The 257,044-nt window shown below is 37.8% G+C and overlaps 1 protein-coding gene across 11 annotated transcripts; it reads left to right on the plus strand.

The window, feature by feature from the left end:
* Window positions 1–27,618: 27,618 nt before the first annotated feature.
* Ppfibp1 (PPFIA binding protein 1) lies at window positions 27,619–233,744 on the plus strand. Of its 11 annotated transcripts, XM_063254464.1 has the most exons (31): window positions 27,619–27,820; window positions 125,504–125,671; window positions 156,984–157,079; window positions 162,259–162,357; window positions 166,901–167,106; window positions 181,486–181,572; window positions 183,229–183,342; window positions 184,289–184,420; window positions 187,582–187,674; window positions 188,004–188,096; window positions 189,379–189,493; window positions 191,533–191,565; window positions 192,907–192,968; window positions 204,187–204,262; window positions 207,524–207,678; window positions 213,685–213,800; window positions 215,165–215,221; window positions 216,974–217,034; window positions 219,065–219,236; window positions 219,677–219,709; window positions 221,895–222,045; window positions 222,359–222,487; window positions 224,060–224,210; window positions 224,871–224,982; window positions 225,572–225,660; window positions 226,787–226,909; window positions 227,725–227,850; window positions 229,018–229,206; window positions 230,843–231,019; window positions 231,762–231,827; window positions 231,968–233,744. In XM_063254464.1, exons 4-31 carry the CDS (start codon window positions 162,294–162,296, stop codon window positions 232,052–232,054), a joined length of 3,069 nt encoding a protein of 1,022 aa, XP_063110534.1. In that variant the 5' UTR covers window positions 27,619–27,820; window positions 125,504–125,671; window positions 156,984–157,079; window positions 162,259–162,293; the 3' UTR covers window positions 232,055–233,744. The 11 variants fall into 11 exon arrangements, with proteins under 11 accessions (XP_063110534.1, XP_013004795.2, XP_013004800.2 ...); XM_013149341.2 differs by lacking the exon at window positions 156,984–157,079; XM_013149346.2 differs by lacking the exons at window positions 156,984–157,079; window positions 215,165–215,221.
* Window positions 233,745–257,044: the final 23,300 nt, after the last annotated feature.

Raw genomic sequence — 257,044 nt, forward strand, 5'->3', positions numbered from 1 at the left:
AATGATGTTTCAAAAATCAATGGAGAAATAAGATACTTCCATGAAAAAGAACAATTGAAAACGTTCATACTCACAAAATCAGCCCCCTAAAGTATTCTGAAGGGTATTTTTAGAAAGATATAGAGAAAACTATAATTCCTAGAACATCTATGGAAAGAATTCATCAGGCAAGGCAGGCAATTAAATGGAGAGGAAGGACAGAGTATCACAAAAAAGGAAATAATATGACAAAGATAAACCAATATATATCAATTATAATCATCAATGTAAGCAGTCTCAATTCACCAATCAAGATACATAGACTTGCATAATGGATCCAACAATATGTTACATATAAACACATTTAATTTCAAAAGATATTAACAGACTGAAAGTCAAAGGATTGAAAATGAAACTTCATGCAACAGAAACCTAGAAAAAAGAAAGGGTAGTTATTCTATTTCCAGACAACATAAACTTCAAGCCAAGACTGATCAAAAGTGCCAAAAAAGGTCACTACATACTGATGGGAAACACTAAGATGAAGAGATAAAATCATAAATATATATGTATCAAATACTGCAGCAACCAAGTATGTAAAACAAATTTTAATGAACATGAAACAGCAAGTAAGTACTAACACAATTGTAACTGGGGAACTCAATTCCATAATACCCCCCTCTCAAAAATAGACAGCTCAGCTACAGAAATAAAAAAAAATCAGAATTGAAGCCTGGGACTATAGCTTAGTGGCATAGCGCTTGCCTGGCAAGCATAATGTCATAAATTTGATCCCCAGTACCAAAAAAAAAAAAAAAAAAAAAAAAATCAGAACTGAATCAAACCTATTGGGGGGAAAATCGATTTGTATTAAAGACTCTTCCCACTGTACCAATTATTGGAGACCCCCACAGTGAGTTTGAATATCCTAACTGGGTTACAGTACATAGCAGAACATAAAAGAAAATAGAGAGGTGCATATCAGGGATCTGGGAATACCCAATTGCTCTCTAGGAACAAAAGACCATAAGGTACCCAGATACGTGGTACTTATACCTGAGTCAAGCACAATGGGTGAAGAGCTATGGATCATTGGGTCCTGACCTAGGTCCTCAGTCTTCCAAATGAGTGTATGGAAAAGGCTTAAATAAAATGAGACAAGTGGCATGATTTTAGGGCTCCAGGAGGATCAAAACCCTTTAGCTGAGTTTGAGACTCTGAGGGCTTAGACAAAGACTTCTCTGGACCACCTATTTTTATTAGTTCCAAAACAAAAGGGAAAGTGAGGAAAGCACAGGCAAAGAGTAGGACCTTGGGAGTCACTTCAAGGGCGTCTCCAAGTAATAAATCATGTCAATTTAGGAGAAGCATCTTATCTTCAAGATGACATGATAGGAGTGAAACTGTAGGAGTAATTCCTGCAGCTGCAGTCTATCTACTTAATTGATGTTGGAGCCAAACATCTGCAGCTGTGGCCTTGTCTTGCCTTTTGAGGTATCTCTGGCCTCACAGGCCACTACAGGCCTCAGTCAGGACCAATGATTCACAGAGGTTCACTTACTATGAATCAGCTCCCATCACCAGGGAAGAGGCCTAGGCCTAGGACAGACTCACAGATAAACATAGAAAGCCAATTAGTTAATTTAAAATCCTGCTCAGAGCTGCTTCATAGTGATTTTTAACATTGGATGTTTCCAGGAACAATAATGGCAACTAGACTCTGGTGGGCTAGGAAGATCAAAACATTCTTGGAAGAACTAGAACAGGATGAGATTCCCAGGTGACTTATCCTCTTTAGCATGTCTTATCTTGCCTTGTGAGCATTATAGCAGTTATGAGCTTAGGGCTTCTAGCTGTGACTAGAAAAGACTATAGAGTTTCCACATTCCAATCTAGACCAAAGAGGAAGGACAAAGGAGAGCCTAGGAGAGATACTATGTCACTTTATACTTTGTGGTCCCCAATAGATTTCATAGATGTACACACAGTTTCCCACCCCCACAATATCAGAACACACATCCTTCTAAGTTGTGCATGGGACATTCTTCAAAACAGACCATGTAACACACCACAGAACATTTTTAAATAAATGTAAAGGAACTGAAATTATTCCATGCATATTATCAGACATGCAATGAAATTGGAAAGCAAAGGCAAAAGAAAATATGAAAACTCCAAAAACACATGGAAATTACATAACATCCTGCTGAACAACCAATGAGTCATGATGAAATTAAAGAAGAAATCAAATAGTATTCACAATTCATTGATAGTGCCAATAAAATATACTGATACTTATGGGATAAAATGAAAGCAGTCCTATGAGGGAAATTTATACAGATGAATTTTCCCATTGGGAAAATTTGAGTGAGCTCAAATAAATCAGCTAACGTTGAATCTCCAGTTTCTAGAAAACAGGTCCCAGTGGTACTGAACTTCACCCAGTCATGTGCAAAGCCGCAGTGCCACACTCTGGGGTTGCATCCCTGCTAGTTGCATAGATGATCTGAGCTCTTCCAGGGCAGTGTCACAGCACAATCCATTAGAGGAATGCCTGGCCAACCTCACAGGTCACACAGGTGCTGAGACCTGCCCAGCCCAGAACCCCACGGTACCTGGCCAGCCCCACAGGTCCCAGATGAAAATAACAAAAAGAAAGAGCAAGGTGAAGTTTCGGTCCTCCAGTTCACTGACAAAAACAAAACAAAACAAAACAAACAAACAAACAAAAACCAGGAGACATTGAAATGGAAGACACTGAAAATTGTACAGCTGAGCTTTCTGAAATGAAAGCAACTAAGTAAAGACACAACCACATGAAGCTATAGAGGAAATCAGATCAGAAATAATCTCCCAGGTAAAAAAAGAAATGACAAACTTTATGAAAGAAATGTTGAGTGTATCTAAAGAAGATCTAGATTTAAAAAATAGAGGAACATAAGAAACTGATGGAAACCTTGAGTAAACAATATAAGACAATTAGAATGTGTGAAACAGATTCAATGGGATATTCAGGAAATTAAAAATTCCACTTAAAGATGGCAAAACAGTTTGAATGAAGTTGAAGATAGACTCTCAGACCTTGAAGACAGAATGGAAGCTTATGATCACAAAAGAATCTCTTAAAAATAACAAGGATCCAGGAAACAACAATTCAACAGCTGCAAGATGATGCGAAGAGCAACAATACAGGACTGATAGGTGTCAATGAAAAAGCAGGAGTCAAAAAATGATCTGTGAAGACTATTTGCAGAAGTAATAACAGAAAAATTTCCAAACATGGGAAGAGAATCTGATGGCCAATTAGCCACAACCAAAATAAATGTTCATACACACATATAATAATTAGGATCTCAGAAATTCAGCACAAGATCAGAATACTAAAAGATGTCAGAGAAAAGAAACAGGTCACCTACAAAGGAAAGCTTACCAGAATCACAACAGATTTCTCAACACAAACCTTCAAGTCAAGAAGAGTTTGGAGTGAATTATTTCAACTCTTGAAAGAAAAAAAACTTCCAACTTAGATGTACCTTGCAAAACTATCTTTGATGGAGAAATAAGATACTTCCATGACAAAGAACAACTGAAGAAATTCATGACCACCAAACCAACACTATAAAGAGTACTGAAAGACACTCTAGAAAGAGATAAAGATAACTACAATTCAAAGAACAGCAGTAGAAGGAAATCACTAAGCAAGGCAAAAAATTAAATAGAAAAGTAGAAAAGCAACAACAGAAAGATAACATAAAAGGGGTAAGTCAACACATACCATTATATCTATCAATGTAAATGGTCTCTACTCACCAATAAAAGGAAACAGACTAGATTAAGAAACAAAACTCAGCAATACCTGTGTATAAGAAACACATTTACAATACTTAGCTGGCGGATTCAAACAAACTGTCACAGACAAAGAGAAAAAAAAAAAACAAAACTGAGCCTCCTACATACGTTTGTATGGAAGGAACAAAAAGTATGGGAAAAGGGAGCAACAAGAAAGGCTCCTCAGTCCCCAATCCTGAGAACACTGATCCAGGAAAGGTAAAAGCAAAAGAGAATGAAGACAGAAAACATTCAATATCAGACACGGCACCTACAGATATAAAACGGTATCTCCAGAGCCTCATAGACGAGTTCAAAAATGAAGTATTTAATGAAATAAAGCAAGAAATAAGCAGAATAGTTAGAGAAATGCTAAGCACCGCCCAAGAAAAAACAGATGGTGGAATGGAAGAACAGAAAAAAAGGGAAAAATTGTTTGATGGAGAAAATAGAGAAAACATAGAATACGTGAAGCAGGTTCACAGACATTACCAGGAAACTAAAAACTCTATTGAAAGCTGGCATAACAGCTTGAAAGAAACTAAGGATAGATTATCAGAACTGGAGGACAGATTTGTAAGGTGGGAGCATGAAATGGAAAACTTTTTAAAAATAACAAGAAAACAAACAGCAATAATACAAAGGCTAGAAGATGACAAGAGGATCTATAACTTAAGAATTAAGAACATAAAAGAAGAAGTAAGGACTCAAACAAATGAACTACAAAAGCTATTCACAGAAATAATCCAGGAGAATTTCCCTAATTTAGCAAAAGGTAAAGATACTCAGATATATGAGGCATACAGGACCCCAGCCACCTACGACCCAAACAGAGCTACACCCAGGCATATAATAATCAAAATTCCAGAAATACAATATAAGAACAGAATATTAAAAGCTGTCAGAGACAAGAAACAGATCACTTACAAGGGAACACCCATCAGAATTACAGCAGACTTCTCGGCACAAACCATCAAATCACGCAGAGCGTGGGGAGAAATAATTCAAGCTTTGAAAGATAATAACCTCCAGCCAAGATTGATATATCCTGCACAACTGTCCCTAGAAATTGATGGAAAAACAGGGTGCTTCCAGGATAAAGAGGAACTAGGGGAATTTGCAACCACCAATTCAACTCTACAGAGATTACTGCAGGATATTCTAAAAATGAAAAATACCAAGATTCCAGAAACAGTGGCAGAGTAGCCACAATGAATGGAGCAGAAAGTGAAATGAAGAGGACAAACTGACAACTAGTAACAGAAAAAAAGCTCAGCGGAAATGAGGCAGAGAAGGTTGGATGGTAGGAACAGCCATTTTGGAGAAAACAAGACATCATAATAGGTAGTGCTGATTTAATATCCTCTTGTTTTGAAGTCTCATCAAGCTTTTGTTCTTCTGTCTCCATCGGTTTTAACGTGTTGTATCTTACTGGATTTTATTATATGTGATAATATAAACAAAAACTTTTAGAGACAAGGAGATTATATAGAAACCATTGTTCATTTTTTGTTAGTTGATTCTAAATACCCTGTAATACTGTCATTCTCTTGAATGGTTTTACATTGTCTTAATATGTTTGATGCTACAGTATACGAAGTTATATCCAAAGAATTTAAGGGAAGAGACACTATGGTAACTATTATTATGTCGAGATTATCTTGTGGTGAAACACTATTTTGCTTAAATGGCTATGTTTTGACCTGCACTGTTTTGTTGTTATGCCCTCTTTTTTATCTCAATCTCCTTTTTATTATCTACTTTTTCATTTTTATCCTTTTAATTAAGGGAAAAATAAATAAAAAATAGCAGGATATATTATAGTAACCCACTTTGATTTCCTATTAACTTGGTTTGAAACTCTGTATTGCTCTCACCATCTTGTTTTGACTGATTTTCCTCTATCCTGTTATGCTAGATAGTACCAAGTTTGAAAGTCTAGGCAACAACTATGAAAACAATAAAATCCATTGTGACGCCCATTCTGGTTGACTATTATCTTCTTTTGAAGTCCTCTAATGTCTCCAATGTTTTGGTTTTATTGGCCTTATTCTTTACTGTTTTGTTCAATTTTATTATAACCGATGACATAGGCAATTCTTTTTAAGATAACAAGAGGCATCATGGTAACTATTGTTGATCACCTTGTATTTTGTTTTTACATTATGTAGTATGTCCATCCTTTTGATTTGACTGACTCTGTCCTGGTATGTCACATTTGGTTTTACTTTCTTCAAAAAAAAGTAATAAGAACTGTGGCAGTAATAAAACCCAAAATGTGTAATTGTCATTGTACAAAAGAAAGGAAAAGAAAGTTCTCTAAAAGATATAACTGCATATATATTTAAGTGTATAAGATAGATAACCATATTACTGAGTTTTGTTGGATTATTGAACAAAACTATTTGCAGTCTCACTGTTTGAAAGTCCCATCTATATGCTTTAATTTTGTAACTTCAACAACTATTTCTAAGATGACAATATGTAATTAACTAGTGATTTCCTACTGTTTATTTTTTCTGAAATTCTGTATAACTTGTACCCTTTTTCTATTTTTTTCTTTTTTCTCTTTCAATGAAATTTTTTTTAAAATGGCAAAAAAAAAAAAAAAAAAGAAACATATTTACCTCCATAGGAAATTCATAGACTAAAAGTCAAAGAATGGAAAGTGATACTTCATGGAACAGGAACCCAGAAAAAAAGTAGGGATAGCTATTTTGTTTGCAGATAATATGAACTTCAATCCAAAAATGATGAACAGAGATAGAGAAGGTCACTATATACTTGTTAGGGGAAACATTCAAGAGGGACAATTATAATCATAAATATGTATGCACCAAATATAGGAGCACTCAACTATATAAGACAAATTTTAATACACATGAAGAATCAAATAAGCAATAATACAGATAATGGAGGAACTTAATACATCATTGTCACAAAGAGATAGATCAACTAAACAAAAAATCGGCACAGAAATTACAGAACTGAATCAAACTTGTGAACAAGTGAACCTAGTAGATGTGTACCAAGTGTTTCACTTAACAACATCAGAATACACATTCTTCTCAGCTGCACATGAGTGTACATTTATTCTCTAACATAGACCATATAGTAGCCCACAGAACTTGCTTAAGTAAATGCAAAGGAATTGAAATAATTCCAAGTGTATTGTCTGACCACAGTGCAATAAAATTGGAACTTAATGACAAAAAACCCCATATACACAGGGAAACTAAGTAACACTCTCCTAAATAAGTGGGTCACAGAACATATTAAACAATATCTACAATGAAATGAGAGTGCAAATACAAATTACCAGAATTTGTTGTGCTACACAATGAAAGCAGTCCTCTGAGGGAAATTTATAGCACTAAACTCCCACATCAGGAAAATGGAAAGACCATACATAAACTACTTAATGCTGCACCTCAAACTTCTAGAATAAGAGCAAGTCAAGCCCAAAGCCCAAAGAAGACAAGAAATTATAAAGATCAGAGCAGAAATTAATGCAATTGAAACTAATAAAACAATACAAATAATTCGTGAATCAAAGGGTTAGTTCTCTGAAAGGATAAATATAATTGATAAACCAACCTTATAAAAAAAGAGGAAACAAAAAACTCAAATTCATGCAATATGAAATGAAAAAGGTGAAATCACTACAGACTCTGTGGAAATACAGATTATCAACACCTACTTCAAAAACCTTTACTCTCATAGGTTTAATAAGGGAAGAAATGGACAGATTACTAGAAACATATGAATTACCAAAGCTGGATCAAGAAGATGTAAAACTTCTGAATAATGCAATTTCAGTTAATAAAATTGAAAATGTAATTAGAACCTTACCAACAAAGAAAATCCTAGATCCTGATGGATTCACTGCTAAATTCTACCAGAAATTTAGGGAACACAATGTCAGCAGGTCTCAAACTCTTCGATAAAATTGAAAGGGAAACAATTATTCCTAACTCATTCTTGAAAGCAAGTATTACCATAATACCCAAACCAGAGAAAGACTTAACCAAAAAAGAGAATTACAGGCCTCTCTTGCTAATGAACATGGATACAAAAATCCTCAACAAAATACTGGCAAGCAGAATGCAACAAATAATCCAGAAGATTATATATCATGATCAAGTGGGATTCATCCCAGGAATGCAAGACTGGTTCAATATATGCAAATCAATAAATAAAATTTACCATATCAATAGAGCCAAAGACAAGGATCACATGATCATCTCAATCGATGGAAAAAAACGCTTTTGGTAAAATCCAACACCCATTCACAACAAAAAATCCTGCAGAAAATTAGAATATATTGTCTTTTTCTGAATCTGAAAAAAGCCATGTATGATAAACCAACAGTCAACATCTTACTAAATGTATAAAAACTGAAAACTTTCAACCTAAAATCAGGAAGAATTGGAGACCTTTGCTTCCTTTGGGCACTCTGCAACTACCAGGAGAATCAGATAAATACACCTCTGTGTGCCTGCCACCATCGGGGGAGTTCTGATGTAGACACACAGACTGAGAGAAAAGCAGCCCTGCCACCATGCACCCCTGGCCATCTGGGAAGCCTTAGTGTAGATGCACAGGTCTGGAGAAGCCCACCTCATGCCCTGCTACCTCCCTGGAAACCTGGGTTCATAGAAACCCAAATGTCTGGCTTGTTCTCCTGTACTGTGGAGCAGCAGCCAATGTGGTAAGTGCCTGGGAGCCCACAACTGTCTTGTTGGGAGGAACCCAGTGTACTGTCAAGACAAAGGAACAAAGGCAATCTTAGACCACCAGCCCACACAGAACAAGTCTGGGAGGTATAGACATAGAAGAAAATGGAAGTCAGACATTTGAAATATCTGAGAGGATAGCAACTGAAGTAAAGACATAACTTCATGAGAGTGGAAAAGTCATCAGTCATGACGGTGTAAGAGTAATAATGTCTCAGGTAAAAGAAGAAATCACAATCATAACAAAAGAATTACTGAGCATATCTAAAGAAGATATAAATAAATAAGAGGAGGATAGGAAAATGATAGAAAACTTGAATGAACAATTTAGGAAGGATTTACAATGCATGAAATAGATTCAAAGAGATATCCAGGGAATTAAAAAGTGAATTTAAAGCTGGCAAAACTGCTTGAAAGAGACTAAAGACAGACTTTCAGACCTTGAAGACGGGATTGTAGCTAGTGATCACAAAAGGAAAGATCTCTGAAAAATGACAAGGAACTAGGAAATAACAACCCAACGGTTGAAAGATGATGCAAAGATAAATAATTTAAGAGTGATAAGTATCAGCAAAGAAGTAGGTGGTCAACACAAATAAAATAAAAACTATTTACAGAAGTCATAGCAGATAAGTGAGTTATATCGCACTCCACTACCCATAACCAAAATATATCTACAGCCAGATATATTATAATCAAAATCCAAGAAATTCAGCATAAGAACAGAGTATTAAAAGCTGTTAGAGAAAAGAAACAGATCACCTATAAAGGAAAGTCTATCAGAATCACAGCAGACATCTCAACACAAACCATCAAGTCAAAAAGAATTTGGAGTCAAGTGTTTCAAATCCTGAAAGAAAACAACTTCCAACTCAGATTGATCTAGCTTGCAAAAACTATTTTTCAACACTGATGGAAACATAAGATACTTCTATGATAAAGAACAACTGAAGGAATTCATGGCTACCAAGCCAACCCTACTAAAGGTATCCTACAGTACTAAAGGATATTTTAGAGAGAGAAAAAGATGACCATGGTTACAGGAACAGCAGCAGATGAGGATTGCCAAACACAGAAGGCAACTGAATGAAAGGGAAAGGTGGAGGGCCAACAATAGTAGGATAGCATGGCAGAGACAAACCAATGTATGCTGGTTGTAACCATTAATGTAGATGGCCTGAGGTCAGCAATAAAAAGAAACACAGGGAAAGTGGATCAAGAAACAAGATCCATCAATATACTGTATACAAGAAACACATTTAACATGAAAGGAAATTCATACACTGAAAATCAAAGGAGAAAATACAATTGTTCCAAGTGACAGGAGACCAGAAAAAAAACCAAGAGTAACTTGCCCATCAACCACAGAATGGATAAGAAAGATATGGTATTTTCATCCAATGGAAAGCTACCTAGTTATAAAGTAAGATAATCTCAAAGTTCTTGTAGGTAAATGGGTACAACTGGAGCTCATAGGTCAAATGGTTTGGACTCATACAGGTGAACACTGAGTTATCTCCCTAGTATAAAATACTGAAGGAGTTAGTGGGATTCAAAAAGTACAATAGATACTATAAAAGTAATAGAGGAAGAAATGCCTAAAAAGGGAAAGTGGTAACCACTGTCAATTTCCTATTATCTTGTTTTGAATTCTTGTATTATTTTCATAATTTTTTTAGGTTTGGTTTTACTTTGTCTTTTTTTTCATTAGATTTTACTGTGTCTGATGGTATGAGCAGCTATTTTGAAGGAAACAGGATGTATGATGGTAACCATTGTTAATTTCCTATTATTCTGTTGTGAAGTCCTATAGTGGTTTCAATCTTTGGTTTTCATTAGTTTTATTCTTTTTTGTTTGATTTTATTACATGTTATGGTATGGAGAGCTATTTTGAGGAAAAAGACATTATAGTAGGCATTGTTGATTTCCTATTATCTTTTTTTGAAATCTTATAATGCTTTCATTCTTTTGTTTTGATAGGTTTTATTCTATTTATTTTGTTTGCTTTTGTTATATGTGAAGACATGGACAGCTTTTGTGAAGAAAACAAGAGACATGGTAGCCATTGTTGATTTCCTGTTATCTTATTTTGAAGTCCTGTAACACTTTCATTCTTTTGTTTTGATTGATTTTGTTCTGTTTTGTTTTGTTTGATTTTTTTGTGTGTGATGGTATGGGCAGTTAAATTAGAAAGAAAATTAGAGACATTAAGGTAGTCATTGCTGATTTCCTGTTATCTTGTTTTGAAGTCCTGCATTGCTTACATTGTTCTGTTCTGATTTGCTTTATTCTCTTTAAAACTAAAATCAGAAACAGGACAACGATGTCCATTATCAGTACTCCTATTTAACATAGTTCTGGAAACATTAGCCAGAGCAATTAGACAAGAGAGAGAAATAAAAGGAATAAGATAGGAAAGGAAGAAGTTAAATTATCTTTATTCACAGATGACATGATACTCTACATAGAAGACCCCAAAAACTGCACCAACAAACTTTTAGATTTAATAAACACATCCAGTAATGTAACTGGATACAGAGTCAATATTTAAAAATTAATGGCATTCCTGTACACAAATAACAAACTCACTGAGAGAGAAATAAGGGAAACCTTACCCTTCACTATAGCATCCCAAAAAATGAACTGATTAGGAATCAATCTAACAAAAGAGGTAAAAGGTCTATACAGTGAAAATTGCATTACTTTGAAAAAGGAAATGGAAGAGGATTTCAGAAAATGGAAAGACGTTTCCTGTTCATGAACAAGAAGAACAAACATAAAAATGGCTATTCTCCTCAGATTGTTATACAGATTAAATGCAATTCCAATCAAAATACCATTTGCATACCTCACAAATCTAGACAAATTGTTCCTAAAATTCATCTGTAACCAGAAGAGACCTAGAATAGCAAAGAGAATTCTGGGCAACAAAGGCAATGCAGGAGGCATCAAAATCTCTGACTTGAAATTATAACAAAGATACTGTGAAAAACTCAGCATGGTACTGGAATAAAAACAGATCTGAAGATCAATGAAATAGATTAGAAGATAGTGCGACAATTACAAACACACTCAGCCACTTCATCTTTCACAAAGGGGCCAAACATGTACACTGGAAGAAAGACAGTCTCTTTAATAAGTGGTATTGGAAAAACTGGCTTTCCATATGCTGAAAACTAAAACTAGACCCATGTATCTCTCACCATGTACTGAACTAATATCAAAATATATAAAAGATCTATATATTAAAACAGAAACACTACATCTGTTGGTAGAGTAAGTAGCAATCTTGGAGACATAGGTGTAGGCAAAGATTTTATAAACAAAACCCTTATCACAGAAGAATAATATAACAAAGAATCTACAACTTAATGTTATTCCAATAAAAGGTTTTGCACAGCAAAAGAAATAACGAGCAGAGTAAAAGGACAACAGACAGCATAAGAAAAATTTTTTGTCATTTGTATCTCAGACAAAGGACTAATCTTTAGAACATAAAAAGAATTAAAATATTTTAGAATCTCTAATTTCAATGATCAAATTCAAATATGGGCTATTGTAGTCAGTGGTTGCAAGAAGAGTAATTACATAAAGGACACATAATTTATAGTATTATTTATCACTCAGAGAGTCAAATACAAAGAAAGTACGGGAAATCTATCCACAACACTAAAGACCTAGAAAATCCAGCCAAGGGTTTGGATCCCATGGTGATAATTGGTATGAGTTCATCTCAAAACCTAAACCCCATGACAAATCTATTTCATGGATCTGCACTGGGGAGGCCCAAATGTCAGTGGTGTAAGCTAGAAAGTCTATGACAGTGGGGTGAAGGATTTGTGTTGGCAGGCTGAGGGATCTGCACAGGAGCCAAGAAGTGATGCTCAAAATAAGGACCAGGCCTCTCCTGAAAAATACCACAGCTATCTCCAGCAACAATGAGTTCCCAAGCTCCTCTGACAATGAGAACAGCCAAGTACGTATTGTTGTACTAAAATGCTAAAAAACTAAAATGCAAAGTTAAAAAGATAGATATTAGCAAAAATAGTTTAAAAGATAGTTATTAGCAGTATTGTCATTCTGTGCTGTGCTTGTTACCTAGTAACTACGAAGCACCAACCACATAGTTATAGAAAAAATGACTGCGACGTCATGCTGTTCTGTATGCGTCGTCCCCCAAGTAACCTGTTTGCTGTGTCAACCTTGTTCCCTTTATAAGAGATAAATGATGCTGTGTCAACCATTGTTCCCTTTGTGAGACAGATGTTCCTGGAATTGGCAGACCAAGGGCTATAAATTGGCTAACCATCCACTGTGAAATGCCTCTGACCTCAAGCAAGGGAAACAAAGGCCCACCTTGCTTCTGTTTCTCATTGCTATGTACTTAAGTAGTCAATGAGCTAATTGTACTATAAAATGAACTATAAAAATCTGTCAAAATTTTAACCCAGTTGTACAGCTTTGCAAACTCCATCTGCACTGTGTTGCTGGGTACCACCTTAAATAAAGCGCTCTTTTAAAGATGTCTTGCCCCTTCCATTTTTTATTTATATTTTGGGGCCTTGTTTTGGGGTACAACATTTGGGCTCATCCAGGATTACATGGGGACCCCTACCCACATTATTTTCACCGATTGATTGGCTTGAACCATCTATACGTATTTGGGTCTTTTGTTCTTTGTAATTTGAATGTGCATGTTTGAAGTTGCACATGAGCCTGACTGGCTCCTTCTGCACCAGAGCAGGATGCCTTCTGGGAAAGGGCTTCTAGCCCATTTGGGATTTGGGATTTTTTGCCTTTTTGGTTTTGTGCTTGGTATATTTTTACTGTGAAGCCATTTGCTTTTTTGAAACTGTTACCTCAGTACTAACATTCAGATTTCTTTTATTTCTATTAAACTACTGTTGTAAACTTCACGCGGCTTATTGGATTTAAGGGTCATAACGAAAGTTTATTTCCCTTTAGGTCACCGAATCACGGACAGAAAAACCTTTGTGTCTTTAATGTTGGTCTTGTCTTTTGTGGCACCTTATTTAATGTTTTAGTCCTCAACTGATTACTTACAACCAACCTCAGCATGCTTTTAAAAAGTATTTTTCTTTCTGGTTAAAATATATATATGCATATATTTTTTATACACATATATATATGTCTATGGTTTTCAAAATCATATTAATTTTACCAAGTGAATACCAACTGGCTCATACTGTTATTGAGCCAGTTAAAAAGCTTATAGCTTTTTAAAGTGTAGCATTTTAAGGTGGTAAAAAGACATACAATGATTCAATATATTTTAGAAAGTCACTTCAAGGATTTTGTTAAGATTTAATGTTGTCTAAAAAGCTAGAGAAAAAATTGACTGGTAATAAGTAAAAAACAGAAAAACAAATGTGTCCAGAATTTGACAGAATTGGATCAATAAACCTTTACTGCAAAATGTTTCCATTAAATAAGATTATATTCCAAAAAGGGGGAGGAAATACTGGAGCCCTTTGTCATCTCAAGTTTATACAATGATAAAAGGTCTCTCTCTCTCATATATATATATATATATATATATATATATATATATATGATATATATATCATAAATAATATATATTTGCCAATAAAAATAAAAATTAAAATTAAAATTAAAAGGACTGTAATTCTCAGTCCCATCTGGACTAGGAGCCATCAGCATTTAGAATCAGAGGACTCCTCTTCCTCAACTTCCTTTTTCTAAGGAGGTTGAGGGTCTTATTTCTTTTTTTGAATCTGTCCATCACCCCACTTGGGATGACTGTCAGCAGATTTTGCAGGTTTTATTTACTGCAGAGGAGAGAAAAAAACATTCGCACCGAGAGATAAAAAGCAGTGTGCATTCCAGATGAAAACCTGTCCTCGGATTCCAAATGTCAGAACCCTGTTTTCCCTTTGTCCTGCCCCAATTGGACAACTAGAGGTAAGGAGGCTTGATTGGTATTGCCAGTTGTTCTCAGAAGCCTGCTGCCAGAAAACCCACGAATTTGTCCAAGGTAGCAGAGGTGAGACAATTGGCTGACGAGTTTCCCTCAGGGTTTCTGGAAAGATTGCTGGAGGCCTATTACATTTGTACACCCATAGATCTGGTAGCACCTAAAAAGCAAGAGCCATTAATACTGCCTTTGTAACTGTTGGCCCCTGATATTAAGCAAAAATTACAAAGGTTTGAGGGATTTGAGGAAATGCCCTGCAGTTAGCTATTAGAGATTGTTTAAAGATATTTGACAACCGGGAGGGCCCTAAAGACCAGAAGCAAACAAAGGTGCTGGAAATGTTAGCTGAAAAATTCAGCCAGCCAGATAAGAAATCTCCTCCACCCCTAGATATAAATCAATGTGCTTATTGCAAAGAGGAGGGGTGCTGGCAAAAGGACTGTCTCAAGCTCTTCCATGGGCTTTAGATCTTTCCAAGGGGCTTGATAATGTGGCAGCCAGATGGTCACCTTGTCTGTGGGTGATTTCCTCAGTGGCCTTCCTAGTAAAGGAGGTCCAAAAAAATTGACTTTTAGATGGAAACTCTTAATTGTTCCCTCCCATTCGCTGGACTCTCATCAAGGCTCCGCTGGACCGATGGCTGCCTAACTCCTGAGTTGTGCACTATCAGGCATTAGTTCTGGATCTGTTTCAAGGGGGTGGCAGCTTTAAACCCAGTTACTCTGCTGCCTGGAGGTTATTGATCATCTCATGGGGCTTCAACCAGGCTTTACAGATGAGCCACTGTCCGGAGTTCCATCATATTTCTCCAATGGAAGCAGTTATATCTATCAAGGTAAGCAGGTCATGGGAGCTGCCGTCACTATGTAGTCTCAGATTCTTGGAGTCAGAAACATTGGCCCAAGGGGCTGAGCTCACTGCCCTCACTGAGGCCCTCAAGTTGTCAGACTGATAGCAGATACATATTTGCTATTGCCCATGTTCATGGGGCCATTTATCAAGAATGGGGCTTATTGATTTCAGGGGGCCAAAAGATGAAAAATTCTCCCCAAATTTTGGATTTGTTAGCTGCCATTTGGATGCCAAGGAAGGTGGCTATTAAATAATCTATCAGACGCCGCTGCCCGAAAAGCAGCCTCAAAATCAGTGGGGATTGAGACAGCCCTGGCATTGCTGCTAATTCCACCTACTCTGTCAGATCCTTCTCTCAAAAAGACTTGCATTTGGCAGCTCAACTCCAAGCAAAGCCTGATATCCCCAAGGGCTAATACCAACTGCCTGATAAGTGAGTCTTCTTCCCTGAGGCCTTGGGATGAGAACTCATGCAACAAGCTCATCAGTCCACTCACATGGGAGGATCAAAACTCACTGCCCTTTTTTGAGATCATTTCTTTATCCCTAGGTTATCAAAGCTTACTCAGTCTGTAAGCTTTAGATGCTTCAGTGCCAGTTGGTGAACCCGAAGCAAATGCAACAAATGGAAACTACTTTTTATCGTGGACTATGCCTGGAAAACATTGGGAAATAGATTTCATAGAAATGGGAAAGCCTGGACTTCAAGGGAATAAGTACTTATTAGTAATGGTAGATACTTTCACTGGATGGGTTAAAGCTTTTCCTATTAAGTCCAAGTCAGCCCTGATAGCAGTTTCCCCAATTTGCCCCCCTTTATCCATGGGGGTCCGAAATGGCCTGGCTTTTATAGCCCAGATAACTCAAAAAAAAAAAAAAAAAAACAAAAAAAACCCAAAAAACTAACCCAACCCTTGCAGATTGATTGGAAACTCCACGGTGCTTACCAGCCTCAAAGTTCAGGACAAGTAGAAAAGATGAACCAGACCTTAAAAACGGTAAAACTAAGATGGCATTGGAAACTGGCGAGAACTGGGTGAGTCTCCTTCCTCTTGCCCTCTTGTGCGCATGATGTATGCCCTATGTTGCAGGTGTTTCCCCTTTTGAAGCTCTATATGGGAGACCTCCTCCTCTTATTCCTAAGATTTCTGAGGAAAAAATTAGCTGATCTAGCTAATCGAGATCTTGTTAAGTCTCTCCAGGCCCTTCAGCTAGTTCTGACTTCCATTCACTGGTTATTCTGAGAACAACAACCTCTGCCTGCAGCTCAACCCGAGGACAAACATCCTGCAGCAGAACCTGGGACACTAATCCTCATCAAGAGACATCACTGTGAATCCCTCAAACCACGGTGGGAAGGTCCCTATACTGTGGTCCTCAGCACTCCGATTGCCATCAAAGTCACTGGAAAACCTGCCTGGATTCATCATTCTCGTTTCACGGTGGTTCCAGCCTCCAACAGCAATCAACCTACAGATAAGTGGACTGCTGTTCCCGCCAAGGATTCTTTAAAGCTTAAAATTGCCAAATGTATCCAATAGTCTTGTTTTTATATGTTCTTCTTTATGGAAATCCCAAAGAGATACCTCATAACCCACTGTTTGAAACTTGGAAAATTACTATTTCACTGGTGAAATATTGGTAGCCAATGCTACTGTCCATGGGATAATTAAGATAGATTCATGTACCCTATTAAATAACATCCCAGCAAAAATTAGAAGAGAATGTTGTTTAGTCTGCATGCCATGCTGCCTGATTGGTTGTGAGTGGAGCCTTGTGGGGACCTACATAGTCAAAAGAAATTACAGTCCACTGGCTGGTATCTTTGTCCCCAAGAGCAACAGCTAGCCAGTGATCACACTAGTATGTGTTCACAGTCTGTAGAGACAGAATATTTGTGTAGACATTGGGGTTGTGAATCTACACCTCCTTGGCAGGGAAACAAAGGGGATTGTTACCTTTTCCTCACTCGGGAGACCCCATCTTCCTGCAGCCTCAACCAATGTAATCTTATGACCTTCAGACCCAAAATCCCAACCGATCCTGTTTGGAAAGCAGGATTATATTATGGTTTTAGGTTATGGGTCTCTGGATATGACCCGGGAAGGGCCTTTATCATTCAGTTTGTTCCTGGGCCTGTTCGGACAGCCCCCACCAGGCCCATAGGCCCTCAGGCTCCCCAGCCACCTTGATCTCTTCCTGTCACTTATCTTCTGCCCTTCTCCACTAGATTTCCTGCTCCTGAGTCCTTTTGGCCCTCTGCCATTTCTGCACCATCCCTAGACCCCTCTTGCCTCTGGACATTGCTTACCAGTTTCTCAATCTTAGGGCCCCAAACATCACTGCTGACTGCTGGCTATGCCTTCCATCTCGACCTCCCTTCTATATGGGCACCCCTGTGACTATTATGGCAAATCAACTTTTAAATTCCTCTGCAGACAACACCACTTGTTGGTGGGGTGCTAGGCCCCTGCTCACACTGAACAATATACAGGGTATTCCAGGAACCTGTGTTTACTCTGCTTGCTACTCCTTGCACACTTCCCCTTATGCTGCACTCTGTAATCTTACCTCTTCAGCTTTGATTTATAATTTTTCCTATCCTGCTAATCAGCACCTTGTTGCTCCCAATGGAACCTGGTTCACCTGTACTTCTGGTAAAACTCCTTGTTCCATGCATCACCTGTTACCCAGTGCCCTGAGCTTTGCATATCAGTCCATATCTTTTCCTAAGTGTACTGGTACTCTAGAGATAATGGTAGGAGTCATTTGTTCCCTAGCTTTGACTTAAAGAGTCCGGTCTGAATGAAGACAAATCCTGTACTCTTCTCTCTTCTTACCTGTATTACTGGGAATTGGGAGGGTGGGTCAATACAAATGTTCAGCCTAATAATTGGAGACCAAAATTATAGACACTTAAGTGCACTCATTGACCAAGATCTAGCAGCCCTTAGTGACTCCATCTCCAAATCAGATGATTCTTTAAATTCACTGGCTGAGATGGTTTTAAAAAATCGGCAGGGTCTAGATCTTTTGTTCCTAAAGGAAGGAGGCTTCTATCTGACATTAGGAGAAAATTATTGCTTGTATGCCAATTATTCTGGGGTTATTCAACAAAGTATGGCCAGCCTTAAAAGGTGGTTACAGGAAAGAGAACAAGCCAGACAAGCTAAACAGAGTTGGTTTGAATGATGGTTTTCTCTATCTCCCTGGCTGACAACGTTAATCACAGCAGCCTCTGGACCTCTGTTAGTCTTACTTACTTGTTTAATAATTGGACCTTGCATTATGAACAAATTGGTAAATTATGTCAAAGATCAGGTTCAAACTATAAAACTCATGGTTTTAAGGACACAAGTTTATGAACAAATACCTCTTCTTTAAAACTCCATGAGCCAATGATAGGTCACTGATAAAAATCATTGGGGAATGTTGTACTAAAATGCTAAAAACTAAAATGCAAAGTTAAAAAGATAGATATTAGCAAAAATAGTTTAAAAGATAGTTATTACATTCTGTGCTGTGTTCGTTACCCTAGTAACTACGCAGCACCAACCACATAACTGACCATGTCATCATACTGTTCTGTATGCGTCCCCATTAACCTTTTTATTGTGTCAAACTTTGTTTCCTTTGTAAGAGATAAATGATGCTGTATCACCCATTGTTCCCTTTGTGAGAGACAGGTGTTCCTGGAATTGACAGACCAAGGGCTATAAATTGGCTAACCACCCACTGTGAAATGCCTCTGACCTCAAGCAAAGGAGACAAAGGCCCACCTTGTTTCTGTTTCTCATTGCTATGCACTTAAGTGGTCAATGAGCTAATCGTAAATGAACTATAAAACTCTGTCAAAATTCTAACCCAGTTGCACAGCTTTGCAAACTCCATCTGTACTGTGTCGCTGGGTACCAGCTTAAATAAAGTGCTCTTTTAAAGATGTCCCCCCCCCATTTTTCATTAATATTTTGGGGCCTTGTTTTGGGGTACAACACATATCAGGAAGGCAGCATGACAAACTTGTCCTGGAGATTAAACAGCACACATCTTCCCCTCCAGAGCCAGGAACCGATTCTCAAAGTAAGGACCAAAAACAATCCCAAAGTCAACCACAGGCATTCTCAGTAACAAGGTCCCAAGCAATGATATGAATGTGGCTACAGTGATAATAGCCAAGTTCATATCAGGGGAGCCAGCATGACAAGCTCTTCCAGGAGAACCAATAGCTCCAAACAACAATGCTCTGGAGAACTTGCAACACTACTCTTCCTCTCCATTCTCATTTTTATGCTGGCAGTAGTCCTCAGGTGGGCCATCCCCACTCTGCATGACACTGATTCAATTCAGCTGGTATTAAGTTGACCACTAGTTACCAATCCATTACATGGGCATCTGAAACGAATACATACTTTTCAGATGAAGAAGTAGAAACAACAAATAAATATATGAAAAAAAGTTCAACATCACTGGTCATTCAAGAAATGCAAATTAAAACAACACTGAGATTCTATCTCCCTTCAGAAAGAATGGCTACCATCAAGAAATTAACCAGTAACAAATGCTAGCAGGAATCTAAAACAAAAGAAACACTTACCTACTATGGTGGGAGTGTAGACTGGCATAATCACTGTGAAAGTGTGGAACTTCCTTAAAAACTAGGACTAGAGGTCCCACTTGACCTAGCTATTGCCCTTCTTTGCATCTTCCCAAAAGAACTGAAAGCATCATACCCACAGTGACAGTGTGCACCCAAGTTTAAAACAGCACAGTTTGAAATAACTAAATCTTTTTTTTTTTTTTTACAATACAGGGGATCAAACTCATGACCATGCACTTCCAAGGCAGGTGCTTATGTTGCTGAGCTAAATCACCAGTCCCCAAATAACTAAATCTTGAAAACAACCTGTATGCCCATCAACCAGTGAAGGAATTTAAAAATATGCAGATTTTTTTTTTACAGCGGACTATCACTCAGCTATAAAGGATAAATAGCTAAATGGATGCACCTTATGATCATACTCTTCAGTAAAATAAATTGAACAAACATGTAAATATTGCATTATCTCTCTGGTCTGAGGAACTGAAAGGAATGGATAGAAGTAGGTGGTTTTTTTTGTATATGAAATACTACTCAATCACAAAGAAAGATAAGCTTGAGACTTTTATAGATAAATGGATGCAACTCAAGACCACACCCATAACTGAAATAAACTAGATCCACATGTGTAAACATTGTATTGTTTCACTAGTGTGAGAAACTGAACAAGTAAATAAGATCCAAAATCTACAATAGATATTGTGAACAGGGAATAAATTGTTAAAAAGAAAAGAGAAACCGTGATGGGAGGAAGGGGAAAGGAAGGCGAGGAAAAGAAAAAGTATACATATACACAAGACAGTTAAAATAATTTTAGAGCTGGTTCTCTTGGTCCATTGAGAGAGAAGTTTTGTGCTAATAATTTTCTGGACAATATTTCATTCCCATATCTTGTGTTCTGGACAACTACTGTGAATGTAACAGTACGCAACATGTAGATTATTGTTACTCTCCTACTAGTGTGTTTTGAAACTGTTTTATTGTCATTTCTTACTTTTTTCTGTTTAAAAGAGAAGAAAAAGAGACAAGTTCTGCATGTGGCTCTTATATGAGAAAACTGAAGGAAAAAATGTAAAAGTAGGAGAGACCATTAAGGAAGGAAAGGTCCTGAGGGAGAGGGGGAAACAGAATGTAGAAAGGAGCGTGGACATGATGGAAACACTATGTATACTTAGAAATGTCAGACAGAAATTCATTTAATTTGTTTGATCATGTTTTATGGTAAGTTTATTTTGCTATATAAATTATAGTAAAATTATTTTAGTTAAAAAAAACTATCCCATTTAAAAAGAGAGATACAGTAAAGTGAAAATTGGAACACTTTTTCTTCACATTCTTAATGCTTTGGCAGGTTTAACAAACCAGGCAGATTAATAGATTAAATATTGGCAGCTGAGATATGGTAGCATCAGCATCCTTTTGTGGAAAGCTTTTTCTGAAATAGAATCTGCAGAAAGCTGCAAAAAAACCCTAATTTTTTTACAGGATCTAGGAGATAGGTGCTCCAGTCCAAAGGTTTATTTTTCAGTGGCTTCTTTTAATTTATTAGAATAATTCCTTCAATAAAAGCATTTGTTTAAACCAGTTGTCTCATTCACATCTTATGTTTGTTTTAGCTAAAACCCATTCCACTTAGTCCTCTTAAAACAAAATTTTCTGGATTGAAGTTAACCTGTTATCTTAAAATGTGAATCCTAATTAAGTAGAAGAGTTGCAGATAATAACTAAGAGGGACTAAATACAAAAACATTAAATTAATGATTTCACAGGTGAAAAGGTGAATGGATTAGAAATAAATGGTTCAACCTGTCACCTGGGGATCATATGTTGTTCTGCTCCAGGAAATGGGGTGCACCACAATGTCAAAGTGAATAACTCTGATCAATAGTGAACCATGAAATATTGTTTCAAATGAGCCTTATTTAATACTGTGGAAGGTGAAAATCACAGGAGAAGTTACTGGTTATGAGTAATGGTCTTCAGTTGTTTGTAAGACATTAAGCTAGGTGTGCACAGTGTGACAGCAGGACAGATGGCCATGACCTGTCACCCCTGGAAAGTCCTGACAGATGAGGAAAAGGGTGGACTGCTTGGGATGAATGCTATACATGTCATCTGTATGGAATGGAAAACAGAAATGTCTCCTGCATATTAAAAAGGATGACATTCTAGCTCAATGACTGCTCTCAGAATATAGGAACATGATGTTTATTGAACATAGGACCTCATTGTGTTGCCACGATTGGCCTTCAACCTTCATTCAAGTCATCCTCCTGAATAGCTGGGACTACAGGTGATTTCCACTGAACCTAGTTGCCTAACGTGTCTTTTACAAAATTTAAGTTTGTAGTGGGATTGTTTAAGGAATTTTAGTTTGTTTCACTTAGCCATTCATTGAATATTAATCAAAGACCATGAAAAACAATCATTCTTAATTTTAACTCATTTTTTTCAATTTGCTATGGACAAATGAGTGAATTGAATATAACTAAGTTTTTCCTTTTTAATTTACCTAATGAGTAACTAGAGAATACCTGTGAAAGCTAGCTGTAAGGAAAAAGTAATTAAAATAAGACTCTCTCCTTGGAGCAAAGTACTGTGATTATTTCTAACCTGTCTCTACCACCAGGAGAGGGACTGAATTCCTAAGCAAAATTAGTAGTGATAGCTGACTGGAGGCTTAGTCCCCTTTATATACTAAAAGATATTAAAATTTAAGTGTGTGAATTATCACTAATATCATGCTTACAGTTGCACAGAGCAATCAGTAATTTTATTTAGAAGGAAATCCAAAACCCAGCTTGTTCACTTGGATTTGGTTCATAATTTCAACCATGTGTTTAACTCACTCTGTGTTGGCAATATAACTGGGATGAGAAATAATTTGAGGTTCCAAAATCTTTTGTTATCAGTCTGGTCAAGTTATTATTGAACTTCTTCGTCTTTTTTGAGATGGGGTCTCACTATGCAGTTCAGGCTGGCCTTGAGCTCACTTTGTAGCCCAGGCTGGTCTCGAACTCATAACGATTCTCCCACCTCAGCCTCCCGAGTCCTGGGATTACAGGCGTGAGCCAACACACCCGGTTTATTATTGAACTTCTAAAGACAGCCCACATAATAGGTAAGGAGTTTAAAACAAAAGACAGCATTTATATTTGTTCAACTTTTAATGAATATCTATAGCACAAAACATGGTTCTAGATTCTATAAAGAATATAAAGATGAAATGAATTAGAAAATTATAGTCAGTGAAAGATATAAATCATCTATAAAAATAATGATACAATTGTTTTATGTCCAAGAAAACAGAATAGTTTACTCCTGACCTATTTTGTGTCAAGCAACGTGTTCATACCTAAGACACCTCACTGGGTATTTATAAAAACTCTGGCAGATGGACTTTAATGGAAACTGGCAAAAATTTTTCACAATTGAGAAGATGTTATTAGGGAATGGCAGTAAAGTAATGCAATTTGTGCAGTATGGACATATGAAGAATGGAAGCTAAGTTAGGAGAGGTATGTTGGAGGCCAGGATATAAAGTCTCAGTAATGTTGTTCAAGAATGTTTGGGTTTTGTTGCTTGGTAAATGGAAAGTTGTTCAAATGTCTTTAAAGGAGTAAAAAATGATCATGGTTGTACTTTTAAGGAACTGTCTCTGGAATCTGTAAAGACCAGGCAGCAAACGACAGGAACCTGAGTGGGGAGAACCTTGCCTGTGTTTGCATCTAAACAAACCAAGGTGGAAAGGTCTCAGGCCTGCTCAGGTATGTGTTGGGGTGACGGGCGACCGGGCCAGTAACAAGAAGCCTCATCTTGTTCTGTTACTCCAAATAGTACAACTAACAGAGGGTGAATTGTGGACAAGCAATGATTTAGATACAGAAAGGAAAAAATAGCTTTGGAGTCCAGCAGATCTTGGTTTTGGTCCCAGTTCTGAGTGTTCTGGAACAATTTATTTATATAATCTTGCTGTACCTTTGATTCTCTGTTACAATGGCACTAAAAGCACCCACCTTAAGGATGGTTAAAAGGATTAAATAAGACACAAAGTAGAGGAATGAAGTAAAGCAGAATGTGGACGGAATGGAGAAATATTTTAAGTGGTGGGCTCTTTTCCTTGTCCTGTGCTCCTCTTGCCAAGTACACTGAAGCAGAGGCTGCGGACCATGCCTCTGGAATGTTGTAGAAAGCATTCTTGTATCCAAAGGTGGTTTCATTAGATTACCTTTGGGATCCCTCTTATGACCTACTTTTTTTTATTTTCTGAAGGTTCCTTCTCCACAGTAACAGACACGTCCACTGATACCAAAGGTAAGGCCGATCATGAGAAAAACTAGGCAGAAAATAGTTAGGTAGACCTACAGAGCTACTGAATATTGAAACCATAGATGTGGTAACTGGACACTTCCATCAATCCAGCTAGGTCTTGGATAGCAAGGAAATTTTGGATTTTGCTTAGCAGGCACCTTGTTTTGCTTCTGCAGCACTGTTCTGATCTTTTGCGGTTTTCCCAAGCCCATGGTTTCAATGTGGTTATTGAAATGTTAGACTATGTCTTAAAAATGAAGCATTACAGGGAGACCTAAACATAGAACAGATAAAAGCTGCAACTCTAGAGTGGGGATGGAAGCTGAGATGTCTGCCCATGGCTCCTCCCCCACCCCCTGGTATAACCTCTGGTTGGAACACTGCTACTCCAAACCTGGCCTGTTTTCAGCTTTCCTCTGGAGTCTTTTATTTTCTGCACTCGTATGGCAGCTGTTATCATTCCAGCTGCAAAGGGAATGGGAAGCAATTTCCTGTTATTCTATCCTGCCATCCCTGTAGGGGTGTGCATTCCCGCCCCCATCTCCTGCAGCTGGCGTAGTTTTAGAACAATATGAACCTGGAGGCAGCCATCCTGTTTCTAGGTTGAAGAACTGGCTTGTGGGAGGGCATGTGGGGAGCAAATCTTGTCAAGCAACAGGTCCTGATGGACAAGTATGCCCCTGACTGAAGGACGAGAGATGCATAGAGAAAGGCTGAGTGATGGGTCCTGGAGATATCTCAGGGAGTCAAGGGCTGTTCAGTGAATGATGGTTAAGTGAGTAGACACAGAAAAAGATGAACAACAGAGAGGAACAAGAAAATGTAATGGATACTTTTGCTAAAAGACTGAGGTACAAATATCTCCACATCTATAAAATACCAATAATCCTTACATATAACCTTAGACATAGATATTATCAGTACCATTTCAGAAAAGTGCTGATAATGGATGTTTTTAGTGATTTGTCTCAAGTTACTAGCAAATAAGTGGCAAAGGCAAAGGACCCCACATACTTTTTCTGTTCATTGCAGCACATAACTAAGAGGACTTTATTTTAAGTAGGCTTAGAGAAGTGTAGAGGCTCAAGTGCCACCAAAAGGTGAGGCAATGCACGGATCTGTGACTACAGCTTTTTACTAGAGCAGGGGGATTCCTACAAATGAAATGAGATATAAGGGACTACAGTAAATAGAACCCTAAAGGGCAGGTTAAGAGGCTAAACTGAGAAAGGGGGACCTGATTCCGTGGGAAAGATGTGGATAACAAAAAAGTTGTTTTAGAAAACTTATCTGGTACTGGTGCAGAGAAAGAAAGTGTTGAATCTGTGGAGTCAGAAATATAAGTAGATGAGTTTGGAATGGCGCAGACAAATAGCACAATGATAAGATAAAGTAGGAGTAAGAACAATGGCCCAAGTTTGATTCGTGGAACCTTACGGCATTTGAAAGAATGTGGGGGTATGGGCACTCAATTCTTTAGATATAGCAAGAAAACAGTATTTTGAAGTCAAATTGTAATGGCCACTGCAAAACAGAACTTTAAAAGTTAGATTTTTTTGCTTGTTTGCTTTTCCCTGTGGAGACAAATGGGTTTTTGAGGCCTGGGCCATACAGCTTTCCCCTACTTCTCAGTCCCGATGAATGAAAAGAATATGATGTTGATACCAGGAAGCCTGGAGCCTATTTTCCATTCCACAAGAATGGGGACCATGAGCTGAAGATAGCTAGAAGTGTAAAGTGCACATCTGCATTCTGTCTCTGTGCTCCTCTCTGTTCCTTACTATAAAGACTCTTGCCCACCTGTACACAGTCAGATGCAAATAGCTGCCTCCATCTCCTGGGATCTAGCCTTGAATAAATCCTTTTTTCTTTTTACCCAAATATATAGCCTCCTTTGAATTGATCAATGGTGAGCAGATGAACCTAAGTGGACAGTAACAAAATCAACCTTTTTTTTTTTTAACTTTTTTTTTAATGGGTTAACGCCTGCTTGCAAGGCAGGTGCTTATGCCTCTGAGCTAAATCCCCAGCCCCTTCAACCTTTTTTTAAAAAGCAATTTGGAGTAATTCACTTTATAACCGTGCTAAGCCATTGAAATCTTGGGTTAAAACCAAGTTGATATGCCAGACATGGTGGTTCATGCCTGTAATCCCAGCACTCGGGAGGCAGAGGCAGGAGGATCATTGCAAACTGTAGGCCAGCCTAGGCTACAACGTGAGTTCAAGGCCAATCTGGATGGTTTAGTGAAACCCTCTTTGAAAAAGACACGCCCCTACACACATACCAATTCAAGTTAGTAATACACTTGTGCGTAATACTGGGTTCTGGGATCCTTCTGCAGATTGGGGCAGAAGATTGAAATGTATGACATCAATCACCAAACAATAAAACCAACAGAAAGTAAATAATTGATTGTACTTCTAGAACATGCTGAGTAATATGCTATATCTATATTCCTTACACAAAAGCCACCTTCCCCCATTCAGATATGTTTTGGGTCAAGTATGGGATTAACTGAAAGAAGGTCTCCAGAGAATCTTTCTGTTTTCTCAGCCAAAGGGCTTATATTGGGTGGTATCCCTCAGGGGTAAACATTAGTTGATTCCTAATTAACTAATAGCCCAGCCATTGAAATGAGTTCATTCAAGTCACAATTAGACGGTTGTTGCACTCGGTTGTGTTTTCTCCCCCTCCCCTTTCCAACTATACATTAAAACAGCAGTCTTAAGGTCCTTAAAACGGATTTTTTAAACTCTCAGAGATTCTACTTTATTCCTCTAGGAAATTGTATGGATTGATTTTTCACAGCTAAAATCAAAAGCAGCCACGTGGTGGTAACACGGCCAGTTACTCACTCGGAGCTAGGTCTGCGATCCTGGGCTTCTTCCCCAATCACTGCCAAGCACTTCTGCAGTAGTGAAGTCCCCTGCAGGACGCCCGCAGCTCTGGACGCCAGCAACCCGGGACGCGGGGCGGACCGCGCCGGCCTCGATCGCCTCCGTAGGCTCTGGTTCTGGCCATTTTCTGCACAGCGCCGCGGAGCTAGCAGCTGCCTGCGACACAGAAGCAACTGTTCTGCCTGGACAAGTGGCGGCTTGAGTTAGTTCTGTTTCTGACCCGGCAAATAGTGCACACCCCAAGGAAAGTTTAAGACTCCCAGGTTGTGTCCCATCCCGTTACTCCTTCCCTCGGAGGCAGCAGGAAAGGCGGTGCTTCCCCTCCACACCCACTTCCAGCCGGGTTTCGCCCGCTGCGAAAGTGCTCAGCCCGCGACGTTGCTGAGTGACTCTCCGCAGGGCCAATCAGCGCGCGCACAGGCCGGGCCGCCCCGCCCCACCCCGCGGACGCTCCGGCTCTTTCCTTAGGGAGGCGCAGAAGAGCGGAGGGAAGAGGAGTTGCCGGGGTTGGCTAGTGTGGCCTCCAGCTCCCGGCACCCCGCATTTCTGGCTTGGCTGAGGCCGCCGGGTGTTGACGCCAGGAAAGCAGTGCGCGTTGCGCCGGAGTTGGACTCGGCGCGCGGGAGGCCGGCGTCGGGACAGAGCCGCGACGCCCCGCTCAGGTAAGGCGCCAGGCCGGGCCGCGTTCTTCCCGCGGGGTTCCTCCTGCCCTGGGAGCCTACCGTGCTAGAGATGGACCGCGGGGCCCGAACCCTGTCTGTGCGAGAACACCTCCGGATAGACGCGGCGGCCGGGCCGCGCCCCTGGACCCCACGCCCCAGTTCCCTCTTGTCAGAGAAGCGCTTGCGGAGTGATTGGAAATGCCAGGGGCCTTTATAAATTGGCGACTCAAAAATGAAGCTTTTAGGGGGAAAAGTTTTGTATATGTATGTATTTTGTATTGCATAAGTGAAAGACTACTCACGTTATTGTTCTCTAGCGAAGTAAAATCTTCTGTATGCAGTGCAGTCGAGACTTGAGGAATTTTGGGGTGTGCTGCCCGTGCTTGTGCTAGTACTGGTCTCAGGGGCGCACTTCTGGGTCTCCCCCTGCGGTGACGCCCGCATTCTGCCCGGGGATCCCTTCTGACTCCAACTCTGCTCCGGAGGGTTAGCAGAGATGCTGAGGATCAAGATCTGTTTCCCGGGGCTGCTGGAGACTATGATGAGGGCTGGCTTTCCTGTTTGCAGAGATCATTTTTTAGAGAGGGGAGTTTTAACAGGGAAATGTGGAAGGCGTGGCATATAAACCCTCAGTCACAGGACTTGGATTTTTAACATTTGAGACAAACACAGAGCCTTGTTTTGAGAGATAACTGGGGAGAGGAATGCAAAGACAACTTGACTTCAAAGTCTGTTTGGTATTTTACAGAAAGCTTATCAGGAGGAAAAAGACGGTTTACAGAGGTGGAAGAACATTATTTTGATTTTTATTTCCTGTTTCAAACCCTTTTTCTTGCTTGGAGATTTTGTGTACGCAGATCACTGAGTGTGATTCACTTACTGGGGAAGATTCAAACGCTGACTTGCTCCTTCGAAGCTCTTTCGGAGCCGGCAAAAACAAAAACCAAAAAGTTCCAGGCTGAGAGTCTCGAGTCAAGTTTTCCCTTTCGCTCACCACAGTTTTGGAGTAAGGATCCTACCCTGGCCAGGTCTGGAGCAAATGGGAGTGGACTTAACTATGAGTCAAAGGCTGTATCCCAGGCCTCTGACCAAAAGAGCATTTTTCCAGGAGATAGAAGAGAAAAGCCACATTTCATCTAGTCAGGAAGTATGATAAGGGACTTCAGAGATGGATTCTTTGTCTTTCCTGCCAGATGATAGGGTTCAGAATTAGGAAGCAGTGTTGTGTTTGTGAAAACACCTGTGTGTATATCGTTCTTAGTTCCTGAAAAAATTAATAGCAGAGGTGACTAAACGTCAGGCTTTTTGAAAAGGTAACATGTGCTTTACTGGAAAGATGAAAACATTACAATTTTGGTTTGTGTTTTGGACTAAGATACAGAAATTGTTAATGGCTCTACAATATTGGTCAACAAGAGTTTTCTGTTTATCTTCTATTGAAAGTATGTAGAACATACTGTGTTTTTCAGTATTCTTTTTCAGTAGGATAGTTGTGGGGTTCCTGCAGGTTGATATGAGCTCACTGTAGTCTTGGCTGACAGATCATTTAAAGTGCAGCTTGTAATACCAAAAGATGAAGCTGCAAAAACCACACAACCAAGCAAAAAATATCTTTAGAATGTTATATTAATGTGTCAACTTTAGATTTTTACTTTCCTACCTTAAGGACTAAATTTGATGGAGTTAAAGCAATATTTGAGCCATTATTATTACTGTTTCTTTCACTGTGTTCATGAAGGCAGATGTGGTATAATAAAACAGTGCCTTTCAAGGACAGTGCTTGAAAAATGAGTTATTGAGAAAAGTAGGATCAAGTTTTGGTAAAATTTCTTTTGATAATAGCTATCCCATTCAAAAGTAAGAATCACTTGGCCTTCAGGGAGAGGACTTAAAATCCAGGCCACACTAATGCCTAATCTCAATTATACAGTGTCATAGACAGTATTTGGGAAGAAGTTCATGGAGGAAGAGTTAGTTAACTGTATAGTCTTTTGCTACTCATTGTACCTATATAAGAAAAATCAGGACAAGATCATTTTTCCAAGTTATTGTCTAGTTGATTTTTATGAAATCTGCCCTTTATGTCCATAAAATACTTTTACCTTGTAATTAATTATGTTGGTATAGTCACATTAAAATTCTTGAGTTTTTTCATCTCCTATTTTTAAAGGTACTTATCCAGCAGCACAATTTTCAAACTGTTAAATATAGCAAAACCTCATTCAAAGTTCTGTCTTTTCAAAGATATTACTAATGTCTCGTCTGGCTTGAATTACCTTTTCAAAACAATGAATGAATGCTGATTCATTCATGTTTGGGTCTATATCTTGATTGTTTGTTAAAGAACCATTACTTCAAGGTGCATACATAGGCAAGAAGCATTGTGTGTCTTTTTCATTTCCAAAGGTTTTGTATTCTGAAATTAAGAAAAAATAATTGTAGTTGTATAGCCAATTGTAAAATCTTGTAATTACTGTTTTGTTTATAAACGAAACATGGTTCAGATGGATGGGTTTAAATATGAAATTCAAGCTGTTAAGGATAGTGTCACAATTTGACAGTTGGCAAAGAAAACAAAGTGTTCTATGGCCACTTCTGTTTAATTAAAGGTTGATGATTTTCATAAATAAATCATCAAGCTGCCTAAAAACTGACACTGTCCCAAAACTGCTCTTTCATTTGTAGTGCCTTATGTGATTTGTTTCTCAAATAAATTGTGCTGTGTGTCAGAACTTTCTTTGTAACTAAAAGATCTGCGTTTTTTTTTTGAATATCACAAAGATCAATGTGGATCCATGGTTTAAAAACCAGACTGAATGAATCTGTTCTACAAAGTACAACTTTTTAAAAATATTCTTTATTTCAAATACAATTATTATTGGTGCTAGCTTGGTTTTAGATGCTTATGTTTCAAAAAGCCAAGGAGTGAAGTTCTTTTCCTTTATTATTTTTTTTAATTTTAATTTTTTCACTTTGAAGGCAGTGAAACAACTGGACTTCTATTTAAAAGTATGCAATTCTAAGAGTTTGAAGTTTGTATACTTATTAGGCATTTTGGGAGAACATTGGAGGTTTTTATTAAATGTGCAGTAGTCTATACTGGTTGAAGAGTTTCCATTTCTGAATTATGACTTTGAGCTGTAAGTGTTGGAGATGGATGTGTTGTCACAGTTTGTGACTTTATATATTTTTCTGGGACTTGAAGTGATTCATATTTTGACTGGCTTATATGTGCATCCTTGCTTTTGTTGGCAAGCGTAAAGAGTTAAGAACAGAAAGATCATTTAGTGGTTTCTATACAGTGGTACACCTAAAAATAGCCATGATTGAAGGAATTGTACAAATAGCATTCTGGCCATGGTTCATGGCTCAAATGTGGATCATGTAGGAGGAAGATCAAGGACTATAGTGTTTGAAGTTGGCTGTATGTTTTGCAGCCACTTTCAAAAATCCATAGGATATTTGGATATTTTCACTTCTTCCTCAATTTAGGGAAATCAAGCATTTTACACAGAAACACAAATTCAGGAAACAAAACTAGTGTGTATACGCCTTTGTTTTTGTCTTTTTCTTTTTTTTATCGGTACCAGGGATCGAACTCACGACTGCCTGCTTGCAAGGCAGGCGCTTATGCCGCTGAGCTAAACCCCCAGCCCTATATGCCTTTGTTAAAAGGGCAAATTTATTTCATCCGGTGAAAGAGACTAAAGATGCTGGTTTTTATAGTAAGTCTATTCATAAATAAATGGCCACATTCTTATGCAGGCAAAGCTACTGGGCTGATCTATAATGGTTCTGTGGAAAGTACCTGTTTATAGTACGAATGTACTATACTACATCACTAAGTGAGCCTATATTATCTTGTTTTTTGTACCTGTAATTCTAGCTTACTGCAACCCTTTTGCTGGATCTTCACTACCCTTTTCTCTATGTCCAGTACTTTTGTATGGATGCCATCTCATTGCTACCAAGTTGTACGAATTTCTTACGGGGAAAGTGTTAAATTTATTTGGTATGAAAATGAACTCAGGTTAAATATCTGTGGCCTCCTCTGTTCACATAATAGCTTGACAGCATAGCTGCAGTTGAACAAATGATGCCTTATACCCGTTATCTTTTTTGAAAGGTGCTAAGAACAGCAAAACAGTAGAAGTTTATTTTATTTGAGTTGGAATTTGAATTGCTTTGCTTTCTTATGACTGATGGGAGAATCTAAGGGGCCTGTGGGTTCTCCTCTAAATTAACTCTGGGCAGTGAGAAGGAGGAAGGGAAACAGCATGAGTCAGAAGAAACACTGGTTAAACCTGTGAGTCCTTGGGAACCATAGGTGTAAAGTCACCCAGGTCTCAGTATTTTTCCTCTGGATCAGCTGCTTCGATGTTTTTGTCATATTCTTCCATCCTCTACCTACATCAGTGTGACTTATCGCAACCAAGAAAGCTTCTAAACATAGCACCAAGATTCTTGTGGTTTTTCTATACTCAGAGTACTTTGATTTTCAAGGATGATTGGCCTTTACTTCACCCTGTGAGGCTGAATCAGCTTCCTCCCCAACCAGTATTCATCCCTCCTGATTCTTTCCTACAGTTGAACCATGGCCACCATGGCGAGTTAAAAGTGTGTGATTGCCTAGAATTTCTTGCAGCCGGGGCTCTCTGAGTGATGTTGTAAGTGAGCTGGGTCTTTTCTCCACTCAAAACTTTTATAAGGGTGCAGTGTTTTTGAGCTTGCTTGTCAGTAGGCATTCTGTTCTTTTTGTTTTGTTTTGTAGCATTGAGAATTCAACCCCAGGCCATCACACTGAGTTATATCCCCAATCTTCTTTAAATTGTTTTATTTTGACACAGTTTCATATAGTCATTAAACTGCCCAAACTGCTTGAATTTGCAGTCCTTGCACCATCATGCCCAACTGGCTTTGTGTTCTTTATAGTTATATTTTCTATCTGGAAAAAATGGTCAGGCTGTTTTGTGATGGGCTTGAGGGTTGAGAGTGACTGGATAGAAGGTTAGAAAGAGGCTGGAAAGGTGATGTCATTGTGGATCTCTGTACTGGACCTCATTTTTCCACTTCTTGACTTTGATGAAAAAAATATGTCCATTTGGTTAACTGCAGCAGTTGGATCTGTAACTTGCAGCAAAATGTGGTCTTAGCAGAGTCTTGAGTTATAAAATAAGTAGTTTATAGTTTATCTCTTTTTTTTTAAAGAATCAAATGGCAGGCCATGCACTGGCTGACTGGAAGAGAGCCAGATGCTAGCCTTCTCCTGTAGTCTGTGCCATTCACACAGCCCGCATGAGAGGAGAACAAGAAGTCCACAAGAAACTAAGACCAGTGAGTCAGCGCCCTGTGTAGGCTGATTGGGAGAGAGCCAGATCGGGGAGAGCCGGATATCAGCCCTTTCTGGCACACGGATAGAGAGACAAGAAGAGCCAATGTCCCCTCCACTCCCCAAGCGTCAACTGATCCAGAGATAATAGCTGTGATAATAGCTAATGAGGTAACATACAACTTAATGCTTGCAGTGGTTAGTGACTTTGCAGGCCTAAAGCTGGTAGTCTGATCAACACATTGTAACATACATGGGGGATTCTCCTTCCAAAGGTAGTGGCCATTGTTAATTCCCTATTATCTTGTTTTGAAGTCCTGTGTCACTCTCATTGTTTTTTGATTGGGTTTAATTCTGTTTTATCTTGTTTGATTTTATTGTATCAAATGGCATAGGCAGCTGTTTTGAAGATAAGGTACATTATGGCAGCCATTTTGGATGTGCTATTATCTTGTTTTGAAATCTTGTATTTCATTCATTGTTTTGCTTTTATTGGTTCTATTCTGTTTCTGTGTAAAGGTATAGGCAGCTGTTATTTTATTTTTTTGGTACCAGGGATCAAACTTGTGACTTTGCACTTGCCAAGCAGGTGTGTATGCCACTAAGCTAAATCCCCAGCCCATGGGCAGCTATTTTAAAGACAGTAAGAGGCATTATGGTAACCATTGTTTATTTCCTATTATCTTGTTTTGAAATTCTGTGTCACACTGTCTTGTTTTGATTGGCTTTATTTTGTTTTATTTTGCTTGGTTTTATTTTCTCTAAAATAAAAAAAAATTGAAAGGCATTATTCTATGTGAGGAAAAAAGGGCAAGAGTTTGGAGTCACACTGATTCTTAATTAGAATCTTGACTTTGCTGTTTGTTACAGACTGATATTTAATTTAAGCTTTCTGGGTTTCTGTCTTCTATGAAGTGATATTAATGATGTTTCTGAGAATTTTTGCAAAGATTAGAGATAATTAGACATTATTAATATATATAGTGTTAGCGTATTTGACAGATAGTAGATTTTCTACCTAAGACGGCTACTATGGAAGGACAGTGTAATAGGAAGGGTGAGAGGAGGGACAGCAAGTATTGTGGTTGAGCTGTCTTTTTCCTAGTCAGGTCTCAGTAAAAGTCTAGGTGGAGTGGCTGAATGGTGTATTAGTGTGAGGCTGCAGTCACTTGTCTTGGACATCAGTCCCTTTGTCCAAATCAGATTGCCTGGAACTCTGCTGTCTAACTTTGGCTGGGAAAGTAAAAGATGTTCTTTATGAAAATGTTACTAGTTATAGCCTAGGGATGAAAAGTATGAGCAACAGAGTGAGAAATTGTAGATTGGCATCTCTGTCCTTATTAGCTGTGTGATTGAGCTGAGTAATGCAATGATTATGAGGACTGAATAGAGTAACATCTGTGAAGCATAAGTAGCTGTTTTCCTAGCAAACCACCTGCATACTGGATTGATGAAAGCTGTTGTAGTTACTGTTTCATTGAACATTTGATGAGCAGTTCCCAGCCTTTATAGTAGTTCTCTTGGAAATGTAAGGTGAACATGTTCTTTTTTTTTTCCTTTTTCCTTTTTATTGGTACCAGGGATCGAACTCACGACTGCAAGGCAGGCGCTTATGCCGCTGAGCTAAATCCTCAGCCCCCACAAACATGTTCTTTATACTTTACAATATTTATGTACAGAAAATGAGGACAGGGAAGGAATGGCGTGCTTTACATAGAGCCGTAATAAAATCACATTTGGAAAACCAAAAAGATTGTTAAAAAGATTGAAAAGAATATACTGAATTGTACAGATGTCAGTCATGCATATCAACATATGAAAAATACCCAGCAGCAGCCAGGCACACGTGTGTTTATGTTTGTCAGGGCATGAAGACTGCTAAATGGGGTTGTTTTATTTATTTACAGTGTATTGTGTCTGTTTTAGAATAGCTTTACTAAATCTCATCCACCCTCCATTCTTCTTGAAATATGAAATGTCTTTCTTTCCCGTCTTTTTTTTGTTTTTGTTTTTGCTTTTATTGTACCGGGGATCAGACTCATGACCTTGTGCTTGCCAGGCAAGTGCTTGTGCCACTGAGCTAAATCCTCAGCCCCTTTTCCCTTCTTCTTGCTCCTTTTTCTTCCCCTTCTTTTTCTTCCCCCATTTCCTTCCCATCCTCTCCCCTTTTCTTTTCCCTTTCCCTCCTTTCCCCTCCTCTCTTCCCTTTCTTCTGCTCATTCTTTCCTTCTCTCTCTCTTTCCCTAGACCTTTGCATTTGATTTATTATTTATATATTTGTGTGTTTATTTATTTTTAAGACAGTGTCTCACTAAATTGCACAGAAAGTACTAGGGATTCTGTTACCTCAACCTCCTGAAGTAAAATGTATTAAATTTAAAAACATTAGTCTGTTGGGCTTTTTGGAGGTAGTAGGCCAGGGAAGAGAGCGCAATAAATTAGACTAGTCTCTAGAGTGAAGGAAGATTAGGTTGAGTAGGACTTCTCTAGAGAGAGAGGATTTGAATGAGCCTTGAAGGAAGGGTAGGAGATTCTGAGGAGGCAGTTGGGAAATGAACAAATTTGGGTTTGGAATGTAGTGAAATTAGATTTAGAGAAAGATAGCTAGAAAGGTAAGTAGTATTAAAAGAAGTAAGGTTTGTTTGGGTTTAGATCTTAGAGGCTTTTCAGGGGAATGAAACAGTTATTTTCATTTTTTAGGTTTCTTTTTTGTTGTTGTTCTGGGAATTGAATTTTTTTTAGTTTTATTAGCACATGTGTGCTGTATATGATGTTTACATTCATCTTAGGGAGTATATATATGTACTTACTAACATTTCCTTGAGTCTTTCTATTCTTCTACGCTTCCCTAACCACCTCCCTTCTTCTATTTCTAGATCCCTTTTTGTTTTCATTTTTTTCTTTAGTTCATGTTTGCAACATGTAATGAATACATTCATTGTGGGTAGCTGGTACATGTATATGATACACCTTAAATTTTTTTACATCCCCTTTCCATTTGTAAAAATTCTATCTCCCTTTATTTTGCTCTTCATTTGTATTCTGAATTACTAAAATGAGAGAAACCATTTGATACTTAAGCTCATGTCTAATTTATTTTGCTTAGTGTGTTTTCAAGGTGTATCCATTTTTCTATAGATCTTTTAAATATATTCTTCTTTTAGCTAAGTAGTGTTCTCATTGTGCATAGATAACCACATTTTAAAAATCCATCTATTGATGGACATGTAGGTCACTTGTTAGATTTAGCTATTATGAATTGTGCTGCTATCAACATTGGTGTACATATATCACACCAATGATGTCTTTAGTTATTTTGGAAAGATACCTAGAAGTAGAATAGTTAGATCAAATGTCTTGTTAGTTTTTTTGGTCTTTTTGAGACAAGGTTTCACTATGCATTTCAGGCTTACCTTGAACTCAAAGAAATCCTCCTATTTTAGTCTCCTGAGTGCTGGGATTAAAGGAATGTGCCACCATGCCCAGCTATATATATATTTATTTTTTCTTTTCTTTCTTTCTTTTCTTTCTTTCTTTCTTTTTTTTTTTTTTTTTTGTGAAATCTCTATACTGGTTTCCAGAAGGATTTTACTAGTTCTAGTTCACATTCCCACCAACAGTATAGAAGGATTTCTTTTTCTGCAAAACCTTGCCAGCATTTGTTTTTATTGATTTCTCGGTGATGGCCACTCTTTGTGGAATAAGGTGGATTTTCAATCTTTCATTTTGCATTTCTGTAATGGTCAGCAATGTTGAACATATCTTCATGTAGTTATTGGCCATTTGTACTTCTGTACAAATTACAGAATTCTCTTTTCATTCCAGATGCCCATTTTTGATTGGATCTTTTATTTTGGAGAGTAATTATTTTGAGTTTTTTATGTATTCTAAAAATTAGTCCTCTGCTTGAGGAATAGCTAGCTGATTTTTCCCCCATTCTGTAGGTTGTCTCTTCACTGTGTTGCTTCTTTTGCTGTATAGAAGCTTTTAAAATTTGATATGATCCCATTTGTTAATTCTTGCTATTTCTTGTGTAATTGGAGTTGTGTTCAGAAAGTCTTTATACAGCCCTATGACTTAAACAGTTTTACCCATTTTATCTTCCAGCAGATTAAATGTTTCTGTTTTAATATTTAGAGTTTAGATCCATTTTGTATTAGCTTAGTACATGGTGAGAGGTAGGGCTAAGCTTCAATCTTTGTCTTATGGATAACTAGTTTTCCCAGTACCACTTGCTAAAGAGGCTGTCCTTTCTCCAATATATTTCTGGTTTCTTTGTAAAAGATCAAATAGCTGAATGTGTCTGAAATTGTTTTTGAAATCCTCTGTTCTGTTACATTGGTATAAATGTTTGTTTTTGTGCCATTTTTCTCATTGTAGCTTTGTAGTAGAACTTGAAGTCCGGTATTGTGATGCATTTTGCTCTGTTTTTGTTTTACTCAAGATTTCATTTGGTAGTCTGGGCCTCTTCTGGTTCTATATGAATTTTAGGATTGTTTTCTCTAGTTCTGTGAGAAATGTTGTTGGTATTTTGATGGGGATTGTGTTAAATCTGTCAGTTCTTAAATTAAGGACGTTTTGATAATACTGGTTCTGCCTGTGCAGCAACAAGGACTATCATTCCATATTCTGATGTTTTCTTCCATCTCCCTTTTCAGATACTATGGTTTTCATTGTATTTGTGTTTTACTTCCTTTGGTTGGTTAATTCCTAGGTATTTAATTTTTCTTGATATTAATGCAAATGGTACTATTTTCCTAATTTCTTTATCAGTGAGTTCATTATTGGTGTAGAGAAACACTACTGGTTTCGGTGAGTAGATTTTATATACTACTACATTGCTGAATTTGGTATTCTGGGAGTTTTTTGTTAGAATTATTTTTGTCTTCTATGCAGAGGATTGTGTCATCTGCAAATAATGAAAAATCGACTTCTCTTATATATATACCTTTTATTTTTTTCTCTTGCCTAATACCTGGCTAATGTTTTGAACATGATGGTAAACAGAATTGGTGATGGTGGGCATCTTTGATCTGTACCTGATTTTAGAGAGAAAGCTTTTACTTTTTCCTCATTTAATATGACTTTTATGAAATTGAGATATGTTCCTTTTATGACTTTTATGAAATTGAGGTATGTTCCTTCTATACCTGTTTTCTTTAGGTCTTTAAAAAAACCATGAATTGGTATTGATGTTGTCAAAAACTTTTGTATCTGTTGATATGATCATGTGGGTTTTGTCCTTCTGTTTATGTATAGGATTCTTTTGATGGTTTATTGCACCCCATTCACCAGTATCTTTTTTAGCATTGGTTTGGTCTTGTCTAGAAGTTGGCATCTTTTTTAATTGGGTCTTTGTATGATTTTAGAATCAAGTAATGCTGGCTTCCAGACATGAGTTTGAAAGCATACTTTCTCAGCTTTATGGAAGAGTTTGGGGAGTTTTGGTTTTATCATGTCCTGTAGCATTTGACTATGAGTCCATCAGGTTCTGGACTTTTCTTAGTTGATAGATTTTCATATTATTGCCTCAGTTTCATTGTTGTCGTTGCATTGTGCAGAATTTTTATGTTGCCTTGGTTTAGTTTTGATAATCATGAGTCTAAGAATCTGTCCATTTCTTGAAGATTTTGCAATTTGTTTGAATACAATTTTGAGTGTTTGAATACAGTTTTACATAGTGATTACTATTTTCTGAATTTAGCAGTAAGAGTTATTACTGAGAGGTTTTGGTTTATTTCTCCCATTACATCCTTTTTCTGTTGATTACTCCTTTGTTTGCTGTCTGTCTGTCTCCTTTCTTTCTTGTCTATTTGGCTTGCTTGAAGTATTCATTCTGTCTGAACTTTTGGCTTGGTAGGCTTTGTTGTCTATGTCTAGTGTATTCTTGACTATTTTCTGTAGTGCTGTTTTTGTGTTCATGAATCTCTCAGATGTACTCACTTATTTGTCCGTTTTGAAAGAAAGGTTATGTTAATCTGCTTTGGAAATTGTTTTCTTTTAGGGCTTGAATACTTCATTCCTGGCCTTTTAATGTTAGTATTGAGAAGACTGCAATGATTCTACTGGGTTTACTGTTATTTTTTGCTTTCCTCTGACAGCTTTTAAGATTTTTTCTGAACATCTAGAATTTTGACTGAGATGCATGTGGGATGCTTCTTTTTTTCATACTAGTAAGTAGGTGTTCTGTTGAAATCTTTTGTCTTACTTGGAAAGACAGGGTCCGAAATCAAGCACTCCAACAAGGGTACAACATGAAACCTCCATGTGACTACTACGTCATAAAGCCTGAGTGTCCACCTAATTCCCTTCCTGTCTTACTTGTAATCTGATTGTAGGCAGCCTCACTACATTTCCCTCTTTACCCTTATACTCAAAATCTGAACTTTCCCAATCTCAACAATTTCCCCTTGGTCTTCCATTCAGCAGACAGACACTAGCATGAGTCCCAGGCTGGCTTAGGGACTCTCTTTGCCTAAGGGTGGCTATTCTCTCTCTGACCAGAACCTAGAAGAGGAGAACAGACTTTCCTTGCCTGGAGAGTTCTGGAGAGGATGCCCCAGAGATACAGCATTCCCCAGTGTTTTGGAGGAGGGCAGTTAGAAGACACTCCTCCTATACACAGAGCCTGGCTTTGAACCCCTACGATGCTTGTTTGTTCCCTCTGAGAGGCTGCCAGGATGGCTGCTCCCTGGAGGAGTAGGGGTAGGGCAGTGTAGGTGGGCACCTCTACCCTTTTCAACTACCCAGATACGTGATTTAATCTTAGGTATTGTCTTTCCGATTGATTTTCTGTTTTAGACCTTCCCCCACTTCTGATTATTTTCAGCGAGTCTTCCCCAAGTATCTCTGACACAATTCCTCCTCCAGTCAGCCATGTTGGATCTTCCAAGATTAAGCTTTTAAACAAGGTTTTTTTCTTTAAAGTAGGAAGGAGGGTGAATATTTCATAAAGATGACCCTGGAAATAGTATATGAGATGTTAACATACTAGAAGGACATGTGCTAAGGGAAGTGGGAAGACAGAACACTCTTTGTCAAGAAAGGCACAGAAGCAAAAGTTGAGTGTTAAGCTTCTAACAACAGGACTTTGAGATGTTTTTCATGACCGACAGTAATCTCCCTTAGTTTTTTCATTGTGTAAATTAATAGTACCTGTGCATTACATTAACAGTAAGAATAGCTAATGGTGGGGCTGGGAGTTTAGCTCAGTGGCATAAGTGCCTGCCTGGCAGGCGTGAGGTCGTGATTTTGACACCCGGTACCAAAAGAAAAAAAAAGAATATCTAATGCTTTCATAGCTTTTGTTACATAGCAAGCACTGTTCTAAGTATCTTACGTATTTTACCTTATATTTAATCCCTACATCAGGGTACAACATACAAGCTTATCTGTAAAATGAGATTCTGCTGTTATACCTGTTACATATGAGGACTCTTTTTTTTTTTTTTTTTTTGTCTTTTTCTTTTTTATCGGTACCGGGAATCGAACTCACGACCACCTGCTTGCAAGGCAGGTGCTTATGCCGCTGAGCTAAATCCCCAGGCCCCCATATGAGGACTCTTAAGGCTCAGAATAGCTAAGTAACTTTCTAGAGGTCACACAGATTGTACATGCAGGTTTTAGAATTTAAACTCAGGTATGCACAATTCAACAACCAAGTATCCATAATCTCCTTGATGTTCCTATGACTTGGTTCTCTGTTAGATATATTAAAAGCCATTATGAACTTTTAGTTGGTTGTTGTTCGAGTGAAGATTTTAGGCAAGAAATAAAGCTTAAATCTGAATTGTAGGCACAGTCCTAGATTAGTAGTCCATCTCCATGGAGTTACTTAAAGAATGAGGGCAAATGAACTCTGCAAAAAAGGATATATAAAAGAATAAAAGAGAAGGAAGCACCCAGCCTTTAGGGAATGCTTCACATTTTGAAATGGTCAGGTAAAAGAGAAATTATTGAAGGAGACAGAGCAGGAACTACAAGAGAGTAGAGGACCGTATTGGCAAAGGAAAGGTACATACCCAGTTTAAAGGACTGTCCATACCAGCCAGTGCAGCAGATTAGTTACAAGGACCGGACTGAGAATCTGTCTGCCCTTGGCCCAGCTGCTGGATCATTTTGGGGACTTGGAGAATGCAGTTTTAGTGGATTGGTAGACTTGGAATCTAGAGGACAAATAGTTGAGAAATATGCAGTAGGTGAGAAACTTCAGGTGTCCAATTCCTCTTTTTCAAGGAATTGATTAGAGAAGTATAGTGTAGTAGCTTGGGTTGGAGGGAAGCTTGAGCACTTGAACATTGAGAAATAGCCTAGTTTTGATGTCACATTCAGGGTTTGGTTAAGATGGAACTATCAAGACACCAGAAAATAGTCTGTTAATAAGAGCTGTCTAGCAGAGAGACCATTGCTTCAAATATTGCTCTTGTTTCCAATTTTGTTATTTCTAGCAAGGTATTTACTGGAATACAGTAATATGTGGTATTTTAGCAGATTTTAATTATGGCAGTGACATCAGGATGACATAAAAGGACTTAAGTGATAGTATTTTAAGAGTGAAGTACAAATTGAGCATCGTGGCTCGTTCTTGAAATTCTGGCATGAGTTCAAGCCCAGCATGGGCAGTTTAGTAACGTAGTGACACCATGTTTTTTTGTTGTTGTTTTGTTTTATTTTATTTTTAAAGTGTAGTACACTACTCCTTCTGGGTCTTTGATTTTGCTTTTTAGTATTTCAGTTATCCCCAGTCAACAGTAGTCCAAAAATATTAAATGGAAGAGTCCAGAAGTAATTAGTAAGTTTTAAATTTTGTGCCATTCTTGGTAACATGATCCAGCCCCATCTGGCTCCACCTGCTCACCACAGGAATCATCCCTTTATTCAGTAGATCCATTCTGTGTATACTATCTCCCTGTTAGTCACTTAAACAACTTTGTTATCAGATCAACCAGAATAATATTGCAGTGCTTGTGTTCAAGAAACCCTTATATTATTTAAGTCCTAAAGTGCAAGAGTAGTGATACTGGCTGTTGGGATATGGCAAAGAAATTGTAAAATGCTTCATGTAAGTTAAAAGATGCAGTTCTTAACCTAGTATGCAAAGAAGAAACAGCCTGTGGTAAGACTGCTAAGATATACAGAAAGAACAAATCTGTTTATGAAGTTGTGAAGAAGTAAAAAGAAGCTTATGCTTATTTTGCAGTTGCACTTCTGACTACAAAACCTACAACTGCAGTGTGTGACAAGTATTTAAGATGGAAAGAACATTAAATATGTAGGCAGAAGACATAATCAGAAAGGGTGCTTAATTTGAAAATTAAACTTTATTGTAGGTATGTATGGTTGGGAAAGAAACATAATAAGTATGTATGTTTAATATTCTCAGTTTCAGGCATCTCTTGGGGGGTCTGGGACATTTCTTCCTCGATGGGAGGATTGCTGTTCTAAGAATCAGAATCACTTCATCAATCTATTAATGGGTCTTTTGGGAGTTTCTTTGAAAGAAATCAGTAAAGACTTTACAGCATATTTAATAGGCCTAATATTCTTAAGTGTGATGGTTCTTAGCAGAGTCAGTGCAAAATGAGAATGTGAACTTCTTATTCAAAATGCAGGATAAAGTCCTATTAAAGGTACTTAAATATAAGTCTTTTTCTTGTCATTTCTCTTGACTTGCCATGGTGCTTATTTGCTACTTAATGTCATTCTAAGTGAAGAGAAATTAAATATGAAAATTGTACTGTTAAATTTAAAAATTAAATTAAAAAATAAAAGTTTATTGTTAACATGATTTTTAACATTCATCTTTATACTGAGTAATGCTGTGTTCAAAGGCATATATAAGAGCATTATAATTATGTAGAATAGCTGAAATCTCATAATTTTTATTTGGTAGTTTACGTATCCAAATATAGGTTGCTTTTACCAGAACAGTAAATATACTGCACAAAACTTTTTTAATTTTACTTTTTGTTATGCACACAGTATTATCAACACTCAGTGTTTGGCTTACATACTTACAGAAAGACTCAAAGAAGAAGACCTTGCCCAGTCCTTTTCCTTCAGTGTCATTGTTTTCAGTGTAAGTGGTAGGCTAATACAGGGAAGGAACATGAGTAACAGAGGATAAGATTCCTTGGTGTGTTTCTTCTTTGTATAAGGCATGTTCTGGTTTGAGTGGAAGATATTGCCACTTGGAGCCCTTGACACCCACCTTCCTACCTACTGAGTTGTATCTCTGTGCCATGCTTGCTTGAATTGCTTTAAATCTTGCTGAATACCCGTGTATCTTAACGGGAATTCTGTGTTCTTGGAGCATTGTGAATGCTATGTAGATGGGACAGCAAGATGTGGTAAGCCTACTGCACTTCAAGTCTAAGCTTGAAGAGGGAGGGAACAAGAACTAATGCCTACTGGACTGTTTTGCCCTGCCCTTTCACTGTGGCTTTTATAGATGCTTCTCACCTCAACATTATAAAGCTAAATACCATTTTCATCTTCGTTTGGAGAAAACTATCACTCACTGGAAGTACCTTTAAAGTTTAGAGCTTCAGACACTAGAATTGATCTACTTTACTTAGGAAACAATTCCATTAGAGTTTTATGTGTAATTTCTCTGTTGAACTGTTAGGCATAAAGTAGCACCAGCCACTTTAGCTTTAGAATACCAGCATAATCCAATTATAGCACTGTGGCTTTGTTTCTTATCTAGCCTGAGCTCTAGTTTGTTTTCTCATCTGTATAATGAGAATAACAGAGTATACCTGTAGGACTATTAGAAAGATTAAATGAAGGAAATATATGTAAGATACCTAGTGAAGTATATGGTTCTATAACTGTTAAGAGCTTAGTAATTATTGTTTCTTAGTGTGAAAGCCAAAAATGCAGCTTTTCTTTTCAGAATAGTTGGGCACAGTGGTAACTGCTTGTGATCTCAGCAGCTTAGGAGGCTGCAGCAGGAAGATTGCAAGTTCAAGGCCAGCTTGGGCAATTTAGCAAGACTCGGTTGCAAAAATAAATAAATACATAAATAAATAAATAAATAAATAAATAAAGGGGCTAAGGATGTGACTCAGTGCCTCCTGGGTTAGTCCCCAGTACTGCAAAAAAGAAGTTTCATAATAACTGGTAAACTGCTTGAACTTTTGAAATTTTAGTTATTATTTACATTTAAATGTCAGAAGCATTTTTTTAAAAAAATCTGACTTATTTTTCTGTTCTGTAGATTTTTTTTTCTCTTTCATTAGTCAACTATTTCTTTGCAGTGCTTTGGCTTGGATAATTTCATGGTGAATTCTCAGCTTGGGACTGTACACATAGCCAGCATAAACATGTTTTATCAACATATTCATATGAAAATGCTGGCAGCTCTCTTTTAAAGTGCAATAACCCAGTCATTCCCTTACACATAGTTGAGATTTTTGGCATCATTCATGGAGTTGTTTCTTGTCCATGCTTTATAAACATGTAGGTCACAGGGCAGCTTAAAAAAAAGAATGTAGAAAATCAAAGGGAAAGACAGAGTTACTAAGTAATTCAAAAAGTTGCAAAGTGAAATTTTTCTTCATACATTTAAAAGCTAGGTTAAATTTGATTGGTACTTATGCCAGACCTTATTTACCACATGAAAGGAACTCCATTAATATTAAATCACTTCTACCTGAAATATTGAACATGAATTTTTTTGCATGTTTATTTAAGCTATTCCATTTTAATTGAGCCAAGTAATTATAAATGTTAGACTCATTATCTAAATCTATTTTTTTCCTTTAAAGATGGAGTTCCTTTGGAAATCTTCATGCATTAAACCTTTTAAATTATTGTTGTGTCCCTGAAGCCATGCTTGCATTTCAGTAAGTCAACTTGGTATTGTAATATAGGAAAGGATGTGTTAGATGGGACTATATTGGCTGAAATTGGCATCCGTACATCTGTTCTGAGAACTTTAAATTCATTGCCCTGTGGCAGTGATGGAGAACCTTTTAGATACTAAGTGCCTAAACTGCAACCCAAAACCCACTTATCAATCTGAGAGTGCCAACACTGCAATTAAACCTGAGGGCACAGCTGTCGGGGCAATGCTAGTGCAACCTGGCTTGCATACTGACTGGGACTGTTCTGCGTGCCTGCTTCAGCACACGTGCCATAGGATTTTCAGCATGCAGCCCTGTGGTTTTTCCATCCTCCCATCAGGCTCACCACAGCTTGACAGGAATGGAGAGGCAATGAAGGGAACATCTTTTTTATATCTTCTATACAAATTCATGAATTAGAATTTTCATAATTGGGATAAGATGTATGTTCTTTCTCTTTAACACCTGAATGCAATTAAGTATTAGTGGTTGTGTAAATTCACATGATCTAAGTTCTTTTTGATGTCTAGAGTAAAAGTCTTTTGATGTCTAAAAGTAAAAGTGAGTGTGAACTGTTGGTCAAGTCTTATAATTGTTTAGGACTGACTGAGTGCATGACATTGTATACCACCACATTCAGATTTAATAGTAGAAAATTGTTTTCCTTCTATTACAGACCTCATGCTTGATCTCTTAATTTGTAGCCAGAGGAGATATTTGAGGGCAGAAGTGGTACCAGTGATAATAGTGAGGAGAGGAAGTAATAATGAAGTGAGAGTGGAAGAATGAAATTGGTACCGACTTGACTGCTGACAGAGTACAGAGAACTGAAGAATATGACTTGTGATCCTGAGATGATAATCCTGTTGGGCAGCTCTGTGCTGATCACTTCAAATCATTTTGGCACCAGCCTTTTGAAACAAAGCCTGTACCCTACATATGAAAATACAGCAAGTTTTACCAGGTGTTCCTTTTGCAGTTTGGTTGGCTTGTGGAATAAATGGAGTGATTAGCTCTCATTAGCACTTCCACAAGCGTAATACACCTCTGTGAGGCAAAGATGCTTACCTCTCAAAAACATGAAAATCTCCATGTGATCTGTTTAGTCCAAGCATGTTTTGCATTGCCAAAACTGAATGCCAACGTGGTGTGAGTGAAACCTTTCAGATGTCTAAAATAACAGTAGGCAAAACCTAATGACAAGGGACAAAGGCTTTCCTAAAAACAGCTACTGTCCATGAGCTCTTTAAAGCACCCCCCATGTGTATAAAGTTGACATGAATCAGGTTAGTGAGCGACATTTAACATTGGTGGTCATATAACTGGACCTTTTTAGCCATTTGTCAGCTGCACTTCAGAGTTATGGTCTGCATCAGAGTCTTGATTGTTTATAGAGATTTGGAGGGAAGGAAGAAGGAAAAAAGAAAGGAAGAAAGAGTGAGAGAGACCTTTGGTGGCAGTTTATTGGCCTAGTTAGGATCTTATGCCATTGATAGTTTTGTGTTCTTATGGTCTGTAGTATGGAGGTAGAAGTCAGAAAGATAAAAGGAAGGGAGAATCTACCTAAGCTTGAAGAATTATATGTTTGGTAGTTTTATAGTAAAGAACCCTGAATGAAGTAAGAATTTGCCAGTCTGACCCGAATATTGATGAGTTGTGTGATCCTGGACAGACATTTAGCCAATTATAAAGTTAATGCAGCAATACCAGACCAGTTTCAGAGCTTTCAGGGTCAAATGTAAGCAGATGTCAAATGCAGTAAAATAGTATACAAGGGTATAAATTTAAGCAGAGTTTTTGTGTGGAGCATATTATATACATTTTGAACATTTTGAACTTAAATGTCTTGTAATAAGAAATAGACTGCTTTTCCTCTGACTTCTTTTGCTATGACAGCTCTCATTCCACTCCCTTTCCTTGACAGATGTAGAGCATGTATAAATCTTCAGTAGTTCCTAGAAGATGGTGCTGTATCCTGGCAAGGCAGTACAGGAGCTCCTGAGTCGCTCAACTGCCCCAGCCTGCCTTGACAGCTTCTTTGTTGAGAGTACAATAAGTATCTGTCGGTATCAGGCATTGTGTCCTGTGTCATTAAAAGTTTGGAATATTGGGAATAAGATGTTCATGACCCAGTTTCATCTTCTATGTATAGCTGTTCTCTCCAGGTAACTTTAGAGTGGTAGTTTGCTAGGACTTGAGGTTCCAAAGCAAGCATGTCTGTTTGTAACAGTGAAGATTGGCATTCCTTGTACTGGTAAGCAGTTTACAATGTGACATGATGTGATATGCAACTTAATAGCCTTGTGTCTTCCTGCTCTGGCATGAACTTGAAGTAGTCCTATGTATTATTTAATTTTTCCCTGTTGACTAGCTTGAGTGATCTGAACTGATTATTAAACATTGCAGTTTTTAATTGAATGATCATATGATGGGTATTTTTCAAAGACTGTTATCAGCCTTCGTTGAACCTCTGACAGTTCTCAACATATTTTAAAATAACTTTGTCCTCTAGATAGCTGCTGCCCTTCTTAGATTGGGTTTACTAGAAGTGGACTCTGAGACCAGGAGTTCAGTGCTGAAAGGTTTTAGGAGCTATACATGTCAGGAAGGAAAAAGGCAGTTGCAGCCCTGCTCTGCCTCTTGGATGGCTTTTTTCAGTTGTCCCCAATTGAGGGAAGGAGATAAACTTTTGTAAGCACTGGCTAGTTAGTGGCAGCTGACCATCTTTCTAAGGCATCACTATGGGCCACTCTGAGTCATCAGGAACCAGGTAGGGGAACACAGACCCTAAAAAGGGGATTGGGTGGGGTTGGGTGGAGTATCCACCACCTTGCCCCAAAGAATCTAACCTCTTAAAAAAGAAACAAAAATAGGGATCGTGGTAAGTCCTTTTATCTGCAATATCCAAAAGCCCAAATCCTACAGCAAAACTGAGGAAGAGATCATACCTCCTTTGTTAATTACTAGCCAACGGATTTCCAACTTCTTAAAAATTCACGAGGAGGGCTGGCTTTAGCCCAGCGGTTCCTTTGAGTCTGGCTGCCCAACCGCCCGGGCCGACTGGTCCGGTGGTTCGAGAGCGGCCGGTCGCTCCTCCAGTCCTTTTAAAAAAAAAAAGAAAGAAAGAAAGAAATTCACGAGGCATTTGGATAATATATATAACTAACTATGGATTAGGTGGGACCAAGTTCTATACTTGTGAAATGGCTGATCTCAAGTTGAATAATTTTCCTCACAGGCATGAACTATTAAATGTTCAGAATATTAATATTTATGTACATATAAAGAAAATTATTTCTGAAGATTTATAGAACTGGAGGGGTATCAAAACAAAAGGCAGGCAATAGGTAAAACACACATACTACCAAACTCAGAAACTTCTAGGAGACCCTGGGGATAGAGAGCAAGTATAGGAGATTATAGCCTCTATTGAAATTCCAGAACCCTGATGTGATAATTTAGTCTTAGTTGGGGATAGGGTTTAAGAATTCTGTTACTGAAGAATATAGGTCAAGATGCCTTGAGGTTAGAGGACCAAAGAACTGAATCAGCTTTCTGAGATTTCCAAAAACCATTTGTATTCAACAAATTTCTGAACCTTAGCATGGTTTGTGGTATAAATGGGGTAACTAAACAATGCCAGAGTCATACATAATTATATGTAATCTCTTCTCCAGTTACAGATTAAGTCATTTGTAAAAGTGAACATAGTGCTCCTTCTGCATTGTCTACCTCTGAGTAAGTGAAGGACAAAGTGGGCTGTGCTTATCCACTGCTTGTCTTAACAGTTTGGGTGTGTTATAGGGACTAGAGGTAGGAAAACTTGAGGTAAAGATGTGCATGTGTGCACACGTACGTATGTTGACCAATTAACATGGCTCACCAGTAAATCCCCCTCAACTCCTAGATAACTCTTATATTCTTTGCCTTGAACTGCATTGCTACAGGAACTCTGTAATGCCAAATTGTGTAAGATACTATTACCTTGTTTATGTTATGGATGTAATGGAAAGAAAAAGAGGTCATTGTTATTTATTTAGAAAAGGAACAGACTGAAGCTACCATGGCAACAGGTTGAATTTATGTATTACATTTTATTTTAAAGTGAAAACAATAAAAACAAAAACAGAATTTCCAAAACAATAGGAAATTGACAATGGCTAATATATTGTGTATTATCTTCAAAGTAGTTCCTCAATTTACAAGATACAGGCTTGCATAAATGATCAAACAATATAAGCACAAACCATTTTTTCATTGAATTTAAGAGCAACTAGTAGTATAATTAGCTAGTGTCTGTGTGTGTGTATACATATACATACATATATAGTTTGTTTATATTCCTTTTCCCTTCTTAACATTTCACCCATCCTAGTTGTTGTTTACTTTTGAGCTGTTTCTTTCCCTTTCACAGTAGCTATTGTAGATTTTGGGTCTTTTTTTTTTTCATTTTCTTACAATAGGGAGACAGTATAATGTCTACACATGTGGGTCTGGTTTATTTCACATATGAGTATATACTCTACTTGCATCCATTTATCTATAAAACCCTCGAGTTTATCCAGTTTATTCTTTTTTATAGCTGAGTAGTAGTCCATTATATAAAAATGCCACATCTTTTTAATTGATTCCTTGGTTGATGGGCATTTAGGTTGTTTTAAGATTTAGCTACTACAAATTGTGCTGCTATAAACATGAGTGCACATGTATTGCTGCAGCATGTTGTTTTTAATTTTTCTGGGAAGATACCCAGAAAGGCAATAGCTGGTTGAGTAGGACCTCTAATCCTAAATTTTTTTTTTTTTTTTGTCTTTTTCATTTTTATCGGTACCGGGGATCGAACTCACGACCGCCTGCTTGCAAGGCAGGTGCTTATGCCGCTGAGCTAAACCCCCAGCCCCTAATCCTAAATTTTTGAAGAATCTCCACATTAATTTCCACAATGGTTGTACCAGTCTGCATTCCCATCAACAATAGAGAAAGGTTCCTTTTTCCCACACCCACTCCAGCAGTTTTTATTGGTTAATTTCTTGATTATAGCCATTTTTTGTGGGATGAGATGAAATCTCAGTATTGTTTTAATTTGCATTTCTTGAATGACCAATGATGTTGAACATATTTTCATATATTTATTTGCCGCTTGTATTTCTTCATCTGAGAATTGTGTTCATCTCCGATGCCCATTTTTTGATTGAGTTTTTGAATTTGGAGGGAATTTGAGCTTTTTCAATTCTTTATATGTTCTAGATAAAAGTCCTTTGTCTCAGAAACAGTTGGCTAAAATATTTTCCCACTCTGGGTTTTCTTTTCACTCTGTTGGTGATTTCTTTTGAAGTGCAAAGCTTTTTTTTTTTTTTTTAAAGAGATCCCAGTTGTCAGTTCTTTAAATTACTTCTCATGCAGTTTGTTTTTTTGCTCGTGAACTCTCTGCCTACCCCTATGCCTTCAAGATTTCTACCTATTTTCTCTTCCCATAAATTTAATGTTTCAGTTTTGCTACTTAGATTTTTGAGCCGTTTGACTTTAGTGCATAGTGATAGACATGGGTCTGTCAGTTTTAGTCTATGGCATGTGAAAAGCCAGTTTTTCCAGCACAGTTTATTAAAGAGGCTATCTTTCTTCCCAGTGAACATGTTTAGCCCCTTCGTCAAAGATAAGGTGACTGAGTGTGTTTGTCCTGTTTCTACTTTTTCTAATCTGTTCCACTCATCCTCAGATCCTTTTTTTTTTTTTTTTTTTTTTTTTTTTTTGCTAGTACCATGCCAGTTTTATCACAATAACTTTGTAGTTTAATTTGAAGTCAGGGATTATGATGTTTCCTGCCTTATCTTTGTTGCCAACGATTGCCTTGCTATTCCAGGTCTCTTCTGTTTTCAAATGAAATCTAGGAATGTCTTCTCTAGATCTGTGAGGAATACTAATAGTCTTTTGATCTGGATTGCATTAAATCTGTGTTAACAGTTTTAGGAGTATGGGCATTTTCACAATGTTGATTCTTCTTATCCGTGAAAAAGGGATATTTTCCCATTTCCTAATATACTCTTTGATCTCTTTTTTTAGAGTGCTGTATAGATCTTTTATTTCCTTTGTCAGATTGATTTCTACGTATTTTATTTTTTTGGATGCTGATGTGAAACATATGGCTTCCCTGATTTTTCTCTTATGAGTTTATTGTTTTTGTACAGCAATGCTACTGATTTTTGAGTGTTGACTTTGTAGTTTATTAATTCCAGAAATCTTTTGGTGGAATTTTTGGGGTCTTCTATATACAGTATCATGTCATCTACGAATAATATTAGTTTAACTTCTTCCTTTCCTATCTTATTCCTTTTTCTGTCTTGTCTAGTCACTCTGGCTAATGTTTCCAGAACTGTATTGAATAGGGGTGGTGATAGTGGACATTTTTGTCTTGTTACTGAGTTTAGAGTAAAAACTTTCAGTTCTTGTCCATTTAGTATGATGTTGGCTGTTGGTTTGTCTTTGATGGCTTTTGTCAGCATTGAAATAAAGACCATCTGTTTGGATTTTCCATAGGAGTTTTTGTTTTTATCATGAATGCAATGTAGGTATTGTGGATATTGTAAGTTACCACAGGATCTATAGTGATTTCACCCTTTTCATTCCATATTGCATGAATTTGAGTCTTTCCTTTTTTTTGATAAGGTTGACTAGGGATTTCAAAGAACCAACTCTTCAATTCATTAATTCTTCATATTTTATTCTTAGTTTCAGTTGTGTTAATTTCTGCTCTGATCTTTATAATTTCCTCCCTTGTGTGATGAGATTTGACCTTGTCTAGAAACTTTAGGTAGTGTTAGATTATTTGTGCACATTCTGTTTTCCTGATTGTGGAAACTCACTGTTATAAATTTCCCTCTTAGGACTGTTTTCATGGTGTCTCAGGTTTTTATAAGTTATATTTGCATTTTTGTTTGATTGTAGATGTTGTTTAATTTCTTCTTTAATTTGGTCTGTGACCCATTGGTTGTTCTGAGGGTTGTTATTTAATTTCTCATGTATTTATGGAATTTTGTGGTTTCTTTTGCCATTAATTTCCAATTTTATTGAACTGTGGTCAGAAAATTTACATGGGAGAATTTCAGTTCCTTTGCATTTACTCAAATATGTTGTATGGGCTAGTATATGGTTGTATTTTAGAGAATGTCCCACTTACAGCTGAGAAGATTGTGTGTTGTGATGTTGCTGGGTGGGACACCCTGTAAACATTTACTAAGTTCATCTACTAAGTTCACAGGTTTGGTTTAGTCCTGATATATCTTTACTAATTTTTTTGTTTTGTTGACCTGTTTGTGACAATGGGGTGTTAAAGTCCCCTGTTACAATTGTGTTACTGATTATATGGTTTTTCCTGTCTGTTAATACTTGTCTTATATAGTTGGATGCTTCTGTATAGGGTACATATATATTTATGATTGCTATCACTTCCTCTTCAAGTTTCCCTCTACATATTTGGTGACCTTCTTTATCTCTTCTGATCATTTTTGGTTTGAAGTTAATACTGTCTGCAAACAGAATAGCTACTGCTGCTTTTTTCTGGGTTCTTGTTGGAAGGAGTGTTGTTTTTAGTCTGTGAATTTCTTTTTGAGATAAATGTGTTTCTTGTATACAGCATATTGTTGTATTCTTTTTTTTTTTTTTTTGTATCAGGAATCAAATTCAGGACCTTGTGCTTGCCAGGCAGGCACTTATGCTTCTGAGCTATATCCTTGGCTGGATCCTGTTTTCTTGATACATTCTGCTGGTCTATTTCTTTTGGTTGGTGTATTGAGGCCATTTACATTGATGATAATAACTAATATGTATTGGCTTATTTTTGTCATGTTATTTGCCTACTGTTGGTTTCCCGTTTCTCTCCTCTGTTTAATTGCTTGCCCTGCTTGGTGATTTTTTTCTTTTCTTTCTTTCTTTTTTTTTTTTTTTTTTGATGATTTCTTTCTGTTGTTCTTGGAATTGTAGTCGTTTTTGTCTCTGTCTAGAATATCTTTCAGTACCTTTTTGTAGTGTTGGATTGATGGTCATGAATTTCTTTAGTTCTTTGTTGTGTAAGTATCTTGTTTCTCCATTGAATTTTGAAAGATGGTGTTGCAGGGTACATCAGTCTGACTTGGGAGCTTTTTTAAGGACGTGGAACACTTCAGTCCAAGCTTTTGCACTGAGGGTTTGTGTTGAGTAGTTTGTGGTGATTCTGATGGGCTCTCCTATATAGGTGATCTGTTTCTTTTCTCTAACAGCTTTTGATATTTTTTTCTTACGCTGAATTTCTGGGATCTTGATTATTATATGCCAGGGTATAGATTTATTTTGGTTATGGCTAGTTGGGGTTCTATATGCCTTACATATCTGTACGTCAGGTTGTTTTCTCATTTTTATGAAATATCCTGCTATTACTTCTCCAAGTTGTTTTTTTTAATATCATTTGTGTTGGCTCCTGCTTTTTCATTGCCACAAATTATTTTTATATTATTTTCTTTTGCATCATCTTGTAGCTGCTGAAGTATAATTTTCTGCTCTTTTTTATTTTCAGGAGAGCTTTCCTTTCATGATCACTAGCTGTGATCCTATCTTTAAAGTTTGAAAGTCAGACTTCAGTTTCATTCAAGTGATTTTGCCAGCTTTCATTGGAATTTTTGATTTCTTGGATATCTGTTTGAATCTGTTTCATGCATTCTGTTTCTTTTTTGTATTGATCATTTGCAATTTCCATTCTCTTCCTATCATCATCTGTTTTTTTTTATCTGTATCTACTCTAATTTGCTGAGAACTTCTTTTAAAAAGTTTTTTTTTTCTACCTGAGAGAATATTTTTGATGTGATTTCCTCTGTAGCCTCATGGATTTTTTTCTTTACTTTGGTTGCTATCGTTTCAGAAATTTCTGGTGTTTGTCTTCCAGTATCTCCTGGACTTGTTCTGAGTGGGCTGGAGTTCTGAGATAGCATTTTGCTTCTTTGTCTTGTAATTGTATTTTTTCAAAAAGTGTTATTTTGTTTTTCGTAGTGATCCTTATGAGTTTTTGTATTAGGTAAATATATTGCAGACATCAGTGCCTCTCTTAGAAAAGTCTGTTCTTCAGGGATATCTTTTGTTGAGCTCTGAATTCTTCTGGAGTTCGTCCTCAGTTACCAGTTGGCTTGTATTGTTATTGTTACTTGAGAGTTTTCACACCAGTAGTCTCCCCTGTCCATTCAGTGTGCCTTAGTTGGAACCATGTCAACTACTGTGTCACTGGCATTCCTTCTGATCTAGTGGATAAAAATAGGACACTGCACAAAAAAAATTACAGTTTGCTCAGACAAGAAGAAAATTAACATTAAAATTCTATGGAGGAAAGGCTGATGGCAAAACTTGGATATGTGCACTGTTTTTCAGGAGCTTTAGGCTTAGATGGTCTTACTCTGTGTGACTCCTCGTTCTGAAATTGCAGAGTAGGAAATGCTAACTTGTGCATGTGTTTTTTTCTGTTTTCAATCTTTCTAATATTCCTTCAAGTGTACATTTACCGTTGACATGCTGGAATTAGGGGATACTTATTACACAATTCAGATGAGTCTGAAGTTGTGCTTTTTCATTGTGACTCAGTTCTGCAAATGGTGACAGAAGAGTTTTCTAGTCAGAAAGTATGGTACTTGAAGAACCAGAATTTTTGAAAAGATGAAAGAAGTCTCAAGAAAAGCAAGATCAAAAGTGATCTGTAGAGTGGAAATCTGGGAAACATATCAAGACAGGAAATGGAAAAAAGTACAGTAAACAACATTGTCTGTTAAGACTGGCTGGAGTCCTAGGAAAGAAGCAATAAGTACAAATTGGGCTTGGAAACCCACAGGAGATCTCACTCCACAGAGAACTTCCCTGCTTTTCCACACCGCCCTGCCCCCCGCTTGGCCTCCCTCTCCCTTTTTGGGTTGTTTAAAAAGCAAACTCTCAAAGCAGGGGAGAGCTTTGATTCCCTTAAAGCCAGAAGCAGGAGATGGTGATTTAGGACAGGCTTTGGAGCCATCAGACTTCTGTCCCTCAGATGGCACTTAAATGTTGGACCTCAGAAAAATTAGTTGTGAAAGGTTTAGTTGAGCATAAATGCTTAACACTGTTAGTATTTTTTTTTAGTGCTGCACTTTCAGTTTTATTAAAAATAAGTAAATACCTTCAATATATCGAGGGCTTCTATCTGCCTTTCCTGTGTACAGACCCAGCATGAGGAAAGTGATGGATGTGTGGTGAAGCAGGGCTGTGAGCACAGTGGCTGGAGCTGGAGGCTGCAAGAGGCAGCAGCTGCTCAGGTGGAGTCACCGGTGTGGCACAGAGCTCCAGTCTCTCTGGAGAGCCAGGGGCTGAGGCCTGAGCAAGTGGTGCTGGGCTCGCAGGAAGGGAATCCGAGCCAGGTGCACTCCAACCGCAGCACTCCTGGGGCAGGTCACGTGTGCAACCTGGAACCAAACACGAAGCCCAAGGTTCCAAGAAGCCTCTTCCACCTGCGACAATGAGTGTCCCAGGACTGCCCTCAGCCACTCTGATCATCCCTCAGGCTGTCCTCTTTTTTTTCTTTTTTAAAAATTATTTTGAAGGTAGTAAAATACAACAGAACAAAGCCAATTGAGACAGTGTAGTGAAACTGGTACAGAACTTCACATCAGGTTACCAGGATAACAGCAATAGGTATCACAGTATATCTTGTTGTCATCACAATAGTTGTTCTTTCAATCACGTATAGCAAAATAAAATGAAGTACAGAACATTATAGAACTTATCAAAACAAGATATTGAATAGAGCAGTACTGTTGTTAATCAGAATAAAGCAAAACAGTAGTAAAATATTTGACTTCAAAAAGATATAGAAGGAAATCCCCCTTATTTGTTATATTGCAAGTGGTCACCCTCCCAAGAGATGCTCAGATCTCTGGTTCCCATTTGCTAAAAGGGGACAGGGGAAGTGGGATGTTTGACTGTAAGCCCGTGCACCGGTAGGCTCACTATTGCTTACCAGGGAGGCAGGCTGATTGCTTGGTTTCCCAGTGTCCTAAGTTTCAACATGGTACTGATCTCAGGAGACACTGGGGGTTCTCCCCCTAGAGGGGCTGCAGCCTGCCACACCACAGCTGCTTACCAGGGAGGCAAGCTGCTTGCTTGGTTTCCCAGTGTCCTAAGTTCCAACATGGCGCGGATCTCAGGAGATGCTGGTGGTTCTCTGTCTGGGGCTGCTGCCGCCTGCCACACTGCAGCCGCTTACCAGGGAGGCGAGCTGCTTGCTTGGTTTCCCAGCACTCTAAGTTCCAACATGGCATGGATCTCAGGAGATGCTGGTTGTTTTCCCCCTGGAGTGGCCACAGCCTGCCACACCACAGCCACTTACCAGGGAAGCAAGCTGCTTGCTTGGTTTCCCAGTGTCCTAAGTTCCAACATGGCACAGATCTCAGTAGACACTGGTGGTTCTCCCCCTGAGGCAGCTGTAGCCTGAACACTGTTAATATTACATACCAAGAGTCAAACTGAATTTGTAAAAACCACTTTCCTGTGATCTCAGGCTTTCCCATACAAACTTTGATCCTGAGCTCAATTTGAGCAGGGAAGTAGATTCCATATAGCTTCACATGGAGGCTGGGCAATGAATAATCCTGGGATGTGGTTGGGGTGTTTAAAGAAGCTTCATATCCTTGCACTATGTCTTCAGAGAATTCCTCTACTTGTAGCCCCTAATCTTTAAAAAAAGGCTACCCTAGGTAGGATATCTGCAATTTACACATATTGGCTTAGAATTTACATGGAATGATGGATTGCTCTGTAAAATATATGGAAATACACATCTCCTAAACATAAACTGGACCCAGGAGAACACAAAATTTAAAGGCATTTGTGTAGACTGTGTTACTTGTGTTTACGCCACAAATTGTGTGTTGAGTTTCTATAGTTACATTATTTGTGCTTTACTATAGCTCTTAAAAAAAAGATAAATAATAATACAAGTTTTACAGTTTAAGTAACTTGCCCGAAATCAAACGGTTAATACCTGTTATGGTTGAGTTTTAATTGTTCCTTAAAAGCTCATGTGTTGAAGTCTTAGTTCTCAAAGTAGCTGTGTCCAGAGATGGGTCATGAAGGTCCTGATCTCAATAATAGATTAATTCATTTATGGATTCATTGCTTAATGGATTTTGAGGAGGAGCTTTGTTAGAAAAGTGAACTCTTTGTTTCGTGGCTACTACGAGGTTAAGAGCTTGATCTTCCATGTGCTCCCTGCCATGATTTTGCCTTGCTGTCAGTCTTAAGGCAGTGTACCCTGCCAGCCACAGACTAAAACCTCTCTTGAAACTGAGATAAAATACATCTTTCCTCATTTTAAGTTGATTATCTCAGGTATTGTCTCACAGCTGTGCAAAGTTAACACAATATCCTGTCACCTTGACTGTTTAGGACACCACTTATTACAAGATTCATCCTAGATGTAAGATGTTAAAATGTGTAAAGATCTTTTTTATTAATGAAATATAGTAAGTAGCAGAGCCTATATTCTATCATGTCTGTACCTTCCAGACTTGTTCTGTGTGGGCTGGAGGTCTGAGATTGTCTTTTAGTTCTTTGTCTTGACATTTTCCTGGGTTCCTTTGGATGAGTGAACCAGTTGTGGGGTCACAGGTGTTTCTTGTATTGGCTTTCCATCAGCAGTGTAAGGCAATGGGCAGGCACCTGAGTTTCTCCTAGTGTAGGTTCCTGGACTGTGGGGCATGCTTCTCCAGACCAACATAGCTTCTTTGAGACTGCTCTGATGGTGGCAGATGTACAGGGACATGGCTGGCTGGTTCTCCCTGTCCATACTGGCTACAGGTCCCAATGGCAGCTGGGCTTGGCAAGGGCAGGTTAGCGGGGGTCTGGCTGGTTCTCTTTACTTGTGTTGGCTACTGGTCCCAATGGCCACTGGGAGGTTTATGGTGGTGTGGCTAATAATAATAAAATAATAGGCTCTGGGCCATAAATAGAGACTAGAGGACACCACAAGATCCTAATCAATGCGTAGTGTGGATGCAGGGGTTCATTGAAAATACCGGTGTACCTCAGCAGAAAATACCGGTGTACCTCAGCAGAAAAATTTGTAGTTCAGCAGAAGCCAAACTTGCAATGTTACTGCTAATGGAAAGTTACTGTGATAGGAAGAAATAAAGCTATCAGGCTGTTCTCTCCTGTGGACCCTTACCAGTGCTACCTGTGTCATTTCTCGGCATCTGGGACAGGATGATGCTCACCTACTTCTGTCTGAATGCTGTTTTGTATCCCACTGAGTTGGATCTGCTACAGCTCAAGCTACTATCCTAACTGCCCAGAGATTGAAGGTTATTGGCATCCTGCTCAATAACCTGTTACAAGTACATGAATGGCCTGCAGAAGCCAGGGATGCCCACCTAGTACAACTTTCTCTGTGGATGGAGCTAACGTCATGACATGTGTTAGAAGAGTCCCTGTGCTTGAGGTGTCCTTCACCAGCCTTGAAATTAAGTGGCAAACTCTGTAAGGGTAATTGGTTTCCTATGAATTGGTAGCCTTGAAATTATACAGAAAGCAACTCCTATCTAGAACTTAAGTACGGTGATAAGAAAAGGCCACTAAAGTAGCAAGCTCCCTGATTACCTGAGGCTTTGTGCTTGGTTGAATCAGTATGCATAACTACAGGGGGTGCTATTCACATCTCTCTGATTTGGTCCTTGGTAATTCTCCATATTGTTTAGGAATGTTTTTTTCTTGGTGGAAAGTAATAGTTATTTATTTTTCAATCAGATTTTATTGGTACATTTTAGATATACATACTGATCACATTTATCATAGAGAATTTGTACCTGTACATGATAGAATTTGAGTCTTTTTTTCCTATTCCCCATCTTCTCAACTCCACCTCCCCTCTCCATTTACAAAAGGTTTTTTTACATCTTTTCCTTTTCTCACTTTTTTTTTTAACCTTTCCCATCTTTACTTCTTTCCCCTCCCTTGTTCCCTTCTCCATTTGAACATTTTGTTCCCATTTCACCATACCTGGTGAAAGCTATGTTTGGTCTGTCCTAGGACATTGTTTTTGTTTGGGTGGTACTGGGGATTGAACTCAGGGCCTTGTGAGTGCCAGGCAGGTGCCTATGCCACTGAGCTAAATCGATGGCCTCTTAGGACATTTTTGAATGACCCTCTCTTGAAACAGGTAAATGAGGGCTAGGGTTTAGCTCAGTGGCATAAGCACCTGCCTTGCAAGCAGGCGGTCGTGAGTTTGATCTCCGGTACCGATAAAAATGAAAACGACAAAAAAATAAAAGAAAGAAAGAAAGAAAGAAAGAAAGAAAGAAAGAAAGAAAGAAAGAAACAGGTAAATGGAAGAAGATTGCCTGCCCTCAGTGATCAGATGGTTCCTGGGTATTCCTTTTTTTCCCCCTCCACTCAGCTTTTTAAATTGAATAACTAGAATGCCTTGTAATTAAATGTTATTTAAAAAATTGTCTAAAGAAGCAGTTTATCAGAAAGTCTTGCTATGTAAATATCTTGGATAAATCTGCTGCCTCACAGAAATGATCAGGTCAGGAAAAAAACATTTTATAGGAATTCCACTGTTAAAATTCTTTGCTGATTACCAGTGCCCATCTAGTTAAGTTTGAGTGCTTAGATGTACATTGTAGTAAATAGCTTAAAACTGGCTGTTCCGTTAACTGTCTTATTAAGGCTCACAGACATTTGGTACAATCAAGAGAACCACCGAGCAGTGATGGCAAACCTTTCAGATACTAAGTGTTCCACCTGCTACCCACTGCAGTTAAACCTGAATATCTGATCCTGGGATGACTTGGCTTGCGTCAGAGAGGGCTTTGTGTGAGTGCTACAGAATATGTGCCATAGGTTCACCACCACTGCCATAGCAGCAGGTAAGTGTTGGTAGACAGCAGTTATTCCAATGTAATTGTTTTAACCAATGATTCTTTCCTTCCATGTTGCCACTTGCCAGATTTCTCATCCTAGTGAAACCGTTTGCTCCATTTAAAGCAATTGCTTTCTAAAAATTTATGTTGCCTTTGGTAAAAAGACTTACACTAGAAAACAATGATTTGGAATTTAGATGCACTCACCATAGGGTCGTTATAGCATTTTTGTTAGTGACTGACTGGAAGTTCTGGTTAAAATAAAGGAGAGACAACTGATGGCAATTAGAATTCATAGAATAATTTGGGGATGACATAGTAACCTGAAGCTGGTAAGATGACAATTGACAGAGCTATACATGAATTTGCATGTTAAACAGCTAAAATTGGGGATGATTTTATTTGATTAAAATTTAAGAAATTTGACTTCCGGAAGAACATGGTGGATAGATAGCAGCAGCTACAGAGGCTCTCTAAGATACCCCGCTTAAAATCCAGAAATGGTGCGGTGTGAGGAGTCCTAAGCAAGGGGAGATACACCCTGCCGACCCAGGAATGAACTAAGCTAAGAGAAACCAACTGGAAATCCAATCCTGGTGCTATAACAGGAACAGACAAAATCTCAGTGCAGAAGCTAGAACCCGCACCACTGGAAGCCATGATTAGAATTTCCTGCTGCTGCTGCATCCAAATCTGCAGGGCAGGAAAAGAGATGCGCAAAAGCTCTGAGAGTGGGAATCTGCGAACAGAGTTGAGAGCGGGACTAGCAGGGAGCCCTACATTGACTTGCAGTGAGTGAGCAGAATGGGGACCCTTTCATAGAGTAGGAGGCTCCAGCAAAGGACATACTGGGACCGGGCACACTTCTCGGAACAGGACACTGCAGTGATTTCAGTCACATATTCCCCTCTCAAGCGGGATTGGTGGGGAGTGCCTGGCCTGTGTGACACCACTGACTAAGACCCAGTAGGCTAGCCCAAGCCAGGTCCCAGCGCCTGGAGGTGCACCCTAGCGGTGAAGCCTTCAGTAGGTTTACCTGGAGGGGCAGGCCCAGCAGAGGCTGCCCAGGTCTGTGTCTCCCTAGTACACTGCAGTGGGCGGGAACACCTAGCCGGCACAATTCAAACAAACTGTAACCGAAAAAGAGAAAAAAATTGGGCCTCCTACATTCGCTTGTATGGAAGGAACAAAAAGTATGGGAAGAGGAAGCAACAAGAAAGGGTCCTCAGTTTCCAATCCTGAGAACACTGATCCAGGAAAGGGAAACGCAAAGGAAGACAGAAAACATGCAATATCAGACACAGCACCAGTAGACATAAAGTGATATCTCCAGAGCCTCATAGATGAGTTTAAAAATGAAGTATTTAATGAAATAAAGCAAGATATAAGTAGAATAGTTAGAGAAATGCTAAACACCGCCCAAGAAAAAAAACAGATGGTGGAATGGAAGAACAGAAAAAAAGGGGAGAATTGTTTGATGGAGAAAATAGAGAAAACCTAGAATACGTGAAGCAGGTTCAAAGAGATTACCAGGGAACTAAAAACTCTATCAAAAGCTGGCATAACAGCTTGAAAGAAACTAAGGATAGATTATCTGAATTGGAGGGCAGATTTGTAATATGAGAGCATGAAATGAAAAACTTCTTTAAAATAACAAGAAAACAAACAGCAATAATACAAAGGCTAGAAGATGATAAGAGGATGTATAACTTAAGAATTAAGAACATAAAAGAAGAAGTAGGGGCATAAACAAGTGGACTACAAAAGCTATTCACAGAAATAATCCAAGAGAATTTCCCTAATTTAGCAAAAGGTAAAGATACTCAGATGTATGAGGCATACAGGACCCCAGCCACCTACAGCCCAAACAGCTACACCCAGGCATATAGTAATCAAAATTCCAGAAATACAATATAAGAACAGAATACTAAAAGCCATCAGAGACAAGAAACAGATCACTTACAAGGGAACACCCATCAGAATTACAGCAGACTTCTCGGCACAAACCATCAAATCACGCAGAGCGTGGGGGGAAATAATTCAAGCTTTGAAAGATAATAACCTCCAGCCAAGATTGATATATCCTGCACAACTGTCCCTGGAAATTGATGGAAAAACAAGGTGCTTCCAGGATAAAGAGGAACCAGAGGAATTTGCAACCACCAATTCAACTCTACAGAGAATACTGCAGGATATTCTAAAAAAGGAAAATACCAAGACTTCAGAAACAGTGGCAGAGAGGCCACAATGAATAGAGCAGAAAGCAAAATGAAGAGGACAAACTGACAACAAATGACAGAAAAAGAGCTCAACAGAAATGAGGCAGAGAAGATTGGATGGGAGGAACAGCTATTTTGGAGAAAACAAGACGTTATAATAGCTAGTGCTGATTTAGTATCATCTTGCTTTGAAGTCCCATCAAGCTTTTATTCTTCTGTCTCCATCATTCTTAACAGATTGTATCTTATTGGATTTTATTATATGTGATAATATAAGCAAAAACTTTTATAGACAAGGAGATTATACAGAACCCATTGTTCATTTTCTGATAGTTGGTTCTAAATACTCTGTAATACTGTCATTCCCTTGAATGACTTTACATTGTCTTAATATGTTTGGTGCTACAGTATATGAAGTTATACTCAAAGATTTCAAGGAAAGAGACACTATGGTAACTACTTTTATGTCAGGATTATCTTGTGGTGAAACACTATTTTGCTTAAATGGTTATGCTTTGATCTGCACTGTTTTGTTGTTATGCCCTCTTTTATCTCAGTCTCCTTTTTTAAAATTATTTACTTTTTTATTTTTATCTTTTTAATTAAGAGAAAAATTTTAAAAAGCAGGATACATTATAGTAACCCACTTTGATTTCCTATTAACTTGATTTGAAACCCTGTATAGCCCACACCATCTTGCTTTGACTGATTTTCCTCTCTTCTGCTTTGCTTGATAGTACCAAGTTTGAAAGTATAGGCAACAACTGTAAAGACAATAAGATTCATTATGACGCCCATTCTGGTTGACTATTATTTTCTTTTAAAGTCCTGTAATGTCTCCAATGTTTTGGTTTTTTTCTTTACTGTTTTGTTCAATTTTATTATAGCTGATGATATGGGCAATTCTTTTTAAGATAGCAAGAGGCAGTATGGTAAGCATTGTTGATCACCTAGTATTTTGTGTTTACATTATCTATTATGTCCATCCTTTTGATTTGACTGACTCTGTTCTATTATATCACATATGGTTTTGCTCTCTTCAAAAAAAAGTGATGGGAACTGTGGGAGTAATAAAACCCAAAACGTGTAATTGTCATTGTGCAAAAGAGAGGAAAAGAAAGTGCTGTAAAGAATATAACTGCATATATATTTAAGTGTATAAGATAGATAACCATATTACTGATTTTTGTTGGATCATTGAATAAAACTGTTTCCCGTCTCACTCTTTGAAAGTCCACTTTATATGCTTTAATTTTGTAACTTGAACAACTATTTCTAAGATAACAATAATCTGTTAACTAGTGATTTCCTATTGTTTATTTTTTTCTGAAATTCTGTATAACTTGCACCCTTTTTCTGTTTTTTTTTTTTTTTTCTTTTTCTCCTTAAATAAAAAAAAAATTTTAAGAAATTTGGCTGGGTGTGGTGGTACACCCTTGTAATCTTAGGATTTGAGAGGCAGAGGCCGGAGGATCGCTATGAGTTCGAAGCCAGCGTAAGCTGTATATAGTGCCTTTAAGGCCAGTCTGAGCTACATAGTGAGACCTTGTCTTAAAAAACCAAAGCAGACAAACAAAACAAAACAAAATTTAAGAAATTTGCAGTTCAGCAGAAACCAAACTTGTAGTGTTGTTGCTATTGGAAAGTTAACCTAACCATGGTTAACAGACTTAATGAAAGTTAGCATCAGATGTCTCGACATAATTGTCCCTTTGTGTTCCCATCAGAGGTTCATATCTGGAACTTTGTGCTTGGACTTACATGCTCCGTTTTAGAGGAGTGTGAGTCATTTGGTGAGACCTGAAGACTCTTGTGTTCACCAGGGAGGAGGGAGTGGTTAGATGAGCTGGAGCTGGGGAATCCTAGGAGGTTAAGGAAGGCAGAGCTGCTATTATAAAATGTTTGTCTGGAGGCTAAGCAGAAGAAGAATTAGCTTGTCCTTTTTTATACCTAATGACAGTCCTCAGAAGAGAGTTGGTTTCGGGGGTTGGGTGGCCCTGGGAAGTCAGGGAAGGCAGCTGTTCTATAAAGGGACAGACCACAGGACTTACTGAGATGCCTCAGGAAATACTCAGCCCTTGAGCCTAGCAGTTGGCTCTGTCCCTTCCAACCGTGAGGTTTTATGATTTTGTAAAATAGCCAACTCCCCTGGTTCTTTTATGAAATCACTTTATGCAGAGAAAGAGAAAAATGGCAAGAAAGGCGGTCTTTCCCGTGACACAAATCATAGAAAAAGCACTGTTGTCTGTTCTTGAAGAAAACTGAAATGCCTTGGAAATTTCTCTCAGTGTGGCTTTTCTTGTTCCTTGTATTCTGCAGATCCTGCCAGAAATACAGACTTCTTCATTATCTATTTGTCTGGTGTTTTACTTGAGTGAGCTAAATACCAGTGACTGTTATATGCAAAAAAGATTGCTACAGTTTTTTGCTTGCTGTGAAAACTAAGCCTTGCTTTCTGATTCTTGGCATAAATGTGCTTTTGTTTGGAGGAAATCATAAATCAGGATTGAAGGCAAAAGATACTTTGACCCAACTCTTTGGACTTTCTCTAATGAAAACAACACAACACAGAGATAGATGTTCCAGAATTTAAAATCTTACTATCTATTAGCAAGATTGATTTCCATTGAAGAAATATTAATTTGAGGAAATAAAAGCCTCCACTTTATGTTGACTTTTCTGGTCTTTTTGGCAAATGTATTTCTTTTTTTAAGCAATTTAGCAACCACTTCACATAAAATTGTGTGTGTTTTATACTGTTCTTTTTTATTAAAAAGTTTTGTGTAATTTTACATTTTTATATAAAATGATAGATTCATGGTTGAAAGGATGTGCACTGAAAAAAGCAGTACTTGTCAATTTTAAACTTACATTGTTTAGAACTTAAACTGACACTAAAATTGAATCATAAACAAAGAATACAGAATATTTCGTTTAGCAACTAGCCTAGTGACTAAAACAACTTTCTGACTACATCTATTGATTTTGGAATGTTTTCTTGGCATAATGACTGGTTTTGAGGAGTATTGTTATAGTTGATAGGCTGATTTCAAGATATGCTGGAGAAATGAAACCTCCACTGTAGGTTTCTGATTTCTCTGTAAGATTTCTGATTGATATATATGTGAATATATGTGTGCATGTATATGTATATATTTTTATTTATATTTCTCACATTTGTCTGTTTGTCTCCCTGAGTTGCCCAGAAGTAGCAAAAAATAATTATGTTAATGAAACACATAAGTATTGGAATAAAGAAACATCATATGACTTGGGTCTTTAGCAATGCTCCTATTCTTTGCCAGTGATGACATTTGTTATCATAGAGTGGAAAACCAGTTTTGGAGTATCATGGTAATACCCAAAAAACTGCTGGCTTAGCTTGTATTACCAGTTAAAATTCTTTTAGAGATTTGATGAAACGCTAGGTTTACAGGAGTTAAGAATTTAAAGTAGAATTCTATGTTATTGTTTCTTTGTTTACATGAAACAAAGGGAACAGGAAATGTCCCTGTCCTGTGTTGGCCATCTGGATTTATCTTGTTTTGGAAGAGTTTTCTTCTTAAAAGCTACTTGTAGACAAACAACTATTAACTTTGAAGCATTGCTCTGGAGAGAGCATGTTAGAATGACTTATAGAATTACTAACAAATCATCTAACCTTTATGCTTCAGTTTTCAGATGGGTTATTTCTTATAATTGTTGGAAGCTAATAAATTAATATGTATAGGTCTACACTCTTAAGACGAGTGATATTTCACATGTGCTTGGACATATACTGTATGTTTGGAAGAATGAGTAGTGAAAAGGATTATGAATCTTAAATTCTCTGTGAAGACCCTTGACTTCTACCTGCCATTCTTCAGAGTACTCCAAAACCTTGAAGTAGGGCTTACCGGTAGTGTTTGAGTTGGATTTTTAAAAATTTTAAAATCTGCAGTTGCCTTGAGTCCTCTTATTTGAAAATCCTTCACGAGTGGTTTCTTACGTATTTTAGGAAGATGAGGAACTGCTTTAAAAATCTCTCAATAGCTGATTTATTTTTAAATCAAAGGACAAAATTTTCTGTCTTCCTACTGATCTTTTGTATCAAATGGAAGATTTTAGATATAACATCATGGTGATAATACTTTTGCACAAGAAAAGGGAATGATCTGAGAATTTAAAGTGGAATGCTTACCAGAAGAAACACCAAAGGACTGAACCATGATATTTAATGTAGATGGTGACATGGGCACATTTACTTAAAAGAATACTGCCTTTTGAAAATCAGCTTTATATTAAGGGCATTTTTACCTTTAGGAAGGATCATGAAAACTGTCCAACACTATGTAGGCATAGTACAGTTTAAAAATTTAAACACTAAATGCTTGCCTATATGTTTTATATAAGAAATGAGTGATTCAGACTTACTAGGGTTGTCTTGGTCACGTTTTTTCTCGTTGCTGGGACAGAATACCCAACACCCAAAATTAAGGAAGGAAAGGTTTATTTAGTTAAGTCTACAAAAGTTTCAGTCCATAAAAAGCTGGCTTCAAAGCAGGGTGGCATGGCATAGGGACAACACTTCACGGCAGCAGAAGACAGCAAAGCAATAAGAGCAAAAAAGTGGAGTGGGGGAAGTAAGCCTCTTTTCCTCCTATATATGTACATACGTCACTCACCCTCCATGGTGGATGTGGCACCCACAAAATTTCCTTGCCCTCCCCTCACACAGGATACAGATGTTTATAAAGTAAGAATCCTGACTCCTTACTGAGTCTCCAGTTAAATTTCTAACACAGGGTCAAACTCAATTACTAGAATGTGAACTGCCTTCTTATGTTTTAAATACTTGGGGATATTTTTTCTTTTAGTTTGCAAATTGATTATCTGATTCTACTGCCCAGTAATCCTGGAAGCTGAGAATCATCTCAGTCACTTAAAGGGATCCTTTTATTTGAAGATTGATCCTTTTATTCCCTAGAACCAGTTATTTTCTTCCTTATAGCCTTACCATGCTCCATATGCCTCACTGTTTTTTTTATTTTATGAGACAAGGTCTCAGTGTATAGTTCAGGCTGCCCCTGACTCCATTATGTTAGCCCAGGCTGGCCTTAAACTTGCAGCAGTCCTTCTACCTCAGCCTCCCAAGTACTGGGATTACAGGTATGTGCCACCATGCCTGGCAGCCCTGGTGCTTTGAATGTATAGTGTGTATGGCTCTTGAGATTTTAGTGTTACAGTGAATGTGTTTGAGTGGAGGTTGGCTTTTGAAATGTTTTTGGAATAAAATTTATTAGGCATTTTATCATTTTAAGACTTTTTCAGGATGTTCATCTACCATGTTTCTCTTATCTTTATTTTTTTCCCTAAAGGCCTTTTGGATTTTTCTTAGATTATTATTTGCTGCTTGGAAGGGCAGCTGTGATTTTTAAATGAGTAAGACTACTTCCAGTACTTAGATCATGTAGGCAAGAACTGAGTTTTTTTTTTTAAATTATACTGATAATGTAACTTGAGACTTTGTGCATATTAGACAAGGACTCTACTATTGAGCTACATCCCCAATACTTTCTTTTAAATTTTTTGCTACTGGGGATCAAACTTATGACCTTGTGCTCGCCAGACAGGCGCTTACACCACTGAGCTTAAATCCCTAGTCCCTGAATTGCCTAGGTTGGGCTCCCAAGTTGTGATCCGCTTGCCTCACCATCCCAGGTACCTGGAATTACAGGCGTGCACTACTGCATCTGGGAGCTGTGGCCCAGTAGCTTTCTCCTTTTCTTCTGGGCTGCTTTCTCCTCCACCTCTTCCTCTTCCTCCTTCCCTTGCTATTCCCCTTGTATCTCTTCCCCTTCTTCCTCCTCATCTTTCCCTTTCTCCCTCCTTCTTCCTTCTCCATTTCCTCTTCTCAGAATGTTGGAGCTATTGAAGCTGAATACATGTACAGGGCTGTGGTGTGGCTGGGCATGACTGAACTGAGAATGAGGAGATACCTCAGAGGGCAAGATAGGCCACAGCTGAGGACACCTGGAGACTTTGTCCTAGGATAGTTCTCCTTAATTAATGTTGTCTGTTGTTTGGAGGGGTCCTTGAACCCCTCCCTAGATCCTGTCAGATTTCCTGCATTTTCCAATCTAACCCCCTCCTTGTTTGAATAAATATGGGTCACCCAACATTGTCTGTCTCAGCCACCAGAGTTGAGAACTCTGCAGAGGGTTTTGGTCCTCCTGGAGCCCTAGAGATTACACCCCTTGTCTCATTTGTTTGGGCCTTTGTCATGCATTTGTTTGGGAGATTGGGGATCTAGGCACAGACCCTAATATCAGAATAGCACCAATCTAAAAAAGTGGGACTATATGTAATTATTTATGGTATCATATATAGGCAATTACACACAGCATTCTATATAGGTCAAATGCCTTATTCAATTTTAGATGTGGGTTGGAGAAAATAGTGGTAGATACACTCCCTTGCCTTGGCCCCTGCTCTAGAATATAAACATGCTGCTTTAGTTAAGTAAATTGTAAATTGTATAAATTTTAAATTATTCTGCAAAACAGAAGCATAAAGTGGTATATGTACAGCCCCAATTAGGAAGTTGTGTTACTGCATCTCATTAGCATCACCAGAGGTAATAGATTAAATATACCTTTTTTGGATTAATTCAGAGTCATAACAATGATTTTTAAGCATCAAGAAGTATGTATGAAGTTAATATCAGTGCTAAATACTAATAACTGTATTTGCTTAGTTTCTTTATTAAAACAATATAAAAACTTCTCTTACTTCCTGAGGTCTTAGGAATATAGTGATTTAAGGGGGAAAAGGCACCCCAATGGTGCATAGCAGAATTCTCTGTTATTTCACAATTGGATCATAGGGATGTCTATGGCATTAGAAAACCTAATTATAGTTATACCTCATGGCATAATTATAAGCTTCTCTTCTTCCAGACACGAAAATTAAATAGTGAAACTTCTATACCCATACACAGCACCAGAGTAGGACAAACCCTGCTATTTCCTTACGTGAGAAATAAATGTAATTGGGTTAAGCTGACATTCTATAGAGAAGATACATAGACACAGTGATGGCAGACATTTTAGAGCCCAGGTGTCCAACGTGCAGCTCAAAATCCACTTATTTATCACAAGGTGCCAACACTGCAGTTAAACCTGAATATCTGATGCTTGGCTGTTGGGGTGACTTGGCCTGATTGCTGATGGGGAGAGAGCTCTGTCTGCACGCTGTGCTAGAGGAGCTAGTAAAGAAAGTTGTTTATTCCTTTCCCTTAAAAATCAAAATACAGTTGTTTAAACTAGAACATCAGTGTCAAATCTGCATCAAGGATCCGCACTGGGAACATCCAAAGTGGCTGAGATTTTTCTTACTAGTAAAATAGTTTGTGTAATCGTTTGAGAAAGTTGTGTTGGCAGGTGTAGTGGATTAACTAATGGTCAACTTGTAACAACCAGCTGAAGTGAAGCACGTCTGAATTGCTGCTGGGTGTGCATGGCTCACCTCAGGATTGTTGCCAAAAGCATAAAAAGAGAAGTATTGGGGAAGATGGTGCTCTGCTTAACTCTCTTGGAGAAGTTTGTCTTGCTTGTTTTCCTGATACAAACTTCAGTGTTCTCATCTTTGGAGGAGCTCAGGTCCTTACTTTCGCTGAGAATGGCTACAGTTCTTTTTTAGGGGAGCTCTCTGGTCTTTACCTTGAGGTCTTTACCTTACTTCTTGGCTCCAGTGCAGATTCCTCAGCCAATTGGCATAGATCCTTTATCCCATGGGTGCAGACTTCCTAGCTTTCACCATTAATCTTTGGATGTTCCCAGTGCGGATTCTTGATGCAGACTTAATGCAGACTTGCCTAAGACATTGCCATGGGTTCCAAGTCTTCAACTGGACTTGTGCAAGACATTGTCGTGAGATCAAGGCTCTCAGCTGGATTCTTTGGGTCTCTAGTGTGTGGACAGATCTCCTGTACTCTTCTGCATTTGACTTTTTGCATGAATATTATAAAATAATTCTATAAATTATGTCTCCTACATTAAGTTTTTTCCATTGTAAACCCTTTCTATAGCAGCAGGTTAGTGTTACATTGGACAATTTTGTACATTTGACTGTTTTCAAATTTTACATGTATAAGTTTGTCAAGATGCAAAATTATGATTGCCTTTTCACCAACGAAGTTTTCCCCTTTAATCTCAAATAGTTGTCAATAATCTTGCATTTTAAAATCCAGTTATTGGCTTGCCTGTTAGATACTAGCTGAAAGCCTTGAGAGAGAGTGTCATGGATATGTCTAAGGTGGTCACAAATCTTCAGGAGTGAATTAGATGCAAAATAAGTCTATTAGTTTGGTGGTTTGGATTTGTCGTCCTTTGAAGCAAAACTTCTGTCAGTTTGATTTTAGTATTACCAGATGGGACTGTGGATCCTTATAGGTGCTTTCAACTTCCATTTTTTATTTATGAATAAGTCATACCATTTCTCTCTCCCTTGTACTCAAAATCCTCTGATGACTTCTTGTCTATTTCAGGAGGAAATCACAAGGTCTTTAAAATTATACAAAAGTCCTACATCACTTCTCATTCCCAATTTTTCTAACCTTCTGCTTCTCCCCACTTTGCTTACTTAGCTGAAGCTACAGCTGTCTCCCTCTGTTCTAGTTCTCTAAACACATCTGAGCCCCTTTGCATTGCTCTTCCGTCTGCTTGGAAGGCATTTCCCCTGAAGGCTGCTTCTTAGCCCACTCATTTCTTTTATATTATCTGGCAAGTTTATATGAATCCTCCTTTCTGAGCTTGTTTTTTCCTTAATCTTCTTTATTCTCTGTGATACTACTAGTATTTTTTGTATTTTCAGTTATTTGTTTATTTGTTTTTTGTAGATAGGGACTTTGTTGAGAACTATATCCCCAGCAACTACGCAGGTATTTGGCACTTAGATCCTCCATAAATATTTTTTGAATAAATAAAAATGGTTGTATGAAAATATACAACAGGTGCCTGTGCACATACAGGCATACATAACATGGTGATTTGTATAAAAAACACGGTGTTTTGTAGTCTTCTTATCACTATGCATTAGATCTAGCATTCTACCGAGTGGTGTTCTCTTATTTGTAAAGTTCATAAAGTTTTTGGTAATGTCTTCTCTACCCCCTTGGTAAAACTGTTGAGATTTCATTGGGCTATACATGACTGTTAACCTTGATTTGTCCTTTAAATGTTATTTGGTTTTGTTTGTTTTTTCCTTTACCTTCACATTATAGAATTATCTTAGTTACTTTCTTATCACCGTGACACAGTACCCAATACCTAGAGTTTAAAGGAAGAAAGATTTGTTTTGGCTCACAATTGGTAGAGGCTTCAGTCTGTATTTGACTGCATAGATAGTGCTGCCACCACTGGGTGTGTGTGGAGAAATGGAGGGCAGCAGTGATTGTTGTTATGGAAGTTTAGGCCTAGTGTTGTCTCATCTTGTTTTCTCTAGAAAAAATATTTAAAGTCTAGCTTTCTGTTTGAAATCTCAACATTTAAATCCCATTTTTGGAAACAGTGTGGGCTACCAATACAGACCTGACAGTTATCTTGATTCTAGTGCTTCATATCCTTTTTCTAAACTCAGTATATTTTTGTCTTTCATTTGTCATTTCTTTGTCTCTAGGATCTCTTACTACTTGTCTTGCATATTCAAATTCTCATTCACCACCCTTTGTCCTGCATGAAAACATTCAGGATATCCTGTTTTTGACAAATACCTAACAACCCTTTGTTTAGTACCCTGCTTGTGTCCCCAGTATCCTATCTTTATTTTCTCATTGGACTTATTAAATGGGGGTATTTACTCATTCTTTTAACCTGTACAATCTGTCCTTTGTCATTATTTTCTTCTGAAGCTCTCTGTCTTTACATCCTGAGTGAGTGTATTTTTGTAGTTTGTTACTTGAATGCTACTTCATCTTTTTTGGTAGCACACTCGTTATATCCTAAGCGTCCTTAGAATTTTATCCAATATTCTCTTTTTTCTTTTCTTCTAAAGACTTGAGTGCTCCAATATCCAATATTCTCTTAACTGGCCTTCTGTGTGTGTGTGTGCTCTGCTGGGACATCAACTCATCAGTATGTTCTGTTACCTCTATGGCAATCACAGCCCTTCCAACTAACTTTTATTTCTGTTAGTGGCACGCCTTCTTTTTCTCAGTCATTTAGGTGCCAAACTTTGATCCATCCTTCAGATCTCTTTTATCTCATCCATGATTTTAGTCAGTAATTTTTTTCTTCTGAAATATACCTATTAATAGCTTCTTTTGAAGGACTTGAACTGCTGAATTAGAAAAACAGATGATGCCTGCTTGTTCCTTCCTACACTCTCCTGTATCCATGTTGCTTTGTGTAGAACCCAACTCTAACCAGCCCATTCCCTGGCTCAGCAAACCTCAAGATTCTGACTGACTGACTGAATGGAGCCCAGGCTCCTTATCACTGCTTGTCAAATGTTTTCAGCGCCTCACCCCATGGAATCTTTCTAGCCTCTTCTCACTGCCCTTCCATGTGTCCTCCATTTCAGCCAACAGGAACCACATCTGTTTCCTGCGCATCCACTGCTGGCATTCTGTTTTTGCTTTTTGCAATGCTTTGTCTGGCCTGGTGAAATTTTTACACATTATTCAGGCTTTATCTTATCCATCATTCCTTCTTAATTGGTCCCCATTGCTACCATTAAGTGTAAACTTTTCCCTCCTGATTTTCCTAACATTTCACCTATTACAGATCATAACTCTTTCTCCTCTAATTCCCAGGGTAAGACTGTGCCTGTTTATTAATTTTATATCTTTACAGCATGTAGCCTAATGGTAGCTACATATTTTAAATGAAAATTTTCATGTTATTAATAGTTGAAATGTTAGCCCTTTGGATTTCCTTCCCTTTTTCTCAAACCCAGGAGATTAGAATTCATTTAGCTTTTCGTGCTAATTGGCAAATGATAAGCAGATAATGAAAGAAATAAACTTCTTTTTCCCTTATTTGAAAGCTGCTTTTATAGTCAAGATTAGTTCTGTGATTTCATATAGGGTTGGCTGAGTCTGTCTGCTTTTTGCAACTATGAAAGGTACCTTATCACCAAAAGGGGTGGTTTTTTTCCCTCCACAGTCAGTTATGTACAGATATTGGATTCATTTTATGGTGAAAACTTTTAATGTTCACAGTTTTTAAAATATTTGGCTTTTAATTTAAAATGTGTTTCTCAATTGATAATTTTAGTGAAAGTAATGTGATTTCTTATATTTTTAAAAAACTATTTCCAAAGCCAGGCATAGTAATGCACACCTGTAATGTCAGAACTCTGGGAGGCTGAGGCAAGAGAATGGCAAATTCAAGCCCAGCTTAGACAACTTAATAACTTAGTGAGACCCTGTCTCCAGTAAATAAAAGAGATGCAAATGGACCTCATGTGAAGGTCCTGGGTTCATCCCTGGTGTACCTGCCCTTCTCTCCAAATTTGCTTCTGTTTCATGATATAGTAAGTTTAAGGTTTGTTTGTAAATTTTTAGTCACCATTGAACAAGTCAACTTATATGGACAGTTTGCCTTTGGTATCCATGGGGGATTTGTTACAATAACCCCCAAGGAGGCCAACATCTATTGATTCTAAAGTCTCTCATATAAACTTATGTACACCTTCCACTGTCTTTAAAACATCTCTAGATTATTTGTAATACTTTACACAGTGTGAGTGCTGATATATTTATTTATAACCAGTTGTTATATTGTTTAGGGAATAATGACAAAGAGATAATGAGTGTTTATGCTCAGTACAGGTACAGCTGTTTTAGGCCTATGTGGTATGTTAGCAACAACGCAGCTTTTTTTCCCCGATGTTTTTCACCCAAGGTTGCTTAAACCCAGAGATATGGAAAGTTGACTGTGTATGAAGGTTCAAACAGGAGGCATACTATGTTTATTACTTGCTTATTTTTTACCAATGAGTAATACAGAAATTAGCTAGTAAATTGCAATTAGGTGCAGTATTCTGAATGGTTAAAAGGGGACCTTATAAAATATTTAACATCTAATACTTCTTTAAAAAAATAAGAACATGCTACCTTTTCATATTTTTAAATAGCACAAATTGCATAGAAATAATTCTGACTCAGTGGAAAATTTCATTCCAGTGAACCTGTCTGTTGAATCCACCTTCACATGCAGGGAGAGGGACACCAAGTGTTTCTAACCCAGGAACTTGCTCTGTATCATACTCTGCAAGAATCCTTGCAATCTGGGAAGAAGAAATTCTAAGGTAGAGATAATTGCGGCTTTGTGGTGGGGGCATCAGTGGAATTAGTGTGGCGTGTGAGCATCCAAACTCTGGCAAAGAAATTACTTGGGATTCACATATGTAGTGTCTCATTGGAATATTTAATCTGTGTTCACATTGGACACCTTATTCATTTATGTTGTATGTTTCTTGTTTATTTACTGATGTGGGTTTATGTTGTTTTATGGTTTCTTATGTTTAATAAATTGTTACTTTTGTGTATTTGTTCTTACATTGTCTCTGATTTAATAGGTGTCTAGGTTCTCTCCCTTGTGTGAGCTCCCTAACTAGAATCCTCACATCAAGTCCCTGAGACAGTGTTATTAACATTTCCTTTATTCTTTTTTCATACCCATAAACTCCTCCTCCCAAGTTTTTAAATTCCCCATATTTCACTTCGTCATAGTCCCTCCTGTTAATCCTTGCATCCCCCTATCCTAAGCCTTTGGCTCTTTCCTATCTTACCTAGCTTATTGTATTCCTTATTAGCAGGTTCTAACAACTACATAGCTTCCCTAATCACAAAATAAACTTGTTTCTCTCATATTTTGCCCTTGCCCACACATATATCTTCTGAAAACTCATATTAACCTTTCAACTCAACTAAATATACTTGAATAGAATCATACCTACATCAGCCTTTTCGTCTCATTTGTCATTATTTTCCCCTTTAAACTTCACTGTTAGTGTCTAACACTCATCAACCACTTCTAATTCTTCCTACTCCACCTCACTTAGCTCATTGCAGAACAATGACAAATAATAAATTCTGATAGTGTGTATAGAGAGTAACAAAGTGGAGAAGTGTAACTTCAAGGATTATCATTTAAAAGTCTTATAAGCTGGGCATGCTGGTGCATGTCTGTCGTCCCAGCATTTAAGAGGCTGAAGCACAAGGATTGCTCTGAGTTTGAGGCCAGCTTGAACTGCATAGCAAGACCTTTTCTACAAAGCAAAACAAAACAAAACAAAACAGTGTTGTAAGATTTAATCTTTGGATGCTGTTATAACCAAAAATAATTCTTTTGGCAAAACATAGTTGACAGAGTCCAAATCACTTGAATATTGGACAAACAAAGGTGAAAATTGCTCTTGGGGAGACAGCATCCTACTGATGTCTTCATATATGCCACAAACTCTTCTCGCTTCTCTAATCTCAAACCTGCAGTACCTCACCCCAGAAAAAGGGGTTAAAAAAAGGGTATTGTATTAAGCTCATACATGTAGAACAATGGGGAAGCAAGGAAATAGATCTCTGAATCTCTCCCAAATCTCCCAAGGCACAGCAAGGGTTAACAGGGAGAAGAAAACAAATACTAAGTAGCAGAAATTTATGAAAGTTCATAGAAGAGATGAAAAAAATAAATGAGGTCAAGCAGAAAATGAAACAAAAGTTCACAGCAATTTCACTTAACATGCTGTGGTGAATTTTGGAAAAATAGGTGAAAAAAAGTACAAGCTAAACAAAACTTCAAAACTTAAAATGATATATTCAACAAGGATATGGAATCTTGGGAAAGATGTCAGACACACATCTGAGACAAGAGCTGTATAGAATTTAGACATTGCAGAAATGACCAATGTGAAGGTAGTGTGTCCAAAATTGAGGACAAAATAGTGACTTATGATAGAGAAGTCAAAGAAACCAAAAAGAAAATAAGAGAACAAGACTATCCAGCCCCTACTAGATGATGACAAGAAGACCAGCTGAAGTTAGAGAAAAACTAGCAGAGATAGCACAGGTAGATTCACTAACATGCTTATGGAAACCATGGAAGAAAATTTCCCAAGTAAAGAAAGAGTTTAAAATACAAGTAACTTATGATGCGAAAAGAAGCTTGCCAAGACATATCCTTAATAAATTTCTAGATATCCTGCAAAATAACAGAATTTTAAAAGAATCCAGAGAAAAACGAAAAAAAAAATCATATATAAAAGTAAATCAGTTAGAATCAGAGTTGGCTTCTCAGCACAACTCTAAGAACACAAGAACTTCAAGTATTTCAAGTCCTAAGGACAAATAGCTTCCAACACAGATTGAACTTACTAGCAAAGCTGTCTTCAAAATAGATGGAGAAATAAGGTATTTCCTTGAAAAAGACTAGTTCAGAAGGTATTTGTGCTGAACAGTTGTACAGAAAATATTTGAAAAGAAGCAAAGGGTAGGTGTTGTACTATCAGACTTGTAAAAGCTAAAACTGGTTTGAATAGACAAAGAAGGTCACTACATATTAGTGAAAGGGGCTGTTCAACAAGAACAGATATCATTGATTAATATATATGTATGGAATTAGTGGAGCACTTATCTTCATAAAACAACTACTAAAATTTAAAGATCATTAAACACATAATCATGGTAGGGAAATTTAACACCTGACTTTTGCAAAGATGTAGATCAACTAAAAAAAAAAAAAACCAATAGAGAAATTTCAGAGGTGAGTCACACTCTTGAACGTATATGGCTTTAGTACAGAGAATTCCACCCTTCTATAACATAGTATGCATTATTTTCAACAGCACATGGTACTTTTTTCAAAATAGGCCCTATACTAGTTCATAATGCCTGCTTCAGTAAATGTAAAAATAAAAATTACCACATGCATACAGTCAGATCACTGTGCAGTGAAAATAGAAATTAAGGGTCTGGTGACTTAGCTCAGTGGCATAAGCACCTGCCTTGCAAGCAGGCGGTCGTGAATTTGATCCCCAGTACTGATTAAAAAAAAAAGAAGAAAAGAAGAGAAAATAGAAATTAAGACACAATAAAAGTAGAAAAGGAAAGGCTCCTGCAAAATTAACAATGTACTCCTTAAAAACCAGTGAATCGCAGAAGAAATCAAAGAAAAGTTCTGAAAATTAATGACAGTGTGACTTGTCAAAACCTCTGAGACTGAAATTAGTTATGAGAAGAAAATATCACATATCAGTGCACCTGTTAGGAAAACAGAGCAAGCTCAAATAGACTACCTTATGAGAAAATTTATGATACTTGAGAAACAACAAGCCAACCCTAAATTCAGACTAAGAGCAGAATTATAAAGATGAAAGCAGAAATAAATGAAATTGAGACAACAGCAGCAACAAGAAAAAACAGTGAAAAAAACAAAGAGTTGGTTCTGTGAAACAAAAAATAGGAAAAACTTTTTGCCAGATTTAGCAAGAGAAAGAAAAGACGTACATCAATGCAATTAGAAATGAAAAAGAGGAAATCAGAATGGACTGTCAGAAACCCAGATAATAGTAACTGCTTTGAAAAATTATTTTCAAACATATTAGCAAATTTTGGAGAAATGGACAGATTCCGAAACTTACACAAACTACCAAAGCTAACCCAAGAAGACATAAATTTGGTTAACAACCCCAATAAAATGCAATGAAATTGACCCAGTAAGAACAAATCTCCCAACTATAATTTAGCACATCCTGGGAATTCTGAATTCTACATGTTATATCACCAGTACTCCTCATGCTCTGCAAAGAAATTGAAAGGGATGGAGTGCTCCCAGATTCTTTTATGGGAGCCATTATCACCTTGACCTGCAAATGGATAAAGACCCAAGTAAAAAGAAAACTATATGCAGTTCTCCTTAATGCACATGGATGCAAAAATCCTGAAGGTAGCCTGCTTCCTTGAGATGGGACTCACTGTATAATAGGAGTGGTTCAAACTTGAAGATTGAGATGATGTTGATGGCTGGCAACCCAAGAGCCCTCTACAGAGCAACAGATGTTAGGGACTACGCTAGCTGGTGCTGTTGGTCCTGGTATTCCGTAACTGATATTGACTCAGCGTCATAGAAAATACTGTGACACAGTGCAGAGAACCAGGGACTGGGCCAAACAAGGGAAAATTTCTCATCACCAACAAACTGAAGAGGTAAGATTTTGAGCAGACTCAAACCCAAAAACTAGCTATACTCAGAGAAGTAGTCATCACCTAAGGATCCTAAATACTAGCAATAAAGCAACCCACCATAGGCAACTTGCAAACATCACCTTAGGAATTAAAAAAAGAAACAAAAAATGAGAAGACACTTAAATAAAATGCAACCCCACATATCCACTTCACCAAAGGCAAGTCCAGGGGGCAATGAAGTAGGACAATGGAAAGTCCAGGGGGGCAATGAAGTAGGACAATGGAAAAGCCCCTTACTAGGCCATTCTGAAATGATAACAGCAAGACAGTTGAAGGAGGCTGGAAAAAATGAAATCAGAAATACTGTCTCAGATAAAGACCATGCTTAGGGACGTTAGAGCATATAAGGACAAAAACAAAAAAAGACAAGCTTAAGAAAATTATACATACAGAACAAAAGGAATCCATAAAGCAGATTCAAGCAGATATCCAGGAGACTAAAAATTCCACCAAAGTATTCAAAGCAGATTAGGCCACTGTAAGGAAAGGAGCTCAGATACTAAAGATAGGCTTGTAGTTTGTGACCAGGAAAACAAAGATTTCTCAAAAATAGCAAGGGACCATGAGAAATGAATCCAGCAGCTGCTAGATGAGACAAAGAAAGAGTAAGATTGATGGGAGTCAGTGAAAAACCAGGAGAAACCACAAACAATATTTTAAAAAGTTCCATAGACATCATGCAGGAAACTTTCCTGGTACAGAAAAATAATTGTGCATACAGATAACTGAGGCATATAGAGCTCCTATTATCCATATCAAAAAATTTCTATAGCCAGAAATATCAATGTCAAAATTCCAGAAATTCAACACACGAATAGAATCTTGAAAGCTGTTAGGAAAAAGAATCACCGATAAGGGAAAGCCCAACAAAATCACAGCTGACTTCACAGCACAATCTCTCAAGTCAAGAGAGCATGAAGTGAAATATTCCAAGTTCTAAAACAAAACAACTTTCCACCCAGATTGATGTGCTCGAAAAAACTGTCTTTCAAAACTTGGAGAAATAAAATATCTTCATCTCAAAAGAGATCTGAGGAAGTTTATAACCAGAACTCCAAAATATTCTGAAAGACATTCTATAGAGAACCCAAATAGAAGGCAGACAATTGGCAGGGAAGGGAGCCAACAGGCAAGGCAGACAGTTGGCAGGGAAGGGAGCCAACAATAGGAAACTAACATGACAAGGAAAAGTCATTGCATAACAGTTAGAATCATCAATCTTAATGGTTTTAATTGACCAACCAAAAGACACAGACTGGTAGAATGGATCAAAAAGTAATATCCAACTATATGCTGCTTTCAGGAAACACATTTAATTCAAAATGATATTTATAGACTAAAAATCAAAACAGCAAACAATATTCTATGCAACAGGAACACAGAAAAAAGCAGAGGTACATCTTCTATTTGAAGACTGATTTTCAAGCCAAGACTAATTAAGAGAGATAAAGGTCACTATATCCTTCCTTGTAAAGGGAACAATCCAAGAGGAAGAGATAACAATCATAAATATATATGCAACAAGTAATAGTGCACCAAACTATATAAAACAGATGCCAACAAACATGCAAAATCAAATAAGCCCTAATACAGTTGTATTGGGAGATCTCAATTGCCCCACTGTTATGAAAAGACAGATCAAACAGACAAAAAAAATTGACAAGGAAATATTAGACCTGAACCAAACCTTTGAAGAAAGAGTGTAGACTGGTACCAGTTTGGGAATCAAAGTAGAGATTCCTCAAAAAGCTAGGATTGGGGATCCCATTTGGCATAGCTGTTCCCTGTCTGTGTATCTTCCCAGAAGAATTCAAAACATTATATCACAGGAATATATTTGTACCAATTTTCATAGCAGCAGAATTTGTAATAGCTCCATCTTGCAAGCACCCTACATGCCCATCAACTAAGGCATAGATAAAAAAGTGGTACTTTTATACAGTGGAATACTACTCAGCCATAAAGACTAACTTGAGACGTTAATAGGTAAATGAATGCAACTTGTGACTATATTCATAAGTGAAATCAGACATGCATGTGTAAACATTGTGTTTTCTCACTAGAATGAGAGACTGAAAGAAATTACATATATACACACGTGCACATATATATGCACACACATATATATGTAGTTAATATAGTTATACTGCTGATTTCTCTGAGTTTATTGAATAGAAAGGTTTGCTCTGATATTCTGACAATTGAATGCAGAAGTCTTGTGCTCTGGGTGATTGATTTGGGAATATCAATATGCAATGTATGTACCATTGTTGTCTCAATTGTTGTGTTAAAAAAATTCCATAACAAGATGTTAGCAAACAGAATGCAGCACATTATCAAAAAGATGATACATCATGATAAGACAGGTTGATTTTGCCCCATAGCTTCAAGCATGGGTCAGTATACATAAGTCAAAAAACATAATATATTCCATGAATAGGAGCAACGGCAAAACAACATAATCATATTAATAGATGCAGGAAAGCCTTCCCACAAAATTCAACATCCCTTCATGATCTAACTCCTGAAAAGAATAGAGATAGAAGGACCATACCCAAATTTAGTATAAGCTGCTTATGACAAAACAGCATCATACTAAATGGGGAGAAAGTAACAGCAATGCCCCTCACATCAGGAGCAAGACAGACATGTCCACTGCCACCTCTTTGATTCAGCATAGCAGTTAAAACATTATCCAGGGCAATTAGGCAAGAGAAATAAAAGAGACAATAAGAAAAGGAAGAAAGCAAGTTACTATTTGCAGATGACATGAGAAGTCTACATATAAGACCCAAAAAATTCTACTACCATAAAGGTCTTAGAATTAATTATGAACTTTAGCTATATAGTAAGATAAAAGTTCAACACAAAAAGCTTTAGTATTTGTGTAAACCAACAATGAAAAGGATAAGAAAGAAATTATGAAAATAGTACATTTGTGGTAGCTTCAAGAAAAGTGAAATATCTATAAATTAACCTAGCCAAAGAAGTGAAGGTGCTCTACAAAAAAAAAAAAAAAAAAAAAAAAAAAACTAACCTATTCTGGAAAAAGATGTAAAGGTAATCAGAAAATGAAAAGATGTCCCCTGCTCCTGAATAGACAGAATGAATATAGTCAAAATGGCTATACTTGCAAAACTGTTATACAATTCAATGCAGTGTTAATCAAAATACAAACAGTATACTTTACAGGTCTAGCAAAAAAACATCCTAAAATCTGTATGAAACCAGAAGAGACACAGAATAGATATTTGGGGTAATTAGGGCAAAGTAGGAGGCATCTGACTTCAAGTTATACTACAAAAATAGTAGTGACAAACATGCCATGGTACTGGAAGAAAAACAGATACTTGGGTCAGTGGAACAGAATTGAGGGCACAGAAATTTTCAGATATATTCAGCTATTTGCTCTTCAATAAAGTTACTAAAAGCATATGTTGGAGGAAAGACAGTCTATTCAACAAGTGATGGGAAAACTCTTCTGCATGCAGATGATTGAAACTGGACCTTTGTCTTCTCACCATACACTAAATTAAAATCAAAATGGATCAAAGATCTAAACACAGCAAACATTAAACTTATTGGGAGATGAAACAAATAAGACGCTTGAAGGTAAAGATGTCAAGGAAAGAATTTTCTAAACAAAGCCTTAAATTACATAAGAAATAAAAGCAAGAATCAACAAATGGAATTATCTTAGACTAAGGAGCTGTCCAGTGAAATAATCAATAGATTACCTGATCAATCAAGAGATAACCTATAGGAGCTGGGGATTTAGCTCAGCGGCATATGCGCCTGCCTTGCAAGCAGGCAGTCGTGAGTTCGATCCCCCATACCGATAAAAAAAGGAAAAAAAAAGCCAAAAAAAAAAAAAGATAGCCTATATAATATGAATAAAATTTTGCTAGCTACTTAGAGAACTAGTGTCTAGAATGTACAAAAAACCCTAAAACTTAAACTATGTGAGGAAGACAGAAGATCCACTCACTTTGAGAATAGAACAGGTTTTCAAAAACTATGCATACACTTCTCTTTTTACCTTCCCTCCTGCATCCTCACTAATTAAAGATGTTATTCTGGGTCAGTGATGCAGAGGAAGAAGAAATTGCAGAAAACTATAGATACTTATCATTTCTAATGTTTTATACTTGTTATATGTGCATTTACAAAAAAAGATTTCTTGCTATGTTGTGAATACTTTGTTGTTGTTTTTATGTATTTTTATTTCATTATAGCTTTGTTATGTAACTTGATGTCTGAAACTGTTAAGCTTACAGCCTTGCTCTTTTTTTGCATAGAGTTGCTTTTGTTATTCTCAGTCTTTTCTGGTTCTGTGATGAATGTTATTTGGTACTTTGGTCAAGATTTTGTTTTACATGTGTAACATGCTATTGGATATAAGACAAAACAATAAAACCTGACCCTACAAAGTAATGAAAATGATATAGGACTTCAAAACAACATAATAGGGAATTAACAATGGCTACCACCTTCAGATGGAGATACTCCATAGATGCTACATTGCATATTGTTATCCTATGAACCAAATGATCAGACTACCAGTTTTAAAACTGAAAGTCAATGAAACACTAAACACTACAAGCATTAAGTTATATTTCAAGTGATTTCGAGTGGTAGGGAAATTTCCTGCACTGAATGGCCTGAGCAGAAGACCTGCACAGAGAACTCCACCTAGCCATGTAATCTCAGAACCTGATAAGGCCCGGCCCAGCATCCCTAACAGTTGGGGAGTGTTGGTAGGTTGCTTGAGTCCTGATTGGGCCTTGCCTGGCAACCTTAAGTGACAGGGGACCCTCTTGTGCCCTATGAGTGGAATGTCTGCACAGCAAACTACCTAGCCTTGCAACCTCAGCACCTCACTTGGATCCTGTTAGGAACCCACCTACCAACCCCAAGCAGCTGAAAAGCTTTGATGCACGGTGTGGCGTGAGGTGAAGGCTTGTACAGCATACTCCGTCTAGTTGTTCAGCCTTGGTACACCACTCAGAACCTGGTAGAGTCCCTCCCAGAAGTCTCTTGCAGCCAGGGAGCTTTAGAGGCCAAATGCAGCATACTCCCCCAATTTGAAGGTCCACCCAGCATACTCCCCCAATTTGAGATACATTTGAGTGCCACTAGGGACCTGGTAGGGCTTGCCTAACAACCCCTCTCAACTGGGGAAACTCCCTGCTGTAAGACAGACATCTTCAACGCAGGAAGCAACTGAGACCTTGCATTTGGCTTCCCCAGAGGAATACAGAGAAATGAAAACATAAAAGAGCAAAATGCAGTATCAAACCTCCAGCTCATCCCAAACAAACCTAGGAGACACAGACATAAAAGAAAGTTTAAGCCATAACCTGAAACTTCTGAAGTGATATCAATTAAAATAAAGAAACAACTCCATAAAAATGTAAAGGGACTCAGATTAGAAATAATCTGCCAGGTAAGAGAAGAAATGTTAAATGTAATGAAAGAGATGCTGAACACATCTGAAGAAGATACAGTTTAAAAAATTGGGCGGCACTGCACAATGATGAACAATATGAGAAAGAAAGAATGCATGAAATAAATTCAAAGATATCCAGGAAATCAAAAATTCCATTAAAAACTGGCAAAAACCACCTCAATGAGAGTGAAGATATACTTTCAGACCTCGAAGATAACATTGCAGCTAGTGAACAGGAAAGGAAAGATCTTTTAAAAATAACAAGAAATCAGGAAGTAACAATTCAACAGCTGCAAGATGATGCAAATATAATCAATATAAGATTGATAGGTATAAATGAAAAAGTAACAAGACAGATAGTATCAAAAGATTATTTACAGAAGTAATAGTTGCAAATTTTCCAAACATGGATAAGGAAACTGATATACAGATAAGTGAAGCATTTAGCACTCCACTTAGACATAACCAAAATAAATTCTATACCTAGATATATAAGAATCAACATCCTAGGAATTCAACATAAGAACAGAATATTAAAAACTGGCAGAGAAAAGAGACAAATCATCTATAAAGGAAAGCCTATCAGACTTCTCAACATAAATAATGAAGTCAAAAGAGCATGAAGTGAAGTATTTCAGAAACTAAAGGAAAACGGCTTCCAGCCCAGACTGATGTACCCTGCAAAACTGTCCTTCGAAATTGGTGGAGAAATAAAGTAATTCCACGACAAAGAACAGCTGAAGAACTTTATGACCACCAAACCAACCCTGTAAAGAATACTGAAAGATACTCTAGATATACATAAAAATAACAACAACTTCAAGAACACAGAGAAAAGCCATTAAGGCAAACAATTAAACAGAGAGGAAGGATAAAGAACCAACAGCAGAAAGATAACATGACAAAAATAAGCCAGTATATATCAGTTATAAAGAAATAGACTGGCAGAATGTATTAAACAATACCCAACCGTATGCTTTATACAAGAAACCCATCTAACTCAAAAGGAAATTCATAGACTGAAAGTCAAAGGATGGAGAATAATACTTTATGCAACAGAAACTCCAAAAGAAGCAGAGGTAGCTATTCTGTTTGCAGACAATGTAAACTTCAACCTATGAATGATCAAGAGATAAAGAAGGTCACTACATACTAATTATGGGACAACTTGAAGAGGAAGAGATAACAATCTTAAATATACATGAACCAAATATGGGAGCACCCAGCTATATAAAACAAACATTAATAGAAATGAAAAATCAAACAATAGCATAATTGTAGTGGGAGACTTTAACTCCTCATTGACATAGAGATAGATCAACTAGACAGAAAATCAGCAAAGAAATAACAGAATTGAATTAAAAATCACCATTAGCATACCTAACAGATATAGAGAAATCATTCCTAAAATTCATCTGCAAACAGAAGGGACCTAGAATAGCAAAGGCAATTTTGGCCAACAAAGGCAAGGCAAGAGGCATCACAATCCCCATCTTAAATTTATACTACAAAGCTATGGTGATAAAATGAGCATAGTACTGGAATAAAAACAGACCTGAAAATCAGTGAAATAGATTAGAAGATACAGCCACAACTACAAACACACTTAGCCACCTTATGTTTCCCAAAGGGGCCAAACATTCACTGGAAGAAAGACAGCCACTTTAATAAGTGGTGCTCGAAAAATTTGCTTTCAGTATGCCAAAAATTGAAACTAGACACATGACTATCACCGTGCTCTAAACTAATGTCAGAATGGATCAAAGATTTAAATATTAAACAGAAACACTAAATCTGCAGGAAAACAAAGTAGGTAAAAATCTTCAAGACATAGGGGCAGTCAGAAAATTCATGGGAAAAAAAACTCCACAGGAAATACTCCCCAGAATCAATAACTGCGATTTCAACTTATTAGAAAGTTTTTGCATGCCAAAAGAAATCTCTTAACAGAGTGAAAAGAAAACCCACAAATTGGGAAAAAGTCTTAATCCTTTGTTCCAAGGGCAAAGAACTTCTATCTAGAATATATAAAGCATTTTTTAAAAAAAATCAGACCCCCGAAATTCAAAGACCCAATTCAAAAATGGGCATCTGAGATGAATACACACTTTTCTGCTGAAGAAATACAAATATCAAATAAAATACATGAAAAAATGTTCAGCATTATTGATCATTAGAGAAATGCAAATTAAGACCACACTGAGATTCTATCTCATTCCAGAAAAAATGGCCAGGATCAAGAAAACCACCACCAACAAATTCTGGAGAGGCTGTGGAGAAAAAGGACTTCTCCTGCACTGTTGGTGGGAATGTTGACTGGTGCAACCATTGTGGAAATCAGTCTGGAGGTTCCTAAAATAGCTGGGATGGGAAGTCCCATTTTACCCATCTATTCTACTTCTGGATATCTTCCCAGAAGAATTAAAAACATCATACCACAGTGATATATGGGCACCCATGTTTATAGCAGCACAATTTGTTATAGCCAGATGTTGGAAACAACTCTCAAATGCCTATCAACTGAGGAACTGGAAAAAGAACTGATAATTTATACAATGAAGTACTGTTCAGCTATAAAGAATATGAATGAAATCAAAGTCACGTCTGTAAATACTGTATTGTCTCCTAGTGTAAGAAACTGAGAGAGTAAACAAGATACGAAATCTAACAATAAATATTGTGAAAGGGTAAGAAACTGCTCAAAGGGGAAAAAATAACTTGGGAAAGGATAAAAGAAGGAAGGGAAAAGAAAAGATAAAAATTTGTATATACACACTGAAGATAGCTAAGATAATTGTGTTATTCTTTTTAGTTCTTGGAACAAGACAGCTGACACTCATAGATCAATTTTGCATGTTTATATCTGGTAATCTGAGTAACTCTTCTGAAGATTGTTATAACTCGGGCCCCGGTATAAAATCCAAGGAAGCAAGAAACCGAAAATTTAGGTAGCAAAGGCTTTATTGAGCCAGTCCTGGCGGCACAGTCTCTCCCAGATGGACCCAAAGACTGTATGCCCCAAGACTGGGAAAAGGGGTTTTTAAAAGTAAGGAAAAGTGGGCGGGGGGGGGGGGGAGGCCCGCAAGGCCATTAAACCTGTTGACCTGCATCTGGAAACTGTATTGCTGTCCACTTAGCTCTGACAATCTCGGGAGTTCCTGGTGTTTCTCAAATTACTTCCATCCTACAGACTGACGTTATCTTGGAGTGGCACATCTGCAGCAATATTTGGAGAAGAAAGTGGAGAGTTAATTAACCCAGGACAGCTAGTTTTCGCTAGTGGGTGCGAAGCAGTCAACAGTTACAAGAAGCTGAAACTTAAGTCTTACAAAGATCTGATATCTAACTCATTTGATGCATACAGAACAAAAGGAGAGCACCGATTGGGGTTTGGGCCATAGTATTTCCCGGTAATTTCTTTGAAGCTAAACAGTTCTTAAAATTGGAGCAGGCTCATTTTATGACAGATCATCACCACGTCGGGAAGAGGTCACCAGAAACCCAAATTTTTTATGGCCTAGATAGATAGGTGAGGGGAGGCAATAAGGCACACTACAGAACAGGAAAGGGGCGGTTATGTTTATCTATCTTTCTGAGGAGGGGAATCAAGGTCAGGTAAAGGGTTAAACTCATACACAAATCTCCCTGCACACAAGCAAGTTACTTTAAACAAGTGTAAATTAGTGAGCCAGCCTAGTTTTCTTTAGCTCTGTAGTGGAGAATAGAGGCACCTAACCATGATTAACAACCCTTGTTAGCTTGTTTTAGCACCACTCTTCTTGTTTGTGGAGGGCCGCTCTGGTTAACATATCAATTAGGTGAGATTCTTGCAATTCTTTACAGAGGAGAATATTGCTCAACATATCAATTAGGTCACTTAACATATCAGTTAGGGAAAAAGGATTAAAAAAAACACATTTAGTAAGCCACATTTAGTTGCAGGTTTGCTGTAATACACAAAATAATAAAGCTATTTTCTTAGAGTACAACAAAGATAACTATGCAAAGTAACAATTTTATGTTCCTACCACCTTGTTTTGAAAGCCTATATTGTCAATATTTTAGTCTCTTCGTTATTGGTATTGTCTCTTATTTTTCTGGTAATTGTTTTGTTTTTCCCTTTAATACATAAAGGATAGATGTATGTGTATAGGCTTAAACATACATAGAACTTGTCCTAAACAGTTTACAAGAACTGATTTTATTATGTGTGATGGTATGAACAGCTACTTTTACGAAATCAAGACATTATGGTAACCATTGCTGATTTCCTATCGTCCTGTTGTGAAGTCCAGTAATGCTTTTTTTCTTTGTTTTGATTGGTTTTAATCTGTTTTGTATTATTTAATTTCAATATGTGTGAATATATGGACAGCTATTTTGAAGAGAACCAGAGACATTTTGGTATCCATTGTTGATTTTCCTATTGTGTGGTTTTGAAGGCCTGTAATGCTTTCATGCTTTTGTTTTGTTCAGTTTTAATACTATTTTGTCTTTGTTTTGTCAATTCATTGTGTGGAAAGATATGAACGACTGTTTAGGAAAAAACAAAGAGACATTATGGTAGCCACTGTTGATTTCCTGTTGTCTTGTTTTGAAATCCTGTGTTGCTTGATATTGTAGCCAGAGGTTGTAAAGAGAACAATTAGAATCAGAACACAGAATTTATAATAATACTATTTTATGATTGTTGCCCAGAGTTAAACAGAAGTGCAAGAAATCTGTCCACAGCACTAAAGACACAGAATGTTCAGTGAAAGGCCTGAATCCCACAGCACTGTCTTGAATGAGTCCAGATGAAAACCTAGAGTTCATGACAGTGCCTCCCATGCGTCCAACTGGAGGTCTAGAGCCCATAAGAAGGACTCATGTCAGTCTGTTTTACGGAGCTGTGCTGGGTAGGCCCAAAGGTCAGTGGTGGAAGCTAGAAAGTCTGTCAGCAGGGTAAAGGAGCTGTGATGGTAAATTGAGGGTTCTACACTGGAGCTGAGACATCATGCTCAAAATAAGGACCAGGGCTGCTCTGAAAACGTACCACGGCTGTACCCAGCAGTGTGGAGGTCGCAAGCTCCTCCAACAGGGAGAACAATGGCATATGTGCCAGAAAGCCAGCATAACAAGTTCCTCCTTTCCAGAGCCAGGAAGCAAGGCTCACTGAAAGGAACAGAGCTCCCACAAAGTGAACCACACCTACTCTCACCAACAAGGTCCCGAGCTCCTCTGATATTAATGGCTGAACACATCTTTGAGAAGTTAGTCATAATGAGCTCCTCCAAGAGAACCAATGGCTCAAAACAGCAACAGTTAGAGAAACCCACAATGCCTAGCTCTCTCTTCTACTCCATGTCTCTAATGCTGGCAACTTTCCTCAGATGGACCATCTACACTCAGCACCATATTGATTTTATTCAGCTGGTGTTAAGTTGACCACAAGTTTTTAATCTATAACTCTTGCGTTGTTTTGTTTTGATCTGCTTTGTTATGGTTTTTTGTTTTGTTTTATTCTCTTTTAAAATAAGAAAAAAGAATACTTAGGCATACTGAAAAAGAATACTTAGGCATACTTTATTGCCTACAATTGTCTATTTTGGAGAAAGGGTCATGTGCTGCTAAGAATGTATATTCTGTTACTGGATGAAATACTATGTGGATCTCTGTTAAATCCATCTGTTAGGAGATTTTGTTCAACAGATATTGTAGGGGTTTTTTTTTTTTTTTTGTCTAGTTGATCGGTGCATTTGTTATAGTGACTACTGAGGTTTCTGATTAGAGTTATATTAGTGTTTATCTGAGTTTTCATGTCCATTAGTCTTCTAGATTTTTAACTGAAATTCTTGTATGGATTCTTACTCTTTGCTCAACTGGTCATTTATGTTTTCTGTTTTTGTTTAGTTTATGTAGCGTTTTGTTAATGTCTTCTTAAAGTTCCTAGATCATTTGAAGTATTTCTTCTATTATCTGTTTAGTTACAGGTTTTTTGATCCTGCTGAGAAACTTTTTGATCTGTTTTCTCACTTCCTCAGTTATCGTTTTGGATAATTGGGGATGTGGCTTATACTCTTCTCCCACTAGATACCTAACCCATGTATTGATCTGGGGGAGTTTGAAGTTTTGGGAGGCATTTTGTTGCCTTGGCTTGTTTGTTTGTTTGATTTTGTGCTGTTTATGTGTACTTATAGTGGAAAGACTTTGTTGCTAGAATCAAGATCTCTTTAGTTCCTTTTCAGTGATGTACTTTGAACCTGACTATCTGTGCCTTTTGATTCATCCCCAAGATTCCACAGACCTGGTTAATTTGGAAGGGGAAATTGAGCTATAATTAGCACAATACTGAGTTTTCTGGGAATGTACTAGACCTTAGTATTGTTAAGGTCACAAAGGCAGTTTGCATGTTGGCATTCAGAGAAATAGCAACAATTTTGCAGCCCTGGTAATATAAAACTATAGTAGTTTTGGGGAAGACAAATTGGATATTAACATAACAACCGGTTTTGTACCACTCTTCACTATTTATCCTTTACTCACAATTGCGGTGTAATTACCCACAATTATGGTGTGAAGATTGAGACAACCCAGATATTTCTTTTTTATTGGTACATGTTAATAGAACATAATAATGAGACATGTTTTTGGTATATTGGCACATGTGTATAACATATTGTGATTATTTTTTATCTCTTCAAAAATTTTATGGAAAAAAGGTAAAATTTCATAATAACGTTAAAATAACAATAGTTAATACATTGCCTGTTGTTTTCTTTAAAGTAATTGCGCACAACACAAGATATATGCATAGAAATTTCTTCAGTTGATATTAGCACCAACCTTTTCAGTGAACTAAGAAACACTAATACTATAACTGATTTGTCTTTTTTCCTCTTTTCTGTCCTTTTCCTTTTCACCCATACTAGTTACATTTTCTTCCCATTTCACAATATCTATTGTACATCTTAGATTTTATTTACTCTTTCAGTGTGTCACATTAGGGAGACAACATGACATTTACACATAAACCCAGGTTTGTGTGGATCAGAAAGCAGTAGGATTAGGGCAATGGCACCAGCCCCAGGATTTTCAAATCCTTTGTCTTCAGGGTCAGACCCGTGTCCTTCAGTGCAGACTGCTCAGGGTGCCTCTTTACTTCCTGTCCTGGTATCCCTGATACCAGGTCACACTGGTGGGAACTGCCTTTCTGCTGCTCTGATTCCCCCATTGAGTCATCCTTTCCTTTGAATGACACCCAGTTAGGCAACCAAGCTCTCACTCCAGGTTATGTGGCAGGCCCTTGGACGGGGGTTAGTGCCCAGCTGTTACCTGCTTTGTAGGTTTTACTTTTTCTGTCATGTGCCTCCTGGTTCCTTGGAATCTACTCTTTTTCCTTCTTACTCTTCCCCAGGTCGTTATTTTCCAGTGTCTGGGTCCTCTCAGAGAGGTTTAGCTATTGTTACTTACTACTGTATTTTCCTGTAAGCCAGTCTGTTTTTCTTATACACATATGGATCAAAGGTTGTCATTCTAATTTGAGAATAAAACTGTGTGTGTTCTCTGTAGGGCAGTTAAAGAAAAAGAATCTTAACTATCTTAACTGCCCAGGCCACAACTGGGCAGTAATCCGAGTCCAAGTGCCTGCCACATATAAAGGACTCAGAAAAACCCAGTCCTTCCAAATTTAAAGACCCAATCCAAAAATGGGCATCTGAGATGAATACACTACTTCTCAGATTAAGAAATACAAACAGCTAATAAATAACGGGAAAGATGTTCAACATCACTCATCATTCGAGAAAATGCAAATTAAAACTACACTAAGCTTCCATCTCACCCCAGAAAGAATGACTATCATTAAGAAATCACTCAGTTAACAAATGTTGGAGAGACTGAGAAGGAAAAGGAATCCTTCTCCACTGTTGGTGGGAATGCCAACTGGTGCAGCCACTGTGGAAATCGGTGTGAAGATTCCTCAAAAACAGGATGAAGGATATTTAACTCAGCTATTCCCCTTCTGGGTGTCTTCCCAGAACATTTAAACACTTTATACCACAGTGATATATGTGCACACATGTTTATAGGAGCATAGTTTGTAATAGCCAGGTCTTGGAAACAACCTAAATGCCACTGACTGAGGAATGGTTAAAAATGATGTGGTATTTTTATAGAATAGAGTAGTACTCAGCCATAAAGAACAATGAACTTGACACAGGTAAACAGATGCACCTTGAAATTAGTGAAATAAATAAGACACACATGTATAAACATTGTATTGTTTCATTAGTGTGACAAACTGAAAGAAAAAACATGTATACATGTATGTATATGTATATAAAAATAGTTTAGTTATATTACTGATTTCTCTGAGTTTGCTGCCGAGAAAGGTTTGTACCCATTGTTCAGTAAAATGAAGATGTCTTGTGCTCAGGGTGAATGATTTGGGGATGACAATGTGCAATGTATGTAACATTGTTGTCCCCTGATGGATGTGCTTTGAAATTTTGTTGTAGTTTTTTCTTTTTCTTTTTATCCTTCAATAAATGGATTTGAAAAATAAATCTTTACTTTTTGTTGAGTCAGCAGTCATCAAGGTCTTATTGGGCTACCCACTGTCCACTGTGTAGTCCTAGAATGATCCTGTTATGCTGTATTGGTTCATGGAATTCTACTGCCATAGTAAAGTATACACCAGTGGGAGTTATTTTTTTTTAATTTAAGTATTTACTATATAAATTTCACAATGCCCTTTTAGAATGTTTGTGAAACTAGAATGGTTTGACTCCATCTTTTTTGAGTGATAGTTGCAGTAAAACAATGATTTGGGGATAGTTCTTGATCTACAGGATTTTTTGGGTATAGTTGGTAGCCTGTTAGGAGTAGTATGATCATTTCTTCTGCATTTTCAATAGAGGTAAAAACATTTATACTATGTTTTTTTTCCTCCGAAGACAATAGTGAATGTCAGCATTCTCTAATTCTATTAAACTTTAATGATTTTCCAAGAAATGTACTAATAATGAGAACATCTAAAGTTCTTGCCCCAATCTTAATTGAAATCAACTATTTGTGTTAGAGTTTTACATTACAATCCACAGTATTTTACAGTATATTTTATACTGTTAATACAAGTTTTATACCATAGTCAGTGTTTTCATGTAAAGTTTTAAACTACTTACTTCAGAAATTAATGCACTTAAGAATCTGAAGCATGTCGATTCCCACCCTTCATAATTCTGTGCTGTATAGTGCACAATCATGCTTCTGTTTATTTTTAATAAAATATAATGGCAGATTTTAATCATGTCAGTCAAAACTTCCAAAGAGTAAGTTTTTTTATACCCAAGCTACTTAGTTAAAAGCTGATACTCACACTGTTCCTAGATGGAAACTTGATGGAGGATGATGAGGCTGGATGGGAATGGATTTGGAAGACTTAGACTTTTCAGTTAAGTGTCCTCTAGAAGGCTTTCTGAAGGACCTGAAATTTGTTGAGAGGCCTCATCAAGAAAAAGATAGTCATTGGTCAGTTACTTTGATTCTTTGATTGTTTATCTCAATAAAGAGTATGGTGGGGTTTTATATTCATAGAATAGCTCTAATCTGAGAATCAGAAAGAACTTTAAAATCTATGAAAGTCCATTTATATAGTTGTTTTAGATATATTATCCTAAAATGTGCAAGGAGTACCTGACTACATTTACTTAACACTTATAATGAATAAATCTTTTAAGACTTGCCTATGTTTTGTGTAAAATTTTTATTATTAAAGTTAATATCACTATAAAATTAAGATTAAGAACATGAACTTTAAAACCAAATGGCCTGGGTTCTAGAGCTGATTTTTCTATTACTTAACCTTGCACAAGTTACTTAACTCGTCTGCCACACTTTCTTCATTTGTAAAATGGGGACAGTTGGTTTATTTTCCTCGTAGGTCTTTTGTCAGAATTAAATATACTAATTTTTGTTCATTTACTGATGGTTAATGTCCTTAGAATAGTGTCTAGTATATAAATTCCCAGTCAGTATTAAGAATTATTATAAATAAGAGAATTAAAATAACTCATGGTTAATCATGCTAGGTAATTATAAACTGAGGTGAGTGTTTAAGACAGTCTAGTAAGTAGCTATTTCCTTTAGAGCAGAGAGCAGCAAACATTTTATTAAGGGTCAGATAATAAAATTTATGCTTTGTGGAACTTAGAGATTCTATTGTTACTTATGGATTCTATCATTGCAAAAAAGCAGAGTAGATAATATGTAAGTGAATGAATGTGGCTGTGTTCAGTAGAATTCTATTTACAAAAACAGCCAGCAAGCCCAGTTTGATCTGCTTCTAGATCCAGCTGTAAGGAGGTCCTATCTGACGGGAAGCTTTGGATTCCAGTCAGTCTTGAAGCGTGAAATGTAGCATTATTAGAATATACAGTAGCTTTATTTCTAATGATTATTTACCATGTTGGCTCTCAGTTATCCCATGCTTCAGAATAGCAAAAGGATACAGCAGTATATAAAAGTTACTTGGTTACTTAGGGGTTTTGAAGATTTTCTTGACACTTGAAACCTGAGTCGTGGAAGGAAACTAAAGATTTTATTAAATGCATACACACTCTGTATTTCTTTCTTTCTTTTTTTTTTTTTTTTTTTTTTGGTCTTTTTCCTTTTATTGATACCGGGGATCAAACTCACGACTGCTTGCTTGCAAGGCAGGCGCTTATGCCACTGAGCTGAATCCCCAGCCCCACACTCTGTATTTCTCTTGTCTAATTTCTATATAGGAAAGGTTTGTAAGTTAAATGAAAAGCTATTTGTAGTTGTGCTTGTTTTCTTTTAGGCATGTTTGCTACAATTTACATGTGTATGGCTTAGTTTTCAGTTTAATAATATTCTCTTATTTTTAAATTAAACTTGTTGCCAAGCCTTTTTGTGAGTGGGTGACTGTATTGGTTAGTATTTATAGCATAATTCTGTTTATGAGGAAGTGACTAAAGCCTCTTGCATTTGATCAAAATTGTAACAAAGAATGTCTTTGACTTGCTTAATTAAGGCATATGATGAAAACTCAAAAAGTCTAATGGTTCATGTTTATAAATGTTTTATGTGTTTGGTCCTGGTTGAGCCAAATAATTGGGCTCTGTGCTGAGGGAGGGATTGAATATATTCAGTGCCTCTTAGAAAATTGAATTCCTCAGCTGGTCCCAGTGCAGTGGTGTTTACAACTAATTGATCACAACCGGTTACAGATTTCTTTGTTCCTTCTCCACTCCCACTGCTTCACTTGACTAGCCTTTAAAAAAAAAAAAAAAGAAAAGAAAATTGAATTCCTCAGGAGCAAGTCAGACAGTAGTTACTTTCTATTCACATGGCTCTTTTTCTTTCATTTTGCATTTTATATTTTTTGAGTTGAATATGCATATATATTCATCAGTTTAAACTGTTAATCAGTTTTCTTCATTCTTATTTCTCTCCAGTCATCCTGACCTAGGTCCAACAGAGGCAGGGTTTGGGGAAGGATCTGGGAAATGAAGAAACCCACTGTCATATCCTCTGCTGGAGCATCTTGCTCTCCATCTGCCTTAGTCATTTTGTGTTGCTATAATAAAATAATTGAGTCTGGGAAAGTTATAAAGAAAAGAGATTTATTTTGGCCTACAGTTTTAGGGATCCAGAAATATGTCCTCAGCATCTGCTTCTGCTGAGTGCTTTATGGCAGTTAGGTTCACATGGCAAGAACATGTTCAGGAAGAGAGAGAGAGAGGATGCAGAAATGCACCAAGCTCACCTCACTCTTTTATAACAGCTAATTCTCTTGTAAGCTGCTCCTTTAAAACCTCACCCATTTTGATTGAGAGACCAGCATTAATCCTTTCATGAGGGCAGCCATGATCCAGTGTACCTTTAACTAGGCCTCATCTCTAAAGGTTTGAACATGTTTCAACACCACTATGATGGGTACAGAGCTGATCATTTTGTAGCCCTAGTGGATAAATATGTAGGGTCATTGAATCCTCAGTAGTTTAGATGGAAGAAAGCAGCCACACTCCTATCGTACTGCTCTCAAGGACTGGCCTTGAATATATATATATATATATATGCATTTGAAAAACATATATGTGACAATAACTGTTATTTAACTTGGAGACATTTATTTTCTTATTTGGATGGAGGTAGTCATGAGGAATTTGAGGAGGAACATTTATTGATCTTGAAAAAGGAACATTTATTGATCTTAAATACTCTATACTGTTAAACTTTTATTACTATATCATTATGAGAATATATGTGTCCCTATGTACTAATTAAAATTTTTTCCTGAGTTAAGAGTTAAGGGAATCAGAAATGCAAGTCTAAAAATAAGTTTATGTGTTTGTACATATTATCTAGGTACTGTTCTTATTGGAAAAGAAAATAATAAATTCATTGCAAGCATTCTGTCCCCCCCCCCTTTTTTTTTCATTCAACCCACCATTCTATGTCTGTATGTTGAAACACAAAATGACTAAGGCAGATGGAGAGGAAGATGCTCCAGCAGAGGATATGACAGTGGGTTTCTCCATTTCCCAGATTTAGTCATCAACATGTTGGAAAGCCAGTTTCCCCAGTACCATTTGTTAAAGATCTTCACTATCTTTCCTTCAGCGAAAGTATTTGGCCCTGTGTTAAAGATAAGGTAGCTGAGTGTGCTTGGAGTTGTTTCTGTCCTCAAGTTTGTGTTTTTGCCAATACTGTGCTGCTTTGTAGTATAACTTGAAGTCTAGCATTGTGGTACTGTATGCTCTGCCCTTGTTGCCCAGATTGCTTTTACTATTCTAGATCTCTTCTGGTTCCATATGAATTTTAGGATTGTTATCTCTAGTTTTATGAGAAAAGCTGTTGGTATTTTGGTCAGGATTATGTTAACATAATCTGTGTAACAGTTTTGAAAGTATGACCACTGTGACTCTATTGGTTCTATCCATCCAGGAGCAGGAAGTATCTTTCTATTTTCTGGTGTGGTTTTTAAATATCCTTTGTTAGAGTACTGTAGTTTTCATTGTAAAACCCTTAAACTTCCTTGATTAGGTTATTGCTTAAGTATTTCATTTTGCTTGAAAGTTATTATTTGTGTGAAATTATTGTTTTCCTTCATTTCTCTCTCATTGATTTTCTCTTGCCTGTGTATAAGGACACTATTGATTTTTGAGTGTTGACTTTGTATCCTACTGTACTACTAGATTTGGGTATTACTTGTAGGAGTTATATAGAAGATCGTATCATCTGCAAATAATGATAATTTAACTTCTCCGTTTCATATCCATATACCTTTTTTTTCTTACCTGATAACACTGGATATTGTTTTGAGACTTGTTTTCAATAGGAATGATGATAATGGACCTCTTTGTCTTGTTCCTGATTTTTGAAGGAAATCTTTTTAGCTTCTCTCCGTTTAATACAATATGGACCATTGGTTTGTCATAGATGGCTTTATTAGATTGCAGTAAAGACCTTCCATACCTGTTTTCTTTAGTTTTTTTTTTTTTTATTGTGAGTGGATTTTGAAATGGATTTTGGCTTTTTGAAATGCTTTTCCTCTGCCCATTGAGTTGATCATGTGATTTTTATCCTTCTATATTGGTGTAGTACATTTACTGGATTACATATGTTGAACCATCCCTGCATCCCTGGAATGAATCATATTTGGTCTTTTTAGTTTCATCCTTTTCTGATTTGGGGATGATGGCAATGCTTGCTTCAATGATGGAATTACTGTTTCTCTTTCAACTTCATTAAAAAATTTAAGGAGTTTTAGTATTAAAATTCTTATAGAATAAACTTTAGTGAATTCATCAGGACCTGGACATTTCTTGGTTGGTAGTTTTTTAAATCATCGAATTTCATAATTATTATTATCCTCCATCTTTATTATTCAGGGTTTTTATATCTTGGTTTAGTTTTGATAGTTCATATACATTTAGAAATCTGTTTCTTCTCTATTCTCCATCTTATTAGAAAACATTAAAATAGATGCCAATAATTTTCTAGATTTTGGCATAATTCATTGTGATTTTGCCTTTTTCATTTCTAATTGTATAAGTTGGGTCTCTTTTGGCAAGATTTGATAGGGATTTTTGTAATTGGTTCTTTCAAAGAACTGTTTAATTTATTGGTCTCAATTTTATTAGTTTTTACTTGAATCGTTGTTTTTCTTATACTAGTTTTGAGCTTGGTGTGTTTTGCTGATGTGGGCATTCACCACTATAACCTTGTGTTTTAGTTACTCTCATTGCTCAGACAAAATATCTGATACAAGGAGGAGATGCTTATTTTGTTTTTATTTAATTTTTTAAAATTTTATTTAAGGAGGAAAAAAAAGCAGAGAAAGGGTACAAGTTATACAGATTTACAGAAAAAAATAAACAGTAGGAAATCACTAGTTAATGGATTACATATTGTCATCTTAGAAATAATTGTTCAAGTCACAAAATTAAAGCTTGTAAAGTGGACATTCCAACAGTGAGACTGCAAACAGTTCTGTTCAATGATTCCAACAAAACTCAGTGATATCATTATCTATCTTATATACTTATATATACATGCAGTTATATCGTTTAGAGCACTTTCTTTTCCTCTCTTTTGTACAATGACAATTACCCATTTTGGGTTTTGTTGCTCCCACAGTTCTTATTACTTTTTTGGAAGGGAGTAGAACCAAATGTGACATAACAAACAGAGTCAATCAAATCAAAAGGGTGGACATAATAGGTAATGTAAAAGCATAATACAAGGTGATCAACAATGGTTACCATAATGCCTCCCGCTATCTCTAATAGAATTGCCTATATCATCAGTTATAATAAAATTGAACAAAACAGTAAAGAACAAAACCAACAAAAGCAAAACATTGGAGACATTATAGGTCTTCAAAAGTAGATAATAGTCAAAGAGAATGGGCGTTATAATGAATCTCACTATCTTCACAGCTGTTGCTTAAACTTTCGAACCTGGTACTATCAAGTAAAACAGAATAGAGGGACATCAGTCAAAAACAAGATGGTGAGAGTAATACAGGGCTTTAAATCAAGATAATGGAAAGTCAAAGTGGGTTACTATAATATATCCTGCTATTTTTATTTATTTTTCCCTTAATTAAAAGGATAAAAATAAAAAAGTAAATAATGAAGTGGAGATTGAGATAAAAGAGGGCATAACAGCAAAACAGCGCAGATGAAAACATAACCATTTAAGCAGAATAGTGTTTCACCACAAGATAATCCTGACATAAAAGTAGTTACCATATTGTCTCTTTCCTTGAAATCTATGAGTATAACTTCGTATACTGTAGCATCAAATATATCAAAACAATGTAAAACCATTTAACAGAATGACAGCATTACAGGGTATTTAGAATCAACCAACAGAAAACGAACAATGGTTTCTGTATAATCTCCTTGTCTTTAAAAGTTTTTGCTTATACTATCATACATAATAAAATCCAGTAAGATACAACCTGTTTAGACCAATGGAGACAAAAGAACAAAAGCTTGATGAGACTTCAAAACAAGATGATACTAAATCAGTATTACCTATTAACACGTCATTTTCTCCAAAATAGCTGTTCCTATCATCCAATCTTCTCTGCCTCATTTCTGTTGAGCTCTTTTTCTGTCATTAGTTGTCAGTTTGTCTTCTTCATTTTGTTTTCTACTCCATTCATTGTGCCCTCTCTGCCACTCTTTCTGGATTCTTTGTATTTTTCTTTTTTAGAATATCCTGTAGTATTCTCTGTAGAGTTGAATTGGTGGTTGCATATTCCCCTAGTTCCTCTTTATCCTGGAAGCACCTCGTTTTTCCATCAATTTCCAGGGATAGTTGTGCAGGATATATCAATCTTGGCTGGAGATTATTATCTTTCAAAGCTTGAATTATTTCCCCCCACGCTCTTCGTGATTTGATGGTTTGTGCAGAGAAATCTGCTGTAATTCTGATGAGTGTTCCCTTGTAAGTGGTCTGTTTCTTGTCTCTGACAGCTTTTAATATTCTGTTCTTGTATTGAATTTCTGGAATTTTAATTATTATATGCCTGGGTGTTGCTTTGTTTGGGTTGTAGGTGGCTGGGGTCCTGTATACTTCATACAACTGAGTATCTTTAACTTTTGCTAAATTAGGAAAATTCTCCTGGATTATTTCTGTGAGTAGCTTTTGTAGTTCACTTGTTTGTGTCCCTACTTCTTCTGTTATGTTCTTAATCCTTAAGTTATGGATCCTCTTATCATCTTCTTGTCTTTGTATTATTGCTGTTTGTTTCTTTGTTATTTTTAAGAAGTTTTTCATTTCATTCTCCCATATTACAAGTCTGCCCTCCAGTTCAGATAGTCTGTCCTTAGTTTCTTTCAAGCTGTTATGCCAGTTTTTGATAGAGTTTTTAGTTTCCTGGTAGTCTCTTTGAACCTGCTTCACGTATTCTATGCTTTCTCTATTTTCTCCATGAAACAATTCTCCCCTCTTTTCTGATCTTCCATTCCACCATCTGTTTTTTCTTGGGTGGTGCTTAACATTTCTCTAACTATTCTGCTTATTTCTAGCTTCAGGTCATTAATAACTTCATTCCTGAACTGATCTATGAGGCTCTCTAGATGGCGCTTTATGTCTATTGGTGCAGTGTCCGCTATTGCCTGTTTCTCAGGATTGGGGGCTGAAGAGCCTTTCTTGTTGCTCCCTCTTCCCATATTCTTTGTTCCTTATATATGCAAGCGTATATAGGAGGCCCAGCTTCCTTTCCTGTCAGCCACAGTCTGATTGAATTGTGCTGGCTAGGTGTTCCCGCCCACTGCAGCACACCAGGAAGTTGCAGATCAGGCAGCCTATGCGGGGCCTGCCCCTCCAGGTCACCCTCAGGCTCTGGGATCTGGGTTGTGCTAGCCCACTGGGTCTCCACCAGCAGCATCACATAGGCTAGGCACTTCTCACCAATCCCGCTTAAGAGGGGGATACGTGGCTGAAGTCGCCACAGCGCCCTGCTCCCGCAAGTCTGCCCAGTCCCAGAATGTCCTCTGTTGGAGTCTCCCAAACCGTGGGAAGAGTGTCAGTTTCTCTCACTCACCTCACCGCAAGTCAATGCACAGCTTCCCGCCCGTCCTGTTTTCAACTCCGTTCGCCGATTCCCGTTCTCAGAGCTTCCGTGCGTCTCTCTCCCTGCTGAGCCGATGTAGACACAGTCACCCCGCGGCGGGAAACCCAAATCACGGCTTCCAATGGCGCGGGCTCCAGCTTCCGCACTGAGGCTTTTCTGTTCCTGTTATAGCACCAGGATTGCACTCCAAGTTGGTTTCTCTCAGCCCAGTTCGTTCTTGGGTCAGCAGGGCATATCTCCACCTGCTCACAACTCCTTACTCCGCATCATTCCTGAATTCCAAGCTGGTTCTTTCAGAGAGCCTCCATAGCTGCTGCTATCTGTCTGCCATGTTCTCCCAGAAGCTGAGAGGCTTATTTTGGCTTAAAGCTCCAAGGCAGGTTGCCATGACAGAGGAGAAACAGTTTGTTGCATGACAGGCAGGAAGCAGTGAACAGTGTGCCTCCCTTTCTCTTTTTATTCCATCTGGGATAAGCCTATTGGTTGATGCCACCACACTCAGCATGGGCCTTTCCATTATCTGTACACACAATTATGCACAACTATGCTAAACCAATCACTATACTAATAGTTATCACACCCTTTCTCTAGTATCATACTTGCATAATATAGCCACCTCCCAGAACCCTCACCTGTGAGCTTGTGAGGCTTTGAGGGAGGAAATCTCAATCTCAGCCATAAATCCCTCTTAGAACTGCTTTCATTGTGTCCCGTAGGTTCCATATGTTATACTGGGATTATCGTTTGATTCTAGGAACCTTGATTTCTTCTGTGACCCTTTGATTAATCAAGAGGGTGTTGTTTAATTCCTTCCGTAATTTCTGTAGTTTCTTTTGCCATTGATTTCAAGTTTCATTGTCCTGTGAGCTCATAATATTTTAAGACAAATTTTGATTCATTTGCTTTTAAGTATACTTTATTGCAGAGAAAGTCCCATTTGCTGCTGAGAAGAATGTGTATTCTGTGATTGTTGTTTACAACACTGTATGATTATCTGTCAAGACCATTTGTTTGTTGATTTGGTTCAGCTTTGATATTTTGTTTAGTTAATCTATTTGTGACAGTGCAGTATCAAACTCCTGCATTGCAAATGTTTTAGTGATATTCTGATTTGTCATATCCATTAGTATTTGTTTTATGAAATCAGGTACACTGGTGTTTGGTGTGTATGTGTTTATGATTGTTATCTCTTGCTTTTGAATTGTTCTCTTAGCCAAAATGTAGTGATTTTTGCCTCTTCTGATCAATTTTATATTGAAATCCACTTTGAAATTAGGAGAGTTGCTTCTGTTTTTTTCTAAGTTCCCATTGCATGGATTATTGTTTCCTATCCTTTAACTTTTAAACTGAAATTAATTTTGAATTAAATGTGTTCCTTGTATACTGCCTAGTGTTGGGTCTTGTGTGTTTTGGTTGGTGAACTGAGACTATTGAGGGTTTTTACATAGAAGTATTGATTTACTCATGTCTTTACATTGTTTTCCTGTTACTGATTCCTTTGTTTTTCCTTTTATTTAACTGCTTACCCCACCAAGTGTATTCATTGTTTTTTACTTACTGGGTTTGTTAGCTTCATTACTCGGGAATTTTTTATAATGTTTGTTTGTTGGCCATGAATTTCTTGAGATGTTCTCATTATTAACATTACCTCACATCTCCAGTTATTTTGAAGGAAATTTTTGTAGAATATGTGAGTCATGGTTGGAAGTTGTTATCTCTTAGAGCCTGAAACACTTCACCCCAAGCCCTCTTGGGCTTTAAAATTTGTGCTGAGAAGTCTAATGAGTTTATCTTTTGTGTCTGGTCCCTCCCCCCCCCCCCCGCCATAAGATGCTGTAGTTTAAAATCATTGTTATTATTTCTATATCTATTATTTTATATCTTTAAGTATAGAAGATCTTGTATGAATCAGTTTGCTAAGAAATATAAGACTTGAAGAGTTGAGAAAAACCAGCCTTAAGCCTGTTTTTTAAACTGTAAATAAACTTAGCACTCTCCTGCACTCATTTCTTAGCATCTTTAAACCTGTAGCTGCTGTGCTGTATGTGTGTAAATTTTTCCCAATAGTAAAGATACTTGACTCTAGTCAGCATTCTTGTTTCATCTTTAAACATGTGATGACAGTTAGTGAGCAAATTTTTATTTGGCACAAAGAAGGAAAACAGATGTGGTTGCATATAAAGGGTATATTCTCTCGTTATTCAATTCATGGGTTGTTCTTTAACCTCAGAGATTATTTCAGCATCTATTTGGCTAAGAAAATGAAGTTGTACTTTTCACAGAAACTGATTTACCCCCTTTCTTCCCATTCTTATTCATTCATTACTATTTATATGATTAATTCAATTTAGTACTCATTCCATAATTGCTTTTTCTAAGTGTTTACTATGTGCCAGTTCCCACTCTGCCACTGTTACCTAGTCCTCATGGCAACTTTACAATGGTGTTAACATTTCAGTGATTCCAATGAGGAAGAACAGTGAGGGCCAGAGAGAGGGAAGAGGCATACTTACTGTCAGCCAGACAGTAAGTGCAGGCATGGTGGTGCATGACTTCTTCCAATGTACTATATCCCCAGGAGTGTTGCAGTGCGTTTTCTGGCACAGCTCTCAGTAGGAGATGGGAATACCTAGGTTGTGTTCTTAACTGGAATGTGATTCTAATTCTTCTAAACTTTGCAGTCATAACAAGGAGGAAAGTTACAGAAACTTTTTGTATTTGAGATGAAACTTTGGTATTTGGATGGAGAATTAAGAAATCACTTGTCCAGTTTTAGTGCTTCCATGGATTTTTTTTTTCTGTGCTCCCTAGGAAATGACTGTTGTTTCTGGCAGTTGAACTCCCTAGGGAATAATTAATATTAAGCCAGAGGGAGCAGAGTTAGATCAGATATGTTCAAGAGTATTGTTCTACAGGCTTTTGATTGAAGTGTCATATGCATGGAAGAAAACTTACACGTCATTACTAGATGGCTTGATGCAGTAATTTTCACAAAGTGTGTACACCTGTGTCACCAGTGCCTCAACTAACAGAAAATTACCAGTGCCTAGACTCATCCTCCATTCCACTTCTCAAGTTTAGCCAGTATCTTGATTTTAGCTAGTTTGCCTGTTTTTTTTTTTCAAAAATTAATGAATTAAATCATATAGTCTATGTTCTTTTCTGTCTGGCTTATTTTTAAATTATGTTTGTGAAATCCATCCACAATATTGCATATAGTTTGCTTTGTTCATTTTCTTCATCCTAATGATTTTATTTATGTTATCTGTTTTATGGTTGCTGTACATTTATGTTTGAGCATATTACTAATAGTGTTCTGGTTAATATTTTCATGCATACCTTTTGCTTTGATTATGTTTTGTTTGTTTAGGGACTACTCAGTGTAGGGAAAAATGAAGCTTAAAATGCTAAACTATGGTACAGACTGTAGGGGGAAATTTTCAGTGGACATCAAGTTAAAATCAGAAAGATTTTGGCAAAAGTGCTGCTAATTGGTCTCAGTATAAATAACGAATATAACCAAGATGTAAATAACTTATATAACCAAGGTTGTTACTGGCACATGGCCTCTCTGCTGTATTTTGGTGTCAATATAGACTGGCTCAAGGCCTGGCAAGAGACTAAGCAGCTAAGGACTGCTGTGAGAATGGGCAGGTTAGAGGCCTGAGGACTGTGACCCAAGTGCACTGAGCTGACAAGCAGCTCAGAATAAACACATGGCCACACATTTCCATGATTCTGCATCACTTCTTCAGACTGCCCAATTCTCAGATGAATGTCCTAGTCTGAACTGATACCCAGATACTCAGTAACATGTTCAGTGGCCCTAAAGAGTGATATTGAACTAGCCTTCTGAAACCACAGGAGTTGATTGTAGGTAGCCAACTGTGTTTGCTCCCACAGGATGTTCTAAGTATGCTTGCTTCTCAGAAGCAGGTGATGTTTTCTTAGGTTCCTTAGAGGATGTGGCCAAGTGGAACTGTGCTGTGTATAATGTAGTAAGGCAGAGAAAGGTTTTGATTTTGTGGTTCAGGAAGGGATTACAGAAGAGAAGAAAGAAGAGGCCTTCAAGGAGAGATGTGTTAGGACTACTCTAAAAACTGTTAAGACACCTAGCGACCAGATTAAGAGCCTAGGAAAGTGATAGCAGAGGAAGGGTCAGGTTATGAGACCTGATGCTCTAAAGAGATGACTAGAAAAATTAAAATTCATTTGACCAGGCAGACTGGTGCTTACATGCTCTCAAAGCAGTTTATGAATGAGTTAACTATAGTATTTTTGTTTATGGAAATCTTTTAAAAAGTTCTTAAAGTATGAGTCTTAAGCCAAGAAAAGAGAGAGAGGCAGAGAGAGAGAGACAGACAGACAGACAGGGTCTCTCAGTGTAGTTAGGCTGTCCTTGAGCTCACTGTGTAGCATAGTCTGGCCTCCAACTCTCAGTGATCCTGCTGTCTCAGCCTCCTGAGTCCTAGAATTACAGGTTTGCACCATCATGTCTGGCTTGACTCAAAAATCATTAAACCGGGGGGGGGAAAGTCTATTTCTAAACACATCTGAGTGGACTTTGCTTTGAGGACTTGTGGACTTTGCTTTGAGGCAGTTCTTTATTTGACTCATACATAATTTTATTCCCTTTCTACCCATAACTTCTGCTGGTTGATTTTTGTCTTCTATAAAATGAGAATATTAATGTGTTCACCTATACTGTGTGCCATAAATTAGCTCCGATGATTTAGTGTCAGCAGTATGCCTATGGGCAAGCATGTAGCGCCACCACTAAAATCAAAATCAGTATTTTTAGTATTTTTTCTTTCTTATTTCTTTTGGGGGGAATTTTATTTTTTGTTATTATTTTGAAGATACTAAAATACAGTAGAACAAGACAGAACAAAGCCAAATGAGACAATGCAGTGAAATTGGTACAGAATGTCACAGCAGGTTACCGGGATAACAGTAATAGGTACCATATATATATCTCGTTATCTTCACAGTAGCTGTCCTTTCAGTCAGGTATAGCAAAATCAAACCAAATACAGAACATTATAGAACTTATCAAAACAGAATATTGAATAGAGCAATACAATTAATGAGAACAAAATAAAACAAAGATAACAATATTTGCCTTCAAAGAGATAGTCGAAAGAAATCCCCCATATTTACTATTTTGCATAGAGTCAACCTCCCAAGAGAAGCTTAGACTTCTGGCTATCATTTGCTAAAGGGGGCTGAGGTAGGATGTTTGATTCTCAGCCCACACATGGGTAGACTCATGGCTATTTACCAGGGAGGTGAGCAGATTGCTTTCTTGCCTAGTGCCCTAAGTTCCTCCATTCTTATTTCTAAAACTACCTGTGTGACTCTGTTTATGATACTTTCTGGGAATTTTAGATTTTTTTTAAAAATGGCAAACACACTGGGGATTTAGCTCAGTGGCTCAAGTGTGTGCCTGGTTAGTGTCCCCAATATCAAAATAAATAATAAACACTACCAAGAATGTTTACCTACTTGGTTCATCAGCTAAAACCAGGAAAATGGAAGGAAAGACATGTTCATGTGTCCTTGGAGTGTCCCAGTATTTAGCCATCTCTATTTGTTACAGAGTATATATAAATACATATTTTCTATCTAAACACATAAACAGACATTGCATATACACATATGACATAGTTATATTATGAACATTATATTTGAACTTAAATTGTTGGACTCTCGTATTGTAGTCACACAGCTATGAGTAACCAAATAAAAGTTAGGTTTGTTGTGTTGTTTATATGTTGGAGAAGATATTTATTAAAAGCAATATAAGCATTAAAATTAAATATTTTTTAAAACAATATTTGAAATTTAACATTCAAAATAAATACTAGATTAAGTGGAATTAATGAAATAAAAATAAACACAGTGTCTTGTTTTGGTTTACTTTACTTTGATTTTCTGATCCTTATCCTCAAAGTGAAGGATAACTGAAATGAACTAATTTTAGGCACAGTCAGAATTAAAGTAAACTGGAACTTTAAATATTTGTACTTTCAATTGTTCACATACTCTGGCAACTAGCAGATGAATGATACTGATAATGAATTGCCTAGAGTGCAGGTAACGCTTTGTTTCTCCTCTTTGCTTATGGTTCTTACAGCAGAAAATTGTCCACCCCTATCCCCATACCCTCTCTAGCCAGCCAGTGTACTTCAGTTTCTTAGTTGCAACATTTCCTGTTACTTTTGTCTCTTAGAAATGGCTGGTCACTACCATGCATGTTATAAGAATCAGTCCCCTCATCTGAGATGAATACGCACTTCTCAGATGAAGAAATACAAATGGCAAATAAATACATGAAAAAATGTTCATCATCATTGGTCATTAGAGAAATGCAAATTAAAACCACACTGAGATACCATCTCACTCCTGAAAGAATGGCCAGGATCAAAAAAACCAACAACAACAAATTCTCCTACACTGTTGGTGGGAGTGTAGACTGGTGTATAGTCTTTGTGGAGGTCAGTCTGGAGATTTCTCAAAAAGCTGGGATTGGAAATCCCATTTATTCCAGCTATTCCACTTCTAGGCATATTCCCAGAAGAACTGAAAGCATCATACCACAGTGATATATGTGCACCTTTGTTTATAGCAGCACAATTTGTAATCGCCAGATCTTGGAAACAACCCAAGTGTCCATCAACTGAGGAATGGATAAAAAAGTTGTATTTCTATACAATGGAGTATTATTCAGCTATAAAGAAGCATCACGTTGAGATATTTATCAATAAATGGGCGCAGCTTGAGACCATACTCATAAGTGAAATAAATCAATCTCGCATGTGTGAATACCAAATAGTTTCCCTAATGTAAGTAATGATTCAAATATATAAAAGTATGTGGTAATCATGATTCCCCATTATGTGGCCTTGAAGCCTTATAAAGTTTTCACTTATTAATTGGAAAGGCTTTATTCTGGGCTTCTTGATATGGAAATATTTGAAGCTATAGTATATGAAGTTATATTCAAATATTTCAAGGAAGAAGACAGACACTGTGGTAACTACTATTAAGTCGGGTTATTTGGGTTATTTGGTGGTGAAGCACTAGGTTGCTGAAACAGTCATGCTTTGACCTGTATTGTTATGTTGTTATGTCCTCTTTTTATCTCAGTCTCTCCCTTTTTCATTAAAAAATTATTTAGTTATTTTTTATGGTTTTTTTTTAATTAAGGGGAAAAATTAGCAGGATATGTTATAGTAACTTTTTTTGATTTCCTATTAACTTGTTTTGAAGTCCTGTAATACTCCCACTATCTTGTTTTGACTGATTAGACTCTGTTCCATTCTGTATGATAGTATCAAGTTTGAGGGTATAGGCAACTACTTTGAAGGCAATAAGATTCACTAAGATGCCCATTCTGGTTTGACTATTATCTCCTTTGGAAGTCCTGTAATGTTTGCAATGTTTAAGTTTTATTGGTCTTGTTCTCTACTGTTTTGTTCAACTTTATAATACCTAATGAGATAGACAATTCTTTTTAAGGAAACAAGAGGCATTATGGTAACCATTGTTGATAACCTTGTACTCTGTTTTTACATCATGTACTATGTTTATCCTTGGTTTTGACTGACAGCTTTGTTTTGCCATATTTGACTTTATTCTCTTCCAAAAAAATAAAAGTAATAAGAACTAAAGAATAATAAAACCCAAAATGTGTAAATTTTGTTGTAAAAAAGAGAGGGAAAAAAAATGCTCTAAAGGATGCAACTGCAAGTGTGTTTAGGGGTGTTAAATAGCTGACCATATTAATGTTTTTGGTTGGATCATTGAACACAACTGTTCGCAGTCTCTCTGAATGTTCACTTTGTATGCTTTGATACTGTGACTTGAGCAACTATCTCTAAGATGATAATGTGTAATCTATTAACTGGTGATTTCTTACTGTTTTTTTTTTTTTTTTTTTTGTAGTTCTGTATTACTTGTACCCTTTCACCGCTTTGTTTTGTTTTGTTTTTTCTTTTTCCTTTTAAATAAAATTAAAAAAAAAAAAAAAAAAAGAATCAGTCCCCAACTGACAAGACATTCAGCCTCTATACTTCCATTTAAGCCCGAGACCACCAGAGATCAGGGTCATCGTTCTGGAAATGATCCCAGGCAGCGCCTGTTGCCATAAATACATCTGCCTCCAAATGCTGGGTGTCATTTTAGTATTTCCGTTTGCTGTTGCACTTGTATTTCTGACTGAGAATGGCAAAAGTCTTCTGGTTATACTGATTTGGGAGCTGAATGAACTGAGGCACAACCAGGAGGTAGGGCCTCACACTGTGACTTCATTCCTGCCTTCTCTTTATGAGTCAGAGAATGGTGTGGGATTCGGCAGTTGACTGCTTCCTCAGGCTTACTTGTGTATTCATCCACCTTATAGTCAAAGAGTTGATCATCTACTATCACTGTCTCCTTTTCTGTCTTTTTCCTCATACATTTTTGCAATCTTAAGCATTTTGGGGTCTGAAGTTTGAAGTTTTCTCTGTTCTGTCATTTTTTTTCATACAAAATTCTGAAGGTACAAATTGAACATCTTTAATCTGATCATCCTAAATATGAAATGTTCCAAAATCTGAAATTTTTGTAGTTTGGCATTAAATTTTGCATTTTGTGGTGTGTTGGATTTCGGATTTTCAGATGAAGGTAACTCAGTCTGTAAAGCCTAAGCAAATATTCCAGTTTGAAAAACTCTGAAATCTGAAATACTTTTGGTCCCAAGAGTTTTAAATAAGGGGTACTCCACCTATATAGCTTGGGGATGGTAATCTAAATTGGAATCATGACACTTGTGGTTTCTTTTATGCTTTAATTTATTCTCTGTACCTTGAAACAGTTTGTCAATGAATTTGTTTCAATCATGCTGTTTATGTGAGGTTTTCCTGTCTTTCTTTTTCTCTAATGATCTCTTTTCTTACCAAGTGTCTGTGTTCACTTTTGCTAATCAGATGACTTGAGTTTTTACCCTCTCACAGCAGTTATTTCTGTGGATCTGGGTATGGCTGTGGTGGGAGTGCTTCTAGGAGCTATTTGCACATCTTGCCAAACCCATAGCAAGCTTTTCCACTGTGAATTTTAAGTTTCTTAGGAATTTGATAATCAGTAACTTTGATTTTTTTCTCTATAGAACAAATATATATATGCTAGAGTGTAACTGTGGACAGATAACATGTTTCGCAAGTAATGAAGTATGTATTTTGTTTATTGATGTGCCACCAGATACACTGGGCTTGTGTCTAGGCAGGTGGTATTTTTTCTAAGTCACCATACATTTTTACATTTAATTAAGAGACCTCAGTGTCCATATGATGACTTGTATATGTATAGTACCAATAGTGTTTTAAGAAAAGTATAAAAGGGAATTTTTACTCTTCTTTAGTGGATATGTGGTTTAGTATATGGAGTTTTGGAGAAGTCTGGGTTCTGAGTTTCTATTGCTTCAGAAGTGAAGAAATGAGGGACAGATTTTTAAATTTTATTTATTTATTTTTGTATTGAGGATTGACCTCTAGGCCTCTACAGAGAGCTACATCCCCAAGCAGACTTTTTTTATTTTTTATTTGTATTATTTTGACATAGGATCTTGCTAATTTGCCCCCAGCTAACATAGAATTTGAGATCCTCCTGCCTCAGCCTCCCAAAGTGCTGGGATTACAGATGTATAATCCATACCTGCCTAGGAAGGAATTATAATAGTTCATAAATCCATTATTTAGTAGTAGTTCAAGGCTGTGCACTATAGTCATAAAGAAAGGAGGTTGAATCCCTAGAGTGTGCTGTGTTCATTGGCTATCAATAGTGCTATCCTTTCCTGGTTAAATCACAGCTCTTAACCTCTTTTCGCTAAAAGGTGATTTAAGTGTGTGATAGTTTATACCCATTCCGGTAAGATTCATCTGTAGAAATTTTGGCAGCTTTCAGATTATGATAGCCTTGACAGTTTCCTATCACAGTTACCTTGAACTGCTGTGTAACAACTTGCTGATGAGGTATTCCTAAGTATGCTACAAGTATTGTCTTTGGTGTTTTCATTTGTATTTCAAAACATGGACTGTCAGTGTACCATCATTTCTTGTTTGTGTTATTTTACTGTATTCCCTTTGTCTTTATTCCTTAATAATTATGTGCTTGGCTTTAGATACCTAAGCCATTTGATCTTGTGATATGTAGAGATTTTAGAGGAAAAGGTCATTAACTCCCTCTCTGGGTTATTCTGGGCAGGTTGTACTCTTAACTGTCGACCTAACTGTTCTTATCCTTGATCTCGGATTAGGTATTCCTCTTTGTCTTGGCCTTTCAACATGCTTGGAATCTTTTCAGTAATTCTGTACTTGGATGACTGTTTTGTCCAACAAATAAACATTATTCTAACTTTGGGGAAGAATGGAACTCCATTAATGTTTTTGGTTCTGAGCATGACATTCTTAAAGTAAGGAAGTCCGCTTCCTGTATATGATGTTCAGATATTACTTCTTTCTTGAGGTTACTTTAACAAGGAAAATATGAATCTTGAGATATCCTTAAAAGTTTAGAATGATTTTGTAGTAAACTGTTGATTCCAGAATGCATTATTTGCTTTAAAATGTGGAAATTTGAGATGTTCACAGGTGTCACTAGTGCATAAGTGTGAACTGTCAAAGGTGGAAAATGCCCAGAATATGAAGACAGGTAGACAAATCGAGGAATACACAATGCATTTTATTAGGTACTTACAGTCTAAGGTATGTCTTTGGCAGGAGCAAGATATTACAATCCTGTACCTTGAGGCACAAACAAAGAGTTTATAAACTAAGCTACAGAAAGATGGGACATAGCTAACAGAGTGTTCCTGGGCTTTCTCAAACAAAACAACAAAATGCAGAAAACAACTATTAATGGCCTGGAGATGTAACTGAGTGTTAGAGCCTGTCTTAGTTACTTTTTACTTGATGCTGAGACAAAAATACCTGATGCCAAAATTGGGTAAAGAAAGGTTTATTTCTTACAGTTTTTGGAGGTTTCAGTCCATACTCGGCTCCAAGGCAGAGTGACATAGCTGGGTTGCAGTTCTTTTAGTTGCAAAACAGCAAGGCGAAAACTGGCAAGAGAGCGAGACACACCTTCTTCCTGCCATTACATCACATCCTGGTTCCACCCCTAGGCCATTGTAGCACTCACACCTCTAATCCAAGCGCTAGACAATGAAACAATCACAAATGCACAATGCAAGCACATGAGGCCTGGGAGGCCACCAACATAAACTGTGACAGAACCCTTCCCTGGCATGTACAGGACCAGGATTTGATCTCTAGCACTATGAATATGTGAGATGTCAATAGGAAACAACCTTTGTGTCAGTAATGAGCAGAGAGTTCTCAGTTATCTCAACAGCTTTATTTATCCTATAGAGTTTGGAATGCAAGTCAGGGTTAGCTAGTGAGCATAATGGCAGACCCAAGATAGCTGCAGTCATGTCAGGCTGGATCCCTACAGAAGAGTCGCTGCCTCTCTCTGCCTTTTCTGGGTTTTTATCAGATAGAGTATTGTTTTTCCATGCTTTCACTTTCAGTTTATGAATTAAATATTTTTCTTGCATGAAGCATTTTGTTGGATCTTTGTTCTTGATCCATTCTGCCACTCTGTGTCTTTTGATTGATGAATTTATAGACCATTAAATTGATAGTTATAACTGACATGTATTGTCTTATCCTTGTCATTTTATTTTCCTATTGTTGCCTCCCCCTATTTATTCCCCCTCTCTCTGTTTGCCTTGCGTGATGGGTTCCTTCTGCTGGGGTTGGTGGAGTTGTAGTCCTTTGTCTTTCAAAACATTTTGGAATGCTGGTTTGGTGATCATGTATTTTCTCAAATGTTCTTCATTCTAGAAGTATCTTATTTCTCCATCAGTTTTGAAAAATAGTTTTACAGACTATGTCAATCTGGGTTGAAGGCTGTTTTCCTTTAAAACTTGAAGTACTTCACTCAAAGTTCTCCTGTACTTGAGAGCGTGCAGTAAGTCAACTGTGATTGTTGAACCTTTTTTTTATAAGTGAAATGTTTGTTTTCCCTAACAACTTTTAAGATTGTATTTTTGTGTTGAATTTCTGGAATCTTTATAATCATATGCATGGCTGCAGTTTTGTTTTGTTTTTTGATCAAGTTTAATGGGAGTTTTATATGCTTCACTTACCTGTGTCAGGATCTTTTTCTCTGCCAGGGACCTCTTCTGCCATGACAGCAGCTCTGTCATGACAGTAGTTCTGAATAGTTTTTTATATCATTTGAAATGTCTCTTGATTTTTTTCATTGACTCCAAGCAAACGTAAATTGTTGTTCGTTGTCTCATCAGGTCACTGTTGAATTGATTTCTCATGGTCCCTTGTTACTTTTGAGAAATCTTTCTTTTCATGATCGCTAACTGCAGCCCTGTCTTCCATATCTGAGATCCTGTCCTCACATTGTTTTAATTTGCTGAAAACACTTTTAATGGAAATTTTATTCTCTAGGATATCTGCTTGCATCTGCCTTTTGGATTCCATTTCTTTCCTATCCTGAGCATTCATGTCTCTCATCATTTTCTTTTTTTTTAATTATTATTTTAAAAAAGACAAAATAGAAAACGGGCAGAAATAGTACATACTTTCAAAGAAAAGAAATAAACGTAATAAATCACTAGTTGATGTATACATATTGTCCACTCACAAATACTTGTTCAAGATACAAAAGTGGAACATATAAATGGGAATTCAACCAGGGAGACTGCAAACAGTTCTGTTCAACTATCCAACAAAAACTAAGTAATATGGCTATCAATCCTATACACTTAGACATGTACACATTTATCTATATCTTCATTTATGTTGAGACCTAGTAATACTTATTAGATTAAAATCCTTCTAAACAAAGATTAATAATATTGCTGGATTTCACATCATAACACTCCAGAATCAGCACTGGGTACTGCAGTGCTCCTTTCTTTCCTTCAAAGTATTTGTTCATTTCACCATGTGTCATAAGATCAGTTCTCATAAACTGTTTATAGGTTTTATGCAAGCATGAGTCTTAACATGTACTTCTATCCTTTCTATATTAGAGGGAGAAATAGAACAAAGCAGGACAGAACTAAACATATTCCTATAGACACATGAAACTAAACAGACATATAAAACTGCTGTATAAGGAGATCTACCATGGTCACTGTGCTGTTTCTTGTTATCATCAACAAAATTGGCTATATCATCAGATAAAGTATAATTGAATATATCAGTACATAACAGAATTAATAGAAATACAACTTTGTAGATAGTGTAGAGCTACAAAAACAGGTAGTAATCAAATCAGAATTGATATCATGGTGAATCATTGTCATTTTCAGTATAGTTGTCTAAACTCTTCAACTTGATAGCAGCAACCTAACAGTTTTGAATAAAATCTGTCAATAATAAGCAGCAATCAAACAAGTCAGATTTAACTAAGATCAGTCATGATACAACAGTATAAGTCATACAGGGATCCTGATTGAGTTAATAGGAAATTAAAGATGACCACTGTGCTATGTCCTGATACCTTTGGGACAGCTGTCTGTGTCCTCAGATCCAGTGCTTGTATACAAACTAGGATGGAACAAGTTCCAACCAAGCAGAGTGGTGTAATAGGGGTTTTAATTCCTGATATACTATTAGCTATATCTTCTGCTATTTTTTTTTTTTTTGGAAGACTATTCCTCCCCTTTACTCCCCTAGAATGAACTGTGTATTTTTGGGTCTCTCCAACACTCCCGGTTTTATATTGTGGGGGGCAACCTGCTATTTACCTATGTGTTTCTGAACTTTCTCACTCCTGGGCTGGATTTCTAGTTATATTTCTTCATTTATTAAAGCCTGTCTGTTCAACCTATCCATAAATATGGGTCCAGTTACCCCTATTACTCTCTGGTTCCCTATCACATCGAGTTCCATTTTCTCATATTTGATTTTGGTCCATATAACCTTCTTTAGGCTAATTATATTTCCTATAAAGAGCCTCTCGGTGGACCCTACCTCTTGATCCACTCTGCCTGCGATTCTCTGTTTTTTCCCTTAAGTTAGTGTATCTAGGCCATCTATATTAGAAATTATATCCAACCTTCTTTGCCTCATATCTGTTGTGCTCTTTTTCTGTCGTTAGTTTTCTGTTTGTCTTCTTCATTTCGCTTTCTGGCTCCATTCATTGTGGCCTCTCTGCCACTGTTTCTGGAATCCTGATACTTTTCTCTCTCTTTAGAATGTCCTGCACTATTGTCTGTAGAGTTGGATTGGTGGTTGCCAATTCCCCCAGTTCCTCTTTATCTTGGAAGCATCTTGTTTCTCCATTAATTTCTAGGGACAGTTGTGCAGGATATATCAATTTTGGCTAGAGGTTATTGTCTTTCAAGGCTTGGGTTATTTCACCCCACCCTCTTCAAGATTTGATGGCTTGTGCCGAGAAGTCTGCTGTGATTCTGATGGGTGTTCCCTTGTAAGTGATCTGTTTCTTGTCTCTGACAGCTTTTAATATTCTGTTCTTATATTGGACTTCTGGAATCTTGATTATTATATGCCTGGGTGTAGTTCTGTTTTGATTGTAGGTGCCTGGAGTTCCTGTATGCCTCATACTTTTGAGCACCTTTTCCTTTTCCTATGTTTGGGAAGTTTTCCTTGATTATTTCTATGAATAGCCTTTGCAGTTCCTTTGTTTGTCCCCTTGCTTCTTCATTCACATTCTTTATTCTTAAGTTATAGATCCTCTTGTCATCTTCTAGCCTTTGTATTGTTACTCCTTGTTTCCTTGTTGTTTTTAAGAAGTTTTTCCTTTCATGTTCCCACATTACAAACCTGTCCTCAAGTTCAGATAACCTATCCTTAGTTCCTTTCAAGCTGTTATGCCAGCTTTCAATAGTTTTTAGTTTCCTGTTAATCTCTTTGAACCTGCTTCATGTATTCTATGTTTTCTCTATTTTCTCCATCAAACAATCCCCCCCCCCTTTTTTTGTTCTTCCATTCTACCATCTGGTTTTTTTTGGGGGGTGGGTACTTAGCATTTCTTTAACTATTCTACTTATATCTTGCTTTACTTGGTTAAATACTTCACTTTTGAACTCATCTATGAGGCTCCGGAGATATTGCTTTATGTCTATTGGTGCCGTGTCTGATATTGCATGTTTTCTGTCTTCATTCTCCTTTGCATTTACCTTTCCTGGATCATTGTTCTCAGGATTGGGGGCCAAGGACCCTTTCTTGTTGCCTCCTCTTCTCATATTTTTTGTGCCTTCCATAGAAGTGTACATAGGAGGCCCAGTTTCTTTCTTTGTTGTTTTCAGTTTGTCTGAAGCACGCTGACTGGGTTGTCCCGCCCACTGTAGTGTACTAGGAGGTGCAGACCCGGGCAGCCTATGTTGGGCCCGCCCCTGCAGGTCAGCCTACTGAAGGCTTCATTCGTATTGTGCACTGCCAGTCATAGGGACTTGTTTTGGGCTAGCCTGTTGGGCCTCAGTCCGTGGAATCACCCAGGTCAAGCATTCCCCACCAATCCTGCTTAAGAGGGGAATATGTGACTGAAATCACTGCAGCACCCTCTTCCAGCTAGTCTGCCTGGTCCCAGAATGTCCTCTGTTCCAGAATGTCTTTGTCTGTGGGAGAGTCTTTATTCCTCTCACTCACCGCAGGTCGATGTAGGTTTCCCGCCATCTCTGCTCTCAATTCGGTTTGCCAATTCCCGCTCTCAGAGTATTCGCATCTCCAGTGAGTTGAAACTAGCAGACTATCCCGGCTGTGCCAATTCAGGTACATCAGCAGCAGCGAGTTCAATCCATGAGTTCCAGTGGGCGGCACCAAGACTTTAGCTGTTCCAATCATATCACCAGGATTGCATTTCCAATTGGTTTCTCTCAGCTTAGTTTGTTCCTGGGTCGGCAGGGTGTATCTCCCTCTGCTTAGGACTCCCCATGCTGCACCATTCCTGGAATCTAAGTTGGCTATCTCAGAGAGCCTCTGTACCTGCTGTTATATATCTGCCATCTTTTCTCGATCCTCTCTCATCATTTTCTTAAGCTCTTTTTTTTTTTTCTTTATCTAGCCATTAAGCATGGTCTTTATTTTGGACACCATCTCTGCAGTTATCTGACAAATGATTTCTGATTTCACTTTTTCCATAGTGAAATCACTTTGAAATTACTTTGTTGTTACCACTTCCAAGAAGCCAGGTGGGAGGCTTGCAGATTGCCCTCTGAGTTTGCTTTTGGTGGACTGGATGTTTGGGATTGCATCTTGTTTTTGTCTTCTCGTTTTCTTTTTCTGTTTTAGTTGATTCTGGGGTAATGCTTGTAAATTGCCTATAGCGGATGTAGCTTTATTGCAGATGTTTAGGATGCTTAGTTAATGACTACTACTCTGTAGTGTTTTCCAAGTGTACTTGGTTTCAAGGTTTTGAGTCTGTTCAATATCTTACCTCTTCAATTTGTTGGAAATGAGAAGTTACTGCTTGTTCAGCTCAGTCCATGGTTCTTCGGCCCTGTGCCATAGTATTTTCTGTGACCAGCAATTTTGATGACCATTTTTGATCCTTATATGATTGCATTATTGTGCTGGTTGTGTGGTACTAATTGGGATTTCAATGTCCGTTTACTTAGGAAAGTCTTATTTCTACCCTGTCCCTTGGTTAAGAAAGTACTTGGCCCCCAAAACAGAGGGTGAAAGCATTAAGATAGCCAAAATGATTTCTTTTTCTTTATTAGTGGGTGCCCAGGGAAGTTCTGTGGAATGGAGGCAAAGAGCCTGCTTTTTAGATTTGTAGATGAGGAAAACCTAAGTAAATTACTGTTCTGATTTCCTCCTGAACTGAGAGGATCTCAAAAGCTACAACCTTTGAAAAGATACTCATTTGAAAATGTCTTTGAAGTAGTCAGTCTTTTATGAAGTGTATTGTATTGCAATCATGTGAACATTAAAACTATGGACTTCCTTGGAAAGATGTAAGGTAAAAAACAAACTTTAATAGGGGGACTTGACCTAGGCCAATGGTGGCAAACCTATGGCCCATGTTAATATTTTTCTTTTAAGACAAAATATGTTAACATAGAGTTGTTTTTTCTAAACTAAAACCTCAGTGTGCAGGTTAAATTACAGTGTTGGCACTTTGTGATAAATAAGTGGGTTTTGGTTGAATAAGATTTCTCATCACTGACCTACACCAGTAATCTCTTGGGGATTACATCCTAAGGCTTTGTACCTACTCTGGAGCTGATCCTGGCTCCTTCAGTGAATGTTACCTGATTAGGATTTTATTTCACTTCTGAAAACAGACCGTTCTTCTCTGGTTTTTGGAGTATTAGAAGGTAGCAGGAAAAGACTGATTCCAAGCAGTGCAATATAAAATCCACCCATCAATTTAAGATTAGAGAGTGTTCTGCATGCTATATAAGTTGTTTCAATTATAATTCATAATGATAAGACTTACATTTTTAATCAATTGATTACCTTTCCTAAGTAAACAAAATTTTTGTATAATATTGTGGTAAGAACCATAAAATTCATTTATAATTTGATTCTTTTTTCTTTTCATTATTTTGTAAGATTTTAGATTTCTGTTCTATGGGTCCAGGTAGACCCATAGACAACATGAATTAAATCCTGGAGAAAAGATATTTAATCCTTGTAAAAGATATTTAACCCTAGGAAAAGATATTTCCCTTTTTCCTGATATGGTTCAATCACATATAGTTTGCCTTACATTGGATTTAGTGAAATTGTCATAGTCTGTAGCATACTTCCATTAGCCTTTACCAATTCTTTAATTTGCAAATAGTTGAATGCTCCCTATATTGGCTTCATAAATTTCTATGCTAGGAACATTCTGGCTAATATTATGATATTATGGATTCTAGAATGTGAATATTTTAGTTAATACCTGATTTCTTAAGTATAGGAGCTGTTGGCCTTGAAGGTTGCCACCCACTTGAACGAATGATTTTAGTTTTCAGTCACAAAGTAATGGGCTTGAAAATTTATTGATTAATTAGTATGACCCTGACAAGTACAATAATTCTATGGAGGCTCAAAAGTTATAGCAAAGCTGTTACGTTTTAGTGACATCTTGCAGTTCACTCACAGTATATTTGACGCCTGCAGTTACTTCCTTTGGCACTGGTCCAACCCCATTTATGTGACACCAAGCAGAGGACAAATGGTCATGGTGTTATATACACCTAATAGCTCTGTAATATATTTGACACTGAGATAAATAAGCAAGTACTGAAGTACTTTCTACTGGTAAACCCTTTGTCTTGTTTTCTGCTGTGTAACAATTTGCTTAACTCTACAGGGTTTAAAGCTTGTAGAATACATGACTTAAATATTAAAGACGGGCTCACACTGTTAGGCAGATTGATAAGATACTGAAAAATAAACAGTTATATGTTAGAAATCTTACTAAACGCCAGGTTTGGTGGCACACACCTGTCATCCCAGCACTCAGGAGGCTGAGGCAAGAGGATCACTGTGAGTTTGAGGCCAGCCGGGGCTATGTAATCAGTTCAAGGCCAGCCTGGACTACATAGTGAGACCCTGTCTAAAATAATAATAAAAAGAAAATCTTCCCATAGAATAGAGCTTCTTTTTCAGCATAGTCTTTTCAAAATTATTTTTCCCACTTGGGGTGTAGAAGCAGAATGAAGCCAGCCTGGACTACATAGTGAGACCCTATATCAACAGACTAAAAACAGTGATAACAAAAATTCCTTTGTGCATAGTAATTGTACGTGTTATCAAGTACACTGTGGTAACTTTATACATGTAAATAATACTTAATTATCAAATTGAATTAACTAATATTTCAATCTCCATAAACATTATCCTTTCTTTATGCTGCGAGCCTTTGCACTCCTCTTTTCTGCTTCTTTCTATAATATATAATAAATTGTGCAATCACTCTATGGTGTTGTGAATCATTAGAACTTACTCCTACCATCTAATTGCAGTTTGTACCTATTATCCAATCTCCTTTCTTCCTCTTCCTGGCCTCTAGGTCTTCACTTCTGTACTCTCTGTTCCATAATATTTTTAACTTCCATGAATGAGTTAGCTTTCTATGCCAGCCTTGTTTTATTTAGGACAGTCTAAGTACTTTGTTTCATTGAGTTTTTCTTAGAGCTTGACTTAGTTTTTAAAGAAACAAAATAATAATGGAATTTGGGTTGCAAATCCCTTGAAGATAGGAGATAGCATCTTTCTTTTAGGCTTATTATGGTATCTAGTCTAAAAATAGAATTGTGACTTCATAAATAGTTGTTGAATTAAATTTTTAAATTAGTTTCTAAATTCTTAATAAGGTTCTCTGATTCTGCTGATGCCCATTTTTTTTCTGATTCTTTTGATTTGCTTTTGTTACTTTTAACTCTAGAAGTCAGTCACTGTAAAAAATAGCAACTCTTTGAGCTGTTATGTTTCACTTAAAAAGGAAAACTTCGTTGAAAAATTTCAGATATAGGATAGGAAGTGTGATAAAGATACAGTGAATGTTTCAATCTTAAATAATTTACTATATTAAAGGACACATTACTGTTATTACCCTCAAAATGCTATCCCTCAGTTCACATCACACACAGTCTCATCATTATTATCACTTTCAGGGTTATTTTGTTTTAAATTTTATTTTAAAATAAAACAGAATAAAGCCAATCAACACAGGACAGTGTGACACAGGATTTCAAAGCAAGATAATAGGAAATCAGCAGTGGTTACCATAATGCCTCTTGTTGTCTTCAAAATAGCTGCAACATAGTAAAATTAAACAAAAGAGAACAAAGTAGAACCAATAAAAGCAAAACAATGAATGCAGTACAGGACTTCAAAACAATATAATAGTAAACCCAAAATGGCTACTCTAATATATCTTGTTAATCTTTGAAACAGCTGTTCATGTCATCATATATAATAAGATCAAACAAGATAAAACAGTAAAACCCAACCAAACAAAACAATGAAAATGGTACAGGATTTCAAAACAAGATCATAGGGAATTAACAATGGCTACCATTTTCAAAAGGAGATCCCCCATATATGATGCATTGTGTGTTGTTATCCTCTTGATAGATAATTAGGTTACTGGCTTTACACCTGAAGAGTCAGTGAAACACTAAACACTACAAGCATTAAACTGAATTTTATCTCATTTAGCTGTCATCACAGTCTATGTTTCTCTAGATCAGCTGGTTGCCTATAGGGTGGGAGGGAATGTTGACTCGTCTCCCGGTCCACATAGCTGGCATCTGGTTCTTCCCCAGTCATCCTGTGCATAGTGCCGACTCACAGGAAGTCTTAGCTTTTTGTTGACTTCTCGTTCTCCTCTGCAGTCTTTGAATGGCACTGACTCTCAGGAGAGGGCAGGCATCTGACTCCCCTGATCAGCCCACACATGATGCCAACTTGCAGGAGGACTTATCTTTTTGTTGACTTGTTCTCCTCCCCTGCTGTCCATGAATTTCTGGGCCTTTTCTTTTGTTTTGAGGAGGGGTACCAGGAATCCAACTGAGAATCTCATGCTCAACAGGCAGGCTCTGTGCCACTGAGCTAAATCCCTAGTCCCTCTTGTCACTTTCTGAAGCAGTTCTAGAAGTCTTTTTTCATGAGTAGCTAGAGTTGCACTGTCATAGCTGCCTCTGTGTCTTGAAGTGATTAAAAACATTGTTTTTCTGTTTATTTTTCTTTGGAGTGGAGCCAGAAGTCATATGGTACCAGGTCCAGTGAATAAAGTAGATGTGGACACACTGTCATGTTCTTATGAGTTCATTTTTCCTTGGATAACATCAACAGAACCATTTAACTACATTTTTAAATCACACCTCATAAAGACACTCCTCATAGAAGAAGATTTCCACAACTACTTCAGAAAGTAACAAGATTGTTGAGATAGTATGTTAAAAATGAGAGCGAATATTAAAGGGGATTAATTACAGTGTGTTTCCTACTATAATTTTTTTTAAATTTAAACATTCACCATGTATTCTTATCATACCTCATATTTTAAAAACAGAGAATTATATAGTTAGACAAATTACTCTAGGATTTTGCAATAAAAAGGAACTAAGATCTGATACTTGCCCTAAAAAACTCAGTGTTTAGATAAAATAGATTCATAAAGAGCTGAAAAGTGAGAGTGACAGGGTAAGGGTATGAGGGGAACTGAATTGGATTTGTAACAATATAGAAATCTAAGCAGCCAGATTGATAAATTTTTGAATTTTATTAGTTGAGCTCAGCAACCACTCACATGGACCCATTTCAGAGTCAAACCAAGTGGTTCTGAACTAGAGGGTCATAGGGCATTTAAAGCAAAAAACTACAAAGCAAGACATCCTGTTGGAAACAATTTAGCTAGAACGTTACATTAATTTTGGTTGACAACTGTATCCTGCTTCTTTGTTGAGCAGGTTAATTTTTCTGTCTTACGGATGAACCTCATTCTGCTTTTCTCATGGGACTTCTACCCCCATATAGTTTTCTACTCTTCTGGGTCAAATATAGAGCACGAATCAAATACAGGGCACAAGATGGAGTCAGTTATGCCAAGCTACAACAGGAAGCAGGGTGGAGCAGCTTAAGGCAAAGCATGGTTACTTACCTAAAGTATGGTATTGGGGTCTGACTTAGATCCCCAAGCTTCCAAACGAGTGTACGGCAAAGGCTTAAGTAAATGAGACAAGTGGTATGATTTTAGGGTTCCAGAAGGATCAAAACCCTATAGCAGAATTCTTGACTCTGTGGCTATGGTAAGGGCCAAGACAAAGAGCTTCTCTGGGCTGCCCATATTTATTAGATCCAAACAAAGAGTGAGTATAGGGAAATGAGCATGTCCTTAGCTGTGTCCTTATCTTGACCTTTGAGGTATCTGGCATTACAGGCCACTACAAGCCTCAGCCAGGACCCACTGTGATACACAGAGGTTCACTTACTATGAATCAGCTCCCATCCCCAAGCAAGGGGCCTAGGCCTAGAACAGATTCACAGATAAACATAGAAAGCCAGTTAGTTAATTTTGAATCCTGCTCAGAGCTTCATGGTGGTCTCCAACAGTGTGGTGGGGGCCTCATAGCAATGCTAGAGCAGGATTTTTATGTTGAATTCCCCAGACAATCAAGGAATGGAAAAGGAAACCTCCATGGTTTTGTGTGATGGCTTTAGTGACAAGTGAATTACTTCTTGGAGAATTTGATGAGCATAGATTGAAAGAGCTAGGTAAAAAATAAGGTAAGGCCTTGAGAGTGTTACTGGAGACAGTTGACCTGCCACACTGTAGGAAGGAGACATGTGGGTTGTGTCTGGAGGGAAGTAGGTGAAAGTCGGGGCAGGTGTGGCAATGGAATCCCAAATGATGGTGGAGTCAAAGACAAAGCAAAGAGGGAGCATGTTTGAGAGAGCAAGTGCGATGGGATGGAGTTGTCTGTGAGACTGCTAAGTGAGAAGTCACTGAAGAGACCAGTCTGTGACCCTGAGTATAAATGCTGTATTGCTAGTCTTTGATCTCTTCACTACCTCTCTGTTGTCTTTGCTGGACCATATACTTGATTCTGCCTCTCAGGTATAAGGTCAGTCTGCCATTTCTGTCCTCCACACTGATATATCTAGTGGCTGGAAGTCCTCCATTTCAGACCAACTGTATTTCTAACTCCAGGACTCTCATACGTGAAAATATTGAAAATCAACCACCCCGTGCTGAATGTATTATTTTTTCTTTAGTACCCAGTATGTACGTTCTATAGACTATCACTTGAGACACTTTATAGGTATATATTTACAAGATAGTGACTGTTCAATAAATCACTTGAGCTCAATGATTCTATCCTTTTTTCCTCTTTAGAAAGCTATTTTTAAAAAAAAAAAAAAAAAAAAAAAAGAAAAAGCCTCTGGCATTCCTACATGCTAAATATTTGCAGAAGAAAAGGGAGCGGGAAAACAAAATTGAAATGGAGCAAAGGAAAGCATTTGAGGTGAAGATTTACATGGGTTTTTTCCCATGGGAAATGTGAGGCCATACAGCCTGGTGTAACATTGGAGTGGCACTGCTGGGGATTCGGCAGGTGAATGACTGTGGTCAGGGTCTCAGGCGGGAGCTGAGTACGTCAGAGCCAGGAGACAACTGTAGTCACAGTTTGCGAATGAGTTTCAGAAAGCACAATGCAGTGGGTTGAGACAGGACTTGGTTAAAACAAGATCTGCTGAAGTCCTACCTTTTGTTCACTATTGATGGCTTCAGTGTGGGCAGTGGTTCAGTGAGACTGTCACATGCACACTGTCTCTCTCACAGCCCTTGAGTTAGTGCCTTGGGCAGATTCTTAGGATGATGATGAGTGACACCAACAGCACTATTGTTGAACAAGTGAGTGCATCATCTCACAGTGTCACTGCAGCACTGTGTGTTATTGACTCTACCAGCTCGTGAATTAGAAAAGCAAGGGTGGAATGACGAAGTGACTCCCAACCCTCACATTCCTCCCAGAAGAGCCACTTTTCACACCCAGCATACTCACACCCACCAGCAATGGTGATAGACATGAGCCCATGAGTCCTGCAGGACAGAAGTTTGTTGAGGACCTGAGCATACTCCTGACGACCCACTTCATGCTGGCAAATCCGAGTCAGGGAGCGCAGCCAATGCGCTCGTTGTGCTAACACCGGTGGATTGTGTTGGTGGCTTCTGGATGTTGGGATATGGGCCTGACAGGACAGGTCCGTGTCCACAGCATAGGATAAAATGCAGTAGAAATGGGGAGAGGAAGAGAGCACGTTCTATGGAGGCAACTTCACACTGCTTAATGTCTTCTAGGAGGGAACTGCAGTGTCTGGGCAGCTGGTATACTTTGAACCTGAATGAGGAGTACTTGTGGAAGAGGCAGACACAGAGAACAAGAATATTTGTTTTGTTGGGAAAAAATAAACCTAGGAGGACTATGAAATGTGGGCTAGCATAGTTTAAAACCTGGAGACATGGGTTTGTACTGACTGACTGAGGGATTCTTCAGATTGGGACTCTTAAGACATCGATTTCTCTGCTGATATGCTCAGGGTCCTGTCTTCTGCACTATTGGAAAGGACTCTTTCACAGCTAGTAGAAGGGCTGCCCCACCTTCAGACAGCAGTGGTCTATGTGTTGGAAAGAGTGTTCTCCTCTGGCTGTTCTGAGTAGGTCAAGAAGATCTCTTTTGACTGTCAGTTCACTGGTTTATGGTCTGCCAAAAGAAGGAGAGTTAATTAGATATATATACAGGTATTGTCAATAGCAGTGGAGTTTGTTTCTGTAGAGGCATCAGAGTACATTGTGAGTCTGGCACATGGCTGGGGGTGGCAGTTTTCTTGTAGGTCCCCGGCCTTCTCGCTGGGGTGGGTGCGCAGAACATGCCCTGGCTAAGATGGTTCTTGCCCTCAGTGAGTTTAGGGCCATTTTGGTGAGACTTAGCCTGTTATAGGACTGGGTAGGCAGTGCTTCAGAACTTAAAACTCACAAGTGACTCACTTTGTTGTACCTAGCCTTATATTAAGCACTCTGCATTTGTTATTTTGTTTACTTTTCAAAGCAGCTTAAGTATCCTTGTTTGCCCCTTTTTACAGAAGAAATCAAGGCAGCAGCAGTTACATACCTTCCTTCCACTACCTCATCATAACCCTGAGAGTCTGAATTCACCCCCTGAGTGGTCTGGCTCCAGAGCCCAATCTCTGAACAGCTCATACCTTCTGTCTCAGGAGGCTGATCCTCTGCCATCTCTGGAACATTCCTCGGTGAGTTGACCAGTGAAAAATCAAACCAGATTTGAGTTCCTTGAAAGAAATTTCCTTTGGGGAAGAGCAAGGAATACAGGAGGTACATGTGTGTTACAGAACGGTTTTAAACAGTGGGATCCACTTTTGAGAAAGGGTAAAATGAGATTGGATACACATTTTCAGTTGCTTCTAGTGTAATGAGGTCTAGATTCCTCTGCTGTGGTTTTTCTTAATAGCTCTGTGACTGGCTTCAAGAATGCGCATGTAGATCTGGGAAGATCTCTATGATACTGTCACCTATGAAAAAGGAACATTTTCAAATGAATTTAAGCATTTGAGAAGGAAAGAAGTACTTTTCAGCCTAGATTCCTGAAGTATAGAGGGATCCTGAAGATAAGAGAACTTCAAAAGGAGACAGACTTAGATACATCTTGAATTTTTACCATTTCTCTGTAACATATTCTCCCCTACCTTTTCACAAATATGTATACACACGTACACATATAGTCGTGTATTGCTTTCTCATTTTAAGTTTACAACTCAAGTGGTGAAAGTTCCTGGAGCTCACCTTTTCTCCTACTCGGATGGGGTGTGGGGGGTGGGTAAGATAGATAGAATCATTAGTGTTGAAAAATCAATTCCAGGCGTTGGGCAGGGAGCACATACCTGTAATCCCAGTGCTGCTTCGCTGCCTGAGGCAGGAGGTTCACCACATGTTTGAGCCCAGGCTGGGGTACATAATGAATTCAGGCCAGCCTGAATTGCATAATGTGAGACCCTATCTCCAAAAAAAAAAAAAAAAAAGAAAAGAAGGATCAGTTCTGTAACTTTGGGGAGAAGACCTATCTTGATATGAAAAATTATTTCACAAGATTCATAAGATAAATATTAGAATATATTGTGTGATACAGTTCTTTTAAAACTTTACAGCAAAAGAATGCATTTTAGAGTAGATTTCAGGTTAAAAACAAGGTAAGCTTTTTCTCAGTTTGTTTCACCTTACTTTAGGGTTTATCTCAGTGCTTTCTTACTCTTAAACAGTTAATCCACGTTTATAATTGTTATCAACATTAATTTCATTTATAGCCATAGTAATGAAATTTTAATTGTATTGAAAATGTAGGTTCTTGTGTCCTATTGCTAGGAATTTCTGGTTTAGTAAACTAGGAATGGGCCTGTAGTCTGCACGTATAGGAGATAGGTTGGTTGGCAAACATTGCCTTGAGAAATGCTGATCTAAAACAAGTGAAGAGATTTCTGTTAGGTTTTCTCCATCTATTAAAAAGTGTACTGGGTGTGGTGGTACATGCCCATAATCCCAACACTAGGGATGCTGAGGCAAGAAGATCACTGTGAGTTCGAGGCCAATTTGAACTACATGGTGAAATCCTGTTTCAAAAACAAACCTGATGAATTCAAATAAAAAGAAGGATCCTGACTTTGTATATGCTAATGGGTCACAAGTCCATATTTCATGAATGGCACAGCAAGTAGGAACTGAAGTAATTTGCATAAAGAAGCAATATCCTGTCATTGTCTCAGGTTATGGGTAAGATTTAGATCTGAGTGTCTAGCAATTCTGGCAGATAACTTGTGGTTTAAAAGGAAGGATTATGTTACCTGGAATACTTAGATATTAAATGCAGTTTTAAACAAATTAAAAAAATTTTTTTTTGTACTGGGGATCAAACTCATGACTTTGCGTTTGTCAAGCAGGCACTTATGTCGCTGAGCTAAACCCCCAGCCCCAATTAAGAAAATTTTAGCAGGAAAAAAAATTGCAGTAAGTCGAGGCAAACAGGAAATCCAGTTGATTGTTAGTCAGTGATTTTTAAGCTTGAGTGTTTATCTAATCACTTGATAGACTTGTTAAAACATACATTTTTGAGTCCCCAGAGTTTCTGATTCAGTAGGTCTGGGTGGAGCCTAAGACATGGCATTCTCCATGTGGGGCCCAGGAAAAAGAGAACTTAGTGCCTCCCAAGGATTGGCCATGACAGGACTTGGAGGAGCCCACCAAGAAGCTGAATTGCAAGCCTTTCTTGTAAGCCACACAGCCATGCAGGGCCCAGGAAGAGAAAAATCAGATAGCCTCTCTCATGAGCCTCCCCCTGGCCCCGAGGACAGGCTGAGTTCCTGGTAACTGAGGTACAAAATATAACTGAGTGCTTGTATTGTTTGGTTGACTTTGTATCTGGCATCAGTGGTCTGAGCATCTGTTGGGAGGATGACATTATGCAGTACAGTAAATATGGGGGATTTCCTACTGTCTTGTTTGGTATTGCTGTATCTGATGGAATGGACAACTGTTGTGAAGATAACAAGGTATGGTGGTCATTTTTGTTTTCCTGTTACTTTGCTTCAGAGTTCTCTACCAATTTCACTGCTTTGTTTTAATTGGCTTTATTCTATTTTATTATCTTTAAAATTAAAAAAAACTGGCTTTCTTATCAAATTCTAAAATTAGATTGGTTTAGAGATTATACTTTGAGATCCATTGCTCTTAATGAGTTTGATATCTTGATTTATCAACTATTCATGGATTATGATGGTACCAAATTGTCGTTGCAAGAATTGGTCATCAGGCTGTTATGTGACCCTGAATTCCTACTACATGACCTGTTTTCCTTTTTTCTTCTGAGATTTGTTTATTTACTCTCAGAGCCCACTAGTCTAACCAAAAAAAAGTGCTGGGGGCAGGAGTAGGAATGTTGGCTATGGAGCATAATTTGAGAACTACAGATCTAACATTCACCATAAGGTCATTGTGCTTCTAAAGAAGACAGATCATAATTGCATTTCTCAGATTTTATTTTTAAAAATGTAAGTATATTATAACATGTTTAGTACCAACAGATGCTAGAAGGGTTTGTAACCTATATGGAAGTCTTGACTCCTAACATTGAACTCCTGACCTTCATTCCCAAATTTGCTCCTTCACAGACAGGGTCCTTTATAAGTAGCAGTAGCAGCATCTGCCCCTTCCTTCAGTACCACTAGCTGCACATCATCCTGGGCAGCATTTCGTCTTGCTCTTTCTTACATTAATGAAGTCCTGTCAGTTCTGTCTTATAACCTGTCTTGAATATCTGCTTCTCCCACAGCTTTCCCCAACTGTGCCCCACCTACTAGCCTCTGAAATGAACTGGATTTAAGTGGGACCTTCACTAAAAGTGTCATTATTTTTGGCTTCAAATTAAAATAGGTCTGTTTGCTCTACAGGCTTTGCTGGAGAGGCATGATATTCTTTCATCTGACATGTTTGTGCTTGTGGAAGAGGTTTAAAGTATTTGAAACCTGACAGCAGAAGAAATGGGAGGAGACCTAATTCTTGCTAGGCATGAGTCATCTTATAAAAACACTAATTGAATGTTTTAATTAAGTAATTTCATTGTTGATATAAAACTATTCATCAGTCATTAGAGTGCTTTGATGTGTATGTATTATATGTTTCTGTATCTTCTGCCAGGATCTTGGCATATACCTTTTCCTGAAAACACATGGAGTAAATATTGCTAAAATTTGTTTATTGCTTATAATTTTGTTTTTCATTTAGCAACAGTTTTTTTCTATTTTACAGACTTATGGAATAGCTTTTCAGTCTTTTTTAGTGTGGGGAACAGTGTAAAGAAGGTATGAGATTGGGTATGGTGATGCATGCTTCTAATCTGGACTACTTGAGTGGGTAAGACAAGAGACTGCAAGCTCAAGACTATGTTAGGCAACTTAATGAGATTATCTCAAAATAGGATGGGGATATGAGAAACAACCATATACACAATCCCTTATAATTTTAGACTTTATTGAACACTTCCCAGAGATCATTGCTAGACTTGTCCATAGGAATAAAGTTGGGATCAAGAAATATTTTGTAAATGTTTGTGGTGATACTGAAATTGGCCAAAATGTTGAACCTAGTAATTAGTGTATGATGTTCACTACTAAAGTATAAAAGTAGATGATTGCATGTTATCTCTGAACAAAAGATATGATATTCAGCAAATTGTTGCTTACTCAGAGATATAGCAGGGGTTTTTCAGGCTGGTGGTCCTCTGAAATGTGCTGAATACTGGAGGCATTGGCTGACAAGGTTGGAATGTGTGATAAGGACCTAGTCCAGGCTTTCTTCTTGGTGTATAGCTGCCATCTCCTCTTTGTTTTCACATTATATTCCCAACATATCTGTCTGTATCATATTCTGAATTCTCCCTTTGGTAAACACACCAATGATTGGAATAGACCCTACAATTTCATTTATCTTCAGTTAGCTGTCTTGAGACTCTGTGTCTAATTAAAGTCACATTCGGAGTTACTAGAATCCATCCCACCTATAGATGAGCCTTAACACAAATAAACCTCAGATATCTAGCTATGCTTAGCTTATTTTGGAATCTTACGTAGTAAACAGTAGCTTTTTAAAAAACTGTAAATTAGTTGAATTTTACCAATCCCTTTTCAGATTGAGCAGAGTTCCATGATGTTGGTTCTGCAGATAACAGTGCCCTTGCTCTATCATTCATTTCATGAACCCTTGAGCCAAGAAATGTTAAGTAAATGAGAATAAATACAAGAACTGCATTTTAAAAGAAGATCATTCCCCCACCCCAAGTCCATGCATGTAAAATGTTAATACACCCCAGGTTCTGGGCATTTAAAATAGGGCACATGGACCTGTAGTGTGTTTTTATTTCCCATTTTGTTTTAGTTCTACCATTCTTGTATATTCTTCGTTTTCCACATAAGCCTTGTTTATTTAGCTTTGCAGTTTTGTGACATTCACAGCTCTCTAGTGCTTTTGAACTGTTTATTGCATCTTTTCTGGTGGGCTATTTGGGTGCTGTCCAACTTGAAAGATACGGAGTGATGGCTGATTTTCTCCTCTTGTCTTCATGGTGTTTTAGGAAGCCTGTGTGAGGCATGGGCTCGGCTTCTCTGTATCACCGTCACTTGTGCCCTTCCTGTGAGCCTGTTTGAACTCCACACTGGCCTCCTCTAGAAGCTCCTGTTTGCTAGTCTCTTTAGGAAAGGCATCCCTGGGAGAATTTTCCTCAGGGAAGGAACCTGTCTGGGTGTTCTTCCTCACCAAACCTCTTGCTGTTAAAAAAGAATTTAATGGATTAAGAGTCATTTTCTCTTCCACCCTCATAAGAAGCTGGATAGTTTGGTTAAATGAGGCTGTTCTACTACTTGCCCGCCAACCCCAAATAAGTGGGTTTGGGCTATGTTTTTGGTAAAACTAATATATAGTAAAAAGGATAATCATTATAGCTGGTCTTTAAAACACAGGCTTTTCCACATAAGTTTGGCTTCAGCCTGGTACCTGAGACCCTTTTTTCTTCAGAAGAAATCAGGTGGTTGGAGACAGTCACCTAAATCTGAGTAACATCTGTGCTATGGACAGGACTTCTCCCTAAGTTGCAATTAGTCTTTGTCTTTAAAGTTAATAAGTCTGCTTTATTTTAAAAATAATGTTTTTTCTTTTTATTAGTACATCTGTGCAGTACATAATAATTATATTCCTCGTGGGGAGCTGGTCCATGTACGTAACACATCTTACGTTTTTTTTAATCCCTTTTTCTTCCTCTCTCTCCTCCCTCCTTTTGTAAAAATAAAATCAAAAATCTGTTTCCCTGTTTCCTATTACCTGTTTTTTATTTTGCTCTTTGTTTATAATTTGGATTTTTCATGATCTCAGTGTGCATCTATTTTTTTCATAGATGTTTCAAGTTATAGCAGAGTAGTACTCCATTGTGTATAAATACACCTTTTAGCTAATCACAGACTTAGCCATTATGAATTGTCTGCTGTAAACATGGGTGTGCATATGTATCACTGTAATGTGATGTCTTTAACACTTTCAGAAAGATACCTAAAGAGGAATAGCTGGGCTGAGTGGAATTGCAAATTTTAGTTGTTTGTGGAGTCTCTGGATTGATTTGTAGTGCATCTTACCAGTTTACATTCCCAGCAATGAAAACGTGTTCTTTTTCCTCACAGCCTCTCCAGCTTTTATTTCTCGAAGATAGCTGTTCTTTCTAGAGTGAGATGGAATCTGTGTGTTCTGTAGGTTGTCTCTTTACTCTGTTGGTTGTTTTGCTGTGCAGAAGCTTTTTAATTTGATATGATTCTGTTTATTGATTTTTGATGTTATTTCTTGTGTAACTGGGATTCAAGAAAGTCCTTGTCTACTCCTAAGTCTTTAAGAGTCTTATACTTTTTTGTCTTCCAGCAGATTGTTTCTGTTTTAGTACTTAGATCTTTGATCCTCTTTGATTTATGTTTAGTACATGGTGAGAAATATAGGTCTAGGTTCAACACTTAGTGTGTGGGTTACCAGTTTTCCCAGCACTATTTGTTAATGAGGCTATCTTTCCTCTTCCAAAAGGATTTTATAACCTCCTTACCAAAGATAAGGTAGCTGAGTCTGCCTGGAGTTGTTTCTGCAACCTCTGTTCTATTTCTCTGGTCCAGAAGTCTAGTTTTTAGTTGTCATCATTTGTTTTCTTTTTTGCTGGTACTATTCTAGTTTTGTGCTTTTTGTTTTTTGTTTTTTGTTTTTTGTTTTTTGTTTTTTTTCTGTCTTTTTCTTTTTTATCAGTACTGGGGATATTCTGTTTTTGTCACTAGAACTTTGTGGTCCAGGATTGTGATGATGCCTGCCGCTTTGCCCTTGTTACCCAGAATTTCTTTTGCTATTTTAGGTCTCTTCTGGTTCCATATGAATTTTAGGGTTGTTTTCTTTAGTTTTTTGAGGTCTACTGTTGGTATTTTGATTGAAATTGTGTTAAATCTGTATAACAGGGGCTGGGGATTTAGCTCAGCGGCATAAACACCTACCTTGCATGCAGGCGGTCGTGAGTTCAATCCCCAGGATCGATAAAAAGTTAAAAAAAAAAAAAGTCTGTATAACAGTGTAGAAAGTATGACCATTTTGACTATTGGTTTTGCCTATCCAGGAACAGGAGATATCTTTGTCTCTTTATTCTATTGGTTGCTTCTTTTACTGTGCTGAAGCTTTTCTGGTGGTCATGCCTGGCATTCTACTATAGAGAGTAACAGACACTCTCAAGGAACTGGGTAGCCAGGAGAGGATCTTTGACCTTCTATCTGGTGACCTGATAATTCTGGCATTTGAACTCCCTGAAAGAAATAAGCCAAGGGGATTCCACTTGTGCTCATATTCCTGAATTTTCTAAAATTCACTGCATAAGGAAGATCTATCAGAGCTTAAATAAGAGAGTGTTTAGAATATTTTGTTTAGACACATGTATCAGGCCCATCAGTAATTCTTTGGTCTTTGACATCAGCACTGTAAGATGGCTTTTTAGAACTTAGAGATGATTCTTGCATGTAGTCCCACCTCCATTTAACTGTTTGTCAGAGCAGAGGACAGTCAGACCAACTCCCGATTTCTTCCTTTGGTTGATAACAAGTTCTCCTTTTCCTTATACTTTGTGCAGTTCTGTTCCCTGGATTCTGTACCTTGGGACTGTAGCACTCAAGGTGGCTACTTTAGGTGGTCTTCTCCTTTGTGCCTTTTGGTAAAGTGATTCTAGCAGAGATTTGCATTTTGCAGTTGTTCACAGTTTCGCTTCTTGCCACTGTAGCAAGGCCTTGAAGCCTAAGACTTGTTTAACTTTTGACTTATGGACCTCTATTAAGTTAAGAAAACTCAATAAGCTCCTGGATAGTGATTCTAAACCTTAGGTTTCTCATGTACAAATGAGAGTCCAGGAGTATGTTCATAGTTTTGCTGCTGCTTTTTATTGCCAGACTCAAGGCAGTTGATAATCTAGTTGTCAGAACTGGGTTAAATGTAGAAAAAAAGCTGTAATCAGACATTTCTTTTCACTCTGTATTAGGTGTATTAGCAAGGAAAGAGGGAAAGGTACAACCTAAAGTTCAGTCTATCTTTCCGTTTGGAGAAATTAAAAACAAATCTATGACAGGTTTTTACTTCAACAAAAATGGCTGTATAGCTGAAATCACATTCTTACATTTATTTTGAAGTAAATGTTTTTAAAGATTTAGGTTTTTGGTTTTTTGGGGGTTTTTTTGGGTTTTTTTGTTTTTGTCTTTTTTTCATTTTTATCGGTACCAAGGATCGAACTCACGACCGCACACCTGCAAGGCAGGCGCTTATGCCGCTGAGCTAAATCCCCAGCCCCTAAAGATTTAGTTTTAACAACTCCAAAATGATAATTGCTGTCCATGTTCTTACTGAAAGGCCAAATTGGGGTTGTTTGCTAGTTTTCCACATAATGAAGTGTCTGTTTTACAGTCATGTTGTACAGGTTTGCTGCCTATGAAACCCATCTCAATTTGGTTCATTAACCAAATGAATGAATCATTAATAAGAGAACCAGTCACAGAGAACTACTTTCCTGCAAAGGGATCCTTTTAAGATCTGAAATGTGAATGTCTGGAGCTCCAACCACTTGATTCCACTGTTTAGTTTTCTAGGCCTCAGCAGACTTTAATATCTCTTAAGATAACCATTATTCAACTTGAACTTTTTTCCCAAGCCCAGGAAATTAAACAGGCTATTAAAACTTTTAATTGTAATCTTGCAGAAAGATCTTGAAAGTGGAAAATGAGACCACCACTTTGCATTTTGTTGCGTAGTGGGTAAAGAGAGTAAAGATAAAAGATAACATCAAGGCCATAATCTTACATGCAGTGTGAATGTACACTCCTAGCAAAGGGGTGGAGTGGAATTGAGGGACCAGTTTGTGTTAAATTCCAAAATAAAAAGAAACTAATGGATGTTTCAATGTTTTCTCAAAGAAGGAATTTATTATTTTTACTGCTGTGAAACAATCATTTAAAATTTGAGTAACCTACTCTTATACCCATTTATAGGCATATTCTATACTAAGTAATGAATTTGTCTAGTTCCAAGTTGAGTAAAATTCTTGAGTTGTAGATGTGGAAGGAAGATTAGATTTATCAGAGTTGATCTCATTTTCAAATAAGGAAAATGAAGCCTAGAAATCATGCTTGAGCAATGTGCTTGTAACACCTCTTAACTCCCAGTTGTTATCATTTTACACACATATACAGAAGATTATGAGGGAAACTGTGTACAACCCAGGGTTAGGAACCCTCTACATTCTAGTTCCTGATAGAGACTGCCTCTAGGCATGTTGGCACCTCACTTATACCCAGGACACCTAGCTGTGGCTGAAGGTATGTCCAGAATAACTCAGGTATCTTTTATGTAGTCGGGTGATGGTCACAGTTGAAATTTGCATAGAAGGAATTTGAAGATTTGAAAATGAAAAGCATTTAAACTTTTCATACATAAGTTTTCTCTTCTTTGAACAAGGGATAATCATAGGGTTGCTCAGGTAGGTGTGGTGTCACATACCTGTAATGTCAGCCCTCTGGAGGTTGAACCTGGAAGATTGCCATGAGTTTGAGGCCAGCCTCAGTTATATAATGAGTTTAAGCCTAGCCTAGACTACATAGTGAAACTGTCTCAAAACAAACAAACAAACAAATGTAAAAGGTTTGCTCTTACTTGAATGCGAAGCACTTAAAAATATTAGGAATTTTTTTTCCTATTCCCCTTTCCTTTTTTATTCTTCTTTTTCTTTTTTATACTCTCATCTCCATTGTCTTTAGGCATAATATATAGGGTAGGTATGTTTGTCAGCTTTCCTGTCACAAGGACAAAGCACCCAACACCCACAGCTTATAGGAGAAAAGGCTTATTTGGGCTCACTGATCAGCCAGAAATGGTATGTTGGATGCGCATAGCAGATGAAAGTGGGTCATATCATGGCAACCAGGAAGAAGGGAGAGAAAGGGGGAGCCTGGAATAAGAACACATCCTTTCAGGTCATGCCCCCTATGATTCGCCTCTCATCAGTGCAGTAATCTGATTAGTACAATGCCCACATAATCCAGTTATCTTTCAGAAGCCCCATCTCTGAACATGAGATTTGTGGGGACATTTTAGATCTGGACCATAGCAGCAGAAAAGAAACTTTTAAAAAATGTAGTTAATTCTTTGCCTTCCCCAAATTCTCAGTGCTCAAGTTCCATAAGCACTGTTAAGAACTTCACTTAGGTTGTTCTTAACAGGTTGTTTGTGGATTTTTGTTGATGTTGTTGTTCTTGATTGAATCCCATCTTTTCCATTTAATAACTATGTATCCTCTTCAAGTGATGATGATCTTTGTTGGCATTTTTGAGGTGAGACTTAGGTTGCAGCTAGTTTAGAGTTGGCTGTGGAGCAATGAGAGGGTAAAGCAGCATGTGGGAGCTTCTTTAAGGGTGTTCTTTTTTTTTTTTTTTTTTTTTTTTTTTCCTTTTTATCGGTACCGGGGATCGAACTCATGACTGCCTGCTTACAAGGCAGGTGCTTATGCCGCTGAGCTAAACCTCCAGCCCTTTAAGGGTGTTCTTTTAAAGAGTCAGAGCTAGATCCAATTTAGGAAGGTGAGTAGAACTGATACGGAGGGGTTTTTGTTGTTGTTGTTGTTGTTGTTGTTGTTTTTTTTTTAGATTCAGGAGATTTTCAGCATGTTTATTGGTTGAGCAGAAAGAATGAAGAATGGAAAAGATAGGAGGTGTTAAAAATATAGGTTTAAAAAGAAGATACAAAAAGATGAAGTACTTGTTTGAAATCTTGAGTGGCAGTAAAAGATAAAACGAGCTGAGGGTGTGGTTGAGGGTGTAGCTCAGGGTTAGCATGCTTAGCATGCTCATGATCTGGGTTCAGTCTCCAGCTCTGCCCTATCCCCGAGAAAAAAGAACAAGTAAATATATATAGAAGCTCTAGACTTGCATGCTTACCTTCTGATAGTCTCAGAGTGGTGAGGCATGAGGTAATATACTCAGATTAAGTATACACAGGAATAAGAATAAACTAGAGGATGGTTTCATAGCAATATTTAGAGAGAGCTATTCTGAAAAGTGTGACAGGGAAGGAACTGATTAATGAAAGAATTCTTAGTTATGAGAAGTGCCCGGTCAAGATGAGATAACAGAAATTTGAAATGGAGCCAATCCAACATTCTCTAACCATGCTTTGTACAGTTAAATCAAGACACAGCAAGGAGTTTCATTTAGAGAAATAAGTCTTTAACACTGCATTAGTATTTAAAGTGGAAATTAATGCATGTAAAATAAAGATAATTCAGAGATGTTCAGTGCAGGTGGCATTAAACAACAAAAAGAAAAGTAAAAGCAAAACGGTCTGTTGTTCCTCAGCCTTGTTTTTAAATTTAAGAACTACCACATTGTAGAAAGTATGTCTGAATTACTTGGAATATGTAAGTTTGGGGCTACCACTTGAAAATGAAGCTTGTTGTATTTAGCTGAAGGAAAAGATATGTCTCAGGTAGGTGGCTTCATGACATGGACTTGGTGAGAAACCAAATACAAAAATGGAAGATACTCAGTAGGATGAAAGCTTCTTAGTCCCTGCATTGGTTTGCAGCACATGGTGGGTAAATGAGAAATGCTCTTTGAATACATATTATATATATGTGCGTAAGCAAATTTTTGAGTGTATCCATAGCATTTGGGAACACTAAGTCTTCCAGGCTACCAAAAAGTATGGAAAATCCTGGTTAGTCATTTGGTGCAAGTCATTTAACATGTGGTTTGATAAAATTCAAATTCTGTGAAGATGACAATTCAACACATTTACTCTCTTAGACGTTTCTTCCCTGCATCCTCTGTCACTGTTGTGAAACCTACTAGTTTCAGAACTTGTTTTTGGAGGAGGGAGGTGGATGAGGGAAAATGTTAAGCCTTTCACATGGTAGACAAGTGTTTTACCTTAATGCTTAATGCCGTGTCCACAACCTCTGCTAGAACTTTTATTGGAAATGAAAATAAAACGTAAGTTGCTTATCTAAGACATAAAAGAATCAAACAAGTCCATTATTGTATGGTCTATTTATAGGTATTACTACAAAGCATGTTTGGGTGACAAATGAATAAATTTGTGTTGACTGATGGGCAGTTATTTATTCATTGCCTTTACCCATGGTAAGCCTGGTGTAGAATTCAGTAAGAGTGGCGCTAAATTCCAGGTATTTTCATCAGGTTTTAGCAGTCAGATTTTACAGGGTCAGAACTCCACCCTTAATGATTCTTGTTCATTTGAGCTCACTTCCTTTCTTGTGCCCAGGGTTGGGAATGGCCAGTCACTTCAGTTAAGTGGCCATTCCATCATCCTTCTATGTAACAGCCAACAAACTTTGAAGTCTGTCCTTTCTCTCATATGCTATCAAGTTCTGTGAATTCTAACAAAATATACACGAGATGATAAAAGGATAATATTTAGGGAGTATGTTATGTGAATGAATGTTTGTCAGAACTTGTCAAACAGTACTGTTCATATCTGCATTTTTTTCTGTGTAAATTATGACAATATACAAATTACCTTATGTGTAGTAGTATATGTAGTAGTATACACTTCATACTTAGCGTCTGTGTGTTGGTATTCGTTATATACATGGGTTTACTTTTTTCATATGCACACATACTCATATAGCCAAGTTCTAACTGTTAACAACTCCACTGCTGCCTCTCTGATCCAAGTCATCAACAGGACACTTCTTATCTGAATGATTACAGTTGTTTTCTAGTTATTCTCCTCACTTCTCTCTTTACTGCCTGTAGTATATTTTTTTAAAGAGGATAAAACAATAAAAGCAATTTTAAAAAACAGTGTAAGAGATACAGGACTTCAAAACATTATGCAGTCAATGATAGTTACCATGATGCCTTTTGATGTTTTCAAAATAGCTGCAGATAACTTCAAACATAGTAAAAATCAAACAGAACAGAATAGAATAGAAACAGTAAAAACAAAACAATAAATGTAATAAAGAACTTCAAAGCAAGCCAATATTAAATCTAAAATAGCTACCATAATATATCTTGGTATCTTTAAAATAGCTGCTCCTGCCAACAGATTTGACATAGTCAATCAAAGGAGAATAAAATGGTGTAGGACTTCCAAAACAAGACCATAGGGAATCAGCAATGGCTGCAACCCTCAGAAGGAGATCCCCTCTAGATAGCACACTACGTACCACTATCCTCTGAATCTATGATTAGGTCACTGGCCCTACACCTGCAATGTTAGTGAAATACCAAAGCACCACAGGCATCCAATTGCATTTCACCTCCATAACTATCACCACAGCCTGTGTTTCTCCAGATGAGTCAGTCACTTAAGGCAGGGAGGGGATTGGTACTATTATTTGCTAGCCCACGCGTTGGAAGGGGCTGGGGTCCAGCTGTTCCAATCCAGCGGTGTCCTGCACATGATGCTGGTTTCCAGACTGGGCTTGCTTGCTGGTGTGGCCTTATTCTCTGTACCCCTGGTCTGTGAATGGCGCTGACTCACAGGGAGAGATTGGGATCTGGCTGTTCTAGTCCAGTGGCAGCCTGTGCCACACAATGTATTCTTATAAATATAATTCCTCTCAAAACCCTCCAGTGACTTCCCATCTTAGTAGCCAGTAAACACAGAATCCTTGCTTCAGTGCATGGCTGTCCTGTCTGTTGACCTCCATAAATCCATTGCACTCAGGGCCTCTGCATTTACTCTTGTTTCTTCCTGGAAGCTTTTCCCAGGTGCTTATGTGACTTTCTTCCTCAATTCCTTCAGGATTTTCGTCAGTGCCACAATCAGCAAGGCTTCCCTGATTCTTGGTATAATACCTCCCTGCCATTCTTTTTCTGCAGAGAGCTGTCACAGCATATATTCAAAGCATGAGCACTAGAACCAGATTGCCTGGCTTCAGTTTCTGTGTGACTTGGGTGCTCTCTCTGTGGCATAGCCTTACTAACTATAAAGTGGGGATAAATACACCGACAGTTCAGTTACTGTGTTTTATGACTTAGTGTGTAGTACCTGATACACAATAAGCTAATGTCATCTTTATTTTTCTTTTGTGTGTTATTTTCCCCAACAGTGATCACCTTCACAATGTATTAAGTATTTATTATTTATGGTTTCTTGCCATCAATATGTAGCCTCCATCAAAGTAACAACTTTTTTTTTACTTTTCTTCTACTTTTTTCTTTTCTCTCTTTTTCCCCCGTTTCTGTACCCTCATCATTTAGTGTTTATATTAGATAATAAATATTGTTCAGTCAAAAATGAATGAGGTGTCTCTATACTTTCAGGGCACTGTGGGATGCATTGGGGAAGGGATTAGAAACTTTTCCTCAAAGCGGTGGATAATTCATGTTTTAAACTTTGTGGCTCACAACTCTCTACTCCTGTTGCAGCATGAGAGCCTCCATAGATGATATGGAAATAAATATGTATGACTATGTTCCAGTGGAACTTGACTCAAGTGAGCCCATATGCTATAATTTGGCAGCCTCTGGGTTGGGGATTAATTATTGGCCTTCTTTTATTGGTGCTCAGTTGTCCTTCTTTGAGTCCATTCTGCACTGTAGCAATTTGTATTCTTCACTCCAAACTGAAATGAGAATAACTTGAAAAGCATTCCATTACCTGTGGTTACTTAGCTTACTTCTCATTGGTTATACAGAATTTCTGTATCTGTACTTTAATAGTGAATAAAATGTTAAAATATATTTTATACTTTTAGTATAATTTCAAGGCTCTGCTTTTTTATTACTGCTTTTCTCAGACAGCCAAAACATCCACTGTACTTACAATTCTGGCCAGAAGCATCTATAAAAGAAAAAGTTACCATGTGGTTGGTAGTATAACTGACATCCAGTTGAAATAGAAATCAACAGAAATTACCTACAAGACAAACAATATAGCTTTTGAAATTATTCTTAAAAACTTACTTCTCCAAAAACTCTTCTCTAGCCCATCACTTTTTTTTTACTGCTTTCCCCAGTCAATTTAGTATACTAGCAAGATTGCTTAAGTCCTTTAATACAATGAGTTTTTGACCATGTTATATGAATGAATGAAACTTTAACACAAAATTATATAGTTTTTATTGCAATAATTAAAGCAAAGTGGATTAGAAGCTGTAGTTAGCTGGTGTGGTGGTACATGCCTGTGGTCCTAGCATTATGGGAAGCTGAGATAGGAGAAGTGCAAGTTTGAGTCCAGGTAACTTAGCAATACCCTGTCTTTAAAAAAAAAAAAAAAAAAAAAAAAAAGCAGGAGGCGATGTTAAATTTTACTGCTTTTGCTGCTGGGGTGCATTATGTAAGTAGTTTAAGTATATGACTGCAATTAATGTTTATTCCATACAACCCAAAAAGGTTCTTACGTCACCTCTTTTGAATTTAGCGGTGCATTCAGCAGCAGCAGCAGCACTACAGTTTCCCATTTCCCATTTAATTGCCTTTATCATTTTATATGTATGAGAAGACAGCAAACCTGAACCTTGCTTTCTCATTGCTGGGGCTTCTTTAGTCCACACATTGCCCCTTTTCCATCATTTGTGGCCACAGTTTTAAATCAAATTGTTACATACACCTCCCAAGACTGACCTAGTGTGTCCTCGAGAACAGTGCTGCTCACGTGATCTCTGGTGAAAAACATACCTTATTCCTTGTTCTACTTCATTGTGGATTGCCTTATGTTTCATAAAATGTTTAAAAATAACATTGAGTTCCCAGCAGAATCCTAATTGGATTTCAGAGCAAAGTCAAATTGTTGTAAAGTTTTTTAAATGGTTATTCTTATTTTTTGTAGTTATTTTCTAATACACCACTAACGGTTTGTGAACAACAGAGCACATGGGAAGTAACATCATTCTTAAGTGGCGGTTTCCAAATGTTCTTAGCCCAGTGTAAAGACTTTCTTATGCCATGATACCAAGTATGTTTGTGTGCACTTCTATTCCTCCCTCTCCCTCTCTCATCACTGGAATTGCAGCTACTCAAAACCAGAGAGCCTTTTTTTTTTCTTGGTCTGTCTTTTGCACTGTTTACCTCTACTGCCTGCACGTGGTAGCCTTCAGTCAATATTTGTTGTATATGTGCATATGTCTATATAATTAAATCAAAATAAGACCTGTCTCTTTGTGAAATACTTTTATTTTCTATTTTATTAAAATAAATGCTCATTATGTTCTACTAAATGTGCCTGTCTCCTAATCTTAGAAATCTTGACCCATGGTTTTTAAAGATGCTTGTGTATATAGGAATTTGTTGTTCCTTTACCACTCGTCCCAAGCTGTAGGCTGCTATTACCCACCTTTTTCTTTTTTTTTTTTTTGGTTGTGAGGATTGAACCCAAAACCTTTACCTGAGCTATGTTCCCAGCCCATTTTTATATTTTATTTTGAAATAGGCTTATAGCCTCTTGCCTAGTTGCACAGGCTAAACTCAAACTTAAAAATCCTCTGTGTCAGCTTTGTAGAGCGCTGGCATTACAGGTGTGTGCTACCACATCTGGTTTATTACCCATCGCTGCCTTCCTTAACTAGTGAGATGCATTCTCTTACACTCTGGAAAGGCTTACCTCAGGCCAGTAGTTCAAACAGTTAGCATAGGTTGCATTGATGAGCCTGGGTAGCAAAATAAGAAACAGATGAGTCTCTAAGATTTCTTGTTTTGAGTTACTGTTTTTTAGTTTTGTTTTATTTTGTTTTGTATTTTTCTTCTTTTCAGTTCTGGAGATTGCTCTCAAGACATTTTTCATGTTTGCCATATATAATGATCACATTCATCATGGGGACTTTATATCTGTGTATAATGTATCTTAATTCTTTTTTCCCCTCGTTTCCCTCCCAGTTTACAAAAACCTTTTCCATTTTCCATTTTCCCTTCAATTCTCTTTTTTTAAAATTCCTTTTCCCTTCTTTCTCTTCCCTCTCACCTTCTCCTTTGAGCTTCTTCCTGCTTCCTAACATCTATCCTTCATTTTGCTCCTTATTTACACTTTGGATTTCCTACACAAGAGAAGTAATATGGTATTTAAACTTGTGGGTCTGATTTATTTCACATAAGATTATGAATGCATTCATTTACCTGAAAATGTCTTGTGTTTATCCTACTTTGTGGCAGAGTAGCACTCCATGTATATAAAAACACTGCATTTTCTTTATTCATCTCTTGATGGGCATATGGGTAATTTGCAAGATTTAGCTATTTCGAATTGTGCTGCTGTAAACACAATGCATGTGTCCCTGTGATATGATGGCTTTAACTCTTGGGAAAGATACCTAGGAGGGGAATAGCTGGGTCAAATGGAACTTCTATTTTTTGTAAGGAATCTCCATACTCATTTTGGGTTGTACCACCCTTTTTATGTTTTTTTGTTTGTTTTGAGGCAAGGTCTTGCTAAATTGCTCAGGATAAGCCCATACTTGCGATCCTACCTCAGCCTCCTGAGAAGCTGGGATTATAGGTATGTACCACTGTACCTGGAAAGTGTCTAGGTATTTAATAGCTAAAAAGAGAATTGAGTTAGAGTTAGAATGGGTAGAATAATTACAAGTTGAAGCAGCACCCCTGTTGCTCCTCTGTCCTATTGTAGTCTAGATTTGCAAACTGAGGAATAATCCTATTCTGAAGGAAAACTGAACGTTGTTTGCCTATCTCTTGAAGATCATTACATTTGTCTTGTAAGATGATGGTGATTGAATCTGTCCCAATTTATCTTAAAAGTTGTGGTTAGGAGGTAGCTTTCTGGGTTATGCAGCTGTGAGGATTCCATTCACCAAAATGGAATGTAGGAACTGGAATAATGATGACACAGTGCATGTGTATGTTTCAGGAGTCCTTCAGCATATCAGCATCCTGCAGCATTTGATGTGTACCCCCTGAGATAGGGCTATCAGAAACCTGGTCTCTGTTTTCAAGGGGCTCACTTCTTAGTCAAAGAGGTTAGTACTGTGAATCAGAGTTGTAAAAGAGGCATGCCATGTGTGGCATAAGGCAAGGATGACGTGAAGGACAGGACGCTGGAACTGAGTATGGAAAATAGTTGTCCTTCCACATCTGTGGATTCCATCAATTGCAGATTGAAAATATTCAGGAAAAAATTACTGAATATGAATAGATTTTTTCCTTATAACTATTCCTTCAACAATGTAGCATAACAGCTATTCACATAGTGTAGACTTTGTACTAAGTCTTGTAAGTAATCTAGAGATGATTTAAAATACACAAGAGGTTATACATAGGGAGTTTTTTTGTACATAGGTTTTATATGTAAATACTATACTATTTTGTATAAGGGACTTTAGCTACAGTGGATTTAATATCTATAGTGGTAGTACTGGACCTAGTTACCACAAATATGAAGAGACAACTGTATGTGAAAGAGGTCCCAGCAAGGAAGGACTAGCACTTAGGACAGTACAAAGGTAAGAGAAGAGGAAAATGTCTAAATGCAGGGGATGTCAGGCAGTACGGTGAAAGGCTGGAAGAAATAGGGATCCTGTGGGTAGTCTATAGTTTTGAGGCTTGAGAGAAAGGTCAAGGTTGGTAATCCTAGTCAAGACATAATAACTACTCAATAAAACCTACTGAATCAGTGAGAGGCATTGGGAACAACATGATTCTCAAACTCAAATCTCACTTCCTTAGTAGCCTTGAACAAATTCATACCTTTTCTGTGCAGTCATAGCAATAGTTAGTAAGAACAGATAGGAGAAATGGAGCATTTTTGTCAGTTTATTTCTAGGCATTCATTTACTGACATTTAAAACACATTAGTTTTTCAAATAATAGCAACATTTTTATATTCAAGAAATAGAGAATTTTGATTTGTTGTATCAACCATTTTATTAACTGTAGTTATCATTCCTAAATATTACTAACAGAGAGCCAAAGGGCTTTTCTTTTGTTACTTCATCTATTCAGATACCAACTTTGCCCCATAATCCTTTGTGACTCCACTGTAGTGAGCAAAAGAAGTAACTTAATTCCAGCCTTTTGTGCCCTGCCCTACAATTTGCCATTTGTGAGAGTCTTCCATTTTCTGACTGCCTGTGTATGTTTGAAGGTGCTTGAAATCTTTTAAATATATGGATGAAAAAATTTAAATTTGTTCTTGTACCTAACTTCATATATAAAAATGTTCATAAAACAGTATGGTGTATCCTTACTGATGTAAGTATTTACTTATCACCCATCTTCAATAATTGTCAACACATGCCCAATCATATTTGACCTATACCTTTTTATTATTTTATTTTGACATTTATTTTTATTTTAAGTTGCCCAAGCTGATCTCAGACTTGGAATTCTCCTGCCTCACAGCATCTCAGAATGCTGGAATTAAAGTCATGTGCCACCACACCCGACAAATCTGTATGTTTACCCTTATTCTCTTCTATTTTATTTTAAGTCAGATTCCAGATGCTACATCATTTCACCCATGAATATTTTGCCACTCATCTCTAATGATTTCTTGAATCAAGATTCAAGAAAGCATTACCATTAGCCTTAAAATTAAAATAATTTCTTAATTTAAATGCAGTGTTCAAATTTCTTATATCCTATTATGTTTGCTTTACAGTTTGACCAATCTTGAACATTAGATACCACCTTTATTGCTAACACCTCTCTTCTCTTTTTTTTTTCCACTTTTCCTCTCCCAGTCGCCATTTCTTACCTGTTACCCATTTCAAGTAATTCTCAATTTTTCTAAGGATATAAGAGCAGATCAAGGATGAAAAGTATTTGAGCTGATGAAATGGGGAGGAAAAAATACATGGTAACAGACACATCACAGAGAACCAGAAGACACAGGGCTGTGTGTAAGAATTTCTACAATGTCAAATTAAAAAAAAAAAAAAAAAAAAGGACTTCCGGGAGAACATGGCGGACAGATAACAGCAACTACCGGCGGCTCTCTGAAAGACTCGGCTCAGAAGCCAGGAATGGTGGGGACTAAGGAGACATAAGTCGGTGGAGATATGCTCTGCTGACTCAGGAATGAACTGGGCTGAGAGAAGCCAACTTGGAATGCAGTCCTGGTGCTAAAACAGGAACAGAAAAGACTCGGTGTGGAGGCTGGAACCGCGCCATTGTAAGCCGCGATTTGGGTTTCCCGCCGCGCAGCGGCTGGCTGCCTCTACAGCGGCTCGGCAAGGAGAGAGACGCGCGGAAGCTCTGAGAATGGCAATCTGCGAACGGCAGGGAGGTGTGCACTGACTTGTGGTGAGGTGAGTGAGAGAAACTGACACTCTACCACAGTTTGACTCCAGCAGAGGACTTTCTGGGCCCGAGCAGTCCTGCGGGAGCAGGACGCGGTGGCAACTCCAGTCACACATCCCCCTCTCGGGCGGGATTGGTGAAAAGTGCCTGGCCTGCGTGACGCTGCCGGCGGACCTGGTAGACTGTCCCAACCCAGATCCCAGAGCCTGACGGTGGCCGGGAGGGGAGACGCGTAGGCTGCCTGGTCCGTAACTCCCTGGTGCGCAGCGGTGAGCGGGAACAACTAACTGGCGCAATTCGATCAGGCTGTGGCTGACTGGGAGAGAAGCTGGGCCTCTTATATAAGCTTGCATATATAAGGAACAGAGAAGAAGAGGCAGCATGGGAAGAGGCAGCAACAAGAAAGGCTCCTTGGCCCCCAATTCTGAGAAACAGGCAATAGCAGACACCACACCAATACACATAAGGCACCATATAGAGAGCCTCATAGACCAATTCAGGAATGAAGTTATCAATGACCTGAAGCTAGAAGTATGCAGAATAGTTAGAGAAATGTTAAGTACCACCCAAGAAAAAACAGGTGGTGGAATGGAAGAACAGAAAAAAAGGGGAGAATTGTTTGATGGAGAAAACAGAGAAAGCATAGAATACGTGAAGCAGGTTCAAAGGGACTACCAAGATACTAAGAAGTCTATAGAAGACTGGCATAACAGCTTGAAAGAAACTAAGGACAGACTATCTGAACTGGAGGGCAGACTTGTAATATGGGAGAATGAAATGAAAAACTTCTTAAAAATAACAAAGAAACAAACAGCAATAATACAAAGACAAGAAGATGATAAGAGGATCCATAACTTAAGGATTAAGAACATAAAAGAAGAAGTAGGGACACAAACAAGTGAACTACAAAAGCTACTCACAGAAATAATCCAGGAGAATTTTCCTAATTTAGCAAAAGGTAAAGATACTCAGATGTATGAGGCATACAGGACCCCAGCTACCTACAACCCAAACAGAGCAACACCCAGGCATATAATAATAAAAATTCCAGAAATTCAATACAAGAACAGAATATTAAAAGCTGTAAGAGACAAGAAACAGACCACTTACAAGGGAACACCCATCAGAATTACAGCAGATTTCTCTGCACAAACCATCAAATCACGAAGAGCGTGGGGGGAAATAATTCAAGCATTGAAAGATAATAATCTCCAGCCAAGATTGAGATATCCTGCACAACTGTCCCTGGAAATTGATGGAAAAACAAGGTGCTTCCAGGATAAAGAGGAACTGGGGGAATTTGCAACCACCAATTCAACTCTACAGAGAGTATTGCAGGATATTCTAAAAAAAGAAAAATACAAAGAATCCAGAAATAATGGCAGAGAGGCCACAACAAATGGAGCAGAGAACAAAATGAAGAAGACAAACTGACCTCTACGGAAAGAAAAAGAGCTTAACAGAAATGAGGCAGAGAAGATTGGATGATAGGAACAGCTATTTTGGAGAAAATGACATCTTAATAGGTAATACAGATTTAGTATCATCTTGTTTTGAAGTCTCATCTAGCTTTTGTCCTTCTGTCTCCAATGGTCTAAATAGGCTGTATCTTATTGGATTTTATTATGTACGATAGTATAAGCAAAAACCTTTTAAAGACAAGGAGATTATACAGAAACCATTGTTCATTTTGTTAGTCAATTCTAAATACTCTGTAACGCTGTCATTCTCTTGAATGGTCTTACATTGTTTTGATATACTTAATGCTACAGTATACGAAGTTGTACTCAAGGATTTCAAAGAAAGAAACAATATGGTAACTACTTTTAGGTTAGGATTATCTGGTGGTGAAACACTATTCTGCTTAAATGGTTATGTTTTGATCTGCGCTGTTTCGTTGTTATGCCCTCTTTTATCTCCATCTCCACTCCATTATTTACTTTTTTATCTTTATCCTTTTAATTAAAGGAAAAAAAATAGCAGGATATATTATAGTAACCCACTTTGACTTTTCATTACCTTGATTTAAAGCCCTGTATTACTCTCACCATCTGGTTTTTAACTGATGTTCCCCTATTCTGTTTTGCTGGATAGTATCAGGTTCGAAAGTTTAGGCATCAGCTGTGAAGATAATGAGATTCATTATGACGCCCATTCTTGTTGACTTTTATCTACTTTTGAAGACCTACAATGTCTCCAATGTTTTGGTTTTGTCGGTTTTATTCTTTACTATTTTGTTCAATTGTATTATAACTAATGATATAGGCAATTCTATTAGAGATAGTGGGAGGCATTATGGTAACCATTGTTGATCACCTTGTATTATGTTTTTACATTATCTATTATGTCCACCCTTTTGACTTGACCGATTCTGTTCTGTTATGTCACATTTGGTTTTACTCTCTTCCAAAAAAGTAATAAGAACCGTGGGAGCAATGAAACCCAAAATGTGTAATAGTCATGGTACAAAAGAGAGGAAAAGAAAGTGCTCCAAACTATATAACTGCATGTATATTTAAGTGTATAAGATAGAAAATGATATCACAGAGTTTTATTGGATCAATGAACAGAACTGTTTGCAGTATAATTGATGGAATGTCCACTTTACAAGCTTTAATTTTGTGACTTGAACAATTATTTCTAAGATGACAATATGTAATCCATTAACTAGTGATTTCCTACTGTTCATTTTTTTTCTGTGAATCTGTATAACTTGTACCCTTTCCCTGCTTTTTTTCTTTTCTCCTTAAATAAAATTAAAAAAAAAAATGTAAAAAAAAAAAAAAAAAGAATTTCTACAGTGTCAAGCTTTGAGGACTTAGTTGCTGAGGTTTAAAGGGATTTTTAAAATTAAAACTGGAATTGCTTATTCAGAACTGTTGCTTTTGGGTCAAAAATTACAGAGTAGAGAGAGAATTCTGACCTTATTTACCTTGGCAGCCAGTTCCTGGCTCACCTGGGCATGGCCTCTTATCCCATGCACAGTGATAGAGTGCACCTCACACTTGCTGGAGAGCTTGGATAAACAGACTGGGGCCTGCCACTAGTCTGATTGGATGGGCTGAGGGAAGGGCCTGAGAATTTGTAATTCTAAACAGCTTCCAGGTAATGTTGTGTCCCTGTTGTTCCCAAACCAGTGACCTAGTAGTAGTCCCCCTTCTGGCTCCTGTTTTTGTTTTGTATTGTTCTTTTGAATTTTTCTTTTTTTTAAAAAAAAAAAAAAGGATAAAAATAATACAGAATTTCAAATAAAAAAAGAAAGAAATCAACACTAGTTAATATATTGCATGTTGTTATCTTAGAAATAGTTGTTCAGGTTACAAGATCTAGGCATAAAAAATGATCAGTCATTGAAACAATGACATCACAAACTGTTTGTTTTGATGAACTGAGAATTAGTAGTATACCTAACTATCTTGCACACATATACATACATAGTTATATGTGTATACCTACATACATGTAATCTTTTCTTCCATTTCTCCTTTCCCCTACCCCAGTTGTTGTTTCCTTTTGAGCATTTTCTTTCCCGCTCATTATTACAATATGTATTGTATATTTTGAATCTTACTACCCTTTCAGTTTTTTTTTTTTTTTTTACACTAGGGAGACTACAATATTTACAAATGTGACTCTCAAGTATAGTCTCAAGTTGTCTCCATTTACCTATAATGGCCTCAAGATTATCTGTTTTATACCTGAATAATATTCTACTATATAGAAATACCACATCTTTATCCATTCTGTGGTTGATGGGCATTTTGGTTGTTTACAAGATTTAGCTGTTACAAATTGTGCAGCTATAAACCTCAGTGCACATATGTCACTGTGACATGACCTTTTCAGTTTCTCTGAGAAAATACCCAGAAGGGTAATAGCTGGACTGAATGGGACTTCCAATCCTAGTTTTTTGAGGAATCTCCATACTGATTTCCACAGTGGCTGCATCAGTCTGCACTCCTACCAACAGTCGAGACGGTGTTCCTTTTTCTCCACAGCCCTGCCAACATTTGGCAGCAGTTGATTTCTTTATGGGAACCATTCTTTCTGTAGTCAGATGGAATCTCAGTGTTGTTTTAATTAGTATTTCTTGAATGACCAATGACATTTAACATTTCTTCATGCCATTTATTTGCCATTTTTACTTGTTATCTGTGAAGTGCATGTATCTCAGATGCCCATCTTTGGTTGGGTCTTTGAATTTGGGGGGCCTGATTTTTTTTCAATATTTTATATGTTCTAGACAGAAGTGCTTTGTTTGAGGGACAGCTGTCTAAAATTCTTTCCCATTTTGTGGGTTTTCTTTTTACTCTGTTGGTGATTTCTTTTGAAGTGCAAAAACTTTAATAAGATGAGATCCCAGTTGATTCCTTGAAGTACTTCTCATGCAGTTTGCATTTTGTTCATGAACTCTTTACATACCCCATGTCTTCAAGATTTGTCCCTATCTTGTCTTCCAGGGGATTTAGTGTTTCTATTTTAATCTTTAAATCTTTGATCCATTTTCACTTTAGTTTACTGCATGGTGATGGACATGGGTCTAGTTTCAGTCTTCAGCATGTGGCGAGTGAATTTTTCCATCACCTTTTATTAAAGAGACTATCTACCTTCCAGCAAACAAGTGTACCAGCAAACAAGTGTAGCCCCTTTGTCAAATATAAGGTGGCTGAGTATCTAGTGTTAAGTTCTCCCATTATAATTGTGTTATTGGCTGTTTGATTTTTCATTTCTGTTAATATTTGTTTTATATAGCTGGGTGCTTCTAATTTTGTGCTTATATATTTAAGATGTTATCTCTTCCTCTTGAAATTTTTCTCTAACTAGTATGTAGTGATTTTCTTTATGTCTTTTGATCATTCTTGGGTTGAAGTTTACATTGTCTGCAAACAGAATAGCTACTGCTGCTTTCTTTAGAGGGGGTGTTCCTGTTGCACAGAGTATTGTTTTCCATCCTTTTAGTTTCAGTCTATGACTTTCCTCTTGAATTAGATGGGTTTCTTGTATATATCAGATGGTTGGATGTTGTTTCTTGATCTATTCTTCCAGTTCTGTTTGTCTTCATTGTGAATTGAAGCCATTTTACTTTAATGATTATAACTGATACATATTGGTTTATTTTTGACATGTTATCTTTCTGCTGTTGATTTTTTACCTCTCTACTCTGTTTTTTGTTTGTTTGTTTGTTTGTTTGTTTTTTTGCCTCGTTTAGTGGTTTTTCCAAAATCTATCTAGAATATCTTTCAGTGTTCTTTGCAGGATTGGTTTGGTGGTCTTGAAGTTCTTCATCTGTTTTTGTTGTGGAAGTATCTTATTTCTCCCTCCATTTTGAAGGATAGTTTTGCAGGGTACATTAGTCTGGGATGGAAGCCGTTTTCCTTTAGGATCTGAAATATTTCACTTCATGATCTTCTTGACTTCATTGTTTGTGTTGGGAAGTCTCCTGTGATTCTGATTGACTTCCCTTTATAGGTGATATCTCTTGTCTCTAGCAACTTTTAATATTCTGTTCTTATATTGGATTTCTGGGATGTTGATTATTATATGTCTGGGTGTAGTTTGTTTTGGTTATGGCTATTTGGAGTTTTATATGCTTCATTTACCTGTATCACAGTTTTCATTCTCATGTTTGGGAAATTTTCAGCTATTATTTCTGTTAATAGCCTCTTTATTCATTTGTGTTGTCACCTTGTTTTTCATTTATCCGTATCAATCTTATGTTGTTTTTCTTCGCATCATCTGGCAGCTGTTGAGGTTATTTCCTGATTCCTTGTTACTTTGAAAAGCTCTTTCCTGTTTACTAGATGCAATCTTGTCTTCAAGGTCTGAAAGTCTGTCTTCACTTTCATTGAGGTGGTTTTACCAACTTTTAATCTAATTTTTGACTCTCAGTATATATCTCTTTGAATATGTTTCATCCATTCTGTTTTTTTCTTATATTATTCATGCAAGGTTTCCATCGTATTTTGCATTTCTCTTTCATTTTGTCATTTTCCTATGTTCCCAGGTTGCTCCCAGCCACTTGGGGTCACTGGGCAGGGTCCAAATAGGCCTGGAGGGACCTTCCCTTGGGTCCTCTGGTGATAGGAGATGCTGAGTGGGGCCCTACGAGTCTCTGACTAAGGCACCAAGGCTTCCCAGTGGTATGGAAATGGCTGTGCACACTTTTGGCTTGCCAGGCAGAGCGTGGGAGGCTCTGGACCTGGGTGGGGCGAGGAGCAGTCACTGGGTAAGGCCCAAATAGGCCTGAAGGCACCTTCCTGTGGGTCCTCCAGTGATATGGGATGCTGGGCAGGGACTTACCAGTCTCCAAGCAATGTGTCAAGGCTTCTCCATGGGATGGAAATGGCTATGTGCAGTTTTGGCTTGCCAGACGGAGTGTAGGCAGTTCCGGGCCACGTGGGAGTCGCTGGCCAGGGACCATATAGACCTGGAGGGACCTTCCCATGGGTCCTCCAATGATGGAGGATGCTGGGCAGAGCCCTACCAGTCTGAGCAAGGCACCAAGGCTTCCTCACAGGATCAAAATCGCTGTGCGCACTTTCGGCTCGCCATGTGGAACACAGGCCACATGTTTAAAAGTTCTTTCCTTTCATCATCACTAGGTGCAATCCTGTGTTTAAAGTCTGAAAGACTAACCTCGGGTTCATTCAAACAGCTTCCTCGGCTTTAAATGGAGCTTTTTAATTTCCTGGCTATCTCTTTGAATTTGTTTCATATATTCTATTTGTTTCTCAACTATTTGTTCAAGGTTTCCATCTTTTTGCCATGCTCCTGTACTTTTTTTTAACCTATGTCTTCTCTAGGTGTTCTTTTATTAAGGTTGTCATTTCTTTCTTTACCTGAGAAATTATTTCTAAACTGATTTCCTCTGTAGCCTCATGGATTTGTTTCTTCTATTTCACTTGCTATCTTTCCAGAAATTTCAGGAGTGTGACTTCAAATGTTCTCTATTTTAGTGCCTCCTGTGCTTGTTCCTGATGGACTGGACATTTGAGGTTGCACATTTGCTTTTTCATTTTGTCATTTTCATCTCTTGGCTTAATATTTTGGTCTTTTCAATCCTGCTCGTCTCAACTATCCATTGTGTGTGTCTTGGAGTCCTACTGTATGGGTGATGTTTGTCCAGTTACTGGGTCTCACAGTGAAGGGGAGGGCCAGTCACCTAAATTCCTCCTGCAGTGCCTGTTGGGCAAGTCTTATATTTTCCCTAGGCTGACTAGCCTAGGAGTGTTGATGTAAGCCAACCCTTAGCTCCTGTTATTACTCTGGCTTTAGGCTGTTCCAGGCTTCCAGATTTACCTCGCTGTATTGTGTGCCTCAGTTGACACCCTACTGTGTCACTGGGAGTCTCCTAGGCCCTTTCAAGTTTCTCTGGGGTGAGGGGCACAGGGAGGCCTTGTCGATGCTCTCCTCAAACCCCTTGCCTGGTGTTCTCTGTGTGGAAGAAGTATACCCACACTGTTGCTGAGCTCACCAAAGTCCTACAGCTGGGGGTGGGAGTGTTGTTGCTGCTCCTGTTGACCCACCGAAGTCCTCTATTTGAAGGAGAAACTCACCTGACTGTCACAGGCCCAGTGAGGTACTCTGTGTGGGTGAGGGATTGCTGATGCTTTTACCAGCCCCCTCCAGGGTTTTGCAGGTGGTGAACTACATTGCTGATGGTCTATGGGTTGCTGAGGTGTCTAGGGTAACGGGGGGGGGGGCGTGTTGAGTAATGATCCCTCCTTCTGAATGTTTCTGAAGTGAAGGAGGAGTTGCAACCCACGATTTTGCTGCTCCCAGGGTCTCTGGGGTGGAAGAGGAAGGGCTGACAGCAGTGCTGCCAGCCTGAGGTCTGATGATCCCACTGGCTGCAAGGATCCCCAGAGTAGAGAGCAAGGTACTGCTGACAGTCCCACTGGCTGCAGGGGTCCTGGTCCCTGTTTTTAAGACAGTTTATCTTTGCTAAGGTTGTATTGCTGCACACAATGAATATTAGTGATTATCCTGTCTGTGTAGCCTCTTAAACATGGGGACATGGCAAAAAGCAGCATATGAGTAATTTATGTAAATGTATGTTATGTTTTCATTATGACTATATCAATATAGCTGTCAATGCATGTCAACATTGTCTTTCTAAAGGAGTTTCTTCTGTCAAGTATGTTAATTTCAGTGAGTTCTGTGTTTTTTAGGCAAGAAGTTTGAAGTTTATTTTGAAATCCTAAAATGAGGTATACCAGTCAGGTTTTACTAGAGGAACAGATGTAACACCAGATACACAAATGTATAACAAATTATAAGATTGATGGTCTACCACAGAGTTGGGTAAAGAGGCATACAGAGGATGTCGGCATGTTGGAGGCTGAAGAGTTCAGTTCAAAGTCTGGAGCTCACTGCAGTGTTCCATGTAAATCTATGTAAGTAAGACAATGGGTCTTCAACCAAATGCTGAAGAATCTGTGCCAGAAGGCTGAAGAGTCTGCCACAAAAGGTGAAGAGCCTACTCCAGAAAGGCTGAAAAGTCTTGTGGAATCCAGTCAGTCTGCAGCAGCAGAAGCCAGGAGAAGATATCGAAGACTGGAGTTCCTCCAAAACACCAACAATCAGTGCTTCCTCATTTCTCTTTTATTGTATACAGGCTACCTACTCTAGGGGAGGTCCTTTATATACACACACTCTCCCAAGTACCCTCCTCTGGCAGGCTGAAGATGCTTACAAAGTAAAAACCTGACCCCCTGCTGAATCACTTAAAACTTCTAAACTTCTCAAGTTGACAAAAAGAACAAAGTCCTAGAACAATAGGGGAATGTCCTCCACATCCTAAGATGTAGAGCTGTTGAGTTAGTTAATTATATACTATATCAACCATTACATAAGGTGAAGAAGTTAGGACAAAATATTATTCTTGCTAACATACAAAACAAACTTAATTTTCTTGCAGTTTTCACAGAAATACTGGGCATCTTGCCTGACCTAAAACATCAATTAGTGACCAATACAGCAAAAAATTATAGTTGTATGCCAAGCCTTGAGCCACCATACCCATTTCTGGAACTTTCTGTGACAGTTTATTCCATTCAGATCTGCTCTAAATTGAGTCCTGACCAAGCTTAAAACAACCTAACCTTCTGTTGGGTTTTTTTCTTTTTGTTCCTTACCATAATGTTAATATTATCCACAGAAATTGCTTTTCGAAAGCTTTTCTAAACTTACATTTATTAATCCTTTAGGATAGGAAATCACTCAGCTCAGGACTCCTGCAAACAGGCCTTTGCTTAGCTATTTGCATCACTCAGCAAAAAAGGGGATTTGCCACTTTGAACTATAGCTTTGAACCCAAGTATGCTGCCTTGGGTAGTTGTATTTCCTGATTCCTTTTCTCATCAAGTCACTTAAAGAGGTAAACATCACCAACCTAGAATCCAGAAATAAATTTGCTATCTTGTAGGAATTATGGTTGATGAAGTGTTAATTGTCTTGTGTTTTTTTGTTTGTTTTTGTTTTGTTTTTTACACCTGAAACCAAATCAGCACCTTTCTAGGAAGCGAATAATGCCAACTAGGAGAGCTGGATGTTTTAGCCTTTTCCTTTGAACCTTTGGTGCATATGATTGGATTATTCATTATCCTTGATTCCTGTCATTATAGTACCATGCATATTCTACTTGTATCTTGCCACCTGTTTATTGCACTGTGATTTTATCTCTGGGTTCTAACAGTCATCTTCATTCCTGATTTTTAATACTTGAGATAAAATTTACACAGCAAAATGTAGTAGTGCAATTTGAATGAGTTTTTTTTTTTTTTATTTATGTTTTGTTTTATGGTATTGGGGCTTGAATCCTTAGCACATTTGCACTGAGGTACATCTCCAGCCCTTTTTTGTGTTTCTGAGGAGGTGTTGCTAAGTCACCCAGACAGGATTCAAAATTGCAGTCCTCCTACTCCAGCCTCTCAGAGTGCTGAGATTACAGGGAAGTGCGACCACACCCAACCGAGTGGGTTTGTTTTAAAATAGAAAAGGTTTATTTGGAAAGTAATTATAGGAATAAGTGTTAGAGAAACGTGGGAAGTAAAACAAAAAGGAGCTAATAAATGATGAATTATGAAATAAGTTATTACTCTGAGTGGAATGTAAGCCTCTAGTAACTTGGGTACCAGTGTAGATTACACAAATTGGAGTTATCCCTTCAAGGAGAAAGTGTGCTGGAGTACCTAAAGTTGATGACTACTCTGAAGAGGCATTTGTGTCGTGGCATTTCCAGACCAGCAAGGGCTTCCTGGAATCTACAGATAGCTAAAACTTGGTTGATATCCATTGCAGTGTGGTTGAAGTGTCAGTAGAATTTGCCCCAGTTAGAAACTAAACAGTGCTATTTATACATAAGTTTTAAAGGAATGTCTGATTAAGCAGGTTTTGAACTAATTTTATGCTTTCAACATTTAGCTAGTAACTGATAGTTCTTTCCTAGTTAAAGAACAGGATTGACATTTAGATTCTTAATGCCTGGCATGTTTTAAAAATCATTGCTTATGTCTGAGGGTATAGCTCATTAGTACAGCTCCTACCTGGTAAGTGTGAGGTTATAAGTTCAATTTCTGGTACCAAACAAAATAAAAGAAAAAACTGTTTGACAAAGCCATTGCTTACTTTGGTGAGTATTTTTCCTTATGAAGTTTTAAAACTCAGATTCTTTATTTTTGTGTTGGTAAATTTTTGCAATACATAATGGTTACATTCATTGTAAGGGGTAGGTACATGTGGTTTATAACCCGTCTTAACTCTTCTTGTGTACCCTTTCCTACCTCTGCCTCCATTGTTTTGGTTCCTTCCCCGTTTGCAAAAGATGAGTTTTGACCAATGTATACATGTATTACCAATTCAAGCAAATTATTAAAAAGAAAGTTCTCCGAGTATTACCTTCAATCATATGCTACTTGAAAAGTAATTGTTTCATTTTCTATAACAGATTGCATATTCTCACAGTTGATCTAAATAATGTGATATGGTATGTTGTCATTTGAGTCTGGATTCTTCTGTTAAACATAATGCTGCATGTAGTATTTGTTATGGAATAATAGTCCATTGTATTAGAATAATGTTCTGGTATAGTAATTATGTAAGGAAGCCCAGAAAATCCTCAGAAATTCTGAGAATATAAGACTCTTTCTTAGAGTCTGTGGTTTTCTTAAACTTTATTTAGTCTTTTCATTTTTAAAAAATGTTTGACCAAGCCATGAAAATTAACACTGTTTTATTGATACAGATGCAGTAAGTAAGGCCACCTCTAAAATAACTCTGTGGGCAAGCCAGAGGTTTAATAAATATGGAAATTCTACTCTCAGTACTTCACTATTTATAGGTATGGCTCTTAATCTCCTCTGTAGTTCTTTTAAGACCCATTTGAAATTTGTTGAGATTTACTTTATAGCCTTATATAAATGACTTATGCTGGTGAACATGACATATGGACTTGAAAAGAATGTATAGTTTGTATTTGTCTTTTTTGTACTATAAACTGAATTAGGTTATGCTGAATTAGGTTATATGAATTAGGTTGATATGTTGCTCAAATATTCTATGTTACCAGGGTTTTCCATCTCCCAAGAGGACAAAAGACCTAATTCTAACCACATCAGTGGCTTAAACTAAATATAAAGGAACTAAATTATCTAATTTTTCATAATTCCTTGTCAGTTTTTGCTTTCTGTATTTTAAAACTGTTTATTTCTGAAAGCATTTGTGTTTATTATGACTTTTGAACAAATAAACAGTGGGTTTTCATTTTTGTAGTTAGTTTGGGTGTTCCTAAGAATTGAGTCCAGGGTCTTTTCACTGAACTATATCCCCAGCCTTAAAAATTCATTAATCTGTTTGTTTGTCTATCTACTTATTTTTGAGACAGTCTCACTGTGTAGTTCTGTAAGTCTTGAACTCACCATTCTTTTGCCTCAGTCTCCCAAGTATTAGGACCATAGGCATGCACTCCTCACACTTGTGTGTAAGTTAACTCTTATTCCTGTAAATACCCATGTTGGGCACAGTGGTTTACCCCTGTGGTTGAAGCTACTCAGGAATCTGAGAAGCAGCAAGATCATTGAGACCAGAGTTCAGTGTCTGTGTGTCTCAATAGCATGGCAAATCCTGTCTCAAAACAATACAATGCAAAGCAAAAACTACCATTTTTTTCTGCTTCTTGATTTGAAATTATTTTTAGAACTGAGTGTAGTTCAGTGATAGACCACGTGCTTAGCATGCAAAAAGATCTGCATTCAATCCCTAGCAATAAAACAGAAATTGTTTTTCTTACTGACTCATTTTTGCTTTCTGTGCATACCATATGTACATTATCGATTTTTAATCCTTTTACATGTTTCATATTTTAAATACCACTCCATTAATGGGATATCGTCTTTTAAAAAAAACTAATCTAATCTCTGGTTTTTACTAGTTCTATTTCATTTACATCCAATATGATTGTTTATGTGGTTCAGTTTAAGTCTATCATTTTGATACTTTGACTTTTTTCTTTCTTTTCTTCATCCATTGTTCATTACTACTTTCTTCTGGGTTTAATAAAAAGGAAGATTTTATTTGTATTCTTTTTCATCCACTAGATAGACTTTGTACTTATATCTCTATAGTTTTAGTGAATTACATGACTTATTCTTATTACAGTCTACCATGCATTAATATTAAACATCTTAGTGTATAATGTAGGAATTTTACTCTTATTTAAGCCAATGAGATTATACTTCTCCCTGTGAGTCCTAGCAGGTGTCTACATCATAGCATTTGGGATACTTACAAGGTGGAACTGTGAATCTTACTGATTATCACTCTTTCTCAAGCCGAATCTCCTCCATTTTTTGCCTGCTTCTAGTCATTCTTCTACTTCCTCACAAAATGTTTTTGTATTTTATTCAGCATTTTGTTTTACTGTTTGTGGAACAATTTGTTCAATGAAATCTATGCCACCATAATCAGAACTGAAATTTTTGTTATTTTTAATAACATAATAATTACTTTTCAGTTCATTACTCGTCTACCTTATTGACATTCCTTTTTTTCTTTTCTTTTCTTTTCTTTTCTTTCTTTTTTTGTATTAGGGATTGAATTTACAACCTCGCACTTGCCAGCTGGGCACTTACACTGCTGAGCTAAATCCCTGGCCCCGTTTTCTTTTTGTATAGTTCAACTGGATTTGTATTTCTAATTCATATATGTGTACATATACTTACAGAATATCAATTAGCTGATATATATATGTATATATGGATACATATATCCAGCTGACTAAATAGATATATTTAATTACTTTTAGCTTTTTAAAATAATTTTCTAGGAACTTACTTTTTAAACTTACTGTTACTTTGCATTGATTTGCCCATATTGCACATGTATTACTATTACTGGAGCTCTGTAAATGGGTATCATACCATTGTGTGACTGTACCAGTTTATTTATCCCCCCTTATGTTGATGGACACTTGGAATTGTTTCTATATTTTTGTTCTTGTAAATATTTCCTCTGTGAACACTTGCATTTTACTGTGGGCTATATACTTTGGAGGAAATATTAATGTATTGAAAATGAATGGGATACTTAATTTTGTTTGGTAATATCACACTGTCAAAGTGATTAAAACACTTTATAACTCCATTACTGTTCTATAAGGGATCATGTGAATCGATATCCAGTATGTCCTTTGATAGTATTTTTTTTCTGACTAAATGTAAAAAAGTATTACAATATTTTGAATTCTCTCATTATTAGTGATAATAAGCACCTCTTCATATTAATTTGCAAACTCCACCAGGCTCTGGACCCCTTTATCATAGACCCCTTTTCTACCTTAAACATATACCACCTTTGTCATGTTACACATTTTTCTTACTTATGTTTTCCACTTACGGTTACATGTACATTGCTACATGATGAATGTAGAGACTGACAATGTGTTATTCAGCTTTCCACTTGCTAGGTAAATTGCCTTCCACATACAATTTAAGGGAAGGAAGGTTTACTTTGGTTCATGTTTCAGAGGGTTCAGTCCGTGGTCAGCTGGTTCCAAGGCAGAAGTATCATTGTGGAGGAGAGCTGCTCACTTCATGGAATCCAGGAAGCACAGTAGGGGAATAATGTTAAAGAGGAAGGGGACAGGAAATAGTTATAGTACCCAAAGTCATACTCCCACTAACAACCAAGGCACACCTAGAAGTATGCTTTATAGTTGGTGCTTTACTGTTCCCTTGGGTGGCTCTAAAGCCAATCAAGTTGATAACCCTGCTTAACTGTCACAGTCAGTGAGCATTTATAATTATAGTACTCATAGTAATTGAAATATTAAAGTATTAGTGTCTAGTGAATTGGAAGTTTTTCAAGAATCTCGTTCTTCAGCATTCTCATGGCATGGTCTAGGTTACTTCATACGTCCATGACATAGTGTTTGACAAGCTCACTGACCTGAACATAGGCAAACAGGTTAATTACCTTTATACTTGAAAAGGTGTTTATGTTCTACATAAAATACAACTGCTAACAAAGAGGAGTATTTGGTTTTCTAATTTAGTGAGGTAATGTGTTTTTCTAATGTGGGCATTTCTTTGTTTTATTGATATTCCTATGTTTATATATACATTATATATAAACTATATATATATACTATATATATATATATATATATATATATATATATAAACACGTGTGTGTTGCTACTTTTAAAGTGAAAAGGAAAGTAAGCCACTGAATTATGTGAAATTTAGTGATTGCACACATCTAAATAATCCTTTATGCTTTCAGTTCTCATGTTTGCAATCTGCAGTGCAGTTATTAAATTTATGTCCTTCTTTGGACTATGAACTATCTGAAGGTGCAAGTCAGATTTTTACAACTACCTGGGTTCATAATCTGACTTGTTGACCACTTGGTTTGTGGCTGTTAATACATACCTTGCACATTTTATACTTTATTATTTCCACATAAATGATAGTGATATTTTTTACCTTCTAAAGTTCTACAAAATCCTTAGATAAAACTACTCTAAAATCAAACTATAGGCCTCCAAATTTTGAAGTAATTTGCTTATCAAATAAATACCTGCTTGCTGTTATTGTAAGCTAATATTATCAAAAAGGAAATATTTCACAATAATTGCATTTTTTAAGAATAAATCTATAGTAGAAAAAAACAAGAGCTGATACCAGAACTATTACTACTATAAACATGAAAATAGAATGGTGAGATCTGGCTGCTTCGTAACAGAGAGCAAAGGTTTCTTTTAAACAGTGTGTCCTTTACTTGCCAGATAATTAATGTCCCTCAGTACCTGTGAAGTAGTATGGGCTGTATTCAGGCTGGTACCTGAATTGGGTTAATTAATATTGGCAAATAACAGCATCATGGTTTTTTCCCCTGAAGGTGACTAAATTTTTTGCAAGTATAATTTTAAATGTTTTTTTCTAACAGGCAAAATTGTGAGTAGATTGGGACTTGATTTCAGAATAAGTCAACCTATCCTTAAGATAGCATCAGACTAGAAAATCACCATTATAGTGAAAGTCAGAGAGAAGTAGGTTAAAAACTGACTTTTACTCTATTTACTTGTTTCCATGCAAATGTCAAACATCGTCAGCCCTTACTTATAAAATGGAGAGATGAATTTATTTTATCAGGTTGTTGTCATGGTAAAAGACTATGGATAATTTATATAAAGATGTAAGAACTACTGTAGGCACTTAAGACCTGGTAGTTATATTAGTCCCTAAACAATACAACTTACCAACTGTTTTTCTGTATCTGGCATTTTCATTGCAGTATTATTGATAACATAGAGATGATGTAAAATGTACAAGAGGATGTGGGTAAATTCTGTCAATACTATACCATTTTGTTAAAGACACTTGAGTGTTTGTGGGTTTTGGTATCCAGTCGTGTCCTGTAGTTAACCCCTCACAGATGCCAAAAGACAGCAGTATAATGTTAACCCATTTCCTAGAGAAATCTTACATAGTACACTCTTTATAGAAATTTAATAAAAGCAAAGCAAAAATTAAGAAAGTGGATTTGAGTAGGGCTTACAGGAAGAAAGAAATCTTGTCCTTCAGCATCTCTCATGACCTTGAACAAGTTTCCATAACTGTCCTTGATATCATTCAGGGAGCACCCTAGAGTACAGCATAGAAATCATTCTGTTGGATACTGTTTATGTATTACAGTGCTGGCAGTTGAAACCAAATCTTTGCATGTTAGCCAAACTCTACTGCTGAGCTATACCCCAACCCTTTACAGTACTTGAGTGAAAGAATTGAATTATTTTTTTATTAACTCACACAGGTATTGCATGTGATGTTACAGCACAGTAAGTCACTAGTCATGGCCTATTAAATGATCCCGTTAATTCAGCTCCACTACTACTGAAGTTCTCTTGATAAATATTGAACTTCTAAATGGAGGTATAATTTGAGATTCAGTTAGCAAACCCACTAGTAATATGAAACATTTGAAGCAGGTAATGATTACATCATTTTTTTTTTTTTCAGATCTAGATTGGAATTTGCCTTTGACAAACAAGAAAATGATGAGTGATGCAAGTGATATGTTGGCTGCAGCATTGGAACAGATGGATGGTATTATAGCAGGTAGTCTAAAGGATGGGGGCTGGGCATGGTGGTACACTCCTATAATCCCAGCACTCGGGAGGCTGAGGTAGGCTCACCACAAGTTCGAGATCAGCCCGGGCTACAAAGTGAGCCCAAGGTCAGCCTGAACTGCATAGCGAAACTCTGTCTCAAAAAGACAAAAAGTTTAAAAATTTTTAAAAATAGAGGGTGGGACCATGACATTTACTCTGCTTCCTTGGCTTTTTTATTACTATATTTCTGTTCTTTTCCATTCTTTTTCTTGTTCTCTTTTGTCTTTCTCTAATCCCTTTGCTTTTCCCATGGTTTATCTTTGTTACTTTTCTCCAGTAATTCTCAAATTTTATTTTAAAACATCAGAAATTCTAATTGTGTCCTAAATTTCTGTTCAAGGATAAAAAGATCTTTATGTCATGTGATTCCAGTAGTGTAAGTCATCTATTTACTTTCCAGATTCCTTGCTAAGCTTCCAGTCTCTCATCTCAACTGCCAACCAGATCTCTCCCTTGAAATGTAGCTCAACAGTAGAGCACTTGCCTAGCATGTGCGAGGCCCAGAGTTCCATCCATAGCACTCCAAAAAGGGAAAAAAAACCCAAACTTCTCAGTTTATCATCTTTCCTCAGAAGTTTCTCTAGTGGTCTTTATTCTTAGTTCATTTCATTCCATCTGTAATTTCCTAATCCAACTATTAAAATTATTCTAGACCCTTTTTTCTTTCATGGTTCCTATGAAGTTACTTAAGTTCTTCCAGGATTTGCTTTTCCTTTTCATCTTGTCTAGAATCCATCCTGCCTGTGGTAACGTTACTTCCCTGTGACCAAGTTACACTGCTACTTGATGTTCTTAAGACTCTTGCTTTTCTAAAATACAGCCTTCATCATAGTGCTCTTTTATCAGGAATCTTTAGCAGCACTGTATAGTGGGTACAGAGCAGAGCAGTACCAGCACCTTGGTCTTCTCATTGTGACAGGGACTGACTAGAAGATGAACTTTGTGTCACATTATGTATCTTGTCCCAAGAGAAATCCTTGTGTGTATTCAGGAACTGTTATAGTGTGCAGAGGACTGAGTGCAGGCTAGCCAATGTGGTTGTCACCTGCCCTGTGATCAGGGTCAGGGTTAAACTGAGTTGGGCCCCACCACTCTTAGGTTCTAATGGTCCTGGCTTTGGCTTAGCTTTTCCTGGCCATCGGTATGACCCTGCTCTGTTTGGATGGCCCTGTGACACTGAAGATAGGTGCTTTCTTGTTTTGAAGGTTCTTTTTCTCCAGAGAGAAGTGGTATACAATAGTGTTACGCTTTTAGGTTCTAGAGACCCGACTTCCCTTTTACCTCCTTTGCAAATTATTCATTTCTTGGAGTATCATTTTCAGAGAGTTACTTACAAACTAAACTTGTTTAGAGGAAATGAACTTGAAGGTGAAGAGTTTAACAACTAAATCTAGTAAAGATCAGATTAAATTCTATACACAAAATGTATTTTTGCTCTGGGTAGGATATATTCTTTTTAATGAGTTGAAAAACTGTTACCTAGGCTAAGGATTTAGCTCAGTGACCCAAGCGCCTGTCTTGCCAGTGCAAGGTTATGAGTTCAATCCCTGGTACAAAAAAACCTAAAATACTATTACCTAGAAAAACATTAGATTTACTTTGTCATGAATTCAGACAACATTATTAGAACTAATTTCAGGTTGTTATCAATCATTTAACCTTACTTAGAATTTTAGAAAAGCTGTCATTTAGAGAATTATGTTTCTGGAATAGTACTTGAAAGATGTACATTTTATCTTTTGTACTACATTAGGGTATTTGATTTTTAGTCCTAGCAAATTAAATGAGTTATAAGTGTTATGGTTAGGTAGAACCATAGTTACTCAAATTATTTTTAGTAATTTTATAGCTCAGGTAGGAGGGAGAGGAGGAATTTTAAATACTTGAGGACTTTTTCTAAATACATCTCTTTCCCCAAGCCAGCCTCTGGGCACATGTATTTTTTTTAATTTAAGGTTAAAAAGACACAGAAAAGACAAACAAAAAGCGATACAGACAAACAACAACAAGAAACCAAATACAGTAACAGTATAGGTTTACAAAACAAGATGATAGGAATTTGACAGTGGTTGTAATATTACATATTGTTACCTTCAAGAGGGTTGCTTAGATTAACAGATATAGACATATAAAATTGATCTAAACATATGAGTATTAACTGTTCTTTTCCAATAATACAATTATCAATAGTCAGTTTAGCTATTTTACATATATATATATATATATATACCCACATACATACACAAAAAATTTGTCTTTTTCCTTTTTTCTTCTTTCCTCTCTTCCTTATTCCAATTACTTTCCCTCTTTGAACAGTTTCTTACCTTTATACAGTATTCATTGTAGATTTTGGAACATACATAATTTTTCAGTTTCTTTTTTTTCTTTTAAAGAGATTAAGACAAAATAGGACATAACAGAGCAGATCAAAACAGAACAATGTAAACAAAACAGTAGACAACTCATAATTAACAGTAACTACCAAGATATCTCTTTCTTTGAAATAGTTGGGTATAACTTCATATACAATATAATTTTTCAGTTTCATACACTAGGGAGACAATATGATATTTACACATGTGAATTTGATTTATTTCACCTATGAGTACGGTCTCAAGTCATGTCCATTTACTTATAAAAGTCTTGATGCAATCATTCTTTATAGCTGAAAGTACTCCAGTGTATAAAAACACATCTTTTTTATCTATTTCTTGATTGATGGACACTTGGGCTGTTCACAAGATTTGGCCATTAGAAACTGTGCTGCTGTAGACATGGGTGCACATATTTCAGTGGTATGATGTTTTCAGTTCTTCTGAGAAAATGCCCAGAAGTGAGATAGCTGGGTCAAATGGAATCTCTAATCCTAGCTTTTTGAGGAATCTCCACGCTGATTTCCACAGTGGTTGTACCAATCTTTACTCCCACCAGCAGTGCAGAAGAGTTTCTTTTCCTTCATATCTTCTCCAGCATTTGTGGTTGGTTGATTTCTTGATCTTGGCCATTCTTTCAGGAGTGAGATGGGATAGCAGTGTTGTTTTAATTTGCATTTCCCAAATGATCATTGGCATTGAACATTTTTTCCTGTATTTATTTGCCATTTGTATTCATCTGAGAAGTGTGTATTCATCTCGGATGCCCATTTTTGATTGGGTTCTAGAATTTAGGGGGCTTGGTTTTTTAAAATTCTTTTAAGTTCTAAATAGAAGTCCTTTGTCTGAGAGACAGTTGGGTAAGATATTTTCCCTATTTGTGGGTTTTCTTTTCACTCTGTTGGGGATTTTCTTTGACATGCAAAAACTTTTTAATAAGATGATATCCCAGTTGTTGATTCCCGAGGTGTTTCCCGAGGCACATGGATTTTTAATGCCATCATCAAGTGATCCTTAAATGTACTGCAATAGGACTCCGTAACCTGTCTGGATTTTGATAGTCCTCTGTCTCTCCTTCTTCTGAATTACTCTCCTTGATTTGTATTTTCCTGGGTTCTTATTTGATTCCCAAATGAATGGATTCATAGGTTATGTGAAGCATTCAGCACTGTGTGGAGCATATATCAACAGTGACTGTTGTGGAAGTTTGGCAGATTTGAGTCCAGATCATCTAGTCTCGTGTTAGGAAGGTCAGTGGATTGGCCTGGATGAAAGAGAATTTCTGTCAGACAGTGAATTTACTCAAGCCAAGTGGTCAGGTAGAGAGAAAACCCAACCACTGATATTACCCTGTTGTAGGATCTTTAGACTTAGAAGGCGATATCCTAAATATTATAGTCATTTATATTTAGCTTTAAAACCATATGCATATTTGACAGACCAGAAAATGAAAATCAAAGAAATGACAAGATATACACAGTTGCTTCCAGGATGGGTTATTAGTCAGCTGTAAGAATTTAAGTAGCAGAATGTTTTCTTTTGTAGATAATAGAAAATAGAAATAGTCATGTGACATTTTAAAGCTGATGTTAACAAGAGCATTTGATGCTTGACTTCAAACAATAGTTTACACATTCGTATACAATGCATATATGTAATTCATTGAACTTTAAAGGTTAAATTCTGAATAGTTAACTGAGAGCTGGTCTGCTTTACCTTTAAAGGTATGCAGAATCTCCACTTCAGCTCCTTTTCAGGAAATTTAAAAGCTTTATGGTCTCTCAATTTTGTGTTTTCCAGAAGGCATGGATCTACCTTCTTACCCATCATTTCCTGAGGCCAGCACATCTCACACCACGTCCCACCAGGATCTTGTTCTTTTTATAATACATATTTGGCCTGTTTGTTAGGTTTTAGACCATGGATAATTACTGTCATTATATGGTTTTATTTTTCCATGAAATCACTGTAAATTAGAGAGCTTTACATGATTTAATTATCTTTTCCCTATTCCTTGTTTTCAATATATATAGGACTAAACTGATTTACATCTTGTAGCTATAGTATTTTATCTAACAAAAATCCCACCGCTCTTCAATTTTTTTTTTTTTAATATAGGTTCTAAGGCCCTGGAATATTCCAATGGGATTTTTGATTGTCAGTCTCCCACCTCTCCATTCATGGGAAACTTGCGAGCTCTACACCTTGTAGAAGACCTGCGTGGATTATTAGATATGATGGAAACAGATGAGAAGGAAGGCTTGAGATGCCAGATCCCAGATTCAACAGCAGAGACACTTATTGAATGGCTTCAGAGTCAAATGGTAAATATCTATATATTACATATCTGTGATGTTAATTTTTTGCTGCTTATTCTATAATTTAGAGCATACAATAGTAAAACAAACCAAAAATAAATTATAGTACAATAGGTTTGCTTCTATTTTATTCCTCATGAGATTCTAATTCCTTTTGACTATGAGAATAAATTTTTTAAAGTACTATTGCTGTATATTTTATACGTGCCAACAGATAACCTGAATCTATCTACAGAAATGGATTGGCTTTTAGGTTTTGTCTACCTACTATTGCTTAAAATAATCCTGTAAAGGAAACAACCTTGGGTACAATAAAGGCTTTCTTAGTAATAATGGGAAGTTCACTGGAAGAGACTCAATAGCAATTATAAATACAAAGTGTGCCGAGTGGGCATTTCAAAAAGCAACAGAGGTTTATAGTGGCATGTAAAATAAAGTACCATCTACTGGTATGTGACATTCATTTCAGTTTCAGTGCTTGAATTAGGTTGTGCAGTAGGGCTTTAAGTGGTGTTCTTCTGCAGTGAACAAGATACTGTCTCAAAAATTGATATGGCAAAGCTGTCCTTTCTCTGGGCACAATGATAAATACGATGGCTTTACATGTTTAACACATGAATTTAAAGACAGTCACAGAAACTGATTCAATCGAAGAAGATAGAAATAGTGATTATTTTGTAAATATTTAAAGATACTCAGTTTTCCGCAAGATGCATGAATTGCTATGAGAGTTCATTTTGTTTGTATAACAACTAAGGAAAACCATGATTTTCAGTAGAGATTTAAGCTGCTTGCTCTGGGAACCTCAATAGCACACCTTACATTTTCACATCATGCCCCCAGCTGGTGCCCTCAGCCAGTTTTTTGCCAAGTGTTATGTCCACCCACAATTTGTATTTTCATTTCTGAGTGGAGATATGGTAGTCCTTTTCATGGTAATGTAGTCATCCACACCACCTTAACAGTGAGAGGTACTTAAATCTTATTGTGATACTTTATATTAACTCTATAAGCATTTCCTTCAGAATGTTATGGGTCCAATTTTAAAATTGGTTCATGATCTGAAATTGGTATTTCTTAACATATTCTTTAGCCTATTTCTCTTTCCTGTCTCACTGATTTTTGCTGCATATTTTCCTGATATACAGAAATATAAGAGGAAAGGAATTTACATTGGGTAGGAGAACCTTTACCAAATCTGTATGCAGAAGCCAGCAGTGTAACCATCAAGGTGACCTGTAATTGAACTTCTTCTCACTTGTGCTCAAGACATTCTCATCAACATGTGCTTAATCTGATCCGTTGAAATATTTCTGACAGTGGTACAAAGTGACAGTGACGATGATGCTGTCATCTGAGTGTAAGTTAGGTCATGTCACTTGTCTTTCAGAAACTGGTTGGTGACCTTGTTGGTCCTCAGCATGGCCTCCAGGCCCCTGCCCTTAATGTGCTCTCTGTGTGAAAAGCTCTTTCCCTACCCTCTCTCACATCCTCCTGCTGTTTACTTAGAAGCCATGCTCAACGAGGCCTTCACCACCTCATCTAAAATTATGCATATTTATTCCTTCTTTTGCTTCATTTTTTCTTAGCATTTACCACTTTGTAATATATATGTATCACTTTTGTATTATTTATTTTCTGTCTTTCCAATCAGAATGTAAGCATGGTGAATCAGAATTTTGTCTTTAAATAAAACAAAAACAAAGACAAGTCATTGTATACCTGGTGTCTAGAATAATCCCTAGCATACAGTGGATATTCGATAATTATGTGGGTAGGGCATAGTAAATAATATGTATATTCAAATGAACTGAAGTTACTTGCTTTAAATTTACTTTGTGGATGGATACTGGCTTGTTAGTTTGTTGTTTAGGTGATTGTCAATCATAATATTTGACATTTTGAATCCACAAAATGACAGATACTTTACAGAACCTATGAATATTCAGTTATATTAAAAATAATAACAAAATAGAATAGATGTGGATCTAGAGAGAGGAGTATTTGGTTTCTGTTAAGTTTATTTATACTTACCTAATTTATTTACCTGTTCCACGGTGTTGATCCCAAACCTTCCAAATTAAGTATATTTTCTCAAGCATGCAGACAATGAAAGAATAAAAGGAGAAAAATGGCAAATGGCAAAAACCAAAGCATGAAGAACAACAGAGATAGGTGTTTGGAATAAAGGAACAGAAGTGAAATAAATAATCACTGTGTCCCTACCATGGTAGAATCAAAAGACAGCCTCAGTCAGCATTGAGATCCACTAGGTAGAGGATCTTATGCCTACTGTTTAATGATGTGTGAAGTCTCACTGTGTTCAGGCTGGCCTCAAACTTGCTGTGATCCTCCTGCCCTAGCCTCCTGAGTGCCAGGATTACAGGGGTGCACTGCCATGTGGCAGCTTGTGGTTTATGATCTTAAAATGAAAATGCATACACATTTTAGCTGGAATTCATTGCCTCCCTCCTTTCCTGCTTGTCTCTCTCCCTCCCTTCCATTCTCATGTACTTAGTACCACTGAACTGTGCTTTTAAAAATGATTAAATTTTACATGTGTTTATTGGTACAGTTAAAAATAAAATTAATAGCTGGGCATGGTAGTGCACCTGCATTCACTGCATGGGAAGCTGAGTTTGGATTGCCATGAGTTCAAGGCCTGACAGACCTTGGAAAATGTTTCTTCAAACTTCGGGCCTTGGCAATCTTTGACAAAGGAATCAAACACATTCTCTGGAAGTAGTAAAGAAGAAGTAGTATTTTAGATAAATTATGCTGGAAAAACTGATTTTCCACATGCCAAAGACTGAAACTAGACCCATGTCTATCACCATGCACTAAAATCAGAATGAATCAAAGATACAAATATTAAAACAGAAACACTATATCTGCTAGAAGAGAGAATAGACAGCATTCTTGAAGTCACACAGGAGATAATACAGAGAATCAACTGGGATCTCATCCTATTAAAAACCTTTTGCACATCAAAATAAATCACAGAGTGAAAAGATGACCCACAGTGTAGAAAAAATTTTAGCCATTTGTCCTTGAGACAAAGGATTTATAACGTATAAGGAGGGCCAGGGATTTAGCTCAGTGGCATAAGCACCTGCCTTGCAAGCATGCAGTCGTGAGTTTGATCCTCGGTACAAAAAAAAAAAAAAGGAATTGAAAAAAATCAGACTCCCGCCCAAATTTAAAGACCCAATCTAAAAATGAGCATCTGAGATGAATACATACTTCTCTGATGAAAAAAATAAAGGCAAATAAATGCTCAACATCCTTGATTATTAGAGACAAATTAAAACAACACTGAGATTAAAGAATGGCCAAGATCAAGAAATCAACCAATAACAAATGCTGGCAGGGGTGTGGGAAAGAAGAAACTCTTCTTCACTATTGTGGAAGCGTAGACTGATGGAGCCACTGTGGAAATCATTGTACAGATTCCTCAAAAAACTAAAACTAGAGGTCTCATTTGACCCAGCTGTTCCCCTTCTGGGTTAAAAAGTTGTATCACTATGATACATGTGCACCCATGTTTATAGCAGCACCATTTGTATTAGCTAAATCTTGGAAACAGCCCAAATACCCATCAGTTGAGGAAGGGATAAGGAAGTAGTGGTATTTTTATACAGTGGCGTACTACCATGGTGTAAAGAAGGGTAAACTGGAAACTTATAGGTAAACGGATGTACCTTGAGACCATACTCATAAGTGAAGTAAATCAGACTCATGTGTAAGGGTTGGGGAATTAGCTCAGCATCATAAGTACCTGCCTTGCAAGCAGGTGGTTGTGAGTTCAATCCCCGGTACCGATAAAAAGAAAAAAAAAAAAAGAATGAAACAGACTCACCTGTGTAAACATCGTATTTTCTCTCTGGTGTGACAAACTGAAAGAGTAAATAAGGTCCAAAATGTACAATAGGTATTATAAAATGGAAAGAAATTGTTTGAAACAGGAACGAGAGTGGGGGAAGAAGAAATGGAAAAAAAAAATTTTAAAAAGGTCAACTTTGTAAATAACAGTGGAAAATTTAGCCCACATAAAATGTCAGTAGTGTCTCTATGGAATAGTGTATGAAATAAAACATTCATACTTTATAACTCAAAAAAACACATGAGTTAATGCCGTATCACACTGAGACATCCTAACTAAATTTAAACTACGTCTCCCAGGGAGCTTCTGGTACATTTCTACAAAGAGTATCGGAATCACAGGAAAGCAGGTTGAACACATCAGCAAAATTCTCAATTGAGAGACCAGTGTGGAGCCATAAGTGAGAGATGTATTTTTAATGGAACCCTGGATGACTGGTATTTGTTAAATTGAATGGAAAGAGCTTTCTCTGTTCATTTATGAAAGTGACTTAAGAACCAATAAATGACAAGAACAAAAATTGTTTTTACCTTGTATTACCTTTCCCAAAGTGAGAGCTATTCCTCCTGTTTGTGATTGTCATGATTCTCCCCTCTCCTACGTTTCCTTCCCTACCTCCCCTTCCCTCTTCTCTCTGTCTTTCTTCTGGATCTGTATCCTGCCATGTAGCTGTGTTTCAGCAAGTATTGAGCTGGATGTGGTGACATATACCTATAATTTTAGCACACAGGCTAAGTCAGGAGGATCCCTGGGAATTTGAGGCCAGTGTGTGCTATACAGTGAATTTAAGGCCAGGCCGTACTACTTAGTGAGACCCTATCTCAAAAAAAAAAAAAAAAAAAAAAAAAGGAGGAAAATATATTATGTTTATACACATACATACATACAATGAGATCTGGGTGAACAGTTGAATGAATGTGCTGCTACACCAAGACTGGGGAGTGAAACCGTGGGACCTTCATTTCTTTGTCCTATGTCCACTCAGCTAAGGTGCCTGTAAGGTGCGTGTAAGAGTCTTTCAGGAGACACTGAAGATACCTTTCTTGGCACCCTACATTGTGTGGCTGTAGCTGCACACAGGCGGGGGGCGGGGGATGCTGTAGGCGCTAATTGTACAACTGAACCACCACTGTCTCGGCAGTTGACTTTGGCAGTAGGACATCTATGCACTTTTAAGGGAAGCATTCTAAGGATAGGTCTGAGGAGACCACTTGGTATTTGCAGTTCTCAGAAGCATTTCAATTAAGCATAAATTTTGGAATAGTTAATCTTAGAGGCTGGCCAGCTACTGTGATCTTTCCAAAGAACAGGCTTATTTTTTCCTGTTGGCCGTGTAAAGAAGATGCTTTCCATCTCTTGACAACAAACAGAGATCACTAAAATCCAGAACAAGAACTCTAGTTGTAAACACTATGTCCATTTTGACCTGTGGTGTGGACTTGCAAAGTGCAGGATGTGATAAGGCTTGTTTCAAGTTGCAGTCTCTGAAGGTGTCCTGACCACTTTTCAGTGAACATTAGGTGGTGTCTTTTCTCTTTGATGGGCTTGACTGGGCTTTTTGAGGGGGTGGAAGAAGGCTATGTGAAATACCTCCCCACCTTTTTTTTTTTTTTTTTTTTTTTTGTGAGCAGAGATGATGAGATTATGGAATAAATGAACTTCTTCAAAAGTTGTTCTTATTGCCTGAGGTTCTTCCTCTTTTGAACTGTAACAAAAATTTAGGGAGGAAAAATAGTTGTTTGCAAAACTAATCCAAAGATAGAGATACTGCAGTACACTAAGGGCATTGGCCACTCCCAAGGGATGCTTGAAGGGTGGAGATGTTATGCTGAGATCATTATGTCCATACAGCACAAGGAGTGTCTCAGCCAGCATGCCTTCATTCCATGTCTAGTGAGAAGATATGGGAAGAAAGTACTTATTCTGCCTGGTAGGCTGATTTTTAATTGTTGATACTGTGTTCTGTTTTGGACTCATGTGAAGTGTGACTGTAGTCTTCATGGAGGAAGAATTCAATTCTTACCTCAGTGTCTTTCTTGGACAGTGTCTAGTGAAGAGCAGTCATGTAGCAGGTATTCACATGCAGTGGTAGAGATATAACAGTGGTGACAACAAAAATCACCCTTGTAAATTTCTCTTGGTAGCTAAAGATAATGTATATTTAAAGGAGATTTAGTGCATTGAACCTTGCTTTTTTTTTTAATGGTTAACTGAATTTTAAAAACCACAATTATAGCTGGGCATGCTATTGCATGCCTGTAATCTCAGTACTTGAGGCTGAGGCAGGAGGATTGTCATGAATTTGAGGCACTATATAGTGAGACCCTGTCTCAAATTTTAAAAAAAGTCAGGAGGAAAACTTGTAAGATTGTAGGGCATATTTTTAAACTAGATTTAAAAATAAGTATATTAAGGCTGGACATGGTGGCACATAGTGAAATCCTGGAAGGCTGAGGCAAAAGGATCCCAAGTTCCAGCCCAGCTGGGGCGCTCATTGAATTGGCAAGATACTGCCTCAACATAAAAAATAAAGAAAGGCTTTTCCTCTGTGCATCCAGTGCCAGCAGAGAGAACCAAGATAGCTGCCTCTGCCTGCCAGGTACCACCACCGGAAGGCCCTTTCCTTCGCACACTTGGTACTGGCAGAGAGAACCAGAAGACCCATCTCTGCCTGGATGAGTACTGCCACCAGAAGGCCCTTTCCTCTGCCTGCCAGGCACCACGAGTGAAAGACCCTTTCCTCTGTGTGCCCAATGCAGGCAGAGAGAATCAGAAGATCTTCTCTGCCTTCCGGGCACCGTCACCAGAAGACCCTTTCCTCCATGCACCCAGGGTGGGCAGAGAGAGCCAGGAGATCTGCCTCTGCCTGCCAGGTGCCGCCACCGGAAGGCTCTTTCCTCCACACGCCCAGCACAGGCAGAGAAAACCAGAAGATCTTCCTCTGCCCGCTGGACACCACCACCAGAAAGCCCTTTCTTCCACACGCCCAGCGTGGATCAAAGGAGACAGACAGATCCACCTCTGCCTGCTGTGCGCTGCCACCAAAAGGCCACCATGTCCTACAGGCAGCCAGTGTGAGCAGAAGGAACCAGCAGATCCACCTTCACCTTCAGGGAGCTGTGCCAGGAAGCTCCTTCCTGCAGGCAGCCAGCAGGAGAAGGAACACACAAGCCAGGTAAGCCCTCTGCATCTGAAGGCCACCATTTGAGGCCCTTGGTTCCCTCAGACAACCATCATCCACTAGCAGAATCAGACAGACACACAGGCTGAGAGAAGCAACCCCATTTACATGTACCCTTGATCATCAGCAAAGCCCCAGTGTAGCTGCATACCTGTGGAGAAGCCTGCTCCACACCCTACTACCTTCCTGTAAATCTGGAATTAAAGGAACCCAGGTGCCTGTCCCATCTCCCTGCACTGACTAGGGGCAGCCAACGTGGAAGTGCCTGGGACACCACAAACAGCTTGTTGGGAGGAACCAGGAGAATGTCAAGACTAAGAAGCAAAAGGCAAACTCAGACCTCTAGCCCGCACAGAATAAGTCTGGGAGATAAGATCACGGAAGAAAATAGAAATCGTATACCTGAAATCTCTGAGAGGATAGCAACTGAAGTAAAGAAACAACTTCATGAGATTGTAAAAGCAGTCAAGTCAGAAATGATGTCTCACGTAAAAGAAGAAATCACAAACATACTGAAAGAATTGTTCAGCAGGTCTAAAGAAGACATAGACAATAAAGAGTAGCATAGGAAAATGTTGGAAACCTTGAATGAATATAGAAAGGAATTACATTGCATGAAACAGATTCAAAGAGAGACGCAGGAAATTAAAAATTCAATCAAAAGCTGGTAAAACCACTTGAAAGAGACTGAAGATAGACTTTCAAATCTTGAAGACAAGATTACAGCTAGTGATCATGAAAGGAAAGATCTCTTAAAAATAACACGGAATCAGGAAATAACTCAACAGCTGCAACATGATGCAAAGAAGCATAATTATCACTCTTAAATTCATCATGAATTTAAGGGTCAGCTCGAATGAAATTAAAAGGATATTCACAGAAGTAACAGAAAAAAACTTCCCAAACATGGGACATGGATCTGGCATGCAGCTAAGTGAGGCATATAGGACTCCAGCAAGCCATAACCAAAGTATATCTACACCCAGACATATAATAATCAAGATCCCAGAAATTCAGCACAAGAACAGAATATTAAAATCTGTTAAAGAGACAGATCACCTATAAAGGAAAACCAATCAGAATCACAGCAAACTTGTCCACACAGACCATCAAGTCAAGAATTTGGAATGAAGTGTTTCAAACCCTGAAAGTTGTTTTAACTTCCAACCCAGATTGATCTACCCAGCAAAACTATCTTTCAAAATTGATGGAAAAATAAGATACTTCCATGATAAAGAACAACTGAAGAAATTCATGACTCACAAACCAATCCTACAGAGAGTGTTAAAGAATATTGTAGAGAGAGATAAAAATGCCCGTGAACAGGAACAGCAGCAGAGGAGGATTGTCAAACAAGACAGGCAATTGAATGAAGGGAAAGTGGAGGGCCAACAACAGAAGAATAGCAGAGCAGAGACAAACCAATGTATGCCGGTTGTAACCATTAATGTAGATGGCCTCAGGTGAGCAATAAAAAGAAACACAGGGAGAGTGGATTAAGATACAAGATCCATCAATATATCGTATACAAGAAATACATCTAACTGGAAAAGAAGTTCATAGACTGAAAATCAAAGGAGAAAAAACAATTGTTCCATGTGACAGGAAACCCCCCAAACCCCTAAAAAAGCAAGAGTAACTTGCCCATCAACTGCAGAATGGATAAGAAAGATATGGTGTTTTCATGCAGTGGAAAGCTACACAGCTATAAAGTAAAGTAATCTCAAGGTTCCTGTAGATAAATGGATGTAACTGGAGATCATGTTCATGGAGGAAACAGTTCAAGCACATGAACTCTAGCATAAGAAACAGAAGGAGTTAATGGGATCCAAAAGCAAAATAGTTAATATAAGAGCAAAGGGGAGGAAACACCTGGGAGGGAAAGGTGGAAACTGCTGTCAATTTCTTATTGTCTCATCTTGACTTCTTGCATTTGTTACACAATTTTGTTAGGTTTGGCTTTGTTCTGTCTTGTCTTGTTAGGTTTTATGCTGTCAGATGGTAGGGGCAGCTATTTTGAATATAATGGGATATTTTATGGTAATCATGGTTTCCTATTGCTTCGAAGTCTTAATAATGCTTTCATTCATTGGTTTGATTGGTTTTAGTCTGTTTTGTTTGATTTTATTATGTGTGATGGTATGGACAGCTATTTTGAAGAAAAGAAGACATTATAGCAGCCATAGCTGATTTCCTATCATCTTGTTTTGAAGTCCTACCATGCTTTTGTTCTGTTTTGATTGGTTCTATCTTGTTGTGTTTTATTTGATTTTATTATGTGTGTATAGACAACTGTTTTTGAGGAAAATGAGATATTACAGTAGCCATTGTTTGTTTCCTGTTATTTGGTTTTGAAGTCCTGTAATGCTTTCATTCTTTTGAATGGCTTTATACTATTTTGTTATGTTTGATATTACTGTGTGTGAAGATATGCTCAACTATGTCGAAGAAAAAGACATTATGGTGGCTACTGTTGATGTCCTGTTGTCTTGTGAAGGGTGGGTTGCTTGCATTGTTCTGTTCCATTTTGCTTTGTTCTGTTCTGCTTTGTTTTATTCTTTTTAAAATAAAAAAGTTTTAAAAATGAACTTTTTAGAAATCTAAAAAAATAAAAATAAAAAATAAAGAAAAGGCTAGGACTGTGGCTTAGGCTTCGGGTTCAGTCTCCAGCATGGTAATTAGTCAATCAATCAGTCATTCAGTAAGTCAATCAAGTGGGTGAAATGTATGTGTGTGTGTGTATGTATAGTAATAGTCTGTTTCTTACCATGTGTCATTATGAAAGAACCCAATTTTCTTTTTCTAATGCTAATTCAGATATCATCCTGATTTGGGTATGTACATTCCAAATGACTTGCTGTGTTATAAATATATACAATTGTTGCAAATCACTTTTTATGTGTTGATTTTTTTTGAATTTAGGTTGGAAAACAGAACTTGGGAAAACAAAGCAAAATGAAAGTAGGAGAACAAAGAAGACAGCTGTAGAGTACTAGAAGCAAATAGAACCCAAAATATCAAATGAAAACAATGATTTTAGTAAAAATAACAGATACAGACTCCTACTTACAATGTATTAATAACTAATAAAGTAAAGCAGCAGGTATATGTAGTTTCATCAAGCCAGTCTCTAATTTCACGTGCTGTAATAAAATTTAAGGTGGACTTTTCAGTGGCAGGATGGTAACAGTCATTACATCTTTATAGTCCTGTGTTTATAATACTTGATAATTAAAAGAAAATTGATGTAAAAAGACATCACTTAGATGATGGAGGGTAACGTAGACAGTGCTCCAGTGTTATATATAACCCCTGCTATGTGAATTTAGGAAATTTATATTCTCAGGTGATTTTCCTAGTTCTATATACTTACAAAGAATAAAGCTCTCCCCATTATGCCAGAAAAACCTCACAAACACTGTAAGTTCATTAATCAAGTCAAGATATCAGTGGTGTTACTGAGGTGTGTTTCCCACCCTAATCTTATGTATTCAGTTAGTTGAATGCTGTACTGTTGAAGTCTTCCAAGGTGATTCCAGTTTTTGACTTTGATTTTGACTGAATGAGTCAAATGGAGTTGCAGCTTGCTAAAATATAAAGGGTGATTCTGAAGATATTTTTTGTAGTTTTAAGTAAAACAATTGAGGCTGATCCTTAGTGCTTTGGACTCAAGAGTTTATTGCAGACACATTTTAAATTAATGTGCTCAGGATTTTATAAAATATTGTGAAAGAATTACAAGAAATGTAAGAGGGTTTTGTACTAAGAGAAACCATTAGGAAGTACTAATTTACACAAAACTGCTCTTCAACTATCAGTGGCAAAGTACAATGAAAAACTAAACTGAAATAAAAACACAGAAGGAAGCCACAGAGGGCAAGATGAGTATGGGATGGTATGAGGAGGACATGAGAGTTACTTGTGTAAGATAGAATTAATAGGCAGAGTAGGCTAGGAGAAAGATGTAGTGGTAGACCTTTGTGTAGCTGATGGGAAGGAATTGATGAAAATTTATTATTAAACAAGAAATTGAAAATAAGTAGACATGATAACTATAGGTCTAAAAGAAACAGGAAATCAAGATTACAAAGTAGAGATGAAATGATGAGCTCTTAGTACAGAAAGTAGCACTTTGTGAGACTGGCAGGGAGAAAGGAAGGAAAGATGAAGGTGAAAGAGGCCGTATATAATATTTTACTGTGAAGAAGAAAGTTCATAAGGAATTTACATGAGGTAGTCTTAAGTATTTTCCATTAAAAAGGCTCTGAGACCACCTCCTAAACAGGACTAAGGAGCGAGTAGTCCAAGGATAAACTATGGACTGTGGAACAGATTGTAAAGAAAGCAGAAGTAAAAGTCTTTTCAAGAAGCAAGAAGGGTCAGGAAAAAAGGACTGGGGATGTAGCTCAGTGGGGAACACATTCTTGCATGTGGCAGGCCCTGGGTTCAGTCCCAACATCTCAGGAAGGAGAGAGAGAGGAAAAAGATGAAAGGAAGAGAAAAATTTTGGTCAGGCACTGTGGTGCATTCCTGTAGTCCCAGCTTCTTAGGAGGTTGAGGTGAGAGGACCACTTGAGCCCAGCAGTCAGGGCCACTCTGGGCAGCACAGCAACATCTTGTCTCTTAAAACTTGTCTGTAGCAGGTAAAGCTGGGAGGCGGAACCAAGGGGCTCTATCCTGAGGTCACCTTTCCCCGCCGTAATGAAATGCATGCTTAGAAGATGCTTGGGTGGGACTTTAAAATCAGATTCCTGTTAATGTTCGTAATAAAATGAAGAATTTAAAACTCTACAATTCCCATCTTAGCACTCTCTTAGACTGAAAACATGTATTATATATCCTGGTTGTTTTCCAAAAAACTGTTCTCCAGAAGTTACTTAAATTACATTTCATGATACTCTCCAGGGATGGAAGTCATTTAAAACTACTCTATCAGACTCTTAGAATTTAATTCTTATAATTTGATTCTAGAAGCTGGGGATATAGCTAGGTGGCACAACGCCTGACCGCAGGCATAGGGTTCTGAGTTTGATTCCTGGTACCAAAATAATAATTTAATTTTGGGCACTTGAGTTAACAACATGAATAGAATTACACTGTGGTGATTGTACAGCAGCTGATGTTAAAATTTTATCCAATACACATTGTACATTCAACTAAATTAACTTCTGATGCTTTTGTAGCCTCTTGAGAAATGTAATCTAGTACACCCCTAAACTTTTAAGAAGGGAATATCGAAATGTTTCTTTTTTTTGTTGTTAAGGCTTCATTTATTTTCTTCCTTTATCTTTAAACATACAACTTTTGTTTTTCCTAGAACTAATATTAGAAACTGTGTTAATTGAACAGGTAAAACAGTAATACTAGTCAATTTTGGAAAAATAGTAGATGTTAAATCAGATATGTCTCTGGCCACGAGGATGTACTGTTTGTATTTTTTCTGCTCTAAAATCTAAATGCTATAAATCTATATGTTACTACTTTCTCAGTAGAACACACCTTACCTATCCATTTTGGATCCCAACTAGTTTAGCTTTGTTTGTTTGTTTATATTTATTTTCTGTTGTATTTGAATGAGGAATCAGGAAATCTTATGGGGAGTGCATATTATGTGGCTATGCATTATTTAACAGGATTCAAGATACATCCCATATACTGTTATTTCAAAGTGGCATTTTAATCTTTTCTGCTTTTTGTGAATGATAGAATTTTTGGCATGGAAGGGAACCATCTGATAGGATTTTGACGCTGCTGAAAAGATAATAAATATGAAATAAAAGTGACCTTTATTTTAAGAATGTGGGGAAAGACCCCCTGACTCTCCCGGGTCTGGCATTCTCTCTGTCAGACATGTGGTGTGGGGGCATACATGTAGCTTAGGTTGGGGGTGGTGCCTAAGAGGCATTAGTGATGCACAGGTAGCTCATTGGTATTCATTTTCAAGCCACAGGTAAATTGCCTAGGGGCAGGGAAAGGTGACCTCAAGATAGAGCCCCTTGGTTCTGCCTCCCAGCTTTACCTGCTACAGTGTCCCATCTGGGGCAAAAACCTTTCAGTGAGGGGCTGGGGATTTAGCTCAGCGGCATAAGCTCCTGCCTTGCAAGGAGGCAGTGGTGAGTTCGATCCCTGGTACCGATAAAAACAAAAAAGACCAAAAAAAAAAAAAAAACCTTTCAGTGAACCCATTCAAATGTCTCTTTCATGACTTGCTTGTAAGACAACTGAGAAAAGAATCCTTACTTTTTTTCTCAGTCTATACTATTTCTTTTGGCAGTTATACCATGTGTATATATACCCAAGTGTGTTTTTTTTTTTAAAAAAAAAAAAGGTCAGTACAAGTAGCTGAGGATTTAGCTCAGTGGTGGTAAGCACCTGCCTGGTAAGTACAATGTCATGAATTCAATTCCTACTACCAAAAAAAAAAAAAAAAAAAAAAATCAGTGCACACATATAATTCCAGCTGCTTAGGATACTGAAGCAGGAGACTGAAAGTTTGAGGCAATCCTGGGCAGCATAACTATATCCTGTCTCAAAATAAAAAATAAAAATGTTGGGGATATTGTAGAATATCCCTCAGTTTTAACTCTAGTACAAATAAATGAGCAAGTAAGTAAGGAGGGAAGGAAAGAGATAAAAAGAACAGCCCAGTGAGCCAGCTACTGTGGAGTTAGGAAGTGATACCAGTTTTCAAGCTCTGCCGGAAGCTGAACAACTTTATATGAACAAGTGAACTTACTAGAAGTTAATTAGTTCAGTACAGAAAGTAATAAAACGCTAATAAACATAAGAGGTCAGTGCTGCTAGGCAAAGTCACTAAAGGCTGAGTATTGAAGTGTAAGGAAGGTTCTCAAGGCCCAAGACTTCAGAGAAGGGAATATTACCCTGTGAGTGGGAGACCTGAGTGAGCAGGAGGAAGGTTGTAATGTAAGTAGTTTCTGCTGCTGCTGTCTCCCACCTAAATGCAGGATTTGCAATCCCAGATGTGGCACTGGAGGGTGGAGTTGATGGGAATGGCAGGGAATCACAGGTCATAACCGGAGTCCATACCCATGACTGGTGACACTGAGCATTCAGAGAAAGTAGATACTGCACCCTACTACACACTCACGAAATATTAACATGTCTGTTTGTGTGTGTGCTTACTAAAAAAGTCAGTAACTGCTGTTCTTTAAAGTCATTATTTTGACTCCAGTGTGCCTATTTTGAAGTGAATCGATTTTCATATTTTCCATTAATGATAGTGATAGCTATGCTTAATGTAATTCAGGCTCTGGATTAAAGATATGAGAGTTGACCTTGCCTATATTATTTCCTTTTTCAGACAAATGGACACCTACCTGGAAATGGAGATGTGTATCAAGAAAGACTGGCCCGCTTAGAAAATGATAAAGAGTCCCTCGTTCTTCAGGCAAGTGATTTTGAAATGTCCCTCTTTTCTCACAATATACTGGTGGCCCTCCTAATATATGGAAAAATTGTGTTTGTATTAAACATGTTCAAGCTCTTTGTGTGTGTGTGTGTGTGTGTGTGTGTGTGTGTGTGTGTGTGTGTGTGAGAGAGAGAGAGAGAGACAGACAGACAGACAGACAGACAGAGACAGAGACAGGGACAGGGACAGAGACAGAGACAGAGTCCATTATGCAGTTCAAGCTGGCCTTGAGCTCACTTTGTAGCCCAGCTGGTCTCGAACTTGCTACGAACCTCCTGCCTCAACCTCCCAAGTGCTGAGATTACCGACAAGCACCACCATACCTAGAAAGCTCTTTTTTTCTATGATTATTCCCTAAAAAATTACAGTATGTAGTAACTATACATTTTACTAATTTAGAAATAATTTAAAGTATATGACAAAGTCTGTGTAGGTTATATGAAAATACTATATCATCTGCAGATCTTGGTATATGTGAAGATCCTGGAATTAATACCACACAGATACCAAGGGAACACATACTTACAAAGAATATATTAGACTGCGGTGGTAAATTGAGATACTTAAAATGAACAGACTTCTAAGGGAAGTAAATGTGTAGGCCCCCTGTGCACAGCAGGGAGTGATGAAGACTCAGACAGAGTAGGAGTGGCCATCTAGACTAGAGAGGGAGCAGTGCTTGGCCTCAGAATCCAAGGGCCAGTTTGAGAACATGCATTTGGTCTAACCCAGTTCTTAACTATAACTTAATATATCAATATCTGTACTATAACAGCATTTTATATTTCTGAATCTGAAAGTGTATTTAATTTTTCAGTTTTTAGATGATATCACAGGCTAAACAAAATACAGCAGTGGAGTCTTGCATGTAGACTAAATTTGTTTGCTTTGTCATGTTTTAAATGCTAGACAAATCTTTTTTTCTTTGATATTTTGAGCCTCATGAATTGAGGTATATCTATTAGGACCGTGATCATTGAGCAGAAACTTGAAATTTGCAATAAGAAGGAAGAAATTTGCACCGAGAAGGAAGGACTAACCCAGTAGTTTTTGATGGACCTTTTAGTCTGTCATTTTATACCCTGGCAGGTTTTTTTTCTGGGGGGCAGGGTGTTAAGATTAACCAGGCCTAATGCATGCTAAGCATGGACTCTGCTACAACATCAGCCTTGCACGCTGGCTTTAACACATTTCTGATCAGTGTAATATTGACAGATCTCATGTAATGTGAATTTCCTGGGTTCTTTACTCTTCTTGAAGTATCAGATTTGAATAGTCCTTGATTATGTCTGTTTCATGTTTTGTTTTAATTTCTATAATACTTTCTCCTATACCTCCCCAAAATATAACTTATATTTTCTCTCTTATAAATGATTGAGATAATTTTAGTTTATAAAATATTGTATATCCCCAATCACCAGTAAGTAGCTCTCTCCTACATGAAATTAGAATGCATCAATAAAAAATAATGTGTAAGTAGGAAAGTGAAAGACCACTATCATAATTACCCCACTTTTTCTTTACCATCTTACAAGTGGTAAGATCATTCTAGCTTTTGTTCCATTTAGAAAAATAAAATGTACAGTTAGACCCAAATTCTTTATAACTCTTTAGAGTATTTTGCTCTAAATACAGGTAAGTGTGTTAACAGACCAGGTAGAGGCTCAAGGAGAGAAGATTCGAGATTTGGAGTTCTGTCTTGAGGAGCACAGAGAGAAGTTGAATGCCACAGAAGAAATGCTGCAGCAGGTATGTATAGCAGCAAACCAAAGTTTATGGGGAAGAGGAGAGTTCCTGTTGAACTATGTTATTTGAGAAGCTATTTTACTGTGGCTTAGCAGGAAATTTCTAGATTCACCTAGCCTGGCACATTTTAAGCAGAAATCTAAAACAATAGGATCGCAAAACATACAGACATAATACAAATTGTTTAGTTAATTTGAATAAAATAAAATGTTATTAAGATTCCTGATTTTCTTCTTTTTGCATTTGTTTTCCTGACTCTTACAATGTGAATATATTTTATGATTATGAAAAAAGGATAAACATCACATGACCTTTGTTTTTACACGTGCACAGAGTGCTTGTTTTTGAGAGGCCCTTCTGCTTCTGCTGCTTGTATCTAAATGCAGGCAGAGTACACATGAGAGCAACACTGCTTAGGTTTGAATTCCTATTGTCATTTCTTTGCTATATGACTTTTGACAAGTTCTTAACCTCTCTGATCCTCAGCTTCTTTATCTGATGAGTAAGGGTGATAAAAGTTATTGCATTGTAAGGTTTTTTGGGGATTGGGCTATTAATGTACATCATGTAAGTCCACAGCGCATAGCAAGCATAGTGTTATCGTCATCATCAGTGTTACTGTCTGATTTAAGTATCACCATTGTATGGTTAGGGTGCTGGGAGAGTTCAGTGGTAAAGTGTGTGCCTTGCAGATATGAAACCCTGGCTTTCATCCCCAGCACTAGGGAGGAAAAAATAGACACAGTTTATGTATGTATTTCTTATATGTCTCCCTTAATAAGCTGATACATATTTAGTTCCACTCAAAGGAAAGTAGAAGTATTTAGTAATTATTCTTCACCACATCCTATGCTTGATCATTACTGCTTTGCAATCATCAGTGACACAAATTCACATGTGACCATTTATAGCAAAACAATTTTTAAACATATCTTTTAAATTCTAATAGGAACTTCTGAGTAGGACATCCTTAGAAACCCAGAAGTTGGATCTGATGGCTGAAATATCTAACTTGAAGTTAAAATTGACAGCTGTAGAGAAAGACAGACTGGATTATGAAGATAGGTTCAGAGACACAGAGGTAAGTTATCCCTTCTCTTTCTGTCTTTCTCCCTCGCGTACATGCCCGTACAATAACGCTGAAATCCCAACAGATGTGAAAGGGGTTGGTTAGTTGCTACATGCCCTCATCCTGCTTTATTAAATTTTAGGGGTTGTGATAGAGAATAGTGTACATAAGGTCCTGGGTTCAATCCCTACACGTTAATGGAAGTTTTTGTTATCAAGTCAAAAATCTTTATTATCTGTGGAAATATAGTGTGTTCAACTTTGTAATATTTTTAACACCTATCCATCTGACCCTCTTTTCCTATGTTGCAAATAATGTTTTTACATGTTTGATTTTACTGGAAGTCCTTATTTAAGTACACTGATTATTTACAAAAAATAAGAGGATATCTTATATTATACAGAGATGTACTTACTTTATACAATCATAAAGCTGTCCAGAAGTCATATAATTTGACCTTCTACATTTGGTCTATTCAAAATATAAATCATTTCAGTTAAGTAAAACTCACTATACTTTTATGAATTCAGGGCAGATTCTACAACCTGAAGTACCTGGAGCTAAACAAACTTTTTGTTTTAAAGTACTAGGAATTGAACCCAAGATCTTTACATTGAGCGATATCCTCAGGCCTTTTTATTTTGTTTTGAGATTGGGTCATGCTAAGCTGCTAGTGCTTGCCTCAGACTTGTATTCTTTCTGCCTCATCCTCCCAGAGTTGCAGGATTGCAGGAGTACACCCCCATACCTGCTCTGCTGTTTTATTGTTAATCTAGATCTTCTAGTTAATGCTTTGTTGGTAGGAGCAAAAAGCCTGTTCATTTGATATCCATTCATTTAAAATGAAATGTAGGGCTTGGGTGTAACACAGTAGTAGAGTGCTTACCTAGCATGTATAGGGCACTGAGTTTGACCTCCAACTTAACAGAGTAAGTGAAATTAAATGTAAAGCTATAGAAATTTTTTCTCTCAGGATCATTATTTTTTTCCCTCTTTTGTTTTCTTGATTAACAATATGAGGAAGTATCATAATGTGTCAGAACATAGGTAGTAAGGAGAGACAGAAGGTAATCATTTACTTACATTTCTCCTCAGCTTGTCAGATTGTTAAATTTACATCAACCATATGCCGTCATGATCCCATTTATTGCCCATTATGTGAAAGTCCAATTTTAGGTTATGAAAATTACTCTATTACTATTTTAAAAATTATATTTCCTATCCAAGCTGAACTCTGAAGAAAAGTCTTGACTGTATCTCCTGCTTCCTCAACAGCAAACGGAAACCTGTAACTTCATTCCATTTGTGATTGAATCTTAAAGCTCTTTGTCAGAATACCTACATGAGCATGAGCATGTTTCTCAGTTGAAACTGCAGCTCTTAAAACAGGACTTAGAAAGTTATTTGATTTCTTTAATATTCTTAATTTTGTGCTTTCTTTGAAACTTAGCTAGATTTTCTCTGTCATTCCCTCATCTCGTAATCACTGCCTAACATAGTAGAGCTCAATCAGCAGGTTGGAAAGACTATAAGTGGAACTACTTTTGTAATGGGAAAAAGTTATGTAATGGGAAGGATACATGGATGAAGAGGTGGCCTTCTGTGCCATTCGTTGCTTTCTGTGTGTGAAGTGTAGGGAAATCTTGATCTAGATGACTCTTGTTCCTTTAATTTGGGTACAAGATGTTGACTAAACATTGGCACTAAATTGCAGTACATTTTTATAGTTTTTTGTAAGATTCTAGAACAGCGTTTATGTCTCTTGAGTTTGTCTGCCTTCCTCAGATTTTCTCCCTCATGGCTTCCTTCACTCATGCATTCTTACTCATGTGCAAAGTGAGCTTGTCATTATACTTCAGGAAACTCAGTCCCTGATAATTTTCTAATAGATATTCAATACTATTGGTAAAATATAGTATGCACATACCAACAGATTATAGGATTTGATAAATTTTGTAATGTTATATATGAAAATAGTTAAAATAGTCCTCAAAATTAAAATTTAATATGCTTACATTCCTTTTATGGTTCCCTTAATAGGGATAAAGTATTTACCTAGCTGTTTCAAATCGTGTAACTTTGTCTTAGAACTTTAAAGTATTTGAATATTAATTTCTAAGAAAATATTGAAGTGGGGGTAAAGTACAGTTATTTCTGAAAGGTTGTATATTACATTCTTTAAGTCTGAAAAGGTTCAGGATTTGACTGTGGAAATTGCTAATGAGGAATGGTTAGAGTCATTCAACAGTGCCTTCTGCTGGTGAGAGTGTAGACTTCTCCGAAAAGGAAAAAAGAAAGGTAACAGATTTTCTTCAGGGCTGAATTCTGAAAAAGTTACCTGAAATAACTCATATTCCATTTTTAAGAGTTATCTGGAAAGATATGACTTCTTCCAGGTGAAAAATTTAGATTCATATTTAAAGTATTATCACCAAAGATAATTGGATGCTAAACCAGTAGGAAGGGGTGCTGGTCTGTAAAGTGATACACTAAGAAGCTATCCCAAGCCAGATTGCAAGCACACATCTGTAATCCCAGCACTCTGAGAGGCTGGGATTAGAGGCAAGAGGATTAGAATTTCAAGTCAGCCCAAGCAACATAATGATTCAGAGATCCTGTCTCTAAATAAATAAATAAATAAATAAAAATTTTAAAAAGAACTAGGGATGCAGTTCATTGTGAAGGCCCTGAGTCCAGTCCCCAGTATGAGGGGTTAGGGATAGAGTCCATTTTGTAACAGAAAAAACTACTATGTTTTCATTATTTACTATCCTTTGCAATTGCCACTAAAGTACAGCACCAGATTGAAATTAAAGCTTTAACAATGAAAAGGTAGGAAAATATATATTGAAAAGATCAGATGCAGGAAGATCACTAAGGACTCATTTGACAAGGATGGTTAATACTATTTCTTAATTAAAGTTATAGTCACATTTTGTTTTCATAAATACATCACTTTGGCACAGAGATACTAGGAATTTAGAGAAGTGTTTTAAATGGAAAAATTGTTTAGTTCTTAAACCATACATTTACTGTATTTCCATTTGTCTGATCTGATTGACACAACTTTAACTTTAGGAGCTGTTGATTTCTTAAAATTCCAAGCAACTCTGTTAATACAGGTAACTGTATTTCTGCTTTCCTGATTCATTTTGTTATTTCTTTTTGGACAGGGGCTAATACAGGAGATCAATGATTTGAGATTAAAAATTGGTGAAATGGACAGTGATAGACTTCAGTATGAAAAAAAGCTTAAATCAACCAAAGTAAGTTTCTCACTGACTTAAGAAAAAAACAAAGGAACTTTTTAAACAAATGGCTCCAGTATCCATCTATGATCAATAATAGAAATAAAATATATTTCTACTATATGATAATGAAGTTATTTTACAAGTGAGTTAAGTTTTACCCCAAGCTGCCAACGTTCTTGAACTTACACACTATTTAAAAAAAAAAAAATTATCTAATCTGCTGGAATGTAACCTGCTATTTCTCTGGAGTTATCTAACCTTCTTGAAAATTGATGCTATTTTCTTGGTTACTTAGCTTGTCTTTTTCTATCTAGTTTTCTTTCACTCCTTTGTCTCTCTACCAGTCTTTAATGGCCAAACTTTCTAGCATGAAAATCAAGGTGGGTCAGATGCAGTATGAAAAGCAGCGGATGGAACAAAAATGGGAGTCACTGAAGGTGTAGTAGACTTGGAATGATGGGCTCTACAGCCTGTTGCTTTCTGGCGTGTGTTGGTTTGCTGTGATGCTGTTGTCAGTGGTATGTGCATTGATTTTGTGTGTCTGTCATCTGTTTATGAAAAATATGCACAATGCTGATTAAATGATCAGTGAGAGCCCTAATATTCTTTTCAGAAATATTTGAATAATTAGTAGAATAATAAGGTAAAATGATAATATTATCTTATAAATTAAATATAATCCTCTTAGGCTGTCTGAGCCCCAGGCATTGTAAAATACTTACAGAAGTTACCTCGTAAAAGAATTCTATTTCATATAAATAATACTTTCCTCCTTTGGGACTTCTTTAAAAGTAGATATATACAGAAACGAACTATATCATGACACTGAGTAGAAATTACTGCTGCACAGTGAGATTAACCCATGCCAAGGTTGCTAAAAATGTATTATACTTGATGTCCACTCTTACTGTAAGCTAAAGTTTAAGGCTTCATTAGTGGGTACATCTTTTATCTTGCTAAGCATAATAAACATATGTAGAGACTCTGAAAATAAAATGTGGCATCAAATAAAAAGGCATGCATAGCAGCATTACATACTGTTTCCTGTGTGAAATACAACCAGCAAGATATAAATTTACTAATGCTAGTTGTTTACTAAAATGAAACTAAAATTTAAAGTATTAGCAAATAGAACTAGAGTCACAAGCTTTTGCAATTACATACTTTAAAATAAGTGAGAAGACTTAAAAATCTTCTTATGTTTACTTTTCCCCTTTTCTGTAGAAGATTCTGTCCATAAGTGATGAGGATGAATTATTTAGTCCCGTGATTTCGTACCTTGTCCACTGATTAATCTCAGTTCTTGTCCAAACATGAGAGCCACCTTGAAATGTTGAATGAATATCAAGTGACTCTTTTTGCGTCTGCTTTTTATTTTGCTTTTTTGACATTAATTTTGATTCAGTTATCTCTTTGACTAATTTGGTCAGATTTTTAAAATTAACATAAGATCTAAATCTTAGGACCATCCTAGTCTTGATTCTTTTTTACAAAAATTCTCTTTAGTTAACTCACAAACTTGAACTAATGATGCCATAATTATTATAAATAAATTAGACTATTTTTCTTATTGCCACTAATTTTGATATTTATGTCTAAATTCATGAAGATTTCTGTTTCATTCTCACAATCCAGTTATTGATTTAAAGAGTTAATACGTTCTCTAAATATTCCCTTTACTCATAAACTACTATTTTAAAATTAATTCACAAATTGTAGGATGAACTGGCATCTTTAAAAGAACAACTAGAAGAGAAGGAATCTGAAGTAAAAAAGCTGCAAGAAAAATTGGTTTGCAAGATGAAAGGAGAAGGGTTTGAAATTCTTGATAAAGGTGAGAATGTTCCTTTAAGATTTATTGCCCTACTTTGTTAAAATCATCCAAATCTAAAAGAGAAACTGATGTCAGTCAGTGTATAGTGTTAGCACCAAAGGAAAGAAAGAGTAGCAGAGGCCCTTAGGCCAGCGAGTCCCAGCGATTTTGCTAGAAGGAATTCATGAGCTGCTTCTTGAATATCTGGCAAAGCCCCTTCTGTATTTTATTAGAATTCATTTTAGAATGCTAAATTGTGGGTTTTTATCAAGTTGGACAGATTACAAAAGAGAAATCAAGGAATAAACAAGACCTGTTACTATGTCCCAAGATTTCTTCCCTGAACTGAACTCAAGATAAAGTAAGGGATTTAGAAATTTTGCCTGCAAAAAAATGGAAAATCAACAAAATTGCTTATCATGGTTGCGCCATCAACATTTTAGAGAGCAGAAATGTAGGCTTAATCTGTTTTTAAGTAAATGTATTAATTCACCCAGACTTTACGAAATAACTGGGGAGAATTTTTGAGTATAATTATATTGTCTCTGATTAATAATATGTTATGTAAAATAGAAAATAATTGAATGAAATTTTTTTGGTACTGAGGAATAAACCCAGGGCCTTCACACTAAGCCACATCTCCATCTTTTGTTTCTTTTGAGAAAGGTTCTCACCCTGTCACTGAGTTGCCCAGGCTAGGCTCAACCTTATGATCCTTCTGCTTCAGCCTCCCCCAAGTGCTGGGATTATAGGCATATGCCACCATGCCTGACTGAAAGAGATGTGCTTTTCAAAAATTCCTATTTGAAAACATAAATGTGTAATATCTAACAATGCTAGGTTAAATACAAACTGTCTTTGTAATTGCAAATGACAATTGTAGCACTAAAAGCAATTTCTGGCTCATTTGAAATGAAACAGATTTCAGTTACTATAGCTTCAGCTCATTTTCATATGAGCAACATTTTTGTCTCTATAATGAGGAATTTGAGTTAAATTACCTCTGAAGTTTCTTGCTCTAGAATATCATGGCTTCATGTACTTGTATGTATCACAATCCCCTATCCATCTGAAAACTCAATTTATTAACCTTTCAAACAGTTGTATTTTTCCCCCTATATTGGCGTAAGTAGAATATTGTTAAAGAGCATGGAATATTGTTAAAGCCATACTTTTAAGCTTGATTGGGGATTCAGAGTAGGTACTAGAGCTTGAACCTAGGCTCTCACATGCCAAGTTCAAGTTCTGCCAGCCCCACTTTATAGAGTTTCAAGAGTAAAATAGGATCCGAGGACTTGTGGACAGGAGAATTTATTAGAGTAGTGATGCTCACAGTCTGATTTGAGGACTGGAACCAATCTATTCAACTACAGTATACAAGTAGATTAACACAGGAGATTGCGAGCAAGTGATCAGACTTCGTGACAGTCTGATATTAGCACATATAACTAACTCCCTTTTTCATGGGTTCATTTCACCAAACAGAACATAGACCATTTCGATGTTGCTGAACTTAAGTGGTGAGTTGGATAGGACACAGCCGTATGCTTGTCTTATTCCAGAGAACCAGTGATTGAACTTTGACAGAAATATAAGAAACTTCCAAAGAAATATTGCCTAGTTTTTCGTCACACATGATGTAAGACACAGTTGCTTGTAAGTTAGATTTTCATGTGAAAAAAAGCAAGATTCAGAAAGATGAAGATGCTGGCCATGGGGGAGCACTCCTGTAATCCCAACACTGGGAGACAGGAGGCAGGAGGATTGCCTGCCTAGGCTACATAAGCCAGTTCAGAGCCAGCCTGAGTTGTGTAGCAAGACCCTGTCTTCAAAAAAGAAAGAAAAGATGACTAGAGGCAGTAACATGAATTTAGGTCTTCTCATCAGTTATGGTACATTTTCTTTCAACTCATACAGAGTATTGTTTATCCTGAAGTCACAAAATAGTGCTTCATACTCTGTTTTTGTGAGGTTAGGTCCCTTTTATTTTAGGTAAAAGGAAATAATATTTATTGTTGTGATGTGTGCTAACTTCCAATTCAATGGATTTTTCTGCACAGATGAAAATTTTAAAAAGAAGCTCAAAGAAAAAAGTAAGGTTTTTGGTGTACTTCTACCGGCCTTTACATTCACCTTGTTCACCAGAAGTACTACCTTGTTCACTGCATGTGTTTTAAAACAGTTCTGTCATCAAAAATGTATAGTTGCTTCATCAATAAGCCCTCCATTTCTTTAGAGTGTACAAAACAAAGGCTAGACAGACAAGGGGGTAAAGATCATTGTGTAAATTCTACCCTATTCAGCCCTCTTGGTCCACAGTTACAACAGGGCAAATGGAGGTAGAGATCACAACTATTTCCTCTGATGGTACAGTGAAGAGGAAAAAATAGCATTTTCAGTGTTATGCAAACCCACTGTTTAAGATTTACCACGGTTGAAAGATCCTTTTGAACTTTGCTTTTGCTTTTTCATGTTTTGAAGTTCATTATTTGGCTGTATTAGACATTTCTTTATATCCTCTTGGGGTTAATAAAAAAAATGTTTTTTAGGCTGATTCATGCAGTCTAGGTTTATGACACAAAGATAACTCTTTAATGGAGTCTTTCCTTCAAGCACTGACTCACTAAGTTAAAGGTACTTGCAAAAGAAAGGAAAGAAAGGATTTATAATTTAAAATGTTGTCAGTGTCAATTGCATTGTTTTAAAAGTTACTGTTTTTCTCTGAAGCATGTAACTGTAAGTGAATATTTTTATTTCAGTTTTTAAAATTTATATCACTTTTGGTTGAACTTTTTGTCTTTGAAATATTTTAGTTTATTATCCAAATAACATGCTTTTTGTATTTGAGTGTCAAATTTTAAGGAAAGTCATCCTCAGCTTACTTTATTCTCAGCCTTTATGTCTTGAAATGTTTTAAACTAGTATGGAAATGAAGTTTATAGATGAAGCAAAGTACTTACCCTTTTCTGTGGAACGGCTTCTGAGCATGACTACTATGTGAACACCATGCTGCATTAGGCTCTTCCCACACGTGTCTGTGTCTTGGTTATAACTGTGTATCATTCTCTCTGCTCTGGTCATTATGTGTACCATTCATTACTCTCCACTTACTGTTTTATAATTTCTTTCTATTTAAAAAAAAAACTGTGCTTTTTATGTTTACAGCACCCAAGTTCCATCTTCAGTGTTGTGAAGACAATGTTGCTGTGAGGGGGAGGATAGTTAGCTCCTACTGTTTTTCTTAGATGACAACTATTTGGATGAGTTAAGAGGTGTTTATCTTTTGGATAGTCTAAAGAGTGTAGGAGTACTAAATGTGCCCCTTTTAAAAACCATTCAAAACAGATGATTAACATTTTACCTTAAGCCATTGCAGGAAGAGTATCTTATCCACATTAACTAAATTGATTTCTGATTTGGTATATTATTTTCAGATATTGAAGTACAAAAAATGAAAAAGGCTGTGGAATCTTTGATGGCAGCAAATGAAGAAAAGGTATCAGATGACATTTAAATGTTGTTATTGTTATTGTTTTTGTTGTTGTTGTTGTTTTGGGCTGTTTAAAGAGAAGGTCTCACAGTGTAGTTCAGGCCTGTTTTGATCGTACTGGGTAGCTCAGGCTGCCTGTGATCCTCCTACCTTGGCTTCTAAGTATTGAGATTACAGGTGTACCCACCATGCTCAGCCTATATGGACTTTGCGGAACACCATTTTGACCACTGCATAAAGCATTCTTAGTTTGAAACTACTGATAGTAAGAGGCAGCATTCTCTCTTCCTCCCCAGGCATATGTAATCTTTTTGCAGGAAAATTCCCAAATCAAACAAAAAGGAAGACTTCTCACTGAGGAGATAAAAAGGCAGCCATTTAATGTTTACACCAGCAGACTGTCGTGGGATCATTCTCAAAGGCAACAACCCTGAGTTTACAGAGAGCTTAGTTTATATAGCATTTAGAAGTGGGAAGCACAAAACAAGTGATAAAACTACTTAATTGGTTACATGCATTGAGTCATATATTGACAGGCAGACTGGTCTTGAACAGATTTGTTGCAACAAAGGAATTATTTATCATAAAATAGAAACATGCTGGGAACGGGGGAGGGGGGTTATAGGGTGAGCATAGTTAAAGGTGGCCTTGACTAGCCCAGGGTGCCTTGAGGTGTAGACAGTTACTCTGACTCAGTGCATATCAGAAGTATGCAGCTGGGCTTTAGACACTGTCAAAGTCAGTTGAGTTCAGCAGCAACTTGTTCAGAATCTCTAATTTGTATCATGAAATACATACGTTTGCTATTTTATAAATGTATTCTTTTATTATAATTGTGCCCCAACAGTCGCAGTGATGACAGTTGTGATTATAGCTGTGTGCTTAGGAATACCAATCAGCTCCAATAAAAATCCTTACTTCTCCCATGAATTTAAAAAATATTCAGTGTTCAAACCAACAGAGAGATTCTGTATTTTCAGTTGATATGTAGGAGGAAGTTGGTCCCATAGTATATCTTAGAAATGCTGTACCAATTTGTGTTAATTTTCCTCTCTACATTATTTCCTTTACATTTGCGGCCCTTTTTCCATCTGGAATTGTCTCTCCCCTCTTGAGAAGTGAAATACCAGAAAATAGAGACATAGGCTCCATGAAAGCATGTTTGATGCTGGCAGGTATTCTCAGTGTACTGGCTTCATCATCTGTGTCTCCAGAGGGCTTTCTCCTTACTGGCTGTGTCCTTCCTGCAGTAGGGGTGCTATTGCTCTGTAAGGCAGTGTGTTTCCTGGCAGTTTCCAGGCTATCCTGGGTCACTTTGTGGTGGATCCAACAAGTAGATGCCAAGCTCTGTGTATAGCAAAGAACTACAAAGTATATACCCAGGGGTGAAGCAGAAGCAGCTACGTCATTGAAGGTCATGAGCAGAGAAATGGTGCTAGGATGACTGAGAAGGATACTGCACACTGTACAGACAAATCAGACTTTCAGGTTTAAGAGCAAGAGAGGATTGGGCATGGTAACACACACCTTTAATCCCAACACTTGGGAGGCTGAGACAGGAGGACTGCTGGGAGTTTGAGGCCCACCTGGACTACCAAGTAAATTCAAAGTCTGGCTGAACTACATAGCAAGACCATATCTCAGACAGACAGCCAGACAGACAAAAAGGGGTTGTGTGTGCTTTGTCCTGGGTTTACATAAAATGTTCATAGGGTGCTGCCTAAGCTCAATTGGGAGAAAGGAGCAATTAGGGAGGAATGGTCCTAGAGTGCTAGCCCCAAGCCCCACTCTGATATTGAGTGAGTAAGCAGGGGAGTAATTTTCTCGGCTCTCCATATTCAAGTGCCAAAGAACTTGAATTTTCTTTAGTTGTTCTCTGCTGTGTTTCTCTGTCTCATTTGCTTTTGTTTTTCATTTTATTTGTTCTTTATTTGCTCATGTATAGCTATTATTTCGCACTATTGAATAAAAAAATTAGCAAACTGACTATTGTAACTTTTATTTAAACAAATAACCGAAATCCATTTTATTTTAATTTGTTTCTCTCAAAAAGCTACAACAAGCAAAACTCTCAATGTTAAATTACCAAAACTCAGAATTCTCTAAGAGTAGCAAGAGTAACGTAACTTTCTTAGGGGTTCCAGAAGGCTTCTATAAGAACATTTTTTAGGAATATTCTGAGAGGAATACAGGCTGTCATCAAGAAAGGAAAACGTAGGCTTCTAAGCAAGGGATCTGTCACTGGGTTGAGTCAGTAAAAAACTTATCTCACCCTAAATAACTTTGTAGGTTTGTTAATTCTTTGTTGCATAAAGAAAGAATTTTCAGAACATGCCAGTAAAAGTGACAGGAGAAGGATTTATTTGGACACAGTAATTTTTTTTAAGAAAGAAAAGCAAACGAAAATAAAAACAATAATGTAATTTCGAAACAAGATAATAAATAAACAATGGTTAATATATTGCATATTACTGTTTTCAAGTAGTTGCTCAGATTACAAAATATTGGCATGCAAAATTAGTCAAACAATATAAGCAACCTTAAGTGAACCAATATAAGTGCCTTAAGTGAACTAAAAGAGATTAGTAGTATGATGTTAGCTATCTTGTATCTGTGTGTGTGTGTGTGTGTGTGTGTGTGTGTGTGTGTGTGTATTCTCTTTCTTCATTTCTCCTTTCCTTCATCCCAGCTGCTTTTCCTTGTGAGCAGTTTCTCTCCATTTCTCAATATCTACTGCAGATTTCACATATTACTTATTGTTTTGGTTTCTTACACTAAGAAGACAAGATGATGCTTGTGTGTGCACATGTGATTTATTTCACTGAGTACGATCTCTAGCTGCATCCATTCATCTATAAGTTTGTCCTGAGTAGTACTCCATTATAGAACATGTTTTTTATCCATTCCTCAATTGATTGTTGTTGCTCATCAGCAGTGTGGCTGCTTCCTACATTGGAGGAAGGAAAATTTACAGGTGAAAAGCACAGATCCAGAGCCCTAATTTTCAGGCTATTGTAAAAGAACCTTTAAGAATTTTCTTTTTTGACTGAGTCTCTGGAAAAGATCTATCTTAAAAGCTATAGTTTTGGGGCTGGGGATTTAGCTCAGCGGCATAAGCACCTGCCTTGCAAGCAGGCAGTCGTGAGTTCAATCCCTGGTACAATAAAAATGAAAAAGACAAAAAAAAAAGCTATAGCTTTTTGTTCTTCTTGAGGTATAATTTTTAAATCTCAATTTCCATGTCTCCTTTCTACCTACTTTCTTTTTTACTTATCCTACTCCAGGTCCAAGAGCCAAAACAAGGCTCAAAACCCATGCTTGAAACGTCTCAGGATATCCTAGGCAAGTGCTGGAGCAGGAGACACCAAGGAGAGGGCAGGGTCTGAGGCTGCGCATAGAGTTCAGTCAGAAGGTGGAGAGCTTCATCTGCAGGGTCCGTGATTGGGAGGTCTTAGCTTACAAACTTTGGAGAGTGACATAATTAAATTGTGATTTTAGAGAGAGAATTTGGTGGCAGAATGGAGATAAAATAAGGGAAGGACTATGAAAATAGAGTAAGAAATTGTTAAAGTAGTCTAGGTGAGAAATGAAGAGGGCTTTAAATCAGACAGTGGTGATATTAAGGAGGGAACAGATCTTAGAGAAATTTCTAGATTTAATATAGGAGAACTATAACTCCCAACCTGTCAGATGTTAAATGTGTTGAATTGCTGGTCCCACAACATTAAAGAATGAAGTCATAAACTGAAGGAAGAAGTTAGAAGAGTTGACGAGAGATCCTAAAATGGCGGCGTGCTAGGGGATTGGGCAGAGAGTCTCTCCGGAAAAATCGTATTAGATGCTAGAATATGACAACATGAAGAGGGCCAGATGAATGGATGATGATTCTTATTAACCAAGACAGCGTGGCTGGAGGATTTAAAGTCATGCTGAGACTGTGGAGGCTGATAACGGGAGTCTGCAAATCGCGCGTGTTTAATGCGGTAAACTGACCAGTGGACCCAACAGGAAAAGCTGTATTGGCTTTTGGTGACTGCTAGATATTGAGACCCAGGACCCCGCGAAGCAGTCAGGACTGCCCCGCTGCACCAGAGGAGATTGTGAAAGGCTCTGGAGCTCCGAAGCCGAAAGCTATGCAGTTTTCTGACCATTCCATGCTGTGCCGGGAGCACAGTGAGGGCAAGCGGCGTGGTGTGCAATAGACTCAAGAGGAAGACCTGCACCGAGCCCTGGTGAGTACTGGGAACTGGGTCCCACGACTACTGGGGTTGGCCAGAGAACATCTTGGAACTGGGCAGAGCCCGCCACCACAGGGACATCAATAACAGAGAGTCTGGTGGAAGACATCTTAGAGTTGGGCAGAACCTGTGGCTCGGTGACATCACGGAGTCGCCCCTGTAGAGAGGTCTGGTGGAGGACATCTTGAAATTGGGCAGAGCCTGACACCGTGTTGGCTTCAGCGTCATACAGAGAACTAGTGGAAGACATCTTGGAATTGGGCAGACCCACTGTCCTGGTGCTCCTGGCACAGAGAGGTCTGGAAGAGAACAGCTGGGATTTGGGCAGAACCCTGTGCCACGGTGACATTAGTCAGCTGCTTCTGGCACAGAGAGAACTGGCAGGATCTGCTGGGGCTGAACCAAGCCTCTGCGTGGGGCCCAATAAGCAGATACAAAATAGTTGCAACTCTGTGACATCCAGAAAGTACAGCCCAATTTATGGATTGACTGGCACAGAGGCTGGAGGCTAACCTGCACCGTCCCTGCATCCCTGCCTACCCCAGATAACAGCAAATTGGGCAGGACAGCAAAAACTTAAGTCAGCACGCTTCTGAAAGGCCCTAAGCAATACGGAGAGGGCCAGAGACCCCCAGGACACTCCAGTCTGAAAGAAACCAGAAACATGACAAGAGATAAAAATTTAAAAAAAAATCTCCATCTGCCCAACATGAGAAAATAACCTCAAGAGAAGTAAACACTGAAGAGAACAAGCACAGTAACCATCCAATACTGCACACAGCATCAGCCGAAATTAAAAAATACCTCCATGACCTCATAGATGAATTTAAAGCTGTACTCCTGATCCAAGTGAGGCAAGATATAAAGAGATTAATTAAAGAAATGACAAGCCCCGCCCAAGAGAACACAGATGGAAGAACTGAGGAAATCAGAAAAGAAAGAGAAACTTCTGAAGAAGAATTTAAACATAACTTAGAATACATGAACCAGATCCAAAGAGATTATCAGGAAACTAAAAACTCCATTGAACACTGGCAAAATATGCTGACAGAAACTAAAGCCAGCCTTCTGAAACTTGAAGAGAGATTTATGACATATGATTGTGAAAGAAAAAAATCTCTTAAAAATAACAACCAGAAAGAAACAATTCAAAGGCTAGAAGATGACAAAAAGATACATAACTTAAGAATAAAGAATGTGAGTGAGGAAGCAGGAGCAACCAAAGATGAAATACAAAAAATATTCACAGATATATTAAAGCAAAATTTCCCATGTATAGCAAAAAGAAATGATACCCAGATAAAAGAGGCATACAAAACACCAGCTACCTACAACCAAAACAGATCTACGCCTAGACATATAATGATCAAGATTCCAGAAATCCACCAAAAGAACAGAATACTAAAAGCAGCCAGGGAAAAGAAGCAGATTACCTACAACGGGAAAATTATCAAAATGACAACAGACTTATCAGCACAAACTCTTTAAGTCAAGAAGGGAATAGGGAGAAATATTCCAAGTCCTGAAAGAAAATAATATGCAACCAAGACTCATATACCCGTCAAAACTCTCTCTCAAAATTAATGGAGAAATAAGATGCTTCCAAGACAAGGAGGAACTGTGGGAGTTCGTGGCCACCAATCTAACCCTACAGAGAGTGCTGAAGGACGTTCCAGAGAAAGAGAGGAAGGGATACCAGGATTCCAGCAACAGTGGCAGAGAGGCCTCAGTGAACAGGCAGACAGTGGAATGAGGGAATAAAGTGGACAAATTATAGCAGAAAAGTGGAGTAGCAGATATGAGGCAGAGAAGGTAAGCTATAGTCTTTAGTATAGACAGCTCTGAAACACTATAAAAAAAGGCAGAGGTCATTGTTAATAGTGTATCAGGATTTAAAAGACAGAGTAGTCTTATCGCCATATTTAGTTTGAATTTAATTTGTTCTGGTCTGTCCACTCATGTCAGATTTGAGGGCACAGACATCTGACCCAAAAATAGCAGGCTATATCATGGTAACTATCCTTACTTTCCTATTAACTTAAACTGAAATCCTGTATTACTTACATTGTCTTACTATGACTGATCTTAATTGAATCCGATTCATAAGACCATGGGTTTGCCTTGGCTGATTTTATTTGAATTTGGTATGCTTGTCAGTATCAACCCTAAAAGTAGAGGTAACTACTCTGAAGATGACAAGATGTAAAGGATATCCATACTAGTATTAATTATTAACAGCTCTCAAATCCTACAATGCTTTCAAAGTTGTGTTTTTATGAAAATATGTAATACTATATTTAACTATATTAAGCTGATGATGTGGACAAATCTATTGAAAATAACAAGAGAAAACATAGTAACTACGGAAGATCATCTATATTGTGGTCTTATATGTCTTATCCATTGCATGTTTTTCTAGGAATTTGTTTTGCTGTCTTGTTATGATTTGTTTTTCCCTATAATACAGAGAGTATAGATATATATGTAAAAATTCGCACATGAGTTTTTTTAAAAAAAAATTATTTATGGGGGCTGGGGAATTAGCTCAGCGGCATAAGCGCCTGCCTTGCAAGCAGGCAGTCGTGAGTTCGATCCCTGGTACCGATAAAAAGGAAAAAGACAAAAAAAAAAATTATTTACGGGAACAGATTATGTAATGCAAGATGTAATGAACAGATACTCTGAAGAAGAGACGCTAAGAAACCCAATGCTAATTTTGTAGCATTATGATATAAATTCTAGCAGTACTATTGTTTCTGATTAGAATGACATTGGTCTGGTCTCTTGAGTTCAGTTTCACCATATGTAGAGATGGGGACAGCTACCACGAAGAGAATGAGAGATGCGATGGTAGTTATTATTGTCTTCCCTAATGTTGGATCTTGACGCCCTAAAAAGCCTTCATCATCCTGTAATGATTTGATTAGTTCTATAATATGCAATAAGTATATAATGTGGGTGAAGATGGGGACAACTAAGAAACTAAAGACAGATAGACAGTGAAGAGCTCCAGTGGACTTGCTTTGAAATCTGTATTTCTTTAAATTGTTTTTTTAACTGTTTTGTTCTGTTTTGATATGTTCAATCTTACCCTCTTTGAGATGTAAAACAAGTGTGTAGGACTGATAACCATATTACTGAGTTTTTGTTCAGTCATTGAGCAGAACTGTTTGCAGTGTCACTTTTTGAATGTCATTTTAAATACTTTAATTTTGTAACCTGACCAGCTATTTCTAAGATGACAATATGTAACTTATCAACCAGCGATTTCTTACCGTTTTTCTATAATTTTGTGTTATTTCTGCCCTTTTTTATCTGCATGTATTTTTTTTGTTTCCTTTTCTTTAAATAAAAAAAAAAAGTTTTATTGGGAATAAGAGAAGAGCAGCTCCTATATTTCCTGTGTTGTGTCTTAGGGTATACAGCTGCATCACAGCTCCATAGCCAGCTGGAGTTGTAAACTCAGCACTAGTAACAAATCAGAGGAACAAAGTTTAAAAGAGAAAACATTTTATTTCAAGAAGAACAAACAGAGGACAGGAAGATATACTGTAAGAGGTGAAGATAAGGGCAGTGAATACCCCAGGCCTTTGTTCTCAGCTTCCTTTTACCATGTTTAGGGGATTGTCCTTCTCGGGTAGGTGTCTGGAACTTGTCGCAACCTCATTGGTTCCCTGGACTGTCATAAATAGATCTCAGGCCCAAGATTCTAGCCTGGGCCCCATTCCATATGCACATTCCTTGTGGTGCTTGTTTTTTTCCTGCCCCTTTATGATGGATAAATGGGGCAGGGGCTTAGTGTTAAGGATTAAGGGAATATATGTGTCTCTAGTGCAGTAATATAGTAACCCTAGAATGCTAATGTACATATATGTATATATGAATATAGATGCGTAAGTTTTTTATATACTAAATAACAACTTCCTTTTAAGTGGCTGCCCCTGTCTCCTTTGCATTTGATTGAAGGTGAGGAAAAGTTTATCATCTCTCTCGTCTTGTTAATTGTTCCTTCTAGTTAAATTTTAACCCCTTTCTAATCAAGATTTGCCAGATGAGGCCCTCATTTTGTATTTTCTTCCTGCTTACAGACTCTTTCCCCTTTCATCAGGAGGAATTCCAAAGCAGGTGGCCACCAAGGCCCTTTATCAAGAATAATTTATAGAGCAAACTCATAATTTGGGTATAACACGGGTCAAACTACAGTTAATCTATAAGACAGAGGTGATGAACATATGCATGCATGTTTTTTTCTTTTAAGACAAAAGATGCTAACCTCTTACCAGTCCAATTGCTTAAATACAAGATGGCCAAAATTACATGTTTTTATAAGGTAATATAATAGGAAATATAAAAATGATGATTTTATCAAATTTATTCAATGTAAGAATCAACTGGTTTAAATGACACCTGCTCAAATGACGCTCAGGATAGTATGTAAACAGATGTGCTGCCTGAGTTACCGCACCAAAAGTAAACTGTTAAGTGGTTAATGTATGGTGTTTTTTCTGAACTAAAAACCTCAGTGGTCAGTTTAATTGTAGTATGGGCACTTTGTGATAAATAAGTGTGTTTGCGGTTGCAATTTGGGCACTTATCTCTAAAAGGTTTGCCATCACAAGTCACGTAGCGAGGGTATATGAAAAGAACAAAGGCACTTTGGGGAAGGGATGGTTCAAGATGCTCTGGTCACCCACCTAAGCACTTGTTTCCTAGCTGGACTCTCTGTACCAGATGGTGCTAATTATAGTATGATTACGAATTGTTGCTCATCCCTCATTGGAAGCATGCGGGCCTACCTACTGCATCTTCGTCTTGACTTGGCCTCATCAGACGCTCTTCAGCCACAATTCTGCTGTCTTTATTTTTGTGCTGACTTCCTTGAGAGCCCAGCCCCTTTCTTGACTATATATTAATTTCTGTCTAACTTAGCTTACTGTAATAGATAGGATTTACAGACATTTGGGTTTGAGAAAGGAAAAAAATTTTCTGGCTTGGATAATTGTAATATAATTTTACCTTTAAAGGTTTAAGGAAATCTAAGCAAAGGCTTTAGTACTTAGGAATTAAATTTACTACTTAAATTTAGATGCATCTAATCTGATATGCTTGTGGGACATTTCAAAGGAGATTTCTCATAGAAAGTTGGAGTATAACTCTAAACCGTAGGATTAATGTGAAGTTGTTAGATTAGTGGGGAATGAACCCCATCAGTTTCAGAGGAAATCCAAAATTGTAAATTGGAGGAGGCTGTATCTGATGTATCAGTTAGCTTTTGGTTTTTGCTCCCTGGAAAACACATTTGTGTTACTTCATATCTCTGTGAGTTGGCTAGATGGTTCTTCTGATGTCAACTGGCTTAGCTGATCTCTAGTCTACTGGTGGCTCACAGACTGAATGGTGTAAAATAAGAGGGACTGAATGATACAGACAAGTACAGCGTACATATGTGGTAATTGATAGATAATTGTAGGTTGGCCCCAACTAGAATGACTCCTCTCATCTCCAAATTATCTCTTTCTCCAGTAGACCAGTCTAGGTTTCCTGTAGTTCCTCAGAATTTTCCAGGGTCACACAAGAGTGTTCCTGGGTGTTGGGGTGCTGGAGACTCCTTCTATAGGTGATTTCTAGGTTCCTTATGGCCTGAACAAAGAATTGGTCAAGACAAATACTAGTAAAGTCTTATCTTTATTAAAGTAATAAATGAACCAGGCATATTGGTGCACACCTGTAATCCCAGCACTCAAGAGACAAGAGAATCACCATAAGTTTGAGACCAGCCTGGACTACACAGTGAGTTTAAGGCCAGCCTGTACTACACAACAAAACCCTATCTCAAAAAGATAATGAATCAATCAGTCAGTCAATCAAAAACAGGCTCTGTGAGCCACTTTGGCCAAGTAAAAGTACGGAAAAAAAAAATGTACCCTCCAGTATGAGGATGGGGTACCGTGAAGGGAGATGATAGCCAGAGCTCAAGGTCCACTGTCCTTTTTGTGTCCCACCTCACCTCACCCTACCCCACCCTCACTCCCCACTGGCATCAGGTCTCAAGTTCAAGCTCTCAGGGCTTTGGGGCTTGCTCTGTGCATGTGTGCTGGGATTTTGTTACTAAAAGTTCCTGCCTACACTCCAAGCAGTCTTAGCCATACCCTGCCTCCAGTCTTCCTGCCTCCAGAGGGCAGTCTTCATGTGCAAATGCTTCATTGCCAGCCTGGCCAAACTTGGCTAAGGAGACTTTTTTTTTTTTTTTTTTTTTTTTTTAAATAATGTGCTACAGTTGAGGGCATGGGAAAAAAAGAAGAGGGTCTAGGACAGAACTTTCAAAATTTAATAGTTTATAGTCCAAATTAGAAAATAATGGGGTTTATAGAAGTTGAATCTCCAAGGCTAGGAATGTAGTACTGTGGTAGAGTACCTAGGCAGGACCATAAGTTGGATCTTCAGCACCAAAATATTAAAAGTTAGGCTATTGACCAACAGATTGAGAAAATAAGATAGAAATAAAGACAAAGAAGTGCAGGGAGTATAAAGTCGGATTAGTAGGATCACAGTGTGGGTGTTAAGGTATTGGTTGTTTTTAATAGCTAGGAGGACAATGATAACTAATCAAAGCAACTTGGTGATAGTCTTGAGAAGGCAAGAGCTAAATGATGACTGATGATGTCTAATACAGAGAGAGACATAGATCTCTCCAGATTTGTAAGTTAGAAGTCTAAATGAAGCCGGTTGATTTTGTTTAATATATTATTTGGGGGCTCTTGGGGGGGGGCTTTTTTTTAATGGCAGCTGAAGTACATCTAAAGTCAGATGTACTTTTTCTGTATCTCGTGCACATAAGGGAAAATATTCTGGATGTCACTAGTTTTACTAAAGTCTCAAAGTATTCTTTGAATAATGTAAATAATTCACATCTGCTTGTTTTGTCACACTTACCTTTACTGTTTTAAAATCATAGTATTAAAGATGATAATTTATTTTATTCATAGGACCGGAAAATAGAAGATCTCCGACAGTGCCTGAACAAGTACAAGAAAATGCAAGACACGGTGTTACCCACTCAAGGTAAAAAAGATAGTGCTAAAGACTTTCTTTTCTTTTTTTTTTTTTTTTTTTTTTTTTTTTTTTTTTGGTCTTTTTTCATTTTTATCGGTACCAGGGATCGAACTCACGACCGCCTGCTTGCAAGGCAGGTGCTTATGCCGCTGAGCTAAACCCCCAGCCCTAAAGACTTTCTTTTCTTTCTTCCCCTTTAGTTCTAGGCAATAAACCCAAGGCTTTGCATATGCTGTGCTGTCACTGTCACTGAACTATATCTCAGCTTTTTTTGTTTTGTTTTTGAGACAGAGTCTCACCAAGTTGCTCAAACCAGCTTCAAATGTGTACTCTTCCTGCTTCAGCATCTGTAGGAAATGGGATTACAGGCATGCCTATGCCACACCTGGTAGACTTTTCTTCTTTACTTGATTTGAAGTGGCTATGAACTTACATTGGCCTGAATTTTCTTGCAAACCCATTATCCCAAATTTGGTAGCTCATTCCTCTAGTAAACAGCATTGTTGAGCAACTGTTCACTGCCAAAAATTGTACACGTAGGACTATGAGCAAGAATACCCTAGGGTTAGTTGATGATAGAGAGCATCTCTAAGTTGATTAGGTAGCATTCAAGAGAGCAAGAGAACAACAGCAAGAGCATGAGCCCTGGAGAAAAAAGTAGTTGGTATGTTTAAGAAGAGGAAAAGACTGGTGCATGTGGAAGGCAGGGAGAGTGCAGTAGCACTGAGATGAAGAGTGGCCCCAGTGGGTCAGTCATGCAAGGTGAGGTATTAAGCCCTTGTTCAATTGTGGAAGAACTCACTGAAAGGTTTCAGCAAGTCTACAACATGATGTTTGTAGCAAATAGAGCACAGGGAAGAACAGTATTTGGAGCAAGGGAAACAGACTAGGAGGCTTGTGGTGTTCCAGGTGGACAGAGTCAGGGAAACCAGGTCTGATCAGGAGTGTTTTACAATGTCAGAATCAACACAGCGGTGAGGTAAGTCAGAGAAAAGTGAGGAAGAGGAATGGTATCGAGAAAGATAGTTTTGGACTGCAGCAACTTGGCAGGTGATGGTTCCTTTTACCAAGCTTAGGGAAAAACATTAGATGGCTAAGGAGATGCACATGGAAGTTCCAAAACTCCTAGGAGACACCTAAATAAAGATGATTGTGGCCAGGCATGCTGGCTCATGTCTGTAATTTCCATACACTGAGAGGATAGAGCAGAAGATCATCTGGGCAACATTTATGAACTGGAAAGGACCCTGTCTCAAAATAAAAAGGGCTGAGGATGTAGCTCGGTGCAAAGACCCTAAACTCAGTTCCTATCACCAAAGAAAAGTACGTCCTGTTCCAGTAAAGATTATATAAACAGTGATTTTTTTCACTAGGATTTATGTTTGTTTATTAATCTGAACATAATTCTAATAACATCTAAGTTCTATTCTAGAAAAATTGAAATAAAATTCTAGTAAACCCTCAATTACAATTTATGTCTGGTTACACAAGTTTACATACAACATTGTTTCTCTTATGTGAGAAACCAAAAGTGTAAATAAGGAGCAAAACAGAGAATAGCTATTGGGAAATAAAAAGAACTTGTTTAAAAAGAAAGGGGAAAGGGAAGGAAAGGAAAAGAGATTTTTAAAAAGAGAAAGAAGGCCAGCGTGGTGGTGCATGTCTGTAATCCCAGCACTCAAGACGTTGAGGAAGGAGGATCAGTATAAGTTCAAGGCCAGCCTAGGCCATATAACTTGAGTTCAAGGCCTGAACTGTATGGAAAGACCCTGTCTCCAAAAAAAACAGAGACAGACAGACAGAAAATGCAAACAAAGCTTTTGTAAATCAGGAGGGGAAGAAATGTTTAATGGTGGAAAAAGGAATGAAAATAAAAAGAATCAAGATATATCATGTACAGGTACAAATTCCCCATGATGCATGTGATCATTATGTATGACAAGCATGTGCTGATAAAAAATAAAGATCAGAAAAAACTTATGTTTGGTTAAGATCTTTAAACAAGTACAATGGTTCCTTGCATCTTGGATGCTTTTGTTTGCAAACAGTTTGATTCTCGAACAAAAGCAGTTGACAAAATTTTCAAATTCGGCATTAGATAACAGACAAAACCAACATAACTGTAATCATCTCCAGAATTGTGGAACGAGTTAAGCTCGTAAGCCAAGTACCACTGTATATGATTTGCCAGTTAGTATTATTTAGAGATTAGATGATTACACACACTTGCAATCCCAGAATACAGGAGGCAGAGGCAAAAAGATGATGAGTTCGAGGCCAACCTGCTCTGCATAGCAAGTTCAAAACTGGTTTACACTGTATAGCAAGACCCATCTCAAAAACAAACAGCAAAGGTTTTAATCACTCTTTCTACTTTAAAAAAAAAAAAAAAAAAAAAAAACCTCAGAAGTTAATCCTTTTCATTTCTACATGTGAAAAAAATTTCTCAAAATTGCTGCTTTATTGAATATATGGTACTTCTCTAGTAAGTTGTTCTGTTTTGTTTTAAAGTGCTGTCAAAGGATTCTTTTGAGGTACTCAAAATCATCCTTTTTTTTCTATTTTCCTTTTATGAATTTACCAGAGCACAGCAGTGATGAAAAATAAGATGTTTAAATGATGACTCTGTTGCTATTCAGAATTAGTTTGTCGTACCAGTTATTCTGCACCTTGGCTTTTCCTAAACTAAAATTTATAAAGCCCCCAATTTTTAAAATATAATGAGGTTTTGTTGGAATAAATTACCTTTAAGGTGATGTTCAATCTTGTGAGTCAGTGATCCTATCACACACAATTTCCTCTGAGAGTACTATTACTGGGCATTCTGTGGCCCAAGACTCTTGGCCCTGAAGTGCTCACATCTCAGCTGCTGTTTCTTAGGTGTTCCACATTGCTGTTTTCAAGTGACACCAGAAAAAAGTGGACTGCTAAAGTGGGGGGATGGGGAGATTATAAGTCAGTAGTTAGAAAACTTGGTTAGCATGCATTAGACCCTGGCTCAATTTCCAGCACCACTGATCCCTCTAAAAAGAAAATGTTTGGGGTTTTGTTTTTGTTTTTGAGACAAGATCTCACTAAGTAGTTTGAGCTAGCATCAAACTCAGCGATGATCCTCCTGCCTCAGCCTTCTAAGTGCTAGGATTACAGGCATATGCCACCACACATGGTCAAAAGAAAATGTTTTATGTTTAATGTTACTACAATCCTTATTTTCCTCCAGAAGGCAAACATAAAAACTTGCTAGCTTCCTTTTGCTTTGTTGTTTTCTAGGCAAAGACGGTGAATATGAAGACCTGCTCAATTCCAGTTCCATCTCCACTGTGTTGGATACACAGAGCTTTAGTGATCTGGAGAAAAGTTCATTGACTTCTCCTATAACAGAGTCTCCCAGCCATGACCCATTTGACACAGGTATTTCAGAAGAGGTATGTACAGAGTGTTGGCATTTTCTTTTTGTTGAAGAGTCTGTGTCATTGAAAGTTCAAACAGCATTAGTAATATGAGCACATGCTTTATTTCTCAGTTTTCATTTGGTTCATTTTGGCAGTTTTCATCTCTTGCTCATTGGTTCCCCTGCTGCTTTTTTAAATGTGCATGGTCTCTCTCTTTTTAACAAACGCTTTGAACCATGTCAGAATTCCTTACAAAATTCAGGAAAAACAAGCTGGCATGGTGCCAGCATGCACCTGTGGTCTCAGCTATCTGGAGGGCTTAGGAGGAGGATCCCTTGAGTCCCAGAGTTCAAGGTCAACCTGGGGAACATGGATAGACTCTCAAAAAAAAACCAGTTATTTCAGGAAAAACATATAAATCCTTCAAAGGTACATATTTTAAATACAGGATTATAATCTATTTATTAAAGAATAAGTAGTGGAAAATAAAATGAGAGTACAGTGAGATATAAGTAAATATATTTTGGTCATTTCTGGTGACAATTCCACAAAATGACTGAGTAAAATTTCCCCTTGGTTTCTTAAACTGAGGGTAGTAAGCAGCTTAAACTCATTTTTATTGTATCACATTGTCCAAGAGGACAGGCATCCTCCAGCCTTACCTTGGAAGTCACATTACACCCCTTTTGTGGTGCTCATAGCCTGACCCAGATCCAAGGAGAGGGACATCAAGCCCACCTCTGAATGGACAAGTGGTTGCATCTTAAGAACCTGAGCAGAGGGATATGTTGGTGCAACCATATTTGGAAAAATCAAGTCTGCGACTCCATCCTTGGCTGCAACAGTTTACATCTCTGTCCCACGAAAAATAACAATCATCTCCTCTGTAAAGACCCCCAAATTTTATTCCAGTGAGGCACCAGCCTTCCAGGAACCAGTCATCCAGTTCAGAACAAGATGTGTGTGAAGTTGCTCAAGTGCAATTTGTTTAGGCACAGTTTCTTGACTATCATTCCAGTCAATTGAAAAGAGCTAGAAACTTTAAGACATGTTAATCTGTCTGGGTTAAACTGTCTTAGTTACTTTTTACTCATCGCTGACACAAAATACCTGAAGCCCAAATTTGGGAAAGAAAAGGTTTTTTTCTTATAGTTTTTGGAGGTTTCAGTCCACACTCACTTGGCTCCAAGGCAGGTGGGCATGGCTGGGCTGCAGTTCATGGCAGCCACCAACAGCCAGCCGGAACCAGCAAAGAGCAAGACACAGCTTCTTCCTTCCATTACATCACATCCTGGCTCCACCCCTAGGTGGGTGGAGCACTGACACCATCAATCCAAGCACTATACAATGAACCATCACAAATGAACAATGCAAACTCATGAGGCCTGGGGGACACAAACATAAACCATGACATTCCACCCCTGGTCCCCAGGACTCATGTACATCCTTTATACAAAAGATATTTGGCCTACCTCCAAGAGTTGCCAAAGTCCTAACAGTTTCATCATTGCTGAAAAGTCCAAGTCGCAATTCTCCTCCAAGATCTATGGCAAACTCTTTAACTGTAACCCCCTGTACAAATGAAACAAGGTTAAACATTTCTGAAATGCAAAGGTACAACATAACCATTACCATTCCAAAAGTTATAAACGGGAATATAAAGTATTGGAAACAAAGCAAGTCCAACATCCAGCAGGGCATACATTAAGTCCTAGAGTTCCACACTCAGCATCTGAAGCAATCGGGTTGCAAGCTCCAAAAGGCTTGGGTGATTCCACCCCCACAGCACTTCCAGGGATTTCAGCTCCTGCAGCTTTTCTCTTAAATCCTCTCTGCTCGCTTTTTGCAGCTTTCCTTGGATCACCCACATTCCTGGCTTTTCCAATCTTCTGGGGTCTCCACTGCACCTTTGGCTTCACCTTTACATCTTCACAAATTGCCCTCTCAGGGCACACTGCTTGGCCTCCCAGGCCCTTTGCAATCGAGGTGGAAGCCTTCTTACCCTCAGAATTGATGCATTTTCCTTGTACCTAAAATCAGCATCTTGTGGATGCCGCCAAGGTTTGCTGCTAGCTGAAGTAGAAGCCAGGCTTTTCTCTCTCTTGGCTGTAGGAGTCAGTTGCCTGGATCGCAGGGCTCTGTTTGCCTGATTGTGAGAAAAAGCTTCTCTACATTGCCACCATTCTAGAACCTCTTGTGGCCGCTGTCGCCATTTTGGAATTTTATGTGGCCGCTGTTGCCATTCTGGAACATGGCGCTCTGCAGCTTTTCCCTCTGAGCAAATTTTTTAACCTTTGCTGTGAGGCTGCAAAGGGTGGGGATGCGCTTCCTGGGATGCCCCAAGGCCATCTTTCTTATCTCTCTGTTTCTCCTCAGGAATCAAAATCTCAACTCTGTCTTTACAATCCACAGCCTTCCTGGAATTTTCCTTCTGGCCAAACTCACAGCATTGTAAATTATCCTGCTGGGCTCTTTGCTCTTGATTTGAAACATAAAGCTCACTAAAAGCCACCAACAATAGCCATGCCACAGCCTCAACATTAGATTGCTTTTCAGTTTCTTTTTCAAGATTAATCAGTCCATTGCCCTTTGTCTCAGTCTCAGGCAAAGTCTCTGGGCAAGAGCAAAATGCAGACAAACTTTCTGCCAAGCCATAACACACATCATGTGGAGTCCAACCTTCAATGCAGTCCTTCCCAGCACAAACCTCCCAAGTCTGGTCTTTACCATGAGGCTTTTTATCAGCCTCTGGTCTCTGGAGCTCTGACCAGAATCTCCTCTACAGAGCAGCCTAAGCTATTCCAGCTCTATGCATCCAGGTGACACGTCCAAACCTTTCCAAACTGTGCCCACAAGCAATTTCCAAAGCCTCGTGAAAAACATGGCCAGGTATAGTCACAGCAAACGATCCCACTCTCAGTACCAAATTCTGTCTTACTTTTTACTCGTCGCTGAGACAAAATACCTGAAACCCAAATTTGGGAAAGGAAAGGTTTATTTCTTACAATTTTTGGAGGTTTCAGTCCACACTCACTTAGCTCCAAGGCAAGGTGGGCATGGCTGGGCTGCAGTTCATGGCAGCCACCAACAGTCAGCCGGAACCAGCAAAGAGCAAGACACAGCTTCTTCCTGCCATTACATCACATCCTGGCTCCACCCCTAGGTGGGTGGAGCACTGACACCATCAATCCAAGCACTATACAATGAACCATCACAAATGAACAATGCAAACTCATGAGTCCTGGATGCCACAGACATAAACCATGACAGATACCCAGCACATAGTGCTGGGAACAACATCACAAGTAACTGCTATGGGCATTTTCAGTGAAGAAGAAAGGAAATTGAAAGCTCTCAAGTGCCCCTAATCTATAGCAATTCCTGAGCAAAGCTAGGCTCCTGTTGCTAGTTCCCTTAAAGGGACCTGGTACACTGGGCCCTGTGTACTTCCTCCAAGTCCTCTTTCCTTCTCCCTCCAAATATTTGCAGATGAGTATCTTCCTTAGCTTTGAGCCTATAAACATGCCCTAGAGGTTCAAAGCCACCTTTTCATTTGTACTACCTTTGTCCTTTTGTATCTGATTTGCAATAATACTTTAAACATTTAGAATGTTGTAAGAATCCCTATGTAATCTACTCCATAAGATAAGAGCATGTCCACACATATCTTCACAGTAAGCCTTTCTTGGCCTTAAGTTCCCTGTAAGGCCACAGCCAATTACTTTTAGTCTTTTTAAAAGGTTCATTGTAGCAATGCAACTCTCAATCTTTCTGCTGTTTAAACAAAAGATTTAGATCCTAGTAGTCCGGAAGCTATGGAACTACGATTGCTGTGAGTTTGAGGTCAGTATGGGCAACATTGAATACAGTGGCAGTCTCAAAAACCCAGAATCAAAAGGTTTTACAGGCATACTGTTAACTTCACTGAGACCATCTGGTTTCCTAGTGTTGTTTGATCTTTACTCTGAAGTTATATCTTAATTTACTTTAAATTGCTATGTAGGGAAACTACAAATAGGAAATAGTTTTATTCAACTAAGCAACAACTTTGGTCATCTCTTCTGTCATATTTCACAATAGGCTGTGAGAAGAGACCAACAGACAGGACCTTATTACTCTTTACTATTTATTTATTTATTTATTGATTTATTTATTTATTCATTTATTTTAATTAGTACTGGGAATTGAACTCAGGACCTCACGCTTGCCACACAGGCACTTGTGCCGCTGAGCTAAACCCCAGGCCCTATTATTCTTAACTGGTACTAATAATTGCATAAGAATGTAAAATTCAGAATGAATAAAAATTAACCCAATTTCTTTCATAAATGTCCAAGTGGCTTAAAATCTCTTATTAAGCAAGAAATAAGAAATACTTTAAAGGGGGAAATCCCCAATCTGTTAAAAATGCATATATATCTGTACTGAAGGGGAAAACATTTGACAGCAGTGAGTGCACCACCTTTGTAGAGATTGCTGTCACATGTAGGACTGTGTCTAGATAGTCTCAGAGCCTTCAAAGACTTTGCTGCGTAAATTCCCATTTAATGATAGATTTATACTTTGGAGCAGAAATGATTTGATGAGAAGTGAGGGAGTTCAGCTGCATTTTTAAAGAAAAGCTAAAAGATGTGAGGTAGAAATGAAGGTTTAAAAGTTTGAAAAATCAAATAAATCAAGTAATTCTGTAAAAATCAAGAAAATGGGTCAGTCTTTTAGTGTAGTTATTTTTTCCCCATGATTAGGAATAAAAAAAGATGTATAAGGCATAGGAAACAGACATTATTATGACTGAGTTGTCCAGGGTTAATTATTATAAGATTCAAGACGAAAAAACTAATAGTAAAATGATACATATCCTATTTCATAATAAGACTTCACATTTCCTGTGCTTTCACATTTGATGTCCTTTTGTTGAGGGAGAGGGTTGCTAGGGTCTGAACCCACAGGTAGGCAAGAGATCTGCCATTGAACTACCCCCCCCCATAAACTAAGGAAGAAATAACTACTCAGTAATTGAAACAAAAATCACAAAGCTGAATTCACTACTTACTTAACCAAGTAAGCTTTGTTAGCAAGCACATTCTGCTCAGATTGGTAACATGTAGTTTTTAGGATGCTTGGAGCTCAGGCAGGCAGAAGTAAGTTGAGCATAGCTGTTAGTATGTAGTTACTAAGTTGAGACTGCTGCTAATTGGTTGACACACAGAACTCAGTTCACTTGCATGATGGCTCACACCTATAATCCCAACACTCCAGGAGGCCAAGGAAGGAAGATCAAACATTCAAGCCCAGCTTGAATAATTTAGCAAGAACTGTCTTCCAATAAATTTTTTAAAAAGGATGGGGGATATAGCTCAGTGTGAAGACCCTGGATTCAGTCCACCACTACCACCACCATCCCCACCACCACCACCAAAAGAAAGAAAAGATTGTGTTCATTAATACAAGGCCTTACCTAGCTGAGGTTCAGAAGTGAATTGTGATTGATCAGTTGACTTGCAGTTTACTTTCTGGTCATTTTCTTACTGAAATACCTTTTAAAGAATTTGATGTATTATTTGTGGACCATAATTCAGCTGTTCTCCAATTGTTATAAGTTATTGAAATCTCAAGTACTAAAATTCTTACACAGAATCCAGACCTAGAATACACAAAGCATTTGAAAAAAAATTTGTTAAGCATTTCATTTGTTGCTCTAATATCAGTAACAGTGTTTAAAGTAGTTACTACAAAGTACTTTGAAATTGTTTTTCATTACATTTTTTTGTCAATTCTGTTAATTAAAATTAGCCAGCTTCTTCACATTGAATATAGTAATTAACCAGACCAGTGTTTCATACTGGATTAGTGGGTGAAATTAATTAAACAGTGCTTTATTCATAGAATAATGTATTCAGCTTTAGTATTAAATCATTGCACCCCTCTGAGCAAGTGTCATTTATTTATATTTACTTTGTGTTTTGCTTGTTTGTTTTGTGTTTGTGTGGGTTGTTTTGGGTGGTTTTGTTTGTTTTTACTTTTATAATTATATTACAGCTCCACACCAGCATCTTGCAAGTTTCAATCCCTTCATTATTGCCAACATCCGTAGGCGTGGAAACTGCTGAAAAATCAAAGTTGCCTCCTAAGCCAGAGACTTCATTTGAAGAGAAGTATGTTACTCCCAATCTAACACTGCAATGTAAATGTTAATAAAAAGTCAACCAACCTAAACCAAAAGAACAAGAAACAGGAAGGCATGTGTGTGGGAACCTGTGGTCACTGTATTGTTACTGAAGTAGAAAGTATGAAGTAGGAATAATAGGACCTGAGCCTGGGGAGGTGAGGTAGCCAGGTTAGAGAGGGATTTCAGAGAACTTGGATTTTACTTCCTATGTCATAAGTGGCCATCAAAGAGCTGTAGCAATATAGTAACATCCATGTGCCACAAGCTATTTTGGAAGATGACTATAAAGAAAATAGAAAAGTGATATAGTAGTTTCTGTATAAGCAAATAGATTTTTTTAAACCAGAATGTTTCCAAATTAATTGCCGAATCTTACTTTAGGACAAATAAATAAAGCTTTAAATAATAGAAATAGCTTCCTTTACACATGGTTTTTGGTTTTGACAATTCTATTCTCTTAGAATATAACTAGTCCCCTACTTATGCTGTTCAGCAGAACAGTTTTCAACTTCACAATTGTGCAGATTATTTTCAGCATAATATTCAATAAATCACTGGAGATACTCAGTACTTCATTATAACATAGGCTTTGTGTTAGATAGTTTTGTCCAACTGTAGATTAGTATATGCATTCTAAGTATATATAAGGTAAAATAGCCTAACCTATATAATTAAGTATATAAGGTATAAAGAAAACTCTGACAAATATTTTAATTTATTATAGTGAAAGACACATTTTACCACTGATTCCTCTCAAAATACTTCCCCTTGCTTTGAACACACCCATTCTTCCCACTTTTTGAAGCAGTTCTGAAAGTCCTTTTCTGTGAGTGTCCTTTATTGAACGGTCCTGTCTGCCTCAATGTCCTGAATCAATTCAAAACATTTATGACAATTTCTGTTGTATAAAAGCATTACAACAGTTTGCATCTTCTTTATCGAACAGATCTAGCATCATTCCACTTCTGGCTCTTCCCCAAAGTCAAAATGGCCATGCACTTTGAATCCATTCAAGACTTGAAGGTAGCCATGAGAGCACAACTGAAGTCTTAATAAAGGAGGACTCTAGAACTGCTCAGCACATGGCAAGAATGATGAGATACCTGTGTTCAAAATGAGGGAAAGTATTTTGAGAATCAATGGCAATGTGTCTATTACTGCAATAATTACTTTTAATTCCAACATTCACTAGCCTTTGTGATTATGCCTCATAGTAAATGCATTTTTTGGCCTAGTGATATTTTCAGCTAAAATTGATTTATTGAAACCTGAACACCTATGTAAGTCAAGGAGCATCTGTATGGTCTTTTATTCATGACATTAATAAATACTTTTGTTTTAACATTTTAGTGATGGAAAAATGACCCTTGGTGCTGCTGTTGAAACCCAGCTGGGTGATAGTGTTTTGTAAGTTATATATTATTGAATACAAAAAGTGTAACTAAAGCTTGAGAAAAAAGAGAGTCTGTATCACTAGCAGTAATCAATATTAACAGTCAATGATGGAAGCTATTAAAGTGATGAGCAGGGCTAGAGATTTAGTTCAGTGGAGTAAGCACCTGTCTAGCAAGCGTGAGCTCATAAGTTCAATCCCTAGTACAAAAAAAAAAAAAAAAAAAAACTTAAATTTTGGGCTAAGGATTTAGAATAAGTACCTGCCTTGCAAGCGCGAGGTCATGAGTTCGATCCCCAGTATCTAAAAATAAAGTAATGAATAACTAATACAATTTTATGATGCAGTTCAGATGATTAGGTGGGAGTAGACAGTTGTAAGTTTGCCTGCCTCCCTTCCAAATTTTTTTAAAAACTTATTTTCTCATACCAACTATTTTGCAGATCTTTGGCCTTCTTTCAGCATGTTTTTACTTCAGTGTCTTTAATTCATTTCTGTACTGGCATACATATATGTGATATATAATATTTTTTTAACTGTACTGAGGGTTGAACCCAGGGCCTTCTCACTGAGCTATATCTATAGATCTTTCTTTTTATATTTTATTTTGAGACAAGGTCTCCCTAAATTGCTTGGGCAGGGCTGGAATTTTCAGTCCTTTTGCCTCGTCCTCCCATAGTGCTGGGATTACAGGCATGTGTGTCACCATGCCCAGCTTGATTTACATTTTTGATTCCCGCAGAAAGAATCCCAGAGAATTCTATGGTGGCTGAAAAGCTGAATTTGTAGGGATTTTTTTCTTTACTTTCAATTTAATAAACTGACAATTTGAATGTCTATCCAAGTTAAAGTCTGGATAAAATTAGGAAACTTTTCAGAGCCACACTCAAAGATGAAATTGTTTCTTTTTTTCACTATATTTTTTACTTTATTTGATAGTGAATACTTTCTAGCAACTTAATAAATGTAATTATGGGAGAAATCCCTTTTAGACGTTTGTGTATTTATTATTAAGCTAGCTAGCTACCGTCTGTCTCTGTCTGTCTCTTGTCTGTCTGTGGTGCTGCAGATGAAGTCCAGGGCCTTTCACATGCTGACTGTGTGCTTCATCACTGAACTGTGTCACCAGCCTTCTTTCTGGTTTAAATTGGTCACATGTTCCTGGCTTCAATTCTTCAATCAGGCCATGTCAGGATCTATGTATAGCTGAATGCCAATTATATGAAAGAGAGTGTCTGTGGCTATGTATACTAGCAAATGAATGACTGAGGAACAGTAGGCATTTCCTCTATTATGCATTGGTCATAACTATAAAATGAATTGTTTTGCCAGATTTAGAGTCAGATTCCAGTGAATTGAAAAATAAAACCTTTGTTCTTTATTTTAATTGTAAGTAGATATAAAGAAAATAGAAGTATTTAAATTTTCTGATAAATCTGTATATGGAAAGGATATACAAGTAGTCCATGGAAAATACTGGTTTATTTTCAAATGTGGACATCATAGGGATAGTCCTAAGTGTTTTTCCAGTTATTTTAATATGTGGCATATTAAGTTATTGGCAGGACAATTAACCACCCTTTCTTTTAAAAGAACTAAATGTTATAATTTAGTTAAGCACATAAGTGACTGCGTGATTCCAGCTTTTTCTTTTATTGCCAGGACTCAACCCACATACAATTTAGTTTCTTCCTGAGATGCTCCACTTAAAAACAGATGCACCAGAGCTACTTTTTATTGATCCTAATTATCATTATTATTTTTAGAACTTCAAGTTGGCAGAAATCCAACAGCCTGGGCAATCTGAAGAAAGAGGCATCAGAAGTGGTTGGTTTTGTGTTTTTCTTTTTTCTTTTAATCTAAGAAGGAAATATTTAAGGATCTTTAACTTTTCCCGCTTTGCAAATAAAACTCAGAAAGAGCCTATAGTTTCTTTAATGAAAAATTGCGACTATAGTGTAGCTAATGATAAATATTAAGTATGAATATAAAAGGTTGAAAGTATTACATAAAACTAAAAATGGAGGCTGTAGTGAAATAAAAAAATAAAGTAGAAAATGAATGAAACTAAGGTTTTGTAACTTAGAAGTAATGTAAATTTTTTTTTATTTATAAAAGTGTATGTGACAAATTCTGAGCATACAAAGGAGTCCTAAACAACCTTAAATGTTGTTTTGAACAGGAAAAGGAGTCTATTCAGAAGCCTTTAGAGGTAACTTTAATATCCAAATTAAAATATAAAATTTTTTTTACTTTCGTTACATTTAAAAAGCCTAAATATCTCCAGTAGTCCAGGTCTCAGACCCACTAAAACGTCATGTTAAATCAAAGAAGCCAGGTACAAAACTTAGGTATTACACAGCTCCATTTCTTTCCAGAGTAGGTAAGTCCATAGAGAATGCAGACTGGTGGTTGCTAGTCGTGTGAGGAGAGAATGTGTAGTGGTGTGGGTTTTCCTTTAAAATGATACAAACACTCTGGAACTAGATACGGGCAGTAGTTTTACTACATTGTGAAGGTACTAAATGCCACTGAATTGTCCACTTTAAATAGTTGATTTTATGTTATGTGAATTTCATCTCAATCAGTTATTAAAACAAAACCATGAACTTACAATATGCTGTATCATCTTTCAAATAACCAATCACTGGGGTTCTCTAGGCTTCACAAAAAGCCTAAAGATCAGTAGTAAATGATTAGTAGTTTATGTTATACAACCATTGCCCATCTGAGCAAATGCCTTAATATTTTTAAAGACCTTATCAGTACACTTCTTTTTTTCCCATGAAAAAAAACAGTGTCCTCCACCCCCTTCTGGGAAGGTTGGAGACAACTAGCATATTAAGATCTTTTTTGTTTTGTCACTTCAATAAATGGCTAAAAGATTTTGATATTGTTGAGATATAGATAATAAAACTACTATATTGTACTGTCAACTTTTAGTTACCACAAACAGTAGGTATTTCAAGTAAAATCATCACTCTAAATGCCTGTCTCCCCTCATGTTTTTCCCAATCTCTGCAAAAGAAACAGAAAACAAGAGAAAGCTGGGTATGGTAGCACATGCTCATAATCCCAGCAGGCAGGAGGAGAGTGAGGCATGAGGATCACCCTAAGTTTGAGGCCAGCTAGTGAGTTCAAGACCAGCTTGTACTACATAGCAAGACTGTTTCAAAAAAAAAAGAAAAAAAAGCAAGAGATATTAGAAAAATGAGAAATGAAAACATGCAATCAAAACTTTCTTTGGGTAGTATTAAAACAGTGTAACATACTACAGCCCTATATTTGCTAATTCACATGACTAAAATATACAACTGGTTGTTTTATCTTCATTTTATTATTCTTTGAGAAGAATGTTTAAAATAACTGGAGTGGAATCTCCTTATCCTGTAAATATAAAAGCTTGGGCTGATGCCTGCTTCATAGAATTAATTATATTTGGTTTCTGTTGATGTAGTTATATTACAAGAATATGAATTGTATTGCAGCTGTGTATCATAATTGCTAGAAAAGTGAGAAATCTATTACTAGCTGTGTTATATCTTTAATCCATATCTTTTGAGGAACTGGCAAATAAAATTTGAGAGTTTCTATCTTAAAGATTTAAAGCCCTAAACACAGAGATTAGATTAGTGATAGACATGTTTGTGTTGTTGCTGTTTTTGTTTTTAAACTAGCCTTCAGAATGGATTTTTTAACTTACAATATGGCATTCAATTTTGTTTATCAATGTGTTACAACAGTTGCTGTTTTAAACACAGTCATCTACGTAACGTAATCTAATGTTTAGTGTGGATCATGGTGTCCTAATGATTAATCATATTAATGCTCTGCTCATCATTGTCACCCTGTCTCAGGATAAAGCTCCAGGAGGAAACAACATGTTTGGTAGCCTCCCTCCCAAAGCTCCAGGACATGAAGTCTCTGTGGATGACAATGCTTTTGGCACTCGAAAAGTCAGATCTTCCTTTGGTCGAGGTTTTTTTAAAATCAAAAGTAACAAGAGGACAGCAAGTGCACCAAACTTGGGTACGTGTAGCCTGATCTTTCAGAAAGGGGAGAAGATAAACTTCTTCCCTTCCCTTGTTCATTTATATGTTCATTTCCTTTTCTCAATGAGTTGGTTGAAAAGTAAGCAAAAGGCCTCAGTGGATTTAATTTAGCACTGTGAAGATAAATTGCCTCTCTCTGTCAAACTCTGTCCTATGGTATGAAGAGCGGAAAGACCTAAATCTGTGATTCTCTTTGATTCTATTATACATAGTTGCCCATCTATTTTGGTAGTGCCCAAGTTAAGCCCCTGTTGACAGTGCTCATGGAATCTCTGTGCTGCCTCAGGAGCACAGGACCTGCCTCTCCTCCGCTGTGTGTTTCTTGAGGAAGTGTTTCTGATCTGTGTTTCATTTTGTCCTCCCCTTTTGTTCTCTCCATTGGGTGTGTGATTGTGTGCATTGTTGGGATATCTGAAGATCGTAAACGAAGTGCCAGTGCACCCACCCTAGGTATTGTACCCCTGCATGCCAGCCTTCGCTAGTGCTGTATTCCAAGCCCATCTAATCCTATACTTGGCCTCTGTGATCTTTAGAAAGCAAGCTGGCAGCAGTCAAAAAATGTACTTCTCTACTCCAGTGTTTTTCCATCTTCTACTAAAAAAGGACTCCATGGGGCCTTTGCTTCCAAGGCTGCATACCATATTAACCAGTGCTGTTGCCATCTCATGAGGCCTTAGAAGTGCCTGGTGGCCCACAGAGGGCAGAGCAGGAATGGCCTGGCATTGTGGCTCGCAACTCTCTTGTCTTTGATGTATATACTAACTTTCAGACCTTTATAGTCCCTCCTCCTTCGGTACATTTTTCTTAGCTTCCAAAAAGAAATGTTTTTAGCTAGGCAAGGAAGCTATAGGAGACACTAAAGATGATAGCTTAGACTTAACTTCAATGAGAACATTCTTCTGACGTTTTATTGCTTTGAAGATTGAGATAATAGGGGCTGGGGATTTAGCTCAGCGGCATAAGCGCCTGCCTTGCTAGCAGGCAGTCGTGAGTTCGATCCCTGGTACCGATAAAAAAAAATGAAAAAGACAAAAAAAAAAAAAGATTGAGATAATGCTTAGTTATGGCAGAGATAACTTTACATATTATCAGAGGAGTTATCCCTAAAGTGATTTTTGGAAACTCACTTGTTTTTTGTTTGTTTGTTTGTTTGTTTGTTTGTAGTACAATGTACAAACAGTAAAGATGTCCTCAACAGAAAAACCACTGATTTTTCATAAATCAGAGTGGGCTGTGCAACATTTTCAGGGGTACCCATACCCATTTTGGCTGCTGGCTCTGAATAGGTAGAGTCCCTTGGGTTGTCCTAATAGGTGCTGTTACTATAGATAGGTAAACACCTATCTACTCACACAAACCGGCAGAAATGATGTTGTCCCTGTTACCTTAAATGGCTAGAGTGAGTGCTAGATACATAAATTGACCTTTTCAGACAACTATTTCAAATAGTTCTCCACATTTTTCTTAGAAGAACTGTGTTGTCAGTGCTTAAAGACAAATGCTGCTTACTGTAACCTATAATCACAGCCCTGCTTCATAGAAAAGTGAACTTCTACAACCTGTGTATTTTACTAAAACACTGTTCCTGAGATATTTGCACAGCTTTTATTTTTCTTTATAAAATGTAAAATCTTATATTGAAGAAACCACTAAGATATAAAATAACTAAAACATTGCACCCTTGGAGATCTAGCAATGGCTAGTGGATTTTTTTCTTTTAAAGGCAAAAATCAATATATACTAATTTTATGTCAAGAGAAAACTTATATTTACCCAGTTTATTGCTTTCCCAGTGCCTTGGAATAGTTTTTTTTTTATCCTATACTTGATAACAGAAATCTTATACTTGATAACAGATGTCTCTAAATGCCAACGGAAAAGAATAGGTAAAAAGAAATGACACAGTTTGGACTAAAATAACAGAGGTAATATTACGTAATACTAATTAAAGATCAAATAAAATAATTTGAGACAGGAAACATTGAAAGCAAGGGATGGATTAGTTGAGTCCAGATGTCCCAGTACATTGAATTGACAGTATGACAGACAGACATTCAGATATGAGACTGAGGAGAAAGATTAGGCCCAGAGATTTTGATGCCACCTCCTTATAATGAGTAAAGCCATCTTTCAGTGCTGAGTTTAGAGTGGGTGAGCTTTTTAAGAGATCCTTACAATCTTAGCAAGTAATGGAGGTGAGACTTAAAAAAAAAAAAAAAAACAAGTTTCCAAGCCAGGAAGAAATTGTCAAGGGACAGATCTAGGAGAGTGTCACGACAAAAATAAAGGGAAATGATGATTTTAAAGAAGGAGGTACTCAACAGTACCAAGTAATAGAGCAAATTTGAGAATAATTTCATTATAAAGTCACATCACGCAAGGGAAGAATGAAGCCATCCTGTTATATGTTTAGTCTCAAAAGAGTCACAATTTTTAATTGTTTTTATAGAGAAGAGAGTAACCTAGAATGTACATTTACATTCCATTTTTCATATTTACAGTATTCTCTGTAAATCACTGACTTAGAACAACAGAATTCTTAGCAGTTGCAAAAACTAAGAAGGTTAAAATCTGATCATGTTCATTTCATATGGTTAGACTTAATTCATCAAGTCTTTATTCTCTCATGGAATAGCTGAAACGGAAAAGGAGACAGCAGAGCACCTGGATTTAGCTGGCACATCTTCTCAGCCCAGAGATTCACAAGGAAACAGTACCTTCCAGATGTCTCCACTATCTCCAGATTCCAAAAAGAAATCCAGAGGTATCATGAGACTCTTTGGAAAGTAAGTAAAAAAGTAAACAAGTAGAGTCAGTCTTGTGTTATATGTTGCTCAAATTTAGGGACAAAGGGGAAATTGACAGAAAATAGGAATGAAATTGTAAGGCTTTTATGTTCTCTTTTGTAAGAAAAATGGTGATTTTGGATCCATTAATTATTGCACTGGGTCTTAGAATTTAAATTCAAATATCTATGTTAACTGCATACACAGATGAACTATTCAAATGTACATACCGTAAGTTTAAAGCTTTGATTAATTTTAAAGTCTAAGTCTTCCTCAGATTTAATCATGGCCATATGTGTTGTATCTTTTTCAGACTCAGGAGAAGTCAGTCAACTACGTTCAACCCAGAAGACATGTCTGAACCTGAATTCAAAAGAGGAGGGACAAGGGCAACTGCAGGTCCTCGATTGGGTTGGTCTCGTGATCTGGGACAGACTAACAGGTAAAAACAACCAAATAGGCATAGGCATTATGATAACCATTATTGATCTTGTTTTGAAGTCCTGTGTCACACTGTTTTGTTTTGATTGGCTTTATTCTGTTTTATTTTGCTTGGTTTTATTCTTTTTAAAATAAAAATCACACACACACAAAAAGCAACCTAATGAATGGGCTTTATCATCTTTACTCAAGTGTCAAGGCCTTGTGAATACCTACATTGTATTGTCACAGGAAATAAAGTCATGGCTTCATTGCCATGCCTTAGGGAAGGGTTCACCCTATTTAGAGTGGTGCAGTTTGTCAATGGTTAATGATAACTGCTCAGAAACTTGAGCCCTGGTGATCTAGGTACAGAACCAGAGCTAAAGTGTCAGTGTCAGCAACATTCATAGTATATAATTCTTGGGCTTAAACTTTACATAGGCAGCAATTATATTAAGCATTCAAAAAGCAGAAAGGTAGGATTACATAGTGGTTCAAAGTAGGTCCTAGAGGCTGGCGAGGTATCTCAGTCGGAGAGCACTTGTCTAGCATATGCAAGGTCCTGCATTCAATCTCCAGTGCCACACAAACAAACCCCCAAAAAAAAGTAGATTCTAGAGAGGCTGCTTAGATTTGGTTTCTGGTCTTCCTACTTTCTACCAGCTGGGTAACCCTGAGCAGTGACTCCCATGCCTCAGTTTTATCATCATCATCATCTTTATAATTAGTATGAACCTATCCCAAAAGGTGTTTATGAAGATTAAATGGGTTATAATATGTTAAATAGCAACTGTTCAGTAAACATTAAAGATTAATGAACCTGAAAGCACTAAAAGACATAAATTCTATCAGTTCTTAGGTATAATGTTTTACTTATTAAGACTACAAGATCTTTTCCTATATCCTTACTAAAGTATAGAACTGATTTGGAATCAAATACTCTCTTACACTGAGCATAAAAGGTGGCATTGGTAAACCTTGGTACAGTGCAAAGTGTGACACTAAATCTGATAAAAACATGATGGACTGAAACCTTTCCTACACAGCCCTTCCCACACAGGTGAATACTGGGTGTAGTTTTCATCTAGGAGGAATCTTTCTTTGGCCTTCTTCAAATAGTGAGTGTTCTCATTTGCCTTATGAACATCTTTGAACATACTAAAGGACTTTTCTGTGCTACCATAAAAAAAGAGAGAAAAGTTGTGTTCTTCCTCACATTTATTTTTCACATCAAAGCACTACAGTGTCTGTGCATCTGAGTAAAACAAAATAAATTGTTTTGATTACTGTTTACTACATTTAGAGTACGTCCTTATTGATTATCAACTCAAAGACACCATAATTTTGCCAAAATTATTTCAAGGTAAATTTGAGTGCTACTGGGTGTTTTGTATTTGGGGATCTAATCTTTCAACCACATCAGTTGAATTTGGTTCAGATGTTGGTTCTACTTGATGTTTTTTTGTACAACACATTTTTTTCATATTTATTCATGGCCAAATATGTATTCATCAGGGACTTTCCATGTCTAATGATAAGACATGGAGTTGGCTCTAAATTGTTTTTCATGCAGTGGTTTGTTTTCCTTTAGTGATTTGGATATGCCTTTTGCCAAATGGACCAAGGAGCAAGTTTGTACTTGGCTGGTGGAGCAAGGGTTAGGGTCTTACCTGAATTCTGGCAAGCACTGGATTGCATCTGGCCAAACCCTTTTGCAGGCTTCTCAACAAGATTTAGAAAAGGTGACTGCTTCTTTGTTTACAAAATATTGATAAGAGAAAGAAAATATGAATGTAGAATTGTGTTTTATTACAGAAAGGGACATGGGTAGTCATTGTTACAGACTCCTGAATTTAGCTTTCAACTGTTTCCTGCTTATTTTGCCTTATATGCTTGAAAGGAAGAGCTTCATCTTGATGACTTTTTTTATGGAACACTTGAGCCACTAACATTTTAATGAATAATTATATAGCCATAATAATAAGGTTTAAGTTCATATTCATATTTCTCAAAATCATTTTGTGACATTATTGAGTTATATTTCAATTTCAAATTACATTTCAACATTTTAGTTTTAATAGGAAAAAAGCATCCTATATTTTATGTCCTAGTCATTTAACATTTTGCACAAAATAAGAGTAAAATTTTTATTTCGTGTACTGTAGGTCCTATCTTACAAAGAAAATAAGTCACTTGGGAATGTCTAACACGCCACTGAATGAATTACGGTGGGCTTGGATCTCTAGAGATACCTTAGTTTGTAGCATTTTTATGAACCCCAGTCAGTGAATAGTCTAATTTAATGTACAGTTGGGTTTTGAAGGAGTTCCCATTTTTTTGCCAGTCTATCCAGCCTGCACAAATAGAATTGTAAGTTCACTGTTTCTGTTTTATCACATCAGGAACTTGGAATCAAGCATTCACTTCATCGAAAGAAACTCCAGTTGGCATTACAAGCCCTAGGATCTGAAGAAGAAACCAATCATGGAAAGCTGGATTTCAACTGGGTCACGAGTAAGAAGTTTTTATTCTTTTTTTTAAAGGAAAAAGAAAAAAACAGAACAGAACAAAACAGTGTAAGGGTACAAGTAATATAGAACTACAAAAAGAAAAAAAAAAACAGTAAGATACCACCAGTTAATAGATTATACACTGTCATCTTTGAAACGGTGATTCAGGTGCATACAAAGTGAACATTCAAATAGTGAGACTGCAAATAGTTGTGTTCAATGATCCAATCAAAAATATTAATATGGTCATCTATTTAACACACCTAAACACACTTGCTGTTGTATCCTTTTGGGCACTTTTTTTTTTCCTCTCTTTATTACAACATAATTTACACATTTTGGGTTTTATTGCTCCCATAGATCTTATTACTTTTTTTGTAAGAGAATAAAATCAAACATGATAAAACAAAGCTGTCAGTCAAAACCAAGGATAGGCATAGCACATGTTGTAAAAACAGAATACAAGGTTATCAACAATGGTTACCATGAAGTTTTTAGTCTTAAAAATAATAATAATTAATACTTCTTTCTTTTTGTTTTCATCACAAAAGGTGTTTTGTAGTATGGTAATGATATTGCTTTGTCTCTTTTAGGATGGCTGGATGATATTGGTCTTCCCCAGTATAAGACCCAGTTTGATGAAGGCCGAGTAGATGGTCGAATGTTACATTATATGACTGTTGTAAGTGTTCAGCCTGGAGTTGGAGAAGTAGGATAGTAGACAGTTAGTAATGTTGAGAATTTCAACTATTACTAACATATTTTTAAAATATTCTTAGCTTCTCCCTCTTTTCCTTCTCTTCCTCTTTCTTTTCATCAGTAAGAAATGTGTTAACAGTGTACTTACAATAGATGTTTCCTTGTTTTCTGGGAGTGTTTAGAAATGGACTGGTGCTTATCTTGACACTTCTGAAATAATTTGTTTGGGTGTGTTGAATATATTTGGAAATGTTCCCAGTAGCCATGCAAAATTTTTCCTTAAAGGACTGATTAGTGATAAATGTTGATACAATTTCATCTCGTTTCTTTTTTACTCCCACTGAATAATGTATTCCAAAATTAGTCACACCAAGTGCTGAGGAAAGTGTAATGATCTGGAACCAGAGAACTCTTAACGGCCAGGAAATAGTCTACTAAGAGCATTCTTGATTTTCCTCAATATATACACCTCAGTATGGAAAACCAGTCCATGATGATGAATGTACATCATTGGCTCTCACAGTATCTATGGGCTGAAAAGAAAAAGAAAAGCCCATATCTTTATGGTAGATCATGTATGGTAGCTACATGGTAGCCTATTGTCTTTAATTGGGCTTAAGTATCTCTTTACCTGTAGACAGAGTTCTGAAATCCAAAAAGAAAGCAGAGAAATTCCTTTGTTTGCAATATGTGTAAATTAAAACACATTTGTTTGGTAATGTACCTCAATAGTGGAGCACATGCTTAGCCAGCACTAATATCAACAGTGAACAAAAATAATACTGTCTTTTGTAATGATCCAACAAATGCTTTTCACACTGTTTATCAGAGCCTTGGAATTCCATTCTCTTGTCAGAACATCTAGAAGAGAAACAGTTGGCAATCAGCTTTGCTGGGAACAAATTTAATTTAGGGTTCTAAGATGATTTTTCTCAGAGCAGGAAAAGGGGATTCTGTTAAATAAAAGTTTTGAAATCCCTGGCAATCTCAGGAAGCATGTTGTTTTCAGTGGCTTTTCTACTTTCATTCTAATGATTTGCAGTTTCCCTAGGAAGGTCCTGCTGCTGTTAGCTATCACAGTGAGTGCTTCTTTCTGTTCTTTTTTGCAGGATGACTTACTTTCTTTGAAAGTTGTGAGTGTGCTACACCATCTCAGTATCAAAAGGGCCATCCAAGTTCTGAGGATCAATAACTTTGAACCAAACTGCCTTCGGAGGCGGCCATCTGATGAGGTAGCATTTCAGACAGAGATCAATAAGCATCCATTTTTCATATATGTGACTCTGTATACAAAGCTTTAGACTCACATCAGATGTAGTGGCCCATGCCTGTAATCCCAGCACTTGGTAGACTGACACAGGAGAATCACCACAAGTTGAGGCCAGCCTCTGCTACATACTATGTTCGAGGTTCCCTGGAACTGCATAGCGAGACCCTGTCTCAAAAAAAAAAAATCCAAAAAACTAAAGCCCCATTTGTTCTTGGAGCCTGAGAGTCTAGAGCCAGTCTCTAGAACCTTGAATCCAGACTCATTTACATCTTAGTCTTTGTTTTCCTGTATTGCTTTCCCTATTTTTTGCCCCCATAATGATTCCCCTGTATAGCTAAAACAAAGGGGTGTTTTGCATTTTTGGTAGATATATTTTTATTTCCTGTCTTACTCCACAGAGCTAAATTTTACTATAAAAACTTCTTTTCCTTTTTCTTAGTATGTTAGCTTGAAATTCTATTATATAGATTCTTTAAAAGAATTCAAATTAACACTTTAATAATGTGGGAACCAGGAAATAGTGGTGCATGCCTTTGCTCCCAGCATTTGGGAGGCTGAGGCAGAAGGATTACAGTGAGTTCAAGGCTAGCCTGGGCTCCATGGTGAGATACCACACTAGTTAGATCTATAGAATGAGACCCTGTCTCCAAAAAACAAACCAAAATGTCAAGTAATAGTGCTGTATGGGGCAGACATCTTATGCTGCACATGCAGATTTGCTTTGGAGAATCCTGTCACCAACAGCTGAATCTCATGGTGGGTTGTTTGTTCCCACAGAGTAGCATTACTCCATCTGAAGTTCAGCAATGGACCAATCACCGTGTGATGGAATGGCTGCGCTCTGTGGACTTGGCAGAATATGCCCCCAATCTCAGGGGCAGTGGAGTCCATGGTGGACTCATGGTAAAACTCTTTCAATTTTACATTATCTTCTCATTTTGTTTCCCTTACTCTAATAAATAGGATATTGTAGATTGAGCAAAATCTGAATTGCTTCGAAATCTACAAGTGAAAAATTCAACTCCAAACCTTATTCCAGTGAGTTGCAGTCAAAATGCAAGTACTAAACATATGTAAGATTACTAGGAGATTATATATATCAAACACAAATGAATTTCATGTTCAAAGAGGTGTTTTTCATTTTTAGTAGATATATTTTTGTTTCCTGTCTTACTCCACAGAGCTAAATTTTACTATAAAAACTTCTTTTTATAGTAAATTATAAATTTACTATAAATATTCCATAATCTGAAAAGAAATCCCAGATTTAAAACACTGCTGGTCTCAAGCATTTTGGGTAAGGGATACATTCTGTATCAGTTTGCTTATCATCCAGTCATCTAACCTAAGCCTTGTACTTTAAGAGAACTTTCATTTTTTAAAACTGTAGATCAGATTTAAACCATTTCACCTTTGTTGTTCTTCCATGATCATCATTTAAAAACCTAGCAATTACACAGGTTGTATTTTTGCACATAGATGTTGCATAAGGATTTGAGTTCCCGAGGTAGCACGCCACAAAGAGTCAGAAGTGCAGGCATTGCAAAACCAGAATCCTAGATTACAGGACTAGCTTCACCACTTCGAAAATTAAAGATCAATGTCCATTCCCTGTCTGCCTCTGTCTCAGTTACTTTTTACTCGTTGCTGAGACAAAATACCTGAAGCCCAAGTTGGGAAAGGAAAGATTATTTTCTTACAGTTTTTGGAGGTTTCAGTCCACACTCAGTTGACTCCAAGGCAGGCTGGCATGGCTGGGCCGCAGTTCATGGCGGCTGCAAACAGGACCAGCAAAGAGCAAGACACACCTTCTTCCTGCCATTACATCACATCCTGGCTCCCCCCTATGTGGGTGTAACACTGATACCATCAATCCAAGCACTAGACAATGAACCATCACAAATGCACAATGCCAACTCATGAGGCCTGGGGGCCACAGACATAAACCATGACAGTCTCCTTGGGCTGTTAAGAAAGTCAGTGGAGATAACCCAAATAAGTCTTTGAAAATTGTGAAGTCTAATACAAACATGTATGATCTGTGATATGTTTCAACATTTTTTTTTACAGGTGCTAGAGCCTCGTTTTAATGTAGAAACAATGGCTCAGTTATTGAACATTCCACCAAATAAGACTTTGTTACGGAGACACTTGGCCACTCATTTCAACCTTTTGATTGGTGCTGAGGCCCAACACCAAAAGCGAGATGCCATGGAGTTACCAGATTATGTACTTTTAACAGCTACTGCCAAAGTGAAGGTGGGTTCAAGCTGGTACCATGTAATACATTACCTGAAGCAACAGCCCAGTTTTTTTGGTGTTTGTTTGCTTGTTTGTTTGGGGTTTTTTTGTACTAGGAATTGAACTCAGGGCCTTGCACTTAACAGGCAGTCACTGTGCTGTTGAGCTATATCGCCGACCCAATTTTGACTAGTACTTGCTATTCTATTTCTTTGGGGCTTTCTAAGTTTTGTGGGTTATTCAGGTGTTTATATTTTGTCTTTTTTGTGTGTGTTTTTGTTTTTTTCAGAGTGTCACTGTGTAGTTCAGACTGGTTTTAAACTCAACTATGTAGCTCAGGCTGGCCTCAAACACACAGTAGTCCTCTTGCATAACCTTCCAAGGGCTAGGATTACCAGTTACACTACTATACCCAGATAAAACGTGGATATTTCCAAGAGTAAAGCAGATAATGTATTTTTAAGGTTTCTTCTTAATTGATTTATTAGTGTTAATAGTAAAGAGCAGATTGTTAGCTTTTACAGCTCATGCATTGCCACTGCAGAGAACCTTCTTTTGGGCCCAAACATTGGCTGCAGTTCTGTTTTTCCTATAGAAAAAGGAAGACAGTTTCTCCTTGTACAGATTGAGCTTTTCTGGCTTATAATTAGCCAACCTTACAATTAGAAAAAAATATTTAAGAAATGTTTCAAGATAGACTAAGATATCCATTCTCTAGTAGATTGGTGGATTGTATCAAATTCAGTCTATTTTTCTTTTAAATAATTTGTTAGCTGAGCATAGTGGTATACTTGGGAAGCCAAGCCAGGAAGATCACCACTTTCCAGGCCAGCCTGGACTACACAATGCGATCCTATCTCCAAAAATCCCTAAATAAATAATTTGTATCTTTAACTCTTCTCAATGTATTATCTTAACCACCTTAACATGGAGGTGGAGCTTGTCAGTTCTTCCAGAGATATGTGCCAAGTTCTTTTTATTTATCTGTTTATTTTTCTCTATCTGGCTTTGAAATCCCTTTCTAATCTTTAAAAGACATGCCAGATTGAATTCCTGGAGAAAGTATGTTCTGCATAAATTCTCCTGATCATCTCAAGGACTATTCAGTAGCTAAAATGGACTTTCTCATCACTAAAATTGTCTCTCTAAAAAAGTGATAATTATTTTACCAGTCATGAGTCCTTCTGTAGAAGCAGAACAGACATGCAAACCTGCTTATTTTGGGCCGGGGATTTAACTCAGCAGCATAAGCACTTGCCTGGCAAGTGTAAGGTCGAGTGTTCAATTCCTAGTATTGAAAAAAAAAAGGTTTGCTTATTTTACACTGAAAAACCTCCAAGGTTAGATTCAGTGTGAGAAATTCTATTGCATTAAGTCCTGTCTAATCAAAACAAAGGGCCCTAGCATGGTTTTATCACAGTAGCTATCCAGCTAGTTTGTGTGAATAAGAATAAGATTAATATTGTTATTGTTTCATAATTAGGATTGTTTATATTTGAATGTATTATATGCCTGAATATCTTAGTTTTTGTTATGCAGATTTAATCCTTCCAGTTCTCTGTGTGGTGGGGTGTATAATTTAATTAGACATGTTATAGGTCCTTTGTCACATGACATTAATCCAATCCATGAGTGTTTTTATTTGCTTTTAAAGCCAAAGAAACTTACCTTCAGCAATTTTGGGAATCTGAGAAAGAAGAAACAGGAGGATGGGGAAGAATACATTTGTCCAATGGAATTGGGACAGGCATCAGGAAGTGCCTCAAAGAAGGGATTTAAGCCTGCTTTGGACATGCACCTGTATGATGATGATTTGGATCGGTTAGAGCAGGTGAACACAACACTGTACACCTCTCATGCATGCTGCATTGGGACACTGACTGGAAACTTCATACAGTGTATCTAGTAATTGAGGTTATTTTCCCAAAACCCCTAAAAATAATGAAGAAACAGTGAACACTTACAGATTGCTTACACATTCCAGGTTCTATCTTCAGCACTTAACATACATTAAAGTTCACAATAATATTAAAGACATAGAGTGTTTTATTTAGACAAGGAAATTGAAGCAAAAAGAGGTTAAGCAGGTATCCCAAGGTCTCCAGCCCACCAGGCTGCTCCAGATCTTGTACAGCTTGTACTACATCATAAGTCACTATGTTAAGGAAATCTATACCTTAAAGCAAGTCAGAAATGGGTAGGTACTACTACCTAGCCTTCCCGAATTCAAATCAAAGAACTGAATCCCGCTCTATAATCAAGTCCTTTTGTGCCATTGCTAAAGTTAGGCCAGATGTGCTAGAAAGTGTTTCATTTTCCAGTTGTAATAAAAGAGATTATCATCAAAAGAAGTCAGACAAATGGTATTGAATGGGAATAAGAAAAAATTTGCCTTCAGCTTAAATTGTGTTCATTTTGCTTCATTGTCTTTCTATTTATGAAAATGATACGACAGGGGCTGGGGATTTAGCTCAGCGGCATAAGCGCCTGCCTTGCAAGCAGACAGTCATGAGTTCGATCCCCGGTACCAATAAAAAGGAAAATGATACTACATTATGATTTGTTTTTTGCAGATGGAAGATTCAGAAGGGACAGTGAGACAAATAGGTGCATTTTCAGAAGGTATCAACAATCTCACAGTAAGTTTGCACAGTGAATTGAAAATGATTCTCTAATCATATCTATTAAAATAACCCCAAAGGACTACATGTACATTGGAGACTGTGTAGTTGTGAGCTCAGAACTCACAGTGTGGGCTTCCTATTTCTTTGTTTTCCAGCACATGTTAAAAGAAGATGATATGTTTAAAGATTTTGCTGCCCGTTCCCCCAGTGCCAGCATTACAGATGAAGACTCAAACGTTTAACTGTAGAACCTGGATAAACCCTTGGAACCCTCAGTCTTCTTTCCACTTTATTTTTCAAATACAGTGTATACAGCAAGCAAGGGATTGTATATTGTTTATCATTCTACTTTCTGTTCCTACAGAAGCAAGATGGAAATCGTGAAATGTTCCTATTTAGAAGTTGCCACAAAAAAATGAGACACTGGTAAAAAAAAAAAAAGTATAAATTGTTTTTCCTCTATTTAATGTATAAATCTGTGATATATTTTATTTAAAGTGTTGCATTTAAAATGAGTATTTTGCCACAGTGTTTCCATCCACATCTCCAGATGGAGGGTTTGGAAATGACTTTGTCACATCTGCTTTCAGTGTTGCCATTTACACAGGACAGTCTGTGCTTTCTAAACCAGTATGTGGGATTTTGTTACACATTCATTGTGCCCACTGAATGCCAGTCACACTTCCACTTGCCTCTCATTTCATATATTTTTCTAAAAATATATATATATTTACACACAGAAACAGTACATAGAAAACAAAAGTTTTGAGACATAAGGAAGATGATAAAAAAGTCACATCAAAAACAAAGTCCTCCAGCTACTTCTAAATTTCCGTACACCAGCAAGTTCCTAAAGAAACTAAAACATTTATTTCTCCACAGCTGAATTTTACGCATTGATCACTGAAATTAAGCTAATATGCATGAAATATGCCCTCTTTGATCACACCACAAAATTCTTGAACAGTTTAAATATTTCAGTCTTAACTTTGGATCCATTGACATTAATAGCAAGAATTTGAGGGCCTTGAATACACTGTTAACTTGAATTCATTCATAAATATTCATAAACCCAAAATTTTATTTAAAAAAAGTTCTAAAGAACTAAAAAGAAAACAAAAACCTTTACAGTATTAAACTTCTTATTTTTCTTTTTGCCAAATACATCATTACATCATAATACTAACAGTCTACTTAAACCTGCTTACAATACATTTCTCAGGTTGTCAATGGGACAGGCCTCAAAATTTTGAGGCTTCAAAATTAATTTTATAATGGCTATTTTTTTAGATAAAATGTTACAAACACCAAAATACTCTGTTTAAAAAAAGAACACAGAAAACTGAAGCAAAAACTGTTTCTGTGTTTGTCTTATTGTTGTTCATTTAGGAAAAGTCTGCTTTTCATTCTCTGCTACAGAATTGCTCATGATGGCCAATGGTGTAGAGTTGGTGTTCACAAATTGGAGCAGAGATGGGTGGTTCCGTTTGTGCCAGAGGACTTGATTATAAACTGTATTTGTGTTATCAGTGATAGTTTTCATTATCAGCAAGTTATCAAGCTACTCATCAAGAAACTTGTAACACTCAATTATTATATATTCATCACTAAAATGATTTGATGCTAGCAATGGTTTCTTTGAATTCTGTCATTCATTATTTGGTAATTGTATTAGACTTGGCTTATATTTGGGTTTTATTTTTAATATGAATTTATGTCACCATAAATATGAAAAACCCATATTTGTTATTAGAACCTGGTTCAAAATACCATAAGACTGTTACAGATACCAAATATTCTTCATTCAGGACAATATAACATAACTGATGATAGGTGATACGGTTAACAGATAGTTTGATGGTATATTTTATTTACAAAATATATGCTGCTGATAATGCCATCTGAGCAGAAATAAAGTTAATTGATAATTGACTCATGTTTTTATTGTCATTATTTAACTTTGCTTTGTTCAAAGTAACAAAGAAGGCCAGGCATGGTGCCACACACCTATAATCCTAGCACTTAATTAGGCTGAAACAGAAGGATCACTTTGAGTTTAAGGCCAGCAGGATACACTGTGTCAAAGACAAAAAATACAAACTAGTTTTTACACTATACATTTTCTTGAGTAGATTTCAAAAAGGTGTCAATTTAGGTACATTGGAGGTCTTTGAAAAACTTGTATGTGAAAGGAAATATGGAACTGAGCTAAGAAATAAATTATGACAGGACATAGGAAAGGCAAACACATGATTCATTTACACATTTGAAGTTGGTAGAAAGAAGTATATGGCACATGGGCATGGTGATATATACCTATAATGTCACCACTCTGGGAGACTGAGGCAGGAGGATTTAAAGTTCAAGCCTAGCCTTAGGGACTTAGTGAGACCCTCTCTCAGAATAAGAGGGACTGCTTTGTAGTGTGAAGGCCCTTAATTCAATCCCCAGTACCGCGAAAATGTGGGAGGAAGTACAGAACGCAGGATAACCTGTGCATGGTAGCCTCTGTTCCTGTAATACCAACACTGTTATAGGGTTAGACAGGAACATTACAAGGTCAAACCCAGCCTGACTATTTAACGACTTAGGAAGACTCTGTGTCAAAATTTAAAATACACCAAAAAAATATCTGGAGACATAGTTCAGTGTGAAGGTCCTGGCTAATTTGATTCTCAGTGCCATATAAAAACAAAAAGTAGAATACAACCTAGAGAATTTGTGTATGGAATTTACTATCTGTAACTTAGTAATAACAGCAGGAATCCAAAAAAAGACAAAAAAATAAAAATAAAAAAGCCGGGCATGGTGGCTCACGCCTATAATCCCAGCACTCAGGAGGCTAAGGTGGGAGGATCGTTGGGAGTTCGAGACCAGCCTGGGCTACAAAGTGAGCTCAAGGCCAGCATGAACTGCATAGCAAGACCCTGTCTCAAAAAAAGACAAAAAATAAAAATAACAGCAGGAATCTTTTTGAATATGTCACTCCCAAATGACAAACAGGGAGCCTCAAGTGTTTGTTTAGCTGTATATCTATAAGCTTAGCTACCTCAAGGAAGCTTTAAGAGGTGAGGAAATGGACCATTTTAATAGATGTGACTTCATCACAGAAGTTCGCTCTGAAAGGCAAGCAATTCTGAACAACATCCATGTGCTTGACATTTGGGAGTAGTGTACTACAGAAAAACATAAAGGCACATCATTATCTTCATTCTAGGTGGAGCCTGAAAAACTAGCTCCTGCTTCAAGTCCACTGAGCTTGGTGTTTTTTAAATTCAAATGAGCCTTACAACAGTTAGGAATGTGACCTTAAAAGTCCCTTGCCTTATTTGTCACCCAAAGAAGTCCTGAAAGAAGAGAAGGAAAGGGGCTTCCTTGCTTCAAGAAGCTAGACCCATGTCTATTACCATGTACTAAATTAAAATCTAAATGGGTCAAAGATCTAAATATTAAAACAAACACTAAATCTATTGGAAGACAAATTGGGTAGAAACCTTGAAGACATAGGAGTAGGTAGAGAATTCATGAACAGGACTCAAACCTCATGGGAAATACTTCCCAGAATCAATAACTGGGACCACTTCTTATTAAAAAGTTTCTGCATGTCAAAAGAAATCTCCAGAATAATGAAAAGAAAACCCACAAACTGGGAAAAGATTTTAGTGAACTCTCTCTTAGACAAGGGACTCTTGTCTAAAACATATAAAGAATTTAAAAAAAAACTTAGACCCCCAAAATTCAAAGATCCAATCCAAAAATGGGCATCTGAGATGAATACGCACTTCTCAGATGAAAAAATACAAATGGCAAATAAATACATGAAAAAATGTTCATCATCATTGGTCATTAGAGAAATGCTAATTAAAACCACACTGAGATACCATCTCACTCCTAAAGAATAGCCAGGATCAAGAAAACCAACAACAACAAATGCTGGAGAGGCTATGGGGAAAAAGGAACTTTCCTACACTGTTGGTGGGAGTGTAGACTGGTACAACCTTTGTGGAGGTCAGTCTGGAGATTTCTCAAAAAGCTGGGATTGGAAGTCCCATTTATTCCAGCTATTCCACTTCTAGGCATATTCCCAGAAGAACTGAAAGCATCATACCACAGTGATATATGTGCACCTGTGTTTATAGCAGCACAATTTGTAATCACCAGATCTTGGAAACAACCCAAGTGTCCATCAACTGAGGAATGGATAAAAAAGTTGTGGTATTTCTATACAATGGAGTACTACTCAGCTATAAAGAAGGATCATATTGAGATATTTATCAATAAATGGGCGCAGCTTGAGACCATACTCATAAGTGAAATAAATCAATCTCGCATGTGTGAATACCGAATAGTTTCCCTAATGTAAGTAATGATTCAAATATATAAAAGTATGTGATAATCATGATTCCCCATTATGTGGCCTTGAAGCCTTATAAAGTTTTCACTTATTAATTGGAAAGGCTTTATTTTGAGCTTCTTGATATGGAAATATTTGAAGCTATAGTATATGAAGTTATATTCAAATATTTCAAGGAAAATGGTAACTACTACTAAATTGGGTTATTTGGTGGTAAAGCACTAGGTTGTTGACCTGTATTGTTATGTTGTTATGTCCTCTTTTATCTCAATCTCTCTCTTATTCACTAAAAAAAATTAGTTTTTTTTTAATTAAGGGGAAAATTTTTAAAAATTAGCAGGAGATATTATAGTAACTTTTTGATTTCCTATTAACTTGTTTTGAAGTCCTGTAATACTCCCACTATCTTGTTTTGACTGATTGGACTCTGTTCCATTCTGTATGATAGTATCATGTTTGGGAGTATAGGCAACTACTTTGAAGGCAATAAGATTCACTAAGATGCCCATTCTGGTTTGACTATTTTCTCCTTTGGAAGTCCTGTAACGTTTACAATGTTTAAGTTTTATTGGTCTTGTTCTCTACTGTTTTGTTCAACTTTATAATACCTAATGAGATAGACAATTCTTTTTAAGGAAACGAGAGGCATTATGGTAACCATTGTTGATAACCTTGTACTCTGTTCTTACATCATGTACTATGTCTATCCTTGGTTTTGACTGACAGCTTTGTTTTGCCATATTTGACTTTATTCTCTTCCATAAAAAAAAGTAATAAGAACTAAGGAGTATTAAAACCCAAAATGTGTAAATTTTGTTGTAAAAAAGAGAGAGAAAAAAAGTGTTCTAAAGGATACAACTGAAAGTGTGTTTAGGGATGTTAAATAGCTGACCATATTAATGTTTTTGGTTGGATCATTGAACACAACTGTTTGCAGTCTCACTGTTTGAATGTCCACTTTGTATGCTTTGATACTGTGACTTGAGCAACTATCTCTAAGATGATAATGTGTAATCTATTAACTGGTGATTTCTTACTGGTTTTGTTGTTGTTGTTGTTGTTTTTGTAGTTCTGTATTACTTGTACCCTTGCACCGCTTTGTTTTGTTTTGTTTTTTCTCTTTTTCCTTTTAAATAAAATTTTTTAAAAAAAGGAACAGAAGGGTGTGTGGCCTTCTCAGCCTTAGTTTTCCGTCTTTGAAAGGTTTTTTTTTTTTGGTCTTTTTCGGTACCAGGGATCAAACTCACGACTGCCTGCTTGCAAGGCAGGTGCTTTATGTGGCTGAGCTAAATCCCCAACCCCCCCCCCCCACCCCCTGGTCTTTGAAATGTTGAGTCACAACCAAAGCCCCTCCTTGAGGAAGCTGGAATAAGAAAGTCTTGAAGTTGTCCTACAGTGGAAATTAGTGTGAAATACAGTGTTAGGGCTGAGTTAATCCTCAGTGAATGAGTTTTGTTTTTTTTTGTTTGTTTGTTTGTTTTTTTCAGTGAATGAGTTTTGCCCTAGAATAAATTACAGGACTCTATGGTGGTAGTTCAACATCATGGAAGGCCAAATCAGGGATGCTTACCGTGCTGGCCACTTCCTCCTTCTTCCCCTGATTACAACTTTCTCCTTCCTTTATGAGTGTGTACAAAGGAAATTCCAATCAGCTCCTCACACATCATCGATTCCCGCCCCAAGCACCACATTCACTAAAAATTCACATATATCCCACACCACCATATCTGGGCAGAGAAGAAAGCCAAACCCTTGGTGATTGTAGGCTCCTCTCCATTGTCCTGTAAATAAAAAGGCCACTTTCATTTTTTCTTATATCCTGCTCCTTTATTGGATCAGAAAACTCTTTAACATTTGGTGTCTTGAGACTCGAGTGGCAGAGCACATTATCTCCTAGAAATCATTCCAGTTCGAGTTCCTCTGCCTACAAACCACCTTTCCTTCCTCTGGGACCTGTTTGTTCGCTGCCACTAGTCCACATGCAACACTCTCTTTCATCATAGGTGAGCTGCTGTCGGGGGTTTTCTTTCCATTCCTAAAATTCTCAAGCTTGCATCAGAAAACTTATCCATTGTTAGGGACTGGGGATTTAGCTCAGCGGCATAAGTGCCTGCCTTGCAAGCAGGCAGTCATGAGTTCGTTCCCTGGTACCGATAAAAACGAAAAAGACCAAAAAAAAAAAACATCCGTTGTCCCTGGACAGAGAGCAGTTTTCATGTTCCTTGGGCAGGACAGTCCTGAGGCAAAACTGTTACCCTCTTGTTCTCTGGGACTCCACCCTCCACGCTCAGTAATAGTGGTGGATGAGAACAGGTTGAGACCTTCCGTGTCACACTTTTAAAACGTGATGACTTCTTTTGATAGGTGTGATCCAGGACAGCTTCCACATTGCTTGGGAGACAGCTAAAGATCTTACATCCTAAGGCAAAGTTGTTCTCTCAGCTCACTTGTAATTCAGTCATGGGGACCATTTCCTGTCCCCTGAAAAACATACCTCTGAGGTGCCTGGTTCATAACTTTGGTGCTCTTGGCTTCAAGAAGGCTGTTAAAAAACCCAAAAAGCTGATCTTTTATTTATACTTTTGTTACAGTGGCAACAAGTTGACAGAAACCTCTCATTTTTAGGCCTGTTTCACTTTGAGGATGTGTCCTTCTCTCATTCTGTCTTGTATGATGGCCCAAATACTTCTGGCTCACTGCTCCACCAGGAACTCTCCCTTCCTCCCCACAAGACCCATTAGATGATGTGTCTCCTGTCTTTATGGCTCTTCCTCCATATCTCCAAGACTAAATACCACAGCTTTCTCAGCAGTTTCTGTGCCCCCTGCACTGTCCTCTCCCCCTTCCCCACCGTCAGTGGCCTCTAGTTCTTCTCTTAGTTTCTCTCCCCAGTCTCAGATTTCTCGATCCCCTCCACCTGAGCCATCTATTCCGTTGGACAGCTCTTCTTTGTCTCCTACTCCTGTGTTACCGTTTTACCCACTGGATCACCATACTTACTCACACGTTTCAGCCACCTAGCAGGCCACATGGTATTTGATCACCATCTTGTGACCCCATACCACATGGTCTTCAGCAGCCATCCTGCTGCAGCACACATGGAGGACGGCTACCATCTTGCAGTCCACCATATGACAGTGTGCCACTATCTTTAGCAGGTCACAGGGTAAATGGCCACTATCTTGTGGTCTCTCATGGAACCAACAGCAGCCATCTTGTTGTGGGTCTTATGGTAACCAGTCGCCATCTTGTGCTTTCCTGTCACATGGTGACAAATGATCATCTTGTGGTTCATCACCCAGTAACTGCCCACAAATGCCTGCTGGGTGGTTGGCTGCTCAGTGGCCATGAAATCTCCCACTCCACAGCCTTCTCAGCTTCTATCCCTATTCTCCCTTTGGGAACAGATTGGTCTCGAGGGACTAGTTCATATTCATGTTCCTTTTTCCCCTTGATGACCTATCTCAAAGTAACCATAAATTAGGTTCCTTTCTGCTATTATTTCAAGAGATTTTTTTTCTTTTTGTACTGAGGATCGAACTCACGACCTTGCACTCGCTAGGCAGGTGTTTATATCACTGAGCTAAATCCTTGGCCCCCCCACCAAGAGATTTCTATTAATTTACCTTTAAAAAGATTTGCACTAATCTATTTATTATTAGCCAAATATATCTGAGTGCACTCTGATTTTGTAAGATGTTTGTCTGTCTGTGTACCTGTTTGTCCAGTCTGTGCAGATCATCTGCCCATGTTAGTCCATTTGTCTGCTGTGTAAACAGCTGTTCCTTTTTGAGCTCAACAATCTTTTCTCTTTTAATTTTTTTTTTTTTTTTGCATTTTCAATCATTTAATCAAGGTTTATTTGGATTATAGTTTTAAAAAGCATGCTTCCACCTAAGGTGCCAGCTGGTCAAAATGATACGAAAAATGGTTTACACAAAATCTCTTGGGGTGAGGAAAGACTGCACAAGACTTCAACTGATGAATAAGAAAGTGGCAGCTTGGTATTTTAACCAGCCCTTATTCATTAATGAGCAGCCACAATAATCTCCCTAGCCTAATGGGAGACATCCTGACTAAAGTTCATATGGCTAAGACAATCCATTGTTGCTGATCTTATGGTATATTCATACCTTCAAATATAAAATTGAGATTGTTTATGATGATAAACATTCTCTTTCAGATCCAGACATCTGCCTTTTTCTTGTGTTCCAGCCAAGAGACTCAAGTCAGACCAACATGAGGTCACCAAATAATTTTTAAACAAAAATTTATGTAATGTATGTATTACATATGTGCCACTATACTTAGAGATGCTTAAGAGCAGTCCAAACAATGTCACAAATTTCTTCAATGACATACTATTAAAGGAAATATGTTACCAAATGTCATCTCAAATGTTAAAATGAAGTGAGTTCGTGAACAATGATATAGGAATCCAAGCAGCCAAATTGATAAATTTGAAATTTAATTAGCTGAGCTCAGGACCACTTGTATACAGACCCCCGTCTCAGAGTCTCACTGAGTGGTCCTAAACTGGGAAGTTTTTAAAACAGAGAACCACAAAACGATATCCTATTGGAAACAATTTAGCTAGAATCTTGCATTAATTTTTGATTGACATCTGTATCCTGCTTCTTTGTTGAGCAGTTTAAGTTTTCTCCTGTGGGTACAGCTCATTCTGCTTTTCTCATGGGATTGTACTCGAGTAATTTTTCCATTCTCCTGAGTCAAATACAGGGCACTGGTTGAATGCAGGGCTCAAGATGGCATCAGTTATACCAAGCTACAATAAAAACACACATAGTTAACATAAAATAGCAGTTTCATTTAATGTTCTATGTTAAGCTTATTGCCTCTACTACCCTGTACTGTTAGCAGTATTTTCTTCCAGATGTTCAACAACTAAAATTCCTTTTACTGAGATCCACCAGATCTTTTCCAGAAAAAAGATTATTTGATGCATATTGAGGCCATAATTAACTGGCATTAAATGACACCATGGCTGATCTCTCTCCTAAATAAAAAAGGTAAAATTAATAAAACAGACCATCCTCCCAAATCAGACATTAGACATTCTAACAGCACAGGAGGTACTTACACAATTGTAAGACCTAAATGTATATATGATATGTCAGTTTCTAAAATTCCCTGGACCTTATCCTTATCCTCTTTATGGGAACCCATTACTAAAATTATACTCATAAATATACTGTTGATTCTATTATTTGGCCCCTGTATATTTAATTGATTCTTTGCCTTTGTCTCCTCTAGAGTTAAAGCTATACGCCTAACCAAGATGAAAATGCCTGTAATCTACAGAAGGCCACTAGTTAAAAGCTCTGCAGAGTATCGCTGACTGCAGTTAGACAACTTCAACCCCCTTCAGCCTTCAGATGCCAGATTGGTCATTATCCATTACCCCTCATAGCAGTTTGGGTTACTTCTTCAGAGGGAAGATACTACAGGCAACTAAGTGAGTTAAAAATATTACAGGTATTCAGACCGGGCTAGGGCCTCAGAGAGCCAGCACAGAGGACCAGATGTCTCCCACTGTGGGCCAGATCCCAAGACAAAAGGCTAAACTTGGTCCTCACACCCCACAGGGAGACCTTTTTAATAAGGCTTTTCATGTTTTCAACAGAAATAAAAATCAAAAGGAAGAAAAATAACAGTCTGATCTTTTAGCAGTGACACTTGGAGCTCTAAGATAGGTAAACCAAGACAAAGTGGAGCTGCCTGAGCCCCTCCTGGACCATGCTTCAAGTGTGACAAAAAAAGGACACTGAGCAAGAGATTGGCCCTTCTGCAATCTCAAGGGCCACTGGAAAAGCAACTGTGCTACCCATCAGAGAGCAGATAAGACACCCTCTAACTCCTTGCCCTCACAGGAGATCTCATCACCATCAGATTTAGCACATGGACTTGCTGCTGAAGATTGATGGGGCTCAGAGCCTACAGTCTACATTGAGGTATCCTTCTCAAAGCCTCGAGTCTCACTGGAGATCTCAGGTAAGACGTTCTGTATTTGTGGACAAAGAGGCCATATAGAGTGCTCTTCCTGAGTTTTCAGGCCGTTATATTAAATCCTCAGTCTCTGTAGTGGGTGTTGAAGGCCAACCTACACAGCCTCTTCAAACAGGGTTCATTCCATGCAGGTTCCAAACTCCCTTCTTCACCCATGGATTTCTGGTAATACCAACATGTGCCCCAGCCCTTTTAGGTAGGGATCTCCTCCAAAAGCTTAACTTCCCCTTTACCTTCTCCCTCCCCACAGCTCTCATTCTCCAAACACCTTGACAATGTACCACAAACCCATCCATTCCTTTCCCTTCCTCCCTTGTTGATCCCATAGGTTTGGGACACCTTCAGCCCCACCCACATTACCCGTGTCTTACTGTTTTAATTAGTCTCAGGGATCCTTCAATTTATCCTTGTGTTTCCCAATATCCTATAACTCCCAAACATTTATAGGGACTTCAACCTATAAGCAAGCATCGTTTAGGCAATGGTTTTCTTAAGCGTACCCATTCACTCTACAATACTCCCATTCTCCCAATACTCAAGCCTAATGGGCCCTATCATCTGGTACAAGACCTTAGGGTAATCAATGATGCTGTTACCCCAGGTTCACCCAGTGGTGCCAAACCCTTGTATTATGTCCTCTCATATTCCTCCTTCCACCACTCACTTCATAATCCTAGACCTTAGAGATGCCTTTTTTGTGCTAGGGATTTAGCTCAGTGACCTAAGAACCTACCTGGCAAGGGCAAGGTTATGAGTTCGATCTTCAAAAAAAAAAAAAAAAATGCCTTTTTTACCATCCCATCTCCATCTCACTAAGGCCCCACAGCCACAACTTTTAGGCTAAGTCATGTTTTGTTATCCTGTTTGATTCCTGATCCCTTACATTCTTTTTTTTTTTTTTTTTTTTTTTTTTCGCTGTAGGACTCTGGGCAGACTTTCCTATAGATTTCCACATTATACATAAAATTGTCTTCATGCTGTTCTACATAACAACTATCTTAGTTCTCTCTGCCCTTAGATGTTTAGTTAAACATGAGACCTCGGTAGGTCCAGGCTCTTGTCTCCCTCATAGTGACACAGCCATGACCCTCCCCCCCCACTCTATAATTTCCCAAACATGATTCAACTGTCAGGCCTTATATTTCTCATGCTTCCTGTTCTTTCCATTTCAACCTCTGGACCAAGGACAAGCCCTACCTACACGTTTAACTTTTACTCTTTCAGATGGCAGAATAATTACCTCTCATAACTTCACCACTCCCAACTCCATGCTCATTTTTCAGATTCTTCCTTACCTTGGCCCTAATGGAATGATACATATGGATCAAGGGCACTTTTCCTTGTACCTCTCATAGGTCCTTTAAATATGATACTGGCTTGCCTCCTCATAGCACCTTGTCTTTTTATTTCTCCAATCTAGGATATGAGCATTCACTAACAATAAAGTTGTCCTGGATGAAAAACACCTGGTACCAGCTTTCACATGGGCATCAACTGTCATCCCATCAACCCTCCTAAACCCCAACATGATGCTCCTGTTCAGCATGAAGTAGTAAGAGAGGGTCTTTGCCTTTTTCCTAAAAATAAACAGATGGGAATGAAAGAGTTTTGCCCTAGAATAAATTACAGGATGTTATGGCAGTAGTTCAACATGGTGGAAAGCCAAATTGAGAATGCTTACCCTGGTAGCCACTTCCTCCTTCCTTTTCCAGTGCATAGGAAGAAAATTCCAATCAGCTCCTTGGGCGTCATTAATGCCCACCCAAGTACCACATCCAGTCAAAGGTCACATATACCCCACACCTCATATCCAGTCAGAGGAGAAAGCCAAACCCTTGCTGGTTATGGGTTTCTTTCCACGTCCTTTAAATAAAAAGGCTACTTCTATTTTTTCTTCTATTCTGCTCCTTTATTGCACCAGAAAACTAACGCTAAGTACTGATGAAAAAAATATTAATATGCACAACTGTCCATTTACAATAGTTTTTCTTTTAAAAATAAGATCAAGTATTGGTAAAGAAGTTTATTTCCTCTTTCCATTACAAGGTCTCCAATAACAGAGTCAAGCTCAGCTTCTACAATTTACATTAATGTGTCAAAAAAAAAAGGCTTAGAAGTGCAAATGGAAGATAGGTTATTTACAGGTAATTGCTGAATGACCTCTTATGGATCGGCTATTCTGTGCCTGGCCAATTGAACATTAAAAGAACAAAGTCCCTACTCTCAGGCAGTTTCTATCTTAATGATGGAAGACAGACAAAAAAGTACATATATTTAAAATGTGCATTTAGAAACTAGCAACAATGTAAAGAAAGGGCACGAATACCGGTACAGAGGTCAAAGACATACCTGAAAGGTTCTTGCCCTGGTATAAATTACTGTACAATTATGGCAGTGGTCTACCATGGTGGAAGGCCAAATCGGGAACACTTACCTCCTCCTCCTTCAGCCCTAATTGCAACTCCCTTTCCTATTTGCATGCAAAGAAAATTCCAATCAGTTCCTTACACATCATCAATATCTGCCCCATGAACCACTTCCAATTAAGAGATCATAGAACTGTCTGCCTCTCTGAATCCAGTCAAAGGAGACAGCCCAACAGCCTTGGGTTGTGTGCTCCCTTAAACACCCTCAATAAACTTGTTCTTTTCTTTTTGTACTTTTTGCTTCTCTACTATGCCAGAAAACTCTAACAATAGCTGAGTGAGGTGTACTAGCCTCATCACAAACAACTGAGAAAGTGTCCTGGGCACAGAATTTCAAGAACAAGGGCCTAGAAGAAGACTAGTCAGACATGATGATAAATGTTTGAGGTAACAGATATGCTAAGTGCCCTGATCTGAACATGACACAGTGAACATGGCGTATCAAAACATCGCATTGTATACAAATATTGTATGTGAATATGTACTACTATTATGTACCCACTGAAAACAAAGCTCTAAAAAAAAACTCTTGCTCCCAGATTGGAAAGACAAAGGAATATATATAGGCACAGATGCAAATTTCTTGGACATTCCTTCATCCAAAGAAACAAAAAGATTAAAAGCATTTCTTTTTTTTTTTAACCTCTAAGTTAAAGGTGAAGATTAAAAGCATTTAGAGTTCAGTGGCATAAGCACCTGCCTGCCAAGCGCAAGGTCCTGAGTTCGATCCCCAGTACCAAAAAAAAAAAAAAAAGCATTTCAGGTCCAGGGCCAGCTCACTGTCCCAAGTGCTTGTCCCACAAAGCAAGAGGCCACAAGTTCGATTCCTAGTACCAAAAAGAAAGAAAAAGAAGAGCATTTCAGTCCTCTGCAGTCAATAAACTAGGTTATAAATAGGCCCAGGATCATCTCTTGAAGTTAAGCAATAATCACTCCTATTTTGAATATCTCTGGGAGATTACTCAGCCAGTTAATGTTTCTTAGCGTATAACAACTCCGATCAGTAGGAATGTTATGGAGAATAGTGTAGTGGTGTAAAAATACCCAACTGGGAATCAAACTTGAGTTTGAATCTCTACTCTCAGAAGCGCAGTCAAGCACTATGGCTCTTTCTCTTCTTGCTTGTGAAACAGGGATGATTTCAACTAACCCAAAGGGGACAAAATTTGTATTAAATACAAATATGTATTAAAATGTAAGTTCACTCAAATTTCAGAGAACCTAGTATAAATTATGAGTATTCATGTTAAAAACAGCTGAAGCTCAAACTACAATGATTTACTTTTTTCTCTTAAATGAAAATAAAAACTGAGGATTTAGCTCAGTGGCATAAATGCCTGCCTGGCAAGCACAAGGTTGTGAGTTCAATCCTCGGAATCAAAAAAAAGAAAAGAAAAGGAAAACATAAAGCTTTTCCTGATACTAAAAACTGCATCAAGCTAGCATGGTAGCATGCATCTGTAATCCCAGGATTCTGGGACACTCAGGCAGAAGGACTACAAATTCAAGCCCAGCCTGGACAATTTAGCGACGCTCTGTCTCTGAATAAAATAACTTAAAGTCTGGGAATGTAGCTCATTTTCAAGGTTCTGGGTCGAAACTTCCTGCAAAAATAAAAAAGTATTTAAGTGTAGAATTGAAATTCAACTATGGAAAATGAAGTCTGCAGTAGTCTCACCTCCACCCCTGTGGTGGTTGAGATCTAAAACACCTGTGTTTTGGGGATGATTGGATTACAGGGTGGTACAGCTGGTTTGCTGTTGCCAGGTGAGGTCTAAGTGGAGGAGATGGGTCATTCCAGGTGTGGCCTTGAAAGGTTTAAAGTCCCTCTCCTGTTCCTTCTCTTTGCTTTCTAACTACCAAGACAGCAATTTTCCTCTGCTCAGATCCTTCTGCCATGCAGAAACCATGCAAGTTTAAAAATTTTGAAAATGTAAGCAAAATAAACCTCTCCTCTTTTAAGTTGCCAACATCAGGTAGTTTTGTCCCAGTGATGAGAACTGTAGCTAACCTTCCACACACACACACTGCCTCATGTTTGCTAATTACCCTTCTAGAACTTTTATCGCTCATTAAAAATATTTTGCACAAATGAGATCCTATTGCTATAGGGGAATGAAACTCCCGACCTACTTCTATATGTATGGTACAAGTTTGTGTCCTCTAAAATCAGAGAATGAATTTTAGGAACAACAGAGGTTAAGAGCTGAATATATTGAGAAAAAGAAAGCTTCTGTCTGAAAAACAGAAGGTGTTCTGAGCTGGTTGCCAAAGACTCTGTCTTTTCTAGGGACTTTTATAGAGTAAAATCATGGGGTCGGACAAGTTTAAAGTGGGGAAGACTGGGAATTTGCAAGGCAGATGGGCATAAGGTGGGATAGAACTATGGTTAACCAATAAGATTAATAGTTTAGGTAAAACTGATTAAATCAAGGGCAAATGGGGAAGTGAATAATACAGAAAGTGGGCATTTTTAGGGAGCAGTGGTTCTTCCCTCCCATAGACTTCCTCAGGGTGATAGAGAACTATGTAGAATATCAGTTCTTAGGATACGGATGTACTTGTTTGATCTTTTGTCTTGAGGCCTGGTGCACTGCAGGAGATATCTGTCTCCACAAAAGTTGCAAGGTATCTGCACGGGCTTATGCACTGGCTCCTTTAAGTATCTAGCCCTGTCTCATTGCCTATAATATTGCTAACTAACTCAGATGCCTGTAACACTAATATCCACAATGCCATATCATCTTCATTTTTAAAAAATGTAGCTATATATTGTGGAGAGTTTTCTCAGTGGTTTTCAATCCTGCCAGAAAATTTGCTGGGGAATTTTTAAAAAGCAAGTAAAACAACAAAATAAAAGGCAGTGTTTCAAACATACTTTAAAGTAAATTGACCAGCGTCTCAGAGGGAAGGGAAAAAAATTTTTTAACTTCCTAAAATGATGCTAATGTTCATCCAGGGTTGAGACTTATGAGTCTTTTTTTTTTTTTGTCTTTTTCCTTTTTATCAGTACCGGGGATCGAACTCATGACCGCCTGCTTGCACGGCAGGCACTTATGCTGCTGAGCTAAATCCCCAGCCCCGAGACTTATGAGTCTTAAGTACTACTGCATGATTACCTGATTGAACCAGTGTTGTTCTGATAGATATTTAAGTTGTAAGGTAGATCCTTATAGGTGAATATTTATATATTTATTGTCTACCATACAATAGTAAAAACCCATTGTAAAAGAAAGCTTATTATTTCAAATTACTTTACACAAAACTGGCCACATGTTTCATAGGGCTTCATGCAAACTGAAAATGTGGAGCCTCTTGTTCAAAATTATTAAGAATTTTAAATCAAGACCATCAAAGAATTAAGCCAAGCAGAGAACAATTCTAAGTACAGGTCATCAGTACAGGTGCCCAAAACACCAGGCTAGCTTCTATGATTTGTTACATTATTTGGTCAAAAAGTTTAAAGACAATATTTTTACCGTGAATGAGTGGTTGTATCTGAAAGGGTTTTGGCCCAGACAGGACACTGTAGCCAGGAAAACCTCAGCTGGAAGCAGGAAGCCCCTACCTCCCCCGCCCCTAGGAATTTACCTGTGACACCATCTTCCCACCCCTGAAAATTTACATATGGTGCCAAACCTAGGGCCAATGGGCTACCTGTGCATCCCTAATGCCCGCCTTAGGTTCTACCCCAAACCAAGGCTATTTACATACCCCCACACCATGTGTCCACCAGAGAGATCGCCAGACGCCAGCGGTGGGGGGGGGGGTTGCCGGTCATCTTTCTCCGTGTTCTCAGAATAAAGGCTGCTTTTTATTTTATACTTCTCATCTTTTGGAAGTATTTTTCATCTTTTGGAAATAATCCTAGCATTTGGTGCTGTGACTCGGATCGGCTGGGACACACCCAGTTGAGTCCCCTAGCCAATAACCAGATAACATCCTGGATTAATTCCAAGCTTTGTCCTCTCCCGAGACGTCCTTGTTGCCAGCCGCCTACACTCAGCATCGGCCAGATTGACTTCAAGTGAGCACTCCCTGGGGAACTTTTGGCACTGGGCAGCCCCAGTCAACTGTTCTCCCCATTCGAGTGGGTCTGTGCATTTTCACGTCCTTAGGACAGCCTAGGGCAGGGTTCTTTCTGGGCAAACCTGTGTCCACACTCTATAAAATCTCTCACGTTCTTTGGGTTCGGATAGCCCAAAGCAGAGATTTTTGGACCACCCACACTGAAAGAACCGCCTCACTTCCCTTAAAGCCTTGAGCTTTCACAGGCAAAACTGTTACTGACCCCACATGGGCTCCACTCGTAAATTTCTCAGTGATGACTGGAATATATAAGTTTTTGGAACCATAGTCACTGCGTGGTGCCACAAATGAGTGACGGCTTGTTCTGGACCACTGGCTTATTTCTTGCCTGAATCAGTCATGGGAAACATATTTTCTAAGTCCCAAAAGATGCCTTTACAATGCCTAATTTCCAATTTACGTACTCTAACAATTAAAAGTACCATAAAAATTAAACAGTTAACTTTTTACTGCCAGGAGGTCTGGCCAACCTGCCCGCTTATCGGCAAGCGCTGGCCCAAGGAAGGAACATTTGACCCGTGCATTCTCAGGAATTTGTATGATTTCTGTCAGACCGGTGACAAGTTATTAGAACTCCCTTATGTTCAGGCCTTTCTTGTTCTGAGAACACGCCAGTCTCTCATTAAGTCTTGTGCTCCCGCTGAGATACTTTTAGCTAACTCTACCATGCTGCAAACTTTTCCGTCCTGCCCTCAAGATTCACTTGAGGACGTTCCTCCGGTGTTTTCACGGCCGCCACCTGCCTACCCCCCAAACTCATTCCCTGCCATTACCTCCCACCGGACCACTCTCCCTTCCCCCTATGCCTGATTCTCTCAGCAGTCCTGGTCCCAATGCATTGCAGATACCTCCTGCTGTGCGATCCTCTCCCTCTCCACCTTCCAGGATCCATAACTCTCCCAGCAACTCTAATCACTTTGTTAGCGCTTCCTCAAAGTCTCTGATTTCTTGTTCTCCTGAGAATTCTCTATCCCCTACAGCATTCTCACTGCCCACCCACCATACTAGGTCTCGGTCGCTATGTCCTTCCAGCAGGCCGCGTGATTGTTCCAGCTTGCGCCGGGAACAGTCGCCATGTTGCAACACTCTGCCACATGGCATGGCACCGCCATGTTCAGGAGGGTCACATGGCGACAGGGTGCCGCCATGTTTTGGGCCACATGACAGGGTGCCACCATGTTCCCAGGACCCTCCCTGTCAACGGGCGCTCCCTTGTGGCTCCTCTTGTGAATTGCAACAGCTGCCCTGTTGCAGTGCACATGATGCTTCATTGTGCTGTCCTCTCACTTCAAGGCACACAGTGAGACGCCATCTGCTTGTGTTTCCCAGGGTGACCGGCAACAGCTCTGTAGCCTCTCTACAGGTGATTGCTCACATGTGCCTACCAGACAGATGGCTGCCCAATGGCCCTCTGCTCCGGAATCTTCTCCTCAGGCTCTGCTACCGCTTTGGGAGCAAGCTGGCCCCGAGGGACTTGTTAACATCCATGTGCCTTTTTCCCTTTCTGATCTATCCCAGATTGCCCATAAATTAGGTAGCTTCTCTGTTGACCCACAGAATTATATCAGGCAATTTGAATTCATTACTAATTGTTATGATTTACATTTTAAGGATGTTTATGTGATTTTAAATACTACCCTTAGCTCACAAGAGCGAAATCAGCTGTGGCAGGCAGCTTGAGAAGAAGCTGATCGCAGGCACAGGGCAAATACTACTGACAACGACCCTGGGCCTGTAGCTGTGCCAGACCAAGACCCTAACTGGAACTATCAAAATGGTAAAGGTTCAACAAAATTACATAAGATGATTGTGCCTGATTGTGGGCCTTAATAAGATCACTCACAAACACACTAATTATAACAAGCTTTTAGAACAGGTCCAGGAGGCTAATGAAAACCCGGCTGTGTTTCTAAATCAGCTTTGGGAAAACTTAATTAAATATACCAATGTAAACCCAGACTCTCATGAAGGGATGATCGTTGTTAACTCCTATTTTATTTCACAGTCTGCTCCTGATATTCGTGCAAAATTACAAAAGGTTGAACATGGTCCTCAAACTCCATAAGGGGATCTACTTAAATTAGCCTTCCGTGTCTTCAACAATAGAGACAAGCTTCAGAAAGAGGAAAAGCAAGCTCAGAGGTTAAAGTTTGCTAAATATCAGTCTGACCTCTTAGCAGTGGCACTCGGAGCTCCCAAGACAAAAATCCACAACAAGGTGTGGCTGCCTGAGTCCCACCCGGACCATGCTTCAAGTGCAGCAAACAAGGACACTGGGCAAAAGATTGCCCTAACCCTGGCATTCCTCCAGGACTATGTCCATACTGCAACCTTAAAGGGCATTGGAAGAGTGACTGTCCTAGCCGCCAATGAGCGGGGAAGCCATCCTCTAATCCCTCGCCCTCACAGGAGACTCCCTCAATGCCAGATTCATCACTGACTGACCTGCTCAGACTTGCTGCAGAAGATTGACGGGCTCAGGGCTCACAGCCCCCACTCCAGTAACCTTGTCGGAGCCCCGAGTCTCACTGGAGGTCTCAGGTAAGATAATATCTCTGCTTGTGGATATGGGGGCGACTTATAGTGTACTCCCTGAATTCTCAGGACCTTGTAGTAAATCCTTGATTTCTGTTGTGGGCATTGATATCAACCCTTGCAGACTGGGCCTATCCCGTGTAGATTCCAGACTTTTTTACCCATAGCTTCCTAGTAATCCCAACATGTCCCACACCCCTTTTAGGTAGAGACCTTCTTCAAAAGCTTAATTTTTCCTTCACTTTCTCTCTCCCCACAGCCCTAATTCTCCAAACAGCCTCACAAATGTATCGTAAAGCCATTCCCTCCCCTTCCTCCTTCTCTGGCTGACCCCATAGTTTGTGACACATCCAACCCCACTCTGGCTACACATGCCACAACTGTTTTGATCCGTCTCAGGAATCCCTCAACTTTTCCCTGTGTTCCCCAATACCCCATAGCCCCCCAACATTTAAGGGGACTTAAACCCATAATTAAGTAGCTTTTAGACAATGGTTTTCTTAAACCTACCCATTCACCCCACAATACTCCCATTCTCCCCGTACTCTAGCCTGATGGGTCTTATCGCCTGGTACAGGATCTTAGGGTAATTAACAGTGCTGATACCCCAACTCACCCAGTGGTGCCAAATCCTTATACCATGCTCTCTCATATCCCTCCCTCCACCACTCACTTTACAGTTATAGATCTTAAAGATGCCTTCTTCACTATCCCCCTACACCCTGATTGCCAAAACCTCTTTGCGTTTACATGGACTGACCCAGACACTCTCAGGTCTCAACAACTTACTTGGACAGTACTCCCCCAGGGGTTCAGAGATAGTCCCCACTTCTTTAGTCAGGCTCTTGCTACTGATCTCACAGAACTTGATCTCAAACCTAGTGTTCTCCTTCAATATATAGATGACCTTCTATTATGTTCTCCATCCCATATGTTAGCCATACACCACTTGGCCAGTCTTCTTAATTTCCTTGCTAGTCGTGGATACAGGGTCTCTCCTGCTAAAAGCCCAGATAGCCTCCCCAAAAGTCAAATACCTAGGTCTTGCTCTCACCCCCTCTACTCGCTCCATCACTTCAGATCGTAAGGCAATTCTTCGTGATCTCTAGGTGCCCATAACTAAACAGCAGGTTACATCTTTCCTAGGTTTAGCTAATTTCTTTCATCTCTGGATTCCTAACTTTGCAGCCCTAGCTCAACCCCTCTCCAAGGCCGCTAAGGGTCCCTTATCAGAACCCCTGGACCCTACTAGGCCCATACATGCCTCCTTTCAAAAATTAAAACAGGCTCTCCTAAAAGCTCCAGCTCTTACCCTTCCTGATCCCACCCAACCTTTCATCCTATACACTACCTTTCAGGGCCACAGCACTATAGGTGTACGAGGACACAAAAAGGGACCTTTTTTTCAAGCAGTAGCTTACTTATCAAAACAGCTAGATCACACAGTAAAAGGATGGGCTCCTTGTCTCCGAGCTCTTACAGCTGCAGCCCTCTTGACACAGGAAGCTAAAAAGTTTACATTAGGCAATCTATTACAGTACACTCACCTCATCACCTACGTGAGCTTATCTCACAGAAGGTGAGCTTATCTCCCTGCCCTAATGACCCCTTCTCGCCTTCCACAAGTACACTTAGCTCTCTCTCAAGACCCTTCCGTCTCTATTGCAACTAGTGGTCCTCTAAATATAGCCACCTTACTTCCCACCTCAGAGGGCCACCCTCACCATGACTGTATTGAGGTCTTACAGATGACTCCCACCCCTTTCCCTCACATCAGTAGCACACCTCTCTCTTTGGCCTTTGACACATGGTTCATAGATGGCAGTTCAACAAACACAGACAACCAAAAAAAGAGGCAGGATATGCAATAGTTAACCAGTCAAAAGTTATAGAGGCAAATCCACTGCCACCTGGGACCTCTTCCCAGAGGGCAGAACTTATTGCCCTTACAAGGGCTCTTACACTAGCAAATTATAAATATATACACTGACTCAAAGTATACATTTAGCATTTTACACTCTCATGCCTCTATCTGGCAAGAACAGGGTTTTATTACCACTCAGGGAACCCCCATCATTAATGCTCCCCTTTTCCTTAAACTTCTAGAGGCAGCCCAACTTCCAAAGAAGGCAGCAGTTATTCATTGTAGGGGACACCAAAACTCTATAGATCCTATTGCTCAAGGCAATGCCTTTGCAGATTCACAAGCCAAGCTAGCTGCACAAGGGCCCTGCCCTTCTCATCTTCTCCCGTTAGTCCCAAACAGTCTACCTCAGCCTAATTACTCACCAGAGCAGTTACAGCTACTTCATAAACCAGGTTACACACAAAACACTCAGGCGTGGATTTTTCAGGGATCTAAACTTGTTCTCCCACATCAACAGGCCTTAGGCATCATTGCTGACCTACACAACTGTTTTCATATAGGATCACAGGCCCTATACAAACTCTTAGCCCCAATAGTCACACACCCTTCTCTAAAAGCTATCATTCTTAAGATTACTCACACCTGTGATCTCTGTGCCAGGACCTCTCCTCAGGGACATATGGCACCCCCTTCCTTTCCTACCCATCAGTTTCGAGGACACACCCCTTGTCAGGACTGGCAGATAAATTTTACACACATGCCCCGCCACAAAACTCTCAAATATCTTCTCACCTTTGTTTGTACTTTTTCAGGATGGATAGAAGCCTTTCCCACAACCAGGGAAACTGCTGATGTAGTTACCAAAGTCATATTACAAGAAATCATTCCAAGGTTTGGTCTACCTCAGAGTATTCAGTCAGATAATGGTCCCGCCTTTATTTCTCAGATCACTCAACAGGTATCCTCAAGCTTACACATCACCTGACACCTACACATCCCATACCATCCACAGTCCTCAGGAAAAGTAGAAAAGGCAAATGGCCTCATAAAGACACACCTTACAAAACTCACTTTAGAACTACACCAACCTTGGCCTCAACTTTTGCCCTTAGCCTTAGCCAAGCTTAGGGCACTTCCCCGGGCTCCTACCTTCTTAAGTCCTTTTGAACTTATGTACAGCAGGCCATTCTTACTCCACAATCTTCCTACTCCCCAAAATCTCCCTCCCCTGGCTGACTATGTCCCAGTTCTCTCCTTCCTCCGACACCTGTTGCGACAAAATGCTGATCTCTGCCTCTCACAACCCTCTGGAGAAAACAAACCAGATCCTCCCTTATCCCCAGGAGATCTAATTTATCTCAATGTTCTAAATCCACAGGACTACAACCAAGGTGGAGTGGCCCCCATCTGGTCTACTTGGCTACCCCTACAGCAGTCAAAGTTGCTGGACTCCCATCCTGGTTTCCCATCACTCAGGCTAAGAGGTGCCCTCTCAGCCCTAAATCTGATCATTCTGAGTGGTCATCTCATCTTCTGTCACCTACCTGTCTCCGTCTCACAAAGGCCTCGCAGCCACAGTTAACAGGCTAAGTCATGTTTTGTTATCCACTTTGGTTCCTAATTTCTTACATTCTATTAATGATCATTTTTACAGCAGGACTCTTGACAGTCTTTCCTAAAGACTCCCACATCATGCGTAAGATAATCTTCATAATGTTCTATATGATAACAGTTGCAGTTCTTTCTACCCTCAGCTGTCTGGTTAAACGTGACATCCCTGAAAGCCTAAGCCCTTACCTTCCCTATACTGGTACAGCCACTGCTTTCCCTACTCCCCCTATTTTTTCCAGTTCAACTCCTGGACCAGAGACAAGTTTTATACACCTACCCTCTTAACTTTTATGCTTTCACTTGGGGGAGTAATCACCTCTCATAACATTATTTCTCCTAACCCATTTAATTTTCAGAATTCTGCCTTACTGTGGAACATGTCTAAATCAAAAGCATCTTTCCCTCTACCTCACCTGGGTCCTTAAATATGACAGTGCCATGTCTCCTCATAACATCTTGTCTCTTTGTTTTTCCAGTCTAACATACGTGCACTCACCAGTGAAGTTGTCCTGGCCAAAACACCTGGCACCAGCGTCTACCTGGGCATCAACGTTCATCCTGTCAACTCCCCTAGGCTCCAGTACAGCGCCCTCTGCCAGCAGGAAGTAGTTAAAGAGAGAAATCTTCACCCCTTTTCATAATAATAATCATAAGATGGGATATGAAAGGGTTTTGGCCCAGACAGGACACTGTAGCCAGGAAACCCTCAGCTGAAAGCAGGAAGCCCCTATCTCCCCGACCACTAGGAATTTACCTGTGACGTCATCTTTCTGCCCCTGGAAACTTACACATGGCGCCAAACCTAGGACCAATGGGCTACCTGTGCATCTCTAATGCCCGCCTTAGGTTCCACCCCAAACTGAGGCTATTTACATAACCCCACACCACGTGTCCGCCAGAGAGATCGGCGGACGCCAGCGGTGGGGGGTGCCGGTCATCTCTCTCCGTGTTCTCAGAATAGAGGCCGCTTTTTATTTTATACTTCTCATCTTTTGGAAATATTTTTCATCTTTTGGAAATAATCTTAGGAGTACCTTCAAAACCCTTTCCAATCGGAAAATGACCTAATTATTAGTAACTCCTGTGTACCAGATAGTACATGTTTGCCTCTTGGCACTGCATAAAACAAACTATCAAATATTAGCAGAATTACAAATGAGACATTAAATTTTAATATATACCTTGCTTACTTTTCTCTGATTGCTGGGACAAAATACCCAACACCCAAAATTAGGGCAGGAAAGGTTAATTCAGCTTACAGTTTTTGAAGGTTTCAGGCCATAATCTGCTGGCTGCAAGGAGGGTAGGACGGCACTGGGGCAAAACTTCAAGGCAGCAGCCAGAGCAAAAACTGGGGAAGAACAAGCCTCTTTTCCTCCCCTATAGTGTGTGCAGGCCACCCCCTCAATCACCAGGGCAGATGTAGCACTCCCAAAGTCTCCTTGCTGTCCTTGCACAGGATGAGGATATTTACAAAGTAAGAACCCTGACTGCTGCTGAATCACTCAGTTAAACTTCTAAACTTCACAAGTTGACACAATGTATACATGTTTGCCCTTGGCACTCTATAAAAGAAGCCACTGAATATTAATAGAATTGCAAATGAGATTTTAAATTGAATTATGGAATGAAATTTATTATAGGTGATGCCAGGAGAAATAATAATTATTCTTCTTGCTTCTCTATCTCTGGTCCTATCTCTCCACTTTAGTCTTGAGAAAGTAGAGCAAAAGACATGGCATAGCAAAACTGAAATTTTTCATCTTTTAACACTTTAAATATCATCATACTATTTTTGTCACTAAACTTCTATGGAGTAGACCTGGCACTTTACCCAATAAAACATACAAACTTCAGAAAGAAAAAGAGGCTACTACACTGACCCTGCGCTTAATCCCAGTGAATTAAGGAACATATTTATACCTTCTGCAATACTTTTTTTTTTTTTTTGTCTTTTTGAAACAGAGTCCACTATGCAGTTTAGGCTGCCTTGGGCTCACTTTGTAACCCTGGAACTTGCAAGCAATTCTCCTGCCTCAGCCTCCCCAGTGCTGAGACTACAGGAGTAAGCCAGCATGCCAGGTTTTCTTCTGCAGTTACATTTCACATCACAACCATCTGAGGAAGGTATTTTTCACATTTTCCTTAAAATGAGCTCAGTTTATGTCAATTTGCCCAAGATCACAAAGAAGTAAAGTGTACATTAGACCCCCACATCCATTTGACTAAAACGGCTGCTTTAAAAGTGGGCTGGGGATAAAACTCAAGGCACAGTGCCTGCCTGGCAAGTCGTAGTGAGTTTGATCCCCATCTTAAAAATAAA

This window comes from Cavia porcellus, unplaced genomic scaffold (genome assembly GCF_034190915.1).
Source record: "Cavia porcellus strain 051 isolate PalLab524CR breed Dunkin Hartley unplaced genomic scaffold, mCavPor4.1 scaffold_8, whole genome shotgun sequence".
NCBI lineage: Eukaryota > Metazoa > Chordata > Mammalia > Rodentia > Caviidae > Cavia > Cavia porcellus.

Excerpts from the sequence above, each read along its gene's own strand:
- Ppfibp1 (XM_063254464.1), top strand. The coding sequence starts at position 162,294 with ATGATGAGTGATGCAAGTGATATGTTGGCTGCAGCATTGGAACAGATG. Across the intron at positions 162,358-166,900 it reads GATGGATGGTATTATAGCAG|GTTCTAAGGCCCTGGAATAT; the intron begins GTAGTCTAAAGG and ends TTTTTAATATAG. Across the intron at positions 217,035-219,064 it reads AGAAAGAGGCATCAGAAGTG|GATAAAGCTCCAGGAGGAAA; the intron begins GTTGGTTTTGTG and ends ACCCTGTCTCAG.